This window comes from Anguilla anguilla, chromosome 5 (assembly GCF_013347855.1).
Source record: "Anguilla anguilla isolate fAngAng1 chromosome 5, fAngAng1.pri, whole genome shotgun sequence".
Lineage (NCBI taxonomy): Eukaryota > Metazoa > Chordata > Actinopteri > Anguilliformes > Anguillidae > Anguilla > Anguilla anguilla.
Window position 1 is genome coordinate 37,935,481 of NC_049205.1, and position 288,358 is coordinate 38,223,838.

The 288,358-nt window shown below is 45.4% G+C and overlaps 3 protein-coding genes across 14 annotated transcripts; all 3 read right to left on the reverse strand.

Annotated features, from left to right (window-relative positions):
- Window positions 1-10,687: 10,687 nt before the first annotated feature.
- LOC118227548 (CD276 antigen-like) lies at window positions 10,688-97,718 on the reverse strand. 5 transcript variants are annotated; one of them, XM_035418121.1, is made up of 8 exons: window positions 97,318-97,718; window positions 82,229-82,314; window positions 69,973-70,323; window positions 66,752-67,048; window positions 42,420-42,560; window positions 35,862-35,903; window positions 30,507-30,543; window positions 10,688-12,427 (listed from the first exon to the last, which is right to left on the reverse strand). In XM_035418121.1, exons 2-7 carry the CDS (start codon window positions 82,299-82,301, stop codon window positions 30,521-30,523), a joined length of 927 nt encoding a protein of 308 aa, XP_035274012.1. In that variant the 5' UTR covers window positions 82,302-82,314; window positions 97,318-97,718; the 3' UTR covers window positions 10,688-12,427; window positions 30,507-30,520. The 5 variants fall into 5 exon arrangements, with proteins under 5 accessions (XP_035274012.1, XP_035274009.1, XP_035274008.1 ...); XM_035418118.1 differs by lacking the exon at window positions 97,318-97,718 and adding an exon at window positions 89,593-89,858; XM_035418117.1 differs by lacking the exon at window positions 97,318-97,718 and adding an exon at window positions 89,589-89,858.
- Window positions 97,719-106,116: 8,398 nt separating this feature from the next.
- On the reverse strand, window positions 106,117-220,417 carry LOC118227547 (SH2 domain-containing adapter protein F-like). 5 transcript variants are annotated; one of them, XM_035418111.1, is made up of 7 exons: window positions 219,638-220,417; window positions 198,305-198,434; window positions 136,251-136,466; window positions 126,115-126,264; window positions 119,753-119,922; window positions 118,937-119,056; window positions 106,117-110,393 (listed from the first exon to the last, which is right to left on the reverse strand). In XM_035418111.1, exons 1-7 carry the CDS (start codon window positions 220,076-220,078, stop codon window positions 110,061-110,063), a joined length of 1,560 nt encoding a protein of 519 aa, XP_035274002.1. In that variant the 5' UTR covers window positions 220,079-220,417; the 3' UTR covers window positions 106,117-110,060. The 5 variants fall into 5 exon arrangements, with proteins under 5 accessions (XP_035274002.1, XP_035274003.1, XP_035274004.1 ...); XM_035418112.1 differs by having other exon boundaries at window positions 126,115-126,261; window positions 219,638-220,415; XM_035418113.1 differs by having other exon boundaries at window positions 110,064-110,393; window positions 119,753-119,927; window positions 219,638-220,414.
- A 39,852-nt stretch (window positions 220,418-260,269) lies between these two features.
- On the reverse strand, window positions 260,270-279,606 carry LOC118227742 (ubiquitin-conjugating enzyme E2 Q2-like). 4 transcript variants are annotated; one of them, XM_035418574.1, is made up of 13 exons: window positions 278,995-279,606; window positions 276,697-276,801; window positions 274,375-274,497; window positions 273,412-273,468; window positions 273,152-273,289; window positions 270,435-270,519; window positions 269,637-269,697; window positions 269,241-269,331; window positions 269,032-269,090; window positions 268,310-268,358; window positions 268,087-268,182; window positions 265,413-265,479; window positions 260,270-264,341 (listed from the first exon to the last, which is right to left on the reverse strand). In XM_035418574.1, the coding sequence occupies exons 1-13, from the start codon at window positions 279,151-279,153 to the stop codon at window positions 264,310-264,312; spliced, it is 1,122 nt and encodes a 373-aa protein (XP_035274465.1). In that variant the 5' UTR covers window positions 279,154-279,606; the 3' UTR covers window positions 260,270-264,309. The 4 variants fall into 4 exon arrangements, with proteins under 4 accessions (XP_035274465.1, XP_035274463.1, XP_035274464.1 ...); XM_035418572.1 differs by having other exon boundaries at window positions 273,137-273,289; XM_035418573.1 differs by having other exon boundaries at window positions 273,152-273,292.
- Window positions 279,607-288,358: the final 8,752 nt, after the last annotated feature.

Sequence of the window (288,358 nt, forward strand, 5' to 3'; positions counted from 1 at the left end):
GTTGATTAAGTCATTCTATCAATCATGCTCAGGGGATTCATGTTGCTATGTTTAGGCTATAATGTAGACAAAGAACTTAAAATGAGGAACCAATCCTTTATTAAATGATGAGCATATTAGCACTAGCTAGGTAGATATAACCCTACATAGAGAAACCAGAATAGAGACCCTAGTCGTTGGTTTGAGAAAGTATACCCTTGTTTCACCAATTTTCTTGTCTGCTACTATCCACTGCATTATTCCTGCCTTCAATGAGTTGTTGCGTATATGATATGATCAGATGAACAGTTTGGCTGTCTATCATTGTATTTTGAGCACCAGATTGAGATAGAAGATTACTCTTCTCAGTATCACACTTAAGATACAAATTTCATCTCACCTTCTGTCAGTTGCTTTCCTTCAGAATTTTCTTGTCTTGTAGGCGTATTCATTTTTAAGCCTCTTTTTAATTTTTTAAGATGAAATTTCAGACACGTGAAGAATATCCTCACGACAATAATAATTTTCTTCTTTCTTCCCTTTAAATATAGTGTACATGCCAGCAGTAATGCTTCAGAATTCACAGAGCATGTGTTGCTGGCATGGTGTAATGATGCTGCTGCACTGCTGTACCGACAGCACATTACAGTATTCCCAATTAAAAGTGCAAGTGTTCCCCCCAGTCCTGAGTTGCACAGAGAGTGAACAGCACTAACAGAAACCATATACTGTCAAAACAATATGGACCAAGTCACTGTGACATCACCCAATGACTCTCCATGGGCTGGGTATAAAGAGTTTTGAAGCCCAGGAAGTGCAGTTTGCGGGGCCTCTTATATGGGCATGAAGTCTAGTCATTCACTAAAGTGTGTGAGATACAGTGACACTTGGCAGTGACACAAACTGTTCCTAATTTGTCCACAACATATTACAATATTATCCAAATAATGCAGTAACTTAACAAAGCGGCACATGGGGAGACATTAGACAAATGACTTTGTATTTTCTCTGTATTGTTACCATTGACTTACATTGAAACAGATGGCTAAAACAACTATACTGGAGCCAACTGTACTGGCACTCTCAACAAGACCAGGAAGTGAGAGCTTCCCCATTTTGGCCACTTGGCAGAAACCTAGGATGAGCTACATTGCTACATTGACTGCACATATCTTAGGAATGGATGAGACAGCATGGAGCTCCACCAACAGCACCAATATTACCAGCAGGTCCATGGGCAGCTGCTTTTGACAGGGATGGAATGGTGTCACATTGTGGTCTTGGCTGAAAAGGACATGCTAGTCCAGCACATCTACAAAGACTTGGATGTCACTCACACCATCAGGGAGAAGACCATTTATTTTTTTAACATTTACCTGCAAAGGTGCCTGTGTCCTTAAGCAAAGGTGTTTGTGCGGTGCATTTACCCATAACTGATATCTGTGTTGTTCTTGTGAACTTGTTCTTTTGCACAATGAACTATTTTTGAAGTACTTATTTTATCTCAGTCTGTTTTAAGCCTCTTGAATGGGCAGGGCAAGGCCAGCCTGCCCTGTAATCTGCTGTGTACCCTCAGTGCAGGTCTTATCCTCATTATAACAGATGAAAGAAACTGGTCATTGATTACAAATCCCTGACCTTAACAGATTTATTCAAAATCTGTACAGGTGCAAGAAATGACACTATACTGTAAATTGACTGAATTATAATCATAAACATTTCATACAGAATATATACAAAATGATTTTACACAACACAGAATGTATGTTAAATGATTTTAGACAACATACACAATACAAATATAATGAATTTACATAACGTGAATAGTGCAATAACTGTGCTATTCAGGTATCAAACCTGCCCATGCTTTGACCAGTGGTCTATTCTGGTAGTTTACATGGTCGCAAGCCACAATGAATATCTGGTTGAGGCTCCCTGTGGTGGTGAGGGGGATAAGGCCGTCAAAGAGCTTATTCTCCTTGACCCGGAGTAAACAACGTCTCCACATGGATCCTCATGCCCGAGTCTCCAGGACGTCCTCCCTCAGACACCTGGGTTCTCATCGACCAAGCGGTGCACTTTTCTGGGCACAAGGTCATTGATCAAGAACGCTTTGTCCACCGTGGCCAAAACTGGGGTCATGAGGTTGGTGATGCCAGATCACCAGAAAATCTCCTTATCGCTCATGGAGCCTACACTGAGAGCTGACACAAAGGTAACTGCTCCCTGTGATTCCATTCCGATCATGGTCTTGAACGTAGGGTGGGATTTGTAGGATAAGTACACCTCACTCCTCAACAGTTCGGGATGCTCGGGTTTGAGAGTAGAGCTTGGCGCAATCGATCACTACTCGTCTGTGTAGCTTGGTGAACTGTGCCGGCAGGCAAGCTCTCGTTTCAGCTGGTGTCATCCACAGAGGCACTGCTCCCAGCACAGTGTAGAGGAAGTTTGCCCATGTTGCCATGATCCTGTTGACTGCTGCAGTGCATGTCATAACAGGAGGGCCAGTTTCCTGAGTGATAGCCTGGCATGAAGGTGATTGAGGACCAGAAAGAATTCATCAATAGGTGGACGTTTCTATGAAAGGGGGCACACATACAAAATGAAACCATATGATATACTTGTCTAATTTTAATACAACTTTCACTATAGACCTATGAAGATGCTAAGATACCACTGCACGACAAACAGGGTTTCTGGAAGATATCCGACCTGTTATATTTCAGTGAAATTTGGGGTGTGTCTGTCGTGAGTGGTAGTTCCTCCACGTCAACCGAATTGCATGAGACGTTCATAGACTGCAGACTTCAGACTGCAGACTGTGTGACCAATCAAACTATGTACATCAAATCACAATAATAGGAGAGAGAGAGAGAGAGAGAGAGAGAGAGAGAGAGAAAGAGAGAGAGAGAGAGAGAGAGAGAGAGAGAGAGAGAGAGAGAGAGAGAGAGAGAAAGAGAGAGAGAGAGAGAGAGAGAGAGAGAGGGGGGGCCTTAACAATGTACAGACTCAGTGATCATAACATAACAAAGAATAATCTGGAAATACAAAAAGGACGCCGCAAGAGTGTGGAAGCCCAGAGACGAGAGATTATGTAAACACTGTGGATCTGGAAAACTGAACTCTTCTCCTGCCGCACATGTATTACTTTCAGAGAGGCTTTCATAAGTAAAGTTAAAAACTGCATTGCATCACATCACAGTAATTTAGATGATAAACGATTAAGCATATGCTTGGGAGGAGTACCAGAATGTCTGGAGTCATCTGCAAAATATGTGACAGTCTGCCATAAGCTAAGAGAAAAATGGAAAAAAATAAACCATTTAACATACTCCCAATCTGATCAGTTCCAGAAACCTAATTGTATTTTTATTTTTGCAATTAAATTATTCACTCCAATTTTACTCATTTGTATAGTATGTGATTCAAGTAATAACTCTGTATCATCACTGAATATATCCTATTTGTTTCTTATTAATATTTATTGTATATTGCATTGCTTTGGCAACACGAGTTGATTTCCGTCCATGCCTATAAAGCCATTTGAAATTGAGATAGAGAGAGAGAGGGAGAGGGAAAGAGAGAGAGGTGAGAGAGAAAGACGGGATAGAGGTATGTGAGAGGGACAGAGAGACATTGAGAGAAAATATACTAACCTGGTGCAATAATGAATGACATCATTCAGAGGCACCGGAACTTTGAAGGCTGAAATTAGACTCGCCTCCAATTTTGCCCAGAGCTCTTCTATGGTCTCTTTCAAAGATTGGCTCTCGACGATGGCTTCCTCCAAGCAAAGGGAGGTGTTGGGAGTAATGCTGAACCTGTGCTCCATGCTCACATCTGTGAGATGATCCGTATCATCATCAGACTGCGTAGCCGGCGGCGGAGGCGATGGGACTGGAATGGCGGATCATCTCTCGCGGTGCTCTCCAACGCTCGGCCATTCCAAGCAAAAAGGGTGGAGGCAGCTCCTGGCTTTAACTTTTGTAGCCCACCAGCAGCCAGCACAGCAATATACCAACTACACATACCTTTGTGTTATTCCTGGGGATAAGGTATATGCAGTATATATATATATATATACTCACACACACACACACACACATGAAAACACACACACCGGCTGCGTATCTACCTATGGCCTCCAGTCACATACAATGCAGTCATACACAATACATTCTTTATTGCACCCTCTTTGATTCCTTAGGTCATCACTGCAAGTGCAAATTGAGCTCTCAGGTGACCTACATAAAAGGTGGGTTTCCAAAACACGCGCAAAGCAAAACAGGGCAATGGTGGATCCATTAAGATGATGGCTATGACTTTACAATGAACCCCGTGCCAGACAGCACCGTACTTGATACTGACCTTTCTGTGTTTCAAGCATGATACCCGCTGCAGTGGGTGACCTTTATGTGCCAATGATAAAATATGAGAGCAACATTAAAATATGTATGATTATAAAATTGTGCCCTAGGTTGAGGTTGTCATATAGCTACCAGCAGCGCTGAATAATTAATGTTAAAGTGCACTAAGCTCTCGTTTTATCAGCTGTTTGGAAATGCATAAGTTCACAATGCCACGTTCGGTAAGCCTATTAAAGAAATAAGAGGGTGCGCTGACTGAGTAGCTAAAATAAATTCAGGAGGCTTTTTAATAAAGAAAACATGCTGCGAGAGGGGAACTGCTGCTGTGCATTCTGGATGCATAATACTTGGTTTAAACCACATGGTGACATGTAGAACAATGAAACACTATTAAGGCAATGAACGGTGCGTGCTGAACAAGGAACATGCCTGACGTGAAATCCGTTCTCTCGAATACTCCGAGGAACGCTCCACAATGGAGTCGCATTAAAACAGGAAAGCAAACGCAAATGAATCACAAAGCCCACATTTACATGTATTATTAGAATCGCTGCCTTCCCTAACCGCTGCATTGTGGGTATAATTCCCGGGATGGATGACGGCACGGCTTCCATTGTTCATCAAGCAGGCCTCATCATTTTCTTCCACATTCGAGCCCGTGAGATGACTCTCATTGTTGTTACAAGTTTCACGTGTAAATCACAAGTGTTAAGGTGCGGCCTGTTCCGAGGAAATCTGTATTCACGATTCATGTTTTTAACAATATGTTTACAACACCAACGACTTCGTGCCTAATTTATTGGTTGAATTTTGATTGCTGCATTGTGCAAAATGACATTAACTACATTGAGGGCACACCCAGTAGCCAAATTCCTAGCTTTGGCCCAGCTACTATTCAATTTAAGGCTCATGCCTTACTGAACCAGCAACCTTTTGGTCTAGTTCCTACAACTACACCACACTGCTTCCCTACAGCTCTTCTAATTCTGATTGGCTGACTTTTGAACACAGGGTTATCTAAATCAGAGACAGCTTTAGCAGGGACTGGTCAGACATTAACATTAACAGTAACAATCATAGAAATCAATGGTAGCAACAATTAGCAAATTGCTACTAAGTTTTGCTCCAAAGGAGTGCTCAGCCTGTTTACCAGCCAAGAAACAATGAATGAAGTCAACTTTTTTTCACATGATGTTCCTCTTCTGTTGCTGAAACATTTTTACAACGGAACACAGCATCTCACTTTATCTGACTTAGGACTTGAGCCACAAACTGCAACAGATGTCATAAAATAGGCTAGCGCTACTGAATTCCGTTAACCCATCACCCATTACATCTGCTCCTTTTGACGTTTTTCTTCATTTTATTAAGGCGTCTTGGTCTAAAGCCATAGATGGTTCCTCCCTTCTCTATTAACCTGTGTCAAATAAGCGCATGTTTTAGGTAATAACGTTTCACTGAAAGACCTTTTTATTTAAGATTATGCTAATTTATCCAATTACTTTCGTTCCCCCTAAAATGGGGGAACTTTTATATGTATAAAAGGGCTGGAATTCCTACAAGGTTCATCCATTATGGATGTAAATACCCACAAATTTAAGCTGACAGTCTGCATTTTCAACTCATTTTCATTCATTTCAAATCCAATGCACTTGTTTACAGCGCCAGTACAGCAAAAATTGTATTACTGTCCGAATACCTATAGACTGCTAAACATGAAAATTAACATGCAGATATTAGCTGTGAGTCTATGCTTTTATAACTTACTTCATGGGAAGAAATTGGTTCAATAGCCTATTGTACATGATTTTTTACTTTTTATTCACATTGGCTTAAGGGCATAATTATTGAGTCATTCCTTTATAGCATTCCATTCATCTTAAAAATATTACAGATTAGCACACAATATTAAGAGTGAAGATTATACCAAACAGTATTGCATTTTTTTTTCTGATTCATGAGGGAATACTTTGAGTTAATAGCATAATAAGTTTTTATTTCTGCCTGTGGAAAAAAATAAAAATAAATCAAGTTTCCAATCTGCAATAACGAGACAGGTCAGTTTTAATTTAATTCCAGAGGCCCCCAAGCTGCGGTTGCTAAGAGACCCGTGTGATAGTGAGGAAATGGCTGGACACCAACCAGCTCTTCACAGTGCCTTCATTCCCACTGTAGCAAAGGAATGATAGGCAGCAGAAGGGTCACCTGGCAACGTCCAATCAGAGCCACGGATAAAGTATCTTCCTGAGTTTCACTAGGGGATACTCGAGCAAGCTGTTCACTATTCCCCATTACCTCATCAATTGGCTCATTTCTCATTCTGAGAGACCAGGTGTTAATTGCCACCATTTCAATGACCTTCATTTGTCTTTATACTTCGGCTCTCCTTTATACTTTGTGTTTCTTTTCTTCCCCAAAGATTTAGAGGGTAACTTCTTTCGCTATCAGTTTCAAATAAGCACCAGAATCAGTAATGGCACACCAAGCCCCTTCTGTTCTGTTGTCATCTGTGTGTGTGTGCACGTTTGTGCACGCGAATGCATGTGTGCATCCTAAATTGCCATGCTCTCACATTGATATCACTGAATCTAAACCACTCCTCAAGGAATGTTGGAAAATATTTTCTCTTTTTAAAACATCAACTATGAGAAGAACAGCCTCCGTATATCTGCAGTACACATTACAAAGTCATATAAAAATGTTCATTTTTGCCTGAAAGAATATGATTTTAATGACCAAATAAATCAGTCAAAATATCCCAAACAATGAAGCATTTAAAGTTGCTTTTCTTCTTTGAATGTTTTTTAGACCTCTTCCAATGTTTACATTTCATAAACTGCTGCGCTCACGAAATGAGACCAGAGTAATATAAAACACTGACGTTGCAGCCTGAAAGTCAGCATCTGGTAGCTTGTTTATTGCATCTCTGTGGGAGAACGAAATTCAAGTTACGCAGCGGCACAAAACCTGGGAAATGGTGAGGTAATGATGTTTAGGGTTTTGCCCTTTGGTCCCTTGTCCAGATAGTGTGCAGATGACCAGTGCAGCTCCTACCGTCTGCAGGAACACACGGGACATGGCTGAGCATCCACTGCAAAGCTCAGGCAATAGCCACTGGCCGCCGCTCACATGCTAGGATATAACCAGAACGGTAAACATGTCAATCGATAAAAATGAATAAATATTAAATAGGTAAATAAATAAATAAAATGTGAAAAATTCATTTTAAAAAATCCTTCTCTTTCTCTTTCAGACACAGCCTTGACTTCTCATTACCCTGTGGTTTTCATAGTTACCTCTGACAGCAGGGTAAACACCACGGCGATTCTACAGCCACAAGTTCATCAGATTTTATTGAGGATATCATTTTTTTTAAACAGCGTGGTAATTATTTTTAAACGCGTCCTCCCTCCTCGGGTTGTGAAGGTTTGTTTTATTGATTGCTTGCTGTCTCTACAAAATACCAATTTCAACCCCATGGGCAAAGAGGGAGCTGCAGAGAACAGGATTGCTGAATATTCCTCATATTTTACTTCAATATTACACGTCGAGCGTTGGCATTGAACACATACGAAATATTTTATTACAGCTCAAAATAAACAAGAAGTAATCAGCTGATAAAGTCAGAAATGTTCACAGCCAAAGCAAGCTGCAAGCCACTTTATCTCCTGCAAGGTGTTCTTACCCATCAATTTCATAAATATACACAGCCCCCCTCAACCCCCCCCCCCCCCCCCTCAAAAAAAGGCCTGTGTGATCACCTGATATGAAAAAATGTAAATACCCTCAAAATAAAGCAGACAGTCTGCACTTTAACCCTATGTGCACACGTACACACACGCATTTGTGCCTCTCATTGGAGGTATTTTTAGTTTAACTGTTTAACCACTGCATTATTATTATTTGTTTTTATGAATTTAAAAAATAACTGATTCCAAGAAAATAATAAACTGCATGACAAGTAGTGTAATAAATTAGCATTTGAAATTTATCAGTCAAAGAAATCAATTTGTTATAGAAAATAAAATAAAATCAGAAGGGAGCATAAAGTCTACGGTTTCAAATAACGTTACTTTGCTAAGCAACTCATATATGAACAATTCACTTGATTTAGTATGTGTTGCATCATGCTAACCAGATTGAGATCAAAATGAGTCAAACATAATGAAATAAGTAAAAAAAAATTTTAAAAAACAATTGGAAAACTAAGTCAGGGCACACAAGTGGTTCAGTCATGGTGATTCATTGGATCTCCATAAGATCACGCTGGATCCAAAGGTAGCAGGTTACAGGTTATATAAACCTAAAGTCCTCCAAGGGGAAATAACTGGGCTGATCCCACAGAGGTTAGGGTAAAGAGAGGAACTCTTCAGATTAGCGCTAAATGCATTCCTCCTGACCTACAGGCTACACTTCCTCATCGGAGGTATAGACCTCTTTTTCCAGCAGAAAAAGCAATCTCCTGTAATACCGCTTGGCCTCTAGGGTATCTGTACTCATGGGCTCACCGGTGAGTACTTTGGAGAAGGTTTTTTTTTTTTTTACACCTCCTTTCACCTGGTTATGGGGTATTGTATCACAGCTGTACGTGCACACAATTAGAAACAAACTTCATGAATTTTGAACTTTGTGACACATGCCTCAACCTCGGTTCAATGTGCTACTTCAATTCAACATATTGTACATTTCTTATTTAAACAATCTGGGTTTTGACAGTTTTATCATTGGTCAAAACTGAAAAATGTTGGGACTTTTTATGCTTACAATGATCTGGTAACTGTCAAAAAGTTATTTCAAAATCAATCCCAGGGTTTTCCCAATCCCATTTTTTTTAGTTGGTATGCACACAAGCAAGTAAGAACCCACTGATGAGTACTTATGAATACAATGAGAATAAAAAGCCTGTCCTGGCTTTAACATCGTAAAACCTCCGCCTATGCATTTTGAGGTCATACAACTACCGATTCCCAGTTCCGCAAATTGCAGCCTGCTCGTGCCGAAACCCATCAGCGCGATGCGCTGGCGCCGCTCGCGTAATTCCTGAGGTGCAAATTGACGGCTGATCTGTTGTAAGGTTAACAAGGTGTTCTGATTGCTGCAAATCACGGCACCTGCAGACCTGGAGGGAGGCGCGTCTGAAATGACGCCACTCCATCTGACAGCTTTCCCAATTAAAGGAGGTTTCGGCGTTTGATCGTCTCGTCTTGGTAGACCGATTTTTTTCCATTTTCGAGGTACCGTCTCGCGCGGGGAAGGAGGTGGGGGTGGTGGGGGTTGTGCCCGTAATGTCTCCATTTTGGCTCGCCGCGGCTCCTTTAAATTGATTGGAGGGAGAATCCTCTCAGACGATTTACTGTGCAGCCGAAGGCCGGCTGCCAAAGATGGACTTCTGCTTTTGTGCGTCCACGCCGCTCCTTCCTCGGTGTTTGCATGACGTGCGTCCTTGATTGACACAGGAGGAGCGTCCATTCAGAACTCAGGTACTCTTCAAAAGAACAGCAATGGCTAATTCTCCCACTGTGCCCCCATTCATAAATTTTATCCAAGCCACTTCAGTTAGGGAAATGGACAGAATAAATTCCGATTTCAAATAGGATTCTTTACTTTAATCACATGAAATGACAGCTTTTCTAAGATTAGGAAAGGATTGGAGGCATTTTGAAAACCAATTTAAGACCCCCATTCAACTGGTATATAGCACAGCATACACCCTATTTGTCTGGCACCCTTTTAACTTACCCCTCTCCAGTAACTACCCTGTCACCTATAAGGCTTCTGAGCCAGATGTATGAGGACAGCAGAAGATTCGATGTCAGTGGGGAAACGCACCCGTACCCCAATGCAGCCGAGGACACGAGCACGACTCCAACGGAGAAGGACCCCCCCCGAGCCGCACGCTTGGTGCAGGCTGCCTGAGCCGCTCGGCCAGCCAGCCATCGCACAGATTCTCCCCTCCAACAACAACACACAGTTAACCAGTCCCTGCGATTATTCATTATTCAAAGGACGTTGGAAGAGAATGCCCGAGCATAAATATTAAACGAATAAACAAACACAGCTGCTTAAATGCTTTACATATTCAGCAGATGTGAATGTATGGGGGGGGGGGGGCTTTATATATATTTTTGGATGGCTGTTATCATTAGTTATGGTTATCGCACATTGTAGCGTGTCCAGTATGCAGATAAAAAGCAAATGGAGGTGTCTGCATAAGAATTATGAATTTAAACATTGCTTACACTCTGGGTAAGGAAGCGAGAGATAAAACAATTCTGCTCACTTATGCATGGTCACAAAAGGAGAGCTCTGGGACTGAGAGGGATAATCAGAGGTAGCCGAAGGGTTTCCAAATTACTTTTAATGTAAATACGCAGCTGCTCTTTTTTTCACAGAGGATTTTTTGCCACTGACATTTTGGCACAAGGACGTTCCAGAACAGAACCTTACAAGCACGACTTGGCAGTGAACTAGACTTCTTCACCTCTATTTTTACAAAAAAAGAAAAGAAAAATATAGCTATAGTTTATATAACTATGCTATAACTATAGCATGTCATTAAGCACCTGTATTAAAAACACACAGAAAACTGTGGCTGAAAATACACCTCAACCTCGCTGTGAAAACTGTACTGCGGTTTGCCTTGCAGGCTGTAAGGACGTCGAAGCATCGAGAAGCCAAAAGATTATCTCATGCGCAATTTGAACTTTGTTAAAGCATAAATGACATTCAATTTCAAACTCCATCCCTCCCAATCACCGATCCCATCTAGTAGAATACAGCAGCGCAGACAAGAGGGTGGACAGGGTGCTTTTTCACGGACAGCTGTTCATTTCCTATGTAGACACTGATGGACAATCCTGCCAGGGTCCTTTGTTTCCCTACTCACTTTGTGTTTAGAATGTGTCCTTCACATACTTTCCAATACAAAGGCATGAATGCTGGGGCTGTAGAATGCTGGTGAAACCCTGCAATCTCCTGTAGGTTATAGTCTGGGAGGAGAGGAGAGCAGGGGATTGGGGGAATTGCAAATGTGTGGGTGGAGGTTGCTTCTTTGGTGTATTATGTTATCACCAGTGGCATAGCCAGTGTTGGGGAACGACACGGAAAGTGCAGTCATACAAACTACCAATTACTTCACACTGAAAGTAGTTCAGCTACCCTAAAGAGAAATGCAACTTGCGAAAAAAAATGTAGTTCAAACTACCTTGTAAAAAAAAAAAAAAAAATCATTATCATGTTCCCCAGACATGACACACGTATGAGCAATGTCACTATGAATGGCTGCAGACGGAAGCAACGCTAGCTCTGCTAAGCTAAGTGCTGGAAATACAAGCGTGAGTTGGGGGTTGCCAGGAATACGTGTCACTGACTGTAAACTTGTGCTCCCACTGCCATTCCCACTGCAGCCAATAGTGATGCAAACCTGGCAACCCCAGACTCACGATTCAAGCGGTGCTGCACAACTACTACTCATTGTGCCCAGTGGATGGATACATGGTTAATTGTCGATTACAGTTCTGAATTTAGCTGCCTCTGAAACAACTAAGAACTAACATATTTCAGTTTTTATTTTTACTTGTTATAAACACACAAAATGCAAGTGTAAATAATTCAGCTTTTGGAGATGGAAGAAAGCCTATGTCTGTCGCTAACAAACAAAGCGAATGTTGCTTCCCTCGGCAGCCTTTCATAGAGGTAGCACAGTTAGCACGCAGCCCTTAGCCTGCACTGTCTAATATTTTTGTACTGGGTGAACAGGGATGAAATTGGTTTCCATTTTATCATCTAACTGTGGGGAAAAATGTCAAATAATGACCAACACAAGAAGAGTCCAGCCTTTTCTTTAGCGTACAGTGGAAAGTACTATTTACACCGAAACGGGAAATCACAAACTTGAAAATCACAAACTCAGTCCAGTAAAGCCCTTTCGTCCAGGGCAGGGAGCGGGGAGGTCACAACGCGAAAAGTCTTCATTAGTCCCAGTTCAGCGCACCGTGACAGAAGGACAAGCCGAAAAGTCAAAGCCGGGCCGGGAGGCTCCTCGTCACTGTCGGCGGCGTTCACCACTTGTCCTTTCACACCTGGAACGGAAACAGACCAGAAATATGAGGGGTATGAAAAAAAAAAAAACAAGACAAGAGAATCTATTTTGAGCCAGGTAATCCTCCATTATGCTTGAACAACAGCTTGTCAACGATTTAATAATAGATCCGCATAATACTCAGTGCTATGCTCTTCACGGTGAAAATTCTGTTTCTCTGCCACAGACGCTTAGAACATCACAATTCGATGCATATTCTGAAACACCATAAAAGGGGCGTTACCGAATACAACAGTTGCAATTGATTGGAAGCACCCCTTTGGAACATCCTGTAGTTAAGAAAAATGGAACGAAGGAGCTGACCATCTGGTTGGTCTATCCTAAAAATGTGTTCGAATGGTGGTCTGCAAAGTAATTTCCTGATATTGTGGAGGTACGGTGGTGCAGTGGATGGCACTACACCTCACAGCAGGAAGGTATTAAGATTGAATTCTGACCGAGTGCCTTTCTGTGCGCAGCTTGCTTGTTCTCACTGTGTTTGCGTGGGTTCCTGCCGGATATTCTGGCTTCCTCTCACAGTCCGCAGACGTTCAGTAGGCTAATTAGAGACTCCAAAGTGCCCAGAGGTGTGAGTGTGTGAGTGAATGGTGTGTGGGCCTCGTACTGGATTGGCAATCTGTCCAGGGTTTATTTTTGCCCTCTCTCCTCCCTCCAACCATAACCAGGAATAAGCAGTTTAGATAATGGATAGATGGATTTCCCAACTTTCTCTGACTGACTCTGCTTATTTTTTTTATTAGCTTTTTTTTTTGCCACTCAGTTATTGTACAGTACAATTTAAATCAGGTCTCCATCCGTGCCCTCAGCGATGGCTCTGTCCTTGTAATTTCCCCCGTCGTCGCTGGTGCCACATCCCGGACCCTGCCAATCCTTCACGAGAGGCGAGAGGCCCGGGCACAGATGCCAACCGCCATCTCCCTCCGCTCCAGGTTACCCGGCACGCGCCCAGAACCGGGCCCCTTTCCGAAGCAGAGGAAGTCACTCCGCTGCTTTTTCCTTTTTCTCAAGGGCTGCTGTGCAATCCAAAGAGCACTTCAGTCCCTGGCAGTTTTAAAAATGCAGTCACGGACCACTGTTAAGAAACCATCAATTAAGCCTCTCGGTTCCAATTCCCTTCCATTTTGCTCACTCTATTACCACAGGTAACTTAATGCAGTTTATACACGAACTCGAGGTCCCCAGACTATTCCAAGCCCGCGCCAGTAGCATAAGAAACACTTTTAACTGCATCATTTAACTTGTTAGGGAACTTATTTCACAACAGTCAGAAAAGCCAGCTCTGCTAAAGAATGTGCAATAAATATGGCTGCGAATAGGATATCCAAGTGCATCTGAAATGTGCCACGACTGCTGATTAAACGAGTAAAAAATTGAATAAAACATTCCGTCTGCATTTCATATCGCAATTAGAAAAATATATGCATGCGTAGAAATGACTGCTTATCAAACTTCCCAGAGGAATTATCTTCACTGCATTATATTATTATCACTACATTATAACCCCCAAAGCAAATAAGGCTTATTTTGGTTTTGCTTAGATTACAATGGCTTCAGTCACAGAAATTGTGCAGATGTTTGTATTCCAGGCTTGAACTTTGTGTATGTTAATACAGTAACAATTTACTTGAACTATAAGCCATAAAGCCAACATTGCACTACCATAAGCATGGCATAAGCCATAACAGCTTATTACAGCTATCATGGAGTATGCAACGATCATTCTGTAATCTGTTTAGTACAATTTACTATATCCATTATGACCGTGATAGGGCACTTCTTATGAAATCTAATATGCTGTCATGGCTGTTTATGACAATGGTTATGTCACGCTTATGACAGCATTATATAGGATTTGTCATACACAGTTCAAGTAAAGTGCTACCATTAACACTGCATATTTACATTGTCTATTAATTCCATTGCTTTTGTTCTTATCTCCATCACCTTTCAGTCCATGGCCAGTGAGTGACCCCATGCAAACAAGCATAGGGACAGTAATCCCCCTTTATCTATGGATAGAAAAGTTTTAATAATTCCATAATTCCTTTTATACTTTAGCTCAAGGTCCATTAAGAAACTCCAGAGATCTAGTCACTCAAATTTCATTTCAAATTACAAGTATTAAAAGTAAGTCGTACTGGATTCTGATGGATTTGTTACCTTCAAAAGCTTTCTGCATAATCTTAATTCTGTTCAATGAATTTCTTAAATTTGATGTGATGGCACACGGTCCTGACAGAAAATAAATTTTAAAAAGAGCCGAATTGTTCATAGATTCACGAGCGACAAATTTTTTTTCAAAAGGAGAAAATAACTCAGTTCAAATGTAGGTCATGTGTCCGTCAGGATGACAGGGTCAAAACAGGGTCATGCTAACTGCTAAATCAGCTCTAGCTCTCAATCATTTCTCAGCCAGAGGAAAGCACGCACTGTGACTCCCAAAAAGCTGTGTGAATCAGCCAAGCCTTCTGTAAAAGTGAAAGAGCAGAACTCCATTTAGAGACCCACCCCGGCTCCTTGTCATTTCTCAGATTCCAGGGGACAGTGTTCAGTCATCCATCATACAAAGCAAAACAAGCAAACAGTTTCACGGTCGCGGTAGCCTGAAAGTTGTAAGTATGCTCCGGACATTTGTTCTGGACAATGCAGTGCAGTGTGAGTAACAAGATGCAGGGACCTGTCAGATGGGACTCAAGGCAATATTTAAGGCTTTTGCTCACCGACACACTATAATTTCAACCTGGAAATGTACACACGTTGTGATTTGAGGTCACGTTTGCATCGTATTTGATGATAATACTCACACCACGCTACCCGTCTCCATTCAAGCAATCCAGCAACATCACAGGTGACAACAGATTAGGTCCCACATTACCAGGAGAACATTAATATTGATGGGCAGCTTCGTTTATGCAGAATATGGGAGTTTAAACAGCACTCTTTTACATGGGATACAGGGTATTGTATACTTAAACAGAAACAGCAGCTGAGTTGGCTCAAAATAATGAGTAAATCCACATAGCACATTTCTTACTCCCTCATTTGCATTGAAATCGAAGTGCCATATTTCATTTGATAACCTTTCTTTATACTTCAAGTAGAATGTACAAAAAATGCCAATCAGCTCTTTTAACCACACTGGTATAAATACACTCACCGGCCACTTTATTAGGTTGTCCTGTTCAACTGCAAACTGCACCCGTTAACGCAAATATCTAATCAGCCAATCACGTGGCAGCAACTCATTTAGGCATGTAGACATGGTAAAGGCGATCTGCTGAAGTTCAAACCAAGCATCAGAATGGGGAAGAAAGGTGATTTAAGTGATTTTGAACGTGGCATGGTTGTTGGTGCCAGACGGGCTGGTTTGAGTATTTCAGAAACTGCTGATCTACTGGGATTTTCACGCACAACCATCTCTAGGGTTTACAGAGAATGGTCTGAAAAAGAGAAAATATCCAGTGAGCGGCAGTTCTCTGGGCGAAAATGCTTTGTTGATGGCAGAGGTCAGAGGAGAATGACCAGACTGGTTCGAGCTGATAGAAAGGCAACAGTAACTCAAATAACCACTCGTTACAACTGAGGTATGCAGGAGAGCATCTCTGAATGCACAACATGTCAAACCTTGAAGCAGATGGGCTACAGCAGCAGAAGACCACACCCGGTACTAGCAAGTCATTCACCAAATCTGAATCCAATTGAACGTGCGTTTCATATTCTCTACGAGAAAACTAGCCCCCAAAACAAGCAGGAGCTGAAGTTGGCTGCAGTACAGGCATGGCAGCGGATCACCATGGAAGATAATCAACACCTGGTGATTCCTATGGGTCACAGACTTCAAGCAGTCATTGCAAGCAAAGAGTATGTGACAAAGTAATTTCTAAAGTGTGGTAATTTCAACATGAGAAACCAAAGTGTAAAAAAAATATCCTTAAATAAAAACTGAGAATGTGCACTTTAACCGTATTGGAATTGTTTGATTGCTAAAATCGTGTGGACTACAGAGCACATACACACACCTACACACGCACACACAAACACACACACACACACACACACACACACTCTCTCTCTCTCTCTCTCTCTCTCTCAAATTCAAATGCTTTATTGGCATGGCATATTTAAAAATACATATTGCCAAAGTGTAGTGACAAAAAAAAAAATCAACCATAGTAATATATAAAAAACAAGCAATAACAATAACAGCATAAGTGACAGTAACATAACATTTATTAACAATTCAATTAACTACTAAATATTATTCCTCTACTGTAACATTACTGTATTATACAATGCTCTATTAATTTTGAAAAAATTATATTCTCAATAAAATTATTATAATTATTTTTGTTTGTTCGATGTTTACTCACTGTCCCTCAGGCTGTGACAGGCAAAAACAAATTTAGCTGCAAGTGAGGCTGTCGGTCCTTGTCCCAATAGGACTCACAGCTTTTGTTCATTTGTGAGGGAGGGAAATTTGTTTTGGAATTTTGAATCTTATTAATATGTGTTTTTCATATCTGTGAATATGTTTCACAATACAGCAAGATACTCTCTCCCTCTCTCTCTCTCTCTGGCCACTTTATAAGGTACACCTACCAGGTAGGACCCCATTTTAGTTCTAGAACAGGCTGAATTCTTTGGGACATGGATTCAACATGGTGCAGGAAGCATTCCTTTGAGATTTTGGTCCATGCTAAATCAATAGCACCATGCAGTGCTATTGGATGGATATTTGGGGGGCTTGCAGGGCATCGGACTAAAGTGAAGTCACTGTTATGTTCCCAGATGTGTTTTGTGACATGGCGTATTATCCAGCTGATAGTATCAATTTGACTAGTCATAAAGGGATGCACATGGTCAGCAACAATGCTTAGGTATGCTGTGGCATATGAATGATGCTCAATTGGTATTAAGGGGCCTAATGTGTGCCAAAAAACATCTCCCACATCATTTCAGCACCGCCACCAGCCTGCACTGTTCACACAAGGCAGGATAGATCTGTCGGTTCTACTGTTTAAGCCAAATTCGGACAAAATCCAGATTAGTCAGACCAGGCAACATTTTTTCAATCTTCAGTTGTCCAGTTTTGGTGATCAAATGCCCACTATAGCCTCGTCATCGAGTGGAAACCAATGTCTTCTTCAGCCGCTGTAGCCCATCCGCTTCAAGGTTAGACGCATTGTGCATTCGGAGCTGCCCTTCTGCACTGTAGCAAACAGCTGTTAGTTGAGCATTTGTGGCCTTTCTGTTAGCCTGAATGAGTCTTCCCATTCTCCTCTGACCTCTCTCACTAACAAGGTGCTTTCGCCCACAGAACCGCCACTGACTCAATGCTTTTATTCAATGCACCAGTCTCTCTATACACTAGAGACTGTGGGGCATGAAAATCCCAGGAGGGAAGCTGTTTCTGAGATGCTGGAGCCACCACATCTGGCACCAACAATCATACCAAAGTCAAAAAAATGACTAAACCTCCTCACCATGTATGCATGCTTTATGTAAAGAGTTGCAGTTACATGCTTCACTGTTTGGAGGAGCAGGCTATTACCGTTAACAAGCAGATGTACCTAATAAAATGGCCACTGAGTGTATGTACAGTGCAGTCTATACTGTAAATATTTGGACAGTGACATCATTTTTATTGTTTTAGCACTGCACACCAGCACATTCGATTTGAAATAAAACAATGAATGAGGACACAGTGAAGACTGTCAGCCCTAATTTGAGGGTCTTTACATCCATATTGGGTGATCCACGTAGGAATTACAGCCCTTTCATAGATAGTCCTACATACGTATAAACGTTGCGGTCTGCAGTGAACAAAAGACAAAAGTGCCACACGACGCAACCGCGCATTTCTCCACGACGAAACGAGAAACAGCAGGTTTGACGGACGAGACTTTCGAAGCAACTTAACCTAGCAGATAACGCAAAGCCGCCTCGACGCACCGCTTATCTGGTTACCTTATACTGTCGCCGGAACGATTTGTGCCGCACGCGCTGACAAGGCCCGCGCTGCTCATCTCTCTTTGCATAAACGCATTTCGCATCAAACGAAGACGTGCACTCTTTCTCGGCGCCGACGCGTTCGATGCCCGCGCGCAATGAAGCAGACGAACCATCGCCGTTCCCATAAAGGGCGATGTGTAAAAATAAATAAAAACCTGACACGACGCATGAAGAAAAGGCTTAAAACAGGACCCCCCATCTCCCAATTAACCGCGTGCGCCTTCAACGGCAAAACAAAAGCTGGGGCGCCTCGGGTGTCTGCTTGAACACTGTCGCGGTTTCCCGACCTGACCCAGGCGTGACGCGCGGAGAGAGGCCTCGTGGGTAATTCCCTTTCTTCGTTTCGCGCGGTTTCCGCCGCTTCCTCCGGCGGCCCCGCGGTGTTAATTGCGGCGGACGCTCCGCGGGCAGGACGGAGCGGGCGGGGAAAGAGCGTTCGTCTCCGTCCTCTGCAGGCAGGACGGAGCGGGCGGGGAAAGAGCGCTCGTCTCCACCCTCCGCAGGCAGGACGGAGCGGGCGGGGAAAGAGCGCTCGTCTCCACCCTCCGCACTCGCGCGAAAAAAGACACCGCGTCCGGGGAGAGGCTCCCCTAGTCGACCCCCGAAGGTGGAGGAGCGACTCGTTGGCGGTGGGGTGAAAGAGGCGCCGCGAATAAAACAGTAAAATACGAAAATAAAAAAAAGAGCGGTTCAGCGCGGGTCACGTTCCAGAGTGGCTGTTTTCATCCGAAATTGGCTCCCGGGATGGGGTCCGATTAGTTTCTTCCCCTCGACGGTGTTCGTTTTTCCGAACGCTGCGTGAAGGTGCACAGAAGTGGCAGCAGTTTCAAGTTTTCGTTGAGTGCATCCATTCCTTTAATCTTGTCGAGAAGTTAAAGGTGCGAGATGAGCACGGATACCCCAAGGCCCTTTTCTGGCAGGCAGATGACTTCACTAGTAATTTGCTGAACTAAGGATATCCCAAGGATTTCCATTGTTCTTATTCACTGAGCGATTGCTAAAGTTCTTACAGGCAAGTTTCCACTAGGCACAGAGGAAGGCATTTTTTGCTGCCTGGCACTCTTAAAATGAATTTGAGGCCAGAGTGCACGGTTCATTTCGATGGCATCCACACTCAAACAACTGAAAAGAAATCCAGCAGAGTTTGTGTGGAGGAGAAAAAAAAACATAAAAAAGCACAAAACAGAGAAGTCCTTGAATCATCAGTACAAAGTAAAAACAGACAGAGAAAGAGTTCATTGAAAACTGTTACTTTACACCTGTCCTGTTGGGGGGAGTCACAATGGTTTAAGAAACATTTTGAGATTGACAGCTCTTCTCACCTGTATGTAATTAATCACAGAAGAGCCCTATACTGACATTGACTGAAGTATGAAAGTCTGAAAGTCGTTTTTTTTGAAGCTGAAAATGACTGCACCATTGTAATCTGTACAGTGTGTGATATTTCGTTAAATTGTTTTAGCTGTTTAATTGGTAATGGTATTTAAGAGGTTATAACATAAATAGAAAATGGTTAAAATCAGTTCCTCAGTTTTCTCAGTACCTAGGCTAGATCACTAAAACTAAAACAGTACTCTGCATTGGATGTTCAACTGGAAAGGGAAAAACCCCAGCAAAACCACGAATCACATAATACTAAACAATGAACAGGTAAACAGCAAGCGAGAATTGAATGGATTTAACACAGAAAGAATGCCAAGCAAGACATTTCCAATTTTTTTTTCTATGTGAGCTGCTGCAAGCTAAAAAAAAAATGAGAAAAAAAAAGGTCTTCACAAGACCTTTGGCAGCCTATAAACCTGGAATGAATGGTGCACTGGAAGTCTCGGAATCCAATCGGCACACTGTGCACACTCGCACGTAAAAATTCATTGCTGCCCTCCCTCCCTCCCTCTCCCACTCACTACCCTCAAGCACACTCATTAACAGATGGATTGCCAATTCATTAAAATGGGTATGATCTGAAATCAATTGAAAAATGACTCAAAGCTTAGGCAATGTGAAAAACCACTTAAAATACTTAGCTACTACTATTACCACTACTAATGATAGTGCTATTATTCTTATCATTTCAAAAATAATAATACTGTATTCTGACCTTGGTATAGCACAAAATCGAGTTGAAGTTAGTGTTGCATTATGGGTACATTTTAATGAGCTCTCTAACTGGCCTATGGGGTGGAAATGCTTCTTTTCTCTAATGCTAAGAGTATTACAATGGAGGAAACTGCAAGCAATAACCTCAGTTGTTTTTTTTCTTTACAAAGCTCTGACAAGTTCTCTGATCCTTGTCCCATTTTATCAGTTATGGAATCTTGTTTTCTGCAATGTGCAGTTTATCTCTTGGCTCAGTTTGTCAAAGTACAAACATCCATCTCTGCTTCCTTTCATTTTGACAGTGTACTTTCTTACGAGGAACTACGGAAGAGGCAGGCACACTTCTAAACGGCACACATTAAAGAATCTTATAACGCGTCTTACTGGAATTTTGTACATATTCCCAGTTGGGAGCAGCCAAATCCACAGTGTTTACATAAACTCCTTGATGTTCAGTTCTTTGATTAATGCCCTAGGTGGAAAATACCTCGCAATGCGGAATGAATTAATGCTGCTTTAGATTTACAGTCGAAAAATTATGCAGCTTCTTATTTGCAGAGCGGGGTAAACACAGAAAGATACACCGTTTAAATCACGTTGTTTGTGCTTCAAATCCTGCATCTGCCATCACTTACAGCGTCGACTCCTGTCGGGAGATTCAGATATCAAGCGGAAGATAAGACAGTCGAGCGCGCATTCCACTCAGGATGGAAAGTAATTGGAAAGTAATCTGTGGGGAGATCGGGTCCCCGTCCATGTGATTGAGGGCATTCGGGACACAGGGGGCATTTGGGACGGGGGACACTCGTAGACCGGGACCCGAATACTAAGCGGTGTTCGCGGGGTCACGTTTCGCCGGAAGCTTCCGCCCGCGCTGGCTGTCGCGTGGACTGCGAGCTCATGTCAGAACTTGCGCTGCAGCAAACAGCCTTGGGTAAGTCACAGCCGAGCTGAGACGCAGCGAGCGCTGCGAGAGCCTGGGGGGAGGTGGAGCGCAGTGAACGCACTCATCTGCACTATGAGTAATCCAGCACAGGGTAATCGAGCCCAGGGGCAGTTGCTTCCTATGAAGCATACAAGACAAGAAAAGAAAAGTCAAGAACAGCACATGTGGGGTCCTCCATAGAAAAACACTTCCTGTTTCGGAAGGCCAATGGCACCAGGGCACTGCTGTGTTCCAGACCTGGGCCAGACACACGACAACTTCAAACACAGCTGAATTTACAGATGATTACTGACCATTGTAGTGGAAATGTCTCTTTTAACCAATAGTCAGATCAAAGTACCTCTTTCATGAAAGACTATTTGTTTATAAAAATGAGTAACAGAAAACAAAAAAGTTCTCAGTGATTTGCATGAGTGTTTCGTTCAAATTTTACTAAGCATTTAAGTGCTTCAAATTTGCATTCGATATCCGTGTCTACATGAAGGGTATCAGTTCCCAAAGAGCGAGGATGCAGAGCGTAGTCTGTACACCTGTGCCTCCAGTACATCTGGCTTCACTGCTGTTACATGTCAATCACTGCGTGGGTTAATAATAAGCACTGCATAGCACTATGCCACTTTAAGTTTAGTATTGTTTTCTATTGTAATTATCTACCACATGTATCTTCATCAGATAAACTGATGGTTCAACCTGGTGCTAAACAGAGCCTTGATTTAACCACCTACTATGGTTCCAACCACAGTCTGGTTATGTCATCTGCATGCACTTTATGTAAATCATCACGATCGATCAAAGTCAAATCCACTCTGTGAAATGAATACGAGCAGGGGGCTGATGTCCGCATGAAAATAAATAACAAATAAGCCAATCGGATACGAGAGATCCGGATGAGAGAGGAACGGAGAGAACCGAACTCCCGCAGGCAGTGGTGAGGGAGTTACCGTCCTGTCTGTCCACATAAACATCAGGCCGGTGAGACTGCTACCCCACGAGAGAGAGCCATTTCCTGGGTAGCCAGAAACCTCATCTCCTCTTGGAAAAGGTCAGAATAACAGAAAAGACAGGCGCTTCTGTCGCAGATTTCCCAAGCAAAAGGTTTTCATTTAAAATAACAAAGTGGTTTTGACAAGCTTCTCCCTCCCTGTCCCCTTTGCCCCCCCAACCCCACCCACTCCATTTCTCTTGCTTAGATTTCTGCTGGCCAACTGCCATTGTTCCTTTTGCAAACAAGCCAAAATAGGTGATTCACATTATCCGGGATGAGAAAGGGAGAACAATATTTTGAGTGCACAGAGTGAAAAGTTTTGCCATGAGCGGGAGGACCACGATTAAATAAATATTTGAGGGCTCTTTTCAAGAAGAGAACCATTATCTGCCACTAATTGTACCTAGAGGGTCTGTCAGCTGAGCATTATTAATATCTACTCTCTCCCAGTGGAAAATAAATGAACCTAGAAGCTAAATTTCAGATCCCCTCTACACAGACCACTGCTCCGATTGTAGTTAGCTATTGTTAAATATTTCCTTTATTCGTTTCTCCGGGTATTTTATTTGTTTACAGTTTTGATGAGACTTGTATGAGGTCAGGCTGGCGTAGAGCGACTTGAAAACAGCAAATGTTTTAGTTCCAGGCTATTCAATCAATAAGATGGGAAGAAACCGAAAGATGCAATTTGTTACGTATTCTTTATAATTAAACGAATTGGCGAATTTGATCGGTTACAGATACGGATGCAAAATTCGCATTCACATTCCTCATGAATTTCAGCACGATAAGCTCCCTATGATAGCTCTGAATCTGAGAAAACATACTCCAGAAACAAACAGAAGCCACAAAAAAAAAAAAAAAAAAAAAAAAAATCCAATTTTCTCCCTGTTCATGGAGTACTGCATCTTGTGTTTAAGCACCGTAACTTTGAGAAAGTGCCCAGCAGTAAGGGCGTGCTGGTTTCGGCTGTTGCTGATTTCATCAATTATTGCACTTGGTTACAGTTTCCCCACCTCGCCTGCTTTCTTGAGTCTGAACTGGTTGCTGATCTTAAAGAGCAAGTCCTCACTGATCTAGGAGATGAAAATTCCTAGAATTGTAATTATAACTGTAATTACATCTTTGTGGAACATTTCGTTTTTGTGACGTTGTCTTTACAGCTCTGTTCTTCGTGTTCTGACTAATCTCCTGGAAAGGGTCAAGAGCCACTGGGACACCAGACTTCTGGAAATTTCATCTCGGGCTTAATGGCATCTCATGGTTGAGATGCCGTGTGACCCCGATTTTCTTATCTCCGCCGTTCTGCCCCATGAGGTGCAGTGCATTCTGGGGCACACTTAAAAGCTGCAATGGTTATCAAAACGAGTATAAGGAGAAAAAAAAGCCCCCTACTGCACTGCACCAGTTGTCTTTTTCAATAAAGCTTGTCATCCATAAAGCATCACCTCAAAATGGTGATTCACGATTCATGATTCATGAATGATAGGTTGGATCACAGAACATTCACTGCCAGACCCCAGTATCATGAAAAGAAAGGAAACAAATGACCTTTTAAATAATCATTTGAACATTTATATGATTTTGAATTTACTTATGTTGAAATGAAATAATTTCTTTCTGTATAAAGGTCAGAGGTAGTTGAAAATTATAAAGAGCGCAAATATGGAAATGTGAAGCCTATATTAAACAGAGGCCGGTAAAAACAACTCACGGAGCCGCGGAACTGAAATATCGCTGCTATGAAATATAATGTACCTCACGCTGCATGCGGTCATTAATTGATACAAATATACAAAACACGGTTCCGCCATGATTCAGCAGAAGACTCAGAGACTCACAACGTTTGCAATCTAACTCAAGGTCAGGACATCAAAATGATGAACGGCCTTGTAGCCACATCTGTATACTCTAAGTATATAGCAGTACATCCATCTAAGTGCTTCTGCATTTTCGTCTCTCTTAATTTGAATACCGCCCCATGTTATCTTGAACGTATTCCTCACAGCACAGACATTAGTGATATCTGTACTCACGATTATGCGCCATAACACAATCCTGCAATGCATGTAGGCATTATGTTAGTAGGCCAGATGCCCGATTATTGATATCTGCAATATAAGCCTTCTGCCGTTTTGTCTGTGTCCTTTAAATGGACTGATGTATTCCCAGCTCGCTGAAACATAAGCTCTCTGACACTTCTGCACTTCACATTTCCCTCTGCCAGTCTCCACAGTCTGCCAGCTGAAATATTTGCCAAGATTAGTCTCTGGGACATCATAGACATGCAAATCTAAAGGTACTCAAGGATTCAAACAGTTTACTTTGCAGAGTTGTATTTCACCTCCAGCAATTTGAAAACTGCAAATTGAACAAACAACACTGCTGTATTACATTTATTAGGCTTTCAATCCAAAAAATGTTAGGTTCATACAGCGGGATAGCAAAGCGGCTATTTCTTTAGTCGTGTTTCCAGCTTTGTCTTTTAATATATTCCCCTTTCTTTCCATTTTTTATTGGTATTACAAACCGCTTGCCCATACTCAATGTGTGATGGAAATGAACTGAACAAGTAGAGTGGAAGCTCACAGATATGAATGCTTCGGCTATCAGGGTGCTTCAGAACTCTCAAATGCATATAACTTTGAAAGTGTATTCCAAATTCATGTTTTATTGAACCCAAGAATGCACCATTGTTCTATTATGTTATGTTTGTTTGTTATGTTTGCTATGTTAGTTGTTTTATTACATTTCCATTTAATTCATACTTTTTGCATCAGTGATAATGACAAAGAAAATCCATGCAATGCATAATGAGCAACTTGAAAAGGCAGAATTGACAACACTACTTCCAGGTACTCACACTACTCAGTTGATTGGTCAGTCCATACAGTAACTCTGAGGTTGTATCTCTGGCAAATACATGATATGACCAAAAGGTATCTGGACACCCATTGGTCTGGGGCTGTTTTTCATGGTTCAATACACTAGGCCTTTTAGTTCCACAGAAGACAAATCTTAATGCTATAGTATACAATGACAATTCTGTGCTCCCCAAACAGTTTGGGGGAGGCCAGTTCGTTTCAGCAAGACAATGCCCCCGGGCACACCGTGAAGTCCATATAGAAATAGTTTTGTCAAAAACGACGTGGAAGAACTTGAATGGCCCAGAGCACAGAGCCCTGACCTCAACTCCATCTAACACCTTTGGGATTAATTGGAAAGCCAACTGCGAGCCAGGCTTAATCGCCCAATCACTGCCCAACCTCGCTAATGCTCTTCTGGCTGAATGGAAGCAAATCCCAGCAGCAATGCTCCAAAATCTAGTATAAAGCCATCCCAGAAGAGTGGAGATTGTTATGGCAGAAAATGGTGAACTGACTCCATATTAATGCCCATAATTTAGGGTGAGATGATGGAAGTCAGGTGTCTACATGATTATGGCCATGCAGTGTATGTTAGACAAGGCCTGAGAATGTGTGCCGACAGGCTACAGCTCCCCGGTCGCACACCTAAAACAGTGTTTTCTCCAAATAACTGAATTTTCCATACGATATTCTTATTTCGCTGATCGGCACCAATCTTCTATTGCTGTCTGTACTCCAGACAAAAGCTCAGTCACCAGATGTTCAACTTGTAAAAATTGTAGTTCGATTTTTTAAAGACTCTTGATATATAAAACAATGTAAAACTATATAATATTACCCAGCGGAGAAAGAAAACAACAACCTTTTCTCCATGTGATGTTAATATGCTGATCTTTTACTGTAACCACTCTCCAGATGATAGTCCTTCCCCTTGCCTTGCGCCTCTGGCGAAGTCAATTAAAAGACGGCACAACCCGACAATGCAACAAAGCACAGGTTTATGACACACTGTCTGTACACTGCTTAAGGGGAAGGGAGACGGTCTAGGGGGATAGCTTCTAGATTTGTCAGTTGACACAAAAGCTTTCTTTGATCCCCTACAGTGACTGAGTGACAGAGCAAGACACTTCAAATATTCAAAGTTTCTCCTCAGGAAAAGTAAAGACGAGACAAGTCAGGGCTTTTCCAGGCAGTGAAATGTTATGCGTTCAGCCCCCTCCGATCCAATCAGGACAGGAAGAGAATGGACCAGAAGACAACCTCTGACCTCTGACCTCTAGCCCACTCCCTCACGCTTGACCCTGGAGGTTCTCTTTCTCCCAGTGAATGTTGAGTAGCATGCTGGTTGAGCGGCGGCTCTGAATCTTAAACTGAATGTTTACAATTAATGTTCAGGTTCACTGCTGCATTCTCACATTTGTGATGGCGCACACTTCCTTGGAAAACAGTACCTGATGTATGCCAACTTTATGCGGAAAGATATTGTGCAAAAAATAATACATTTACACAATTTCTGAAAATAAAGTAGCAGCAACACCTCTGTCATTTGGCCTTTCTCAGGCTTTATAAGATTAAGAGCAACACGCTCAATGTTTTGAAGAGTAGTCAGACTGGCAGACACTGCTGCAGTTCTTAATTGCCAATTAAGTTGTGAACACCTGAACAAATTCATGGATCATTGAGTAACATCGTTGAGTATTTTTAAACTTAAGTAGATAACAACTTGGATGTGCATGATTTCCATTGATGCATTTCTCTAGAAAGACATCATAAACAAATGTCAGCCCTTGTTTCAGAAAGAGCTCTGAGATTCAGGTTTTGATTGGTCTATTGGTTGCTCCAAAATAAATGAAGACACAGGAACACTTCATTAAATAGATAACAAAGTCAAGGAATTAAAGGTGACAAAATCCTTAACTTTGAAAATTTTACCTGGACATGGATGAGCAAAAGTTTCAGATTTAATCATGTTATTACAGTGTACAATTTTCCCACAAGTTCAATTGCCCCAATTACTCTTGTCAGTTAACTACAGTAAGTAGATTTTTCTTTCAACTTTAGAAAAAGAAAGTGTATCACCCAAATTTTTGTCTTTTATATGACATGAAGGGTTTATCTGTAAAAGTCTCAAAATCTTTCATTTTCATACAGAATATGCCAATGTCTCTTAATCACCTTGAAGATCTCTTTTTCTCTATAATTACATGTCATTTCACGTGCAATTTGTCGTTCTTTTATTTGTTTTTGAGGCTTTTTATACAACTCATTTCTGTCTGAAGCATTTTTCATTTGCTGAGATACACCTTGTTTAAAGTAACCTCTTGCACAAAAGCGATTCACTTTAATAGTCATTTGTTTTTCACAATCAGCAAGATCTATTCTCCTAATTCTTACAAAATGAGAGTAATGTCAGCTCAATTGAAGTGCAGGAGGGTGAAAGCTATCTGCCCTCTGAATGCTGTTCCTATCTGTCGGTTTGTGAAATAGATTTGTGGTTAATTGTCCCCGAGAAATTTTCACTTTAACATCCAAAAAATCTATCTCTTCACTACTTTTGTTTCCACTAAATTTAATGGTAGGATGTACAGAATTCTAATCATCAAGACATCCAAGTAGGTCAAACTCACTCCCTGTCAAAAATACAAAAATGTCATCAATGAATCTTACCCACATGAGCATAAATTGCTTGAACTTTGGGTTTCTGTGGATTGACATCTCTTCTAATCTACCCATGAATAAATTTGCATAAGAAGGGTCCATATTACCAACCATTGCTGTCCCTTGTTTTTGTATATAAAACAGAACAGAAATGAAAAGTAATTCCTGTATAGCACAAGCTCGCAAGTTCAATCAAGTAATCACTGGGTATTTCTCTTGTGCTCTGTGAAAGGTAGTATTATGTAGAATATTGGTATACAGATTAGACACACCAGTCTCACCATGAATGTCACCTTCATGTAAAACTGTTCACCTGATTAACATGATTCAAAAAGTCAGTGGTATCCTTTATGTATGAAGGCAAATGTTCTACCTGAGAACACATGTATAAATCTATAAATCTACTAAACAGCTCAGTTTCAAGAGTAAACTCACCAACATAATTTGATGGAACACGAGAGAGCCCCTTTTGCAATAAGGCAGCTTCAGACTCACTCAGTACCTTGAGGGAGAGGTTGATCACTATCCTGTTTTCTCCGTGTGTCCCTTCCAGAATATTCCAAAGCAGTTATCCTACATTTCTGAATGAACCTGATCAGGCAGTGAACAGAGCAACAGGTTGCCATCTGAGATCGAAACAAGATCACTGCATCTGTACGGTTGTGGAAGAGCCCTGGGCTTCTGAAAACTGGGAAACCAGGCTGAGAGGTCAGGAAGAGAGGCCAGGCAGATCATTGACATGTACCCCACACATGTTGCAGTAGGGACTGGAAAGCTCATACCTCAGGTGATCTCCAAAATTAGTTACCATGAAACACGCTTTCAGAAAGTTTCTTTTTAAAGTGCGATTTCGATTAAACCAAAGTTTTAAGCTACACTCTAAATTTTCAGAAATGTTGGTGCATTCTTTCAGGCCAGATCTAAAGGCTTTTGATGAACAGCAAGTCTATCTCCGCAGAGCTTCACAGCCAATGCCTTTTGTATTTTTTTCCTTCTCTTTATTCGTGTTTAAACTCAGATGTACCTTTCCAATACCTGGTCCTGCCAGTTCAAAATGATCAAAGTTATTTGGAGTGACCTGGTTGGGGTGGGCAGAGGTGGTTCAAAAGGATATTTCAAGACAGGCAGGAAAATTAATTTGTCATGGCAACGTACAACCCATGATTTTTAAAATTAAAATGTCAAGACTTCTAAAGCCCCTTGATTGTCCTAATGAAACTAATGCTCCCATGTCATTCTACAAGCTGCTGTTTGAGGCCAAAGGCAGGAGCCAGTGGATTTTACACAGTGCTTCCTGATTAAAAAGTGATGAAGCTGTCACACACAGCTTGTTGATTAAAAGGCGATGAATCCTTAAAAAATTGGTTGTTGAAGAAACCTCTATGAGGCCTTTACAGACTTCTCCCTGAATAAACCGCTAGGGTGCATTTATACACCACTTTCTGAAGAAACCGCTATGGTTCCTTTATACATCACTTCCTGAAGAAACCTCTATGGCGCCTTTACACATCACTTCCTGAAGAAACCTCTATGGCGCCTTTACACATCACTTCCTGAAGAAACCTCTATGGCGCCTTTACACATCACTTCCTGAAGAAATATTTATGGCACCTTTACACATCACTTCCTGAAGAAACCTCTATGGTGCATTTACACATCTCTTCCTGAAGAAACCTCCATGGCACCTTTGCATATCACTTCCTGAAAAGAAACCTCTATAGCGCCTTTACATATCTCTTCCTGAAGAAACCTCCATTGCACCTTTACATATCACTACCTGAAAAGAAAACTCTATGGTCCCTTTACACATCCATCTGTAAAGAAAGCTCCATGACGCCTTTTACACATCACTTTCAAAAGAAACCTCTATGGTCCCTTTACACATCTCTCCATAAAGAAACCTCTATGACGCCATTTATACATCACTTTCAGAAGAAATCACAATGGTGCATTTACACACCACTTACTGATGAAATCGCTATGGCAATTTTACACATCGCTTCCTGATTAAAAAGCAATGGTGCTTTTTACACCCTACTTCTGATGAAAACACAACGTCACTGTTACACCGCGCTTCTGTTGAAAACACTATGGCGCTTTATGCCTTGTTCCCATTGATATCTACGCCAATCAAATGAATCATTTGTGCTAATACAGCATACATGCCAAACACATTAAGGCGAGGCAATTTGTTACATTTAAATGTAGGAATTTCACACATTATCTGGAGTTACTTTAAAAAAAGTGCATTTGTACAAAAACGTAAAACACGACTCCCAATTTCCAAGACACTTTATGACCCACACATTTTTTAAACCCTAGAGAGTCATAGGCCATTCCCCTCTTGTGAAGCAACAAACTCAGAATCAGAATCAGAATCAGAATCAGAATCAAACAAATTCAGAATCTTCACTGTTTGAGGTGGTTACACAATGCTATGTATTTGTCAAGCATTGTCAAGCTCAGTTTGATATGCATCTGATCCCACCCTTACCTCGGGGTCTCCCCTCAGCTCTTCAGCGGCGTCATGGCTACAAAAAAGCAGAGAGAGAGCGTTAGCGCCATCACGTTCCAATTACAAAGAGAAGGAAAGAGAAGAAGGAGCGAGGGAGACTAGCAGTAGGAAACCCAGTGAGGAGCGCAGTGTCGCGCACCGCGATGACGCACGCGGCTCGCCGAGGTCTGTCCCTGTCCCTGGGGGGGGGGGGGGGGGGGGGGGGGGGGGGGGGGGGGGGGGGGGGGGGGACCCATGAAACGGCCCCGTGAAAATCCCCGCGGTAACGACTCCCTAAATTACAGCCCTCACCTTCTGAGAGGTGGCCAAGCGCGAAAGACCGGAGCGCCCGTGGTTCATTTATTTATCCGACTTAATGATCCTGCACCCTAATGAACGACTACATTTCAATTACAGCATCCTCCCGCGCCCACTCCCCCCCCCCCCCCCACTCCGATTTTCCCCGCTCTCCTTCGCTACACCTCCGCATGCCGTCGCTGCCGTAGCCAACAGGAAGCATAGGGCACGGGGGGGTAGGACGGTGGTTATTTCATTACCGCAAGCAGCCGAAAAGAATGCTGTTCCCCCTGGGGAGGGGGGTCGTTTCCCTGGGGTTTGTGATCTGCCCTGCAGGGCGAGCAGTTGACTACCGTTGACATTAACCGTGACACGACACGGCAGCAAGGCACAGCACATGCCCCTGCTTAAACCTTTCCGTTCCGATTTATTTCTCCTTTTTCTTTTTATGCGTTCGGCCAGCACACGGTGATTATCAAATCACAAGTACACGGAGCAGCGTTTCCCCTTGAATCCCAAAGCCTAGATATATAAATTTGGAACAGTTTCCTCGGCTCGGCGCTGTGCTTCAGCAATCTGATTATTTATTAACCAGGCAGATACGCTCATGCATATGTGCTTGTGCCTACAGTTTTAATGATTCTGAAAATTTCACCGGGCCTGGTCATTTCCTCACTCAGGGGTACAACAGACGTCGTGTCCCACATAACGAAACCCAAAAACGCTCAGAAACGGAGATTTCGGTTTAAACAGCTTTTACTGCTCAAACCAGTACACTACAGGCCTCAGGTTTGGTTAGTCTCTTAATGGGATTTCAAACCTCCTGTTCTCCGGTTCTTCAAAGAGCACGATGTCTCTGTAATAGACCAGAGAGCCCTTTTTTACCATTTTCACCTATGCTACCAGCTCTCATTATTCCCAAAGACGGAGAGTACAGCCCTCACTTTCTCCATGAACGGCTTTTTTTTTTTTGGCAGCAGTGCTCTCAAAGCTTTTTAACTCGGTTCTGTTCTCGCCTCTCTTAGCACGTTCTGATGGCCTTTTCGGAGGTGTCAGAAAGGCACAGGGTCCGCAGGCCCTTACAGAATGCTAGTAGGTCATGGCTCTGCGGTTCAGGGACGAGATGACGAGCCTGTAACCCTTTTTCTTATATACAGAACCTCCACCTCCAACTTTAGTACTGTTAGGAAGACCCTAAAAAAAAAAAAAGAAAACAAAATTGGCAAGATGTCCGGCTGTGTCACAGACACATCGGTCTCTGAACTGCTGAATCTAAAGTTCTAAGACTCCACTTCAGATTTAACAATTTCGTTTTAGCCAGAGGTTTTATTTTCTTGCAATTGTCCAATGGTCAAATGTATTCCCAGCCTTGAATAATGTTGAACTGCCCTCCATGAATACTAGAGAGCACAGAAAACACTAATCCTTCAGTTACACCACTAGGAACTAGCCACAGTAGAACTGCCATGTTCAGGATTCAATACCAGGCCCACTGTTGCCTGCTTCACTACAAAGAACAAAGTGCTTTACCAGGACACACTATAGCCCCAAGACACGTCATTTTTTCCCCCTTACTTCTTTGTAGAAGTCTGTGGAGTCTTATCATCTGTATTCGCTTTCTTCGGCTGTGAAAGCTGTAGAAACAGACGCGTGCCAAAGGGGAGCCCAAAAGTGCGGTCTCGCGCGCAGCGATTAGCTGGTTAACAAAGGTTGTTTTGAACCCCTCTGACCTAATTAACGAAGAACAAGCGCGGAGCGCCTCGTGACTGCGCAAGGATGGGGATTTGAGCTTCATTAACGCTTGCTAATACAAAGTCGTCTGGGGTTTCGTTTCCCCCCCCGCCTGTTTTACTTGGCGGACGGCGGGCCGCGGTCCGCTACGCGCCCGTTAATTTCCGCGGTTCGGCCGGTGAGGATAGCGCGCTGGCAGGAGGCCCCGTCTGAGCTTCAGCGAGCAGGGCGATTACAGATAAAAACAGAAGGGAGCTCTCAGGCTAAAGCGCCGGAGGCGGGGGAACCCGAGAGGGCCCCGAGTGAGCTGTGAGTGAGCTGGGCTCTGCACCGTTAACTCTGCTGTCCCTGCTGCTGCTCCTAAAGCTTCTCCCACTGCTGCTCCTAAAGCTTCTCCCACTGCTGCTCCTGTACTTATTCCCGCTGCTGCTCCTAAAGTTATTCCCACTGCTGCTCCTAAAGCTGCTCCCGCTGCTGCTCCTAAAGCTATTCCCGCTGCTGCTCCTAAAGCCATTCCCGCTTCTGCTCCTAAAGCTATTCCTGCTTCTGCTCTTAAAGCTATTCCTGCTGCTCCTAAGACTATTCCAGCTGCTGCTCCTAAAGCTGTTCCTGCTTCTGCTGCTGCTCCTAAAGCTATTCCTGCTGCTCCTAAGACTATTACAGCTGCTGCTCCTAAAGCTATTTCTGCTGCCCTGCTGCTGCTCATTAAGCTTTTTCTGCTGCTGTTCCTAAAGCTATTCCTGCACAGCTTTTGTAATTTATTCTGTTCATCCCCTCATGGAGATGCTTATTTCTCTTTGATTTAAATTTTTTGTGCAGTCCGATGGCACCAAATCACCAGTTTTACAAAACAAGTCTATTCCAAGACAGCAGCAAATTCAGCACGATAAATAATCACAAGACACAACAAAAAGTGCAAATTACAAGACAATATATCACAAACAATAAATCACAATTAATACCATGTGTAGAAATGCCACTGTGTACCCCTGTAAGAAATTGCCCCCTTCAGAATGAATACACTTGTATTGTATTATACTGTATTGCATTGCATTGCATTGTATTGAATTGTATTGTATTGTATTTTCTAGAGAGATGATCAAGTATTTCTCCAAGATATGCCATAAAGCATCATTAGATATAGCATCACAGTTTGAATGCTCAGGCTCTCTATCAGACATAACAGTACACTTTACAGACTATGTAACATAGTCTTGGTTGTTACCCCACTTGATAAAGTTGGAAAACTGAAGAAAGTAACATGCCATGAGTACAATAACACATATCACCGCAATAGCTTCACTTCAAACAGAATTAGGACATGGAATCATTTTTTTTTAATTGTCACATTTCCTCTCTAATTTTGGATGACACAGTCACAATTTACTGCAAGCTGCTAGCTAATTAACTACAGTTACTGCATTAGAGGACTGTGTGACTATGCAGATGATGTCACAGGCAGCTCACAAGCACCTTATCGAACAACACTCTCACTGCGGAGTTGGGTTACACTGCTGACTGGAGTGCTTCCTAATCATATGGCATCCAATGGGTCTCCTATTCACAGCCAGCACCGGCACAGTCCGGATTCGATCCGTACCGTATTACAACACACAAGGGCCTTTACCAACTTTAACCAAACGTTTAATCACAAGCACGGGCTGTGCAGCCCATTCAGTGTAATCTGCATCATTTTGCCATCTGCTAAGCTACTCTATGTACAGTATCACACACTCACACACACATGCACACACATACACATGCAAACACAGTCACTCACACACACACACCTGAAAGCAGCCTGCAGATGAGGAACAGATAAAGGGTTTATGCGCTCTTTCTTTGGCCAAAGCAGACATTTTTCATCCCTCTTCCTCAGTCGGTTTTTTTTTTCTCAGCGGTGAAAGAACTGGGTCGCGGTGTACGTTTCGAGGAGCGCGCGCGCGCGACTAGGACACGGATCCCTCCGAGATGGCCAGCGGGTCCTCGGGGCGCACGCTTCGCTCATTAAAGACCTCGCTTCAGACACGATCAGCGCCCCCGCCGTGAAATCCGGCCGGTTTTGGCAGGGTCGGGAACGAGCCACGAGGGGCCGGGGTGGGGAGGAGAAGGGCTCGGGGGGGGGGGGGGTATCAGAAAAGGAAGGGGGTGGGGGGGGGGGGGGTGGTTCTTCGGGGGCACTGTATGTTCTGTCACCTTCAATCAAACACCTGCTTCCAGGCGTCTCGTTAGCGGACCCCAGCCTTTTTAGTGCGGCCGGCTCCCTCGCGAACGGGCCGCCGAGGAAACAAACACAAAACGCACAAAAGAGCCGCGTCCCCGTCCAAAAAAATTCACCAGCCTCGGTCCCCGAGTAATCACGGCCCCATTGTTCCAATCGGTCCGCTTTTTCAACGGGGGCGGCCCCCCGCTACCCTGGCCAGCTCATTAAGATAACACAGAAATATGTCCCCCCCCCCCCCCCCCCCCCCCCATTCTCCTACATTTATTAAAGTGGGGTTCATTTTGGCTCCTTTGTTCGGCACTGGAGCCTCCTCTATTGTAAGTACAATTGGAGCCAGGTGGTGCAACAAAGAGGGTGTCTGGAGCGTTTAAAAGGCCAGCCCGTCGATGGCGGACGACGGCGCGGCTCCCCGCGCCGCTCGCCCCCGTGGGCGCCACGGCCACGGCCGCGAAAGCGCAAGCTGGCCTCCGGAAACGAGGATGGGGGTGGGGGGGTATCGGGGCGCGGTTCGGGTCCCGTTGCCCGGTGCGGTACGCTGGTCGTTCGCCTGCTCCGAAATGCCCGACCCTGCCCCCCTGCCCCCCGACCGCGGGAGGAGCCGCGCCGCGTTATTCACGGGGACGTGCGGAGGACGCGAGAAGCCGCCGTCTCTCACCTCGTTCACCTTTCAGCTTATTAAAATCACAGGGAATTAGCTCGCCCATCCGGGGAAGATGGTTAATAATTAAACTGGACTAAAGAAAGAAGTCAAATGAATAACTTTAATGGCATAAACAGTTTGGGGAGAGGGCTGTTTGGAATTCCACAGGTACTCCATTTGGCCGTGAACGGAGCCCGAGACTCGCTCAGCCTGCTAATCGCCAGAATTAATTCAGGCTTCAACCGCACACATTTAATGAATAATATTGCAAAGGTGCTGACAGAGAGAACTGTGACTGGAGTTCACAGTTGTGTGTACAGGGGGTGAGGCAAAGCTTACTTCAAGTAGTTAAAGCGCAATACTAGCAGTAAATGGTAGCAGTAGTATAAGTTCCAACAGCAGCAACAACAACAACATTACTGTAAGCCTGGAAAAGGTATTGCATGCATGTGTGCTTACTGACCTGTCTTGGATTCGTCCTCCTCAAGCTCCTTGCCTTCCTTCCCTATGAAAAACGGATATAAAATAAACGGTTAAACTGAGGCACAATGCACCATTCGGAATGAAGGAAAGGGGCCCTGTGATCAACAGGTGGTTCATTACAGGTTATTGTATCCGCCTCCCTCACGGTACAGTCTTAGGGGACCATGTGGGACCATGTGCGGCTTCCCCCACCTGGCTCAGTTACAAAAAAGAATCGCATGATGACATGGACCGAGTGATTGTCCAGAGCACCACCGTGGCACTGGCCTATTCCACACAAAGGTCACAAGACCATGATGAATAATTGATGAATAATTGGTTATGATGTAATCACAACAATACTGTCACGGCAGGGGTACACAACGCGAGCCGACCCATTTCAGGACTTGTGCCCTTAATTTTTCAATTAGCAGTAGCGTATCTTGAGCTCACATTTGTACAAGCACCAATGATAGCTGCAGAGTGCTAGTGCATCCTAAAGATTTGATTGTGGTTAAGTACACGAGTGAACAAGTGTAGTTTATAGAGCTGTCAGAAAACTAAAGCTAAGGCAACTGGATGGAACGAAAACCAGCACACCGACCGGCCCTCCAGGACCGCAGTTCTGCACCCCACTGCAATGCCATTGTAGCAACATGCTCAGTTCTTCATTACATTTCCATGAAAATGTAAGAACCCCTCCCGAACAGAGTTTAATTAGTTTGATGTAGGTGTTAAGTTCCCCACGACCGTTGGTCTGAAGTCAGCCATGCATTTGTCTTCCTAACGGTCGAGGTGAGGATTTCGGTAGAGCTAGCTAGCCCTTTGTCAGTGCTTGCGGGGTCATTTTTGCTCACTGTTAATCAAGGGTACATGGTATGATTGTATTTTGAAAATATGTTTTTTTCTAGCCTACTGTCCATGTAATTGGCAGGGATGCAAAGCCTCTACAAAATCAGTTCCTCATATATGTGCATGTTTGAAGGGCAGGCTTTCAAGTGTGTACGCACATAGGTCTACATTCATTCACATCTCCCACTCTTCAATTTCCAGCCTTCCTTCAATCTATTTTGCATTCACATTTCAGAAACGCATACTCGTATACTGTATGCCCACGGGTTATAATTTCTCCTTGTGTTCCATTCAAATCATGAGCTTTTCAAGTGGGCTATCCCCCCCCCCCACCCCCCACAATCTTTTCAAAGCACATCTTGCTGTTTATGTCTACCTCCACAAAATCATCATCTGGAAACGATTTTCCTCTGGAATTCGTTTGTAAAGGTCGCGGATTTAATCAGAGGCCTCTTCTGAAATCTGACGCCAGGGGGAAGTTTAGCTGAAAAACCAGGCCTGTTCTGTCACTTCCCTAATGAGGGCAGCTGTTGCTTGAGGGGGGGTGGTGGGGGTGGTGAGCAGGCAACAGGAAGTGAAGAAACCTGCTGGCAAGACGCGTCATCGTTTCGGAGCTCGTCACCTTTCCCTCTCACCTTCCCTGGTAATTCCCTAAATTAGGACAATTAAAAAACGAACACAGGATGTGGGTTAATCTCCCGAAAACACTCCGCTTCTAATCCACTGTTCAGCGCCGCGATAAAAGAGCACGTCGATACTCTTGCCCTGCGAAAGGCAGCCGCGCTCCAAGCCGTTACCTGGGAGACGGCGAAGTTAAGTAAAATCTCAAACCTCAAACCTTAACCTTACCTCTTTTTTTCCACCACAATCAGCACTGGGCCAATCAGAATGCTAGCATCCTTAAAAAAAATAAACAATTGGGCCATATGGAAGTAGACGGAAGTAGAAGTACGTGTCATAAATAGGCACACAAGTATTTGAATAGGACAGTGAGTTTAAATGACTCCAGGCAAGTCTGTACATTTCAGATGAATCGCTCCCAAAACAGCGGGCATCCACGGTGATGTGTCGTGTCAGAAAGACCTTGGAAAAGCTCAGAAGACCACAGTTGTGTTCCCCCCTGTTCGCAGAGCTCCACGTTGAGAAAGAACAGCCTCTGGCTCTGAAAGCAGGAGCCCCAGGCAAGAGCCACGAAGCAGCAAGAGCTGACAGAAGTTTTCTTTCTTTCGCTGAGGACATCAATGTCCCAATGTCAAAACTGGGGGCGTCTGTTAGATACAGTGCTGAAGACTGGATTGGGTCTCAGAGGAAAATATGACCCATCCTAAAATTACTGACGCGTTGGGTCAATTTGCAAAATTTGCCAAGGTAATTCCGTAGGTCCAAATTTTCAGTCGTCCTGCAAGAAAATTGTTATCGATAAAAAAAACTGTCTTCGTACACCATTTTGTACAACATTACTGGATGCCTAAAAAAAGTTCATTTACACTTAAAGTTCTCGACTTCCTCGAAAACCTTCAAAAATCTCTAAGGTGATCCTAATTAAAAACATGCCTCATTTAACTCTCAATTAAGATAGTACCTGTACAACCCTTCATTAGTTCATTAGTTGCATCCTGAAATTACCTCAAAGGTTTTCTGTAGAAAAAAGAGAAAAAAATTAAAGAAAAATGAACTCTAGGGAGGAGTTGCTGGTGGCTCATTCCACTTAGACACTCTCCGGTATCTGCGAGATTAACTGAATTAGGAATTGTTGAGGCAAATGGAATGAGAAAATGACGAAGCAGACGAGCTGAATAGCCTGCTTATTAACATTACGCACACAGCGCCAAACACATTCCCAGTAAATTATTTATTTTTGTGCTGGAAAAGCAGACGGTCTGTATTTGAGGAGAGCAGACAGTCCGCGTTTGTTCAGACAGGGAGAGCAGACAGACGAGAACATGTCACGGTGGGGATCAAACCTCACCTCCGTAAACACAACGGAACTCGTACACGTCCAGAGAGCGGGCCGCCCTATCGACCGCGCCGCACACCCCGCCAAATGGCGCCTGGCTTTTTAAAAATAAATCAACCTGCTTGAAGCATACGGCCATAGACAACTTCCACAACTGCAGCAAAGGGAGAGCTAGAATATGTCTTGTACAGTACTTCCAAATTCCCCCTAATAAACAGAAGTTGTTTATACTGGATGAACACAAGGGGTACCTGCTTTGTTGGGTCTCAGTGACATGAAATGATGAAGCTCGGGCAGCACTGTGCAAAGTCCCTTTATGTGATTCCTTTTTTAAAAATGCCACTGTGCAATCACTTAACCATTCTGACCAAGGTGCCCTTCCAATTAGCATGTGCCCTGCCTAAAGAGGGCCAGAGAGAGGCCGGGAATGAATGTGAGGAAGAAGATTTTTTTTTTTTTTTTGTCAACCACTTTCGAAATCAGTTGCCTGCTTGGAGCTGAGCCAACGGGCGCGCTGCTAGCAGACTCTCACGAGCTCTTTCAGCTCGAAGTGCAATCTCGCGCGCTGCTCCGTCCTGTTAAGATACACATCCACCGCGCCGCACCGATTATGACAGGGAGAAAATATGAGTTACTCCGCTTTATAGCGGCTCTGACCCCTATACCACCGCTATCCCGCGTCTGAGTCAACTTCAATTTGGCCGTGCCCATGAACGCCATTAAAAGATAAGGCGGCCTCAATTAGGCGCCACTTCTCAGCTTTGCAGAGTCCCCTCCATAGCGGATGCACTCAGCAATCCCATTTGCACTATCTGTATTTATATCAATCTGCGCGCGCGCGACTGGGTGTGCGCGCACGAGCGGGTGTGCGCGCACGAGCGGGTGTGCGCGCACGAGCGGGTGTGTGCGCACGAGCGGGTGTGTGCGTACGAGCGGGTGCGTGCGTACGAGCGGGTGCGTGCGTACGAGCGGGTGTGCGCGTATGAGCGGGTGTGCGCGTACGAGCGGGTGTGCGCGTACGAGCGGCTGTGCGCGCACGAGCGGGTGTGCGCGCACGAGCGGGTGTGTGCGTACCAGCGGGTGCGCGCACATGTGTTAGGCGCTCGCACGTGCGTGCGTGTGTTTAGGCGTGTGCGTCTAGTTTGCTCGAGCCTGTGCGTACACGCTCGTAAAAGAAAACTAAAGAGGACCGCGGAGGAATCGGTAATGCAGGCAACTTTCTGAGTAGAAGCAGTGATGGAGTCCCTGTCTGCCATTAATCAAGCAGTCGGTGACCTGTTAACTGAACCACATTTCACTCTGGACTGATGGGCTGACGTGGGAGGGAACGTAACTCACTGATGCCTTGTACTGAAAGGGGGCGGGGGGAGGGGCTGGAGCTCAAAAATCACACACTCAGGAGGTTGCAAACCTTTGCTAATTGGACATATGGATAGTTGACCAGTAGTGAATTATTTTATTTCATTTCATTATTTACATCATATACACATATCTGTTTACACTATACCGTGTATTTTCGCCGGATCCCGCATTTTTATTTTTAAACCCTGGGGGCCCGACGGCATCCAGCTTGTGACCTTTATTCAAATGTCTCTTCAACTCCGGGCAGATCTCATTACAGCTGAGCCAGTGACTACCCACAATCCATCTATTTTCAAAAAACTTTTTTCCTTTATTTCCCCCCCCCCCCACCTCCCACTTCCTCGGCGGTCCTCGTTTGGTACGGCTAATTGTTGAACCGCGCTTAATGACCTTCCAGCCGCGGGAACGGCCTCCGTCGCCTCGGCTTTCCGCTCTCCGGGTTTTCGCGTTCCGCCCGGACTCCGAACCCCCCCGCCGCCGCACATCCCGGTGAGATTATCTTCGCCTCGGCGATGTCACAGTTGCGAATTGCACCGCTGCCCTGCTCTGCCCGAGTTCAGGAGGTAGCGAGACCGCGCGGTCAAGCGAGCGAGAATTCGGTAGAAATGACAATTTCCAAATTCAGACCCTTTAACAGCTAACACCACTGTTAAGCCTTTAACAAAATGAAACCCAAGTGGCTGAAGCTCCTCTCTTATAAAACACAATATGCATTTTACTTGATAAAAGTTGTTAATCAAAGATACTAAACAACTGAATTTTCAAATTTGCAGAACAATATCGTGGACTAACCTTGGTCAAAATTTACAACTCACAAAATTAGTTAAAATTGAAAAAGGGTTTATTACAATTTGTCTTAAGACAAGATGGGCGCTATGCAGACGCCAAACATTGCTACCTCGATGTTTGGGACAGACATGATTGGATATTAATGAAATGTTAGTGGTGCCAGTATGTCGTAAGATTAGGTCAGACAATAAATGTACCATGTAACAGGGCCAGTAGTACCACCCTGGTAGTAGTACCACCACATCATTCTTGTACAGCATGACCAATAATTTTGAATATTGTGCCGGTGGACGAGTGAAACAATTATAATGTTGAGAAATTGCGGGTGTCAGAGTAAGGTCTTCTCAGAGAACTGTTGAAGCCACATCTGGACCCCTGGTGACACACACACACACCTTTAATTGGACACATTAATTGGGCCATAAAGAGTCACCCCTCCCCCCTCACGCCAGAGTTAATTCCACGGCCTCTTTCTCTTTGTGCTTATCTCCAGCCTGAACTGGGCTTGGAACCAAGTCTTATAGTACAGTGCCATTTCTGCAGTCATCATTTCTTCATTATCGGGCCGTGCTACAGCTCGCTATGGTGTGCAGAAAGTAAGGTTGGTGTGGGGGGGAGCGAGGGGGGGGGGGGGGTTTGGTTGGGGGAGAGTTAATGAGGCCTCCCTCCCTCATCTCTCACCTTCGGGAACAGGCTGTGACTCAGCGCTCTCGCTCGCCGCTGGAGACGCTCGCCGCTCACCCCCGTCGCAGAGGGAGTTTCACATAATTATCATGGAGGCTGCTCTAAAGATGAAACCTTCAAACCCTCACCCCCCGCCAGACCCCCCAACCCCCCCCCCCCTCCCCCCACATGGCAAGTACTTTAATGACATATCAGAAACAACGGAGCGCTTCATTTGACACTGCTGTAAAGACGATGTTCGCCGTCTTCGCCACGGGACACCGGGTCAGTCCTGGAAGGCTAATGTTGGCAAAACTGTCCAGGGCGCTGCTGACAGAGACGCTACCGTCATGACTGCCATTGAAATTACTGTACGTTAGCTCGATCTTACCAACCCAGAGCATTCTCTGCTTTTTTTAAGCCACACATACGCGAAACAACTGCTTTAAACACTTTATACAGCTACTGTATATGTACGTGCTCCTGGAATTATTACTCTGGAATCCGGAGAAGGCGAAAATCAACCATTCCAAAAGATTTGGTTTTCTACCATAGATAACTTCTTTGAACAAAAAAAGTTGGTTTCTCCCTCTCCAAGTCTGAGAGGGAGAAACCAAACTCATTCAAGCTGTAAAGAGTGGTCTTAAGATCTCACTTAGAGGACTGGTTTTGCCTTGTTGTGTTGTCAGTGATGACATCACTTTGTTCTGTTCAAAATTCTGCTGGAACGTTATTCTGCTCTAAATTATTACATCACCCTGATCTGTTCTAAACCATGACATCACATCTTTATGTTAGAAGAGGTGACATCATTTGTTGCATTGTAAATGAAGACGTCACCATTTCGTGTTCTGAGTTATGATTCACCTAGATCTGTTGTAAGTAATGACATCACTCAGTTCTGATATAAATGATGACATCACAAAAGGGCCTCACCTTTCTTTATCTCCTCGCAGATTTTCCTGCCACAGATGACCGCCAGGGCAATGAGCAGACCCAGGAGACAGATGGCCAGGCCCACGGTCACCCACAGCGCCACCGGCGGGAACGCCATATTCAGGCCCGTCACAGAGGGGGCTGAGGGGAGAGGCAGTCTGTTAGCCGGGGGGAGCTGGACCATGTGCCTCCTTTCGTCTTCATCAATATCATCGTCATGACCATCAATATCATCACCATCATCATCATCATTGTCATTGTCATCACCACCTTCATCATCATCATCATCAATATCATCATCCTCATCATTGTCAAGACTATCATAATCATCATCACCATCATCTTCTTCATCATCATTATCACCGTCATCATCATCATCAATATCATCATCCTCATCATTGTCAAGACTATCATAATCATCATCATCATCATTGTCAAGACTATCATAATCAGCATAATAATCCACATTGACAACACTATCATCATCATCATCCTTGTCAAGACTGTCACAATCATCATGATAATAACCCACACGGTCATCACTAGCACCATCATCATAATAATCATCACCGCGATCATCATCATTACCATACCATACTTCCACAATGCTACAGTTTGCCTCCATGTCTTTCTTCTCCATTCCACATTTACAATAGAGTAAGGCTCGCCAAGCTGTCAACGTAACACTGCCATAACTACGCAAAGCCCCACGCACTTAACCACTGCACACGCTCACGTCCTCATTCAGCCGTGCTTCTCTCTGCGGCTCCATTTCATTTAATTACGTTTGCCGCGCGAGCGGAAACAGCTGGGCTTCCGAGAGACCGGGGCGAGGATAGCGGCCCATCGTCCCGTTTCGCCGGAGAGACCTTCAACCCGCGAGGGAGACGGCGGCGCGGCGAAAATGAAAGCGCCAAAACAAACCGGTCATTGAGACATAGAAATATCGTCAGCTGCCCCCTCAGATTTCCCCCGGGCGCTTGGGGGAGAAACAAAGCCAAGGAGAGGAGACGGCGGAACCCGTGAAAACACCTGCGAGGCGGGAGGCGACGCAGACGTGCTTCCGCCGCACAGCCCCTTCTCAGAAAACAGCTCGAAGAAGAGAAAAGGCGATAAATGGACTAAGCAACAGCGAGAAAATGACAAGGCATCTATTACAACCTGACTCGGGCGATGAGGAAAATGGGACTGTGATTCTGGGCACAGATGAGGTCAATATCAAGCGCCACCTTTCTTTTGTGTCGTTTTTTCTTTGTGTGTGTGTGTGTGTGTGTGAGAGTATGAGTGTGTGTTTGGTGACCAGCAGCTCTAAAAAGAAAATTACCCATTTCTTTCCTCAAAAAAAAAGGAAAAGAAGGCACAGAAATATGGCTTGATAATTTGGGAATATTATACTCAGACAGCAGAAAACATGGAAATAATTAGACTTCAGTCTTGATGCAGGAGAGTGCTCAGTGGCCATCCTCCCTGAAACTAACAGAGAAAGAGAGAGAGAGGGAAAGAAAGAAAGAGGGAGAGAGAGGAGGCCTATTCAACCGTTAACACAAGTAACAAATTTCTCTCGGTACAGCTAAGGGGTGGGAGGACGCAGGTAATCTCTTCAACTCCTCAAAAATTAATCTGTCAGAGCAGGTTATCTCTGTTCTCACCAACTTCCACTAAATGCACCCACAAGAGAATTGCGGATGAACTACAGAATTCCTTTAAAAAAAGGATAAAATCAAACTGCAGACCAAAAAACAAAAAAAAAAAAAAACTCTTTAATTCAGAGGTGTTGCAATACAAAAGAAATATCTAAAAAAAAAAGTTTTTAACAAGTAATAATAACAAGGAGGAAGAACTAATAAATGTGTCAGGTACTATGGGAAAGGAGTAAAGATGGCGTTCTCTCTTTCCCTCCCTCTCTCTCTCTCTCTCTCTCTCTCTCTCATAGCTCCCTCAGGGCCGGCTGATAAAGACAAATGCCATCGCCAGCTCTCATTTCAGCACCTAGACCCCCGAGGGCTGAGCCACGCTATTTTTTCTTCCTCTGTTGTTTGATGATGTGATTTTGTTTTCTTCAGAAACAGATTTGTCTCTAATGGCTGTTTTCCAACCCTCTTCTTTTCTTTAACCCCCCCCAACCCCCTCTCCATCCCACCCCACCCAATTCGCCGCCTCTTTTCTTCCCATTCCTTCTCATCACTAGCTCCCTTCCTCTTTCCCTCAGCCTCCCTCACCTTTCTCTCTCCAACTCTCCCATTATCTCACGTCTATATTTTTCTCTTTCTTTGCCAGCTATCTCCTTTTTTCTCTCTCTGTCTTTCTCCAGCCTGCCTGCTTACTGCCTGCCTGCTCTCCCTTACTGTATCTCCTTCTCTCCACTCTGGCAGCCAAGACAGAGAGAGAGAGAGAAAGAGAAACAGAGAGAGAGAGAGAGAGAGAGAGAGAGAGAGAGAGAGAGAGAGAGAGAGAGAGAGAGAGAGACAGAGAGAGAGAGAGAGAGAGAGAGAGAGAGAGAGAGACAGCAGCCGTTTTAGCAGAGAGTTTCCTATACTGAGCCGTATGGGATAGCGCCAAAGCTTCCGGCGCTACATTAGAACAAAAAAAGCCAGCGAGAACACGCACCGCCCCTGTTCCCAGGCTTCCGTCTGCCAGAGAATTTCCACGCAAAGCAAAAAGGCTTTTGCGTTATCCTTCGTCTCCTTCATCCTGACGGAAGCAGTATAAATTAGGGATAAAGTGTCCTGAAAGGGTTCTTGAACTACCGCCTGAGCTACTGTCGGCGTGCACGGGTTCGAGGGGGCGGCCGGAAACCGAAGCTTCAGGATGACGTCCTCGGGGATTAATCTGGGAGAGCTGCGGTCCGCCGCGCGGCGACGGAGCCGCCCGGCTCCCACGCAGTTAAGGGGAGGGTCTGCGGGACGAGCCGAGAGCGAACGCAACGCACTCCCGTCCTGGTTTTATAACCTGGCTGCTAGGCAGAAAGGCAACAGGAAAGTTGCCTGGCAACAGTGTGGGCAAGGCCGGGGTAGCATAAGGGGTAAAGAGCTACCCCTACAGTATAACCTACGGTTCAAGTGTTTAGGGTTCGATACCCAGGTAGGACATTGTACCTTTGAGCAACCCAAATTTCTTCTGATACTATGTACATAATTCAAAAGTTGTGTAAGTTGCATTGGAAGAGTGTCTGCTAAATGGCAGTGATGTACTGCCCCCCCCCATTGAAATTTGTTTTTAAAGCCATTCCCATATGTAGATATTGAAGATAATAACAATGGCAGACTTGGATATAGAGTACACAAGCTTTTATAAACTGAAGAAAGATGCAATTATGTTCACTGGTTCCATCTTCAGCACCCACCCTTAGCACCCTACTGTGCTGTGTACATACACTGCCCGGCCAAAAAAAAAAGTTGCACTCTAATATTTAGTTCGACTGCCTTTAGCTTTGATTACGGAACGCATTCGTCGTAGCATGGTTTCGACAACCTTATGCAACGTCACATCATTTATTTCCGTCCAGAATAGCATTAATTTTTGGCCGAGATCTTGTATTGACGACTGGAGAGTCGAACCACTCCGTAAAGTCTTCTCCAGCACATCCCAAAGACTTTCAATGGGGTTAAGGTCAGGACTCTGGTGGCCAATTCATATGTGAAAATGATTCCTCATGCTCCCAGAACCACTCTTTCACAATTTGAGCCCGTGAATCTCGGCATTGTCGTCCTGGAATATGCCCGTGCCATCAGGGAAGAACTAGAAATACCGCCTCTCGGTTGTATGCCTACCAGCAGCCAGTTTGGATATAAAATGTCATCACTTCATCATTTTATTCTATTAGACATTTGAGTGAAACTTTGTCAAAATTAGTGTATGAATTCTTGAGTTATGGCCAAAAACATGTTTTGACCTTTGACAACTAAAATCTAATCAGTTCATCCTTAAGTCCAAGTGGACGTTTGTGCCAAATTTGAAGAAATTCCCTCAAGGCGTTGCTGAGATATCGCGTTCACAAGAATCGGGACGGACGGACGGACAGACAACCCGAAAACATAATGCCTCTGGCCACAGCTGTGCCATCGCGGAAGCATAAAAAATCCATTGATGGGATAACCTGGTAATTCAGGACATTCAGGTACTCAGCTGACCGCATAACGTTGCTGAGCCTAGACCTGACCAATTGAAGCAACCCCAGATCATAACACTGCCTCCAGAGGCTTGTATAGTGGTCACTGTCCAAAAAAATACAAACGGCAAATTTTTTTTTTTGGCCAGGCAGTGTACCTTTAGTATTCTCTTACAATGTGTCCAACAACACACTTAGTATTCACTCACAGCAACGTTTATTGTACATTCTTCTCATTTTCTTTGCATTCTCCTATAACATGCATGCCTACTCTTTGCATTCTCCTATAACATGCATGCAGTCTTAGCATTCTCCTATAACATGCATGCAGTCTTAGCATTCTCCTATAACATGCATGCAGTCTTAGCATTCTCCTATAACATGCATGCAGTCTTAGTATTCTCCTATAGCATGCATGCATACTCTTAGCATTCTCCTATAACATGCATGCAGTCTTAGCATTCTCCTATAACATGCATGCAGTCTTAGTATTCTCCTATAGCATGCATGCACACTCTTAGCATTCTCCTATAACATGCATGCAGTCTTAGCATTCTCCTATAGCATGCATGCATACTCTTAGCATTCTCCTGTAACATGCATGCAGTCTTAGCATTCTCCTATAGCATGCATGCATACTCTTAGCATTCTCCTATAACATGCATGCATACACTTAGCATTCTCCTATAACATGCATGCATACACTTAGCATTCTCCTGTGACATGCATGCATAATCTTAGCATTATCCTATGACATGCATGCATACACTTAGCATTCTTCCATGACATGCATGCATACACTTGGCATTCTCCTATGACATGCATGCATACTTTTAGCATTCTTCCATGACATGCATGCATGCTCTTAGCATTCTTTTATGACATGCATGTATACTCTTAGCATTCTGCTATGACATACATGCATACTCCTAGCATTCTCCTACGATGTGGGTGTGTGCAGTTATAGTCAGTAAAACAGCTTGTTAAGAATGAGCAGTGCAGGCTTCCTACTTCCTTCCCATCCCACTGCTGAATTTTGACATTTGCCAGATTATATAAACCTCATTATTTGTTTCCTCTGTATACCAGAGGGTAGATCTCAGAGGGAATTTAAATAGTAAGAATAATAATAGAAACTGCCGACAAGAAATGTCAGAGGACAGATTATCCGGACAGGGAAAAACACAAGATGGGATAAGCAATTATTTTTGTTTGGGGGGATTTGGATTGAGTAAATTACTTTGGATTTGTTTCAGGCTTAACCCCATTTTTCATCACAGTCGAAAAGGTGAATGAAAATGTGCGTTGAAGGCGTCATTCCCCCCACAGAACTACAGGACCCGCTGTCTACTCCCACCAGTCTCCTCCTGAGCATCACTAGCCCCAGAGCATGCTGGGAGATGAAACATTTTGGCAAACAGAGATGGATGGGCATGGCTTTTTGGCTTGTCAGCAATTTTGCTGCAGTTTTTTTTCTTCCTTTTTTGCTTTTCAATGAATTGCTCCTGAGCCAACTTCTTGAGAGAAGTCTTACTGGCACGCAGAAAAGAAAATCATCCTACTCTCTTGGATGCTTTCACGTACGTCTATTTATATCGTGTCTTAAAAAACGGAATTAACGTCTTCCTTTGATGGCTGTGGCTAACAGTATCAACAACACAACTCACAGGAACCCACCCACGTTCTCTCTCTCTCTCTCTATCTCTCTCTCTCTGTCTCTTGCTCTCTCTCTCTCTCACATGCACACATACACATACAGTGTGAATATGGACAAACATGTAAACATATGCATATGTGCCTAAAAACACACCAAAGGTAGTGAGTGTGTGGTTAACATAAAAAAACACTTTTCTTAGAGGAGGAAATAAAAGCTATTGGAAGGAGAGGATGAAACAAAAATATGGCACTGTGATCTATAAAGGTAAACCCAGACTGTCTGCTTGAACATAAACCCAGACTGTCTGCACATAAACCCAGACTGTCTGCCTGAACATAAACCCATACTTCCTGTTTGAACATAAACCCAGACTGTCTGCACTTAAACCCAGACTGCCTGCTTGTACATAAACCCAGAATTTCTGTTTGCACACTTCGTTCTAAGGTCTTCCCTCTCAGAGTTGGATCAGAGAGGCAACGTTAGTGAGTGGCAAGTCGTGGTTCTGCTTAACAGCCAGGGATGAACAGCACCATATTGCCGAGACCCCTCGCTCTCTCCTTCCCTCCCGCCCTCCCTCCCTCCCTCCCTCCCTCCGTCTCGTTTCGGGAAGCTGGGTCTATGAACTTGTCAGCGGATGCCGCCTCCAGCACTGCCCCTGGTGACCACTCTCCCTGCACATCTGCACGGACGGGGGGGGGGGGTAGAGAGGGGCACAAAATGCTGAAATAAGGGACTTCAAAGCAAGCACATCCACCACGGGACAACCCCCCCGGTTGCCATCCCCATGCAGGACACCTATTTTGCCGGGCTGGTCTAACTTGGCCTCACCGCCAATTTTAGACTAAAAACGAAGGCAACCCCTGCGCCCCCGCTGTCAAAACAATGTGCTGTCGCTCAGATAAACACCCACCGTGTATGAAGTGCCGTATGGTGCACTGCGACTGTAATTAAAGTCAGCAGAATCCCATTACGTAACACACGCTGAGCGCTCAGTGAATCTAAACAAAAACCCTAAAGAGCGACGGCAATAACACTGATGAAGGAACACGCCGCCTGAATTGAGCCTGCCAGCCGGAGCTCTTGAATTCGAATCGGAAATGCTATCCTATTATCGCGTGTCTTATGTAAAAGCAAAGGTCAAAGAGGGCTGCCTTATGTCGGTGGCAGTGAAGGAGGGGGGGGGGGGGGGGGGGGGGGGGTGCTGGCTCTCCATTCAATTTCAGGCTCTGTCATAACGTTCTGTGGCCATCTATTTTTCTTGCAGTGGGAATTTACTGAGTTCATTTTCTTTTCTTTTCCAGGGAAGCACAAAACGCTGCAGGATCTTACGCAATGCAAAAACGCTAGTCCACAGAAACACAACGAGGGCGTCCGTGTTAGCGAACGCACTGTTGCTGCACTGTTGTTCCATTCAGAGTTTGGAATTACGCGGCTCCACCTGAGATGTTTGCCAAAAATGACTAATTAGTTATTAACACAGAAACATTCTTTGCCTCTTTTCATTGTACTGTACAATAAACGCCTAATTTGATTGATATATTTTTAAAAAATCAATACAGACATTATATTGAACGGTGCTACATGAAGGAATTGGGAGTTCTCAAACGTGTCACCAAGTTATACTAATTACACACATAATCCTATGGAAGGAGTGCCGAGGTCTGAGAGATGTGAGAGCATGAACAGGAGGCCGGACCACGCCCCCCCAGCCCGGTCTCTTAAGGCAGCGGTCAGGTTTGGTCAGATCAGCCGTGGTCAGTCAGGCCAGCTCCACAGGAGATTCTATTAAAAGATCATCGGAAGCCCCCGGGCTGACAGAGACTCCATCACACAGCGCGCAGCACCAAGCCTCAGAGAGTCCGGCATTAAGACATCACCGGGCAGAGCGGGCTATTGATTTTTCCCTCTGTTCCCCGCTCTTTTTTAAAAATGTTATTTATTAATTTTTAATTGACCAAAAGTGGCAGTGACAGCTGAACTGAAGCAAAGTTTTTTGTCAAAGTAATCAGTTCAAAAAAATCCCGTGTCTAAATTTTTAATTGGCTTTTACCACAAGAGGGGGACGGGGGGGAGGCAGAGGGTGTGTTGGAGGCAATCGCAAGTGACATCTACCGGGGAGAGATGCTGACCGTGTTGCCAGGCTGATGGTGTCTAGTGTGGAGCTCATGGGGAGGGTGAGGGAGGGTGAGGGAGGAGGAGCCAGCAGCTCGAAGGCGGACCTTACATGTCCTCTCGGGAATGAATGACGCCACTGAAGCCCAATGCCAGCGAGGCACCACATTCTCCAATTATGCGTCCCAAAAAACTGGCCTCTCCCAATGGCTCCACAGTTTTCTGAACCCTCCCCCCCCAATGACCAATTTAGTAAATACTGTAAATGTATTTTTTCTGACCTACACCATATTAACATTTAGATTGGCATGGTAGAGAATGTAACACGCAAAACATGTAAACACTGCAAAAACCAAAATATAAGTAAATCTTAACAAGTCTTAAATTTAGACTTTAAATTTATTTCCATTTATTTTTTCTAAGAAAGTTTTGCTCATTTCAAGAGTTGCCAAAGGGGTAAAGAAATTTTACTTGTCAAGTAAAAACTAACTTAAAACAAGCTAATATTTTAGACTTTTTAGAGGAAAAAAAAAAGATTTTAAATCTCATTAAAAGAATATAAGTTTTGTTTGAATTGTTTTGTTTGCTGTGTGTACTCTAGAGTAAGCGCAGTACAGTTTAATTTTACTGGTGTCCTTGTCACTGGAAAATGTATTATATACAGAAGGATTTTTTTTTTAATGTGCCATCTCATGGCTCACATCAACCTCTCCCACACCCCACCAGCGGCTCCTGACCCACAGTGGACTGGCCACCCTTCATGATCTCACATGTAACAGGTCACGCCAAAGCCAAGGGGATGGATTTCAGCATTGTGAATGGGCCTCATTCAGTCCCACTGGACTGAGTCAGATGAAGTTACACGCATCACACTGGTTTCATGCAGGAAGAAATAAACATAACCAAAGCTGGAGGATAGCAGTGCCTCCTAAATATAAGAGCGTCCCAAAGTAGAGTATTTTATTAACCCTTTAACCCCATTCCCCTAAACCATTCTGTAAGTGACTCTCAATGTCAGGCCAGCAACACATCACAATCCTGGGGCAGCTGAGGACACGGGCCCAGGCATCGGCCTCCACAAGACTGATTTATACGGCCAAACTAAACCTTTCCCAGGGTTTTACTGCACTCATAGAAGCACAGTGGGGATGTGGTAAAGTGTCTCAACTGGATCCACCTTGGAGAAGATAAACAAAGTTATTTACCACACATGTCAAGTTGAACAAAACAGGAAGTGCCAACAGGCGGACGAGTGAGGAGAACTCAAATAAACAAAACGTGGCATTGTCACCGGCTGCAGGTTTGACGGCCTCTTTTCTCCATTGATTCTGAGACTTGTATTTCAACCATCATTAAATGGAAATAAAAAATACACACGTACACACACAAACATCCACGCAGATGCACTCAATGAAAGTTTCCAAAGTTTCAGTTAATGGCAAAGTTGTGCACTGAAATTGCCTTATGCATGATGCCATCTCCAGAAGATTACATAATGGTGGAATATCTTAAAATAAAAAACATCTCTGCCTAAGGCTCATATTATAAAAATAAATCTAATTTTCTTCTGTTGCAATCTTTTGTGGTTAGAATGATGGAAATTCTTGCAGCATAAGAGGGCCTCAGTCTGGTACAATATGAAGCCTCCTATTAACCGACCGGCTTTAAGGTTCGAGGATGATTCTGCAGGTTTTTCTGTCTTTCATAAAAAACCATTAAAGCGGAATTCAGAAAGCTGGAAGCAGTGCACCAGAGCAATGGCCCATTGCAGCATCACAGTAAAGTAAACATAAATTATGCAGTGTGACATCACAGAGATTTTTTAAATGACATTTTTGGCTGCTGCTTAAGAAACAACACTGTGGTGCACGGATGAGCCCCACGGTCTCAATGCTGAATCTGGACTGTGCCAGAGCCGACTGTGGCTGGTAGTTCCTTACGGTGACACGCAACTAGCAATCACATCGGCCAGGGTATGGGAGGGTTCAGAGGGTTAGGGGTCTGCGTTTCATCTCTATTTACGGACCCCCGCTGGCTGATCGGGCGCCCGTGGACCGCCCGCAAAAGTCACAATTCTTCCGACTCCGTTCTATGCGAGCTTAGCTACAGTTTTCAGTGTGAAAAGAAGCAGCTGGTGACACCACGTGTTGCATAGGAGAACTACAGATGTCTACACTCTCAAATTGGCATTGATATTTGCGTAGGAACGTGGCTGCGGTTCCAGATACACTAAATGACCAAATGTATGCGGACACCCCTTGGTCTGGGGCCGTTTTTCATGGTTTGGGCTAGGCTGCTTAGTACCAGTGAAGGTAAATCTTAATGCTTAATTCTAGACGATTGTGTGCTTCTAACATTGGGGCAACAGTTCTAGGAAGGCCCTTCCTTGTTTCAGCATAACAATGCCATAGGGCACACAGCGAGGTCCATATAGAAATGGTTTTGTTGAGACCAGTTTGGAAGAACTTAAATGGTAGTTGTAAACTCAATGTACGTAGGCCTCACCCTCCATCTTTGTTCTGAACACTTACCACTTTGCTTAGTCATTGTATTGATACATAATTGTGATCTGTTCCCTTCTGTACCTCAAGCTATAATTTTTTTACTGGGCAGGTTTAAATTAAGGCCTTCCAATCTCATGCTCTGCAACGTGTATATATACGACGCTTGTGTATATATAGATTTACATTACATCTTCTCGTCAACCTTCTACAACACAGCCATGCCCTCTTTGGCAAATAATACCAGGCTGCCTGAAACATGGTAATTTTCCTAGTGCCCAAAGTCCCGGGCACAAAGAGAACAGCAGTGGAAGCACTTTTAAAGAGTCTATTTTGAACTGGATTAGAAAAAAAACCGAAGTGTTGGACTGCTGTGTGGAGTTTTATGTTGAACCACAAATGTTGAATAGTGTTCAATTAGAGCTTGATTATAAACTGTAAACTGCAGTTCCTTTTTACTGCACGTACTTGCATGCCACCTGGGCCATAATCTGTCTTTTCAAATTAGGTGCTTGAAAGTATCTGGATGCGTACGAGCAGCTAGATTTAATCACATATAATAGTATACATGTACAAGGACTGTATGCCATGCTTGAGCTGCCATGCCCCATTATAACCAATGATTCTCCCCACTTCACGGCTTGTCAGGGTTGCCAGAACAGGATCTCATGTCTCTCAACTCATCAGTCTCTCACTGCTCTTGTCCCAGTCGCAGTTGGCAGCCCTATTCTCTCTCTCTCTCTCCCTCTCTATCTCTCTCTACTCTACCTCTCTCTCTACTGTGCTTTATTTGCATGACAAGTAAACAGTGTTGCAAAATCAGCGAGATACATAAATGACAAACATCAAACCCTCACAACCAGGAAAGAAGGAAAAAAAGAATAACAATCACTTGTAAACAAATGTAAACGCACACACACACACACACACACAAAGTGGGCCTTGGTCTCCACCTCTGCCAGATTGCAGTGGGCACACAGCCTGTTCTTTGACAGCCAGATATTTTTATGGCAACCAGTTTCAATGGTAAGGCTGTGGTCACAGAGTCCGTACATTGTTAATGTGTGTCTTTGTTTCGGGTTTTTAACTCTAGTGAAATATTCTGACAGTGAGTAATTGTCATTATTGTCAGAATTACATTCCCAGTTTATTGCTTAATTTAGTTTCTTCACGCCAATTGTCAATATAGACATTTTTGTTGTCAATGTAAACCGTTTTTTGATGGCTTAATTCATCCCAGCACATCTGGGACATGTAATACATCTTTGCAAAACGCAAGGTAAAATTCTTCAATTTGATTTTCATCCCATTGTTTGTTTCTGTTCTGAAACAGAGCCCCATATTTCACTCCAATAAAGGAAGATGAGTTGGATAATACAGTCAATATTTTTAGCCAAATGTTTATAGGGGAATTGAATTTAGAAATGTTTTTTTTTTTTAATGGAACAGTAGGCCTGGCCTGCTTTGTCCTTAAATGCTTTATTGCCATGCTGAAACTCCCTCTAGCACTAATCATGAGACCTAGGTAAGAGTAGCTGGTGGTGTGCTCCAGGGTGTTGGCTCCTAGGGTGAAGTGGTACCTGTTTCCCTGCAATACGGCTTTGTCCTGGAAGACCATTTTTCCGGATTTACTGTCAGTGCCCAGGTCTGACAGAATTGCTCTAGGTATGACAGGCTGTGCCATAACCCCTGTTCTGTGGGTGACGGGAGAACCAGGTCATCCGCATGGAATACAAATTTAATTTCTTTATCATGAAGAGTGAGTCCAAGAGCAACAGACTATTCCAACTCTAAAGCCAATTCATTGATATAAATTTTGAAGGGTGTCAGACTCAGACTGCAGCCCCGTCTCAATCCATGCCCCTTAGTGAATTCAGTTCTATTGTTTCCAATTCTAATACTACATGTATTTCCTGCCGAGATCAATAATATGATGCCACAGACTTTATCCCAACACCATTACGTAAGATTTAAAAAAAAATAGTCCATCATGCCAAATTGAATCAAATGCTTTTATGAAATCAACAAAACATACAAATATGTTTCCTTTGTTTCAATGTGCTCATTTCTCTCTCTCTCTCTCTCTCTCTCTCTCTCTCTCTCTTTCTCTCTCTCTCTCTCAATTGGTAGGTATGCCATCTTCCAAGTTGGCAGAGCATTACCCATACCAATATAGCACAAAAGGTTTGGCACTTTTCTTGCTTTCCCACATAAATCACAGTAATGGCCACAGTCCTTACTAAAATTAACTTCTGTGCCCTTTCACCTCGTATAAACACAAAGGATTCAGACAGCCTACAAATTCACACAGCCACACAATACAATAAAGCCGCAAGTGTTAGTGATTCTGTATTTCATCTTTATTTTATTCTTCCACTTCTCATATGTATTATGCTTCTCCTTTGCTATTTCAACTGCTGAATGCCCCAGACCACTGATTATTAATTCTCTCTATTGCTCTATATTTATTTCAATCAATAAAAAAAACATTAGATCTCATAAACAAATAACATCATTTGTTCAAAGTAATTAATTAGAGGACACACAGACAAAACTTTTTTATACATTTTGTTTGTTTTAGGAATTGTGTATGTACAGATGTAAGGGTATGTCAAATGTTCGTTATTTGTTTTGGTTTTGAATATGCCTGATAACACATTGAACCATGCTGAAAAAATAATCAGTTAAACTTTACTAAATCATTACAATAGCAGTTGCATAAATGCTGGATGAATTGCAGCAGTAATCACAGTCAGTAATCACACATAGTAAACATCCCTCTCCCTCTCCCCCCTCCCTCCCGAAAATGGAAAGTGTTATGTGCTTCCTTCCGGCTCTATTTAGACTTTCTGATTTATGCACCTATTTAAGTGCTTTTTGTGGCAAATCAAAGTTACACCTGTTCCTAAGTATTCAGACTCACACTGTGCATGTGTTTATCTCTGATATTGGGAGGTGCTTCCTTGCATGCACAGAAAAAATGTAAATTTGCTCAGTTTATGCACAGGCCCACAGGGCGTCAAATATACTGCAATTCCACTTTGTCTGCGTTTCTAGTACACTTCTGAATTTCAAATTGTTTTCAATATGCACATTTGAACATAGTCTATTAAGCCAAAAAGTGGCACCTCACTGTGTTACAAATACTCTGTTTATGTATTGATTTACAGAGCATATTTTGTTTCTATTTGACTCACGTGACCAGAGTGAAATTTTCGGTCTCTCAGTTTAAAAGGCCTGTGTGGAGAAACGAGGGGTAAAATTATCACACATATAATGAAGCGGAAGGCTGACTCAGAATGGGAATTTATCTGCCTACACCTTAACGTTTTGAATACACAAACGGGTGAACAACTTCTTGTCAGATAAGCTTTAATTATGATAAAAATTTAAAAAATCTGAATACTTATTATTATTCAACAGGTAATAATAATTGTCTAACAATTTGCCTTTACTTTAGTATCTGCACCAGCAGATGTAAGTTCAAAGGCACAATTGATGGAGATGGAGGCCAAAAAAGGAAGCCTAATTTTAATGCATTATATCTTGCTGTAATTCATTAATCACTGACTGAATGAGCACTTCTGCACTCCCTAGTTAAAGAGATATGAAGTGCAATTTCCAGAAGAACATTGTTATTATTGTTCAATTCAAAAATCATCAATCAGCTAACACAAATAATTTTGGAACTGAACAATGACGGTACAATGTGAATTTTAATTCACAACGAGAAATGGCACTCATTAACCATTCTACATGAAAAATGAACATTGCATTGAACCCCTTAGCTGGACAACATTTCCTGATATTAGGATACTGGATATTTTCAATTTTTTGTCAGCATGAAGCTGTCAAGTCAGCCCACAAATGCGCTTATCTCAGTCTTCAGCGAGATACACCATTCAACTCCGCCCCAAAAGCGTATCTAGCTTCCCTTCAGTTACCCACCCTTTAAACAACCAACTCTGAAGTAGCTTAAACTGCTGAGGTGCGCAGTTTTGGAAGTAAGTTGACTGTGCGTGCGTATCTAAAGTTTGAACAGGCCCCTTTGTGACAAATTCACTATCAACATATGATACCGCTTGATTTGATCGACTGGTAGACTGATTGGGGATTTCAAAATGCCATTTGGCTCATCAATCAATATGCATCATACTCTGGTTATATATGATCTTCCTTATCACTTCTGAGTTTCCAGCCCTCGGGCATGAAAATCCCTCAAAAAAGCACTTTGTAAGCGGTTCTGTGACTCACGTTTGGTCCCAAACTTTATTTAAAATGAATTTTTCAGAACCTTTTTATTTCACAGGAAGACAGGCTCGGTAGATCTGAGTAAGTTCTCAGCCATACTACAAATGACTTCGGCTTGAAGTTTAAACTGAAACACTTCTCCTTATGCTTAATAACCGTATACTTGTCTTTTCAAAAAGCCCAGTTTATTTTCATTTAGAATTTGAATCACTGACATCATGTTGTTCTCCGTTTAATTTGCTTAATGTGAGGCAGCGGCTTTCCCATGATTCATAATTTAAATGCACGACTCAATAAATAGTCTCAAGTGTCACTTTCTAAGTGTCTCCCTGTTCCTTTTTGCTGCTGAGAGTGAGGTAATTCGGCTGACCAATTCAAAGAGGTTTTCGTACATTAATTACCTTCTTCTGGTATTTACTATCAATATAAGCACTGATGCAATCCATGCATTTATGCTTCTACGTCTTTTTTTGTTTGTTGTTGCTATGATCCAGTAGTGTGTTCAGATGACCAAATCATTTCACAATAAGTCGGCAGTGATGTTCTAGACACTGATATGAAAACACAGCTTTTCACAAAAAGGGAGATATTAGCTCTGGGCTCATCTGTCATTTAAAAAAAAATTGAGAAAAACTGCTTTGCGTTTTAAAAGGTTAATATTCGCAAGCCAGTTCGTCATTAATGTTTGTTTAACGCACAATATTACAATTTTATATTACAGGTTCTCTTCTGTTGGGGTACTGACAGAATTTGGCCGTGTCATTACCATAATAATGGCTGAGAACAAAGAATCCATGAGGCAGAAAGTGTTCTAAGCATGAGTATCTGAATAGATCAATCTGACAGAGTGATTATTACGTAAAACGTGACTTTATGTGAGGGGAGTGCCACCTCTACAGCTACGCAGCTCAAGTGTTTCCTCGTGAATACATATTCAAGCTGTGGATCCTACCTCGCTTGCTCTAGCTGACTGGAACAGCTGACTAACCAAGGCGAGGTGGATCCTATTTGGCTGCTAGCTTGTAAGCTAAACTACAACCAGCACTAAAATATTGCTACTTATGAGTCAGGTAACTTGGCATCTAGCTAGCTTACCAACCTTCGCAATAATTCTAAATTATTATGATATGATATAACTAATAGTTATTCAAGAGTGAAAAATGAATTATGAAATTGCTCTGGTATTTCTCAGGCATCACAAATAGTTCAGTTCTGCGTTACGCTCACGCCGGTAGCTGGCTAACGAAAGGAGATCACTGTCATGTGACTGAAATAATGTTGTAATCATACCCATGATGCATTACTGTTGATCATAATAAACAATGAATTGTAATGTTTCTGCACATGTGGTCTCTGCATTGTTTGTCAGCACTGGCCATGATTTACATTGAGACATTACTTTTGTATGTACAGGATGCTATTAACTTGATAACTTGATATAATCCGTTTTGAATGAGTTTCAGTTTTTCACACCACCAACCTGTCCCACCTTTTTTCAGAAGGCCAGATTGTTTGAGTGCACACACAAAATAGACTTCGCCAACTGCAGGTGAAGCAAGGGGCGAATCTAATAGGCTGCTTCCCCTGCACGCCCCCATCAAAATATTTTGAGGTAGCATTGCTGCAGGGCAGCCAAGTCCCAAAATCCGAACGTGGATGAATTCTTAAAAAACCGTGAAACCGAAACCGTTTTGAAATTCACAAGTGTCCTCACGGGGCAGTGCCCACACAAGCACATTAACCGGCGACACAATAAATCCGAACACTTAATAAATTGGATTTTGGGATTTCGTGGACACCTTTGTCGCCAAATGCTGGCAGCGGAATACAAATACAACACCCCTTTCCAAAATAAAAGTCCCGGACCCGTGTTCCCTGTCTCTTCTGGGAGACGGCGAAACACTTGTCCACGCTTAACTTTCATTTCACACTGTGCAATCAATTACTAGTCTCCGAAGCAGCCCATCCCAAGCAAAGGGCACATCTCTGAGCGCCTTATAATTGGAAATACATTACATTAAGGGACAATGCTCCTTTATGTGTGGGAAGACATTGCTTTCAAACAGTTTTAGAGGCTAGAACAAAAGTGATTTACAGAGGTTGCAAACAACCTTTTGCGGGGAGATAATTTATGGTTTCGTCTTGAGCTCGTGAGTTTAAGGACAAAACAAATGAATACGTGCAATCAAATGAATAACCTTTGAAGGCATTCAATCAATACTTCCAATCTTCAGCCCAAGTGTTCCTCAAATGCTGAAACTAATATGATTTAATTTTTCAGAGGCACAGCAGACAGTGGGCCCCCTGACACCAATCTCTCTTAAGGGATTTACCAGTGACTCTCTCAAATTTACACTCCGAGCCTTCGTTCCCACGGAGGGAAAGCGAGAAGGACGACCAAAAAAATAAAAAATAAAAAAGAAAGACGAAAAAGATCAAACTGACCGCAGATGAGAGAGGGCCTGTTCCGTTTTACTGCCCTGAGTAAATACAACCTGTCCTAAAAAAATAGAGCCCGGATCTGGGAACATAAAAAGATTCAGTTCCCTGAAGCGGGGGGGAAAACAATCCGCAGTGCCTTTCGGCTGTTGGGGAGGGCGGCCTTCTCCGTCACCACCAGCCTTCAGGACGGACGTGCGGTGTGTGTGTGTGTGTGTGGGGGGGGGGGGGGGGGGGGAGCCGGTGTCCTGTCCTTTGCGCAAGCTGCATCAGACACCCATACAGGCTGGGTTTCCTTCCCCAGTGACTCATACTAGATACCGCAGAAAACCGTATGACTGGGGGGCCAGTCGAGGATGGTCGGCGGAGTGCTTCCTGTGGTTTCGATTCAAAGGGATCATTAATTGGGTCCCAGAGCAGCGGGTTTCGTCCGTTTAAGTACACTAATCACGGCATTCAGCCTCGTCTACTGTGGATCTCAGTGCGCATTTTCATCCTTCAGAAGAAGACTTAACAGTGCCCATTATATAGGTACTTTCATCTACTTTTGTAGCCAGTACTTAGTTTCGACAGTCCTGAGCTATGTTTCTTTACATAAGTATTACTTTGCTCCATGTACTGCGCCCTAAAAATGTATACACTCAGATGAACTTTTTTGTATTCATACTGAGCTCCTGAATATGGATTTATACAGTACAGTCCATAAGTATTTGGACTATGACACATTTTTTGTTGTTTAGACTGTGTACTCCAGCACACTAGATTTGAAATGAAACAATGAATGTGAGGATAAAGCGCACCGTCAGCTTTTATTTGAGGGCACAAATACATATATATATGCAAACCACTGGTAAGTCTCAAGATCAGAACTGCCAGGTAGGAGTTTGCTAAAAAAGAACATTTCAAAAACTGAAGAGCTCTGCAACAAAAGTCTTATGGACAGAACAAGTGTTAACCTGTACCAAAGAGATGGAAAGAGGAGCGTGTGGCGAAAGAGAGGAGACTGTTCATAATCCAAAGCATACCGCCTGATCTGTAAAACATGGTGGAGGAAGTGTTATGGCTTAGGCATGTATGGCTGCCATTGGAACTGGCTCACTTGTCTTTCTTGATGATGTGACAGCTGACAGCTGTGGTAGGATGAATTCTGAAGGTTATAGAAAGTTATAGATCTTATCTGCTCAGGTCCAACTGGAATGGCTCAAAATTCATTGGATGGAGCTTCAATTGCTAAAGCAACCAAGGAGTTTTTCAGGACCAAAAAGTGCAATGTTTTCTGCTGGTCAAGTCACCTGACCTGAATCCAAATGAACATACATTTCACTTGCTGAAGACTGAAGGCAAAAAGTACCAGAAGGAACTGCAAATGGATGCAGTTCAGGCCTGGCAGAGCATCACCAAGGAAGATACCCAGTGTCTGGTGATGGGTTGCAGACTTCAGACATTGAATGTAAAAGGTTTCCAACCAGATGCTAAATTTGACCACTTTATATAATATTATGTTAATCTGGCAAATTATGTGGGGGAGAACAGTATAAAAAGGGCTTCAATTCATACACAGATAACCCAATATAGATGTAAATACCCTCAAAATAAAGCTGACAGTTTATGCTTTAACTTCATTTTCACTGTTTAAAACCTAATGTGCTGGAGCACAGAGCCAAAACAACCAAAATTGCCCAAATACTTAGAGACTGCACTGCAATATATCAACAGACAACAAAAAAAAGGATTTACGACAGATCAAATGTGGAAATAATCAAGCTTGCGTCAGTCCCAGACGCTCACCGTAGCTTCGCTCGCACACTTCACGGGTTCATTCTGCTTCGTATGTGGCTTGCCGAACGGACACGTGCAGGTAATGCAGACTGATTGCTTTAGCCTCAGTCGCTAATTAACAATGTGCGTCATCAGGCGGAGCCAGCCAGCCAGTCACACCGCTGACAATATATTCACTTACGCTGGTTTCCTACTCCTCCGCAGGGCTCCTTAATTGCATTTTAATTGGGTGTGCAAAGGAGCTGTGTACAGGGCGTGGGGAAATAGAGCTTGACTTTCAGCCTTCTTGGCCCTCCCTTAACTTTCAGCTCAGTGCTAAATGTAAGGGAGCAGGTACTCATTCAGTCCATTACACACAACAAGAGGGAGCACTGATATGTACAGTGCCCTCCATAAGTATGGTAACAATAGAAATGTGTCATTTTTGCTAAATACACTATATTTCCAAAAGTATGTGTGCTTTTTCAGCCACACCCATAGCTGATAGGTGCATAAAATCAAGCACAACAGCCATACAATCTCGATTGAAAACCGCTGGAAGTAGAATGGGTCGTAGTGAAGACCTCAGTGACTTTCAACGTGGCACTGTCACAGGACGCCACCTTTCCAACAAGTCAGTTTGGCAAATTTCTGCCCTGCTAAACCTGCCCCAGTCAAATGTAAGAGCTGGTATTGTGAAGTGGAAATGTACGGGAGCAACAACAGCTCAGCCCTGGAGCGGTAGGCCACACAGGCTCACAGAACGGGACCGCCGAAGTGCTGAAGCATGTAGCATCTAAAAATCATCTGTCCTCGGTGGCAACACTCACTACAGAGTTCCAAACTACTTCTGAAAACAACATCAGCACAAGAACTGTTTTTCAAGAGCTTCATGAAATGTGTTTCTGTGGCCAAGCAGCCGTACACAAGCCTAAGATCACCATGCGCAACGCCAAGCGTCGGCTGGAGTAGTGTAAAGTACACCGCCAAGGGACACTGGAGCAGTGGAAACCCGTTCTCTGGAGTGATGAATCACGCTTCACTAAAGGGTAGACTGACAGATGAATCTATTTTGCGGAATGCATAGTGCCGACTGTACTGGCCCGAATAGTGCAAACTGAAAAGTTTCACGAGGAAGGCAAAGCTTTGCTTGTTTGTGTGATCCGGGGACTGAACTCAAATCGACTGCATTTCATGCAGTTGTCTTTAGCTGCATTTTCTTTCCCAGGAATGATGGGTGTGCGGGGTGATGCTGTGACCATAGCTGCTTTAGCGGCCGCAGGTTCTGCCTTCAACTTCATGTAATGTTCACGCAGCTTGCATGCCAGGTCCATGCTGAAGTCACTCATCAGTAATTACAGTGCTTCCTCTGGTCCCATTCGTCTGTGTGAGTTTGCACATCCTACAGTCAATACAGAGTTTACCCAAAGTCGCCGTTTCAGTGAAAAACTGAAAGTATGTCAGGGGAGTCATAAACCCACAATTACTACAATGCCCACAATTATTGATCCCCACGTGATTATATGTAAGAAATTACATGCCAGAGGAGAGAACAACCCATTCACACTTGGTTATCAGCAGTTGTTACCTATTATCAGGCAGGTGGGTTTTGTGAAGAAAATAGCACAAAATGCTTGCATTTCTTTAATGAGTCAACCTGTAAGAATTGTAACACAGTTATTTTAAGCCCAGCTATTTAGGAAAGCCATGGAAGGAGGAGGATATTGCACTTGTGGTATTGGACTAATTTTCATTTTGAAGTCCAAATGCTCGATGGCATCAGCTCTGGCCTTTCTAGTGTTGTACAATTTAGAACTTAAATAACATTTACTGATGCTATTTAATACTAATATACAGCAACATTAATAAATCAGCAATTTAAAATGAAAAAAAAAAACAAATCCTCCCTGAGTACAATCATTAAAAAGAACTGTGTTAAGTTGGCTGGTTCAGTTACTAACCACACATTTGTGCATACAAAATTAAGCTCTAAGTTCTTATTCAGAAAATGTCTACAATATCAGCTGAAAGCTTGTGGTGTAACAATGTCTCCAGCTGTTCACATTTTTTATATTTGCCACGTTAGAGAAATAAAGCTAATGTTCGCTCAGAGAAAGTTGCCACTGAGTTTTAGATTCCTTGCTAGACAATGTTTTTCATAATTTTCATATTTGAGGGTCATCGTGTAATTTTTTTTTATTCATTCATTGGTCATTATTTACCCATTGAGATGGAACCTGATTTAGACTAATATCCATTGGCAATGTACCTGTTGCGCTTTCTGCACTCCAAACCTGTGATTTAACACTGACATATCATTAATAATGAAGTGTAACGACAGATAATTTCTTTTTAAAGCTGTATTTTACGAACAAAGCAAACATACATGCTCTAAATGATGTAAATTTGTCGGGAGAACCTTCTATAAGTATCTTAACTGTATGCGTCAATCAAATACATACAGTAAAGTTGAATTATCAAAAAATCCATAAAATTATGTTTCCGTTTAAACTTCTTCTAGCATTGTTAGTGATTAAATGCATTTAATGTGCCGAGAAATGTTTCAATTTCAAATTTTGGTCAGACACGACATACAGTTATAGAGGAAGATGTGCATTTCCATGTTTCCATGTTTAATGCTCACTTTTTGAGTGATTCACAAGCCACTGCATATATACATATAATGACATATTACCCGCCCATTCAGCAAGCTCTGCCCGCCCCTGGCCCCGCCCCCATCACACAGGACCATAAAAGTTTTTTTTCAGTCACAGATCCCTGGCTCTGTAGCTACACTTGCAATGTGAAAACCCCGCAACGATAATACATAAACTCCACCACACCCCTAACTACGTGCCTGCCTATGAAACCCGATGGAGTTTTGGAAGCAGACGGCAATTTGGAGACGGTCCCCCTCCATTCAACCACACCCAAAGGATACAAACAGCCACACACAAGCGAACCGCAGATGAAAACCGCACCTCTCCCCGGTATGCCCGCGAGCGCCGAACCTTGTCAATCAGCTTTCCCCCGAGGTGAGTCGGGTTCCATTTCCACGGCAGTTTTTTTCAATTAAAAGAAATTGTGGTGGGGGGGGGGGGGGCGGGGGGAAATGTGACATTTCGCCACACTAGCTTCCTCTCCGTCCTGTTGGAAAAAGCCGCGTCCGGAATCTTAAGCAGATTCCGCACATTTCAATTACGGGACACGGCGCGGGTCACTCAGGGATGAGCAACACTTTAATTATAAAATATATTCCACCGCGTCGGCTCGGCACCGCGCGCGCGCTTAGCAATCCTGGTAAAAGTGTTCGCGGAGGTCACAATTAATTACCAAAGTTGTTAAGCAGGCAGCGGCCGCTGTAAACAAATGTGAATTTTTTATTTTTTATTTTTTTTCCGCGGAAAATAAGCCTCTCTTACCCCGCGGCGCGCCGCGATAAAAAGCCGGCGGCTAGTTCATTAACACGTCGTGCCGTCGCGCGCGGCGACCGTTCGGAGGCCGCGTTAATCTTACGCCGCCGCCGCCCTCGGGCGCCCGGATCAGGCCAGGGGTCTCCAGCCAATCGGCGGCTTTTTTCTGCTTCGTATCTCATTCAGATGCTTTGCGTTGTTTTTGTTTTTTTGGTTTTTTTGTTCGGCTGCTTCTTGAGGGCGACCTCAACGTCAAAGCGTCAAAGTCTTTATCGCCTTTCATTTGAAACCGGGGGCGTCGCCTAAAACGCCCCTCCGCAGAGCGCAGAGAGGAACTTTGCGCGCTCCCCGCGGCGTCTGAGAACTTTGCGGCAAATTAATTATCGCGGGGGGGTTACGAATATTATTATCCGGCCGAAACGATATCAGGCTCATCCCCCCCCCCCCCCCGACCGTCGAGTGAAACGTAGCTTTTTATACGCGGCCCGGTCGATTCGAGTCTCTCAACCCGTAGCGCTGTTAGCAGCTGCGCGCCTCGAGCACCGAAACAATATTTCTATGAGAACGCTCTCGCTGTGACGCTGCGACGGCTCCGGCCAGCAGGATATTACTGTTGCCGTGAGACCGCCGGTGTGATTGTTGACACAGACGGCGGGGGGGGGGGGGGGGGGTTGGGCGGGGCGGGGCGGGAGATGACTGGATAAACCGAGATGGAGATGGAGACGCGGCGGTGCCCGGGGGGGTCCTGTGGCCCCTGGCGTCACTGTCATTTCCTAGACCAGCGGAGCAGGGAGGAGGGGTAGATGGGGGGTTGGGGGGGGGGGGGGGTGGGTGGTCTGGCCCCTAGTGACCCCTGCACCCTCCCTCCCCCCCATCCCCAACCCCTTTGTGTTCTGCACCAACACAGTCAGCTGGTCCGGTCTCCCCTTTTTCTATATTTATTACCCCATTTCACAGAGTGCTGCATCCGTTAGAATCCGGGCCCTGCCCACGCCCGCTACCATTTCACTTTCCAATCAGAGGCACTGAGAAGGCCAGACCTAGCCGCTGGGGCTACGGCACAGCTGATGCCTAATGCTTAATGCCACACGCGGAAACACGGCCAATTTCCTCCAAAGCATACGGTAGCTGTCAGCATTACCACACACATTACAATAGGCTAACAAGCTAGTCAACTGCAGCATTCCATCCGACCTCCCTTTGTCTTAACCATAGGAAGCACTGGACAGGAAGAGAAGACTCTTCAGAAGATTCATCAAATTAAAATGTTTCCAAAAGGGGACAGTTGTTGAGACTACTGCAGTGCTGACATTCTAGACAGTCTATGATACGGTATCAGTGATTTTACCAACAGCATATGTAGAATGCAAAACATGAGGGAAATTTCTGTCTGTTGTTCTGTCTATCTTAAACACCACAGGTGAAAGACTCTGGCCTGCCTGAGGACAAGAGACCGGTCCAGCATTATAATTTCACAAGATTACTGCATGTGTATCCTGATTTAGTCTCGCTACTTTTATTTCCCCTATTAGTCAACTTTATCCCCCCTCAAAGATGGCAATTTATTGTACTGTACGCTGTGTGAAATATGACTTGAATGGCCAAAAAGAAGATTAGTGGGTTGTTGTTTATCTTTCACCATGAATTGTACAGAAAATATATACTGTTCTAATTTCATGTTGTAAATAATCCACACCGGGGAGAAAAATTTTGGTTATTCTCACTGCAATGGGCTAGTGCTTGGACCTGAAAACTGAATTGGAAGAGGAGAGAGAAATATGAACACCTAATACAGCATGTGTGGGACTTGTTAAGACTGCAGACAACTGATATAAATGATAGGCAGATATATGATGTACCTCAGATAAATGTTTGGATATGCTATGACATACAGATAACATATAACAAACGGTCGACAGATAAATGTATTTCCTGCTTTATGTGCACTCAAAGAGAAAATACTGGAAGTCTGCACACTGCTTAATCGTTAAACTGTAAAGACACCATAGGATCCTCTGTGTGGGGGGGTCCCATCTGAGCGGTGGGGGTGTGAGTGGCGGTGGGGGTGGGGGGGTGGGGGGGGGTTTACGTGCCTTCGATGCTGGCGGAGGCGTGTCCCTCGGCTCCTAGCAGCGGGTTGACGAGCGTGCAGTTGTAGGCGCTGTTGGGCTCGGCCATCACCGTCAGGACGCTGCGCACGCTGAAGAGGCCCTCCTCGTTGGCCACCTGCGACACGGTCACGTTGTCCGTCAGGTTGCGCCCCGCCCCGTCCTGCCACGTCACCCGCGCCTCCGGGTAGCCCCCGTGCGCCGCGCAGCTCAGGGACACCACGTCGCCCGGCCGCAGGTTCGAGTCCGCCTCCCACGTCACCTGGGGCTTGGAGTAAGGGGCTGGGAGGGGTGGGGAGGGGGAGGGGGAGGGGGAGGGGGAGGGAACGAAGAGGAGGGAGGAAGAAGAGGAGGGAGGACGGAAACTCAAACGGGAGAATTTCACCACAGACACAGTTCAGTTAAACACTGAGATACATGCACCGCCTCCATCGCAGCGCACATGCACACATTTTTAAAAAAACAAAAAAAAGCACCCGCCGGGCTACGTTATAATCAGCGGCGGGCCTCTGCGAACCTCTAAACACTTTTATTAATCGCGGGTTCGGAACCACTGGCCCGGAGGTACACCTCCCCCCCAATTCCCCAAGCTTGCAATGTCACTGTAAACGATGGACAGTGGAACTTCAATTCACTTCGCAGGGATTATGGAATTGAGGGGGGGGGGGGGGTAAATTGAAATCATTTGAGCCCCGTGGGCGATCGAGATGAGACGAGAAGGGCGATCGCTGCTCGGACTGGCGCGCCGTCGTGGGCTGGAGGGGGGAAGGAAGACCCCCGCGAAGGCAGGGGTCCCGATTCCTCCGTCCGCAGCGTGGAGGCGGCCCGTGACGCTAATTGCAAATGGCAGCGAAAATATGAGAAATATATAAATCTAATCAATCAGAATGGCCCTGCCGCATTTACCCACAACCCCCCACCCCCGCCCCACCCCCCACCCGCCCCACCCTACCCCGAGACATACGTTAGGAGCTTCGCGGCTTTTCCTCAGCCTCTTCCTGCCTTGTGTAAAGCAGCAATCTAAAGACACGCGTGGCACAGGGAGGGGTGAACAGGCCAGATCGATACTTTTTGAGCGGAAAATAAAACATAATTATCAATAAGAATCGGTCCGTAATGGGCAGCTGTTATGGGTGAAGTCCCATAAAGAAAACGCGCTCGGTTTTTTGATATGGTCAATCGGTCACATTAACAATGCTGCGCTGTGCAATACAGAGCAACGAAACGCAATACAGCACAACACAGCGCTGCTATTTAGAGTCCTCCGTACAAACATCTGCGGGCACTTTTTACGAGAAGAACGCGTTTGTTTTATTTTTAATTGGGCGCGCCGGTTCCGTCCTTAATTTTCGGAATATCCAATTAGGTATCTACAGCTGCGTTTCGCGCGGCGGTTCCCCGCGGCGAATTTTGGGAGAGCGCGGCGGCCGCGCGCGGCTCTCCTCCGAAACAGACGGGAGTCGCCAGCCTGCTTCTTTTCACGCCGCGGCGCGCGGGCCAATCTGGCGAAGGGCTGAGACGGAGGGGGGAGAGACTTCCTGCGCGACTCTGGCGGGCGGACCGCAGACGCCCGGTCGACCAGCAGGGGTCGCCGGCGAGCGGTGAAAACACGGACCCCGAACTGACCGAACCCTCCCAGCAAACGTGCCCTGCCCTCCACGCCGGGCTACATGACCACAGCTGGCGCTGGCACGGTCCGGATTCACTCCTGAAGCATACTCGTGACTGAAAAATTTGATTGAGTTGAAGAATCACCGTAAGTCCAAACTAGTCTAGTATAACGGGTAAGGAACTGGCCTTACATCCTTCGCTTCCCAGGTGAGACAAAGCTGCTGTATCTTTGAGCAAGGTACTTCACCTGCATTGCTTCGGTATATATCCAGCTGTATAAATGGATGCAATGTAAATGTTATGTAAAAAAAGTTGCGTAAGTCACTCTGGATGAGAGCGTCTGCTAAATGCCTGTAATGTAAGGTAACGTAACGTAACTAAGAGCAGGGACGTGAACAGGTGAGTCCGACATAGCCAGCCGCAGCTGTAGGCCTACCTCTGATTTCGCTTGGGACCGAATTTCAAACGCAAGCTGGAGAACGGAGAACAGCTCTTCCCCGAGCTGATTTTATACGTACGTGAGGGATCACCGATCGGTAATCACCCGAATACAGAGCGCGGTGGGGAACGTATGGCGGACGGGGCCGCGAAGCAGCTTAAAAGCGAGAAAGACCTCAGATTCAGCCCGGGATTTAACAGGGAGCCGACGCGACGACTTCCAGAATCGGAGCGATACACTCTGAGCGCCGTGCGTGAGAGGGGGAGCGCTCTGTGCTGCTGCACTCTGCACTAATGCGCAACTAACAACTAATAATCAAACCGGGAGGCTATTGATCACGACAGAGACCGCAATCAGGGCTTATTGAGCAAACACACATTACCGACCGCCCCTGATGGAGCTGAGCTCTCTGTTGTTTTAGGCATTGATCATGTGTAAAAGCCGCTCGATTGCTGATTGCCGGTTAAAAATGTGCTTGCGTGCACGTTTGCGTGTGTGCGTGCGTGTGAGAGAGAGAGAGAGTGTGTGTGTGTGTGTGTGAGAAAGAGAGAGAGTGTGTGTGTGTGCATGTGTGAGAGAGAGATAGTGTGTGTGCATGTGAGTGTGGGTGTGTGAGAGGCAGAGAGATAGAGAGAGAAAGAGGGACGGAGGGAAATAGAGAAATAGAGAGAGAGAGAGAGAGAATGTGTGTGTGTATGAGAGAGACAGAGTGTGTGTGTGTGTGAGTGTGGGTGTGTGAGGCAGAGAGATAGAGAGAGAAAGAGGGACATAGGGAAATAGAGAAATAGAGAGAGAGAGAGAGAGTGTGTGTGTGTGTGTGCATGTGTGAGAGAGAGAGAGATAGTGTGTGCGCATGTGAGTGTGGGTGTGAGAGAGGCAGAGAGATAGAGAGAGAAAGAGGGACAGAGGGAAATAGAGAAATAGAGAGAGAGAGACAGAGAGAGAGAGAGAGAAGGGGGTGGGCAGGGAGTCCCTGTGTATCCTGAGAATTCTAGCAGGAAGTAGGGGAAAGGGGATTCATACAAGCAGCTAATTCTCCCTGATCTCACAAGGTGCGCTTGCTAAAGGGGACTGAAAAACAAGTTCACTGAACAGTAGAGAAGGAGAAGGACACGGTTCACACTCCTCCCCAGCCAAACCCCCCCCCCCGGCTTACCGGCGACCTGCACCAGCAGGGCAGCGCTGCCGTACTCCCGAACCCTCACGAAGCAGGTGAAGCTGCCGTCGTCGGCGACCCGAACGCCCCGCAGGAGGAGCGAGGCGTTCCCCGAGCCCAGCTCGGCGCGGAAGAGCCCGGTGCGGTTGGCGAAGGCCTCCACCTGGTCGGCCAGCTGGTCGCGGTCGTCCCAGTAGCCGTGCACGGTCCTCTTGCTGTCGGTCAGCTGCCAGAAGATGCTGAGGTCGGAGAGGTTGAACGGGCCGGGCGGGGCGAAGGAGCAGTTGAGCACGGCGTCCTGCCCGTACAGCGCCACCACTGGCATTTCCGGGACCTGCACCTCGAGGACAGCTGAGGAGGGGCAGGAAGGAGAGAGCAGGGCCGTCACCTCAAATGATGAATACGATGCCATCACGACTTCATTGATTGGTTGACCACTTTCATGCACTCAAATGCGAGAGTTAAAGTGTGGACCTAACACCACTCCCATTTTCCATTTCAATCCATTTCAATCCATTTACCCACTATACATAGGCTACTTCCTCTCTTTATGATGCTTGTAGTTTATCAACTGATGAGAAGGTGTGTGAAAAAAGAATTAAGCAGAAAGAACTGCTATCAGGAGTGTCTAATACAATCGTCCAAGTGTAGCAAAGAAACGATCTGAAAGGGTTTTTTTTTTTTTTTTTTTTTTTTTTTCAAAATCATCCGTTTTTTCAAAAATCACGCGTCTTTGCGGAAGAGACGGTCCCAAAACGCGACGCGAACGCGGGGACATATGGCGCCGCTAACGAATGTTGCGACACAGACCGGGAGGAGAGAAGGAAGGCAACAAACTGAGACAAAAAAAAAAAAAAAAAAAAAAGAAGAAGAAGAAGGTTTTATCAGCTTCCAAACAGACAGCGTGTGCTGCTGAGCGTAGCCCCGCGCACGACTACCGCCGGGCCCGCGTTTCGCACGTCACTCCGCCACTCCGCCGCTCCGCGAAAGCTGTGAAGCCCCGACGGCTCGCAGCCCCCCCGTCGAGCGCACGTCTCTTCACGCCCCCCCCCCCCCCCCCCCCCCCCCCCGCCAAACAACCCGTCAACCCCCAAAATCCTGCGAGGACCTGCCCTGATTGACAGACACCCCCTCCCCCCCCCCCCCCCCCAAAAAAAAAGAGAGGGGCCCCGTGTGTTCTGGCCAAGAGCGCAGGGAGGACGTGCGCTGAAGCGCAGATTCGATAGGTCCGCCGGGCGTTCCCCGTCCGCATTCTTAATGTCGAAAGTTCCGTCTCCGCCCGCTGGCCGAAACATTCCGATTGCCTTCTTGGGAATAACTGCGCAGGTACACGATGTCCAAAAAACAATAGCGTGCCGGTGGAGGCACTGTATTTAGCACTACAATTTCCTCTTACGTTCGCTTGGTGCTGCTAGGCCTCAGGCAGCATTAATATGCTGAGAGTCGAGTGGCTCAGCTGGACAAGTTAGAGTGGAGCCTCGTGTCTGAACGTAAAATAAGTGAGAATCGTTAACTGTCACAGTGTCTCAGCCACGCAGCCGAGTAGAGAGAAAGCCATTCCTATGACAGCATTAAAGCGCCGTGAGGGAGAGCGTAGCATTAACCTTCCGCTGCTCGCCAGGCAGGAAGTCTTCCGTGCTTTTCGCCCGTCGTTAATACTGGCCGAAACATTCCGATTGCCTTCTTGGGAATAACTGCGCAGGTACACGATGTCCAAAAAACAATAGCGTGCCGGTGGAGGCACTGTATTTAGCACTACAATTTCCTCTTACAAACCAGAACCTGCTGTTGCAAAGGAAAAGAGGAGACAGAAGAAACGCAGGCGATGACAATCTGGTTAGTCTATAGAATCTGCGCTTGGACCCCAGGGGGCAGGTTAGCAGCGTCGAAATGTGACCTCTTGTGCAAGGAGGCGATCGCGAGTAGACTATCGATCCTGACAGGAGAGGACCTGCCGGGGGGGGGGGGGGGGGGGGGGAGAACGTTACGCACGCGGCCCCGTCTCCGCTTCACAGCCTGCGGTTCGTTAAGCAAAGATGGCGGAGGAAGCCGAGCGTGCCAGAGAGAGATCCGAACGCCAACGGAATCGCGGCCTCAAGCGAACGTTTCTTAAGCGACATTGTTTTTGACGTGTTTAGATTCCGCGTTCCTCTACGGGGCACGACTGTATTAACAAGGCGGACCGCAGGGGCTCCCGAAATCCTCCACGCTCGCACGGACTCGTAGCCCCCCCCCCCCCCCCCCCCCCCCCCAACCAATTCCCCCGCCCCCTCCGCCCAACGCACGCCAATCCGCGCCGAGGTTTCATTTCCGTCTCCCACTCAGCTGCCGGGGTCCCCACGAGGCCTCCTCCAATCATGCCTCAGATAATGTGTCAGTTCTCTTCGTTTGACCCCACTTTCCAAATAAGGCCTGTCCCACCGCGCACAGCCAAGGGAGAGAGGGGACCCGGTGTTTCATTAAAAAGCCAATTCAGACACGGCCGCATTTATTCACAGACGCCTACACACACCACCAACAACTGCAACACTCAGTCTGAATGCGTTTTTTTTTTTTTTTCTTTTCATTTTTCTCCTAAACATAATTTCCCACAGTCCACCTTAAACAATATTTCCCACGATCTAGGTAAAAAATTGACTCTTGAACGAGCATAACATACTGTTGCATGACACGTATATAATGAAGGTTGCACAGCATTACACAGACACAACCATGCCTAACATCGCCAGGGACTGTGTGATCATCTCTCTGCGCTACCTTCAGTTCAGTGTGGTTCAGCTGCAGACACACTGCCCCCTACCGGTCAGAGAGAAAACTGCAGAGCAAGAGTAAAATAAGAAAATCTGCTACAATGTCAGTAAAAAAAGCAGTATTTATACTAAGTACTGAGGCTCACACATTAACATAGAGTCCTGTTTCTTAAGAGCTTAAAGACTTGCAGTATTCCCTCTTTAAATGGTCTTTGTGTAAAAATCCACAAGGAAACCCACTTTGACTGCTCTCTATACAGGGGATTCAATTCTCGAAACCTGCCCATCACAACCCCCGCGTTCTCATCAAAGAAGCAACCTGTCACAAGCTGATTTCATAAAAAGCTTGCCAATAACCTGAGATGAATGGAACAACTGTCCTTTCATCACAGCCCATTCTCCTCCCTTATTTCAAATGCTACATTTGTGATTGTAGGCCTTTCGCATTAATGCATTATTCTCCATGTATCTGGAAGCGCACGCTCTAGCACCCTCGCCCTCTGAACTGCATGCAGGCCACCTGTCGCTTTTTAATAATCTATCAGTTGAGCCTTGCAGTTACAATGTTGGACAGTCTGCGCAGATGACACCGTCTGCACAGGCCCTCCGCGAACACCCCGCCTGCCAGAGTTAGCCGGAGTCGCTATCGAGCGCTGAGGCGGTGGATATCCTTCCCACCGAAACCCTCCCTCCCTGGGTGCTGCTAGGCCAGGCGAGCCCAGGTCTGCGAGCTCAGCGTTCGACCTGGACCGCAGGCAGCGTTAATATGCTGAGAGTCAAGTGGCTCAGCTGGACAAGTTAGAGTGGAGCCTCGTGTGAACGTAAAATAAGTGAGAATCGTTACCCGTCACAGTGTCTCAGCCACGCAGCCGAGTAGAGAGAAAGCCATTCCTATGACAGCATTAAAGCGCCGTGAGGGAGAGCGTAGCATTAACCTTCCGCTGCTCGCCAGGCAGGAAGTCTTCCGTGCCTTTCGCCTGTCGTTAATACTTTTAACTTCCCGGCCTCTGAGCGCTTCGAATCTGGCTCGAGGCTAAGGCTCACGCCGCGACACTCGTAAAAAACGGCGGCGGGAGGCGGTCAGGCCGTGGGGGCTGAGGGGGCCGCGGTGGCGGGCTCCCGCGAACAAGGCCAGACGAAGGGGAGGGGCTCGGAGGCGAGGGGCGTGCTCCCAGCACGCTTCAGAGATAATACCAGTGGGACGATGGCGCATAGCACTCCGCCGGTTACTTCCCCACGGGGCAGAGGTCGCCGGGTAGAGGAACTGAGAAAGAGCTCTCTCTGGATTATTCAGGATGTGGCCGAGCCCAGCCGCGCAAAATAGTACAGATGCAGTCGGCTCCTGACGGAGTCCTGCACGCAGACGACCGGCGAACTGCTTCAGTGGAAATATCCAGCAGTGGGAATGAATAGTATGTAAAAAATTTAAGCTGGGTAAATTGTTGTGGATAAGTAGGCATGCCAGTGCATCAGCTAAAAGGTCCATCTGCTGCCTGCCACGTCCTACACTGAAACTTGTGACTTCAGGTGGAGCAGCCTGTAGCTGTCTGTCAACCTGAGCTGCAGGTTAAGTGCTCACAGTAACTAACATATCAGGAATTGTAAAAGCACAGAGAAAACAAAGAACATTTACAGAGACTCAAAAGAGAATTTGTTCTATTTAATCTTCATACTTAGCCAGCCATGTATGTGCACAGTTAGAATGTAGAAGTTAAATTGCCATAGTGGAAAAGCAGCGCCTTTTGCTTCTCAGTGACGTCATCAGTGTTGACGAACAGGAAATTGGACCTATACCATGATAGAAAGTGACATCACAGTGGGGCAGGGCCAGCAATGCACCCGTGAGGTTGTGATAAGGCCATACTGTGACATTCTGTAAATGGCCAGACCACATTTAACATTTAACTGTGTTCTCATAAATTCAGAAATATAAGATTTGATTTGACACATGGATTGGTAAGCATTTATAAATAAATTCAGCTTTGAGACTCACCAGGAAGCAGTACATTTTCACCAAACACTCTAGTTCTACTTTGTCGTGAAGGCTTCGTATTTGGCCATTATATCTGGCTACAAAAGTAAAATATTTCCAGGGATACAAGCACAGATTTCATTTCATGCATGGATCAGTCCATATTCCCCAAGGGATTGCATAATAAACACATATATGTGGCATGCAGCCACTTTCTAATTTTAACTGTTCGAATATTGGTTTCAAGAAAAAAGATTCACACTTAATGCAAACTGTATTCATTTCTTAATTAAATCCTCTGCCCTGAAAAGTCAACAGCTCTATAATACGTCTGTGTTCTGAAGAGCCATGGTTTTCTCATAGTATAATGGGCACACAAATATATTCGCAACATATCTGTGGTGTAAAATTCTAGTGCTGCGGTAGGTCTGGGAGTTCAGCGGCTTTCGTTGGTCTGGCAGAAGACAGACAGGTCAGGGTACAGCCTGTGGGGACAGAGAGGACCGCAGGTGAGGCTTCATGAATTTTCACCTCACGCTCTGCGTTCGCCAGCCCCGGCCCCGTTTGAGAGACGACCGCTCTCGCGCTCGGCTCGGCGCGGAGCGAAGCCTTCAGGACCGGCGAAACGGCGGTCCTCCGGGCTTCAGAGACCCGGCTCGCACTGATGTGGCACAACGGAGCAGAAGGCATCGGTAGGATGGCCTATCAAAGAGCCGATAATCTATCAAGCATTACCAAAGGGCAAAAGCAACAACAAACAACCCCCCAGATGCATGAGTGCAACTGGCTAGCTAAATTTTGCTAAATCAAGAAGATTGAAGCCCACATACATGACTGTTGATCATCACAGTTGCACAGACTTTGTACTGACCATTGATTGAGCCCAATACTCACTGACTATAAGAGACAAACCCACACAGCGACAGCCAGACTTCCGCAGGCGAAGTCTCCAAAGCCCCGCGATTCTGGCATAGCACAAGAATAAATAATTCTGAACCTGATGCCGGCCTTGTGTTTTACATGCTTCCTCCCGCCTCGCTTCCTGGACCATTTCCACCGCAGCACGGGCCCGGTTCTCAGAACGCTCCCGACACGTCAGACACACCTGCTCCCCCTCCCGCGCCTCCCTCCCTCCCTCCCTCCCTCCGAAACGGATTCCTGGCTAAGCCTGCCGGTTGCCCCGGTAATAAAACTCCACCGGCGGCCGCCCGGAACATCTGGCCGTGAGACCCGACGAGGGGCGGGGCCCAGACGGGTGCGACCGCGGGTCTCGCTCGGCGCGGTTCCGGCTCCTGCAGGGTCCGCGGTTCTACCGTGTCTGAGGAGACGTTGCCACGCCCGTGACCCGTGACCTCACCCAGCGCCTTGTAGTACACAGCACAGATTCACATCCTCCTGAGACCCGGCAGAAAAAAAAGTTTATTTACATTTTTTGACGTTACACAAGTGTCTCGGTGTGGCCTGCGATAGATTGTCGGCCCCCTAATGTACGCTGGGATAGGCTCCAGCATGCGCCCCCCCAACACTGCCCAGCCTAGGTGGGTATAGATAACGAATGGTTGGATGGACAAGTGTCTCGGATGACAAAAACATGTTGCAGTGAAAATATTTTCAAACATGCAATCAATTTTATTTTTATTGAATGCCCCTTGTAGTGTAGGTTTCTGCCAAGCTGCCAAAAATGGGCTTCATTTTGGAAGCTCACTTCCTGGTCTTGTTGAGAGACATTGCTCACTAGCAGCAGTGTGTTTTACTCCAGTATAAGTCTTTTAGTCACCCATTTAAATGCAAGTCAATGGTATCAATATGATCAAAAAGTCATTATTTTCTCCCACAAGAACATTTTGTTGCAATAGGTGTTTTCTTCTTTGTTTACTGTCTCCCCATGTGCTGATTTGTTAATTTATTGTGTGATTTAGAAAATGTGGTAATGTTTCCTTGACGAATCAGGGACGGTTTGCCTCACTGCCAAGTCACTGCGCATCACCGTATCTCACGCACTTAGTGGACAACACAGACCAGGCCTGGATTCATGACCATATAAAGGTCCCCCCTTTTCCCTACTGCACAGTCTCTGGCTCCAAAACGGTTTCAAAACACTTTTCACAGGCACAGGGAAAGTCAATAGGTGAAGTCACAGTCACTTTGTCCATGTTTTTTTCGAGTCAACGGTTTCAGCATAGGATAATATGTTGGTCTTGAGATGAAGACCAGAGACTCACGTCTCCTGCAGGGGACAGAAGTGAATTTGTCAGGTCTCAGGGGAATGCCCCTCAGTAGCTCATGCAAGGCATAGGTCACGCAACCGTGCGCATTGACACAGACTGGTTTACTCCACTGTGCTCAATCAAACACGAGCGAACGATTCTACTAGGCGCTGTTACGCTTGTGCCGCCACAGAGTGAGACTGGCGCACGTGTACGCGGTCGCACCGGTACATGTGTGCACACACGCGTGTGCACACCGCCAGCTTGCTCGGCGAAATGGCAAGCCCGGCTGGATCACGAGCGCACGCGTAAGCACACACATCCAGACGCGCTCAAACGCAAAGACGCTAGCAGGCAAATTTCTGGGCGGCGGTGTTGACTTAACAAAACAAACAGTCACAGAACGCAGAGGCGGGTCCGCGCTCCGTACGACGCGGCCGCGTGTGCATCGATGCGGCGGCACTGCCCTCTTCTGGCTCGGACGCATCATTGCAGCAGGTACAAGGAGAACATGAATACCGTTTCTACAGAGCATTAAAACACTAACAAAGCAAAACACAAAGCCCTATTAAGGGTGTGATTCATGAATGGGCCATATGACAAAAGAGACAGAAGTATCTAATAGAGGTGACAGTATCTTAGAGGTTGTTTATGGTTCAGCATTGTGGTATTAGACATCAAGGTGCTGCAACCTTCCCCATCCCTTCCCCCTCTCTCTCTCCTGGATATCAGGGTAATCAGTCTCATATCCTGTCAATAACTTGTTAATGGACTCCAGCATCCTGATAAGGAGGAGAGCTGAAGGACTAACCGATAAGACGAGAGCAACTCCAGGACGAGGAACAGTGCAGGATCAGGAAAAAGGAAGACAGAGAGGCAGTGCGGTGAGAGTAAAGAATGTTCAAAATTTAGATTTTTAAAACTATTAACAGCACAGAGCCTCATATTTGCATTGCACTACAATCACCTGGCAGATAATTTTATCCAGAGTGACCAGATTATAGCGGAGAACATCAGTGTTACTCTCAGGAATACAAGAGTGCGGTATCACCAAGAAGGCAGAGGCCCATTAATAATCACAAAGAGAAATATTAACCTAATAAACAACAATGTGTATTGCATCAAGGAGGTATGATTACATATATAACCTTAATTCACACAGGTATACCCATAACATTATCCAAAAGGAAATCCAAGAAAAGATAAAATGAAAGGACATCTAAAGGGGTCAGAGTAGCCATGGTGCAATCTGAAGTGAATCTTCAGTGTGCGTGAGATGACGGACACGGTGTCTGCAGTTCTGACTACAGCAGGCAGTTCATTCCACCACCGGGGGGCCAGAACAAAGAGGAGACGTGACCTGGAAGTGCAGGTAGGCAGTAGGGGGGGAGTGGCAGCTGTGTAGGGTCTTATGATCTTTTAAAGATACAATGGAACAGTCCCTTTAGCTGCCCAACAGGCAGGCACCATGGTTTTGAATGTGATGCGAGCCTATATGGGCAGCCATAGCCTTCTCCAACCCTGCCTCACCCGCTCACATCCCAAACCCGTTACTCAGAGAGCCAGGTTACCCGACAGGGGGAGCGCTCCTTCAAAAGTGCACCTTTCCAAGAACAGACTGGGAACCGCTCTTCCCATTAGTCCCAGACCACTAACCATGGAGTAAACGTGTGCACAGCTCTGAGAGAGAGAGAGAGACAGAGAGAGAGCGAGAGCAAGAGAGACAGAGAGACAGAGAGACAGAGAGAGAGAGAGAGAGAGAGACAGAGAGAGAGAGAGAGAGAAAGAGAGAGAGAGAGAGAGAGAGAGAGAGAGAGCGCTGACATCCCATACATTACATTTAGCACCGTTGGTCTGTGCCATCTGTGGGACGGCTTTGTGGGATGCGCTACCATAATTGCTCGGTAATTATAAGTGCTCGATTAGCAACGCTGTCTCTCGATGGGGACGGCGTGTTCCAGCTCGCCGAGCTGCAGACAGTGGCAGTTGGGCCCTTACCCACGCCACACTGCAAAGGAAGTCTCTCTGCGACCCGTCCTTTGAGGAAGATACTTCAGTGGCCTCAGTCAAATTAGGCAGAACATCACTGATACAGAGTAATGATCCTAAAAGCCAAGGCTATGTTGAAACTTGCTGCTCTTTCCTCGTTTCGAAATCTGTGATCAACTGATGTCCGGACGCTGGCCTGATTCGATGATTCAAACGAACGCACGTGCAACGTGATCCTGGGGTATTCACTTCCGTCCACAGCTGCCCTTCGCTGATAATGTCATCATCATCATCATCATCATCATCATCATCATCATCAGCATCATCATCAGACAAAACAACTGAAAGTTGAGCTATCTTTGTCACTGAGGATTTTGAAAATTACTGGCCCCAATATTGTAACCACTCGGTTAAGACACATCAGCGTATTTTGAAAGCCATGTAAACACGCGGATAGCAAAGAAGCCTGAATAACAGTACTGAAATCAGTATTTTCACAGGGGAGTATGTTAAAGCAAACTGAGTTCTAATACACAAGAAATCTTTTAAAATCTGCACCAAGATAAATTTGGCTGACTGCTGTTTGTCTACGCCAAGGAAACACAGATTGCCAAGTGCGTTACTATCTTAAACATTTTTAAGCTGAAGTTATTGACATTATGTCTAAAACTCTGAAAAGCATGCATTTAGTTATGCACCACATAGGCTAATCTAGGAAGTCTGTTACTCAGACTGTCCCTCACCTGATGTATCCTAACCTACTACAACTGAATAATGGTAAATTATAACCCATAAAACTCCACGCAGATTACATTGCCCGCAAACTGAATTTAAACATTCCCGTTTCACACCCTCGTTACATTTATTGATGACAATTAAGCAAGATTATACTAAAACAGGTGCACGGCGCCTTCAGTTAGATGTGTGGAAGCAGTATTTTTCGAGGCAAACTGCACTCAAGAGTGAATTTCTTCATGCACTATTCGTTGTGGGAAGATTGTGGAATCATTTACTTGGTTTTTTTCTCCATTTTGGAATCTATTGAAAAAGACAGACTGAAACAAACCGTCACGGAGAAAAGATCGTTTTACTAGCCCAAAGGTGTTGGAAGTCAATGACAGGCCAGCAGGCCAGACGGAAAGCCAAGCCCTGCGACAACAAGGATAAAGGAGAAATAATTATTGCGCATCATCAGCCCCGCTAGAGCGATTCCATTGAGCAATTTATCACCTGACCTTTTCGGTGAATTGCAGTCATAATCATAGTTATAAATATCATAATCCCAACAATAATAAAAGCTTGTCATTTTTAACTAATTGCCTAATAACAAAGAGAAAATAACTCCCCAGGCACACTTTGTTTTAAAACACTTGTTATGTTAAAGGCATACTATACAGAATTATTTAGCCTTGCTGTGTTCCTGCGTTTAGGATCGAAGTAGCCTCCTCCACTGTCTTCAGCCCCACCCACTCACACCGAATACCCAACGATCAGTCATCTAGTTACTTAATAAAGCTAGCTAGGATAGTTAGAGGTAACGTTATTTACAGGTCCAACAGAAAATAAGCCACCTCTGCATCGCTTTTTATCCCCTTGGCAAACATCGGCTGGCGCCAGTGAGGAAAGCAATCCCAAGGTTAACTCTAGTTCTTGAATGAGCTCTGTCGGCTTGCCTTTTTGCTTCACCTCCGCCATTGTGGCAGCTAGCTAGCTGGCTAGCAACAAACACTCTGCTGAAATCTGATACCAAACAACCGGCCCTGTAGCCACACCCACCCCTCCCCACACAGAAAAGAGCGCCACACCCAGAAACGCCCCAAACACATTTTACGATAAAAAGCACAGGTAAAGCTACACAAATTCGGTGAAAGTGCATAAAGACAGAGATTGCCAGGGCATCATCACACCATAGCATGATTATTTTATACTATTTTCACGGTAGAAATCCTGCATAGTATGCCTTTAGCAGCGATTAAAAAGCATGCCCACTAAGTCAAAAACATTGATCTAGCAGTAGTAACATGCACACCATTAAAAAACTCCCCCTGCGTTAAAAACGTCACAAAATAAAAAAACACCCACATGCACCATACTGAATAAGACACAGCAAGACAGACACGACAGACACAAGGTTAAAAACATTACTGCAGAATGGGCGACACACCCTCAACTCCGAATGAGACCGAGGAACCCGGCAGATGACGTCATGCAAATAATTTCCCTCGTCCTCCCCTTTCCCTGGGTAATGTTATTCAAGGAGGGGGGGGGAAATGTTCTGCAAGAAAAAAGTTTAGAATTCCACCAGCAGATACAGCAATTAATCACGTAGCGGAGGTGTGACACTATCAGGAGCCAGAGGGATTAGGGCCTGTAATCCTCGTCAGGGCCAAAACGACACAGACCCAAGGTCACTCAGTCTGCAGTGGTGTAAAGAGCCACAGCATTCAAAGAGCTCTCGCACACACCCAAGCACCAACGTCTCCTTTCCGCCTCATGCAAGGGACACACAGGAGACCGCAGTCTCGCCATGACAAAGGTATGCCTTCCCCGCATGCAGCTGTTCACTTGCTAATGTGCTAAGTGCTTCAATGCACCATGTAATAGATCCGCAAGCATCCATGAAAGCTAGCGGTACACACACAGGAATACAGATGTAATTAAGCTTCATTTGTGTAAACATATTTGGAGCAGGCTGTAAAAAAAAAGCTACGTTTGAGCAGTGAATCCTGCCAGTGAAAACTCACAGCAAATTTAGAATACTTCTAAAGCACTCGTCCAACCGCTGCCTCACTCAATGAGAAACAGAGGTAGCAGTCGTAGAGGCGGTAAAGAACAGTACGATTTGCACGTTGAGCCTAAAACAGCCTCGGGCTAAAGTTGACCGCTTGCGTCTGAGCAGAAGAAAAAATGCGAATTGGGGCCCAGCGGATTGGCTGCGATGGAAAGCTATTTTGCCCCGCCCTCTCATCCAAGGCACGTTTGACCACGCTCCCTGACTCAGAGGAAAAATGAGCACCCCTCTAAATTAAAAACAGCCGGAGCTGGTGGAAAGGAGGACCTTGCCTTTACCCAGACCTTAATAAGCAGCGGACAGCTGAAAGGAAGGGGCCTTCCATCTGGTGAGACTTGGATGTCTGGCGGGGTTATCTAAGGGAATGTCTCAAAACAACCGTGCCGTTCCACTGTTCTGACCCAGGGTGGTCAGGTACATTGCCTTTTTCCCTTCTGATCTGTGGACATTGACTGGACCCCAGGAGAGTATGGAGAAACAGAGAGAGAGAGAGAGAGAGAGAGAGAGAAATAAAAAAGATAAATATATAAAAGAAGAAAGCCCTTACCATAGGCACTGAGTGCCAGTAGGGTGGGCATCAGTAGTGCCAGCATGCAGACTCTGTGGCAGGGGAGATCCATGCCCAACGTCACTCTGTAGAGCCAAAGAGACACAAAATCAGCCTTTTCATTAATGCTACAAACAGGGGTTATACTGTATGCTGATCATACAGGGCTCAAACAGCATATACACACATAAAGAGAAGCAGATGTACAGCTAATCAAAGTGGTGAGTTAATACATTCCTTTGGTGAAGGACATAATGGGTGCGAGAGACATACTGTGGCTAGTCCACTGGAAGACCCAGAATAGAAGACACACAGTCTGTCACTCACAGCTGTCTGAGAAACACCATGGGGTGAAAACGTGTTGCAGCGCAGAGTAAATTCAGGTGAAAGTCATAAACGTCTGTACATTACAGCACCGTTCTCTCGCATTGTCTATTAGGCCCCGAAATAACCGACCAACGAGTCCATTTGCTACTTTGCTTGTAAAAGCAGCTGCTTCTAATTCAGGCCACGCATGTAACTTTCCAAAATTTCTCAGAACAGCCAAAAGGATATGATGTGGAAAGAGAGTGGATGCAAGACAAAAGTAAAAACAGACATTTCAAAACTGACCCAGGGTTCATTAAGGTTTTTATTCACAGTTGTCGAGTCAGGCAAGCTGGTAAAGATCCACACGCCCAAATGAAAGTTATACTTGTCTGGTCATGGTAAGGTTTACCTATGACATGACAGAGATAAAGCATCAGATTTTGGAAATTGAATCTACTTTTTAAAAAAAACTTTTTTTAAACCTAAATAGAAGTGACATACCGCTAGTCATGAATGTGTCTACGTCTTTGTGATCGCTTTAGAACCACAAATGTCAACATGACTAATTGCTTTGCTACAAACACCAACCAGTTACGTGGTTACAACTCACCATAGTGAGTGGGAGTTGTATTTTATTTTGTGTTCAGTAACTTTATTTATGCAATTGATTTAACAGGGACAGTGCATATTAAAGTTATTAATCTGTAGTCCCTGGGCAGCTTAAAACAAAAACTACTCGCTAATGTTATGATATACCAACTAGCTAGGTAGCCAGCTAAAATAACCATGTTATTATTTAGCTAAGTATCTGACTAATAGTACTTGGCAACTGCTACTAACATTAACTCTGCTAAAAGAATGAGTCAAATAGACAGTGAAATATGTTAATTAACTTCCACAGAATAGTTACCTGTGCTAGCATAGCAGCGCCAAACAAAGAACAAACTGTACTGTAAATGAGTGCTGGATAGTCTGTTGCTCAATAAGGCAAGTGGACGAGCAATGAAGCAGCCTACACTGACCTCTTGATATAATTTTAATTTTATTCATAGCTCTTTATTCTTATTTTACTCATTATTCTACCACTATTGAGAAGATGATGATTGATGCCATACAGGTGCAGACTGGGACAGTCGCAATTTTTGATTCATCACAATAACACTTCTTCTCAGTGACCAAAGGCCCAGTATCGTGTTCATCTGCAAAAGTGGAAACCAAGTGCGAGAATAAAGTGAAATCATTCATTGATACGGGTGCTCATTAGCATCTTAGAAACCCTGGGGAAAGCAGAGAGGAAGAAACCATTAAGCTGGCACCTGTGTTATTCCAGTTAGGAAGGACCACTACAAAATGATCACGATAAACAATGACAATTGTTAGCAGATGGGACTCACAGCTCCTGAATAAAATGGGGAATATATGCTTTCTAATTTGAACACACGGTTGACGTGGAGCTGCCAGGTAGCTTGTCTCCAATGGATTTCAGGGTTACGACACACCCTATGGCATGATACTGAATCCTGACCATGCAAATACAGGCCATGCCCCACACGGCAGTCCAAAACCGGCCATAGCATCTCCTGGGAAAGGAGAGTATCAGTGGGCTGTATCGTGAACTCATGCAGGTTGACCTGCAGTTTGCATGAGTAAACTGAGCAGAGAGTGCACAAAAAATACAATGACTGCACTGGGACCACAGGTGGACAGGGACCTGCAAATGATGGACATTACCAAAGGAAGCAACAAGGGTTTCACTCTTACTCTTTCACCTTACTTCACTCTAGTGTTTCTTTTGCGCCTCTACATCATGAAACCTATGCACTTGTTGTACGTCGCTCTGGATGAGAGCGTCTGCTAAATGCCTATAATGTAATGTAAAGGGTGGCAAACTTGAATTTAGCTAGAATTAAGGTCTGTCGTTAAAACTGTCTGACTAGTATAGTAGACCATCTGGAACATCTAAACCAACAATGTGGTCACATGTATTTAATCCCACAGCTTTTATGGGATAATAAACAAATACCATAATCTGAATTGATTTTTAATGAACTGGTCCCATTATTGCATATGAGAATCCACTAGCAAGTAAGAGAGCAACGCTTGTAAATCCAAATTGTCTAGTTTTCTGGCTACCTGTCTATGAAAATACAGTATGTTGTGCTTTTCTGAAGAATATTCATAACACAACGTAAAGGTCTCACAAAACATTACAAGGCTCGTGCGGATGGGTAGCTGGAACATCTCAACAGCACAAGTGTGTGAGTCTTAAAGAAGGCATCGTAAGTTCAAAGCTACAGCTTACGCAATAAGATCAGCAAGTTCATGGCATGTCTCCGTGTACTGGTGGGCCTGCAGGAAGACCTTCAAAATCAACACCAGATGCATCTCTTTGATACAAAGGGAAAGGCTCGACAAATGAGCTCCTTCAAGTAGCTTCAGTAATAAATCTTAATTATCAGCAACAACAAAAAAAATAATTATAGAGGAAAGCGAGGCGTGAAAAGGCATTTTTGTCTCTTAGAAATCCAATCAAATGCTTGTCCCTCACTTCTGTAATTTATTTATTTCCTTCAATGAAGCAGGCTTATTTTCAAACACAACTTTGAAGAAATCACTTACGCTGACTACAGCTGATTAACTGCAGAACTGTGCAACTCTCTCCGACCAACGCGAATACCCAAGCAGCCTGAAAAGGTCTCGGAGTATCTGCTGATCCTTCAGAATTCCTGTTTTTTAATGTGAAAAGTCAGGGCTGGAGGGAAGCCAGCAAGCTCAGCTAACAGGGAGCGTCGGCCCGTCTGCAGCTGTGTAAGACAGCGGGGGCAGAATCGGGGGGTCCTTGCCACGTGGCCCACGAGGTCACAGCAGATGTGAAATCTGCGCCAAAGCGAAATCCAACTCCGGCAGCCTCTCCCTGGCCCCGCGTCGGTGGTCAGAAGGCCCACGCGCTTTCTGACGGCGGTGCGATCACAGACGTGTACAGGAAGCGCCGCACGACCGCGCCCTAGCTGGAAGGGAGCGGGCTTGTTTTTCAAGCGGAATCAGGCCCTCGCCGGACTCCCTCCTCAGCTCCAGCTGACTTCACGCAAGATCCCCGCAAGTTCCGGGATGAAATGCAGTGACAGCGACACGCGAACTGTGTCCACCAGTGAGTCTCAGAGGAAACCCTTCATTACGCACGGCTGAATAAACATTCCTGGACCAAAAATGCTGTTGTACAGTAAATACCAAACTAAAGTATAAACCAATGTACAAGATAGCTTTTATGTGTAAATACATGCTTCACATTTAACAGTAAAACATCCTGAAATAAGTAGATTTATGAAATATTACACCAGTTTTGTCTGTCTCTTTTTTTGTCATTCAGAGAGATGGGCACAAAATGTTATTTGGGCATAAAAAAAGTGTCCAATCTTCCACCCTTTTGAAGGAACAGATTCCTACTTCTTTCCACCTTATCTCTCTTCTCTCACTTCTCAACTCTTCCTTCTATTCCCCCATTTTCCCTAATCACATATGGTACTACGGCCAGACGGGCGTGGTCACAAGGGATTCCCCACAGGAAACAGCCCGAGTTCCCCAGAGGCACGCGGCGTGCCTACAAAAAAAAAAAAACACACACGAACCGAGTAAGTGCGAGGGGCTTGGATTCCCCCCAAATTACACACCGCTTGAAAAAGCTGGCTTCTCTAGCACCTGAGCGTCTTTAGGAAAACAAAGACAATTTTCTTGGAATGAACAAGCGCGGAGAAAATACTGCCGTGATCCTAGCGCTCTCCAATAAACATGCGCTGCCTTCCTGAGCTTATGAGTCCTGAAGCAAAGGGTAGCAGCAAATTAAACGGTAGCGGTTTCAAGCAATTGGGCCGACCGTACTGCTGAATTAAACATTCCGACATTACCATAGAGTTGCGTTAGGGGGATACATCAGCATAATGCCTCGGCTTTTATGAGACCATTTCCTGGAGTCTGAAGCCTGCATATGAATTTGGCGGCAAAGGATGTGGTCTGAATGTCAACCTCGCCGCAGCCTTCCTGAAAATAGGCCTGTAGAGAATCGCTTTGCCTTTTTTTTTTTTTTTCCTGCAGACTGTTAAGAGAGCACTGATGAACAAAGCAGAATTTAGTTCAGCCTTCTATTTCCCGAAAGGTCAAACTCATATCCGCGGAAATTCCAAACAAGCAAATCTTCTGCTTTAAGAATACATTTATCTGTGGATTTAATTAACTGAACAGTCCTTTCACAAGCAAACTTTTCCCCCCACTACTATTGAGTGTACAGGCCCTGGACATGACTCCATATTTATTACGCACTGCACTATATACATCAGAGCTGCCCAACCCTGTTCCTACAGATCTGTCATTTTGTAGGTTTTCATTTATATCCAGTTTTGGCATACCTTATTCAACTAAAAAAAGCAGCTCAATGAGATATCTGGATACCGAATGAGGTGTGCTTTGTCAGGGTTGGAGTGAAAGCTGGTAGATCTCCAAGAGCAGTTTGGCAGCCCTGATATATATGCAGTGAGCTCCATAATGTTTGGGATAGATATATTTGTTCTTGATTTGGTTCTGTAGTCCACAATTTTAGATTTGTAATAAAACAATTCACAGGTTATAGTGCAGATTCTCTGTTTTTATTAAAGGGTACTTTTATATTTTGGTTTCACCATGTAGAAATTACAGCACTTTTTATACATAGTCCACCCATTTCAGGGTGCTATAAGGTTTGGTAAATATTAATGTTATGTAAATTAGTCATGTTTAGTACTTTATCGCATATCCTTTGCATGTAATGCTGCTTGAAGTCTGTCACCCATAGACATCACCAGATGAAGAGTCTCTTGGTGGTGGTGCTCTGCTGGGCCTGTATTGCAGCCATCTTCCGCTCCTGCTAGTGTTCGGGGACTAGCCATAAATTTTCTCTTCAGAATGAGGAATGCATATTCAGTTGGATTCATTTCCAGTGAATGGCTTGGCCAGTCAAGAATTTTCAAATTTTTGGGTTTGAAAAACTCCTTTGTGGCTTGGGATCATTGTCTTGCTGTAGGGTGAAACACCATCCAATGTGTTTGGAAGCATTTTCACTTGAGCAGATAAGATGCATCTGTATACTTCAGAATTCATTCTGCTGCTGCTATCAGCAGTTACATCATTAATGAAGATAAGTGAGCCACTACCTGTGGCAGCCATACATGTTCAAACCATAACACCCCCACCACGTTTCACAAATGAGAGGGGGGGGGTACTTGGATCTTGGGCAGTATCTTTTGGCCTCCACACTTTGCTCTTGTCATCACTCTAATACAAGTGAATCTTGGACAATGTAGGAATGTGGAAAACCAATATGTATAAAAATACCCTTAAATAAAAGCTGAGAATCTGCACTTTAACCACATGTAAATTGTTTTATTACAAATCTAAAATTGTGGAGTATGGCACAAAATCAAGAAAAATAAGAAAGTTGTGTCTAAGACTATTTTTAAGTAAAAGTCATGTTTTTGCATTATGGTAGGTAGAAACTGAAAAAAACAGGTCTTTTTGTATCATTATGTGAACATGACCAAGACCAACAGCTGGGATAAATGCTGCAGTAGTCAAAGAGGGAGTTAATGGAACTTGTGCTGCCCACACTGACAGCAGGCCTGTGACAGAGAACCCCAGCCCTATTAAACAGTCACCACAGCACACAGCAATTATTCGTCCACAACAACTGCTGTAGGACAATGCATCCCCACACTGTTTCCAATTACAGCCACAAGCGAAACTTTCTCCACAGCTAAAACCCGCATAGCATCTGAAGAGTTGGGTAAATGCCACCCAAATTAGTGAACCGATACACAACTGTGAAAAGTATAGCAAAGCAAAGTACTACATATATGGCCGAGTAATATTGTGAATGCTTTGGCCCAGGGTATAATTGTACCGGCATACAAATTGCACGTTGCTACATTTTTATGTACTCTCCTGCAAGATGTTATTAACAACGCAGAGGCAATGCATGATGCTCTGACTCACAGTCATCTGAAATCTAAAGCAGCTGTGTTGTTTGCTAGACAGGACCTCCTGGAAGGGCACCATAGACTATGATGCAAATCTGTGTTTTAGCTATGGCTGTAGGAAACTGACAATCAAAAAAAGAAAAAGAAAACAAATAAAACCTCTAAGAACATTTGAGTGCCAGTAGTATCTGTATAGTGTCGTATAATGTAGTATCTCACACTGGCAAGAAGTTAAAGAACTAAACATGGGCCTGTAATTAAAACCTTACCTAAACACATGGTACCGTTTACCAGGCAGCATTTAATTAGGTATATAACACACCAACACCCTATCCCCTGTTGTACTATGCACCAGATGAAAGGGGAAGTAAAATTTAAGTGGGTGAAGAAAAAATCTACTAAATGTAAGGCTGTATTATTATTATTATTATTATTATTATTATTATTATACCCTTTTACATAGTTAATTTTAGAGTGCCACTGGTATTCACAATGTGTAAATAAACTGGTCTCAGTTTGTAGTCTCAGCTGAAACAACTAAGGTAGCGCCCTCTCTGTGTGTATGTTGGGTTAAATAGCGAAGATACTAACCTACTTTTTTGTGAACAAATGTTGGCTCATATCCTCTTCGTAGACCAACTTAACCCGCAAAACTTAAAACGATAGATAATTGCACTATTGTTTTGCAGACTGCTACCTTACTTGACCAGGAACGACCCCCGTATGTAGCCACAGATTAAAAGTGTAGACGCGTAATAACGAATTTTATCTGCATAAAGCATTTACCACACTGACACACCTTGGTTAACAACGTAACTTATGCTACATATTAACTGTAAAATACGCTTCAAATCCTTAAATATTCTATTCTTTTTCAGTCGTGATGGTTTGAAATTCCAGCTGTTGCCTGCATGTGCCTTAAACGCTTCACAAGTACCCCAAAGTAGCCAACACTTAAGTCTAAAGTATAAAAATAAATAAATAAAAACTACCGCTCCTTTTCGTAAAATATCTGTGCCATGTCAATTTACTTAATGTATAAAACTTACCAACCCAGTGAAAGGTTATTTAGACTGTCGGCAAACCACCCAGCAGAACTGATTCGTAGAGAGGAAAACAATCTAACAAAGAATCTCTTCACGTTACCATACGCATTCCCCTTTTGGTCGCCCCGGGTACGCAACAAGTAAAGAATATCCTCTTATTTTAGGTGCATTAATAGTTAATATTTTGCAAGCATTACTGTTATTCGCGTTAGAGATCATACGCTCTGGACTGCAGTAGAACGAAACCCGCCTTCCTTCAGCATCGGCGCTGTGTCAGGCATGATGTCACAGACTGGGAAAGATTTCCCCACCCGGTTCACCGATGAAATTAACTATTTACTGTAGGCGATGCTCGCCTCAACCGCAACAAGTAACTACGATTAACTTACGACGATTTCACTTCAGCAAGCTGACCAGGCATGTCAAATGCTAAAACTGTGTGTTAATGGTAGAAACATAATAAAGATTCGAAATTAATTGTGTCCCGATTTTTTTAAATTACGCAAACGTTGACCAAACGCAGACGTAGGCCTACTGTAAGACAGACCTGGGTCAATATGCAGACCCTAATCAAATAATTTGATTTAAAAAGAAAAAGAAAATAAACATATATACAGTTTAAAGTGAGTTACATAAACACCATAATGTTTGGGGCAAACATAACTTTCAACTTGATTTAGAAACACCTGTGACGCCATTTGTCCCAAACATTATGGGGGGCTATGTATCAAAAGTGCAGTAATTCCTACATGGTGAAATAAAACTGTTTAAAACTACCGTTAATAAAAGCTGAGAATGTGCACTTTAACCACATTCTCAATTGGTTGATTTAAAAAAATCTGAAATTGTGGATTGCTATATATATATATATATATATATATATATATATACAGTCCCCTTCTAAAGTATTGGAACAGCAAGGTCAATTCCTTTGTTTTTGCTATACACTGAAGACAATTGAGTTTGAGGTCAAAAGATGTACATGAGATGACAGATCCAAATTTCAGCTTTTATTTCCTGGTATTTTTATCTAGATTTGTTAAACAACTTAGAACATATCACTTTTTGTATCAGACAACCCATTTTTTAGGTGAGCAAAAGTATTGGAACATGTGAGTGACAGGTGTTTCTTGTTGCCCAGATGTGTCCTGTTAGATTGATTGGTTAAACAATAAATAGTTCTGAATGTCTACTCTTGGTTTTAGCCTTGGGTTTTGCCTGTGAAAACTGCATTTGTGTTATAAAAGATAAACTAACACGAAGACCAGAGAGCTGTCTTTGGGAGAAAAGCAAGCTTAGAAAAGAGAGGAAATCGATCAGAGCCATTTCACAAGCATTGGGGATAGCTTGTACGACAACTTGGAATGTCCTGAAAAAGAAAGAAACCGCTGGCGTACTAGCAACAGATATCGAACAGGTCGACCAAGGAAAACAACAGCAGTTGATGACAGAAACATTGTGAAAGCTGTGAAGAAAAACCTGAAAACATCAGTCAGTGACATCACAAACAATCTCCACAGGACAGGGGTGAAGGTATCTCAATCAACTGTTTGAAGAAGACTTAGCAGCAATATAGAGGCTATACCACAAGATGCAAACCACTCATCAGTAGTAAGAATCGGAAGACGAGATTACAATTTGCAAAGAAGTACAGAGATGAGCCACAAAAGTTCTGGAACAAAGTTTTATGGACTGATGAGACCAAGATTAACCTCTACCAAAGTGATGGAAAGGCCAAAGTGTGGAGAAAGAAGGGATCTTCTCATGATCCAAAACATATAAGCTCATCTGTGAAGCACGGTGGAGGAAGTGTCATGGCTGGGGCTTGCATGGCTGCTTCTGGAGTGGACCCACTAATCTTTATTGATGATGTAACTCATGATGGTAGCAGCCGGATGAATTCATAAGTCTACAAAAACATTCTGTCTGCCAACTTACGGAGAAATGCGTCCAAACTAATTGGGAGGAACTTCATCATGCAGCAAGACAATGACCCAAAACACACTGCCGACACAACAAAGGATTTCATTAGGGAGAAAAAGTGGAAGGTTTTAGACTGGCCAAGTCAATCACCAGACCTTAACCCAATTGAGCATGCATTTCACCTCCTGAAGAGGAGATTGAAGGGAAAAACCCCCCGAAACAAAGAAGAACTGAAAGAGGCTGCAGTAAAAGCCTGGAAAAGCATCACAAAAGAAGAATGCAACAGTTTGGTGACGTCAATAGGTTGCAGGCTTGATGCAGTTATTACAAGCAAGAGATATGCTACCAAATATTAAGTGTTATTTGCTTTCATTTACTTAAATACTCTCTGTTCCAATACTTTTGCTCACCTAAAAATTGGGTGGTCTGATACCAAAGGTGCTATGTTCTAAGTAGTTTAACACATCTAGGTGTAAATACCAGGAAATAAAAGCTGAAATTCTGAACTCTTATCTCATGTTCATCTTTTTATCTCAACCCCAGATGTATTCAGTGTATTGCAAAAACAAAGGAATTGGCCTTGCTGTTCCAATACTTTTGGAGGGGACTGTATATACACACACACACACAGACAAACACAAACACAAGAAGCAGTGATGTAAAGTTACTGTATGTCAACCATTAAGGGGGAAAAATTGTCCCGAGGATTTGTATCTTAAAAGCATGTCACAGTTGTATTTTGGCCCCAAACCATTCAGTGCTTATAAAAGAGTAAAAGTATTTTTAAATCAGTGCTGTAACACACAGGAAGCCAGTCGACATATTCAAAACCTGGTGTAATGTGCTCAGCTTTCTTAGTCTTTGTTCGGACTCAAGAAGCAGCGTTCTGAAGGAGCTGAAGCTGTCTGATTTTTTGGAAAGACCTTTACAGTTCTCAAGACTGCTAGAAATAAAGGCATGGATGAGTTTTTCTGAATCTTGTTGGGATATTAATCCTCTTATTCTTGCTATATTTTAAAGATGATAGTAGGCTGATTTTGTCTTTGCATTGATGTGATAATTATAATTTAGGTCTGAATCTACACCATGATTTATGATGTTGTCTTCAGTCATCAGAAAGATAGAGTCAAGATTAGCTCTGACTATTTTTACCTTTTTACCTATTTTTACCCAAAACAATTATTTCATTTTTATCTTTATTTAACTAGAGAAAATTTGGCATATCTCATCATTAATTTGTTCAAAGCACTTGTTTAGCAAACCTACGGGACCATAGTGATTTGCTGATACAGCTATGTATGAGTTTTGTCTCCATAATTATGGTAAGAATTGTTGGTTTGCATAATCTGAGAAAATGGGAATGTGTAGAGGTTGAAAATAAGAGATTCAAGAACGGACCCCTGGGGAACTCCACACATCATTTTTGTTCATATGGATACATGGGTTACCAGTAGACACAAAGTAGCCCCTATCTTCCAAATAAGATTTGAATCAATTCAGGACTGTGTCAGAGAGTCAAACCCACAAAACACCCATCTGGAAATATAGCATGATTGACAGCGTCAAATGTAGCACTAATATCCAATAACATTAGAATTGAAATTTTCCCAGAATCTGTATTTTGACAAATGTCATTTTAAACCTTGATAAGGACAGTTGCAGTGCTGTGGTGTCTCCAAAATCTTGACTGGAAAATAAAAAAGTAATTATTTGAGGCTAAGATACTGGAGTATCTAGATTACTCTTCTCAGTTTCCTCAAGAGTTTTGCAGTCAATAGAATTAAAGTGTGTCATGTTATCCAGATTAGTTTTATATGACTGCAAGGGTGACACTGGCTTTTTATTTGATATAGAGGTACTTATGGCTTGTCTAACCTTCAGAATTGTGTTGGTAAATAGGAAGCAGTCATTAGTGGAAATTAGTAACATGGGCTATTGGCACTCAAGGGGTTGTTAACCTATGAACAGTAGCAAATAAGGTATATGCATTATTATTGCTTATAATTATACGTTCAGCATTCCGACATTCTTTTTTCTGGGTATTAAACAAAATGGCATTTCTCAGTTGTGCTTCCTGCTTACGAGAAACTGTTATAACCTTAGCAGGTGCAATAGCATCAATAACATTTGTAATTTTAGAATTAATTTATTTTTACAAGTTCATTGACAGATGTTGAAGTGAAGGTATGTGTCATAGAGAAGGCCTCAATGGATAATGCACAACTTTTCTCATTGATATGCCATTCTGTGATTACATTAGAGTAGGAGGGGTGAGCTGGTAGGCCAGGTAGTGGAGAGGGTGTGGACCGAGGGCTGGCCAGGAAGGAATAGGAAAGAGTCTGGGGGGGGGGGGGGGGGGGGGGGGGGGGGGGGGGGGGTGGAGAGTCTGACGCCAGTGTTAACCAGTTCTTCAATCTTATCAGTGAATTACCAAGGTAAAGTAAGCAACTTAAGTCAAAGTGTTCCAGCCATCAAGTGCATGAGGTGGGCAATTGCGATTCTGGAGGGCCAATGTGTATGCAGGTTTTTGTTTGTCCTGGCAAAATGCGCTAACTGGCTGCATACACCAACACTGATTCACTTGTTGATTAGATCACAGTAAAATTTCATATTGGGTTTCATAAGAAGAGTCTGTCATCCATGTGCTTATCAAGAAATGAAGCTGAAATGCTAGATAAATGTAAGGGCTAATGAAATAATTAAGATCAGAAGTTGGCATGAAATCGAGAAATGGTTATGTTTTTTTTTTTTTTTTGCCCACCTCTGGCTGGGGTCAGCAGCCCTACGGGACAGTGTATAATTGGCCATAGCGTCATCCAGGATGGGGGGAATTTCAGCTGGCAGGACATTTCTCATTGGACATCAGTAAACCTCTCTGACCAATCAGATGGCCACAGTCTAGCAGAACAAGCTAGATGCCCTCCTCTATTGCCTGCGAAAGCCAGTGGACTTCAGAATGAAGAGAAACAGGTGCCAGACATTACATGTTTTGCAGGAGTGTAGGACGGAGTGTAGCACAGTGGGTAAGGAACTGGGCTTGTAACCGAAAGGTCGCAGGTTCGATTCCCGGGTAGGGCACTGCCGTTGTACCCTTGAGCAAGGTACTTAACCGAAATTGCTTCAGTATATATCCAGCTGTATAAATGGATACAATGTAAAAATGCTATGTAAAAAGTTGTGTAAGTCGCTCTGGATAAGAGCGTCTGCTAAATGCCTGTAATGTAATGTAATGTAATGCAGGAGAGTGCATGCTCGCCAGCACTGTACTGAATTGATGGGAGAAGGTTGGGGTTCAGAGCGAAAACACACCTAATTTGATCATTCCAAATTGGGAAGAAGATGGATGTAAGATTAAGAACACTTGTTTCAAAAACAGAGAAGGAATATAATATATCCTGAAGAATATAATTTTTACGGTATATCAGCTTTCTTTGAAAATGTGGTATCATAAATAGATTCAGTAGATGTTTTTCCAGAATAATGTAGTTTATTCTATATCTACATGCATAAGTATACCACAGAAAATGATAAACTAGAGTTCTGACGAGTACATAAACTACAGGCTTCACCTCAACTGTGTTTTCTCAAATCTGATTAATGTAGTATAACAAGTTGTTTCAATTCATTTTAATTGTATTCAGTAAGTACTGTGACACAGATAATAATTTAATCAATCAAGGATTAGAAATGTATGAATGAAGAAATGAAAGGCTTATAGTGCCAAATATAATTTAAATTACCATTCCTTGACTGCATGATTTAAAAAAAATAAATAAAATAAACTCATTGAGATTAAAATCCCTTTCAAAGAGAACTATTCACAAGAAATCTCTGTTTAATCTTTTCTACACCTGTCAGAAAGGACCATAGATATTTTCATGCCCTGGAATTTCCACAGGTTTTTATTACTCAGAACTGAACTGATCAATTAAAATAGTTAACACTATAAAATAAATCCAATTCAGACAAACAGCTATGTGTATGCTGGAGAAAGACAATTGCATAATAACAATGACAGTAATTAATGAATAAATTCAGACAGAAAAAAAGGTTTTTTTAAGGGAGACAACTAAACTTTCAAATGCAATTTTTGTATTTTCTAATTTTGGCATAAAGTTTTTACCATTGAAATCAAAAGGATTTTCGATATTTTTTGTGAGCTCTGTCAATTGGCAATACAGGGACCTGCATTGTTGCTGAAGCAGTCATCAACAGCAGGTCATTCAAAAGTACATCTAAGATTTATTCTATTCTATTCCATATAATGTTTTAGAGAGATACTGTTACAAAGAGGCTTTGCAGAAAAACATAAAATAGAAAAATCTAGGCAAGCCTGAGCCTGAACCATCAAAAAAACCAGCAAGTGAGGTAAAATAAAACTCCTCAGTGGGAAGGAAAAGCACTCAGACAATGCTGAGGCAAAACTCTCTGGGTGGGAAGAAACCCAGATATAGAGGGGAAGCTCATCCTCTGCTGGCTGACCCAGTGTCTATGGTTAAACATAGGATGATGGTGGTGGACATCATGGCATCATGGCATGGGCCTAAGCCAGGACAGGGTCAGGGCTGAATCAGTTTATGAACTGAGTGGAGGAAGGGGGTGGATGCTCCAGGGAAGATGACAGCAATGCAAATGGTACAGGAATTACATACCGGGCCCTCCTAAAGACAACACAGTTCCTGTAAAATGTTTTTTTTTTTTTTTTTTTTTTTTTAAACTGGGCAAATACTATGAAATATAAGCTGTGTGCACCTTTGTCTCATATTCATCTTTGATCTCAAATCCAAATGCCTTAAGTATATAGAAAAAATAAAAAAATTTCACTCTACTGTTTCCATGCTTTTGGAGGGTGTTGTAATGACAATTTTCAGTATTGTACATGATTATTGACCCTCAAATCCATCATGCCTCATTTAAGTGATGTCCAGTATGTTCATTTTACATGAATGGAAACAGAACTCTGTCACCCCTGCTGCAATATTACGCATGTCTACTCTTTTAATCTTTCTGTCAAACTGTAAATTACTCCAAACCCAGTACAAATGCTACTGTACCTCCTGTCCACCCAAACCTGAGCAGGAATGTATTTCTGTAGCACAATTCCAATAATTAATGTGAAACTTGCTGTCGCCCACTAGATGGCAATGTATACCACAGAATGTTGGCTGAATACTGCCTCTAAACATTTCAAGAAATATAGAGATTTCATCCGAAGGTTATTACAGCTTCAGAATTAGTTTAACAAATTCATTCTGACATTCATCAGAAATACCATGCAGTTTTGATCCTTAATTCGATAATAAACAGATTAACTAAAATTAATTAAATTCTATCAAACGTATTTTGATCTTGTTCGGACAAATTATTTTGATATGCATCCTATTAAACTAATTGAGTATGTGACTGACAATATAAACCAAATTTGACACAATCCCTCGAATTAATAATGGTACGACAGGCAGTGGATGTTGCTTCCTCCTCGAAGGGGTGTTTGACACGAGCAGCTTCACTAGAGGCACTGCTGCATGATAGACAGTTCTGCCTAACATTCACAGCCTATTCAGCATCAAGCCATTATCTCTGATTAGCACATTTGCAGTGAACAAATACACAATGTCACCCAGGTCATGACACAGAAGATCCAGACACGCCTTCAACCTTTCTAAAGCTGCATGGTGTAAGACACATCCCAAGCGCAGTACTTCTTTGAAAAAAAAAAAAACAGTAAAAGGGTTTTTACTTTGCGCCAAATGCAGTCGAGGTGCACAAAGACGTGTACTTTGTACGGTTTCGTCTCCCCATAGCTCACCGAGGCGCTTGCAGACAAGAGGAACGGCCCCTTTTCCCCCGCCGCACTTCAATCAATTACCGGACTTTGTTTTCTGACGGCCGCCGTACAGAAGCTGCGTGCTCAATCAGCGGACTGCGTTTTCAGACAACAGAACACCAAAATACAGCTGCCGCCGTCTAAGGAGCGTCTGGCTGTCTCCGCTTTACATGCGCTTGCACCTGCACGCAATTTCTGGCTCTCTTCAGCGCTCTCACTTAGGACCATTTATCTGCCCTAAGTGTTGCTCCTCTCATTCTCAAAGCGTGTCCTCCAGTCTCCCGCAGTGAGTCGGCAAAGTCCTTTCAGCACTTATTTCCGCACCGACTTATAGGTCTTCCATTAATGGTCCCTATAAGGATGAATGGAAAATGGCCGCCCCCTCCTGAGAAATGTGAAATTAATGATACAGCCTCCATCTCGAACGCCGTCCAAAATAAGATAATGGGTATTTGATGTTTGAAAAGCAGACGCATAATAATTTATCGTTATTTTTTTATCCTTTAACGTTTGTCCCCCCCCCCCCACCCCCCCCCCTACAATTACTATACAGATGGCAGTTTGAAAATGCACCAGACCTTACTCAGTTACACTGTAAAGTATGTAGCAACGGCTAGTTTAAGACAGTTTTACTGTATGTTTTATCGCAATGATATTTGTTTTTCCTCAAAAAGGCATTTTGTGCTTGTTACAGTTTCATCAGCCTCTAAGTACAACTCGAAATCTCCAATAGGGAATTGTACAGGACGTGGGGGCTAAAACGTCCACTATATTACTTAAATTACTTTTTAAAAAATAATTAAAAATGAGCCACCTGCAAAGGGCTAAAACAAGAGTGCAATCAATTTATATTTAAAAAGTGTACCTTCTTGGAACCGTTTCCCAGAATCAAGTGCTTCTTGATAGCTCAACTGAAAATAGAGGCTCTGGTTAATAGTTTCTCTCTAATTAGCTTGTACACCTGGTAATGGTGCACAGTTGGCTATTAAAGACTGTCTTCCATCAGCATATAATGACACATTTCTCCTACAAAGGCAGTATGCCAAAACATTTAAATCGTTTCGCCTCATCTTAACTGAAAAAGAATGCTGAGTGAGGATCTTTTACAATAGTAGTTTTAAAAAATCTGGTCCCCTAGTGTTCTGGTTCAGCAGGACATAACTTGTATAGGTGATACTATATTCAAAAAAAGGTGCTATGGAGACAATGTTTCCATCACTTTGTAACCAAGGAGACAAAAGAAAGAACTACAAGACAAGTAAGAAACAGTACATTGGTAGTGCACATTGCTCTATACCACGTCAGCCTTTATTGCTGGTATTACAGAGGAAACAGACTACTGGTACAAGCAAATTATACAAATCCAGATGCAATTTCCAAAGAATTTACTCTCTACTAACTCCTGAACTCAGATAAGACTTTCATGCATATTTAGCAAAGTGTGACATCTGTAGCACAAAGCTATAGTCATGGACCAAAGGTTATCACAAAAATTGTGCCAATGCCATGATCATATTTACAGGCATCTTTGTAGGAAATGTGGATCTTTACCTCATTTGGATGCCTCGTCCTATTCACAATGCACAGCATATCTGCCGATCCACAAGAGAAAATGCTAATTGAATCTCTTCACAATTTCTGCGCACGAAACCCGTTTTGCCTGATAAGTATTCCACGCGCAAGATGAAAAACTGAACACATGCTGTCAGAAGTGAAACGCTCTGCACAAAAAACCACATTTTGGCCTCCGTACTGGGCATAGCTTTTGACATACCCGGAGGATAGGAAAAATGCTGTTAAGATCCCTTTCTTTTGTATTTCATCCTAAACCAAAATGAGATCGCCATCAGATTGAGTGGAGGCATGCAAAAGTGTTTCATGTTTCTTAGTTCCCTCTCCTTACAAATATAATTTAAATCACAATTTAGGCTCAGCGTGAGTTCCTGTGGTGTCTATCAAACAGCTCACTTTTATGCAAAATCTCTGGCTTTTCTCAAGGTCTCAAATAATAATAAGGTACTTCACAAAAAGGTGTTAATCTCCTAGGACCTCTCTTTGTTTCTCAGTTGTTTGCTTGTATTTTTGCTCCAGTGTGGATTTTTGGAGAATCAGCCCAGACACAGAAGGTCCTCACATGATCCATTAATGAAACACCACATTTTTTCTCACAAGAAAGAAAAAATCCCAAGATTTAATGCTGAAGAACATGCTTCCTTTGGGATAGGTAAAAATCCACACTGTGATGAATGTTTTAGATGTGGGGGCGAACCTACAGTAGCAGCATCATTTGGAAGCATTAAAACGGAATGAGAAAGGAGAGCAGAGAGTGAATGCCTAATGTTGGTTGCCTAGCTTCTATATTGCAGCACTTAAGAAAGGGACAACATTTTTTTATATCAAGTTATTTGTTCATGGTCAATACACTATTCTAATAATACATACAAAGTGGCCTGTTCTACTTTGGCCAATCACCAGCTCATGCCTTTTTCCCTCTCTATCCTCCAAAAACATCAAATGGAACTTTTTGGGCAATTAGAAAGCAAGTGGTGCCCTTGTGTACAAACAATTCAAGGCTGTTTTTGTGTCTAACATTGTTTAAAGGCTTTATTACTTCTCAGAAGAACACTAGAGCACGAAAGTATAGATCGTGAGGGGTGAGTGCTGCAACAGCACAACACAAGGGGGGCATTGCTCTTTTGGAGTTCTGTAAAGTGCGAATGTCCTGAGCTCATAAAAATGAAAAGAGCAATCTGGGATTTTCAGTTTTGAAAAAAATCAGTTTAACATCTTAACTCCTAAGTAAGTAAAGGTTCTCGAGGATTCCCAGTGTGAAATTGACATTTATAAGGCCACCTTGGAGGTCTGTGTGCTGTGATTGGTACGTATCACGTTATCACATGATATTTGTCACCAGAAAATGATGATTTGACAACTTTTTTGACAAGCGTCACCTCTGTTGTTGAATGTAGGAGTTCATGTCTTATTTAAAAAGAATTCAACAGCCAGACTAATCACCTACAAACATATTTGTGTTTGGTCTCATTTAAAACAAGCTTAAACAACAAACATTTTGAAACTTTTTTCATACTGCTCAACTCTGCATTTGAAAATCTAATTTATTTATTTATAGACAAGTACTTTAGACAAGTCAGCATATTCAGTCTCGGCGGGGTGAAGTTTGGTATTTCTTCTGGCAAGGTTGAGTTTACTCATTTCTCTCTGGAATCAATTAGCTTTCTGGTAATTTTCTATTTACTATCTTGATCAGTTAAGATGTTAAATTAAATATAACTAGTGAACCTGTATTGGACAGTATATGAAGTATTTCCCTTTTTGAATCTAATCTACCGAACCCTTTATTTGGCAGTGTAACCAAGTGGTTAAATAATTTATTGCACAGAAATCTTTAAAACTCACTTCCAGCTAAAGCACAGATTCAAACAGTATTCAGCAATCATTTTGGAATTGTATGCCATCACTGGAATTCTGTTTTAAAAATGCAATTTGGTGTTGCAGCTTGGTAGAGCTGAAAATTAAACAGTTAATAAACCTATTCTTAAATGAGATTGGTGTTGAGTTTCAGTTTGATTACATCTGTTTACTGTTTATTATCCTATGAATACATTTGTACATTTAAAATAGAATTATTATCTGTGATAGCAATGGATATGTATTTTCAGATTTTATATTGATATTTTTAAATATGCACGCCACCCTAACAGAGCCTCCAGAGTTCTGGAAAAAGGTCTTGTAGATTCACTCGTATCAGAATGATGGCAAGAACAAAATGTGGAGGCCACAAGGAACTGCCCAAGATCCAAAGCCTGCCCCCCTCATTTGTGAAATTAGTGGTAGGGGTGTCGCGGTTTGGGTATGTATGGCTGCCACAGATACTGGCTCGCTTGTCAACAGTGATGATGTAACTGCTGATAGCAGCAGGAGGAGGAATTCTGAAGTATACAGAAGCATCTTATTCTGCTCAAGTTACTGTAAAGCAAATGCATCTGACCTCATTAGATGCTTCATTCTACAACAAGACAATGATCCCAAACATACTGCTAAAGTAACAAAGGAGTTTTTAAGCCAACCTGGAAAATTCTTGACTGGCCAAGTCAGTCATCCTATATGAATCCAATTGAACATGCGTTTCATATGCTGAAGAGGAAACTTAAGGCAACTATCCCCCAAAACAAGCAGGAGCTGAAGATGGCTGAAGTACTAGCCTGGCAGAGCATCTCCAGAGGAGATACTGTGCACCTAGTGATGTCTGTGGGTCACATACTTTAAGCAGTCTGTTTGCAAAAGATATGCGACAAAGTACTAAACATGACTACTTACTATACATGCACTACAACTATTATAATAGCAAAACCATTCCAACTGTTCAGCTGAGATATCCTGGGTTACATCTGATGCCTTCTTCATCTGCAACGCAGTTGTATCGTATAGAATTGGAAGCAATTATGCATTATCTGCATGTGTGACTAGGGGAAGACTGAGGAGATGTTTTTGTCGGTTCTTGTTTTCTTCCTGTTCTCGCAGCAATCGTCATCATTGTCCTCTGTTCGCATTGTATGAGAACAAATTTGAGAATCTTCCTGAGGTCCTTGAAGAGCAGGCAAGAATTATCCCTGAATAGACTGCTTATTCATAGCCTGAATAAAGCATCATTCTTGCAAGCAGCACACAGAACCGAACTGGCCCTGTCGCACTTTAAATGCTGTCCTATTTTCTCCACTATGTTTGTGTTTATTGAGCAGTCCCCTTTTGTGCATCCTGTCATTTTCCAAGAGTTCAGTCCGACCACCTTTAACGGGCCAGAGAACATTCTTATTCCCTCTGGAAAACATCAATCGCTTTTCACAACCTGTCTGGTAGTATACAAAAACAAAGACTGACCGATTGACTGAATCTGAAATAGAGCTATCTCTCCCAAATGTACTGTATCGCACTAATGGCTCAGTTCATCAGATTCAGCCCCAACCCCTCCTCAGCAAAAGAACTGAGATTAGAGTGATAAGCAGAATTAGTCACAGACAAGACTGTAAAACCCTCTATTACTTACCTGGTCAGTGTAAGACCGGACCTAATGGGCCTTTTAAAAGCTAAGAGCTAATCGAGCTGCCATTGATGCTTAGGACAGTAATAACAGGTCTATCTGCATACACCCCCTTTCCCCACTCCAACCCCACCCCTCCCTCATTATCCTAAGAAAAGAAATGTGACAGTGGCTTTTTTGTCTTAGATTTCTTCCTTGTCTAGCCTTTTACAATGCAGTTCATGGGCCATTAGCACGGAGTCTGTTACCTGAAATTGCTTTCAGCTGGACGTGACTGAGTAGAATATGAAATCAGTTTGTGATTGACGGGGGCCATTTTGCGGAGCCGCCAGGCACATTTTGTTGCTTTCAAGTGTTTATTCATCTTTTTTTTCTGACCGTCTTTTGTCCACAAAGGATGCTTTCATCCATTTCACAGGGTGCAGGTTAACCCTTTGGGAAAAATCCTCTTTGATATGATGAATCCCCGAGGTGATTGCAGGCAGGAGCTGGGGATGAGTTTGAAAGCCACTATCTCCCCAGAGCAGATCCGACACGTAACACCGAGGGAATGAATCGAGCCTCTCCTTAAAGGACAACACCAAGGCAGGCCATTGTTTGAGAATATTCCCAATTTAAAGTGTCGGCAACAGCCTTTTACCTGCCCTCCTACCCTGATCTACTACTCACCCACAGGGAACTTCAGACCGATGAGGTACAATTTTTCAATTATGTGTTAATAAGGGTAATTATGTCTGTATATCTTCATTTTTAACTGTCACACTTATTTTTTTACCTGTGAGCAGGATGCTACCTGCGTGTTTCAATTAATTATTCTGGCCTGATTCGCTTTGGACCAAGTAGGAGTTGGAGAGTATGACCGGGAAATATGAGAGAGGAACAGCCAATTAGTACCCAACACGACTGACTCCTTTCACCACTCTGTGTCCTTGCTACTACAGATGCAGAGTGGTATCTTTCCTGAAGGTGCCTCCATACCAACTACACTGGCCTTGTCACTATGGGTGGGAAATACCGCAACAGCATGGACTTGTGGAAAAGGTTTGAAGCTCTCCCTCACTTGCCATGCCCAACTTGGCTGCATCCCCCTTAGATTCGCAAAGATGTCACACTAACAAAGCAAAGGATGAGAGTTCAAATTTCCTTCTATACAGATTGTTTAACTGACAATATGCAATGTACCAATGAGGTTCTCATTCCCAGAACCACCTATTCCCCCAAAATGCACATATCAAATTCCACTTACAGAATAACTGGACTGTAAAGTCAGCTTTCACACAAAACCATAAATTCTGAAGCTTAATGGTCAGCCGTACTATCAACCTGGTCTCATTCCCATAGTGATAGCAGACTGATGTTTCGGCCACAGGGATGCAAAGTTATGAGTCCAGGTTGGGACACTATAAACGTTGAGGTCCTGATCCAAATTGTTCTGGCTGAGCTGGAACTTTCTCTCTCTCTACCTTCTCCTTGGGTAACAAGCAGATATCTACAGAGCTCTATGCAGAGTATGCTGGGAATGGATGGTCCTTGTTAGACAGTGTTTCCCCGATCAATATCTCTATCGAGATATACTCTGTACAAAAGCACCAGGCCGTCAGAGCCATGTCACATTCGCAGTCCAGACTGCCCACCTGCTTTGTTAGCGCCAAACTGTTTCACGGGTTGCAGTTCATTGGGGATCTTAACATCATCAAAGCACAGGGACTGTTGCTCACTGTTCTCTGCCCCTCTTTCTTCCTCCGCTCAAATTGCTTAAGCGAGCTCTTTAGAGTCAAACCGCTGGGGACGCAGCCGGAGGTTGACCTCGTCACAGTAATGAACAAGTTTCATTGGAACTAATTAAAACTTTAGGTTACCACTCAGATCGGGTCACTGGGGAACTAAGAGGCGACTGCTTCCTCAGATCAGGTCGGTGACTGTGAAATTATATCTTGGGAGACAGACAGAAGTAAACATGGTCATTACTGCTGAGGCTGGCAGTGAATGTGCGGTCAATTGTGCTTCCAACGTTTCAGAGCAGGACAACAAATGAGATTGGTACAATCCTATATAATTAGCAGGCCATGATACGGAAGCCTATTTATGAATAAATAATGCCAAGAATGTATTTTATTATTAAATAAATAAAAAAATCAGCAAACAGAAATGAATAATAGATATCCCAGTGAGGGACCTTCATTAAGACATGTTCTCCTGACAGGATCTGAAGATCTACTACACATCAATTATTAAAATTAAGGCCTCTTTGTGAAACGAATGGGACTCGGGTGACACAGCCACACCTACATCAGCCTTAACAGATATCACAGCAGTCACAAAATATTATTTCTTTTGACTTTTGGCATCAACCATCTTAACTGACTCACTTCCCGCCATTTTGCAACAGCCCTGCCAACTTCTAGTCTTCTTATACACGATGGCTGAAGATAAATGGTACTAGGCTTGATCAGTACTTGGCAAGGCTGATGACCTCACTGGAAAACCAGCCTGCTGCTGGAAGATGCATCGGTTGGCCATTAGGGGGCTTATTTTTCATCAGAAGAAGCAGAAAGAAAATAAATGCTCTGGTATAGTGATTCTACATTGGGCTTTTCACAAAAAATTATTCTTACTTTTCTTAAAAATGTTCCTACAAAAAAATATGAGATTCATGACACACGTGCAGACCTTGTGCAGATGTGTTGTATCTCAGGTGTACGAGATGATGAATGCTGGCTGCTTTTAAATTTTATGCGCAATGCTGTTCATGTGATTTGCTAAAGGAAGCAGCCATGAACAAATACAGATAAGAAAAAAAGATAAATGCCGAAATGTTCCTGGAAACATTCAAACACGTTGTTTACGATCAAATGTGATGTACATGTTTTATGAATGAGGCCCATTGTTGTAATTTAGTGTGGACATAAAAGATCCCATGGCACAAGCCAAGGATTCCTGGTGTCCTTGGAAAATTCCCAATCTGGCCATCAAATCAACTCCAGTTTAAAACACTAAATAAACTCCCTCCCTCTGGTGAAATGTGGCGAGTATTAAGGTGTAAGAGCAAATAAAATTTCTAATAACAACACTGCCAAGGGGCTCTTGAAGCAGGTTTGGCTGTGGTTCTCCCCCCTGAGAGACGCTGGAGCAGGGAGGGCGAGAGAGCCGTGCTACTCAGCCCGACTTTCTATCGCACTGAGCGAGTCTCCTCATTCCTTTATTCTTCTCCTCTCCACCCATAAAGCATCCTGCGCTTGTTCCGCCCTTGACTCCAGGAACATCCTGTAGTCTCCGTGCACCACTTACCTTCGACTAATGGCTCACCATGGCAACAGATATTCCAAACACCGCCAGCTGTAAGCGGCTGGGGCTTCAACCGCCGCGTTTTCCAGCGACGCTTTGGTGGATCACTGTGATTACCATCATGAATCCTCATTATCTCCTCAGAAAGAAAAAAAAAATCCACATCCCCCTCAGCGGTGCTAAGATAAAAATAAATAACCGAGCCTGACAGCATGGCTTTCGAAAAAACATTTTAACAACATTTAAGGGAACGCAAGCCCCCTCCGTGATATATTAACAACCACAAAATATTTCAGCATCTGTCTGCATGTATGCAGTTCTGTGCAGGTGAGATCCGATGGTTATCGTTACTTCCGATGCCCTTCTTACAGACGGAGAGAGAGCCCGATACAAACGTTGCTAAGCGGGATCGAACGGAATGAACTCTGGAGCGCGAGACTCATAAACTTCACTTTATTTCCATATTCGTTGCATCCCCGACGCCTACACGTCCCCACACAATACATTCAGTATATACATTTGGCGAAGAGGGACCGTACGTGTTAAGATTAGTGCATACACTAGAGGAGGAGAATGTAACACAAGCGCTCACGCACGCACCATTCACTCACAGTATGTAACCCTTCAAGGCTAAAGACAAGAGCAAGCGTAGATACAGCGACTCTGCTCCCCGGGGCAGCTGGGCCTTTTCAGGATCCCTCAGAGCCCATCCCTCCCCCCTCCCCCCTCCCCCCGATCACCCATGCATAGTGTTGAGGGGCACGTCCACGGGCATAGGCAAAATTTTGGGTTCTGAATTTTTCCTCCAGGCAGTCGGTAGAGTGAGGGGGGGGGGGGGGGAATTAAACTTCTGTTCAAACGACTACCTGTGTGACAGTTTGTACAAAAAGCCTCAAAAAGCCTTTTGAAGAAGAAAAAAAGGAAAGACAAAAAAGATAGCCCCCCCCCCCCCTTCAATGGAATCAGACATTCAGCTAACTTTGCTACATGCGTGTTTTGCATTAATCTGTTACACGGGTGCAGTCATGCATTTCATTTGCTGTGTTTTTTTGTGTACACTCAAACTACTTTTTTCTCTGTCCAGTGGCCTCTGGGAGCGCCCTGCTCTCTTAAAGGCTAGGGGTCGGCCATCGCCTCAAACCTACGCTCTCTTCAACCTGCTCTCAAATAATGACAATTCCAAGACCGCCTGGCTTTTTTTTTGTTGTTTTTTTTACCTCTCTCTGTCCACTAGAGAGACGGTCTCCAGCCAGGGAGGCATGGTCGTCTGTTTTTCTGTTTCAACAGGGCCTGGGGATGAGTCGCAATTTGAGAATCAAGATTTCTACAGCTACAGTTTGAACCGGAGCAGCTTCTGTGAACAATCACCGCCAGCAGAAGGGGTGAGGGTGCTTTCTGCTCTCCGACTCCCGCCCACAAACCCACCCCTGCTCCCCTCAAAGCGCAAATGAGCACTGCTGGTCCGCACGGGCATGCCGTCACAGTCCACCGATTCTGGTCTTCGGTGGCCTGAAAGACACATTAGAAAGACCTACGGTACACCTCCATAAGCTTGAAGCCTGTGTTGGAGCAGGGGAGCATGCAAAAAAAAAAAAACAGGTGGGAGGAAAAAATTATTGTCCTAGAGAAGTTAATCGATAGACAAAGCGGCACTGAAGAAATGCAAGTCCAGGTGGCGCTGTTGCGGGAGGTCGGTGTGATCCACTGATGCAGTCCTTTCCGAGGGAGCGGGCCTTGCTCTTTCCGGTCCGTAGGTTTTTTTACACAGTTAAGCCACCGTTCCTGTCCACTGTCGCTCTCGGCAACAGGCCAGGGAGGCCGAGATGTGAAGCAGAAATCTAAACACAACCGCGAAGTACTACAGTAGATGTAGCTAGAGGGGTTTTTCAAGCTCTGCCCAAACACGATCACACTGGCACAAATATAGCGAGGAGCACTGAGGTGTCTCCCTTAAATCCGGAAGAAACGCGTCAGCGATAACCCCCCCCCATAATAAATTACAACTACAGAACAATCTTTTGAAAGCAGAACTCTGGAAATCAGCCGACATCGTTTGCTGATTTTACCCATGCAATATAAGGCATTAGCCAAACATCTGTTACTGGCATCACACAATATTACAGACTAACGTACACTTACCAATGATGGAACACAAGACTGCTTTTTAAAAAACTTTGACCCTCATTTGATTAACGTCAACTCAGTGTAAAAAATATATATATATTTCAAAACAAATGATGCAATTTTATGAATACTGGAAATGAAGCAGTAGTGTGGTGGGCGGGGGGGGGGGGAGAGTCAATATTTGTAATCCCATAGTACCTATCGATCTGAAGATGGGTAAATTAAATTGATTTACTGAGGTAGACAATGCAGGTATATTTTGTTCCTCTGTTCAAAGGTTTTTGTTTGGGGGGGGGGGGGTGGTCATCAATTGGCATTTAAAGATGGCCCATTGCTCATCTGGGACTTGCAGAGGGAGTAAAACAGTGGACCATTTAATCGGCCTCAGCCTGCTGATTCACCCAGTGTGGGCTGGGTGCTGAATCCGCACATACGACATGGCGTATGGTCCTCAACACAAGCAGGAAACCAGGGACTGGGATTCATACAAACTCCAATCCACAACTGACTTCTGACCTTTTTTTTTGTCAGAATACTATGCTAGTGCGCTTAGTACTCTTTCTAAGAATACTACACCAGAATACTATGTGAGCCTGCTATGGACTGCCGGCACAGCTATAAATACATTGACCGCTAGGTAAAAGTCTGACCCAAATAAAATCGTTCCATGAAAACAGGAAGATATTTTGGCTAATTTCTGGTGGATTCTGGGTACAGGGGTGGGAACATTCTCCTTAATTTCAGGGAGAGTCTGAGTCCGTGGATATTTCGAATTAGCGCTTACAGGAGTGAGCTGCTATGTCTGCTTGCTGAGCTATTTTAACAAGTTCACCTGGTGGGCCATAAATAGGCTACTAAAAACTGGAAGTCGAAAGCAGGCGGCACGGCGATGGCTTGTAAAATCGCCAGGATATGGTGCAAAGGGACTATTGCTCATACTATACGTCCCAGGTTAGCAGCTAATGCACTGGGATTGAGAGGTCTCCTGTTCTTGAGGAAAACAAAGTGGCCATTATGCCCATCCAATGGGAGCAGCCCGATTTTACACAACCGAGCCGAGATACCGATAAGCTCGTTAGCGAGTGCCGACATTTTGGCCGAAAGCTTGTATTCAAGCAGCGCCTTGACTAGTGTTTTTTAACTAACGTCTCCATAAATAGCCTCGACGCGCAGTACCAATGGCTCCCGTCATAGACACTTTCCTCCTGACTCAAACCTTTGGCCCCGAATTGAAGAATTAAAAATTTATTGCAGTGCCTGATTTCCTGGTCGATTTCTCCCCGCATTTTAAAAAAAGTCTTTATTTTGTTACATTTAACAAGGTAAATGTGCTCGGGCAGCCAAATCCATCCGAGGAACTGTTAGGCTGACGAAGCAACGATGGCGATAGCGACAAGGATGTTGTGACAGACGAGTAACGGACTAGAAGCAGGAGAAAATTAAAACAGATCGGCTGATTTTTTTTTTTTTTTCCACTCGCTTGAGAGTCAATCGTCCGTTCCGTGAAGCCACTTGTCAGAACCGACTCGTGCCGTCAGCTCGAACGGCAGAAGAGGCAAAACATCTTCTGAAGACGAGCGAGCACCTGATTTGATTGTGTGGGCCACACAACGGCGAACATCTAAATTAACTTATACATTCTCACACAATCAATGCAGCCGCTGCATTCTCTGCCACGTGGCCTTCCGTTGCTTTAGGGGAAGAAGAACGCAGAAAGAGAAGGTCTTTCCGTACGATACTGGGCTGCAGAAGGCCAGACTGAACTTCCGCTTAAATGAGAGACACAACAGAGATGACCTGTTGGGGTGAGTGTTGTGGACGGAAAGGTGACAGGTCAGAGTAGCACTTGGTCACCTGTGTGACTGAGTGATGTGAGAAAGGGGTGGGTTGGCATGTCTGAGATCAGTGAGGTGACCTAGGTGAGTGACTGGTGTAAGAGAGGGGGGTGAAGGATGACAGGTCTGAGATCAGTGAGGTGACCTAGGTGAGTGACTGGTGTAAGAGAGGGGGGTGAAGGATGACAGGTCTGAGATCAGTGAGGTGACCTAGGTGAGTGACTGATGTAAGAGAGGGGGTGGAGGGTGACAGGTCTGAGATCAGTGACAGGACCTGTGTTAACAAGCGACATGCTGACAGATTGAGGAGGCACGGCGACAGGGTCCGAGAGCGAAGGGGGAAGGGGGACGGCCATCTTTGATTGACGCATGGGTTTGATCTTCTCCGACCCCCTCGCTACCCCCGCCCCGCTCCGCTCCGCTCACTCCTCGCTACTCGACCTCTGACCCCTCGCCTCCTCGGACCCAGGTGAGGGAGAGGGAGTGGGCATGGGACCAGACCCTGGGCTGAGGAGGTGGACCCCCGCCCCGCCCGGCCTCTGAGGCCTCCGCGGCTCGGGGTGGGTCGCTACAGCGTCCTGATGGCCACGGGGTACAGCAGGGACATGTGCTCGGCCCCCTTGATTGGCAGCTTGCGGCTGGAGTAGAAGTGGATGATCTCGGGCACGCTGTCGAACGGGCAGCTGTTCTGGCCCAGGATGTACTTGCTGTCTTTGGTCCGGGTCAGTTTCATGTGCATGAAGCCCTGGCTGCTCCTGGTAAGAGGGAGAGGGAGAGAGAGAGAGAGAGAAAGGGAGGGGGAGAGAGAGGGAGGAACAAAAAGAAATATGGGGATAAGAGAATGTTTATTATATTTACTTTTTTGCCTGTAATGGGCTTGGAGATTGTGAAACCTGCAATATAAACGTAATACATTATCATAACCGTCATCATTGTTTTATATGCATACTTGTTTTTCTGCACTACCAATAATATGTAACGCTTACGCATATTAAATATTTACATGATGTCACTAAGGCATGCCAGTAAAGAATGGCGATTTGGGAGGGGGGCACATGGCAAAAAAAAGAGTGCAGAAAAGAAATAAAATAAAAGTGGAATGAAAGAGGAAGACAAACGGGCTTATTAAAAATGCATTTTTTCAGCGCTGTTCCTTGGCGACGCGCCCGATGCTGGTATACGAAGCGCGTTCGGAAGCGAAGCGCGTTCGGAGCGGCTCTCCACGCAGACGACAGGCCATCGGTCAAACGAGAGCGCTGACGCTAACGGCTAATAGCCGCGCCGCAAATTAAAAGCTCTTCCGGCAGCCCGGACGTTTCCATGGCGAGACGGCCCAGAGGGCGCGTCGCGCAGGCCCCGCCTCCGGCGCTCCTGAACGCGCTTCCGCTCCGGGGGCTCGTCCACAAGGAAGGACCCCGCTCTGTCAAACCGGATTTGCAGAAACGAAGCGAAAGTACCAGCGTGCGGAGGGAGCGACGCTGTCTTTAAATAGCACAGACGACAACGAGTGGATGAGAGTCTCGTACCGCCTGGAAAAAGTGGGAAACCGTGAATCAAAGCTCTGCTTCCCAGGCTTGCGGTCGGTCGAAACCGGAATTGGGCCCTGCAGCGTTCCGCAGGACGGCACCGACCGCGGGGCCGGGCAAGCGTTCTCCTTCCCTTTCTTTCCTTCCATAGGCTGCGAGCCCCAGGGCTCCGCTAAATCACATCAGCGCTGTGACTTATACAGTCGGGCCCGGAGTGTAAGTGACATTTCCGCCGCGCGCATTTAATGTTTCCTGTCAACAGACGCGCTGTATGGGAACACACGGCGCTGACAGGGGGCCAGGCCCGACTTGTCGGAGGGAAAAGCATTACGGCGGATTTAAAACGCGGATTTTTTGAAGGAATCGCTAGGACTGGCGGGGTACGCGCGTGTGTGTGCACGTTCCAGTGTGTGAGCACATCCGCTCACGTGCATGTATTTGTGTCTACACACGTCTGCGAGTACTGTATGTATGTATGTATGCATTTTTTTTAAAAACCTTTTAGCCTGTGTGTGTGTTCGTGCCCATCCCTGTGCATGTGTCCATTTATGCATGTAGACGTGTGTGTGTGTGTGTGTGTGTGTGTGCGTCTGTTTGTGTGTATGTGTGTGTGTGTGTACTATCGGCTCCAAACAGCAATAAGAGCCGCGCGAGGGAAGTCCACCCTTTGCTTATCTCCTAATTGCACCGCCTACAGTCACACCGGCTGATGCGGAAAGGAGCGAAAACAAAGAGAGATAATGGCGCGCGCGGGCGGGGAAGAACACAATTACAGATTCCGATGAATTTCCACTGAACCGAAGAGCCCAGATCTCCACTCCGGCGGCGGCGGCGGCGCAATTAGCTCGGACGCGAACGCGGCGGCGCGCGGACGCTGAAACCGGTCTCGTCCTTTACGTTAACCGCGCCTCGTCGCGTGCGGGCGGAATCCTCTTCCCCCCGAAGACGCCCCTTCTTCCCCTCGGGAAACGAGCGAAAGCCCCCTCTAGCCGCATAGGTGCAACACTGCCGTTGTACACTTGGGCAAGGTACTTAACCTGCATTGCTTCAGTATATATCCAGCTGTATAAATGGATGCAATGTAAATGCTGTGTCTGGATAAGAGCATCTGCTAAATGCCTGTAATATATGTAATGTAATGTGGGAGCCTGATCTGGGAACACGCTGTCTTCACGGTGTCCCCCGGGTTGCGAGACTGGAAGGCCACGCAAAACTGATCTGAGAACAGAGGAACTGGTGACCATACAGTAGTCCTGACAAGGAGGACCAGATCTGGCACATGGTGGTGCATTCATCACCGACAGTATGACAGTGCATTGACGGACACTTCCTATAACCTGAGTTAGCCAGACTAAACTTGGTGGAGGGACAACCATGGAGGAAGGAGGAGATGGAGTGAGAGGAGCTAGGACAAAAAAAGAAAAGAAAGAAAGAAAGAGGGAGAGATTACTCAGACAGAGAAGGGAAGATATGTAGGAGATCCAGATAGGGAGGGAAGAGAAAGAGGAAGCCCCAAGAAGGAATTAGTGGAAGAGAGGGATAAGAGAGAGGAGAGGCATAACGGATGGAGGGAGAGAAGAAGAGGAGAGGGCCCTAGTTGCAACAGAAACACTGCCGCAAATATCCAGCCATTGTGTCCCAAAATACTCCAAAATCCTCACTCATATTAAATAAATAGCTAATAAACCGCAAAGTGCCATTACTACCACCAGTTATAAAAATGCCCTGTTAAACAACTATTCTTTATTAACAGGGTGTACTTATTATCTTTAAACTGTAATGCAATAACAGAATCACGTCAGCAGGAGCTCTCAAAAACGGCGAATAACTTTCAAAGTTATTTTCCAAAGACGGCCACTGACAAGGACAGCATTGTCTATGAGCGTTTTTAAATCCTGGCTGATTTTTTTGTCAGCTATGTTCTACTTGTCACTGTGTAACACATTGAGAAAACAACAGTAAATTAGGCCAAGAACAGCTGGTTAGGAAACCCTGTGCATACTATGAATACGAGAGAACGTCAAATTTCATTTGCAAGCTCTCAAAAAGGTAGATGAACAAGTTTTTAGTGTTGTGTTTGTTTTATTCGAGTACATTTCACACAGTTAGGCTGGAAACATACCCTACGTAAGTACGCGAAAGCAGATTCTTCGAGCTAAGCAAAGTCCATTTCATGCATTGTTGAATTCTAAGACGTGTCACCTGAAATTCTGAACGCAACACTAGCGCGAGCTGCAGTGTCAAGCGTCGCAGCGAGGAGCGCCACAGAAAGCAAAAAAGAGGATGAAGCCGTCTTCAAATTGCGCTTTCTTTTGCTCGGTCTTTACACAACTGTCCTGGATCGCCCCCTTGAGGACTCGGGTGTATTACCTCCACAGGGACGTAAGAACGCACGTTGAGCGAGCGCAGCCTGGCCGCGCGTTCGCAGCGCGTCGGCCTGGCGTCGTCGTTTGCGTTCGCGTACTCACACGGGGCGTGATTCGGGCCTAAGGCTGGTTCCCGTCTGAGTCCGTGACTTTGATTTGAACCCCGTAATCCGCACAGAGGGACTGACAGAGAAGCCTGCTTATCATCAACCGTAAAAAGATTATTAGATTGTGCCGCAATTAATGATTTCCATAAGAGCAACAAATTGAATAAATTACAAAAAAAAACCATGTGAACGCGAACCAAACACAACAAAGGAACCCGACGCTAATTAACTTATCGAACTCGCTTTGATGCCAGGGCCTTTGACTGGAAATTTCCAGAATAGCTGTTGCCGTAGAAATGTGGGCGGCGGTAGCCTGCATACGACGATTCTTTAATTAGCTTAGTAAACAATGTAAACACATCTGGCGTGGTGTTGCTATATGTTCAGGGACGTTGCTATAATCTAATAACTGCTGCGGTAATGCAGCTAATGATGAATAAGAGGAAAAGAAACATCAGTATCAGCAGGGTTCTTGCAATTGAATTAAAAACTAATAATGGGCCCCCTCATCTTCATTTGCGCACGATGGCTTATATTTTAGCATTTATCTAAACATCCAGCAACGGATATTTCACTAAACAACCTGAAGTATTTCTGTGCCCAGCAGCGCGTGGCATTGCTTTCAGCAAACACACACACGGACACAGTCGGACATGCATGCGCGCACACGCAGGCCTGTCACACATTAATCTCACAAGTAGTACAGTGCATGTTTAATTACGGTCAGTTGACATTGGATGCTCGAATCCCATACTGCGTTTCGTAATGACAAGCAACAGCAGTAATTGGACTGGAGGATATTGCTGCTCCTACGATTCAGCGGAGTCGTCTGTACACGGGTGTAAATGTGTGTGAATGCGTGTGACTTTCTACATCCTGGGCCCTTAACTACACGCAAAATAAACAAGAGGGGATGATAGAATGTATGTTTTCAGCAGATAAGACAAGTGCATTTTGATACAAACTCATAAAACGAAACTAATCAACCTTCTCACTGTATTTCTCTGTCTTTTCTCAGGTTCCCTGTGCAGACGTCAGAACACCTAAAGTGCATTTGTTCAGAAGTCCCACGTTGGCTTGCACAAGACCTGACTCCAGATTACAATTGTCAGAGACACGCTACCCACACACATCTTATAGGAGAGGAAACTGCTCTTCACACCTCCGCTTGCAAGCCGGTTCAACCGACCAATCTTTAAAAAGGCACCAAGCGCTGCTTTTTCCAATCGCCCCCACAATCCCCCCCCCCCCCCTTCCCCTTGCGGTTTTTTTTCCCAGGTTTCTTGTTTATCGGCGACTTTACTTTTATTCCTCAACCCCGCGACACAAACCCAATGTAAAATCCCAAGCCGCGCAAGTAACAAAAGAAAAAAAAAAAAAAGGCAATCACATTAAAGGCCCCCGAGAGTCCTTTTTACACAACTAAAGAGGGCATTAGCTTAGGCTGGGGGGAAAAAAAGAGGGATGAGCCCTCCGCCGAAGGTCAGACCTGAACTAAAAGCTTGCGGCTGGCCGGCCCTCATCAGCGATGCAAAGCGCAATCGCCCACTTCGGCGACGGCCATGAATTTTTCAGCAGCCGCGAGAGGGACGAAGCGTCCGCGCGCGGAGCCTCCCGCGTGAGCGGTTTCGAGGGGGCGGGAAAAGAGCGTGTAGAACATCGGCACGCTGAACCTTCGGCGCCATGGCGGTCGGCCGTACGGCGCCCCCCCCCCCCAAACCCCCCCACCCCCCCCACTGGCTCGCTCGGGAGTCTAACTCGTACTTCCGACCTTCTGTCTTTGCTAAGCAACAAAGCGGCGCCGTCACCCTGTCCTCCCCGCACGTCGAACGCGGGTCGCCTGTCGCCGGGGCGCGCGTGAAAGGTTGTACCCCAATTTCAGCGAATCTGTTTGTCTCGTTGTTTTTATCTAAATCTTTGCACTTTGCTCGGTTGTTGTAAAGTGGTCTGAGTCGCAAAAAATACAATGCAAATAAAATGCAAATGCAACCTGATATTTATACAGCTGCCTGTGAGGGCAAGCATAAAATTATCACGGGTCGTTCACACAGAAAGGACCGAAGCGCCACACCGTTTTCAGTGGAAAGGATGGCATAGACGAGCATAAGCTAGGCCGGTATCATGTAGCATGCTATGAAATAAAATTATTTGAACTTTCATTATTTGCGCCTGGTGATTTTGGCATGGCCAACCAATCGCTGTCAAATTGAGAAGCATGAAATATCTTGATGGTGGGCAGTCGATTGGTTTAAAATAGTAAGAAATTTTACCCACTGATTCTCAAGTGTCTTTGGCTTTCATCCATTATACGTACCTGCCGAACACATGCGCTAATATTGTACATCATTGTTTCAGCGGTCACAAGGCCACACACGGAGCTCTTACCTAGAACTTTAAATCTGCCAGAGGAAAAAAGAAAAAATCTCTCTAAACATCTATCTATCTGTCTGAAAAAGTAATTCATAGGTTCTAATTATTGAGAAAATATATTAGAAAATGCAATTTAATTCTGAGCTTTCACAGAATGAGGCATCTGATAGAGATTTTACACCATCAAAAAAATTAATGAATTAACTAATTAATTTTAAAAAGTAGAACTGGGAGAATACTAACCCCAGAGCTCCCAATGATCCATTCTGGTTCATTCCAATTTCTAATTTAAGCACTTAATTATGAGAACAACCCAATGATTCAGTTGAATTTACATTTTAAGAAATTAACAACAGACTCCTAAGTGTATAACGGAACCAACACTGGTGAATACAGCTCTTTAAAAAATGAACCAGTATAATTTATTGGAACAAAAATGAACACAAACCCCTGGCACTCCAGGACAGGAAACTGTGCACCCTGATTGGTCGGGGTATTGAAACAATTTAGGATATCTCAAAATATCACTTTCGGACATCTTGGGATATCTGGTCATGACTATTTTTCATATTCAAATACAACCCTAATAACTAAAAATGGCTGCTACAAGCACACTGAATGATATTCAAAGATTCCTCAGGCAGATGTTGTTCTGGGTTCACCAGGGACTCAAAGGGATCTTACTTCTAATCTTACTAAATAACAGAGAATTGACCTTTGACTTTGATTAGCCAGCTGAGACACACACTCATAAGCTGTTAGAATTGCATTCTGACAAGAACTTTTCTGGCATACACTTCCTGTAATCTGATTGGTGGAAACCGATTGCTTAAAATAGATTTGGTTGGCTAGGGTGATTTTTCCATTACATGCACCCACCCATAAGACCTCCTCCTTCCATCTCTGCATCTCCTGCACGTCTCTCCTCCAGTTTCTGCGTCCACCCATCTCCCTGAAGCCTACTCCCATATTGATCTACCCCCACTTGGTACAGCTTGCGTAAAGGGCTGAAAGCAGCCTTGCAATTCACCAGCATGGAGACGTTTTCAAGGTGACTCTTGTAAAAATCCGAAATATTCGCTGAATTGAGGTGTTCGAAGGGAATGGGTTTTTCGGCAACATATGCCAGACAAATTGCTGACCTAGATTAAAATGTTACTAATGGAAAGTTTCGCATTCTCTTTGGATCACGGGAGATGTTTGTGCTAAATGGAAAACGGATAAGAGCGCTACAACACACTGGTGGAGAGGTTAGTCGGGCTATATTCCGTACAACAGCAAATTCCACCCACTGTCTGCCAAGTGACAGTGTTTTCCAAACATGTCCTTCAGTGGTACTATAAAACCAATCAGAAGCATGCAGCCCAGAAGCACTGCCCCCCAAATCAATCAAGCTGGTGGAAAAGCACTGTGTTTCACTCCGTCAACTGCAAAGCGAATGAGTTTCGATAGACAGCAATGACAGAACCAGAGCTCCTACCCTTGCCTCGGAAGGTAATCCCAAAAAGATTCAGACGCACGAGCACGTGTCATCGGGACATTTCGAGAGCACGATCAGAACTGATAGAGAAGCAAAGCAATTGAGTTTTTGAGTATCTAGCTGTAGGTTTGATGAAACAAACCCTTGTGTGAAACTAGAGGGGGGAAAAGACCGCTGCTTTGGACAGATGGTGTTGATTGGTGAGACGTGTCAGCGTCACCTCCGCAGTGCAGCAGCTGTACGGCGCAGGAGGGTTTTAATAATAAGGAGGGAACGTTCCCCCTCGTAGCCACGACACGTTCTTCCCGGTCGGTTCGGCAGACCCTAGGGGTTTACGCGGGAAAATGAAGAGAGAGAAAAAAAGTGGACGTACGAGAGCCGTCGCAAAAAGACGCAAAAACGCAGCCGGCGACGAGCTCCCACTGCGACTGTCACCGGCCGACAGGTTGCCCCTCACAAACCCACCGGTGGTCCCCCCCCCACCCGCTGAGGTCTGCCTCCCAAATTAAGACTCAGACTGAGCGGAGGCCCGAAAGAAATTAATTCAGCTGGCCGCTCGTAGGCCGGTCCAAATGGCTCGGGCTAACGGGCTCTCTCCCGCCAACAGACACCATGCTAAATTAGGGGTGGCGAGGACTGACGCGTTGTCAACCAGCGCTTGCTTTTCAGATGCGAGCTCGTCTGCTATGATGACAGTTCAGCATCTGTCAAATGACAGTCGTCACATTGTAGAAGAAAAAACTTGCCTAAAAAATTTTAATCTGAATATAAAAGGGACAGTTACGAGTTTATCAAAACCTCACACGATAATACTAATGCCACGGAAGTGTAATAGAATAAAATTAATCCAACTATACTGATAAAATGGACCAAATTAAGCTCTGGTTTTTATAGTTTTAAAAATGAAAAGAATTAGTAATCCATGAATTGTCTGCAAGGGAGAGACCTCAAGATGCTTTTAAACTTCATGCCTTGACACTACAGAAAACGGTGGCAAGCTAGCACAAAAGGTAATTGTAACTTTTACACAATTGCACAAAGACGATTTGATTTGGGTTAATAATATTTTTAAAAAAATTTTGCAATCTTCTTTCCTTGTACAAACCAGAGGTGGAAAGTCCCAGAGAAACAATTAAAAGTCCTGCCATTTTCTTTCACCCACAAACTCAGCTGTTTTCATGAATTCGGCCTACCTCATGGCTGAATTGATTGGGGTTGATAATGTTTTAACAATATTTCCACTACAATATTCTTTTCTTTTTTACCACCCAGAAACCCTAACTTTCCAGGTACCTTGTAAATAGGTCTTGATTACAGGAATAATACAGGTTCAGCAGGAAAACAATGCACAATTATTCACAATAATAATAATAATAATAAAATAATAATTATATAAAAATGTTATTGCTGAATGTTATTAAATGGCTATCTGGGCATGTGCAGCCTTACTTGAGGGAGAGGGAGAAGTCGTTCTTGCTGGTCTCGCTGTTCCTCACCAGGTAGCTGGCCTCCTTGCACAGCCTCAAGAGGGACTCCGCATCTATCCGACTGATTGCTCCATGGTACCAGCTAGGACAAGATTTGGGGGTGGGGGGGGGGGGGGGGGAGGGGGGGTTCAAGGAAGAGAGCAACCAAATTACATCATGACAAGTAGAAAGCTAAGCGAAGTGCTACCAGGACAGAGCAGTATGCTGTACCTGGCTCTCTCTCTGAAGGGAGACACGTAAAACGGATAAATATTTTGACAGCGTATCAGCTCAGCGAACACGGACCGACACCAGAGACTGGCCAACACAGGCGGGCCTGCCTGCCAGAAATCCCAGCATCACGGTTATGTCACAGCCCATAATAGAAAGATAAAGAGCTGCGATATGTGAACAGTACAAGGAAGCCCCGTAAAGAGAGAGAATACATGTTTACCCACAATTCCCTGTTCTGTAGGGAATACTGTTGATAAATTACTCGTGCTCCTCAGAGAGGAACATGGTTTCGCAGTGCTGCTCCCAGCCTGAGAGACAACAGTTGACACAAAATGATCTCACATTCCCCTGCTAACATCTCAGTCTTATGACGCATGTTGAGATGCAATATACAGTTATATTGCTATATTGCTATTTCTATGCAACAGCAGGGGGGTCTTCAACTCTGGTGATGGAGGGCCACTGGATTTTTTTGCTTTCGCATTAAAAGACCCAAGAAAGCAGGGCGAGGCGAGTTAGCCGCTAAATAATTCATGAGCGGGCGGGCGGGCGGAGCGTCACTCACAACTGGCTCTCGAGCGGCACGGAGGGGTCGATGCGCTCTCCCAGCGCGGGGCCGCTGTGGTCCTGGGAGCCCAGCTTGGTGTTCACCAGGCAGCCGCTGGAGTGGCGCTGGACCGGGCGCGCCTTGCCCTCCTTGGTGGGCGACACTCTGGACTTCTCCGCCCCGTCGAACTGCACTGTGAGGGAGGGACGGAGGCACAGGCGGGGAGGGGTGGGGAGTCACTACAGGGGTCACCCCAGGTTGTCCTCTCCTCCCAACTCGCCCTTGATAATAATTATGCGAAGAGGCAGTTGTGAAAGTGAACCGATACAATGGTAAAATCACCACAAGCCCGGGGGCAAAGAAAAGCGTTTCCTTAACGCAATACAAATATATCACCCATAGAACAATTCTCTGTTTGAAATTTGCATTTGAAATACTAATAAAGATACGGAGAGTTTTTAAAGTGGCTTTCTCTTCCACCAGCCCACAGGTCGATAGTAGTCCTTTTGGATTATCTGTTTTTTTTTTATATGGAAACCGTTGAGAAATACCGCTCATTTTTCCTTGAAAAGCAGAGCTGTTCTCTGCCATTTCCTCCAAAATTCTGCACGTTTTTGTCTAGCTGCGATTCTGACATCTTAATGGAACGTGCTCCGTTTCTCGATATCTCCCCCTGTCTCTGGGGAAGGCCCTGTAAGCTCTGAGGTGTGCAAATGGCTGTAGACACGGCTGTTCCTGAAAACGGGAATTCCTTCTCAGAGCGGCAGGTCGGGAAGAAGGGGGAGCAGAAATCAACCTGGCCTCACGATCCAAGAAGAAGAATGAATCCAAGAAGAAGAATGAATCCAAGAAGAAGAATGAATCCAAGAAGAAGAATGAGAAAAATGCAAACGAGTACGGGTTCAGCCTCGAGAGCGATAATGGCCCCTCGATCAATAAGTCCTCCGGCAGTCTGCACTAGACCAGCAGCTCGCTGTAAGAAACATATGCGCGAGTGTTGTCAAAAAAGCCCTTTTCCACACACCCCTTTTCCGTCTTAAAAACTGAAAGATTCAAAATGAAGGAAGAAATAGGAGGAGAAGGACGGGTTTCGAATGGCTCCCAGAATACTTTTAATCGAAGCCTATTCAGTCGCGCAAGGAGCAAGGCTTAGGTTCAGTCACAGTGGGTTCACCCAGAGGTGAACGGGGGCCCTGTCTTTCACACCGTACGCATTGCCTGTTTCAGTTCTGCTTTACAGTGTAATTTCATCATATCAAAGCGTGGCACTCGATGGAAAGGCGGTGTTTAAAACAGCCATTTCTATTTTATTTTTATTCTGCCGTTTTTTTTTTATTCTTGTTTTTATTCCGCCGTCTTTCCCATTTCCCACCGCAATTTAACGGGTCGTCTTGTTGGAAGGGTTTAATTACACTGACTCGACAGAGCTACCGCAGACGGCGAGGCAATCAAATGGCGAAATATTGATCTGGACGGAAATTCTGCTGGCTAGAGCCGATCAGGACTCAGGAATATAGCTTTCCTGATAACTGGAGGCCGTCAAAATGGCAAATATGCTTATATGACTCACAGGGGATTTTGCTTTATTTAAAATTTTTTGGTTACTGAAAAAAATATAATATATAATATGCACAAACCTTAATAGTATCTATAAAAATCTATACATTTCTATGTATTTAAATGGCGCGTGGACTACCTAAACAGAGGGGAACAATGAGTGAACAGCTTTACAACAAAACGCGGCTACAAGAAATCTGCTATTTCTACACTGACCACCAGGGGCTCCCCTGTACCTCCTCAGAATCAGTTGAATTTCGGTGTTAATTTTCAACTACTATGAAATGCATTAGAGCTCAGTTGAGCGTAATGGTCACAATAAGATTTAAAAATTATTCCTTTTCCCCCCAGGTTTCATTAAAAAAAAGATATAAAAATCTTTTCAAATATGTTATAATCTTATCTTAATGAATCTTATAATACTGACTAATGTTCTGCGTATTTACCCAATTAAGGTGAGCGCACACACTCCAAAATGTCTGGTTGAAAGGAAATATGTGTATTGTATTTGTGCGTCATGTGTATATTTGTACATAATTGAAGCGGTCAGTTTCTATGGCAACATCTCAGGCAAGGGGAGGCGCATTCGCATGGGGGGGGGGGGCTGAGACAGATCACAACGTAAAACAAGCTGTCAGCGCTCAAACTCGGCGGTAACCTTCGCTCCCGCTGCAAGCGCGTCGCCCGCACGCACGCAGAGCCTGTCGCACGCAAGGGAAGGGTCAGGAGAGCTCCGAACGGTCGCCGGCTCCACCGCGTTTACAAGCTCGGGGCCCTCTTCTGTGTCCACGCCGCTTTCGGCAGGAACGCAGGTGATAGCCTTTTCGATTCCTCTCGACTGCGTTAGATTCTTTTTCTTTTTTTTTTTTTTTTAGGAGACAGGCAGGCGGTACGGCAAATCCTCGCGATTTCCTCTAGGTTAGCCGGCGAAAATTGAAGGTTATCCGACAAACTAATTGCATCCCCCCCCTCCCCCCCCCCTCGTTCCCGCTCTCGTTTTCTTTGAAATATGGAAATTCCAGGGCTTTGCTTTGAAACAACAAGGTAATTAAACTCTCCTTGACACCTAACAAAATTTCAACATGGAGGCCCAGCCCTTCTCTGAACGTGATTAAATATTTGCTCTCTCCCACTCTCCCTTTGAACCCCCTCCTCTCTATCTCTCTACATCTCCCTCAGCCTTTCACTCTCTCTCGCTCCCTCCCTTCGTATTTCTTTCCGTCTCTCTCTCTCTCTCTCTCTCTCTCTCTCTCTCGCACGCTCCCTCTCCCACCTACGCAGGGCAGATGGTTATCCTGGGCAGGTTCAGCCGTTCAACCTTTCCTGTCAGAACGTAGCCTTTCTGAGTGTGTGTGTGTGTGCGTGAGCGCGCGCTGCATGTGTGTGAGGCTGCGTCTGAGCACGTGTGACTTTGTTTGCGTGGTGGGTGAGAGCTTGTGCTCTGTGTGTGCCTAACAAAGCATTTGCGTTTATATAGTGAGGTTGTGTGTGTGTGTGTGTGAATGTAATTGTATCAACGAGTATAATCCTGTATGTGTATGAGTGTTTGTGTACTGTGTGCATGCACGTGTGTGTGCATCCATGCAAACAGGTGTGTGTGTGTGTGTGTATGTGCATGTGAATGAGTGTTTGTCTTTTACCTAGCTCCTCTCCCCAGTTTTAATAGGAAAGATCTCCAGACACAGCAAAACTTTGACTTTGGCCGTTCCAAAAGAAGGCTTCAGAAGCCCAAAGCATCAAAAGCCAATGTGCTCACGTTCCAAAATCACAAAGAAAAACGCAGCACAAATTCAGAGCAGTTTTAATAATGAATCCATCTAATTACTTCTCATTTGCAAATGACCTCTCAATCATACCAGCTCACTTCTCAATTGGGAAACCTCGTTGTTGATTGCTGTGCCGTCAAATGTGAATTCATGTTTCCAGTCTGACATTGTGACAGTTAACACAAAAGCTCTCGGAAAAAAGCCTACCAGTTTTGCGAAAATTGACTCTTTCATTTTCTAGACTAGCAGTTAACGCCATGGCGATGTATGGGGTTGTTCTACTAAAGAGCCTTATTTTCCTTAACCCTGTGAAAAAGCGACCCCTTCTTTGATTCTACGGATTAAATATACCCTTGACGCCTTGACTGACGTAGCGGGTGAGAATCTGCAATCATTAAGACATTTTCCCTGCAGCGGTGTCGGACTGATTATTGAAGAGAAAGGGAGTGAGCCACCAAATGGGGGGGGGGGGGGCGCAAAAACTTCCCCCAATGCGTGCTGCCAGATCAGATCAGGGCTTTTTTAATTACAGTGTTTCTGCATCCGCGGAATGGGAAAAAAAAGACAAGGAGAAAGAAAAAAGAAAAAAGAAAAAAAAAAACGCCTGGAAATGGACAATTAGCTCATGTCAGAAAATAAAAAGGCGTGAGCTCTTCATCACACCCAAACAAAGGACCTCCAATTTATATGCAGATGTGATTTCTCTTCTGATGAGAGATACTCAGATATGCTGATGATGTCAGGCTGGAAAGGCACCACGCTGGTGCGGTGGGTAGCACGAATCCCGGCCTGGGCCTTTCTGTGTGGAGTCTGCATGTTCTCCCTGTGTCTCTGTGGATTTCCTCCCACAGTCCAAAGACATGCAAGGTAGGCCGATTGGAGACTCTAAGTTGCCCACAGGCATGAGCGTGTGAGTGAATGGTGAGCGAATGGTGCGTGTGATAGACGGGCGACCTGTCCAGGGTGTATTACTGCCTCTCACCCAATGCACGCTGGGAAAGGCTCCAGCACCCCCCGCGACCCTGACCAGGAATAAGTGGGTACAGATAACGGATGGATGGATGGACGTCGGGTTGGAGAGAGACGATCTCTCCCTGGAATAAAGTGGTGGCTCACGGGTAAAAAAGCAGGTCGTGAGCAACGCGCCGCTTTTAAATGGAGCCTCTGCTGCTCTGATGCTGACGGAGTGTAGCACAGCGGGTAAGGAACTGGGCTTGTAACCGAAAGGTCGCAGGTTCGATTCCCGGGTAAGGACACTGCCGTTGTACCCTTGAGCAAGGTACTTTACCTGCATTGCTTCAGTATATATCCAGCTGTATAAATGGATACAATGTAAAAAGCTGTGTAAGTCGCTCTGGATAAGAGCATCTGCTAAATGCCTGTAATGTAATGTAATGTAATGGTGGGTCTTACGGCAGCCGCACTAAAGCTTGGGCGAAACCCTGAACCGCTCAGGAGCTCTCACGAGCCAGCCGAAATCGAGGTGAGCTCTGACACTTCCACCGGGGGCGTCAACAGGATCTACGCTCGGCTGGGCGGGACGACTCAGCTAGAAACTGACCGCGCAAACTTCTGCGGTCAGAAAAACCGCTTTTGACCTGGTAAACCGCCTTCGACCGGGCGCGGCGAGTGTTTGCGCGTGAGTTTGTGTGCAAGTGTGTGCGTTGTGTGTATATGTGCGTGCATACGCACAGGCGTGTGTGTGTATATGCGTGGGTACAGTACAAGCGCGCGTGTGTGTTGCTTTATAACTCCGTATAAAGGAATTTCATAAACCGATGTTTCATGGAGAGGTAATCTTCATTATTTTCATAATCATGGTGTCATTCATAAATACAGCAGCAGGATATTGAATGATACAGTTGAGGATTTTGCAACTGAACCAAAAACAAGATGATGAGTGGGAGTAGGGATACATGCTGTGATGAAAACAGTCAGTGAGACTCTGAATTTCTCTAATGAAACTTACCTCTGCCTGGGGCTGCACTGTCTCCAGCAGAACAGCCTTCTATGCAGCACACACACACACACACAGCATGTTCAGTTTTAAGAATAGTTTCCATGTACCTACCGCTTATATTCAAACCAATACCCTTCAACTGAAACCGTAACTGTGCATGTACTCCTCTGAGTGTAGTGTGTGTATGTGTGTGTGTGTGTGTGTGTGCGTGTGCGTGTGCGTCTTTCTCTCTTAGCCTCCACAAACTGGACTGCAGATAAATTCACATAAGCACGTAGGGTAGTTCCATGAAAATGGGTTATACAGTCTTTCGGTCAAACACAAAAACAACAAAACCTGTACACAAACCCACAACTAAACAGGGCGCCTTGAGTAGAAGGTGTAGACCTTCCGACTGCACGTGCTGCGTATATGGGCTGTGCCCGCGAAGGTTTGGTAACTTTTACGAGCGTGTGCGGGGTATGAGAAAGTGGGCGGCTTCCAGTAGAAAGCAGCAACGCGGAGAAACGCTCAGCTGAATTAGCGCTAAGCCGACCTTGTTGCGCAGGCCTAAACCGGCGTGACTAATGTCCCACCTCGGGCAAAACCAGATGGAGAACTGCTCCAATCTTGGCCAGAAACGCCACCTCCTCCACGTACGGAGGACACAGGAGCGCTAACGTGCGCCATTTATATTCACCCCCAAAAAAAAAAGCTTCTTCGGTTAATGGAGGGAACATGGCCGCCGGATCCAGAGTCGGCTATAATAATAGAGCAGCGCAGGACTGATCTCACATTTGGTTACATTTCTCAAGTGAGAAAGTCATACAACGTGTCATTTCTTTGACCCAGTTCTTTTCTCGCAGACACGGGGAAGTGACAATGAATAATATCCTAATTACGGAACAAAAGGGTGCGGAAGGAGAAGGACGGGACGGAAGAATTGAGCGAGGAGATAGGAGTGAAATGAGGACGTGGGGAGACGCGTGCAGTCATGTGATGGGACGGGGGGGAGGGGGGAGGAGCTAAGTGCTAATGAGAGACAGGGGAGGGTCGGAGCGAATGGTCGTCGTGATGGAAATCTGGTATCCCGGGGGGGGGTTCTGGGACACACCCACCGTGATGGTGCTGGTCGCAGGCGGGCTGTCCGGGCGAGGGCTGGGCCGGCTGGGTGGGAACCTCCACGCCCTCGGCCAGCAGGGAGGTGCTGCTCAGCTGCCCCACCGGCGGGGGCCAGGGCAGGTCCTTGATGACCTTAATCTCTACTGCTAGCGGCACAGGGTCGGCAGGTCCCAAAGCACGGGGGGGGGGGGGACACAGAGAGAGGGAGAAAGAGAGAGAAAGAGAGAGAGAGAGGGAGAGGGAGGGGGAAGAAAGGAGAGTGAGAAAAACAGAAAGGCAAGGACCAACCCAGAAAGGCAGAACTTCAGCGTCGCCTGAGGAACAACAAAGGTCTCAGAACCAGACAGAAGAAGGAAAAGAAAAAGCTTTGCACTCATTTCTATTGTTTTCCATTGTATCTCTTCCTCTTACACAGCCCCTTTTACAAGGTGTCATGCTAAGTGATTAACTATTACCTCGCGCAGATTTTCAATGACTTCCAAAGGAAGTGCTTCTAATTAATCATGAAAGAGCCTCGGCCAATTAGCCGCGAGCGTTCGGAGAGGGGCCGAGAGGTGACGCCGCCGATCGTTTCCCCGGAAACACGAGCGCCGTCACCCCGAGACGTGACGCCGCGACGCTCGGCGGCGGCGGGTTTTCACGGAGAGCAGGGCCCTCCGCTGCGAGGAGGGGCCGCGCAATCAATCCTGACGCGGCGCGCCTGTCAAATCCTTCCCCCCGCGCCTCGGCCCGGCGCTCCCGCCTCAGAGCTCCGCCCGGCGTCCGCGTCGGCGCGGGTTTCGGCCCGGGGACTTGATTTACACCGCGCGTCTTTTATTGGAAGTCGCACTCCGGCTAAACGGAGGAGGAAGCGGCCGTAAATAAAGACGGAGATAGAGGAAGGCTCCTCTTCGTTCGCCGGCCCGGGAAGCGTTCGCCGCGGCGGCGGCTAATAAAGAGGCAGCGGGAGTCGAGGCTTTGAGCGCGCAGAGAGACCTGCGGAGGGAACAGGATACCCAGTCAAGCTATCGAGTCAAACAAGAGTCCAGAAATCAACTCCACTTATAATTCACTCACTCTTTAACTCAGCCAAACAAAGAATGTTCTACATTACATTACAGGCATTTAGCAGATGCTCTTATCCAGAGCGACTTACACAACTTTTTACATAGCATTTTACATTGTATCCATTTATACAGCTGGATATATACTGAAGCAATTCCAGTTAAGTACCTTGCTCAAGAGTACAACGGCAGTGTCCTTACCCGGGAATCGAACCTACAACCTTTCGGTTACAAGCCCAGTTCCTTACCCACTGTGTCACACTCCGTCCAAGAACAAGGGGAAATAAACGGTAACACCACAAAGCTGGCTGACCCAAACTTAAACCAGCCTCGCTTCAGTGACAGCCAGACAGACAACGTATCCGCCGTACGCCACCGGAATTAAACCGAAGGGTAAAAAAAACCTCCCCAAAAAAACTGCACGTTTTGAAATCAGCGCCGCCACTCATTTCGAGTCGAGCGCTACGCCAGACTCGCCACGGGGCTCAGACGAGAGCAGCCCGCCGCCGCTGGCTCAGAACTGACAGGCGCGGAGTCGGGCGCGAACGGGGCGTCCACGGCGTGCCCGGGAGACGGCCGCGGCGTGCTAAAATTCGCCCTAGTTTTTTTGTTTTTTTTGTTTTTTTGGTCCCGGGAAGGAATTTGCGGGAGTCTCGGCGGAACACGATAACGAAGGAAGACGCCGGCTCGCGAGACGGAGCGAAGGGGGGGGGGGGGGGAGGGGGGAAGGAGAGATTACGCGACGGCGAGCGGATAAGGAGAAAGCGGGGTGCCTCGGGCGCCGAGGCCGCGGTCGGCTCGGGGCTCCTCTCGGTGACAGCGAGACCGCGGCGCGGAGTCGCGGCGAGGTCAGGCTGCCAAGAACACTCGAGCGCTCTGACAGCTAAACTAATAACTCCGGCTTCTGGAGGAGTGGGGGTGTGGGGTGGGGTGGGGTGCGGTGGGGTGGGGTGGGGTGGGGGGGAGGATGTATAGCCGGGAGCTTTTTTTTTGCCGCCACGATCACTGCCCTCGTTCACATTCCCCTCAGCAGATTAGCGCGTAGCTGTTTCGGGAGATGGGAAGCCGCTCGCGGGCTCTCTCTCTCTCGCAGAGGAGCCGGTTCGCGCAGGGGGGGGCCCGCGGCGAAGCCTCGAACGGAGCTCGCCCATTTCCCCCCCCCCCTCCCCTCCCCCCGGCTCCCTTTGAGCCATTAAGCCAGCACGTTGCTCTTTTTCACCCAAATATTGTCAGCGAACGGGCGCTTTAGCAAGCGCGATAGCGGCTCGGCTTTAGCCGTCTGTTAAAGCTCGGAAGAGCGTCCCTTAATTCGGGAGCGCCGAGGCAGAATTGCGCAGTGAAAGGCAGACGCGCCTAAGCTCCAGGTAATATCTTCCTCTCAACTCCGGGCAGAAGTGGAAATAATTGAGGCACGCAGGGGAAATCTCTCGGAAGACATAACATGACCCCCCCTCACCCCACCACCCCCCCACCCCCGTCTCTCAAGGCCCTCCGGAGGACTTTGATGTGATACACTAATAAAGTCGCAGAAATACCCCGCCTGACACCGGCCTTCGCTGGATCGGCCAATGAGCGACGCTGCCCAGTCGGTGAACCCTGAGCGACCCGCGCGCTTCGTCAAAGAACGACCAACCCCCCCCCCCCCCCCCCCCCCCCCCCCCCCCCCGCGTAACCATTATCTGCTATTAGCTAGCGTGCCATCCTCCGCTGGTTCATGGTCGACCCGGGACCGTGACCCCCCCCCCCCCCCCGTCGCGACGGCGAGGTTTCCCGTGTCGCCCCGGGCCGCTCGACCGCCCCCCTCCCGGGCCGCTCCTTCCCGCGCGGAGCCGGTTGGGGGGGGGGGGGGGCGGACCTCCGATTGGGCAGGTCTGACATTACACTGTTATTTCCCCCGAGTGGACAGAGCCGTAAAAACAGCGCGCGGAGCGATGTGACACAACGAACGGACTTGGGCGAATTGCACACATTTTTTACCGGCCTTCGCGGCTCCTGTCTTGCAGGGCACCGTCGGCCGTTAAGAAAGCGGGAGCGGACGCACTCGAGGTCTCTGAATATGAGACGGCTTTATTACGGCAGAGGTGAAGGCGGGGACCACGGGCGTATTAAAGCACGTCTGGTCAACGCGCCGCCTGTTACTGCATTCAGCTTTAACGTTTTAATACCTCCTCGCGCAAACCAACAGACCGTGGAGGTTTTAAGAATAAGATGACCCCAACACTTTTCAAATGGGGCGGGGGGGGGGGAGGGGGTGACCGGTTGAGGAGTTGAGTGGTTTTCATTACACTAGCCTCCCAACATCTCGCCCCAGTAGACTTTCATGGTTTCCCGGCTGCAATATTCAGGGACTTCTGTGAAAAATGAGACAGTGTCGTTTTTTTTTTTTGGGGGGGGGGGGGGCACATGGACGCAGCGGTTCCCCGTGACGGTCGGCGTTACGGCGATATCCAGGCCCCCGTCGGTGGGCGGGCATTTAACGGGCGGCCGCGCGCGAGCCTGCGGCTAATTGCCGGCCTCATCCGCCGCCTGTCGACGGGCTGACGTTCCCGCCGGCGAACGCAAAGACACCTCCGAAAACCGAGCGGGGAGTTTGTTTCTCCTCTCCCTTTGTTTTTTCGCTTCGGAGACGATCGTCCGTTTCAATTTTTAATTAGTCAGTAATAAATAATTACTGGTAATAATGTCGTCAAATAAATCACACGCGCACGCTTGTTTGCACTGACTGGCATTTAATTTTTGTTCTGCTTAATTCAGCTCGGCTAATTGCATGCATATGCAAAATAAGTTGCCGGATGGCGACATATATATGCAGAGTTTCGCAAGAAACAGAATAGCTTTGAATAATAAAACAGCTGCTCCGACAACTTCTGCTTCCTCCGACTTGGATTAGGACGCCACAATAACCAGAACACAATTAGACAAGAGGCAAATGCCGGTTTCAGCAGAATCTCCGTCGCACCGCAGACTTCCCCCAATACGATGTCGGTCCTTTAGACGAAGTACAAAAAAAAACTGGTTCTGCATAAACAAATAAAAACGTGTAATGGTAAATGGTAAATGGTTTATCCAAAGCGCTTTACAATTGATGCCTCGCATTCACCAGAGCAATTAGGGGTTAGGTGTCTTGCTCAGGGACACTTCGACATGCCCAGAGCGGGGATTGAACCAGCAACCCTCCGACTGCCAGACAACCGCTCTTACCTCCTGAGCTATGTCGCCTCGCCCCGTGTCAGACGTGCCCGGTCCGTGAGGGGTCGTGACATCATTTTCTGCGAGCTCTCCAGGAAGGAGCAGTTGACCGGTGGAAGACCAGCAGGGAGGAGGAGGGGAGCGGTGGTCAGTCCATCTCCGGGGGGGGGGGGGGGGGGGGGGGGGGGGGGTGAGGGGGGGTGGGGGGTGGAGGGGGGCGTTGGGGAGACTGACCGAGACTGCAGGGGAGGGACTGCGGGTCTCGGGTTCAGCCAATGTGTCCGAGGGAAGATAAGCGGGAGGAAAAAAAAGGCAGGGCTTTAAAAAAAGGCGGAGGATTGTTTACGGCCCCGTGAAAGAGGCCTGTCAGGGAGGTTATCAACTCCGAGACGACAGGGGAAATTAAAAACAGGTTCCAAGTGACAGCGCGGTGACGGCTCCGGGTTCTGAAGGGGGCGGGGGGGGGGGGGGGGGGGGCGAGGGGGGCGAGGGGGGCTGGCGGTGGGTACGTGGGCAGTCAGTCTTCCTCTCTCAGAAATCACTTCGGCGCACAGCGATCTGACTCAGTGATTCGGCTTCAAGGCAGCGGCGCGACCTTGGGAGAATTTGGGCCCGGTTGAGTCGTTCGCTCAAACGAGGCGCGCTCCAGCTCCTGGGACTTCAAGCGCTTGAAGTGTAATTTAAAAAAAAACCTTGAGCCGTGTTGCGCTCCAGGACCGGGGACCGAGGAGCGTGTACTACATACCTGGCCCTTATATGGCCCCAGGCTAAGAGCGTGGACCTCGCTGGCCTGGGTCCAAGTTAATGGATCAGACAGCCAGAGGCCAGGGCAGATTAAGCACCGCCGTTTCTCAGCCACAATGTCCTCCCTGGCCTGCCTGTCTGTGCTACACATGATGGACACAATCACAGCAGTACACACACACACACAGATACACACACTGACACTAAGACAGACAGACAGACACATACACATAGCAATACACACGCACACAGATATACACACTGACACTAAGACAGACAGACACACAAACACACATACACACAGCAATACACACGCACACAGATATACACACTGACACTAAGACAGACAGACACATACACATACACACAGCAATACACACGCACACAGATATACACACTGACACCAAGACAGACAGACACACAAACACACAGCAGTACACACACACACAGATATACACACTGACACTAAGACAGACAGACAGACACATACACATACACACAGCAATACACACGCACACAGATATACACACTGACACTAAGACAGACAGACACAAACACACATACACACAGCAGTACACATGCACACAGATATACACACTGACACTAAGACAGACAGACAGACACATACACATACACACAGCAGTACACATGCACACAGATATACACACTGACACTAAGACAGACAGACAGACACATACACATACACACAGCAATACACACGCACACAGATATACACACTGACACTAAGACAGACAGACAGACACATACACATACACACAGCAATACACACGCACACAGATATACACACTGACACTAAGACAGACAGACAGACAGACAGACAGACACATACACATACACACAGCTATACACACGCACACAGATAAACATGCACAGACACACAAACAGTCACACAGCAATACACATGCACACAGATATACACACAAAAACTAAAACAGACACACGCAGCAAAAACATGCACACAGATATGCACACAGACACAGAGACAGACACACGCACACAGCAATACACACGCACACAGATATACATTCACAGAAACAGACACACAGACTGACATGCACACACGCAGACACGCACAGAAACACACACACCACACCCCCCCCCCATCCCCTTCCCTGCAGAGAGGCCCTTGTTCACCGTGTCACATTCTAATGCATCTTTGTCTCCCCTCTTCTCTCTCCCATCCATCTATGCATTTGGGGTGGAGGGGGAGTGGGGGGGGGGGGGGGGTGGTCTTAGGGGAGGGGTGCGCGATGGTAGGGGGTCAAACGGGCAGATGAGTGATTAAAGTAACCGCGTGTAAACAACCCCGGCAAGCCGCAACGGGAGCGGGGATTTGCATTATATTGCATAGCTGTCAGGAGATAAGCCCGAAGTGATTCATAACATCGCAACAGCGAAGCTCTTCCGCGGCTGGACGAGGGCTGGCTCTTCAGCGACGTCCTCGCACGGCGCAGACAGAGCGGCTGGCGACGATACCGGACTGGAAGATGAGGACGCGACACCGCAGGCACACGCGCGTAGACGACGTGCTCAGGTGACACACCCATACAAGTTGAGAACGCAGCCGGTACAACCAAAGGTACGGGAGGTGTTGTTCATGGCCGCAGGGGGTACACGCTTAGGGATACCGGCCATCTTGTGCAGGTGGACGCCGCACAAATGGTGACAGCCAAGGCAGGTTTCCCTGTATTCGCGTACCACTAAACACCCATTTCCTGGGCAATGTTCCAAAGGCTTTTGTAACAGGGTTACGAGCTGCCATTTTACCGGTCGCCCGGAGCCAAAGACTATGCGGATCTGGGATAACACTCATGCTTCTTATTTATAGAGCAAAAACCGTTATCAGGCCAGAATACAAGCTTAACAAACAGGGGGGAATGACCAAAGGCATCCTCCGTCCATGCAATCCTATCAATACATGAAAAGCAAAAAGGGATAGTTATGACACTACAGAACATTGACAAATACGGCGGCACACAAAACATTAGCCAACCAGCGGCTAGCTAACTATTATACTAGCTGGTGCTACAACACCAATCTTTTTTTTTTTTTTTAAAGTGCTGACCACTCAAGAATAAAAAACTATAAACAAAACAAACCGATTAAGGTGTTTCCCAGAAACAACAAAGGGCTTAAGGTGCTTAAGTCATAAGTTGAGATTTGTGAAATTCTGCTTTGACTAGTGGCCGTCACTGCATCAATAAAGCAGCATCATGGCTGCCGGCCGCATGGTGCAGATCACTATGATGCAGAGGTAATACAGAGAAGTGTGAAAAGGAGTACCACAACATTCACCTTGAGCTGCTTCAATGGGCTTTAACTGAAAAGGCAAAAGGGCAGATGCAACACTGATGACAACATTTTACTCACAGACCAGACAACAGACTGGCTTTGGACACTGAGTATCAGACCCTAACGCTTTTGTGTATTTTTTGTAAAAAAAATTTTAAAAATACAAATAAAAAATACACATTTGATTAGAAAAGCAACGACAGAGCCGGAGCCAATGTGAATGCAGTTCTCTGAGAAATAATTATACATGTCAGAAACAAAGAAGAGCTCAGTGGTTTTTTTGGACAGATGTCAAAGACGTCTGGAAGAATGCTGAATATTTTGTTTTGCAACAAAAAAACCAAATCAATATCCCAGCCCTTCTCGAATAAGCAATGTGATCAAGAAGACAGTCCAATTTGACACTGAAAGCAGAGCACGAGAAGCCTGAGGTAAACCAAAGCACACAAATAAGACTCCAACTTCAAGAACAACCTGCCTTCATTACCTCTGTAATGTGCTGAAATCATTTTTGCATAACATCAAATTAGTTGTCATCAAGGCACATCACTAGCAAAAATCTTTCATGAATACAAAACAAACTACACATTCACTGGAGAATTAGTCAAAAGGAAACTCTGCAAAACAAAAATTCATTTCAAAGAAAGTCTTAGTCAAGCCATTAATATACAATCAAACGCCACTGCAAAGCTAATAAATAAATTAGGATGAAATTACAGAAGAAATTTTTTATCACAAAGTAAGAGCAAAAAAACGAACTAAATGCATTTATCTTTTAACACATGCAAATGCGTGTATGCACATACGGACAAGCACAGGAACAGAATCACACACACACACACACACGCATGCGCATGAACGCACAAGCACAAGCACACACACACAAGCACACACATCCATAGTGGTCTAAAGTAGTACACACAGATGCACCAGCAGACATGCAAACACACAGATGGGTGACCACACCATACCATCCTGCCCTCCCTCACCTCTGTCCCAAGGAACCTTTTTGAGACAGAAGCTATTTCCTTTTCTTTTTTTTTTTTACAGAGAGAAGTAAGTGACCTTGCAGTCAGATCAATACATAAAAAAGCAGAGCCGCTCGCGGAAAAAAAAAACAAGGCAAAAAAAAAAAGAAGGAAAAACAAAAAAACAAAAAAAAACGGAAACGATTCACGCGTTTAAAAAACGCTTATAAAAATCGATGAAAGGCGGGCTTTGTTCGGCGTCAGTTTTCTTCCTGGAGCACACAAAGCCCGTCTCTCTCCACAAACAACCCGGCGCGTTCGGCGCTGGCTCCGTAAGCAAGGTCGCCGCTGCCGCCGCCGCCGCCACGCATTCTGCGTTTTATGCGCCGGTGACACACTGACATCCACACAAAGGCGCGGGCCTGTTTAGGAAAACGGTCACGCCAGAGATGCACAAAACAGAAGGAGTCTAAAATGTAATTCACAAATGCTAAATTTGTATGGTTTTTTTAAGAGCGGGGGTGGGGGTGGGGGGGGGGGGTTGTGGTGGGTAGAATATAAATAATTCAAAATACAAGCCAGATCACTCGACTGTAATGTAATGGGAACCGGGGGCCGAGGTCAAGTCCGTTTAATTCTGTCAATTAGGGAAATGAATTGAAATTGCGACTCATTTTATCTCATTGAGAAATCTTCATCTGACATTGAGATTGATTCATGAATTCAATTCATTAAATGTAATTAAATGGAAATGACCCAGACCTTACGGGAACAAAAAAATTCCAGAATAATTGGTAAACACACGCACGCGCACACACACACACACACGCATGCATGCACGGGCATGCAACACAGAATAAAAAAATTCTGTAATATATGTAGCCTAGTACTTAGGACAGAACTTAGTTTGTACTCTTTTGTAGGCCATGGGTTAAGTCTGTGGTCGTATTTGTGAAGGTACTGCTTTAAGCATCTCTGAGCTCTTACCTGTGAAGGTACTGCTTTAAGCATCTCTGAGCTCTTACCTGTGAAGGTACTGCTTTAAGCATCTCTGAGCTCTTACCTGTGAAGGTACTGCACTAAGCATCTCTGAGCTCTTACCTGTGAAGGTACTGCTTTAAGCATCTCTGAGCTCTTACCTGTGAAGGTACTGCTTTAAGCATCTCTGAGCTCTTACCTGTGAAGGTACTGCTTTAAGCATCTCTGAGCTCTTACCTGTGAAGGTACTGCACTAAGAATCTCTGAGCTCTTACCTGTGAAGGTACTGCACTAAGAATCTCTGAGCTCTTACCTGTGAAGGTACTGCTTTAAGCATCTCTGAGCTCTTACCTGTGAAGGTACTGCACTAAGAATCTCTGAGCTCTTACCTGTGAAGGTACTGCACTAAGAATCTCTGAGCTCTTACCTGTGAAGGTACTGCTTTAAGCATCTCTGAGCTCTTACCTGTGAAGGTACTGCACTAAGAATCTCTGAGCTCTCACCTGTGAAGGTACTGCACTAAGAATCTCTGAGCTCTTACCTGTGAAGGTACTGCTTTAAGCATCTCTGAGCTCTTACCTGTGAAGGTACTGCTTTAAGCATCTCTGAGCTCTAACCTGTGAAGGTACTGCTTTAAGCATCTCTGAGCTCTAACCTGTGAAGGTACTGCTTTAAGCATCTCTGAGCTGTGAAGACCATCCCTTAAGTGCCCTGCCTTTGTGCTTGTTTGTCTCTGTGCTTGTAACCGCACAGGCTTCTGCTCTCGTAATTGCACAGGCATCCCTGAGCTCGTAACTGCGCGGGTGTCTCAGCTACCGTACCTGCGCTTGCACCCGCGCAGTCGTTCTGCACCCGTGACTGCGCAGGTGTCCCCGCGCTCACGATCTGCTCTTGTACCTGCGAAGGCCTTGGAGATCCGGTCCTTCTTCCACTCCCAGGGCTGGTCGTACTCCTCGGGGGGCCTCTCGTCGTCCTGGGGCAGCCGGCTCTCCCGGGGGCAGGGGGGCCGCTCGGGGTCCGAGTCCCCCCCGTTCTCCTCCGGCTCGTAGGGCGTGTCGTACAGGGGCAGCTGCCGCACCGGCCCGTCCTTCGGGGCCCGCCCGCCGCGGATCTCTGCGGGGGGGAAAGAGGAGAGGAGGGGTCGGCGTCAGGGTCGCTCGGGGTTACGGACGCAACGCGGCGACGTCCGCGCGCCGGCGACGGCCCAGAACTCCGCCGCGCCACCTCATCACAAACAGACGGTTCACTTTCAGTTTGGCAGCGACGCACGCGTGCGTCAACCTGGTTTAGCCACCCTGACGCACGCGACACCGCGACGGCCAGCGACGGCCTGTGGAAAACGCTAACGCGATTCATATTTTATGCGCTTCCAGTTTTCGCGGGTCTCTCTGGATGACAGCACCTGCTGAATGAATGCTAATGTTTCTGGACGGAAGCTACGCTCCCGGTGCGCAGCCGAAGACGGAAGAGATGCCTTCACTGCGACCGCAGAAACAGGTCCGATGCGTCTAGTCTACGCACCGCACCGGGGGGGGCAACAGCTGCCGTTTCCAGATGCGCCTCGCCGACCGATCCAAGCTGGCACCCCGGACCGGCTTATTAGCGGCCTAAGCAGATTTTTTATGGCGGTTTTTTTTTTCGCGGTATCCGCGTTACCTTTCGGACTCTGTCACCCGCCTAATTGCCCCTGCCCCGCGCCGGAACGGCCTTACTCGAGAAGGGGCTTTAATCTCGACGCGACTCCTGTGTAAAATAAAAGGCTCGCGACGATTAGCGCTCTGCGGTTTGTGATGAATCTCTATACTGCGGCAATCAGCGGAAAACTACCTGCGCGGCGCGACTCTTTAAACGGCAACAGCTGCTGTGACGTGGGAAAACGGGTTTATGAACAAGAATCCGCAGAGCAGAGGAGTCGAGACATCGATTTTTTTAATTTGGCGTCTTTTTCCTAATGCGCAGATCCCACCGCCTAGTCGAGTGAAATGTCTCCCGCGCGTTAATCGCTGCCGCTCTACGCCGCTCAACCCCCCCCCCCCCCCCCCCCGCGGCTCTTTTGGGAAACGTCCCGACTTCCGTCCCCGCCCCTCCGGAGCTTGCTGGGACCCCGTGAGGGAAGGAGGCCGCTCCTGCGGATCGTCCCGGTCTGCGAGTGTCAGAGAGGAGGGCGGAGAGGGGCAGAGTCCGCGGAGGTGACCACCGATGACCACCTGCGACCGCAACTGGAGCGTCTGCGAGACCCGGTTCAATTTCAACAACCTGGCGACAGGTAGAATTTCTGGCAGACATTGCCAAACAGCTGCAGATGTACAGTATATGCGTATACTGTATAAGTACTGTTTGTGTGTGTGTGTGTGTGTGTGTGTGTGTGCGCGCGCGTGTGTGTATAGGTGTGAGTGTGTGCGTCTGTGTGTGTGTGCGTGTGGGAGCGAGACAGAATATATTCGATTATCTCCCTATACATCTCCACCGCCTCTCTATCTCTCGAACCCAGACGAGACACTCAGACAGAGACGCATACAAATACCCACAGTTTGCAATATTTGGGCTGGAAAAGGGAGAGAGAAATCCATACTCTGCTGGCAGCAACCTCCAACCACCCACCCCCCTCCCCCAACCCCCACCCCCCCTACCCCCACCCCCACCACCACCACCCCCACCCCCCCCCCCCCCCCACCCAACCCCCACCCACCCCCACCGCCACCACCACCACCACCACCCCCCCCCTCCCCCTCCACCCTCCCGGCGCACTCCGCCCTGCCTGCTCCGCCTGCCGGTATGAAGCCGTTAGCAGGCAGCGCCGCCGCGCAGCATCGCGATGCGAGCGGAATGAAATATTACGCCACGCCGCTGCATAATTGCTTCTTAGCTCAGGGGAGCTCTTGCAGAAAAATGAGAAAAGTGTCGGGCCTAATGGACCCTCGCTGTGGGGGGGGGGGGGGGGGGGCTGGGGGCGGAGGTGGGGATGGGGGGGGGGGAGCCTTTAAGTAATCCAGCAGAAGGGGCGACGCTCGGCCCTTTGATCTCTCCTCCGGGAGCGCCTCTCTTGTCGCGGGCCCCCGCCACCACCGGCCCCCGCGAGCAAACGGGCACGTAAAGGGGGGGGGGGGAAGGGGGGGCGCGCGAAAAAAAACGGGGGGAGGGAGTGGGGAAAAAAGTCAGCGGCAGGAGGAAGGAAGAAGAGGTAGAAGAGGAGTGCGGAAGGTTCAGGAAGCGAAGGAAGTGTACGCGGCTTTGTGGGGGGGGGGGGGGCTCTAATTGAGAGCGTGATTTCTAACACAGCCCGCTGCGGTGGATTAAGAGGCCCGGCAGGTCGTCCCCGAGCGATGCGCTCTTTTTTTCGCGAGGAATTAAGAGGTGCGCGGCGGGGCGACGTCCTCTGGCTGCGGCGGGTTCGTCCGCCGGGGCGGCGCCTCCCTACCTGTTGCCGAGTCACGGTTCCCGCTCGTTTTGGACACAAAATGTTACAAAATGAGTATTGCACCGTAACTACCTGTGTTTTTGTAGTTGTTCCAGTGACCTTATTTGTACGAACTTATTGTATGTCCATTTGGATAAAAGCGTCTGCCAAATAAATGTAATTTAATGTAATAAATTGCATTCTAGGAAAGAAATAATATTACATATTGATCTACTGATTGATTATTTCATGTCCTTGGCCCTCAGTGCCCTGTTGGTCCATTGCTGAACCCAACAGGTTCAGAGTTTTGGGGGGTCTGGGGGGGGGGGGGGGGGGGGGTTGGGGGGAGAGAGAGAGCGATTAATGAGCCTAAATGTGCCAGGCAGCAGCTACGCCCCTCTCTCCCTGCCACCCACACTCCCTCACCAGATGTCTTAATCATCTTCTAAAGGGTCGGGGGGAAACTGTACAGTTTTTTACACAATGGCTCAAATGCTATTTTTAATTCTTTAATTATTTGGTTGTTGTTCAGAGGAGATCAAAATTTACACTTGTCACAGGGTGGCATCCTGTTTATAAATGTGTGTGCATCTGTTAGTGTTGTTGCTGACTTCTACTCGCAGCGTTCAGATAAGCGTATAATTTTCTTAATTTTGTTTTTGCCGTTTGTTTTTGTGTTTGTTAATTAGAGAACTTAGTTGTGTGTAGTCACTCAGTAACTGATTTAAGTTGCAGCATATTGTTTTGCTAATTTCGAGTAGTGTCACCTGTAGGTATTCAGCCCTAATGAGCTCATTGCAATTAGGTAATCAGCACCCAGTGTTTATAACTTCAGATGAGGTTTCTTCATCAGTTTGCAACAATCCTCCTTGTTGCTAATCAAATAGGTACCTGGCATGTGTTTGCTGCTGCCCGACTTGTCTTCAACCTTCCCAAGTTCTCTCACGTCACTCCTCTGCTGAGGTCACTCCACTGGCTACCGGTCGCTGCCAGGATCAGGTTCAAAGTCCTGACCCTCGCCTACACTTCAGCCAACAGGATAGCCCCCGCCTACCTACAGGACATGATTCAATCCTACATGCCAGCTTGAGCACTCCACTGTGCTGCAGCAGGGCGACTTGCACCCCCAGCCACCCGGGTGGATGGTTCTCGGTCATCCCTACCATGGAGCTTCTCCACCCTAGCTCCTCATTGGTGTAACAAACTCCCTGTTTGCAGCACACTCAGTCATTGCCCATCTTCCGCCGTGGTCTGAAGACACATCTCTTCAGACTATACCGGGACTAACTATCATCATTCTGCAGAGCACCCCTAATCCAGGATCCCTCTTATCACTTACATCCTTCCCATTTGTTCCTGTAGCACTTCCATGTTACACATGTACCTCCTGTACCACTTTCATATTACATGTACCTCCATCCAGCACATATATTGCACTTGTTTTGTTATCTTAGTGTTGAAGCCTGTTGTCATACCTCCTAGTTTGACTGAACATTACTCTCTGACCTAGCCCATGCTTACTGTGTGAACTGGACTGAATGTGTTCATGGCTGTGAATAACTGCTACATAACGAGTATTGTACCTTATCGGACCTGGGTTTTGAAGTTGTTCCAATGATCTTTCGTATGCACTTATTGGATGTCGCTTTGGATAAAACCGTCTGCCAAATAAATGTAATGTAATAAATTTCACTCTAGGAAATAAATAATTACATATCGATCTACCGATTGATTATTTTATGTCCTTGGCCCTCAGTGCCTTGTTTGTCCATTGCGGACCTCAACAGGTTCAGAGTAGCCACACCTACAAGCCCCATACATATTTCAATATGTCACAGAAGGGCTTTTCTACGCTACAGCATAGCAACATGGCGTTCAACAGCTTGTATCCGATTGGCTGTGCAAGCCATCACCAAGAGACCCTTGATGACTCCCAGAAGACTCCCTATCGTGGCGTTACTACACAGCAGCCGGCAGCTGAAGCGGCTCCCCAACCTCCGATGAAGACTCGGGGCTGGAGACTGACGCTGAAAGCGAGCGCCGGTCTATTTTCTGAAGAGCTCCGCGCGGTTTAGCTCCCTCTGAGCGCTTCGCCGTCGCGGCTGCAGCTCAATCCCGCGCGGGCTGATCCCGCGGGACGGGAGAAGAGAGAAAGCGCTCGTGGCGAAACTAAAGAGGAGATCCTGTCCCATTTAGGTACCACCCCCCCCCCCCCCCCCCCCCCCCCTCTGGGTATACCAGCAGCGGCGCGTTTAGGGAATACGGGTGCTCGGTATTGAATCGAATTTGGCGGCGGGGAGCTCGGCGCCCCATCGTCGGTCGCCCGCGCGTACCGCTAGCTCCGCCATGCCGTCCCACGATACGCAATACATCTGAGAAGTGACGCTTCCGACGCCAGACAGAAATGACACACACACGCACGTTACAATACGTATCAGGTGGTTTAGGGCAGCCCGCATAGTTCACATTTTTAACGTGTGCCGTATTTACGTTCTTCCATTTAGCAATTCAGGTTATGTACTGCGCTTGAGGGTACAACCGCTTCTCCTGAATTCGAACCTGCATCCTTTCAGTCACAACTACCGCCACGTTAGCCTTATCTGACGTATCTATCAGGAGAGCGACGCCTATGGTATACCGTACCTTGTGCTGTGTGGAAATGGAGAATATGCAGTGTTGACACCTCTGAGAACTACCTCAGGATTGTGTTGAAATGTTTGAGGTGTTAACAGCTGTCAGGGATGAACCTTCAACAACTGCTCAAACAGACCCTGCTGATGTTCTAACCCACCTAGTAGATGAGTCTTAATTCCATTCCAGATTTACTTTATCATCCAAAACTGCATTGTAACCTAACTTGGTTATGGAAGAAAAGTCTTTTACATAACACACACACTGTTTACGTGCCATTTTTTCTGACGCACACAGGGAGAAAATGTATTTTTAAACTTGCCAGCGGCTCCAGATTGTGTATGTTTAAAGTAGGTCAGAGGACTAAAAAGAGGAATTTATTGACAGGAACTATTCTGCAGTCGTTGCAGGTCTTCTCAAATGGATTTCAATGCAGAGAGACCCTGGAGCTCAAGCAAGCAAGGCTGTTAACACACTCCATTGTAAATCACTCCTGCCCTGGAGGAAGTCTGTGAGGTCAGAGGTCAGGGGTCAGGGGTCAGGCCTCCGCATTGATCCGATGAACGTTCCATTGTAACGCTTCGGTTTTTACTAACAGCCAACAAACCCTGTCAATACGATTCCGGACTGTCCTCCTGAATGGACAAGCAAAAAAGCGACTACAGAACGCCTCACCCTCACAGGCTCCAAACGAGGAAAAAAGAGAGCATATGAATGAATGAATGAATGAATGAATGACCGCATTTATATAGCACTTTTCAGAACGCTCTGTGAAGCGCTGTGCAGTGTTGAGTGGGAACTCAACGCCATACGGGAGCAGGTCTGGGGCCGATTAGCAGGGGGGCTTTGGTGCCAAGCTGTCTCTCTCCCCGGCTGGCGGATTTTCTGTTCCGCTTCGAGGGGCGGCTCCGTATCGCTCCAGCCACACACACGCGCGCGCGAGAGAGAGAGAGGCTCTCGCTATCGGACCCGCCGCACCTCGGGCTCGGAGGCGTCCCCGTCCCGTCCCGTCCCGGGGCGTTGGAGCGGACGATCGGAGCCGGCCCCCGTGACCCCCAGTGCCTACGCGCCGGGGCGACGGGGCTCAGCGCGCCGTTCAGACGGAGCGCCTCTCAGACCAAGCGCCGCCGCCGTCTCTTTTTGTTCCCGATAGACCCTCCGGGGAAACAAGGATGGAGGAAGTCCATCAGAGAGAGAGGGCATTAATATTAATGCAACCTGCAGGCGGCGCGATACCGGGGGGGGGGGGGGGGGAGCGCCGATGCGGACGGGGGCGGGGTCACGGCCGCCGTTAATACAGGTGGGGTTTCGCTGAGTGACCCGCTCGACTGTCAGACCTTTCTGAAAAATGGCTCAATTCACAATTCACGCCGCTCGGCATTCATAGACCGCTGCGTTCTCTCTAATTGGATTCCCTTCGCAGGACTGGACGAACGGGGACATCGCAAGAAAAACACAGCGGAGGTTCAAACAGCTTATGGCCACAACATCGGCTCTCTCTCGAGCGGCACCGACCGTCAGACTCACTGTTCCAGACACATACACAAGTAGCTGCGTGATCCTTCCTTCTATGTGTTGCCCCTCGTCAGTGTCCCAATTCGTATAAAGTTATGCAAAAGTATTTTTTTTTTTTGCAAAAACAAGCATGAATGCACAGGTTTGTGGAGACTGTGAATGACATCATCGCGGGTGCGGGGCGGGCGCGTGCGGCAGCCGGGACAGCGGCGCAGGTTTCAGGATGTGCCGTCTCCTCTTCCTCGTCTCCCTCTCCGCTTTCTCTTCCGTGCCCGACCTCGCCCGACCTCCCTCGTTCCACCCCGTCGCAGATCGATTTCGGCCCCGTCTTCCTTCGCTCCGCTGATCCGGAGCTCTGAGGCGGAGCGGCGGAGCGCAGGGGGCTCATGGGAGCAGACGCCGGGGAGCGGGCGGGAGGCGAGGAACAGAAACGTGGAAAAAAAAAAGGGGGAGCGGTGACGCGGCACCGCCGTCTGCACTTCCCCCCCCCCGACGGCTTCGTTCGACGTCCCCCCGCGCCGGGCGTCCATGTTGACCCATGTCGCCGTGGCTACCTCGTCGCCAAAACCGCCGTGGACGGGAGGGCGGCTCGGGCGGCAACCCGCCGCTTCCCCGCCACCCGTGCCATCTGTCCTCCGACGGCGTTGGCCGGTCCCGATCCGGCTTCCTCCTCCTCCGAAGAAACGCAAAATGGCCGCTTTCCAAAGCCTCCCCAGGCCCACGTCGTGCCAAACCGCAGATGGTATTGAGCGCGCCTCACTCGCTGCGACAGAAATATGGATCTGCAAGGCGGGGCGTCTCAAACCCCGCTCGCTCGCGGCCGAGAGCAGAGCACGTCGTAATTTGGGCCTTGCGGGACGTGTTTCCCGGTGAAGTCTGTTAGTTCGCGGGTAAATCGGAAAGCGTGCCAGTTGTCGGGCGCGAGATGAGACGCCCCGGAGGCCTTCGCCGCCAACCTCACGGAACGCGCTGCGCGGAGAGACGACGGGAAAAAAACGTGCGCGTTAAATCCCTGCCCGTCCTAATTCGGTTTAGGTGGAGTTAGCACAGCGTGTGCTAAAAAACTCAAGAGCTTGCTGTGCTTTCCGTTTACCCACAGGAAATAAACTTTAACGCACGCTCGACTTAACCTTGGGGCTTGCGCGCGTGCCCGTCCGCGTGTGTGCGCTCCGAAGTTAATGGCGTGTGGGAGGGTAAAACAAATCACTCTCGTTACGTGGGTGTGCGGCGCTATCGCTACTGAGAGGTGAGGTTAAGTGCTCTCGGTCAGCGACGCGGCGGTGGCAATATCAGTCCTCTTTGTCCCCCGGAGCCGCCGGGGACGGCTCCATGACAACGCTTCTTCTTCCTGACAGCACTTACATACAGTATATATGGGCTCCCTCTCTCTCTCTCTCTCTCTCTCTCTCTCTCACAGGGCTATTGGCAGGAGCAGGAGAGCAAACCCGGAGACACATCGAGGCGAGAGAGAGAGATCGAGGGGAGAAGAACACGGTGTTCTAGCGGCACTTAAATATCTGCTACGGGCTCTAATGAAAAGTGCGGAGTGCGATGTCGTGACGTGCCCTCTTCGCTCGTACGGCAACCCGCCTCACCTGAAGCGAGGGAAAAGACAACAAGCTTCCTTCAGGAAATCATGTTGTGTGTCATACACACCGGATACGAAAAGCAATATTTTACCCGTCAAAAACTTCAACAGAAAAGTGCACGTTTTTCTCTCTATTATTGCCACGAACGCTATAGCCAAGCCAGCGTACATCCTCGCACTGAATCGCTCTCAATTGAAAATTCACCTAAATTAATTTTGCTGCTACAACAGAGAACTAATGTGAACAAGAAATTAAACCTGTATAAATATCCAGGCTGAACTCAGCAAGTTAATTGGGCAAATATCAAGTTGGTACATACAGAAACGGGAGATTTACTGCAATCTCTGAGTAGCAGGAGTCAGGCTATTAAATCATATGAATATTAAAAATTAAATGACACTGCTGGTAAAAACAAATTGCACAGCATGTCTGCATATTCTCACTTTATTTTTTGGGGGAAAATATACAAATTTAAGCTTATCAAAAAAAAAAAAAAAAAAAAAAAAAAAAACATGAAAACTAATTGTCAGGAATTCTATTGATCCTGGGGGGTCTTTAAAGTCTGACTGCAACCTCCTTCTTAACCAAAATGCACGTTCACCCCACTGACCGCCACACGGGCGGAGGGATTGATCCCAGGGCGAGCTGCAGCGGCCATTACGGCTCATTAAGGCTCCGGCGAAGGCTCGTTAACGGAAGACGAATGGGATCTCTGGCCTGAGACGTGCTGTCGCTACCCATTCCGGTCCCAAAGACGGCAAAACCGCATGGACGCGCAGGCACAAAAAAACACGACAGGCAGACAGAGAAGGCCATGAAGACTAGCTGATGGGGGCAACTAAGACGCAGACGCAGGCCTGATTACAGAAATAAATCGGAGATTATATCCAGTGCCCTCCATTGGAGCGAAGACATAGTTTCTTGATTTGGCTCTGTACTCCACAACTTTAAATTTGTAATCAAACAATCCATTGGTTAAAGATAAGATGCACAGCTTTTAATTAGGGGTATATTAAATGCATTTTGGTTTTACCATGTAGAAATTACAGCAGTTTTCATACATATCAATTGTATGTAAATGAAAGCAGTCATGTTTAGTACTTGGTCACATATCCTTTTCATGCAATGACTGATGGAAGTCTGTGACACATAGACATCACCAGGTGTTGATTAACTTCTTCTGGTGATGCTCTGCCAGGCCTGTACTGCAGCCATGTTCAACTCCTGCTTGTTAAGACGGCTAGTTACAAAAAAAAAAAATTCTGGTTTTTGTATTTGAAAAATTCCTTTGTTGCTTTGGCAGTACGTTTGGGATTATTGTCTTGCTGTAGGATGAAGTGATGTCTGATGAGTTTGAAGGCATTCACTTGAACTTCAGCAGATAAGATGTTTCTGTGCAATTCATTCTGTGGCTCCTATCAGCAGTGAAGACAACAGAGTCAGCCATACAAGCCAAAACCATAACACCCATAACAGCAGTTCCTTTTGGTCTCCACATTTTGCTCTTGCCATCACTCTGATACAAGTGAACCTTGGTCTTATCTGTCCATACAACATTTTTTTCAGACTTTGTGGGTACTTTTAGGTAGTTCTTACCAAACTGTAACCTGGCCATCCTGTTTTTTTGGCTAACTAGTGGTGTAGCCTCTGTAGTTCAGTTCATGAAGTGCTGTTATGCGGACAGTAGTCACTCACACATTCAAGGGTTTGGGGGTTTTTCTTCATAATGGTGAGAATTCTTTGGTCATCAACTATACAGTCTCATCACTTACACCACTGACATTACCAGTTACTTGATGAAGAGTCGCTCTTCTGTTTTTCCTTACATATCGTGCTAATGCACGATAATCACAGTCATCAAATGTGCACTTGTGACCAAAATTTCCAACCCTATTCTTTCCCATAGATCTAAATGCACCTGTCACTTTAGTCACTGTTCCTATTGAAACACTTGCTAGTTGAGCTACCTTTGTGACTGAAGCTCCTGCCATCCGTGCCCCAATAATGAACCATTGGGTATATATATATATATATATATATATATATATATATATATATATATATATATATATATACTGTATATGCAGAAGTATTGGGATAGTGACACTAATGCTTTGGTTCTCTACAGCACACTGGATTTGAAATAACACAACGGATCTGAACACAGGCTAGTCTGTCAGCTTTAATTTGAGATTATTTACATCCGTATCAGGCGTCCTGTGTAGGAATTACAGCCCTTTTATACTTAGTCTCCCCGTTTTATATACGAGCTGCAGGACATACAGATGTGTGTTTATGTGCATGTCTCTTTATGTGCTATTTGATTTGATTAATCTCGCTGCCTAGTACCAAGTCAGAGAACTGTTTTGATTCTGCAGCGTAAAATTCTTTCTGACAGCGCGGAGCGCAGTTTCTGCGAGCGGAATGTTCTAGCAAGCGGCACTACTTGTGAGAGGCAGACCTCCTAGACTGGTGAGAAAACCCTGGTGTGGCTTCGCGCTAGCAAAGCTACTTTTTTGAAAAAATGCAGTTTTTTCTGACAGCCTTTCATTCAATTTCTCCTTGGGCTTGAGATAAAACTGGCTGGGATTAAAGGAGGGTGCATCCAGAGTTCACGCTTGCCCCCGAACGAGCGGGCGGGACAAGAGGGGGGAGGCCGATTCTGCGCGGTTCCTTTCAGGCAGAGCCGATTGGGCGCTGGCGGCTAATTCCGTCCAACCCGCGGGCCCGACGGCGGTCGGCAGACGACGCTCTGACAGTGGCAGTGATGAATGGCCACCTGACCCGCGTCCCCGCTGAGGGTCAACAGCCCATTAGGGGATCTCTCCCGGGCGACGGGCGCCCGGCGACATCTCTGGAGGGAGAGACGCGGGAGAGCCTTGATTGCGGGGTGACAGCACGACATCAGAACTCAATTTGTAAAAAAACCTCAGGTAGCCGGCGAAAACAGAAATAACAAAAAAAAAAAAAGCGAGAGACAGAGGCTGCAATGCCCCTTGTATCTGGCTCCATCTGTAATGGCTTCCTCTAATGGTCACACGCGCGACGTTCCCGGCTAAATTAACCCCAAACTGCCACGGTAGAGCAAACATTAAGGCTTTCGCTCCGGCTGGGAAATGGCTCGTCTTAAGTGAAAGAGCAGCGGCAGCAAGCCCCTCTCCTTATTGTGCGATAATCCGATAAGCCCTCCCTCCCTCCCGCGCAGCATTTAGATGGTGGTGGCGGCGGCGGGAAGGGAAATCTGCGGAAAATTAAACTCCTACGCCGTACGGCCAAAGAAACTCGGGCACCAAATCCCCCCGTGTCCTTTGGCTGCCACCGTCAGGGAAAAGTTGTAGCCGTAGCGCAGTCGCGGCACTTACGCCGCGGCCTCCGTCCGTAGGCCCGGTTCCACATAACCGCGAGCCTCCTTTTTCGATTAGCCTCCGCGCCGCGGTCGTCGCCTTGACCTCCGCGGTCCTTCGTTAACGGGAGGAAGCCGCGCTGTGGCGGCTCCCTCTCTGCTCCTCCTCCCCGATGGAGCTGATCACGCCAGCCTCCGGGTTTTTAACACGTCGCGAGCTTAGCTCCGACCATAAAACACGTGCCATAAAATTTAAGATAACTGCGCACTTCCAGCGGCGCAGAAATAAATCCTTTATGACATAAATACCCACATAAATATATAAAAAGAAAAGAGCGCTGCTGCAGCTGTTCGACCGGAAGAGGAGAACGTGAAATGAAGAAAGGGTGCCGGGAATGAGAAACGACGCTCGAGCGGAGCTGTGAAATAAAGGTGCGTAATATAGCGGGGGGCCGCCATTATTAATAATTATTACCGTAATTACCTTGCGGACATTCTTATTCTGGGAGACTTATAGCATAATTCCAGCGAGCGCAATTATGAAGAATGAAGGGTAAAATTACAAACGTGATCGTTAACCCCGGAAAAACCGGATCGGACGACGTAAACAACGCGCAGGCTAACGTAAATCACCCGAAACCTTCACGCGCGACTGCCCGTAAAAAAAAACGTAGCAAACGCCGAAACGTCCGCATCAATCGAGGTCGGCGACGTAGAGCAGACGCGAGCAGTGTTTACGCTAAACAAACGAGGGGAATCTTCCAGGACGGGCCGGCCTCGTCCCAGCTGCCTCGTCGACAGAAACAGTCGCCGTCTCGCAGTGACAGTCCAATGAGCAAAGGACGTAAAATCAATGTCAGGGGAGGGGCTGGCGGAACGTTTGGCCGCCGCCGCCGCGCGCAGGCAGCGTGCAGTCGCCGCTCCGGTGACAAAGACAAACGACAAGCAGCGGATCCAGGAGGGCCTTTTGGGTCCAAACGGGAAGAGGCAGACTAATTCGATCATTTTTGTCAGATGCATTTCAGAGGCGGAGTCGGGCTGCAGACGAGGAAATGATAATTCGGTACGCTCGAAACGTTTCGGCGAACGAACTTCCCCCTCCCTCCCTTCCGGAAGCCGACAGGGAACCCGTTCTCTGTCGCATCTCGTATCAAAAAAAATAAAAGAAGGAATAAAAAAAGAAAACAACTACAAAATGCCAGAGGCCGAGCCTGTGCCGTGGTGAAATGAGTCATTTGATAGCAAGCGAAGTTCAACTCGGTTTGAATAAATCAGCCCGAGCAAGAGCTAATGCGGTTACGCGGAAATAACGGCGGCGCTCCGATTTGCCGGCGTGTCGGCGCGGTGACTTCCTTTCACGTACCTCGCGAGGTAATTTCGGCTTTAATATTCCACTGAATCGACTGACACGGCGAGAAAGCGTCCTCGTCTTAGTGCACAACAGCATCTGTATTATAACCGAAAAAAAGTGACATTTTTTCTGAGGTAGTTAAGCTTGCCTCCAGTGTACCACGGTTATGCTGTCGTGGATGCGTTGGGAACGGCAACAGCATTTCGGTTCAGCCTTGATCCTTTTCGTTTCTCTCAGCTCAAAGCTCTTACACTCCACAAACTCAAAATGCACATGCCATACTATATTCCACTGCGCACATTTAACTATGATCATTTATGAACTACGAAGTACTTATTCGTGCACAAGAATCCTTGACATGTCAACGGACGTCTAAAACAGAGGGCGAAATCGGTATGAAACGTGACTCGTCTGGACACAGGAAAGTTCTGCAACAGAAGCACCTGTAGCCTTCTGATCCCATTAGCTCAACGGCAGGAGCATCACATCTGTTGCGGGCGGCCGGAGGCACCTTGACCGGTGGGCGAGCGCACGCTGGCTCGTCGCCAAATCCGACAAGACGGAGGATACAAATTGAGATCGACAGGCAAAAACTGTGGTCTTGAAAAAAAGTCGAACCAGCTCCCCTGAGCCTGACCGGACCATAGGCAGCCACATAAAACAGGCCCTGATGTGGAGAGTTATTATTATTATTATTATTATTATTATTATTAAAGCCCAAAAAGAAAAGGACATGCATCTACATGTGTGAAATGCATGTCTATACAGTGCTACAAATTCTTGTCAAGAGAAACACAGCAAACGGGCCGTAGGTCAATGAACAGAGAACAGGTTTTGTTTTGAGGAAATGGGATTTTATTCAAGGCTTCCGACAGTTAATCCTAAACCAGAAAAGATAAACAGTCGGTTATTACTGTATGAAATTTCTCCCTTGTGAGGGGCTGCAGAGTACTGGTTTTCTGCCCAAACCACTTTGAGAATGTAAAAACGCCAGCTCGGATAATTACAACTCCGGCGAGAACAGTTGCAACAAATACACACTAACGGGCGCACAAACAATAGGAGTCATGGAGGACGCGTGCTTACGATGATCGCCGAAAGTACGCGGCCGTACATCATGGTTTACACATCTGTCAGCGTCGCCGAAGAATAAAATTATATTTCCTCTTAAAAACGTCGCCTATCCATCTAATGCATTTATTATTTCCGCACGAAATTTACATTCGTTTTCCAAAAATAAATTAAAAAAAGCTTATACTGCTTGACAAGTTTAAGACGGAAGAGAATACACAACAAAGAAAAATTGGTCTCCGGGGTGTTTCTATGTTTTTTTTCTTTCTCTTCTCCAAAACAATCAGGGTCTCTCAGAAGAGTTAAAGTCAGAAGCAAAAGTTTTCACACAACTAGTTCTTGCTACATTGCTATGTTATACGACCACATGAAAAGCAGCTACCGACTGCATTAGCCTACCTATTGCAGTGGATTATTTATTCCGGTCCGGCTGCTGAATTCTTACCATGCAACAGCACTGAGGCAGTACTGGCCGTTACTCGTTTTATTTTTCATTTCAGCTTTACTTAAACAGGTATCCGAACCAAGAGCTCAGCTGGAGATAACACTTAGAGCGTTGTAGCTGGGCAGGGATGAAAGGGAGCACGCAGGCAAACGCATGCAGGGCAGATGACAAGGTGACTAGGTGACTTTGGTGGCATTTTGAGCAGCACGCTGGGCTTAACAACTCTACTCTTTCACCGTGTGAGCCACGGTCACGACCTGAAGGACAGCGCTGTATACCCAGCGCTGAGCTGGGCCGCTGGAGTTCATTTGGTCCTAAAGGGAAAAGGGAGAAAGCCCCCTACTGGTACTCCAACGCCACTGTCAGTAGAAACTCAGTCTTCCCAGAAGGTCTTCCATCCAAGCACTGAAGAAGCCCACCCCTGCTTAGCTGCAGCTGCAGCTGTTTGACGAGGGAAGGCTGCAGGGTGGTATGGCTGACGGAGTTTTTATTTAGAAGTCAATTGGTACGACTGGGACAGCCCACACCAGCTGCCGGCCTGTTGCACTAGCACTGCTGAGCTCAGAGAGCACGCCATATGGCAAAATGACAAGCCATGCCACGTATTTCATAGCACTGAGGATGTGTCTGTACACATATAACACTGCCACAGTGTGGCTATGTTAATTGCGATTAAGAATAAATAGTGATTTTCAATATATTCCGACTGGTTTTCTATGGTTACCATCTAAAAAGGGTTTGAGCGTTTTTCTTCCCATCTTCCTATCTACCTTGCTTGCTTTTTGGGGGTTCAAGTCTGGTTTTTGTTCGATTTTCCTTTTGTTACTCTCTGAAGCATCTTTGTGACAGTTCTCTGTAAGAAGCGCAATACAAATAAAATTGATTTGATTAGATTTGACTTGCAGTTTTGTGGAATTATGTGGACTGTTTGTTCTAGAGATGGTTTCAGACAAACTAAAAAAAACTGCAGCAAGGACTTTTCTATACTTTCTGTACAACTGCAATGAAATTGCACTTGTTATTGTACACAAACAGAGAAAGATCCAATTATATTATTGCATTTTTCAAACAATTCAATTCTGAACAGAATGCTGAATAAGGACGCAGTTTTACTGTTGCTACAACACAGGCCTCAGTATCCAAAGCCCTAAGTCTATTTTATCATGCCGCTATATCTATAGTGTAAATAAAGTCTATTTGGCTTTCTTAGCAGTGCGATGTTAGATTCAGCATGATTAAAAGCGCTCCTTCCATGAGTCAATGAAGGAGTTGAAAGAGTTGTAACAGGAACTTCCTGTTTGATTCCCTAGTTCCCTTTTTTTATTGAGCATTTGCTTGAAAAATTTCACATGGCATTGAAACATTTTAGGTTTGAAAAGCCGGATTACCAGCACTGGCGCATTTACACAAACGCTGAGGTATATAATAATGAGATTAATTATTGGCTCAACCACTTGTACTTGCTGCAGTACTTGTGGTAAATTACTGATGTATAAATATTTTGGGAATTTGCTGTTTATAAATTACCTAACAATGGCTTGGCATATTGATATATGCATATTTGTTTTACCAAGCTTGAGTCAAAAAAAAAAAAAAAAGCTTATGAATGCCATCATGCAGTGAAAATCGAAACCGGGTGGAATTCAGCAGTGCAGCAAGGCGGAAGTATTGGATTTACACAGCACTAGATACTTGAGAAAATAAAACCTGAGAAAATAAAAACAAAGTTCTGAGAATGTTTACATGACCATTAATCCTAATATATTCCATATCATCTCTCTCTCCCTCCCTCCCTCCCTCCCTCCCTCCCTTCCTCCCTCCCTTCCTCCCTCTCCCTCTCTCTCTCTCTCTCTCTCTCTCTCTGTCCAGTGGCAGCCAGTTCCAAGCTTCATTTCCTCGGTCTGTAGGGATTGCTGGCTGGGCTGTGCTTGCTCTGATACTCTGTCGCTGGTGTCTCCGCAAATTATTCCACAGCATTCAAGGGGCAAGACAAAGCGAGCCAGCCTGGGCAATCTTTAAAGCAACCTTGCGGTTTTAAAGAAGATGGCACCAGCACGAGGGCGAGGTTCTGAAGGTTTCATTTTGTCTGTGGGCTCTCCACATTTGAAAACTCTTTCAAGCAGGTGGCACACGTCATTAAAAATAACAATTTGTCTCTGCCTCTGTTAAACACTGATTCGTTGACAATAAGGCGAGGGGGCAAATTTTGATGAAGTGCGTCACTTCCTTGGCCGTGCTGACCGCCATGGTGCAACCACCGGATTGGGAAAACCTGGCTGAAAGAGTGTCTAATATTGTTGATGATTATATTTCCAAAATGTGTGTATCAGTGTTAGCTTGATTGATAGCTGTTGCAGTTATTTTTTTTATGTGATGCTATGACAACAAACAACTGAAGGTGGCAGTGACGTGGTTATACAGTGTTGAGTAACTACTTCACAACACCACATTGAAAATGTCCTGTTAATTTCCTGTTACTTGGCCATGTCCATTTGAGTCATCACTGACCACAGTTGTACTTTTTAAAATTCTGTTCTGCAAAGCCATTATTTTATCACAAATGCTTTTTTCTTTTTTACATGAAGCTATTTTTTTAAGGTTTACTTAAGCTTTTGCAGCTTCTTGGCTTTTCACAATGAAGGAGAAGTGTGAGGTTGGCCTTCCTTTTCTGCTGTGAAGGATCGCACTTCACTTAGCGCAGAGCAGCCATTCTTTTTAAACATTTAACATTCCTCTGACACTCACACCGGCTTTCTTCTCTCCCAGATAAAAATACTCCCTATAAATAACCGGTATCGTAAGCGAAACACATCACCTGCTGAGACGCCGCTGATTACACAAGCCTGTTTGAAAAGTTGCTCAAACCTTCCATTGCCTTCTATACTCGGCTATTCCCAGGGAGATGGGTGAATAACGATTGCGCAGAGGTGGCTATGCACACAATCCTTACAGAAGATGTACTGGCTTTTTCACTGCGGTATCATTCAGTGGGATGGTAGACCGCATCGGGGTGAAATGGAGGCCATCGAAAACCACTGTCCGCATATGCATTGAATCTCTGCTGGCACACCTGACCCGGGATCCTTTTCAGCCACATTGTTGGTCAGCTGACCGTAACTGTGTTCGCCCTCGACCATTCCTGTACAGTAACGCACACGCCACCAGGACGGCCGCTTGGACGGGCAGCTCCGCCCAGCCGCATGCGAAGCGACCGCAAAGCTGCGTAGCGCGATGGAGGCGGCGCTGCTCGTCCTCGCGCCGTCAGGGGAAAAGCACGTCAAATTCATTTTCCCTCCATTTTGGGCCAATTTTCTCGAGCGTAATGCGATAAAGCGAAAGCGCGGCTGCACCCAGGCCAGCGTAAACGGCCCCTGTTACTCGCCGTAGATTCGCCGCGGTTTCCATTCCGCGGGAGCGAAGCGAACGCGCCGAGCGGAAGCGCGGAACTGCCCCCGAGGCCGCTTTCGGACGAAGCCCTTTAGCGAATCGCTACGTCGGTGGCTGCGGCGCCTCACCGCGATGGCTCGGCATCAGAACTGTGAGGACGGCGGCCATATTGAAGAGCCAGAGCTCAGAGGCGTTGGCCCAAAATCAGCCAGAAGCCCTTTTTACGTTTATTACAAAAACAAATAAAAAATAAAATAAATAAACCGGTGAAACTCAGAGCACAAGGCAGGAAGGTGTCGGCGTTTTCCGGAAGGAACTGCCACGTCATCCCCCAGCCTCTTCCTGTCGCTTGCTCAGTCAGGCAGCGGCTGAATCACGCTTCGGTTTTCGTGTCTCGGCCGCTTAGAGCCAGCGCACCGCACGGTCTGGTAAACACGTCCGTAAATAACGCGGCCCGAACGGAAAGCCCCCGCCTCGCGCGGCCGTTTACTCAAGAGACGCCGACGCCGCCATCGCGGCAGAAAACGCGGTGACCGGGTCGATAGCGCTCCTCCTAGAAAGAGCAGGCGAGCGAGTCTGCGCACTGTGGACTGAGACGTTTACCGCGTGAAAATAACTGAACGGTGCTAAGAATGACAGAGTTTATAACTAAAAAAAAAATTACTGGACTCCTTCCCTAACTACAGCAGGCAATGCATTTAGACTGATCTGGCCTCCTTCAACGGGCAGCAGTGAGGTACATAAAGCACCGCGCTGTCATAATGTCATTACGAACAGAACAAAGAAGCGAAACGCATACAGGTCTGACTCAGCCGTCTCCCTCTGGAACCATATAAACATTAGTCTTTTTGATCTAGCTGGATTTGGCAGGCCCTGTCGTAAAGACATTGTCCAGAGCGGGTCCGCCTGTCTGGCCAAGAATAAGCCTGAGCTTGGACGAGCTTCACACCTGGATATTGTGCAGACCTGCTCCTGTTCACAATATCCAACTGGCAGTCACCCTCAAATGAATCCCCCCCCCCCCCCACCGCCACCCCCCCCCCACCCCCCCACCCCCTAAGCAACAACACCTTAACTCAGCAGGCATCAAGATATCAGAGAGGATCTTGACACGGTAAATTAAAAATGTGAATGACTGGCGCATTTCGGTTTAACCCTTTAGTAAGAAACGTATCGATTTTTTTTTTCGCAGACCCGCCAGAGAAACGGCAGTCTAGAGTTTATCCGTGACTGAAAACGTGGCCGAGTGCGAAAAAGCAGGACCGACCGCTGATCCACGACTCGGGTTTTAAGATCGCGTGCTTTCTAAGAGTACCGAGCTCGCGGGAAGGGACGAGCCGCGGCGGGAAGGGAGACGCTCGGACGGGAACAATGCGAGGTCGACCTCCGAAAAACGTTCCAGCGTGATTCTCCGAGTCCCCCCCCCCCTCCCTCGACAGTCTGGCACACGCCTCGACTTAAGCAGGAAATCGAACCAGACACACTTTTCCGGTAGAACGTCAGAAAGGCTAAAATTGTACTACCGGAGGATTACAGCGGTGGCTTGATTTTTTGATGTAGATTTATCATCACCGTAAATGATATGCAGAAAGGACACATGCACACACCCACACACGCGCCCACACACATACCCAATTAAAACGCGGCTGATGACTCATAATTACAGCTGAATGGGACGTAATACATAATACAGCGTGACCTCAGGCGAATTCGTAACCCGGCCTCAAATAGCATTGTGTGAATGAGAGGAACGGCAGACAGAGGAGTGAGTTTTGGATTGATATGCGGCAGGTCTCTGGGCCTTCGCTCCCAGCTGGCTCAGATACCGCAGCTAACCCCCGCCCCCACCTCTCCACCCCACACTACCACACCCCCGCCCTCTGCCTTCCCCTCCAGCCTGCGGAGGAGCGTGCGTCAGGAAGGGTCGGTGCCAGAGCTGGGGGCCTGACAGAAACCCGCCCGCTACGAGCTGCTACAAAATCTCTCCACCTGTTGCCTCTCCCGACTACCCTACGAACCCCACCCCAACCGCCCCCTCACACCGCTTTAGCACGATACAACTCCAGCCATTTCCATTTGCAGTGTTCACATTCACAACAGATCTACAGATCTTTAGTATAGATGAGGCTACAGATTCAAGTGTTTATACAAACTGCCCTCACCAGTGATTTGGTTGTATGCTAAGGGAATAGATTCCAATAACTGTTAAAGATCAATGCAGTCATACAAGATCGTTATAGAAAATCTTCCCATTAGAATTTAAGTCAGTGTCCTTCAATAAACAGCATATACAGAACAAACCAACATAAAAACAAACAAAATAAAACATTTAAAGTACAAACCCAATTATTATTCAATTGTTTATTTTTTTTTTTGTTTGTTTTTTTCTGGATATATTCACACTTAACCGCAAATGAGAAATTTAACAGCAGAGCTATTTTCTTAGAGACACTACGATTATGCCATTTTGGATATACGTTTGCCCTGGTGTTAACAATTTCACGATAACGTCTTAATTGTTTTTAAGGCATACCCGGATGCGGCTACCGCGGTTCCCGCTAAAAGACGCGTTTTCCTTACGCTCATCTCACGCCGAGGTAAAAACAGGTCGAGCTGAGCTCAGCGAGGAATGGCTCACAGCCGTCGCAGGCAGACGAGAGGGAACGACGCGTAAGACGCACAGGCCGGGGTCCGGACGCATGTGCGTGTGCACGAGAGGCGCTTGCACAATAATGTCGTGTGCATGTGGGCGGACTTACTGGTGTGTGACCGAGTTGCCGCGAGGAAGAGGGCGTGGCAGTATCCGCGGCACCGTGAGGAGAGATGAAAGCTCTCGTCTGACTGCTCGCGCCCCCCCCCCCCCCCCCCCCTCCCCGAGACACAGGAAGTTACAGGATTCCTGTCAGGAAGGGGAGGAGCCACGCTGTCAGGAATCCTAACGACTTCCCCATTTTTTGGCAAGTAAACTGGCTGCATCCACTGAAGTGGACCAGCGGCTTCTAATGGAAATCCTATGAGGACCAATGAGGACCAAGATGTCATCTGAGAATATTCACCGGTACACTAAATGTTTACTTAAACATGTAACTACACTTAATTCATTGAGGGGTTGGACATACAGCAGCCATTGCTGCCCACCTGAGCCAACTATAATTTCACAAAGTGAAAACTTTCTAACTCGCTGCGCTGGGATAATTGGAAATACATAACGGTATGGAATAATAAACTGCCGCATGGATCTGGGCATACAAGCGCAGTGCAATTTGCTGCAATCATCTGATGCGTCTTCACGCAATATCTAATTTGATCTACCCGAATGTATTACTGTGAACTGTGAAGCCTGTGTTATGGTCCTCGACACAGCCTGACACATAAGGCTGTTCCATCAGAAAATCATCCGTGCACAGATGAGTCATTACTCAGTTTCCCCGCTATTCAAGGACTCGCTTGTCAGGACGAGCTGGAAGCAATGTGTTCATTTGTCCGTTGTGTTCATGTGCTCAGAGGCAGTCCTTTCAGTAATTGTCAAGCTCTGTAAAACTTGATTGATTGACTGACTGACAGACTGACAGGTGGAAGGTGGCGCACCAAGTGCCTGGCAGTAAAAAAAAAAAAACAAGAAGTTTGAAAAAAGGCACGCTTGTCATCAAATCCACATTTTCTTTTTTTTTTTCTGAAATTGATTTTGTGACAAAAGAAACAATGGAAGCACTTACACACGCTTCAGCTTATTTTAATTTTGGGAGAATTAGCACGCGGGCTAGCATGCCGACGGCTTTTTCTCGACAGAGATACCGATCTGGACGGTCTCAAAAAGGATAAGCGACGCTTATTGTCCGACAGCCTTCTTTTATTTCTCGGTGGTCTGGATTCCGCTCGGTGGTCTGAATTCCGCTCGGTGCGAAAAAAAAGCGCGGAACCGTCAGACAGTAGCCTTGTTGTCGGGAAGACTGCTGACCTTTTACAAAGCGGCGCTGCTTAATGCGGCACGAGGTTTTTCGAAAAGATCAAAGGGCCGGAGCGGAGCGATAAATAATGCCGAAAATATCAACGATGATTAGAGCCCGGGCCTCGCGCGTCACGGTGTGAATCGCGGCGTCCGCGGTCAAGACGCGGTCCTTCCCCCTCGCGCGGCCTCTCCGGGAACAGACGGACCTTTAATTGCTGTTTGCTGTCTACAGGGGCTCAGACTCCTCGTTAATAACCTTCATTAGGCATTCAAAGCCCCATTTGAAGTGAAGAGTGAATGAAAGCACTGCCAAATCCTTCTGGGGTGAACTGCAGCGCTGACGATATCCTTACACGGCCCAGGTAACACAAACACGGAGATTCAATTAAGCGAAAACGTTTGATGGCTGCGATAGTGCAGGCCCCACGCAGCAGACCGATCTATCACAATCAAGGCCCGCGCACTGACAATGGAGCCATTTCTGTTTGGATGAAGGAAGCAGTCTGTGGATTCTCCCATGATTCAAGCCTAGGACACTGCAGAGCAAGCTAAGGGTCCCTCTCTGCTCACATCCCCATCCATTACATTGCAGGCATTTAGCAGATCTTATCCAGTGAGACTTATACAACATTTTTTTTTTTTTTTACATTGATACAGCTGTAGATATACTGAAGCGATGAAGGTTGGGTACAAGGGCAGTGTCCTAGCTGGGAATCGAACCTGTGACCTTTAGGTTACAAGACCAGCTCCTTACCCATTACACTACACTGCATCCCCCAGAGCACGTGCACAACGGCTTTGCCCTTCACACTTTCGCCCCCCTTCCCCACCCCTTCCCCACCCACCCCCTAACAACCGTGCGGTGGAAAGAGATGGGGAAGCCAGGGGAGGGACTGTGACATGGCTCCACTTCGTTCCAAACCACGGGACCTCTGTTGGCTTTCATTCCAAGCCACACAGTCTCCGCCGCTCTCAACAGCGCTCAGACGCAGTGGGGAATCATGGGTAACGTGCTGGCTTGATTGGCTTGATCCACCATCTGCTGCACTACACTGGGGCCATGTCTGTGGACTCGGGGCTGGGAAACAAAAATAAAACAATGAAGAAAGGACATATGACAACCGAACGAATAAATAAACTTAGAGATGAATGAAATGAGTGAGCATTATAGCAGGAAGTATGAGGACTAGGAGCCAAAAATGTATCAAAATTTAAAACCCCACCCACTGAGCCTATGTCAGCTGACCTTCTTCCTCTAATAGAAATTTTAAAAGGACCTGTTTTGTATTCCTGTGCAGCAGTTCCTCAACTCCAAAGCACTTTTTATCTCTCAGCTATGAGAGTAAATGTCGACGTGATTAAATGCTACTCTCCTTAATGTCAGTGCTTATGGGAGGAAAGAATATTTAGCTGTCTTTTTTTTTTTTTTTTTACCAACACCATATCCTTTAAAAAAAAAAAAAAAAGAAGAAGAAGATTATTTATGCACACAACGCATCTTAATCAGGGGGCAAATCTGTTACAGTCCCGACCAGACAGACTTCGGCTAATTTCACACCCCGCTAAAGCACCAATTCATTTCGCATGGGCGCTAAATTTAGAAGGTGCTCGAGAGCCGTTCCCCTCGTTCCGATAAAAAAACGTCGAAATAGCGCTCGCCGGTTTCCTGTGACAGGAAGACAACGCGGCTCCCTGCCAGGAATTGCAAACGATACCGTCGGATCGCTAGCTCACCTCCATCGCCTCTCATCCCTGCCGATCCCGACGAACGTTTTCCCCCTCCATTTCACCTCGGCCTATAAAGTCGCTCGTGACGAGCGGGAGCCTCGTGGCGGGGGAGTCTGGGTAAACGGCGGTAGGATTCCGAGGAAGTTAATACAGCCGGACGCGCGTTAAAGGGGGGGAGGCCCGCGACCGTCCATGCAGGACAGGCCGCCTCGGCTGAAGATGCCCGTATATTAAAAAAAAAAAAGCAGCATGAACTGCGTCCCTTCCAGGGACGCCTCCGGGCAATTTTTTAAAAGAGAGCTACAGCGCTTTTTATGGGCTAGCCCACCCGCGTGGCACGGAAGCCAGTAAAAACCCATCTCGCCATCCAATCTCCGTTTGGTAAGAAAAAAAAAAAAAAATCACAGTAAAAATTTCACTCTGCGCTGATTAAATTGGCCTGTTAGCAAAACTGCCTCTGTAAGTGTGATTAAAAACATAAAAATCATTTGCAGGGGTATGTAGCGGAGTGCCGTAAGTACACTCCAGGCTCTTTTCAGGAGACGCGGAGTAAAAATGATGTGGTTACAGTTTAGCAAACGCCCGTGCGCCTTCGCCTGTGGTTTGTTTTGTTTTTTTTCCGTTCGCTTTCCGTTATGGTCGTCCTGAGAACGCGTCAAGCCGGTCCATAATTTTTATAATAATTAAAAAATGATTGCAAGAAGAAGGAAAGCTATCGTGCGCTATTGCACAGGGGAGCTCGATAAGCCTCCGTGTTTGTAGGCTTTTTAAACTACGAGGCTCAACGAGAACGTTATTGCGCGCCGAGCTTGAATAGCATGTCTCTCTCCACGCCGGAAGCTTCCTCAGCCGTGAGGGTCACGTCTTCGCGCGCGCGCGCCAAATTAGCGCGATGCATCGCGCGGCGCGGGACCTCATCGTCTCGTCGCCGCCGGAGCCGTTACTCTTCCCCCCGGCCCTCGCGAAACGGCCGCAGCGACAGCGAAACGACCGGATGCGAGCGCCCGTTAAAAAGGTCACGGGAGGAGACGTTCATATTTAGAGCCCATTTCGTTACGCTTTGCCGGTTGCGCGGCGTAGCTTTCATTTCGACGCGTCCGTCGCCAGCGAGCCGCGCGTTTCCCAGCCCGACGGAGGAATGCGAGGAATGGAAAGAGGAGGATGCGAGCGACAGGACGCCCCGAAGCCCCGCGGCGGGCCGGGACTTTAATCTCCCGCTCGTCATAGGGGGGGGGGGGGGGGGGGGGGGGCGGGCGGGGGCGTGACCCTGGGCGCGCGCGGACGGCAGGGGAGCCGGGCATAGACGCGCAGCCCGTCGGTCGACACCGGCTCGCGAGGCAGCGGGGTGGCGCGGCCCAATCTTAGCGAGCGCGCGATAGCGGCTAGCCAGCGTACCGTGCAGAATGTCCCCCAGCCGGAATTACAGGAAGCGGTCCACAACCGAACCGCCTCCCCCACTCCTCCCCCCCCTCCTCCAGTAACTCAGAGGTCGAGGTTGAGGGCAGCTGGTGGGCGGCTGGGATGTGGGAGGCAGAGATGAACACGGATGAATTAGCCGGCCTGTTTTCATCTCCTGCAGTCAGGAGGCCCGGACACTTTTTAACTGATAGGGAAATGAATGAAACAATAATACAACAGAGCTCTGACTGGAAATAACAAATCTCAAACTGGGAACAGGGCCCATAAAGGTTTTTTGAGGGGGCTGAGGTGTGAGATTGAGACTTTTTTCTTTGAGGTGAAAGTCAGAGAGCAGGCCTGGACGCGCACGGCGAGCATTCCCCGGTGGAACGGGACACCGGCGGGTAACCGGAGAAACGAAACGACACCCGGAGCGCACGCAGACACCTGGGAGAGCGCTCCGGCGAAGATTACGACGCAGATACAGCTGCTGCTCCAGACCCAAACAAGCGTTTCTGCTCGAACGCGGTTCCCCTGATGTTAACTCTGTTTGATGTTCATACGAGGGTGCGTGTGTGTGTGTGCGTGTGTACACGTGTACGTACGAGTATGCATGTGTATGTGTGTGTGCGTGTGTACACGTGTACGTACGAGTATGCATGTGTATGTGTGTGTGCGTGTGTACACGTGTACGTACGAGTATGCATGTGTATGTGTGTGTGCATGTGTACATGTGTACGTACGAGTATGCATGTGTGTGTGTGTGTGTACACATGTGCATTCATATATACATCCATCCATTATCTATACCTGCTTATCCTGAGCAGGGTCGTGGGGGGTGCTGGAGCCTATCTCAGTGTGCATATGAGTATGTGTGTGTGTACTTGTGTGTCTGTGTGGGAGTGTGTGCGCGTGGGTGTATGCATGTGTGTGATGTGCTTGTGTGTACGTGCTCCTAGGTTATTATGATACAGAAATCGCCCTAAATTGCCAGGGTGCTCACACAGACACAAATTGATGCAGGCGGCCGCTAATTTGTTCGCTTGTTTGCTGCACCGATACGCTTGAGATTTTTCTCCATTCCAATTGAGAAGATGACTTTCCGACCTTTGCTATTTCCCGGCACGCCATTACGGGGGAGTTTTGGGCGATGAGAACAGCTTCTGGGCAATTTCTGTCATCGGATATGGAGACATTTTCTGCAAGAAAGTCGCAAATCAGCACATTAAATCAGACTCCGCTTCACCACAATGAGACACTCTGCTGTTCGGCATGATTCTGACCATAATACTCGGTTTTAGAGCTTACAGAAGCGCTGCCTAGTCCTGTTTCCACCGCAAATGTGACCTAAGCCTTGACCAACTTTGCTTTAGAACTAAATAATTTTAACACTATTGGGCTTCTAAACACTGAACATAACACCGCCTACTTTCATTACTTTTTCAAGCCTTACTTCTGAACTGAGCTGGGCAAATTCAACCCAGCTATTACACCTACAAAAAGGACTCTGTAGGGTTGAATACATTGAGTGATTTAAAATAGTCTTCCTTCTGGGAGACAATGGATCAAGACTGTTTACTTTCAACAGCGTTAATTCAGCTCATCTCAAGCTGATAGAAAGAACTGATGAGAACATCTGTTCATTACAGCTGTGGAAATCATATTAAAGCATGAAAAACTATTTTTTCTAATGCGCTAAAAATAGTACCAAGCCAGTTAGATCAAGGCCTGCAAGAGAGAACATTCTCTCGGACGAATCTGCACCATTTATGATACACTACATTTCCAAAAGTATGTGGACACCTGAACATCACATCCATACTGTATGTAGGCCTACTTGCTGAACATCTCATTCCAAAACCATGGGCATTAATATGGAGTTGGACCCCCCTTCACTGCTGTAACAGCCTCCATTCTTCTGGGAAGGGTTTCCAGTAGATTTTGGAACATGGCTGCTGGGATTCGCTTCCAGTCAGCCATTAGCGAGGTTGGGCACTGATGTTGGATGTAAGGCCTGGCTTGCAGTCGGCATACCAATTCATCCCAAAGGTGTTTGATGCTGTAGAGGTCAGAGCTCTGTGCAGGCCAGTCAAGTTCTTCCCCACAAAACCGTTCCTATATGGACCTTGCTTCGTGCATGGGGGCATTGTCATGCTGAATCAGGAAAGGGCCTTCCCCAAACTGTTGACACAAAGTTGGAAGTGGACAATTCTATTGTATGTCATTGTATGCTGTAGCATTAAGACTTCCCTTTGCTGGGGCTAGCCCAAACCACAAAAAACAGCCCCAGACCATTATTCCTCCTTCACCAAACTTTACAGTTGGTACTATTCGGGTCAGTACAGTTGGCAGTTCTGCCAAAACCTGATTCATCCGTCAGACTGCCAGTTATTCACAATAACTGCACTTACAGTAACTGACTGGGGCAGCTCTAGCAGGGCAAAAAATTTGATTAACTGGAAAGGTGGCACCCTATGACAGTGCTATGTTGAAAGTTATTGAACTTGTCAGTATGACCAATTCTAGTGCCGTTTGTCAGTGGAGATTGCATGGTTGTATGCTTGATTTTATGCACCTGTTAGCAATGGGTGTGGTTATAATAACTGAAACTAATAATTAGAAGGGGTGTCCACATATTTTTGGAAATATAGGGTACTCTGGTACATATCTGATACAGACTTTGCCTGGGTAGGAAAGTTGTATGAACATAAGATATAGCCTAACAACCCCAAAAGATAGACCCTGGATGCTGATGTTTGTGCAGAAGGACAAAGCACAGTGCATTCAGCCATGAGTCAAAGTTATGGACTTATGGCCATATATCAAGAAAAGACCCTGAAGGTTGGTGACACCACAGGTAAGGTAAATCCACAGCACTGGAAATCAAGGCCACGCCGTAAGGTTGTTTTTGCTCCGTTGCGCTACTTAAGACGATGAGCAAACGGGGGAAAACGCCAAAGCGCCAAACTTGTGAGAGCAGTCGTTAAAGGGATTACACCTATCAGGCTGCCGCGCTGTCTCTGCGGGATCGCTCGGGAGGGTAGCCAGGCAGCTCGCCGATTTCCCGTCTCCCCTCAGCGAGAAAGCCCGTCCCAGCTCGAGCCGAGAACGCGTCTGAGGCGCGGCGATACGAATTCCAGGGCGCCGCAGAGGGACGCGTTCGCGTTTACCGAGCGTTTCGATTTCAGAAGCGAGCAGAAATCGTTAAGGGCAGTTGCAGAGTCAAGCAGGGGGTAAAAAAAAAAAAATTTTAAACCGCCAGCCCTGGAAGCCTCCTTTCTTTAGCGCCGTCGACGACAAATAATTTTTCCAGACGTTCTCGAAGAGTTACGGTCCAGCGAGTGACACTGGGAAAATTTGCAGCCAATTTCGCTTTCTGACAGGGACACAATTCATGTTGTCAGCTTAAAGGAGACGGATGCATGGTGTGCGCCTCTCTTTCCACAAAGAAAAACAAGATGCTGTAAAACAACCTAAGGGGGAGAACGGAGGAGTGAGACCATTATGAATAATATACTATTTATAACAGACGCTGACATGCGAGTTTGCCCCGCACTGAAACAACAGCAATAATATCGGAGTGATTTGCTGCCCTGTTTCTTTTTTTTTAAATCATCATTACACCTGCATTCATATAACTAGCTCTTTCATCAATGCTTGGGTAGTAGAATTGTCTTGACTGAAAACCTTTAAATAAGATTTCACTTAATTACTCGAGTAAATTACTTAATTACCTCAATTAGTTAGAAAGCATTGATATGTTATTACATTTCCATTATGTTTAACTGGCCATACTGAAAAGACAAGGTGGCACTGCTATTGAAACAATGCAGATGGTCAATTGTGCTTGTGTGTGTCTGTGCCCGTGTGCGTGCAGATTTTATGTGGGTGCGTGCGAGTGTATATGCATGCGTTTGCTGTGCCGTTTATACTTATCAGTTTGGGAAGCCAGCTTTTTAGATAATGCTCCAATCAAGGCAAAAAAACACACCGATGTACCCCCACCCTCACTCCGCTCCTCCCCCTCCACACACACACACACACACACACAAACAAACACACACAAACATAAACAAGCACGCACAGACACACACATAAACAAGTACACACACACAGACACAAACACACACACACACACACCTCCACATACAAACACACACACACACACACAAACATAAACAAGCACACACAGACACACACATAAACAAGTACACACAGACACAGACACAAACACACACACACGCACATACACACACACACACCTCCACATACAAACACACACACACACACACACACACAAACACACACACACACACACATACACACACACCTCCACATACAAACACACACACACACACACATATACACAAACACACACAAGGCCGTGGTCAATCACAATAGGCTGCTGTGTGCAGTCATAATCCCTGCTCACAGAATACCTCCATTGTGCTCTAACTGTGTCAGAGGATGGAGTCTACTTTGTCACCAACAATAGCTATTAAAGAGATTCATTTCAGCATTTCCGATTCAGACAGTGTGCCCACTGTAACCCTCCACAAATTCAACTACAGCGGCTGCTTTGTGTGAGAGGCTGGAAGATAACTCTGTGAATAATTAATTCGGCATGAAAGACCATTTACCTTGAACAAGGAGTCGGGGATGATATCGAAATACGCTTCTTTAGGTGAAAAGTTCAGCTATTTAGGTTTGCGTGCGTTCCGGGACAAAGCTCTGCTAAGCTGATAGCCAAGGCAGCCAATCCCCCAATCCCCAACCCCCCCACCCTCCCACCCACCCATCACACACACAGTTTTAAGACCAAATGACAAGTCTTTTTGTTTGAAACAAAAAGAAAAAAAGGGGGGGATTGGGGGGGGGGGGGAGGGAGGGATAACAATCCAAGAGACAGACATATACTATTTACTGTTTCCAGCAGCCGTACCACTGTGTACCCTTACCATGTCAAACAGAAGAAGCTAAACAGTGTTGGGATTGGTATGTGTTTGGATGGGAAACCTCGGGAGAAATCTAAGTTGCCACTGGAGGAGGTTTTGGTCGGCTCGTACGGAGCACTTGTCCCCTCTGAACCAGAAGAGGTCTTGACAAACGGCGGTCATTAAAGAACCCATGGTGCTTTTTTGAAGGGTGTTACCCCTGATACATCGGTCAAATTCCTCTACAAACCCGTTTTCTGCATTCGGCCACCTAATCATCACCATCTTACACCTGCCTGATTATGCAATCCCTTTCATTCTCTGCTGCAGATGAGCATCGAGTCCTCGGTTGACCTACATTGGTTTCATAACATTAAGAAAACTAAAAAAAGTAATTCACTGTACTAACCTTTAACCATAGACTGCGTTGTTGCCGTTCTCGTTGTTAGTGTTAATCAGTTTAACCTTCAGGGTCCAAGTTGAACTATGCTGTTGTTCCCTGCACTTGGACCGGTACTACTCTCTAGGGGTTTCGTCATACTTGTTCCTGGTTATGGTTATAACTTTGTTGTACGTCGCTCTGGATAAGAGCGTCTGCCAAATGCCTGTAATGTAATGTAATGTAACCAGCAGAGAGGTCCAAAGAGGACACCCATTTCCAAGATACAGAAATACATCTAGGAAATATGTCCTGTTCTATGTGCTATGGCTTTAAAGAAAGAAAACAGTATCACAGAAAGAAAAAATATCTTTTTCCAGGAAACTGTGGCTAATTTCTTTTTTTTTTTTTTTTTTTAATTTTTAACATTCAGTTTTTTCCTCTTTTGGTACCAAATAAAGAACCAGATTTGAGAGCTTCTGTACTTCCTGTGGCGGCCCGCTGATGCGTGTCTGTTCCCGAGGGCCTGTGTGGCGCGCGCGCGAGAGAGAAAGCAGAAGGCGCGGCCGCCCTCCTCTGCGCTGGCGCCGACGCCCACGGGGACTGTTCCTGGAAGGTTAAGTGCCCGTCTGTTCCGAGCGCGCCCGTTGCTCAGGACCCATAAATCATTGCGCCGCGGATGAGGTCTGGGCGCAGGCCGCTCTCCTCGGAAGGACGCTGGCCGCCCCCCCCCTTCCCCCCCGCCGTCCTCGCTCGGACCTCGGCCTAGCGACGGTAATGGCGGGGTCCGCGCGTTCCTTCGACGCCTGCTTTTACGCGCACGCAACTGGTACGGCCGGAGCAGAGGAGGAAAATCCGGGTTCAGAAAGTCCTCCCCAGCATTTTGTTCCGATCACCTGGATTTGCTAATTGGCACAGTTCTTCGGCCAGAAGGGTAGAGCTAATTAGCGAAATCAGCTGACTCAGTTCACGGGTGGAAGAAACGTGTGGTGGGACATTTCCTTTCTGAGTCCTGGAACTTCCACCTCTAGCCCTGATATCAACAACCCCTATAGTCCTCATCACCCTCATTATACTGTTACTGCCATAGGGGTGCATCAAGATTCAAGACTGCATGTAACACCCATTACTGCGTTTGTGGTTTGGGTTTAGGAATGTGTTCAAATGTTTTTCTGAAAAACACACTATGGCATCGAGTTGTCACCTGACGGCAAAAAATGTAAGCATCTAATAACTTTCTGGTCTTTGGTCTGGATTCAGTGAACATTTGTTCTTAACTTCTACCTGTTACAACCAGTAAATTAATTTGTCAAAACAAACAAACAGTGACTTCACAAGAATCACCAAAATTAACTCACCAAACTGTTTCGGAACAAAAAAAGTAGTACATTGTTTTATGTGAAAGTCAAAGTTAAGGACATACGGCATTTGAGTTCAGAACTTCACGTGAACAAAACAACATTTTCAGAGCGAACACTGAAGCACCCAGGTCAAGTCAGTGACCATTTGTAGGTGAACCATCAAGCCAGTTATTCTATCCACATTAGCCAGTGCTCATGCCAAGTGCATGGCAGATTTTTGCATAGCCACATGTGACTCAGTTATTAAGGGGACACATAAAAGATGCTTTTTGTCTGGCGTGGTCAACCTCCTACCCTTCCTGACTTCACACTCCCGGGAAGGACAAAAATGAAACCCATTTTCCACACACTCATTTTGCGCTGCTATTTGTTTCTGAATTGAGCGCACCTGACTAGCATAATGCATTAAATACAGCATTAAAATGGCTTCCCACAGCAATAAGGCGTTTTATATTTTAATTAAATGTCACTTTGCCAGATCGTAGTGGGCAAACTGGAAATTTAAGTAGCTGCAGTTCCATTCATGTTCTTGAATTTCTTCTTTTCAGTTCAGGTTATTGCACTTTTAATTGACCGCAGGACGACGTTGGGAAATGGGGGGGGGGGGGGGGGGGGGGGGGGTTCGGTAATGATGGCACGTCAGAAAAAGACCTGCTGCAATCTTACACATCACGTTAATTGTACCTGAGGGAAATGACCCATGGCGTATTCAAATTGCGAGGGAATGCCAGAGCCTAATTGGATCTCATTCAACTTTTTACTGCGATATACAAAATGTCATCTGCATTAGCAGTGCCTGTGAGCATTTCAGATGTCTCATTTTCCAATGCTACATCCTGTTTTCATTGCAAATGAAGATAATCCCTGGAAAATCTTTAGTCAAATAGCAAGGCTAATTCCACAAGTTTCTTGTTTTAATAGTCAGTCATACTGCTTAATGAAACAAGAAAAGGCAATCTGTTGTGCTCCTCGAACACACCGAAACTCTATTCAGGTGTACACAGCCATGCGCGTTATTATTTTGTTTAAGCCCTTGTTCTTGCTTGGCACTGAAAATTGTATTAAGTTTCACTAAAGTGACTTTCACACCTAGCTAAATCATGGGGAATGCATTATATATTCATTTTCATTTTGAGAACTGGATTTCAACCAAATTTGAAGCTGTGCTTCTGGCACGCATGCCAAATAACCAGACTACAGTGTGTTCGCACAAGACGGTTACGGAGCTGCAAACGCAGAGCAAGGTGTTCCGTTAACCGCCTGCTAACATGAAAGCTACAGTCCTCAAATTTGAACTTCGTGTTTAAAAATAAATAAATAAAAAAATCCTACAAAGCGATATTTCGCAGGCGTCTCGTTCGACGTTGTTTATCTCCTATTTGAGAGCGCGAATTCGACGTCGCAGACAGCCTGCTATTTACTGCCTGAGATGGAATCCCTCCCCCTCAGTTCTGCAACATAAAAGGCCCAGAACTGCAGAAAGGTTCATCGGTTTTTTTTAAAAGGGAGAGAGATGAGAGATGAAGTACTTCACTCGGGAAAAACTTGCCTCAAAAACAGAATCTAGGAGCCAAATTAGGCCCGCGCACAGCTCCGATCAGAAAGAACGCAGGAGTCCCTGCGTGTCTCAGTGGGTAAAGAAGCTCATCCTGAGCGTCGCTTTTAAGGACCTGGGCTTGAAACTGAAAGGGTGGGGGGGGGGGGATTGATTTCCAGCAGTGGTACTACAGTCGCACCCCTAAGCAGGGTACTTAACCCGAATTGCTTCAGTAAACATACAGTACCTGTAAGTGAAAATGCTCCGGATAGCAGCGTCTGCTAAACGGCAGAATACTGCACTGTAATGTCTACAGCAGCAGACCGTGACCGGCCTCGTCCAGCCAGGGGTAGGGCGGGCCCGAGCGGGCCAGGTTTCCGTGGGCTGCCGGGGGGCAGGAGCTCCCCCCGGTGAAGCGCCAGGTGTCTGCAGGCCACGCGGCCCGTCGGCCGAAAAATTCACCCATTCGTGGGCGCGTAAGAGGGCGTGGCCTTCATCTGCAGTGCGCTAGACCGAGCGGCCCGTCAGAGTAAAAGCGCTTCTCACAAATTCAAGCACGTAGCCAGATTCACAGATCCTTTCTTTTAAAGATTTGTAGGTAACTGGGACATTTCTCGGAAAGCAGTAGAGAACCACATAAATAAGGCTGTCTCCAAATCGGAATGCTTCTTTTTACTGGGACCTTCAAAGTTAAGGCACTTATCTCTCACACCTAGACACACACGCGCACACAGACACACACACCCACATCCACACATGCGCGTGCACACACACACACACACGTGCGCACACACACACAGACAAGCCACCAGGAGCTACTGAAGAATAAGGGTTCTGGAAACGTGGGGAAAAGACAGGCCAGCTTCGCGCAGCCCGAGACTCTACCTGCAATAAAGCCAAAACGGAACGGGACCCGGCGTCGAGCGGCTGCAGCCCGCCCTTTAGCCTCCCTTTAGATCCCAGCATAAACGCCAGCTCTGGGCCGAAACACCCACATCGATATTTGAACAGCTTCCAGCTGACGGCCGTCCAAGTCCCATCAAACCGCATTTCGGGACAGGGCTGAAATGTAGGCTAAGGAGAGATAAAGTGTTGTGTAAACTGCTGTAGAGGAGTGAAAAATGAGAAGAAGACTCTTCCCCTTTTTTTTCGCTTTTGGGCCGAATATGAAACCGCTCGCGTGCGCCGCGCGATATTATTCCGGGAGGCTGTGATGTATTTCTCAGCCGCGCTTGATCACTATTGGCTGCTCGCAATTAATGCGCTTATATTGAGGACGGGGCCTGATAATGCAACACGAAGGAGAATCATTACGTTCCCCTCCCATGGGCCAGTTCCACAGGAATTTAGTCTCGGTGCATGTTAATAACAATTTATAATGAGTTTCTTTTATTGGAATGCTTCAGCTAAGCCCACTTCAAAACAAAAACAGATTAAACGTGCTGAATTCCCCGCAGCCCTACGCTGCTTTAGGCAACCAATCATAAAAGGCCTGTTAATGATGTAGGAGGAAAAGGGGGGGGGACATAAATATGTATACCCTGGCGAGGTGAGCGCGACACGTGCGCCCGCAGACTCAGATGAGCGAACGGCGAGGCCGAGACCCGGAGGCTAATGCAGCCATTGATCACGGTAGCCCGTCTCTGTCCGTCCCCCTGTCCGCCCTCCCCCCACGCCCCCCCCACATCCCCAGTACCCCCCCGCTCCCCTCAGCACACACCAAGGACAGACGGGAGCCCAGGGTTCCCTCCCACACGCAGATACCTCTGCGCTTGCTAAACCTGACCCCCTGCTATACAGAGCGTGCTCGAGCGGTCGAGAGAAGCGGACCGAGGAAGGGCTGGTGGCATGGTCGCTCCTCCTCGAACTTCCTGCGCACGTTTCACCGATGGCCTCTGAATAACACCGCTAATAATGCTAATAATGATGCCAATGATGCTGATGCTAATAACGCAATGCAATCATATCGTCAGGGATATGATATGAAGATTAATAAGGAAGGTGTTAGAAGGACGGGGAGGAAGAAGATCAGCAGACTCAGCAGGGGTAACTAGCAATGCGTATAACAACTATGTCTAAATAATAGACACAGTGGGGGAAAATACTGTTTAATAATATATATTTGTTATAGGCACATTTTCATTGCAAAAATAAAGATGCCCTATGGCAGGCATCTTTAAAATCATAAGCATTAAAGCAAATGGCCCTGTGGTCCCACAGAACAGGGCCTTAGAGTTGCACACTCATTAGGCATTCCTAACGACCAGCCTTTTTTTTTTTCCGGGATACTTGTTGCATATTGACATAGTGACTTAGCCTGTTCTGCTTCCCTTATGGTCAGAGAGACAAAGGGAAGGAAGGGTCCTCGGTTTGAATGGAGCGGATATTGCTTTCAGACGCCGCAGACGAGCCGCGCAGAAGGGCTTCCATCTGGCCGATTGCCCCCCGTTTCCCATTCGGCCTCCTCGCCGTCCCTCCTCCCCCTTCCTATCGTCAGACCGACACGAGCTCAGCCAAAGTCGCTCGTTTGTCGTCCCCCCAGAGGAGTCCTCTCTATGCAGTATTAGCGCAGCATTAGCTCTAGATCAAAAGGTACACAAATGAAAGTAGTGGACCTCAGGTTCGTAGAAGCCGCTAACTGTTTTGAGTTCTCTGCGCGGTGCCTGAGATGGAGTCGCGTAGTGTAGCAGAGCGATTCCCAAACTGGGTCGGGACAAAATGGTGTAAGAGGGCTTGAGGTGGATTGCAAGACACACATGCCAAAAATGACTAACAGAAGGTATATAATGCCCTTCCCTTTGACATTTAGATCAGGTAAATTAACTCTGAATCCGTTACCTGCACTGCCTTAGTTATTTATTTTTTATTTAACCTTTATTTAAGCAGGGTGGCCTACTGAGACTATGGCTCTCTTGCAGAGGAGCCCTGCAAACCAGCCTTTTAGGACTGCAACATATATCCCCACGGTCAAGAGCTGGTGAGATTGTAGCTTGCACAATCTTTTGGCGGTTTTCAGTTGTGAGGCAAGACTTCTTTCCGAGTAGAATTCAATTTTGGCTTTGAGTTTTTTTTGTAAATTTGAAACATACACTTTAAAAGAGAACATTTCATCAATCCAAATACCTAAGTATTTATAGCGCTATACTTGCTCAATTTTATCACAGTTTAAAGTGGATGAATGTGTCCCTGCTGTTTCTGAATTCATTGCCTCAGAGAAAAGTATGTATTTGTTTTTCCCAACATTTAAATCTAGTTCAAGGTTTGCCAGTGCATTCTGTATGGCATTGAATGCAGCCTGTATGTAGGACATAGACAGAAGGGGCAGAGGTATAAAGGACTGTGTCATCAGCATAGAAATGTACATTGCAATGACTCATTTTGCTAGCAATTTCATTTATATAAATTGTAAATAGCAAAGGTTCAAGTATGGAGCCCTGTGGTACGCCTTTGTCGATTTCCAAAAAGTCTGACTGTGTTCCATCTGTCACCATGGCTAGCATTCTGCCTGATAAGTAATTGTGGAATTACGTACATTGGTGTCAAAACCAATGGTGTCCAATCGATTTAATAAGATTTGAAGTCTACTGGGTCAAACGCTTTAGAAAAGAAAATAAACAAGGCCATGTAGTACAGTTTCCTGTTGAGTGTGCTCACTATGTCATTGATTACAAGTCATGCAACAGAGATGGTGCTCTGCACAGGACTAAAACCAGATTGATATGGATTCAGTATATTATCTGCAATTAAAAAAGCACTTACTTGGAAAAGCACATACTTGATTATCCAGAATCTTTGCCAAGGAGGACAATTTAGAAATCGTACAGTAATTGTTCACTTCGCTAGTATCACCCTCTTTAAATAATGGTAAAATATGGGCTGCTTTCCATATGCTCGGGATACATCCAGCATCAAGTGTACAATTTAAAATGTTAAGCAAAGGTCTGGTAATTAGTGGTGCCACAAGCCATAAAAGGCCAGGATCTAGCTTATCCTCACCAGTGGTTAAAATTTTTTTTTGCATCAACAGACACTGGTGCATATGGTACCTTCTTCTCTGTGAATTTCCTAAAAGAGAATTGTGCCCTGGTATCTTTAGTCACACTAAAAGAATGATCAGGCTGTGCAGTTAGTATGACGGCTCACCCATTTCGCTCAAACACATTGCTTCCTGAAATAAAATGATGATCAAAAACATTGCAATTTTGTGTTTATCATCAACAGGACCCGAGTTAGACTGAATAAACAGAGGCAGTGAGGGTGATGCTGAGGTTTAATGATTTAACAGTTCTACGAAATTTAGATGGATCACCTTTACTGTTGGATAAAGAAGCCATGCGATAATTTGATTTGTCCTTTCTAATCGAGGTAATACATTTATTTCTGAGTCGCCTGAAAGCAAGCGAATCCTGCGGTGAGTCAGAGATTCTCTGGCTTGCGACCATGGCTTATCTCTTTGGTGAAATCTCTCAGTGAGGTCCATTGAAAGCTATGGATTTGATCTATTTTTTACCCTCTGGGTTTGAATGGAGCACTTGGCCACTTTTCTACAGTTTTTAACGCTATCACAGATAGGCACACCCACCTGTTGCTTAAATGGGGTGTGCTTATCTTCTATAGTGTTGAAAACTGTAGAAACGTGGCTAAGTGCAAGTTTTGGGTCTGTAATGGAAGTCACACAGCCAAAGTAACTCAAAAATAAATCATGAGTGAATGCTTGTTCTGAGAAATGTTTATAATTCCTTTTGCAGATAACACCTGAGTCAGGGTGTACACGCATTTGTCTTGACACAATTCCATATTTGAACATAATATCAGGCTACACGTCAAAACGTAGTGAGTCACAGAAAATGTATTCACCCATTAACTGGTTTGCTAAGAAAGTTTTGTAACCACTGACATACACTATATGACCAAAAGTGTCTGGACACCCCTTGGACTGGAGATTTATTTCATGGGTTTGGGCAAGGCTCCTTGTTCCAGTGAAGACAAATCTTAATGCAACAGCATATAATCACATTCCAGATGATTCTGTGCTTCCCCACCAGTTTGGGGAATGCCCTTTTCTGTTTATTTATTTATTTATTTATTTGAAAAGGGACAACGTACATGAATCAACATTTAAACAAATGTAAATGCACCCAAGTTAGCCTAAAGGCTAGTTTTCATCGGCAGTCGGGCACACAGCAAGGTCCATAAAGAAATGTGTGGAAGAACTTGCCTGGTCTGCACAAAGCCCTGACCTCAACCACTTCCGACACCTTGGGATCAACTGAAAAGCCAACTGTGAGCCAGGCCTAATCACCCAATCAGTGCCTGACCTCACTAATGCTCATCTGGCTGAATGGAAGCAACTGCAGTATTGCTCCAACATTTAGTATACATTTACAACACTACAACATTACACATACAACATTTAGCCTTCCCAGAAAAGTGGAGCTTGTTAAAGCAGCCAAGGGTGAACCAACTCCATATGTATGCCCATCATTTTTGATGAGATGTTGGATGTCAGGTGTCCACATACTTTTGGCTATGTAGTGTAGCAGACTCCACTGTGGCCTACGGTGCACAGCCGTGATTGGCTAGATCTCAAGCCAATAATCAAGCTGCCTCGAGATTGTTCCACCCACAGGATGAGATCCTTGGGCTGGCTGTGCATGGCTGAGTGTCCCAGACGCCATGATAGATATCGCTTGACATGTTAAACAGCACCCTGGCACTTCTGCCGGCTTCCTGCAAAGGCTATCTGTCAGAGGCCCTGAGTGGGCAAGGAAATTAAACTCAGATGAGGCGCACTACACAGTCAATTGCGCCGACTCAACATGCGGGCAGACTGTAATTTGGTCTAGCTGGAAAAGAATTGCACGGTATAAAATCAATGAATGAGGAAAAAGCACCGTGGTGCGATATCAACCAGGTATGTTTCCTGCATTTAATGCGCTAGCAATACAGTAGCTTTTCACTGGCACTGCGCTACCTCGGCGCGCATGCAAATCCTTCTCTTTGGCTTTTTGAGATCGATAAATCACCCTGAGACCAATGCCACACCGCAGCCCTGTTTCATTGTCCCACATAATCTTATCTAGCATTGTCTGTCAAAGACACTTCTAAGCCTGTTACGCTCGATAATTGCAATGACCTGTTTTATTCAGATCTTCAGCATATCTACTAACCTTGCATAAGCCTTTTCATTGTTTGGCTTTCTTTCTCCTTCAGTCTCTCTCTTGCTGTCATGTACACAACCACAAGCGCACACACACACACTTACACACACGCCCACGCAAAAAACACGCACACACACACACACACACACACAGTTGTACTTTGCTCTACTCAAACAAACTCACCCCTGCAGTTTCTGGCAGCATGACTCCCATCCATCCATCCATTACCTATACCCGCTTATACAATGTCAGGGTCACAGGGGGCTGGACCCTACCCAAGCATGCATTGGGCGACAGGCAGGAATACGCCCTGGGACAGGTCGCCAATCCATCGCAGGGCACACACACCATTCACTCACACACTCATATCTATGGGCAATTTAGAGTCTCCAATTAGTCTAACCTGCATGTCTTTCTGCTGCGGGAAGAAACCGGAGTACCCCCTAGGACAAAACCACACGGACATGGGGAGAACATCACTTCTGCAGTAGAAACAAAAGTACAATTTCAGCGTATGCATTTCAATAGACTCAAGTCACTTTGTCTCAGAGCAGCTCTATTTTAATAATCTGAGGGCGTCCGCGTCGACCCAAAAACTTCAGAGACGGGCCGTGCACCCTACCAACACCCTCCGTGCTGTTTAATCAGACCTTTTAGGATTTTCATTTCACTTTCTTCTCCTCCGCAGTATTTTTCCATTCCCGTCCAGGGGGAGACAGACCTGCATACAAAAATGGCTTTCCGTCCCCTGTTCTACTTTTCAATTATGCTGTGGTACACCAGAGGAGAAGGGCCGAGATTTCTATAATCAGGATTCTGTTGTAGGTAACAGACACAGGGCAAATAAGAAGGGGGGGGGGGGGGGGGGGGTTGGGTTTCAAAATGATTGTTTTGTCATTCAAAATGATTGTTCGGAAAAAATGTCGAAACAAGAAGAGATAAAATAAAAGCTGCAGCATAGCAGCCCTTCGAATCTGACTGAAATAAAGGGCTCCTCGAACATCAGTCACCTAGAGAGAAGACACGGAGGCCCTTAACGTTCCACTTGCCGAAAGCTTTTAAAACACAATTAAAGTGCGCGGCGCTAACGATTCCCAGGCCCTCCCGCCGATTCCTGTTTGCCCGCACATTTATGCGTTTTCATAAACCCGGTGAATAAACAGACAACTCCCAACACGGCCGTGAGGCATCAGAGAGGGGAAGCAAATGAGCTGAAGAGCTGACGCTGGGGAAAGGTAAAAGCCCGTAAATATTCAGCCAGCGCTCTTCACCCCCCCCCCCCCCCCCACCTCCCCCCGCACACGAACGAGGACGCGGCCTCGTTCAGAATGCGTGAAGAACCGCCGCCGGTTTTATGTAGTTGCAACAACTCCGGGGGTTAAAGGACCGAGGCCTTGGCCAATTTAAGCTCGATACGGGCTGCTAAAAAGGCTAATGCCTGTGGACCCAGGTGTCCCGCAGCTAGCGCCTGCTAACTTATGCGCGACTGCAGCCCCTTAACCGCAGCCGCGGCGGGCCTCGCGTTTACGACCCCGGTCTACTCTTCCGGAACAATCCGTCACTCAATACCCATCCGTCGGCCCTGCTTTAAAACACACAAACAGAGCCCTCCCCCGTCCTTAACAGTAATTACCGCGCGACCTTGGCTGCGGCAGATGGCCGCTAACAACGCTGCGTCCGCGTTCCCCCCCCCACCCCCCGCGCGCGCGCCGCGCGGAGCTAGCCTCCGTCAGATAGGAAATCTCTCAGCGCGCCGATTCACCAAAGCGCCGCCGCTCCCCTCCCCCCCCGCGGCGCCCGCGCCGCCCGCTTTAGGGCCGCTCTGTTGCCGCGGCGCTCCGCCGTGTCTCCGGGCGGCAGCGCCGGCGGGCACCGAGGCCTTATTGTTATTCTAACGACGCTTCGGAGCACGTTCGGCAAACGCCGGGAAATGGCCCATCAGGGGCAATTCAAAGCTGATTGCCTGTTGCTCGAGTATTTGGAGACGGGAGCGGGCGGCCCTCTCGAAGAAATAAAGTGGACGCCGTGAGAGCGCTCGCCGCCACTTCTGCCGATGCTCCGGGGAGGGGGGGGGGGGGGGAATCGATCGCGTCCGCGCTCCAAAATGGAGGCTCGAAATCATTTCTGGCGAAAAATTGCGATCGAGCGGGAGGGCGCTCGAAACGAAACGCTTGCTGACGCGGCGTTGCAGAGACGGCAGTCGGAGGTCAATACGTTTCAATTTCTGATACAGCGCCGGTCCTGCATCTCAATAGTTCGGGAAAATTCCCCAAAACCGAAGCGAGTGGCTCGCTCTTCCACCTCATCTCGTTGGACAGCTGCCGGACTGCCGCTCGTAAAAAGCGTTGGGCGGTCTGTCCTAGGCCGTACGGTGTAATCACATTACGACCCGCTTCCCTACATACATTCAGAAACGGCTTTTGTAACCAGCAGGTCAAAGAAAAGCAGAAGAAAGCCTTGCATCTGTGAGACTGCATTCTTGGCATCTCTGGTTGCCTAGTTTATGTACTCCTTTCTCCCTTTGTTAACTAATTACCCAGCAACAAACACACGCACCCACATACGCACACAAACACACACACTACCACTTAACCTGCTTAAATTGAACTTCGCTTGAACTTGAACTAAAACTGCTAGCCATTTTTATGTGCCATTTTTCCATCTTGTGAGGACTTGGCCATCTCTCTCTCCTTCTCTCCCACGAACAGGGCAGCGGCCAGGAAAGGAGCAGGCACGGGGTAGGCAGCCCTCAGCCAAGCCCCGCCCCCTGGCCCCCGCCCGTTCCCTTCTGCGTGTGTGCGCGCGCGGGGGCGGCTGACGCTCGTCCGAAACGGAGTTTCGCGTTCCGCAGCAATCCGTTCAGTACTGGCCGGCCGCCGTCCCCCTCCCCCAGAGCCACGGGGGTCCGGCGGCCTTCCGAAAACGACCGCCCCGTTTCCACATCGACAGAGGTGAGCCGGTCCGCCCGCCGGCGCGCTCGCCAGCGGAAACAACGGCCCCCGGTTCGGCGCTCGCTTCACGGCTAATTGAATCGAGAGAAACGCAGCCTCTCTCCGGCCATATGCTCTGACCGAGACAGAGCCCAGACGCCCGCGGCGCAACCGGGCGCCACGGAGACACCACGGAGACGCCGCGAAGAGCCTGCGGTGCCCTCACCGCCCGAGCCCCCCCCCCCCTTCCCCCAACGACAACATTTTCCCGCTAAAACGATAGCCGGTCGGCGGCCGGACACACCCGGGAGGTGTTGATGGAGTTTTCTCTGCAGCCCGGCGGACACGGGCTGCCGCGGAGACCGCCAGCGTCTGATTGGGCACGGCCCGCCGCCAGACATCTGCGCCCCTCGCCCGCGCCCTCCAGGGTGATGGATGCCTCCGCTCCGATAAAAGGGCTGTGGGCGCAGGTGTCTGTTCCGCCCGCCGAGCGGGGGACCCCCAGAATTTAGGAGTCGACAAAACTCAGGGTGACCTCTGGGGGGATTTTCTGGCTGTGAGGAAAAACTTCTCACCACACACAGGCCTACTTATTCTGGCCTTTTTTTTTTTTTTTTTTAAACAAACATTTTATATCTTCTTTCATTTTGTAGCTATAATTCTTAGTTTAAGTTAACAACCAATAATGAAACAAGTTGTAAACAGAATATTGTTGGACTGTTTTTTTATTCTTCGATGGATTTCTAAACAATAGGCTACAGTACAACCCCTTTTCAGTACATTTCTTAGCCTTCTTTTGCAAACAGTTTGATTTTGTTCTGGCCTTCTACAACAAACACTGGTAAAGTGAGATCATTTTTGGGGTTTTTTAATATTATTTCATATTTAGTAGCTGTTTTTGAATGGCCTATACTGTTCAAAAGTTCAAAAAACAACATTTCTGATGCTCACAGCAGTTTCTAACAACCAGCAAGGTATACCGTGGCAGCTATGGGGACATTTAGGCAACGCAGTTTAAAGCAAGAAACTCCATTTCAAGTAACTCCAGAGAGCAGCTTGAGCAGCAAATTTATCTTTCCAGAGGTAGGTACATATGTACAGATTAATTTCACAGCATTTATTCACAATTCTAAGAATAAATAAATATCAAGTTTGTACATCGTGGTACTTTCTCTGTGTGTTCCTTCTCAGTTCTCGGTACAAGTGCTTAATTTCCCAAAGACCTTCGTAGTAATGTTGATAAAGGAAGCCATGTCACAATTTTCCCAGAGTGCAGTGTTTTTTTTCTCAGGTTGCACGTACTATATGAAATAGTTCCGAGCGAAAGTAAGATTAAACATAATCTTGGAAGAGCAATAGGGTGATATACACACGTACATGCTCTGAAGGCCTGTACCAGCTGCTGTGGAGTTACTGCATCAGCGAGAAAACTTTGAAAAAGGGAGCAACAGTCTCCAAGTCTCCAGGTGGCTTCTGACTACCCAGCTGTACTTGAATTGTTTGTAGCACTCAAGAATAAATGTACCTGTCAAAGTGTCAAACAATGCATTAAAACATGTTTTATTGTAGAGTAGATGCAGTTTTTTTGTTTTATTATGTGCCTTCGGATACTTGGGCTCCTAGAAAATTTGCGAATGCGCAGATTTTTAGATGGACCCATATATACAGCTATAGCCGGGAGGAATATGTTCATAAATTATTGATGGTGTGGCCCTTTTCAATTGCATTGCTTGCCCTTTCCTGTCACAAACAATTGATAATAAAAAAACCTTGAAAAGGCGTGAGTGCATGTGCTGCTTCGACTTCATACCCTGTTCAGTTGACCGGGTCAGTCTGTAACACTGAGGTTTCCGTTGTATACATAATACCCTCACATCTGAAAATCCATTCACTGGAATTCAGAAGGAACATTTTTATTCTGTTTAAATGACAAACCAGCTGACTTCCTGTTATGCCCTATACCCACCGCCCCTCTGCTTACACAGCTGAGACGGACGTTCACCCGGAGTGCCTGCCTGAGGACACACGGCAGGCCGGCAGGCCAAATGTTCTCCGTCTGGACGGGTGTGTCACAGGGGTCACCTGCCATCGCGATCCGCACGCGATAACCCCACGCTTCCACAAAGGGCCTGGCTCCTCCGCGCGGCCCGTTCGGCTCGCTAGCGAAGAGCGGCGGGCGCGGCGCGCGATCGGAGCCGCCGCCAAACCGGTCGCCGGGGACGGAGGCCGGCGTCTCCGCGGCCGGCTCGTCGTTCTTCTGGCCCTTTCTTTTTTTTACGTCCAGTCGCGAAAACCGGGGGCTTTTGTGCGCGAAGGAAACTGTAAATAGGATCGTAATTGACCCTTGTTATCGCCCGCGCCACAAAACCGAAATGTCATCGCGTTAACCCCCTCCCCCCCACCCCCGTGATATTTAAAGTCCGGGCTCTCGCTCCGCCTCTCGGGAGATGCCTGTGTTTGCCTGGATGGCCACCGTCCGCGTGTCGCGGAGAGCCAGCGCAATGCGGGCCAGCGCTGCTTATCGCAAACACACACACACACACACACACACACACACACACACACACGCGCTCACGTGTCTTTTCCCATCAAGTACAAGACATATATTATTCGCTGCTACTCTCCAGTGCGCCATTCTGTGTAATAACAGCGGTCAGCACAGCTGGCTAATTCTAGGTGCCGTGTCACTCTCTTCCCGACTTCGATAGCAATGAACACTTCCTACATATGACCTGGGCTGAGCTGTGTGTGAGTGTGTATCTCCGTAGATGAGAGTTAAGTGTGAGGTGTGTGTGTGCACATGTATTTGTGTGCATGTGGATGCATGTTAAATGTCAGGTGTGTGTGTGTGGACATGTGTATTTGTGTGTATGTGGATGTATGTTAAATGTGAGGTTATGTGTGCACGTGTATTTGTGTGCATGTGGATGCATGTTAAATGTCAGGTGTATGTGTGCAGACATGTGTATTTGTGTGCATGTGGATGTATGTTAAATGTGAGGTGTATGTGTGTGTACATGTGTATTTGTGTGCATGTGGATGCATGTTAAATGTCAGGTGTACATGTGTGGACATGTGTATTTGTGTGAATGTGGATGCATGTTAAATGTCAGGTGTATGTGTGTGCACACGTGTATTTGTGTGCATGTGGATGCATGTTAAATATGAGGTGTGTGTATGCGCACATGTGTATTTGTGTGCATGTGGATGTATGTTAAAAGTGACATTTATGTGTGCACACGTGTATTTGTGTGCATCTGTGTCGTTTTGTGTCTCTCTTCCCTCCCTCATCAAAATCGATTCTATTTTTAGAAGTCTTGTCATGAGGCATTAAATGCTGCATCTGTTATACAGCAGCTGAGCTGGTTTAGACTTTCAGGCTGGAACAACAGTTCAAGGGTTGTCCTGCAAGGAGAAAACTGCAAGGGGGGGGGGGGGGGGGGGCAGAGGAGGGCAGGTTAGTGGGGGCAGTCAGAGACACAGAGCCTGCCAGTCACCGCAACTGCTGCTTTTACGTGATATTTAGACGAGGCAAATCCAGGTTCAGTAAGTCCGCCCCAGTATTTTGCTCCAATCACCTGGATTTGCTAATTAGCATAATTCCTCAACCAGGAGGTAGAACTAATTAGTCAAATCAGCCGGCTGAGTTCACGGGTGGAAGAAACACTTGGCGTGACTTTTACTTTCTGACCCCTGGACTTTCAACCCCCTGTTAATAGCCTACTAGTCTTTTTCTACCTAGCTCTTCAAAAAAATAACCTTTAATTGACAATGCACCCTCTTGAACAATAAACTTTTTAAAGGACAATAGGATTCACAGCACCACGCCATCGAAGCCGCTCGCGGTACCTGCCCATTCGCCACACGGGCATAAGAGGCGTGCCACTGTAGAGACGGGCCGGGGTGCGTGGCTCCAAACGAAGCGAAGCCGGAGAACAGGAGACCGACCGACCAACCAACCCTTCCGGCCCCGCCTCCGAGCTGCAGCCCCGCGCGCCGCGGCGATCGGCAGTTATTAGTCGGAATCGAGCTCCCGTTCGCTCGGTGCCGTCCGCGCCTCGTCTCCGGGACGGCGAGCGCGCCGGGGTCCTTACGTTCCAACGGAGGCGTACGCGGCTGACCTGCCCGTCAACCCGCTCTGCTGTGAAAAAGATATCTATGGAAAAACATCTAAATATCTATAAATGGGAAGCGGGGGGGGGGGGGGGGCTCCTGGGTGGCGTATCCGGGCAAGGACCCTTAGCGCAGCGATGCACTCCGCGGCCCGGCTCACTGGGGCCAATCGCGGCTGGGAGTTTTACTAAGTGACGTGTGATTGGCCATAAGGTCTCCCGGGGAACCTCTAAGCAGGATGTATCCCGCACTGTTAGACAATAATTAGTCTTCTTGTTAATCCCTCACCTGTGACCCACTCTGGTACAGTGACTGATCAGCTAAGCTAGTGGATCACATAGGGGGGAAGAAGCAAATGGTGTACAAGAGTGAAATCGACATAGGATCTTTCAGCAATGAAACAAGACTATAACTGCAAGAGTCCATTAATATTGCAGGACCAAGAATAATAAGTAATAAAAAGTTTACATTAAAAATGTATAATTGACCCTGCCCATAAACAACTTATATCTCTGCATTTTACGACATCCACAGAGAGCGATCATTGTACTTCCATGTGGGAGTTTCTCCTCTCCTTCCCTCTCTGACAGTACAAGGACCCTTTATTTCTTCTCCCTTCTTCTCTCATCCTCTCCTTGCACCTCCTCCTCCCTCTCTCCCTCTCAGCAGGAAGAGCACCTTGCCCTCCACCCCTTGTCCCTAATAACCCCCCTCGGTCAGATACTACATTAAATTAACGGTCAGCAGAAAGCAATTACAGCTGCTGCCCACTGGCCAGGCTGAGGATGAGGCTCAAACTGGCTGCCCCCGGTCCGCCGCTATTGATTAATGCGCTGCATTCGGCAAATCCCGCAGAAAGGGGGATGTAGTGGGAGGAAGAGAGAGAGAGAGAGCAAGAGACAGATAGTGAGTGAGAGAGAGATGGAGAGAGAGAGCAAGAGAGAGATAGTGAGTGAGAGAGAGATGGAGAGAGAGAGCAAGAGAGAGATAGTGAGTGAGAGAGTGAGAGTGAGAGAGAGAGAGAGAGATTTTGAGATTTAAAAAACCCTTTTATTGGGACATTGTTTAACCACAGAAATTACTGTACTTCAAATCAAAAATAATATACAAGCAACATAAAGAGAAAACCAAATAACAAACTAACCACAGGCAGAAAAGAGAGAAATAGCTAGAGAAAAGAGGGATAGAGCGAGAGAGAGACAAAGAGAGAGAGAGAAGAGAAACATATACACTTCCATTTTCTTATATAAAAAAACATCCAAACCCCATCAGCAAAAAAAATTAAAAGAAAATAATAAAAATTCAAAGGATCAAAAACCAAGATTAAGCCCCCCTTCCTCATCCACATGACATAGCACCCTATTTACTCCCCACAAGTGCTCAAAAAGCTGTTTGTTTCCCACAAGTGTATAGTAGGAGAACTCTACGCGAAGCCTTGCTGCTATCAGTCCACACATGATTTTCGCTGCGTCTATAGATCCTTCCCCAATTCTTTTGTTTTTCCTACTCATCCAAGAAAAGAGAGAGAGAGAGAGAGAGAGAGAGAGAGAGAGCAAGAGAGCGCTTAGCCACGGATAGATACAGCGGAACAACCATAGAGTGATAGGAGAAGCCACTGCAATTAGCGATTACCCTGTGGTGTATTCAGCCCTTCACCATGCTGTTTGGTCTGGCTAGTGGTCCTATCCCAGTGTTCAGCCGGATAAACGATTCTGTTGCGCTTTCATTTACCCTTAATGCAATGCAAATGCCATAAAAGCTCAACATTCCTACATCATAATTTAAAGCATTGCATTAATTAGGCTAACTAATACATTGGCTGACAAAGCCAATTCCTCATGCTAATAACATTATCTTAAGCACACGCCTGTTAATTTTGTCGAAAATTCCGAGTTACTGAATTATTTTACAATAACACCTAGCCCACCACTGTGTAATTACTACTGAACAGCAGCATGAAAATAAAATAAATCAGCAATCAGTGATTCTGATTAGGACCCGGAAAAATGAGGCAGTTGAACTAGTGGACTTATACCTCAGAATCCCAAAAGACCACGCCTTCCTAACGATCACGCAACCAAGGTCCTTAAACGATTCCAGTATTGACATTCACATGCAAAAACCACGCTCATTCTCCATTCATCCCCAGATGTTCCAGCCGCTACGCTGCACAATAGAACCACAGCCACGCTACGATGTCATGGGTCTGCTTCACGTCAACGCTAGCCGTCACCAACAAAAGCAAAATCGCTACAAACCGCCACGCGCTGCCCGCAAGATACTAGGTTCTTTGGGCATACTCATGACAAACGTCGCTGATCCCGGCGAACAAGCCGTCACACGCAAAGCGTCCGCCGTAGCCTCAGAACCGCCAAACCGCCGCTTCCAGAGACTGGCCTCAGGCCGCAGGCCTCCGTGCCCGCACTGCAAAAAAGGCACAATTCAGCAGGAACTCTTTCCCCACAAACGATAATCACCTGAACATTTGTATACTGAGCCTGACTTTGTCCACTGCTCAGTTTGTCTGTAACAATGGAATGATAACATAACTGTAAATATGTCCGGGTAACATTTTGTTTGCCAGGTGCTTAAAATCTATATATTATGTCATAATTTGCAGGTTGCTTAAAATGCGCAAGCCCGAGAAAAAGACTTTCCGCTGAGAAAGATAAACAAACTCCGCGCTGATACGGAAAGGGAACGATGGAGCGCGGAGTCGTTCCTCTTCGCTCATAAACGCGCCGCTCGCGAGGGCATCATTAGTCGGGCTGGCCCGCCGGCTCAAAGCGGCGAAGCCACGACCCGGCGGACGAACCTTCGTCGGGGGCCCTTTGTTCCCGGTCCCTTCCTCTTCCTCGCGCTTCGTTAGCGGTCCACCTGCGGTGACACTTCTGCCTTTGAAGCGCCCGCAATTGTCACCTCCCACCCTCTACCCCCCCCCCCCCCCCCCCCACTCACTGGCGGGTCTTTGACAGAGTCATCTCATTAAGTGCCAAATAAGTCATCCGCGGCCTGTCATTGGCCGCCGGCGCGCGCCGTTAATGGACCCAATTCTGGCTGAGTGTGCGTGCGTGCGTGCGTGCGTGTCCGCGCACGGGTGGGAGCGCCGCGTGGACGCCGTTCGCCGAGAGGAGGGGCCCGCATACGGAGCAGCCTATGTAGGATTTTTAAGCGGGTCAATATTGTCTGTACGAGCACGTCGGCACGACGGTATCCTTTTACTCGGTCCCCTGAACCGAGCGATTTTTCCAGATTCGCTTTACAGTGACAGGCGAGCGGAGAATCCCAGAGGGTCGCCGCTGTGTAAATGTCAGATATAAATTAGCTCAAAATGGAAAGGCAGATAAAGAATGGGGCCCTTCAGCTCACGCACAAAAGACAACAGGCCTGTTACAGGGGGAGGCCTGGGATCATTAGACGTGTCCAAATATCCCTCGTAGCCCCAGTCCGCTGAAATAACAAGGGGCAGGGCAGCGTGGGGCGTCACCGTACTGTGTGAGTGCCAGAGGCCCTTTACGTCGGACCCTTTTTTCCTGATTCATGATTCACTATTTCCTACTTTCCCTCCCAGTGACTGAATCACGCACCAGGAAAAACCACATTTTTCTCAATCCTGGACGTCCGTCTCACACGCACGCACAGCGCCGTCTGTAACGGTCTTTTGAAATGTAATGGTTCCGAAACTGGCCCTAGAGGCACATCACATCTGCTGGTTTTCCTTCCAGCCATTTGTGAGCTTGACTGAAATGCTAACTGAACAATAATGTTTATTTGACACCTACCGAATCTTTCGCTGCTGAAGAATTGTTTGCAGTTATATGTAGTTGCTCATTCCACTTTACTAAAATCTGTCCCTTGAATAAACTTGAATACTTCCAATTAGTAGTGCAGTTAACTGCTCTAGGCCCCACTTATGACCCTTAAAACTATAAAACTGAATACACAATATTTTATCTGACTTCATTCATGAGTTCAGATTAATATCAATAACATCGAGACACGTTGATTTGTGTTGAAAGAATGGAACGCAAACAACTCACATCGGTGATAAGAACCAACAGTGTTGCGTGTTAAGCGGTACCAAACCCAATGAGCACCGAACAGCTCAATCATACCTAATTAACTAAGATCCCTGCTGGAACAAGAGAAAGCTTTATGCATTCCGCCCTCAGGATCGAGATTGGGAAATGGTGCATCACTGGATGTGGTTATGACTCACAAATAAGGAGACCGGCAATTACTTAGAATGAACTGCAATGAACTTAACTATGATGTGATGAATCTTTCGCTGGTAAGACTGATCTAATGTTTAGCTTCCTCTGAATGAACACCACAGACACCTTGGCTCTGCAAATTAGTTATAATTCCGAAAATGTAAAATCGGACTGCCATTGCACCCAACATTACCATACACGGTCCTATGCTTCTATACCACAAACACGATTGCAGCAGCTTTAGGTCACGCTAATGCGTTTAGACGTCGCAGAACACGCCGTCAACCCTTGTTCTGTATGCAAGTGGCAAAATTAGAGGACTTGACTGGAGAGGAAAATATGGATCTTTCAGAGCAGCCAATTTAAAATAATCCATTAGCATTAAAAATCTCCCTTCCTATTACATTTACGGAGTCCGGCCCGAAACAGAGCAGAAATGGTTTAGTATCGATCACCAGCGCATAAAACAATTTTACTATTTAAATTCTGGCAGAGATTAGTATGTCAACCGTTTGAGATGAACATACATTTGTTTGTTTTTTGTTCTGAATGTAATCCGTTTGACCAATGAGGTGAGCTGAAGGGGAGATTCAGATTCTGCAGGGTGGCGCGTCGCAGTTAGATGCGACTGGGAGAAAAATCGAGCCATTAATCTTTAACGAGAATGAAGGGCTTTAATGACCCCCCCCCCCCCCCGCGGCGGAGATCCGCTCCCCTTTCGCTTTCGGTCGCGCTGCCCCCGCGCGCCGGCTACATGATGGATGGGCGGTGGCCGGTCCCGCGGACGTCCGCAGCCAGTCGCCCTGCTTGCTGTGCCCCGCCCGCAATTCTGCTGCACTTGCTATTTGCTGCCCCGGCGGGTTCCGTCGGGGGTGGCAAAAACTACCGAGGTCACGTGCCGCGAACCTTGATGGACGCCGCCACCATCGCCATGGTAAAACTGGAGCGGCTCGGGGCTCGAGGACTGGATGGAGGGGGGGGGGGGGGGGTGCGTAAACACGGGAGGCCGTTCGGGTTGGGCCGATGACAGGAAGCGCTGGTTGGCTTGGCAGGGAGGTGCGGCGTGCCGCTTGCAGCGGGTTGGACAGATGGTGTATAAACGAGCCCCGCCTTTTCCGCGCGCGGGCGGGAGAAGCGGCGCGCGGCGCGGTTCGACGGACCCTCCCCCGGCGGCCCGGAGCCCGCCCGTTAAGAGGAGCGGCGCAGCGACAAGCGTTCCGAGCTACAAGGTCACACGCCGCACGCGTAAAAAAAAATAAAAACGTTATTTCAAATGCTCCCGGCCTTGAACGCGCTACGGCTGTCAGACAGAGAGAGCTTCTGGAAAAAAAACAAAACGCAGGCAGAATTTAGAGTATAGGAACTTGATTCCCTTAATTCCAAAAAGGCCACTGAATAAAAGAACGCGGGGCAATTCCATTATTTATTCAAACCGTACACACTTCCTGGCCAAGGTGATTCCAGTTGCTTACATTTTTAATACTATCCGTTCAGCGCAGACGGGTGTTTTGTTCAGGAGACGCACTCACCGAGCGGCATTCTCCATAAACTAAATACTAAAAAATGTGGCACTGGATTCAAACGTGCGCTCTGGAAAGGTTGTCGCACAACGCTCGCCCTTGGTTCGCTTAAAGCACTTATTTCCTTTTCACATCGATTTCCAAGCTCCAATTAGATACACTCTCTAAACAATAACCGGAGAGTAAACTGCTGGCATGTTTTCAGGAAACAGCTTTAAAGGGCAGCGCTTTTAGGTGTCTTCGGTCACCAAGGCAACCCGGTTACGCATGAATATCTGTTGAGCGGTGCGGAGAAATAAAAAGCCATTTTACCATAATGCTAGTCATAGGCGGGGGGGGACACACAGTTTCGGTGTAAGAGAAAAGCAAAAATAATATGATTTTTTACGGGTTGATTCGAAGGCTGGAGATTTTGACGTTTCTCCGAAGCGGTCCGTCGGTAATTGAGCGGGCCGAGGCGAGCCGCCTCTCGCCAGCGCGAGCTCTCCCTTTTTCTCGTCCAATCGGCGAGTCGTCACACCGCCAAACCCCGGGCCCTTCACGGCCCTTCGGCTCCCTCGATTCGGCGATTTCGCCGAATTTGTGCGGCGCGCGAGGAGCGGACGGCGAAGAAAAAAAAAAACGGGATAAATCCCTCGGCCCCGTGTTGCATGCTAACGAAAGGTCGGCGTTCCGTGAAAGGGGGTGAGAGAGCTTCGAGCTTTAGCGCCGACGGCTACGCGAAAGGGCGGAGGGCCGGAATAAACGGGGGACTCAGAACGGCGTAACCGCACTCCGAACCCCAGAATGCATCACGGCTCGGGGAGGACGGATTCAGCGAATGCCCATCCGTTTACTTTCAATTCAAGGAAGACGTCTTGCGTAAGCACAATGCTGAATGCAACTCTGGACAGGTTGCGTGCGTCTTCGAATCTTCCCCAGCCCGAGGTACTGAAATGGACGCCTGCTAGGGGAGTCTCTATTAGTTCAGGTACAACTCTCTCCATTCATAGAAAAAAATATGACAACTATTGATGTCCGTATGGCATTTTCTGTTTGTTCATCGTTTATTGTGAAGTGAAGCACTACAGTGTGAGTTGTCGGGGGGTGAGGGGGGTGGGGGGTTGGGGGGGGGGGGGGTGGGCAATCTGTCTGCACCTGCAACACACAGCCTGCAGTCTGCAGCTTCACAAATGAAAAAGCATAGAAGCCACTTTGCATAATTTGCTTCCTCGAGGCCCTCAGTAAGTGCCCTAATAAATAAAAGCACCAGCGAAAAACTATGCAACAAATGAAATTTAAGCAGGAACCCCAATCTAACTAATGCACACGCCAGCTCTAAGCCGCGCTATAAACCCACGAGCTCGTATTTTTCCTACAACGAGTCTGAAGTGCCACACCACCTCCAGTAAATTACATTGATAAACACATGGCAAAAAGGAAGCTTGCAACACAGCAGAGACTAGCAATGAGGAAACCTTTCCCAGCACTTCAAAACATTTTACGGTTACTGCACTATGGAAACGTGGTTCTAAAGTGAGTCACAGGAAACAGAAACCGATACCAACAGCCCTCATTCAGGAAAACCATCTTTTTATGACAAAATAAAGTGGGAATGACTGGCCGGCAACAGGAAGCAGAGGTTGTGACCAATTGCGAAACGGCGGCTTCATCTCCAAAGCATGTTGACTCATAGTCTCTTAAAATCAATTAAAGCAGTGTCATATCCTAAAATTGAAAGGCTGACACACAGAAATAATTTCACAGCCAAGCTAAGCAGCACATAAGTTCCTTTCTTTGGTTTCCCCCCCCCCCCCCCGGCCCTGATGTGATGTTTTTTTTAAGTTTCAGGAAAAGGGTGGAACTGAACACGTGAAGGTTCTCCTGCTGACTATTCACCGGGCAGCCATGTTTGTTTACATGGGCTCCGTCATGCTTAAAGGTCGGCCAACCGGCATCCTTCGCATCGTGGGAAAAGTCTCACGTCTGCCTGCAGGGGGAGGACCTGCCTGTGCCCATCCGTGTTGCCAGGACATGCGCACGGGGAGCGAACCTGGACAGAACTGGCCTTAAGCACTACCCCATCTCGCCTCGCCTGTTTCTGACAAGTCTGAACACCTAAGGCGTGCGACAGAGAGAGAAAGAAAGAGAGAGGGGGAAGGACGGAGGAGGGAGAGAAAGAGAGAGAGAGGGGGAAGGACGGAGGAGGGAGAGAAAGAGAGGCGCCTTCGGCGGCGGCAAAGACGCCCCGTCGCCACTGGCGACCGCACTGGCGACCGCGCCCGTGGTGACCGTGGCTGGACGTTCCTGGAATGGTCAGAAAATGGCGGGTTGAAAAAAAGGTGACAGATGTAGGGGACGGCGGTGCGGTTTGCTGCGGGGCAGGATCTCTGACACGAGCGCAACCGAGAGTAACCAGCCAGGCAGAACAGCGGCAGACAGGGGGAGAGAAACACGGCATTCTGGCCCATGTCTCTCTCACACACGCACACACACACACACACACACACACACACACACACACATACCACACACCCACACACACACACACACACACACACACACACACACGCACGCACACACCACACACACATACCACACACACAACACACACACACATGCACACACACACACCACACACACACACCCACACACATGCACACACACACACACAAAATCCAGGGAAAAGGAACACCTGGGTTGTTGTGCAATAAAAACCGGAGGAGCTTCTGAGCGCGCTCAGAGTCACAGCGGGTCCCGATGTCCCCCGGCCCCGGGGGGGGGGGGGTGCCGGCCGCCTCCCTGGGGGGGGGCGCAGAGATTATCGGCCGGCCTTGGCGGGTTAGCGAGTCGCGGCATCCATCTCCAGAAGGTTAATAAATCACCTGCCCTGGCCCTCCGCTCGCTGACTGCGGGCAAAGGAGCTGGATTACTGAGAGCCCTCTCAGTCTCACCCCTGCAAACACCTGCCCGCTGAGCGCCTCCCGGGGGACTCAGAACTCTGTCACTCCGGTGATTACATCCTCACGTCCGCACTCCCATTTTATGTGAATGGACAGTTTAAAGTTTATTTGCATCTTTTAACACATACTTTAAAAAAAAATACTACGTGCCGCAGTTTTAGTTTGAGTTTCCCTTTAAATAGGGAAACTGGACCATTGGCTCAAAATGTGCAGGAAGGCAAAAAAAGTGCTTTTCATAATGCGGAGCTGGTCACGGTGCCTTTGAGGAGCTGCAAAGCATGCTGGGAGCCCGACGGAACACCTCTGAAGAAAAACTCTATTAGCGCACCGGGAGAAGGAGAGATCCATCACGCGCTTGGCTCGCGACCAAGCGGGCCATACATCACCGAGGCGAAATGTGATTGGGTGAGGTTCGGGGGCCCCCTGCAACGAATCCGCTCGCCCTTTCGGCCCCCTAGCGGCAGGAGGTACTCCTGCGGGGGGCCGCCGCGTTGGACCGATCGTTCAGTCAAAGTGCAAGGGACTGGGAGACAGAGACGGATGCCACTGTTCCTTGGGCTGCTTCCTGCTGTTGCAGACTAAGAGGCGATTCCTCTAAATTCTGCATGGCAATTACTATTGCTGGTTCTTAATATTAAAATTATTAGGAATGAATTGGCTTTTCGATTTAGCATAAAACGCTTCATTTTTGTCTCTGCAGATGTTGCAGATGGTGCAATAGAAAAGCTTCTCCATGACATGGGAGAATATGGTAAAACCCTTGTTAAAAGTGAAAATTTAACATTTATAAACAAACAAACATAAATAATAAATAAAGTAAATAGATAAAAAACTGGATTTTTACCAAAAACAGGAGTTAAAAGGTGACCACAGGGTCCACACACATTACAGCCTAATCTAGTAATCTAAAGAGTTGTAATTTATTTTTATTTATTATTGTTACCCAAACTTACAAGCAAAACTATACAGAGACTCAGTAGCTCTGTAGACTCATGCTCTCTGCCTAAAAACTGCAAAGATTTGTTTTTACACAGATTACATTATTTACATTTTTCCACCGGTGCTCATCTATTTGAATGTGGAAATGTGGTCGCAGTTTGCATTTTCCTATAATGGAATACAGGGAGGTATGAGCACTGGCCTATATGGCCAGTAAAATACTGGTTATTGAAATTAATTTCCACATTGTACACCCCTATATTAATGTTATCCTAACTGAGGTGAAATGGTAGTTATTTTCATTGCTTGGGAGGAAATGTACATCATTGTTCCACAATGTAGCAAGTGCACGCTGCATGTGACCTCATAACAACGTGTCCGCCCTTCAGAAATCTGCCACCTTGTTGTTTCTGATAGCTTTCTCTGCGTGACCAGGGCTCACGTTAGCTTCCGTTCGCTGTCCCCATGGTCTCTGCTGTTTGCTTTCTCTCTCTGTGTGACTTCACTTTCTGCCCTGGTTTTCACCTGAATCCGTGTTCCCTTGTTTTTGATAGAAATTGTGGCATTCATACTCCGTCTCTCCATAACTCAGCAGCATACAATGCATCAGAACCACCCGCGATTCCGGTCAATAATTTATTAGACAATTTAAGAATTACCATATGCCCATCTATGAGATAAATTATTAAAGAACCGCTGTTTAAATTGATTACACAGAGTGGACGGTGATCTTGATAGATGGCTTCAGCATTTATCCGCTTAACAAATAACAGTCTGTCAATTAAAATGAATATTTTCCCCCATGGTTCATTTCCTTGTCACTATGACCCTGTCCCTATCTTATACATCTCATCTCTAACCCCAGTCCTGGAGGACCATGTGACCTGCAGGTTTTTGATGGTTTCCTTTCAGCAGATAATTTAGGCCTTGAAAACAAGGTGCCTGGACACTTCAGCCCACCAATAACCTTTGAACTTAAGTGCTGACACACACCAAAAACTGCTTTTTTCACACTGGTGCATTCTGCAGGTGGTTGAGCTCCAAGCGTAATATTTCCTCATTGGTGTTTTCCAATGGCATTTCCTCAAAATATGGCTTGACACCGCCCCTTCAGCCACATGCTGCTCTGTTCAAGACGTGCTATGCTCAGACTTAAGAGGATTTTAGTGCAATGATTCATGGTGACGCTGAGATTTTCACATCACGTCTACATTTTTATTCAAGAACAGACGTAGATTTGATGAATGGATAAGCAAAGCTATAGTTCACGAAGACACGAAGCTACAAAACCTACAAAAATTACTCAGTATGCTGAATTAAAGCACAAAATCTACTCAAACTTGTTTTATATTAGACTACAGGCTACTAGCTTCAAGGTTTGGGAACTGATACTATACTATACCATACTATACTATACTATATTATGCTATGCTATGCTATGCTATACTATGCTATAGCTAAATTTGTAATTCACCAAAGTAAAATCTTGAAAAAAGCTTTAAATCCACAAGAGGGCCAAACAGTGTTGCAAAGCACAACAGCGCTTAACAGCACTGGTTCTGTCTTCTGACCATGGTCTCAAATCAGTGAGGACTGACGCACACCCAGCGGGCACGCATGCCCCGTGTGCAGAAAACCGATCTGAGATCAGTGCAGCACCAAGGGAGTGGCTGAACGAGAGCAGTTTGGGACACGGTCACTTAGCATTGTACTTTTCTTCCCTCCCCCACCCCTGCCCACCAACCAACCACTCCCAACCACACAGCCTCCGCAAGGTTGAAAAAACTAACTGCAAAACATGCGTCGGACGTGCCAAGGCTGGCAGAGAAATAGAAACGTTGACATCCATATGTCCGGGTGACCTCTCGTCTCAGTAAGCAGTTTAAAAATCGCAAGGAAGGTGACAGCAACAGAAAAAACAGCTTTTGAGACGTGCGGGGGGGGGGGGGGGGTGGCGTATGACAAACTATGAGCTATCGCCAGGAAATCTCACCCTTCAGTGATCATTCATTGTGAACGAGAAGGCATTATGACAGAGGGTAATACACCATTACTAATAGATATAAAATGCCACCTTGATTCATTATCAGTCCTGAAACAATTAATTGGCTCCATTTTTTTCCCCAGAACGAGCCGTGAAATCACCACCCTCATATTTTCACAAACAAGTCATTTTCCCACGGAAATGTTAACGGTTTATTTTGGCGTTAAGAAGAAATAAAATCCATCAATGTTGTTCCGTTTGATTGAACTGACAAGCCACAAGAAAGGTAAGTACTCATTAACAAACACCTACACAGTGGTCCGGATCTAATCAACATTTTCCCTTCATTTTAATGTAAATATACAGGTGTGTTAAATTTGGCCTGTTCACAGTCCGGCAAGTTCAGCCAACTCGACTTGCAAAAGCCTGCAAAAAATAAGTCAAAGGACTTCCTGCCCCTCTTCCGGACTCAGTATGGGGTTCGGAACCATGACGAAGTTATTTTCCCGCTATTGGCGGTGAAGGGAATTGTCTATAATCAGAGTTGAATGAGATTTCCCAGTAGTGGCCATTGCCAATTGCCCCACGTTTCTCTCCCATTCAGCCTCACTGCCATCTGAAGACGTGGCTGGGCAAGACAAACGCTGTCAGCGGCATCGCAGCACAGACACAGTCAGTAATGAGAAATGCTTTTATTGCAGCTAGACTAGCGGACCAAATAATATGGCTGTGGGCAACAGCAACATTTTACAACTCTCCTTCTGATTTTTTGTGTGTTTGTGTGTGTGTGTGTGCGTGTGTGCGTGCGCACGTGTGTGTGAGAGATGGCTGTGTAGTGTGTACATGTTTGCACGGGGGTCTTGCTCCAGTTTGGCACTAGCTTGACAGAACAAATAAAGCCAACAAAATGTACCTTTGCTCTCCCGCTAGCTTCTGTACCACTGATAATCATGAGAAAATGGGCATGGAGACAGCTAAGCAAATCTGCATTTGAGTGACAACAAAATTTTCAATCATTAAGTGACTGCACAGCCTTCACCACACTAACAATAGCTACACTGAGTATCCACTATTGCATATGTGTGTGTGTGTGTGCGCGCGCACGTGTGTGTGAGAGACGGCTGTGTAGTGTGTTCATGTTTGCACGGGGGTCTTGCTCCAGTTTGGCACTAGCTTGACAGAACAAATAAAGCCAACAAAATGTACCTTTGCTCTCCCGCTAGCTTCTGTACCACCGATAATCATGAGAAAATGGGCATGGAGACAGCAAATCTGCATTTGAGTGACAACAAAATTTAAATCATTAAGTGACTGCACAGCCTTCACCACACTAACAATAGCTACACTGAGTATCCACTATTGCATATGTGTGTGTGTGTGTGTGTGTGTGCGCGCACGTGTGTGTGAGAGACGGCTGTGTAGTGTGTACATGTTTGCACGGGGGTCTTGCTCCAGTTTGGCACTAGCTTGACAGAACAAATAAAGCCAACAAAATGTACCTTTGCTCTCCCGCTAGCTTCTGTACCACCGATAATCATGAGAAAATGGGCATGGAGACAGCAAATCTGCATTTGAGTGACAACAAAATTTAAATCATTAAGTGACTGCACAGCCTTCACCACACTAACAATAGCTACACTGAGTATCCACTATTGCATATGTGTGTGTGTGTGTGTGTGTGTGTGTGCGTGTGTGTCTGTATGTGTGTGTGTGTGTGTGTATGCATGTTACGAGGGACAAAGGCTTTGTGTACTTTAAACATTTCTGCCAATCACATGATTGACAGATAATGAAGCGGGCCAGTCGAGTTGGTTTAAAGAAAATCCCTCATTATTTCGCTGGTCCTTTTGCATATTTCAAAAATCAGGCTCGCGTTTCAGTCGATTGTCTCTCTCGCATTCAAGCACCCTTCGGAGCGGGGCGTCATTAAAGGGGGGGGGGGAGAAACAATGTGTTTGTTTAGCGGGTGTCTGGGCTCTTCCGCGAGCGGCTGAGACAGCGCGTCTCGCTTGAAGCGCGCGTACCAGGGAAGGCGTGGCACTTCAAAACAAACGCAGTCTGGGATGCGTCCAATTAAGCCTTAGTATCGAGCGGCCGAAAACCGACAGGCGGCATCGGAGGGGAGCGTCTGGAAGGGGCCGGAGGTCAAACCCGATTAAACGGACCGGAGCGGGGAGGGCTGACGCGAAGCCCGCTAACGCTCTCCTGGCTAGCGGGAGGCTCTCTAAGATGGCCGTGCCTGCGGACTGGAGAATTAGCGGTGGGGGCGGTGGGTGGGGGTGGGGGAGTAGCGGCCGATGCGATTGCAGACACGACAGGAGTCCCTGAGAGCCCGCCGGTGCGCCGCACGGCCTTGAGAGCTCCGGCGGTCGCTAAACCATAGACGCATAAACCATAGATGCATAAATCATAGACGCATAAACCATAGACGCAAATCGCTCTGCCTTTGAGTTGGCCAGCGTAGGCCCTGGGAATATAATGCAGTTAATCTTGAATGAACAGATGGAGGCTGTGTTAAAAAAAAAAATAAAAAAAAAAAACTAGGTTCTCATTAAGAAAGACGGAAGCACAACCGCATCTATTTTTCGACAGTGATTATCTCGCAGCGAGACGTTCCTCTACTCGTCTCCGCAAACGCCTCGGATTGTCTCTCTCTCTCGCACACACAAGCGCGCTCCTCCGAGAAGGTCGTGACCCTCGTCAGAAGAGCCGCGGCAAAACAAACCGACGATCTATTTCTGCGAAAGGCGAAACTCAAAAACCCAGTCGGAGCAGAAAAAACCCGAAGCGTCTGCAGCTATGCAGAGGAGACGTATCGCTTTTCCTCTCTAAACAACAAAGGTGAAGACGAGTACGAGCACTCCAGATGAATATCACTGACAATCAGGGCGCTCTTTCAAATATCAAGTTTGCTTTTCCTTGATGTAAAACATCTTCTTTGCCAGACACAAAAATACTTTTTTTTCTCTCTGTGAACTTCTGGAAACTGTAACTGTAACAACTTGTTCGCAGTTATGATAGAAGTTCGAGAGGTCAGCTGAGCTGTGCTTTTGGTAAAGTCTGCCAGAGCCGTGGTCTCTCCAGAACAAAGCCCGCCTCTGTCACATGGGCCACGGCTGCAGATGAAAACATAATAGCCTGGCTGTCCCAACGCCAGCGCTGTATAAACTCATAAACGTGCCGGTGTGTAAATTACCTTCCGAACATACCGTGCGTGCGACCTTGTGGCCTTCCTAAGGTATTCCCACCTATAAATAGTGCCCCAGACTATCAACACAGCGACCATAAATGTCTGAATTACAGGGACTTTACTATTTAGAAAGGGAGCTTAATGGTAAATAAAACCTATACAGAAGGGCCGACTCACTCATACAGTGGCTCTGGACTGATTCACTCATACAGCAGCTCTGAACTGATTCACTCACACAGCATCTCTGGACTGATTCACTCATACAGCATCTCTGGACTGATTCACTCATACAGCATCTCTGGACTGATTCACTCATACAGCAGCTCTGAACTGATTCACTCATACAGCAGCTCTGAACTGATTCACTCATACAGCAGCTCTGAACTGATTCACTCATACAGCAGCTCTGAACTGATTCACTCATACAGCATTTCTGGACTGATTCACTCATACAGCAGCTCTGGACTGATTCACTCATACAGCAGCTCTGAACTGATTCATACAGCATCTCTGGACTGATTCACTCAAACAGCATCTCTGAACTGATTCACTCACACAGCAGCTCTGAACTGATTCACTCATACAGCATTTTGAGATCACTCAACAGGGACACGGGTATACATTAATTTGAAGTGCTCAGGATCCTCGCTGCTCGATTTGGAGCCCGCACGTCCGCCTGCTAAACTACACACACGTCACTTCACGCGCGGCTCACGCCTGTCGACTCGCAAAACTTCGCAAACCGCGACGGGCTAAGAAGCCGCGCTCGACGTGGAGCGCTTCGAAGGAGAGCGCCACGCTAGTCTGCGCTCACCCAGCTGACGGCAGAGGTCGCAGAGACGAGCACTGATATACAGCACAGACACACGCGCGCAGGCGTAAGACAGTGTTCAGCAGGGAGGGGGATGGGGGGGGTGGGAATTCACCGAGGCGTGCGGCCTACCTGCCATCATCTTCTGCGCCTCGTAGGGCTCCATGTAACCGTCGTTCTCCGTGGCCTTCTCTGCGGAACCCTGGGTCCCGCCAGCCTGCTCGGCGTCAAAGGGGTCTGCATAGTCCTCAAGGATGACAAGCTGGGCGTGTGAGAGAGAGAGGAAGACAGGGAGAGAGAGAGAGAGAAATAAGTAAGACTACTGTAATTATAACACATAAGCAATGACACAATCCCCTTTTTTTCTTTTTAAAATTCATTTTTGTATACTTTTTAAAATGATTGTTAAATTATATAGTCGCTGTTTCAACTAATTTTCACTAGAAATCACACCGACTAACATACAGAAATACCACGCACAAACACAAAGTTCTATTTTGTTCATATGTTTATTGTTTGTTGTACCTACGTTTTGGCAATTATATATACATATATATATATATATATATGTCATGGCAATAAAGCTTATTTGAATTTGAGAGAGGAGAGAGAGAGACAAAAAGAGAGAGAGGGAAGAGAGCAGAGAGTGACAGAGAGAGAAAACAGAGAGTGAAGAGATAGAGGAGAGAGAGGAGAGAGAGAAAGAGAGATCAACTTAGTCTGAACCACTGAGGAACAGGACTCGGCTGGGCAGGGGACTGGATGACTGGGTGACCCACTTCAGAGCTGATGCAAACACAAAACCCAGGAAAGGCAGGGTGGAGGACTGAAAGAAGACAACAGGAGGAGGGGCCGAGAAGCAGAGGGGCAGAAGGGAAGAGTGGAGGGGAGAAGGAGGGTAGGAGACCAGCAGAGCTGAGAGTGCTGGAGAAAAGCAGAATGTGGAGAAGACAAGATAAAGGAAGGAAGAGAGGAGGAAAGCTCACCAAGCCCTCCTCTTACATCATGGCCACTTAGCTTCTCCACACACTTCAAAAAGCCATCGCGTCTGTACTCTTCTATCAATATTGCCTAAGCTGATGATGCCCTTTGCAATTACATACTTGCAGACTGTGTCTGGCTCCCAGATAAAATCCAGAAAGAGAACAGCGCCAAGCAGAAAAAAAAAAGAGTTGTCGATATAAACAGCATTACAGAAATATATAGTAGGCAAAAAGACAAAAACTAAATGCTGGCATTCAGTTTCATTCAGTCATCCCATTCTGAGAATGTGCAAATCATTTTTTTTTTTTAAATGTAATGTTCTAGTACCCAGATTCGTTCAGAATTGCAACCGTCGTGTATCTACTGGTCATTCAGAACATTGCACAGCAAATGAAAACCTTGAGAATACCAGGACAAGCAACTAATACAGTAACAGATGGTATTTCTGTGCAAAACTACCTCTGTCTGTAATATAAGATACACAGGCAATTTTCTAATTTCCCTCCAAGCAGGCATGGATGAATGCAAAACATTTGTACTTTTTTATTGACACACACACACACCAAATGCAAAAATCAATACAGTTTGGAATATGATGACAGATGACCGATTAATAAGTCATAAAGACGTACATTTTAAAAACAATAAAACGAAACGTTCAGTGACTCGGCGAACGTTCTTCAGTCGATCTGGGAGGCGGAGCTGGAAGGGTTACAAACAAGCTGCGAACGCGTTCGGGTCTACCGCAGCTTCGCGGAGATTACCATATGGCCCATTTGGACCTCTGTTCGGAACGACCGGGCGAGGCAGAAAACCAATGAGGCGGTGCCAGTCGATCTGCAGCACGACCGCGGGGACCGGCGATTTGGAGGACCGCGGCTACGGAGGACGCTATCTCTCTCTCTCTATCTCTCTCTCTCTCTCTCTCTCTCTCTCTCTCACGGGTATTTTTAAAAGGCTGCCATCTCGACGAAGCGGATCGAGGACCAGCTGGAGACCGCGCAAATGTTTTTTTCCGGGGACTTGTGTCGCGCGAGCCCCGTGGAGGCTAAAGAACGCGGAAAATCTCGAAAAACTTTTGGCAGAAAAACGCCGCCGGATTCCTCTAAAAAAGAAACCTCTAATTAAGAGGGAGAGAAGACAGGAGGGAAAGAAAGACAGAGTGGAAGGAAAAGAAAGAAAAACCAATGTTTTGAGAGCGAAGGGACAAAAAAAGGTGGGCGTTACTCTCGTTGTGAGTCATATCTAAGGAGAGAAGGGTTTATTTCCTCTACTTTTCACAAAGAGCTCATCGCTCCTCCGCGGGAAAACAAAATGGCTGGCACGGGAGTGTCGAGGTCGAGCTCCTACCTGCCCCCGCCCAGGCCATTAACCCTTCTCTCCCCCAAATACACCTCTCTGACCACCCAACACCCCTTCCCCCCAAAGGATGTCCCTCACAAATTTGAAATTCAAAAACTGGCAATGAGGGAGACACCAGCCTGCCAAGGGGAGGGGCCTAATAAACTGCCAATGAGGAGCCTTTAACCAACTGCCAAGGGGCAGGACCCAATAAACTAGCACTGGGCCAGACCTTTAAATCTGCTAATGACCTGCATTTCACATGCCAATGAACCCAACTGGTCAACCCAAACTGTCAACAGCCCACCAGTAACAACTCACCGATTTCTTAGCAAAAAAGTAGGCAGCAGAATTCCATGCCCACGCACCCCCAACCTCCAACCCATGCAAATTTAATGATGTGGGCTGCATACCTGGGTTTCACTTTCTTCTTGAAAAGCTCTAGCTCTCCTGTTCTGCTAATAATTGGACAGTGAGCGAACCAAACAAATGTGAAATAGCCAAAGGATTCAATTCAATTCAATCAGCACATTTGTTTCAAAAATAAAACCCTCTCCGTTCATTACAAAGCAGCTCAGTGGGAAAGACGAGGTCACAGCCTCAAATGGCGAACCAAACTAAAATACCTTCCACAAAACCACATAATACTCAATAGGCCTAATAGACAAATTCGACAGGCTTAGAAGAGCCATTTAAAATGAGCAAGTTAAATGCAAAAAGTTTGTACAGGCTTTTCTACCCAATTACTATGACCATTTTAGCACAGTATAATTGCAGTGTTTTGCCTTTTTACTTAAAAGGGAATAGATCCAATGGTTTTTCGTACCACAAATGTGAGTACCTCACACACAGCTTTAATTAACTAAAGCCACTCAAATTTTAAGTGTTTTAGTGCCAGACCCCAACTTTGCGCACAGTTTAAAAATGAAACATTTTCAAAAACCACAACAATACCTTTCTAGCCCACACTGCATGGGATTTATAATTCATTACCCTGGCTTTGTGTAGTTTACAGCTTGTTCAGGATAACACTTCAACAGCTAAAGGTAATGCTTTAATTGCATTAAGGGTAATGTTTAACAAAGGACGTGAGCCAGCAAAGAGGAGAGGAACTGAACAAACATTAGCCACAGAGTCGGACTGGCGACATTCCACACGACGGGAAACACACACGTGCGTCTGACTGCATGAAATATGTATGCGCAGGGCACCATGTGTTGACAGCCATCTGTTTGCGTAACGAGCACACGCTGTAAAAGAAAAACAGTAGTTTTGTCAAATAAAAATGAGGAAGAGGAAAGCTAACAGGGACTGGTAAAACTCGAGCCCCCTGGTCGACCAGCTACAGCATTCTCACTTCTGCCGTAGACACTACGTGAGGTTCTCTACAGCTCGATAAACTCAAGTAAAGGTGGAATGGTTTGTATAATAGGGCCTGTTTCTTGAATCAAATCAAATGCATACTTAGCTTCTGACCTGGCTTCTCTAGGACATTTCTGACAACTACATGTGCGAGTGTTCAGTAACCCGGTGGGTGTTAAGGTTTTACGGAGGCGCCCTCCAGGACCTGAACGTCAAAGAGCATCGGCCGCACAGCGCTCGTGAATTCAGTAGCGCTCGCGCCTGAAGTCTAAAGGCACCTTTCTATTAATGCTGGAACAGTTACCACTGCTGTCCAGTGAATGGATCCAATGTCATAACAATGGGGATTTTTTTTTACCACAGCTACATTCATGTTCTTTTTTTTGCCCATGTAAAAGGGTGTCTAGAGAATCCTAGAGCACAGCTGCATGGACACCGTCGGTGGGGTTCAGTACGTTTCAATGTTATCATCGTCGCCATCGTCATCGTCATCTCCACCATCATCATCACCTGCTTCATCGCTGTCCCCATTGCCTTTTTCACCGCCGTCGCCAAAGCGCTTCACGCTGCTCTGATCTGCTTTTCACGCCGCGCGTCTGTGCTTGAGCAGAGGGAGGGAGGCGAGCCGGGACTTCATTAGCAGAGATTCTGCTCGCTGGAGGAGGAGGAGGAGGAGGAGGAGGAGGAGGTGAAAGAGGGGAGCGATTTGCACGAGGCGACGGCGGCGAGGCAGCGGGGGACCGAAGGCCCCTCTCCTAGGTGCGGCGCGGTCTGGCTGGGGCCCGCCTCTCTTACCGGAGCCGCCGCCTTCCGTCCGCCGCAGATTCCGCCGCGGCTACCTCGGTATATGCGATTCGGCAGACGAGCAGACAGCAGACAGCGTGCGGCATCCGCACCGTGCCTCAAAAGCGTAAGCGAATCACCGGAGATAAAGAATCCTGCGATGGCGGCCTGTGGGTCCACGAGGCTTTCTGCCCGACGCTTTCTGCCTGCCCTCTCCACACAGAGCCGGGAAAAGAACATTCTCAATTACTCCATTCTGGTCCCTCGGAGTCCGAGCCTCACCGTGTCTTACACCTGCCAGCCCGCAGATAACCTGCGATCGCTTTGGAAAGACATCGGGGCTGTTTAATATGCATTACGCTTCTCAGGGAGCGAAGTCGATTTCAAAATGGGGTCCCAGGTAACCGGGTGCATTAGGAAAGGGGGGAAGGGGGAGGGGGGAATATAACAGGCACCTGCCATTCCAGCTCAGCGTTCTGCTCTGTTAGCAAAGCCTCGATGATTAAAATTCGATTGTCTGCCAGACGTCCATTAAGGCAGTGTGAATCTACCGCACACACACACACACACACACAATCACAGGGGAATGAATCTAGCAGGCAATTAACATTTAAAGCAGCAGGCTTAGTAAAAAATGCAAATCCTTATCTCAATTTTATGTAATAAAGTTGCCAGTTAGTCACTGGCACCAGTTTGATTCCGGAGCCCATCGCTTTCAACATTCCATCCGTTCCACGCTTCCGCATTCCGTCCTTCATCTTAACCCTTGGGAAGAGCAGGCTTTCTGGAAAGTTTTTTTTTTTCCCCCTAAATTCCAAGTCAGCGTTCTAGAATTCCATTGCTTTCAATTACCAGTAGTGCTCAGCATTAGAATGTTGAGTTGAGAACATTCTAATCACGTTTGTCTGACCTGCATCATTCCATAGAGATAACTACTGCTTCAATCATTAACACAGTGGAGATGCATTGCTGGAAGAAATCCACAAAAAGCTGGCTTCTCTGAGTGAAGTACATTCTGCCTCCTTCCCCTTAATCAGTTCACAGGCTCCAAACCAACCTAGGAGACGAGGGGCAGGCGAAAAACTCGTGTCCGCACCGTACCCTCAAAAACCCGAGAGGCGGCCAGATAACAATGAGGGCTAAGAAAGAAGAGGGGAGGAGGAGGAGGAGGAGGGGGAAAGGAAGAAAAAAAAAACCTGACATTTGTGATTTATGTTTCATGCCACTGGGGGATTTCGGTCCAGGATAACCTAATACGGCTGCAGGCTTAGCAGCTCTATTGCATTACGGAGTTTCAAAGGGCTTTTTTTTGTGTGGCCGTTGCTCTTGTTCTTTAATAAAAAAGCCCGCTATCGGAACGAATGAAAGCCGTCTCGGAGCCGGGCGTAAACAGCTGCAGCAGGTGCCAAACCGAAAATGAAAACAGGGGCTCCCCCCCCCCGGCTCTCCAGAGCTGTGTCCACGGAGACGGAGCTCATCTGAGCGCTTTTTACCGAAAATGGTTGATAAGCAAAACATAAAGGAAACAGGTGCCAGGGCCTTTCTAGCTGCACTAAGCCTTTGAAAGTGCATCCAGGCCTGTACTGAGGGGGGGAAAAAAACACTTCAGTAGTTATTATTATTTAATTATGTTGCATATTATATTATTATATCATTATACAAAAGGCAGGTTTCACCACCCCCCCAGAGCCCTTGCAAGAGGGAAAAGTTCTTATGAAAAATCTTAGAGACGCATCTTCCCAAATAAGTGCCTGGTTGCGCGTTGCACAGCTTGAAGCCTCTGCCAAGCAGTTCATCAGTGGTGAACTCATTTCCGGTGCACCTACAGTGTGGTTGTGTCTTGAGTACAAGGACAACACTGGCGAAGGAGGGTTTATATTAGGGTAACCTCTCGGGGAAACGGCAGGTTCGTGCTCAGGCTGGTGGGAGACCGGCCCCCGTGGTTCAAAATATTACTCCCTGAAATAAACTGGGTCTCAACCAAGATTTATAAGCACTCGATGCCTACACAAAAGGCACATAAGTCACACAGCTAATGTAATGATTCTGCCGTGGGTTAAATTAGTCATGGGTCTCCAGCAAAAATAAATAAATAAATAAACAAACAAACAATCTAGAGTGCACATCTCCAAAGAAAAGAAAAGCATATTTGTCTTCGGGTGAATTCATCAGTTAGCTTTGCTTTTAGCCTTATTAAAGGCTGTCTAATTCAATATTCTAGGTTATGGCTCGCCAATAATGTTGCAGAGAAAGCCATGGATGAAAAACAATTGGTAGTATGGAGCACTGGGAACAGCAATTTAGGCGTAAAAGCACATTTAGTTTCAAGGCTCTGCTATCTTGTTCGGTTAGATACTCGGGCAATTAATTTAAACCACACAAGAATGTCACACTGGCCAGATTTAACACACTCCATTTATCTGTTGCCGCCGTACACTCACGCGTACTGCTTTCCATTGTTTTATGAGAAGAGCATCATCATTCAGACACGGAAGGTCTGTATATCCTTTCATCATTAGTGACGGTAGCTTGCATTATTTTGTAACAAAAATGTAAAAGCAAAGCATAAGATATTTGTCAAGTAGTAAAAAAAAAAAAGTAACATACGATTGTGTTTCATTGAGACCTGGTTTTTTTTGAGGGTGGAACATTTCCCAGGCTCCACGTGGGGTTGAGTTCCCTGGGCAGTCAGGAAAAGATTACTCCGGAATGAACAGCAGGCATTAGCGGTCAGTCATTGATCGTAATTTGCAATGCAAACTCGGAAAATCGTTTAAAACTGGCCGGTAGTAAAGCCTCAATGCTTAAGAGTTACACGACCATAACCTGTGTGTCAGTGTGGCACGCAGTATATACACTGGGGTAAGATAATGAAACAACTAAAGATAAAGGGAATTATAGGGAAAAGGGCAGGTCTGAAAGCCAGCTGGTATGTGTGGTGAGAATTTGAGATGCTTTTTTTGTAGCCACAGCCCCAGATATCTCTACATTGTTGCAAAGATCTGCTGTTGGAACTGATGAGGATAGCTGCAGGAGGGCATGGTTAGGAGGTAGTATCACTGTTAAAAATACCTTAAATCCAACAGAAGTCCAGCCAAGGTCATCAGCAAAGGTCACCAGATCACACCATAGCTGGTGTCTTAACTGTAATTGGTAGCTATATGTCTGCATTCCATGAAAAATAAGACGTCTGCACGCTTTATTGTCCATGACAAAACATATAATCATGAAACAAAGTCAATGTTTTAATCCAAATGGGACTCCATGAGGTCCACTCAAGCTACACTTGTAAGGGTCCTAACATGGTACTACAAGCCTGACCAGATTGACACTCTGATTCAAGATGAGCCAACACAACCTCTGATGTCTTTGCTACTACAAGCCAGTGGTCAGTTAATTCTTAACATGAAGCCATAACCTACTGTGCAGCTCCTACTGGAGGTGGTGATTCAAACCAAAAAAACAATGACATAACATGCTACTACCTAAAACTTTCCTGTAGTTTTTCCTTTTTTCTCTAAAAATGTGAAATTGGCTGTTGAAGCTATTGAGTAGCCACTGTGCCAGTCGCTTACACCAGCAGCACTGTAGATGAAACATCTAAAAGCCAGTGACTATTTTACACATATCAGAACAGGTGTCATAAATCTGGTGCCGGTCAGGGAGAAGGTGCATTTCAGAATGAAGACAGCAAGAAGCTTGTAAGCCCCTGGTCTGCCACTGGGAATGAACTGGCAACCCAAGTTAACCCCAGATAACATCACACCCCCCGGCCAATCCACCCCATCCCTGGTAGAGGCCAGTTGTGTACTGCAGCTGAAAATTTCCCATTTATTATGAATTTGTCCTCCTTTTCTCACGGCTGTCACTGTCACCAACATTGCCACTGAGATCAGGTAGCACAAATCGTTCATATCTTTTCCCTAAGAACCAACCACGCGTCCGGAAAGAGACCTGAGACTGAAGCATTTCCTCACCCGATCAACGTCTTCTTAATACACTGTAGGTTAAGCGCACTAGGATACGTCCGACCAAATGCAATTTCCTTTTCTGATCTTGGTCTCGCTGAGATATGAGCTTTTGAAGTTGAGAGTTTTATGAAAGAAAAATTTATGAAGTGAGCCTCAGTACCAGTTGAACAGGCCTACTCCTACATACACAACTAGGTCTGTCAGTCGCCCCTAAAATGTTTTTTGAATATTCTTTACTTGAAAATGTTACGCTGTCAACCAGTATGCACACGTTTATCAGGTTTGTTTTGCACAATGTTTTCTGGGTGTTCAGCAGGCACTGCATGTATGGATGAGGGAGAGAAAAAAACGCAGTCATGCCTGGCTGTTTAGAAGCAGGTGCCTCTGACTTTGTTATTTCTCCAAACTCAAGTGAGCCCTAAGCTTGCTAGCGATCAAGCACTATCAAATTTCCATTTTTCAAATTCTAAAACAACTGTGTCTTTCTGTTCAATCTTCCCATTAGCTGCACAGAATCTGGATACTTTCCAAAGATTATTTCTTAGATTTTAATAGATATGTAATATTATCACGGACCCGGTTTGTTCAACTTTTCGATCCATTATGCTGCAGCTAGTGCTGGCTGGCGCACTTGTAAACAAACAGCGACTCCCGAGGAAGACATTATCAGAGCACTGAGATTACACAAGCGGCGGGTTCAGCCGGGGAAGACATTTGAAAGCACACAAATTCAAATATGTATCTGTTCTTTGCACAGTAAACTTCAGTAAACTTTTTTTGACCTTTGAATTTTGTTTGAACAGCAGTAATACAGACAGACACGACGTCACTTATGTGGACACACACACACACACACTTCTGCATGAGCCTTGACATCTTATTCTTGACTTCAAAGACTCAAATCTGAAAGGAAGCTGAAAAGGAAATTGAACGCTGTCAGACGTATCCTTGATTGCTAAGGCATAAGCGTTATGAAAAGCACAGTTGGTTCGACTTAAAAAAAAAAAAACACAAACAAACCAAAAATAGACTTTGGATTTCAGAGAGAAGGCTGGATTATACATCGCTAAAAAGGCAGAAAACCACAGAGCATTGTCTTGTAGTGGGGATGAGCGAGGGAGCCGAGAGGAAAACAACGAGAGGGACGGGCGATGGGCCAGTGAAAGGACAGGAGAAGAGGAGAAAACGGTTTAATCTGGGCCACTCAGACGCGCCGTCTCCTCAGATAGCCTCTGTGTGGGGAGAGCACTACCAACCCTGGACTCTTGGCCACCCTGATTACAGAGAGAGGTGGGGTCCAGTATCATGCAGGTTTTCCACATGACCGAGGTGGGGGAGGGAGGGTGGGGGGGTCACTTCTGTCTAGCCGCCAAGTGTCCAGTGAGAGCCTAATTCCTCTGTAAAATATTTTTCAGACTACTAGGCGTGAAAAAGAAAAAAAAAATTCTAATTTTCAAAAATTCAGTCACCAGAGTCACAAAAAAATAAAAGAGAAAGCAAACCAAGGCTCCCAGATTTTCAAGTGGCGAGTACAGACTTGCCCGGCGAAAAGGGAATGTCGCCAAGTTGTAAACACTTCCTGTCAGGAAGGGAGCACTTCCTTAATCCTGAAACAGCCCTCTCGGCCTTTATGTTTGGCATAATGAAAGCAGTTGCTGCCTGCCTCTCCACCTCAGGCCTGATCCCCTGACAGACAGAGGCCTGTTCTTTGAAATTACGTGGAGCACCCTACCCGTGGCCCAGCAGGTGATAGCACCTGGAGCTTATGCTAATAGTTACCTTTAGACACGTTTGCAGCTAATAAGCCTTTCTCTGTGGCTACTTAAACTTCCTGTCCTTATCTGCACATAATACAGATGGAATTTGGCTGTCATATCAAAGCCCACAATGATATTTTCCCTTAACTTCTGCTTTGTATACAATTAATAAATTGTGTGAACTTGGTCTGCATATGGCATAAACATAGCCAGGATAATATAGGATTTCATTGTATAATAAACTATTCCCACATGTTTTAAACAGATTAAATCCACCCTTCCCCCCCTTCCCAGGCAGGCTGAAAATAAGCAGTGTTTTGCAGCAGAGAGGGAAGTAGAGAGGGATCACAACTATAACACTACAGTTGAGTTGTAGCTTTCATAGCTAGTTTTAACATTTGGTTACACCATGCACTGTGTGTAAAACACATGGTTAAATTTTGAAGGTTTAAAGAATGCACGCATTCATAAAACTCATTCAGGAAGAGCACCACTTTGACTCTGAATGACCCAAGCCTCAGATGAGTGGCAGTTAAGAATAAAAAGCTCCCGATGCCTCCTCCGACACCAGACGCCCTTCCCCCGGACGGGGAGAGTGTCCGCAGTGGAATGTCAAGCCGAACCAGCGCTTCACCCCGCTGAAGGACCATAGCTGTTTAAAGAGCCTTTTAAAGGGTAGGCATGCTCAGCATGGGGCTAATGGAAACATCAGCTATCCAGCAGCTAAAATGGATAACGAGGTAGTGAAAAACATTCCATGGACCCAGCAGACGCTCGGTCTCGTGTGCTTAAGCCTGCGAGTTCCGCCTCCCGTCGGAGCAGAAGCATTTCGACCTGGGAATACGAGTTCGTTAAGGGGCGGGACCGAGGACGATACTGTAGCGGCACATGCTCCGTGCTGTCAAACGGCACCAGAAACTCATGTTACAAATCAGGACATCCTGTTAGGGAGGAGAGGGGGGGGGGAAGGAACACAGGAGTTGACAGTCTGGTTAGTCAAATCTGTGGTAGCACCAGCGGTAGGGTCACAGACCACAGGGCTCGGACCCGTCCTCGTGGATACGTGGGAGAAAGCATGGATTCTACTGCTCTGTGTCCGCAACCACGAAAGGTCATTCCTGCATTTTAAACACTAGAGGGAAGAATAAAAAAAAAAACCTAAAACAGTATTTGAGAATCCAGGGTTAGTCTTGGGAAAGGAAGACTGTCAATTATGGGTGAAAACTTGCGTTTTGTGTACTCGGAGCAAAGAGTGTTCCAACTTTTTTACCATGGAAGCAGTTAAAAATACCCAGGCTTTTTTTTTTTTTTTTTACGGCCTACGCATACTTACCCAGGGTGGCACGAAACCTCAGGGCTCAATTTGTTTCCTTTTAATCAGCCTGTGATGCCCTAGTTTCCCAGCAGTCCTGCTTTTTGGGCGGCATTTCACTCGGCCATTAAAATAAACTGTGTCATGTGTCCACGGCTTCCCCGAACGCAGTTACCGACATTGCCATTTGTACCGCAAAACACTTACTAAGTTTAGAGTGACGGCACACGGCTCGGTGACTCAAAAGAACAACCCAGGGTTACATACCGCGAAGAAAAATCTTTGTTTTTTTTGTTTTTTTTCTTTTTTATTCAAAATGAACCACGGGAGAAAAGACAGAAATTACACAGGCGCACTGCCATTTCTTTCACGGAATTACAAAGATAAATCCACCTTTACAGTCACCGCCTTGGAACGTGACGCCCACAGTATCGGCGCGCAAAATTTCCCTTTTCCTACCGTGCGTGCGTGTGCTACACTTCCCGGCAAAATTCCTCTCCCGCGTCCGACGGCCGTCCCTTCTGGATTACGTCACCCAGATCCCGAGGCTGGCTGTAAACAACGTGGCCAGATTTGGCGCAGACTGAGCAAACGCCCGAATTCCTTCCTCCTGCGAGGATGTCCTGAGTTTCTGGACTTAAAACCTGATTTAGACGCGCGCTAACAAGCTGAACTAAAAAGCAGCAGGGAGGGGATCCTCCACGATCTCAAAGCAATGTTTCACTCAAAACTTCCATTATAATCTGAGACATGAACACCATTTTAGGGCTTTCAGTACTTTCTGGCACCCTCTCTAATTCAAATTATATATATATATATATATATATATATATATATATACAGAAAGTTTGTTATTGACAGGACTAAGCATCCTCAAATCAAATCAGTTTTACTCAGGACGTTTATCTGCTTAGTGGAGTAGGCCCAAATTTCTTCAGAGCAGACATTCGGTGGCTTGAATATCTTGCACGTAATGCATTGGGAACCGAAAACACAAGACAACACTTCACAGAAAAAGGCTACAAAGCCAGGATATTTCAAACACTCTAAAATTCTACATTGACTGTCCTGCCTTGTAGAACATATTTGGGATACCTAAAATACCTTGAAAGATGTATGGCCTGAATGCTAGAGAAAATACTCTGATAGCTTCTTATACACAAAGTACCTGAAGAGTGACGTCAAGCATTGCAGCTGCGTGCCTAAGCCACTGACAAAGATATTTTTATGACCATCAGCACACCAATAACAACAGGTCAGGGCTATAATGAAGAGCATTCCATACAGTCCATGTCGTAGGTGTGCACAACATTTTAAGATTAGACACAAGAGTTGTTCACATGGGGTTTGCTAAAGAGAGAAGATTCAGATACAACATGTAGGCTATGAGATGATATCTGGTGGGCATGTCAGTCTGGCTGACGTGCATAGATTTCATGTTATCCACTGTTACACATTTATCCATCGCACATCCACTGAAGTCATGAAAGTGGTTGAACAGCAAAGGTGCCCCAACCTAGGAACTGAACGTATAGCTTTCAGATGATGTAGCCAGTTCCCTACGCACTGTACCGCTTAAATAATAAATGCTTTCTTCTGGAAAATTCCGACAAAGGATCCAGGTGCAAGATTCTGGTGTATTTTCAAATGCTTGCAAGTTGCCGGAGCAGGCTTTGGGCTTTGGGGCAAACATTCTGAAGAGTCCCGTGTTCCAGTGCGGTCAGAGTGTGTCAGAGTGCACGCCTCGCTGCCCGTCTAACCAATCTTTTTCCCGCCCCGGCACAGAACCCCAAACCGTACTCGGTAAATTGCAGAGCGCAGGCCCAATTTTGGGAAGGAAATAAAACTCGGTGAACCACACAAACCCTCCCTCGTTTTCTCTGCGTTTTTTTTTTTTGCTCTGCCACTACAGAAGCACTGGGAACAAAGGCCAGTTCACCGCTTTAGCCTGCTTACGTAAACCTGCTCTCCAGAAGCACGGGACTGACTGTTTGCATATATTGTGTAACCTGGCTTCGACAGGTCACGGGGAAGTGGAGAGCCAAGGCCGGTCCTAGCTTTGCTTCAAACTCAACAAAACCGCTTATTAATTCTGACACGACAGTTACAGAGGGGTCTAACAGTACTAAAATAGACTTGCTGTATGTTGCATGTAAAACAGTGCATTATCTATAAGTACAAATTCATGTTTATTTTAGGAATTAAGCTAATATAAGTCACTTATTCACATATTCACAGTGATGAACGGGGGCATTACAAAATCAATGTACCAAAGACATTCACTCTGAATGATGATTGAAAGATTCTCCATTTTAAACACACAGAAGGCGCAATTCAAGATCGCAGAGGACATCAACTACAAAGGGCAAAGCTCATTTCAAAACATATATTCTCACCTTTGAATTTACGAAAGAAGTTTCGTATATACATTGGCAGGAATATAACTATAACTCACTTGATAACCAGACAATTAATAAGGCTAACATAATTACAATGGTAGAAAAGGAAAAGCAAAATTAAATAAGGTATTTGATTAAATAGGATTATAACAACAGACAATGGAAACCATTGTGAGTGCCACAATGTCAATTCCTTTGGAAACAAACGAGATCAAACCCAGACGTGATATTAAACTGCTCTGGTAAGCAAATTACACGCGAGAGGCTGCAAGGAAAGGACTGCGGCAGACGAAATCCGATTGGGCGCGTCCGTCCCCTTTCATTCTATTATCTGGGATGCAATCCCGACAGTGAAGGTGTAGCAGCTGTTGCTTGCTCCTTGCATACATTTTGAGAAGATATGAAAAGGACAAAACAGTCTCACATGAATATATAATCTAATGCCCCATGCTTTGGCAAGCCAAAACATTGCAAAAGAAATTGAATTTTGAAAAGAACAAACAGTAAAAAAAATAAAATAAATAAAATAAAATTGAAATAGTTCTCTGCCGGATAACAGGTAGACAGAATGTTTTTTTTTTCTTATTTTTCAAAGAAATGAAATGGCCTTTTGGGGTTGGCACTTTTCCCCTCAGTGAGGCACATTGCTGAATGAGTTTCGGGGGAAATAAGTGCTTTTGGATTCCATCGGATTCAATAATTCAAAACGGGGTTTGCATTTAGGGTGGGAATTGTTCCCCCAACAACCAACAGTAAAGGTGATTAACCACAACTGCATACCAAGGAGTGAAGCATCTTGGCCAGGAACAATTAAAAAGGATACAGGAGAAAGATATAAGGAAACACTCAAAATCCCAGTGAGGCAAATCTGTCAAACAAGCATGCCTTGCTTGGCCACAGACTAACAGTGCAAGAGAAGACATTACATTACTTTCCAATCAGTAGGCCGATGCTCTTATCCAGAATGACAGAGAGTAGTGCAGAATATCAGTGTTCCTCTCAGGGATGCAAACAGACTGACGAGCCGTGTCTTTCAACCAACTGGGTACTTAACTAAGATGTTTCATTTAATAGCGTAGTTCAATAAAGAAGCATCTCAATGTCAGGTTGGATCTGCTATTCAGAGATAGGGAGAAGGAAACCAGATGAAACATAAGCGAAGGTAATGCCGCAGTTCATCAACAAAGAGACATGCAGCAGCACTTTTTTATTAATCACCATCGCCAAAATACAGACGGCTGGCGTTTGTGTCGGTGATATACCGCAAGCGCCGCTGCGAAATACAAGAGCAAGCGCGGCAAGTTCAGAGAACACGGCTGCTCTCCCATGACACCCACCACATCCTCTCAGTCCTCCCACTGGTTCACCTAACCTCTGATAGTCTACACCGCAAAAAATATAAATTCACCTGATTCTGACTCATATAAAGGCTTTGGTGTGCGTAGGCACATTTATAGGGATGCAAATCTGCATAACTGTATGCAATGTAAATGCTATGTAAAAGGTTGTGTAAGACACTCTGGATAAAAGCATCTGCTAAATGCCTGTAATGTAATGTAATGTCATGTAATGCAAAGGAAATCCTGTGAAGAGTAGCTTTTTTTCCCACATGTCCTCAGTCATGGCACTTCTGCAGCTCTTTTTTTTTTAGATTTTATCAAGAGTTCTCCCTCTACTCATCACTTTCAAAAGTCTTTCAGAACTTTGCTCTGGGGGGAGCAAGTGCCAGGAGAGGGAGGATTTAATTAGCTGTACGGCGGGAAAATAATTGATCATTTCCTCCATTCGCTGTACCATGAAGGGCTTGTCATTATAAACAAAATACAAATGAGAAGGAACAACAATAACAATCAAAGCCAATAAAGTCGTTTTTTCCCTCCCGCTGCACGCTTGTTATTTTACAGCTTCCATCGTTCAAAATGTTAAATACTGCAGCCTCCGGGTGGAGCCTTTTTTTTTAAAAATCGGGCTAGCCATATCGTGCTACGCATGAAATCAATGACTCATTCGTAAAGACAGCCACAGGACTAATTCTCCGCAGCAGCTGTTCTAACAGCCAAGGACTCGCAACAATAAATAATGGGCTTCTGAAGCTAACCATCCGACAAAACACTGGACGAACTTATTGGCAGTGCAGGCATTAGGTAAGCGCTTATACAATTAGCATCCGCTGCTGAAGTAATTAAAACATCAGCCTGGCTCAGGGCCTAATAGATGACTGCTAGCTTCTCTTGTTCTCTGCACCATTCTAAACAGAGTTGGCTTCTTCACGACTGACCAGCCAGTTAGGTATTCCTTAAACAAAACGCCTGCACGTCACTTCTAACCATGTGCGGCTTCCGTTACACAATCAGAGCTGAACACAGCCATACATGTATTTCATAAATGCTATTTTAACCGTGAAACTGTTGTCTTTCCTAGTGTGTAGACGGCAGCAGGGCCTCTGTGAGGAAAAAATGCATGAAACACATTGGACATTGGACATATGGAAACACAGTACAGGACAAAAGTATTAGGTCACCTGGAGTTTAAAAAAAGAAACTTTAGGTGGAGAAGAATTCAGTTAATATAGACACATTCATTGAATAACAGACCAAAGCACAAACTTTTTTCAATTTCTACCTACAATAACACAACAAGATCAATTTTACTTAAAAATAATCTTCGATACGGCTTTCTTCGAAATAGCCTCCTTTGGCTTTCATTATGATTAAATTAATTTTTGGAAGTCTATCCAATCATTTGGAAAGTGGGAGGTGGTGGGGTAATTAAATTGAGTGAAATCTTATCTACCTTAAGTTTTTTTTTTTTTTTTAACCACAGGTGGCCTAATACATTTAGCCTGTAGTACAAGTAAAATAGGCAATAAAGTTGCAAGAAATATGGCAAAGTATGGCCAAGTAAACATTGCGGAAAGAAGGTTAATCCCAGTGAGTGGGATTAAATGTCACCGAAAGATATTGGTCTACTGCCTCTTGATCTTCCTGGTAATCTCCTGTTAACATCACTGCCCATCAGGTGGACCCTTCTGAGTGTGTACTGAAAACTGCACCTGGAAATCTTAAGCTTCTTTGCAATTTCTCACAGGGAATAACCTTGCCACATTATGTTTAGTTGCAGCTTTAGTGTTTTTATTTACACTACAGATCGATGGTATTAGGCTACTTGTGTTTTTTTATTTTTTTTAACTTAATGTAGATAAGATTTTGGTCAATTTAACAACCCTCCACCTCTCTGTTTATAATGTTTATACATGGGATTGTTATTCAATAAATGCACATATATTAACTGAATTCTTCTCTACCTAAGGTTTTTTTTTTCCTTAAAAAACCACAGGTGGCCTAAAACTTTTGGCCTGTACTGTATAAATAAAATATATGAATATTGTAATAAATTTACATTCCATCACAAACATGATTTACTCTATGCTGTATTCCCAGGTGCATTCGCATATATTTTTCATATATATATATATATATATATATATATATTCAAATACCTGAATATTTTTCAAACACTGAAAACACATTCTAGGACACCAATTTTCAATGTGTGATGAGGGAAGATGCTGACAGGAATGGTTCAAACATCTTAACCAAATTGAAACACCACTGTGCGTTTTAAAATATGCTCCGGTGGTGGTTTGAGATGCTCGGCTTACGCAGTGGAATTGACACCCTTTAAAAATAAATATCACAGTGTAGGCGCAAGGCATATGCGCCTGCACTGTGATCACAATGGCTGACGCCTGTCACGATGGCGGGTGGCTGCTTGAAATTCCACCCCCTGATTGCAATCAGAGGTCTGAATCACGGAGAGCCAGGTACCACACTCAGGTCCAAAATAATAGCCTCGCTTCCTCTCTCTCTCTCAATTGTCCCCACGACCATATCTCTGTGCGAGCCAAACAAACGTTAAAGGAAAACAACTGACTCAGTTTGGGTCCGTCCGCATTTGAGAACTGACAGGGTAAAAAAGAAGGTTTCAGGAATCAATTTTTGTCCTGCTGTCACATATGATGGACCCCCTCTGGTACAGTTGTTTGTCATGGCAACCCCCCGGGCATGAGACAGACTCTCAATCTCTTTTGTCAAACTCACCATGAATCATATAATTGGCGGTTATGCTCAAATTTTTTTGAAATTGAGTTCCATGCATTTTTAAAATTCGAGCTCTGCCTGTTAATACAGAACTCGTCCTCTTTGGTCCGTAAGAACTGAACATCCATTTAAGGCCTCTAGTGTGCCCGTTCGTATTTATTATTATTATTATTACATTTCATACCACAACATCTACTTAAATTCAGCTGGCTACAGTTTCTGTGACCAGCCTTGACCTCCGAAGTGAGGGGTCAAAACTCTTTGCATGCCCTGCTGTACACAGGTGTTTTAGGGATGTAACTCTGCAGTGTCTGGTGTTGGCGTGTAGCCAGATAAAAGCAGGCATCTCTGGTCCATTGAAAATGAAACTCAAGCAAGCTGAATATTTTTCCTGAAGAATTTAATATGTTCGTAAGTGGGAAATAAAGCAGGCAATATGATATTGAAAGAAGTAATCTTGTGTTGATACAATAAAGGCACAGACACTGGCTGGATTATAGTGTGATCTTGTTAATGGGGGTTTGTTTCAGTTTGTGCGCTTTCATTTGCTTTTTTCTCCTCAAACAAACTTTTCAACATTTAAAAAATTAGGTTTGCCTTTCTTGCTAAAAATGCTTTCATTTAGGCCTATTTGTTGCATCCATTCAAATCTTACAGCAGAGTCCGCAAGCAGTCCTATGTTGAATGTGGAAAAAGAAGAGGAGGAGGCGTAGAATACGCCATGCCTAATTGACTTTCGAGACTGAAATAATCCCCAATTAACTAGAGGAAGCAGTAATCCTTTTAATTAAACGAGTAGCTGGTTCAGTCGCTCTGGAAAAACAGTTCAGCGTTGAGTTTCCCATTGTCTTTATCTGATGGACTGTTTCAGAACCTTTTTATTACGCAAATGCAAATGCTGCTCAGTCATCAGAATCAACAAGGGGACATAAACAGAACACAACAGCTGCTGCTCACTCAGAGAATGTAACAACACCATGCAGCAATAGTCCTGTCCTTCTGTTGGCTTTATAAGAAGAAAAAAGGCCTTGCAGTAACATGGAATGACCCTGTAATTGTAAGAAACCGCAAACACTGAAATACTTCCAAAAATACTTTCTACAAAATTGTCCTGCATTTACAAAACAAGCCTGCTCCAAGAAAGCAAAACCTGATTTTATTTTTTTTACCTCAAACAGCACTTCTTAGCCTTAACCATTGAACACACCTTCAGCTCCCTGCTAACCCTGCCCCTGTAGCAGCAGAAGCAGCAGGGGAGGGATGTAAAGCACCAAGGAATCACTTCATTGGTAGAGGTGATGAAATGTACTGCAAACAGCCAATCAAGCTAAACATGACCAGCAGCGCTCAGACAACATTCCACACTCAGGTTCCTCCTCCTTTCAAACTGCTCCGGTCAACTCTGACACACGGAGTCAAGCAAACGAACACCGGTGAAGCAACTCCTGTCTGTTGATTAGCAACTATGTGGGGAGTTATACAGATAGGGTGTTGCCTGTATTGGGCAATACCTCAGCACTCCCTATTGTATGTGTGTAGCACCTGTGTCCTCTTTTTCCTCACTTTCCAAATGAACATATTGGAAAGAGTGCATTACGCTGTGTGCTATATACATATAACTGTATCAACAGAACCTCCAGAAAGCATACAGATATCAGAGATGCCACAGGGCTATGCTCACATGCAAATATACACGTGAAAGAAATCCAAACAAACATAAGATAGTGAGCAGAACACTCAGTTACGTTTTTAAAACATTTCAACACCAATCTGCAACATCTTGTTTTTGTAGATGTTTGGTCAAGACAGTTTAAGCATAGCTCAAATTCTTTTGAAAAGAAAAGGAAAACATGTACTATGAGGGAAACATGAACACCATATGCAATGCGTAAAAAGAAAGCCACATTATTGTCCAGCACTGGCACCACTTAACCCGCGTGGGGTGAGAGGTAAAAGACACCAGCAGGTCTGAAGCCACGACACCAATGAACACTGACCTTAAATTAGATTAACGTATACTGCCGAATAAATATAGTTATTTTGCATGCAAGACTGAAAGGCCACAAATTCAACACGCATCTAAGACTGCAGAGAATACAATATCAAATTTGGCATATCACAAGTGACATGCCAGTCCCTTCAGATTTTGGCAGTTTCAAATTGAGTAGAACAATACACCTCATAATCATCTTGGTAACTATCTATCCATTCCCACATTTGAAGTTGATTCTTTATTTTGTGAGCTCTGGCGCTATGTATTATAGTTTTGGTATGTTTCTTATCAATGTCATCTTTTTTTTGTCAAGAATTATCATGAATTTCTATTATTTTAACAACACAAAATTGGTTGCAAAAAAAAAAAAAAACTGGCATGTCAAATGACATAAATGTTATTCTTAATTTCAAAGTTTGTATTGTTATCACAGAACACCAAATCTAAGAAAATTATTTTAAAGGCCACAGAGAAAATGTCCTTGAAGGAGGCCTACGAAATACGAAGGTAAAATGTACAAGCTGTGTAAACTACCATTCGGATCAATGTCATACACACAATTAATGACTGAAGTAAGGCTTGGCATGTATAGACTACTGTCAACATTTAATCTAGAAAGCCATTTAATAATCATACTGGAGGGGGCAGTGACAGACATATGAGCATGGACCACATTTTAAGAGAAGCTTACCTCATGATATAGGCTACCTGTACATGCCTCTCTGTAACATTAAGTTGACCTACAGCTCTTCTATCATATTCAGTGCAGGAATTATAAAAATGGTGTCTGAAGCTTAACGTGCTTTGAATATCACGTTTGAACTTTCATTATTATTATTGTTGTTGTTGTTATCAGTTAAAGCTGTACTGAATAATGTTATCTTGTTGGACTGAATGAAAAGTTGCTTCACAGAGAATCTATTAAGAGCGCAGGGACATGAGTCATGACACAGGCCCAAAAGGTGTTTAATCTCTCCTATCCCTCCATTATTATTTGTTTCTAAACGTGTTTATTTATTCAGATCAAGGGCGAACGTCGGAAAAAGATGTGACCGCATTTCAGCGCGCGGTGTCAATCGTGTCCTAAACATTTGCCTCGTGTCAAAGCGGAATGTCAGTCACTACCGGGTAAAAGTGTGCGCTGTCTAGCCCGGATTTGTGTCTGCTGTTAAGGGCGCAATTAAATAACTTGTTCTGCCGGTTCTTACGTTATGAGGTTGGCAAACGAATATGTGCAGCGTGGATACAAACTAGCTTTTGTTTTAGTACAGTAAGTTCGAATTCGTCTACGCTTTATCAACTATTTCAGTTTTTTAAGTTAATTTAGGCTACAGTAGACATGAAGTTCAAAAAATCTGAAAAGTTAGGCTACTTTTGACCGTTTTGTAAACTGGTTTCCTATATTCATGGTCTAATTCGTATATTGTCTACTAGGAAGTTGTCTCTCAGAAAGGGCCATTTACCTTCTCTTGCTTGTTGTCCTGTTCCACGGGAGGCGAAGTTGGAGATTTGACGTTCCCAGCAGAAACAGCAGGCGCTGATATAATGTTCGTGCCAGTTGCAGGGTTGCCTTTCTCGATCGTGTCCACCTTAATAAGCCGGTGCTTCGGGGATACGTATTTTATGTCCGGCGACCCCACAGAACTCATGCCTGTTGAGAATGAAATGTTTCCGCCTCCCGTGTAAGGGTCCTCGAAGTCCAATTCCTTCTGTAGTTTGTAGGCAGCTAGAATGTCCGGTTGAGCTGGGCTTGGGTAGTGTGAAGTAGCCCCAGAGCTTTGCTGATGGTACCCAGGCGTTCCGGGCACAGCGGGGTGACAGTGTCTGTAGTCGGGTTTTGGGGGAGCCGGAGGTGGCGCCTTGGTGGTTTTGAATCCCAGGTGTTCCTTGAACCATTTGGCCATGCTGCCAGTGCATTGCTCACAAGTCAGTTTTAATATTTCGTTCCACTTTTCCTGCCGAGGTCCTCTTTCTGCGCGGTTGTGAGTCCTCGGCTCTCCCCGACTTGCTGCCGCCTGTTTCTCCAGCTCAAATTCCGTTCGTGTACTCCGCGCTGACGGAGAGCGCAGAGCCCGAGCCCCTCAATGCTGTTCTACCTCTGCCCCTATCGCACTGACAGGGAGACCGCTCTGCGCTCAAACTCCACTCAGCAATACGGGAAAGCAGGCATCTGGCTGTGGGATACTACAGGTTTCAATGACAAGCTGCATGAGCACATTCACTGCCACCTACCGGACAGATTCGAGTTGCAGCCTACAAGATCAGCTGCTACTACTACTGTGTATAGTAGGCTACAGCAAACGTCCAGGAGCTTGGCTGCCGTGGACAACGATGACATTGGCATCAATAATAATGACAATATTGGCCAGCTGCGTATTATAGGTTGGATCATTTCCATGCATTCATTTTGACGATATAAGGACAATGAGTATGCGCGCTCACGTTTCATAAAAGCCTTATGTCGTGACTGAAGCAGCTCTGGCAAGGCACTTGATTCACCGATAATTCCATAAATACATCTCGGATGCCAACGGACGATGTAACCACATTAAGAGCAATTTTGTACGTACCGGCAGTAGCCAAAAAGGTGGAATCACTTGGATAAATGGGGGACACAATGTAGGCTATATTGAAATCAGGTGCTTTTCCACAGGTGTGGTCCCCAAGTTAATTAAGCCACTATCTGTCTGTATGTATGTACAGCGCTTTAAGAAGAACCTATACAATAATAATAATAATAATAATTCAGGAATATTCACTATGGATAAGAATATACATTTAAAAAATAATGTGTGTGAAAAGCATAACTTACTTAAAATAACTAAAATGCTTGATGTTCGTATTTGCGTTCATATTTACCCTGTATATGAGTTACGATGCTGAATTAGTGAACGTGTTTCCTGCATTAGCTGAGAGTCGCCGTACATGTAACCATTTTTGGATTTTGTTCATTTACTCAGAAAATGTTTAGCCTAGCACTATGAAATTTCTCCAAGCAGCTTTGACAAGTCAGTAACGTTTCAATTACATTCAGAACTTGCATATTATATAGGGAAGAAAGGCCTAGTACCGTGTGCTTCAAGTGCATCGGTGCCATCAATGTATATCTCAGAAATAGTTGGCCTCACCATGGAACTTACATTTTCTTATACTTTATACGGAGACGATAATAATTCCTTCAGTTACATGAAAATGAGAATCCAGGGCTGTTGCAAGCTAGCTTTTATGAATCAATATTTCTTTTTAATAGCCGCACGCTTAGGCTACAGCTAAAGAAAAATAATGAAGCTAGGCGATAAACTGACAATTTGCTGACTCATAGAATTGCATAGTGAAGAACAAACATACACATTCCAGAACAGGATTTGGATTTTATGATGAATAATATAATATTTTATAGCACAGAACATATAAACACATAGCATATATTTTGCACATATAAACATGGAAAAAAACATGAACAGACACACGTGATGGACATCATCTTGTACCTTTGCACAGGACTGCTGTTGTACCCCTCAAAGTTACTTAACCCACACAGCTTTAATGATATATCCAGCTGTACAAATGGAACATGTAAGTATGTAAGCTATGTAAATCATCCAGTATAAGGTCAACTGCTAAGTAAATAATGTACTATTTGCTTAGAGCATGTTCAGAGTAGGATTATGTGTCTTGTAGCAAAGCCTTGTCCAGGGTAGCTTTAGTATCTACGGGGTTGTGACCCACAGACACTAGCACCTGACAGAATTAATCATTTCCTCGGCTGAACTGCTTTTTCCATTCGTTCCTATTCTGCATGCATTTGTAGGTTTAAACAGTGGCAAACTCCCTGCTGTATCCTTTCAACTCCCAGGGAAAGGATCACATAACTCTGGTTTCGGTGCAATAGCACATAATCAGTTGCACAGCACCGAATACATGCTATGTGCTTTCAACAGTAAACTGTGAATGCACTGTGTGCATGTGTACGTGTGTGTGCATGTGTGTACATTCACAGGTCTACACACTTGGCTGTGTTTAGTCATTTTAGTCATCAGAGTGCTACAAGACACGTTGGTATCCTCCGCAGCAGTAGTCGTAACCGGCTAGCTTAGGATGGTTACCCGCTTTTTCTCAGAAAGAGGAGCCGTACTGAGATTAATGAGTCCGTTCCAGACGAGGGTGCCAAGGCTGAACATCATCAATCACAGGTTCGCCACCAGGTGAAGGCTTTATAGACTTGGGTCATGGCAGATTTGCATTGCAGATGGTGAGCAATTTCAGACAGCTTTGGCAGCATTGAAGACTACCCGGCCTAGAGATTGAAGTACATTAGCTCAGTACATTTGCTTGGGAAAACAGGAATGACAACGTGTTGTTTTTTGTATTGACAAAATAGTTAAATGTGCACAATACCCATCGCTTGTGCACACCCAAGGCCCACTCCTCTGCCTTAAACATTTTGTAGAGGACATCAAAGGGAAGATGAACACGAAGGAAAGGGTGAAGCCTATTGGACTATGAAGTGCTTCGTTAAAAGTCTCGTGTCTCAGGTCAGTCTAAGTTTAATTAGAGCTCTGGCATTCCACTGCATGCCAACATGTGTTCGATATTACGGCCTCACTGTGGAGTACATAAAGAGCTGCTATAATTCACTCTCCCGAGCATTTTTTGCGATGTGAGAGCTCTCCGTGTAACATTTGCAATGCTGTAGGGCGGAGCCTACCGTGGAGCTCACAGCGGTCGCTGTCTGTTTGATTGATGGATAAAAGTGCCAACAGGTGATGTGCGCCTCCATTTCCCTACAGTCATGGCTGAAGCGAATTGATGGTCCTGATCCTAGTGGCTTACTGTCACTGTACTTCATTGCACAAGCAATACCGTCAGTATCAAAAACCACTAAATATGACACTGGGAAATAAACAATATAGACAGAGAGCTACGGCTATTAAATTTCCCAGCCTCCGCAATGATGTCCATTAAAGGGAAAAGGTACGAGTGGAGAGGGACTATGGGTGCTGTACCACATCACGGTGGTTTGTGGTAAGCCCCTTCAGGTTTTAGGCAGGTGAATGGCCTTTTGCTTCATCTTGTGAAAGAAAGTGCTTATAACAGACAAATGGGGGCTCACTCTGTAAATAAAGCAGAATTCGGGGCATTGGTTTGGGAACGTATGTACTTGTTAAATGCAAATGCAACAGCTTGATTCTGGGGGTATGGAGGAGACAAACAGGCTTGTCCTTGAAATTTCAGCACAGAATTCTCGAAATGACCATCCCCATGTTACAAATCCTAGGAATGATTATACATTCAGATGGTGTGTTTTTACAGAAATGCATTTGTGCATTTGTTTAGTTGTCATATTATTATATGTAGTTTGTGTGGTGTAGGAGAAAACAGTCAGGTTAAGTTAAGGGTTTGTTCACATCACCTTGGCAAATGGTGACAGAATGGAATGTGATGGATGCGTCATCCTTTGGTCTAATAGGATCATCATGCTTTTTCATGCTTTCACAGATCAATAGAGAGTATAAAGTCGAGATAAGCACAGGCATGTCACAAAGCAATAATTTCATCTGATTGCTTCATTCATTGACTGGTTCGTGCCAATCAGCAGTCTTTGCCTACCACAGCAGAGTGCTTTGATTGGTTGCAATTGATCAGTTCCCGGATTCTCTAATGAGGCTTTATAAATGGTAATCCCCAAGTGTTTAGAATCTGACGAAAGTGTTTCCAAAAAATGGAGGCTCGTAATAAATGGTCAGCCCACACAGCAGTCACTCGGAAGCGTTTGCCAGATCAAAGCTCGATTTGACCTTGCTGATGCCTGAAGGAGAAAACGGGATAAATCAGAAGAATCTTATCCAATAGTCGATCGGCTTTCATGCCCCCCTTTTATCTCCTTTAAGCAGTGGGTGTGTTTGTGTGTGTGTGTGAGAGAGAGAGAGAGAGAGAGAGGGAGAGAGAGAGCGAGAGAGAGGGAGAGTGTGCATTTTGTTCTTTTATCTTTTAACACCATTGTTCTGTGTTAGATGGTCCTGTGAAAACAATACTGACCGGAGGCTCAAAGATGTGCTCTCTGACTTTGTTTCATGTCCAGCCTGAAGTCTCACACAATGTTGATTATTACTGGCTTGGAAGACGCTGAATCAAGACAAGGAATTGTGCCAGGAATGGTTATCACTCTGTGACCCCAGGGGCCACTTTTGCACTTGTTTTTAATGCTGTTAATTCAGATTGATATCGTGCTTGAAAACAATCCATTTTAGATAAAATTTAGAGTGAGTCTGTCTGGCTGACTGGCTTTTGTCTGATATTTATGCCATGTATTGCAAATGTCATCGATTCATCCCCGCCTTGGGGCAAGGGGCATACACTGCATTGACTTTATGTGCACACCATTGACATTTACAGTTCCGTATCTCTGTACTGTATCCACAGTTTAAATCCAAAGAATGCCCATCCCCCCTGTTATTGTACGGAGTGGGATCAGTTGAGTCCACATTACTGTAAGTTGATTATCCATATAATTTGTGAACTAACATTAAGATCATGCCCATTTCATATTTATATTTTAAATCAGTGAAATGCTGAGCATCCTTGTCATTCTGAGGCGGTCATTTGGCTGGTTCCTATCTGATGTCGATTATTGATGTTGACAATCTACTGTATATGTGGCAAAAATATGGTCTTTGTGTGGCACTATTATAATTGAATAATGTTTTGAGAAAATCCTCAGAGGAATAAGGAATCTGTTTTTCGGTAAGATGTGGTGTATTGGGGGACTACCATTTTAAGACACTTTGGTATGTCTTTCAAAGCAAGGCCAGCTAGCATCTTCAACTGTTGGATGAGGGTCTGGTATTACGCTTCAAAATCCATAGCTATGCGTGTAAGTACTTGCCATTCCTTATATTTTCAAAGACAGGGGGAGTATGTATAAAAGGGCTGTGATTCCTACGTGGTTTCAAAACAACAAAAATTGTCTTTGTCCAAATACTCATGGACTCCGTAGAGAAAAAAGTTTGGTTTGGTTGAACGCTGATCTTACGGGGCCTTTATAAAAGCAGTCAAGTAAGAGTAAAACTTGCATTAGCTGTTACTCAAAAAAAAAAGTAACAGCGAATACAGATGTCCAAAAAAAACGGTGATACATTTTGCACATGTTATGTTCCGGTAATGTAATATGTGAGGGGCTGCGGAAAGCAGATATTCTATAAATGTGCTGAAAAGCCCCCTCAGCAGCTGTGCCCCCAGACGCTCGGTCGGGCGTCGACATCACCCCGCTCACCCCGCACATCAGTCACCGAGCCCGGGCCTGCATCCAAAAGCTCGGACCCCGTCTGAAACATATACCCCCCCTATACGGGGCCCGGGCTCCGAAACGCCAACCCATCTATCAAGCCGCGGTAGCGGCCGCGGTCGCCGAAAAAGCACCGCCGCGCTTTCGGGCTGGAGAGGGTGCGAAATGCGGAGGATGCATAGCAAATCACCGGGATTGGACTGTCCGTCCCCCTTCCCCTCCCGCGTCCCCCCCGGCGATACGTCAACGGTACGGCGAGATTCGGGGTCAATTTCCGACCTTTTATTTCAGCCCGGGAAGACAATCCTTTTTCGCATTCCCTGCCGTTTGATTGTGCGGTTCTGTTAGCTTCTCTTTCCCATCAATCAAGCGTGGGGGGGCGGGGTGGGGGGTAAAGGGGGGGGGGGGGCGCACATCTTGTCAGTTAAGGGCAGGTGACTTTTGCAGTTCATGCAATTCCATCATCCTGGGCACCTGCAGTCTTTCATTAAAGTCTTCCCAGAGATTAAGTGAAATGCAACATTACAGTTTTGCCAACCTGAGGGGAGAGACGTGGGATGGATCGCTATTCCGATTCAGATCCAGGCTCCTCCGCCTCGCTCTGGGTGTATTCCCACAAATCCCATTCCCTATTTTTCATGCATGGAGCCATCTCAACTGTGAGGCACATATAAATAACCAGGCCCCTGTAGGTTTAGTCATAACCTTCCAGCAAGAAATGCGCAAATATACTGACATGCAACCGTGAGTGCACACACAGGTGCAAGCACGTACGAATGCACGTGAGGTTTAGCCCTAGAAGCTCTGGATCTACACTGTGTGTGGCTCTGCAATGTCCATTCAAGAATTTGAGGACCAGAGTCATAAATGGGGAATTATAAATCCAATGTGCAATATGTTTCACGTCAAAGACCACAGTACTGAATTAAATTCAGATATGGTCAGTGCGTTTCTTAATTGTTCTGGACCCACAGCCACCGTAAAATTAACTATCTTCAAAGTCAGTCTCCATGCAATCATCAATCAACCATGTGCCATTGGTCAGATGACCACAAAGCCACCAGGGAATTGCAGTGGCTATTTTTAAATACCCCTCTTATTCCTCTGTTTTCTGAATTCAAATGAATTGTCGTCTTACATCAGCGCCTGCCACCTTAGCCTGTACATGGGGGACTGATGCTGAGGATTTGCATCGCACTCACCCACAAAGCCAGGCTACTTTACACACCACAGTCCACACAGTGCACTACAGGAGAGCTAGCGCCGATCTGGAGAGGACACGTGATCCACCTTCCTTTGGACATGAACAATTTTTTTCCACCAGTATGGGCTTCCATTTATAGTAGGTTAATAAAATACAATATAATATAATATAATACTATAAAAATGTATCCATAGAAAGCAATTGCAGTTGGGCCAATATGTGCAAACTGAAGACACACAATGACAGGCAGTCAATGAACAAATGTACTTGTTGACTGACTGTCCATTGCGGGAGGGCTGTACTTTATATGTGAGCGACAGCATCTAAGTGAAGGAACTGACACTGCCACTGCAGCAGAAGCTCTTATCTGAACTAGATCACTTTCTTTTAGTCACTCTTTGTCTATGTCATTTCTCCGAGATACTGTATATTGCTTTTCTGGTGTCCTACTCAAACCAAAAAATATGCACATATTTCATGTTTGAAATGGAAATATTTTCCACCACTTTCATATTCAACATCATATACAAAACCAACGAAAACAAAACATTTTTATTATGATTTAATATATTGTAAGGAATACATGATAGTTGATCTCTGTATGTGCCATATCAAATTGTGCATGAAACAAATTTTAAAAATTTTTAAAGTCTATATGAGACTTATAAGATAATTTAAAGGCTTTAAAGGTTTATTAAAAAGCATATATTGATGCATGGAGAACAAGTACAAGAACAAGTCAAGTATTCTTATATTTTTCTTAGTGGTACATTTACAAAAAATTACATTAACTGAATATTTTCTCATTTTCATTGAGAAAAAAATACATTTTCTGCAGATGATACAACCATTAATAACATTTGTTCACATATAGATTTCATAAGTCTAATGGGTTATTGCATACATAATACATTTAGCACATTTGCCTCAAGGGTGTATAATGTGCAGATAGATTTTCCATCATTTTGAATTTTCATTTAAAAAATCTCTGAGATGTGAAGTTTTAAAATGGGGAACTTTTTTAAGGTCTACATAATAAACGGAATACATCAAATTAATCTCTAGGGTAGTGGGACCTTGTTTGTTTTAGTATTGTAGTTCAGGTTACAAACTAAACTCCCCTCTGGGCTCATGGTACAAATTACATTTTTACGACCAGCTTTCATCCCTATAGTTTCTCTCCTTCTATTTCTTCTTCTCACATCTTGACTGCATATCAAAGTTATGCTAGGCATCAAATCAATTATTCATGAGATGCATTTCTTATCTCTCCAAAACAATTTCTTGCTGACCTTATTTTCGTATTTTCCCACTGGTACAGGTGTTCCAGGGTTTTTTTATGCTGCAGCAACTGCATTTGCACAGAATCTGATATGCAACTTATCGACCCCCTGGAAGTATGTCAGCCAGTTTTAAGAAACGCATAAGTCTTAGTCTACTTCTGTCAACTTGAATACTAATCTGGATAAATGACAGTTTATGTTGCCGTTCTGAGATGTAGTCGATATGTATGGTCTGAAAACTGCAAAGATGTGACTTCATTTGAAGTCTTGTGTCAAAACTCTTGAAAATTAATGGTTGGATAAGTATACAGTTCCTACTCTGACATATAAGTAAAAAACAAAAAGTGATTGACCGGTGAAGTCAGTGAACCTTGCCACAATCTTTCTTAAGGATGCTGGGCAAGCCAGCCAGGGAACACCAGGTCACTAGTTCCAAAAACCAGCTTTGAGATACCAGCAAAGGACTGTTGCTAATTTAAGTGAGAGAATCAAATCCTGAACAGAGAATGTTTATTAGCCTTTATGACTCCTGTGTTGTGTGAGTCAGCTCGGCATGTTTAAAGCAACAAGAGTTCACATCCATCAGGCACTTTGTTTAAGCAGATTAATCTACAACAGGCCACTTTGTATGTGTGCTTCATGGTTTTTTATGATGCGCTGATGAAAAGCAGCAATGTCGACGATGAGATCACAATGAGATCAGTCGCACCGTTTTCCACCTCACTCAATTCTCAACTCTCCCTTCCCTCTTCTCCACATCCCTCTGCACTTAATGTAGGTTTACTTTGTGGATCACTTCAACAGGAAGATTGCAGACATCTACAACTCCTTCCAGATGTCACAAGCCCCATCCCCCCAGGTTACTGTCTCATTCCACACAACCCATTCACCTACCTTCTCTTTCAAAGTTCTCTCACCTTAGAGATGTCCACAATTCTCTATTGATAACATTGTTCAATCACCCTTGCCCTGAATCGCATTCCCTCCCCATTTTTGCAGAAGTGGCAAGTCTAACCAAGCATATTCCTATTCATGTACCCCATGACTGACACATATCTTCCCACTGATTGCGTGCTGACAGCTTTCAAGGAGACCCAAGGCACACCCCTGTTGACAAAACAGACTCTGGACCCATCTGCAGTCCAGAATTATTTACCAGCCTCTCTAATCCTCTTCCTCTCCAAAACCCTGGAACACGTAGCCTCCAACCAACTCCCTGATCTCCTCTCATTCAATAACCTTCTCAACCCCTTCCAGTCTGGCTTCAGGGCTGTTCACTACACTGTTCAAGACTGCCCTTCTCTATATCACTGAAGCACTTCATTCAGCTTAGAATCTTCCTTCTTTCTTTTCCTAATCCTAATGGAGTTTACTATAACATGTGACATAGTGGACCACCAGCTCTTGTTCTACTGTGACTTCATTCAGGATCTTATATCTGCACTCAGTATGCACCCCAGCTTGCTTGAATGATATCGCATGCTTGGCAGTAGACTGTTGCCTACAGCTCAACCTGGCTAAAAGTGAAATGCCTAACATTCCCTACAGGTCTCATCACTGTACGTCCTCTCCCTCAGCCTTGGTGCTATGAGGTCACTCCGAGTACTTCTACTGTAAGAAGACCAGGGGTAACGTCAGATAATTGGTCTCCTTCTCCTTCCAAACAGTGGACTTGTGATGGATGTGCAGATTCTTTCTCTCCAACAAACAAAGAATCCGCCCCTTCCTTATCACCTATTTCACACAGCTCTTAGTCCAGGCCCTGATGCTTTCACACCTGGACTATTGCAATTCCCTTCTTGCTAGTCTTTCTGTCCATCCCACTAAACCCATGTAGGTCTGCATGCAGGTAATACAAATTGCAGAAAAAAATCACTGCATTGGCTGCTCGCTTGCATCAAGTTTAAAGCTTTTGTATTAGTCTGCAGGGCAAGGAATAGGACAGTTCTACTATACCTTCAATCTTCAAACCGTACAACCCACTATGCATTCTCCACACTTATATTGTTCTATATTATAAGTCAAACTGGATTAGAGTGTCTGTTAAATGAATGTAACGTAAAACAGTTGTGAATCAGCCACGGCCTCGAGGTCTTTTTGGAAATGTTTTTCCCCGCAGTGAAAAGGTATCGCGGCGTTTGGACCTTCTCCTCGCTCCCCGCCCCCTCACTGTAACTCACGCTCCCCCTTTGACTGTGATGGATGACATCGGCATTGACCATGGCCTTGCCCCTCCGCTCAGCCTGACTCATTCAATAGCAGCTGACAAATGGAAGTTTGCAGCCAACTTTCATTCCGCTTGGTTCCCTCTGCCAGCTGTTTAACAAACCCCCACTGTGTATTCCAACCTTAATGCCTGTTGTGGAACAAAAAAGCAGGAGGCCAGGGTAATTTTCACACATATTCCATGTAAATTTTTCTCCATAATTATAATTAAACAAGGCCCATTACGCTGGTAGTGCCCGTCTAATGATTTGATTATTCTTATGCACAAGTAGCTTCTGAAAGGAAGCATTGCCATTGGTTACATTCATGATTGTCATAGTGCAACAATCACATGCTGTTCTGGGGGTGAATGCTCTTGCCCTCCACTGAACTGTATGTGTTATGATGGGCTATTACTGACGTGCTTAGTTCCTACACTGTGTAGGTAAACCACAGTGTAAATGTAATATAAAATCTAATTCATTAAGTGCTTTATATTTTTCAGGATGGGTCAGATGTATACTGAAATACATTTATATTAATATTTTAAAATGTTGCCGCCTCTTTGAAAAGCGTTTATATCAAAGTGGGAAATCATATTCGTTGGAAGAATGTTAAACATGGGTTTTATTTAAGAAAAGCTAAGCTAAGGTCCATGGAAGACTCTTCTCAAAGGTTTATTTATTTATTTTAAATTATTTTTTCAGATTTTTTTTTTTTTTTGGGGGGGGGGGAGGTGAAATTCAAGAGAAGCATTTTTTGTGAACCTACAGTTACTCTCAGTGTCATCCAAATGATTGAACTGCCATTGCATGATCATTTCTTATGGTCGGTGATAAGTGGCCAAAGGGAGTCAAAAAGTATGCTGTCATTACATTGCCTTTTACTGAGATGGTGTTTCTATTTATACAAACATGAATTCCAATTGTCTCCATTGTGTTCTGCAGAGGCAGGATGCACAGTTATGCACTTATCTGTGAGAGCGGAGTGGTGTTGATTGCACAGCCCATTGCCTCACCGTGCTAACCAAGCGCTATGAAGTGACAGGATAGCAACTGAGGTAGATGTGAATGAGAGCCACAGACCCGACAGCTAAGCTGGTGAGGCCGGTGGGGCGGGTGTCAAATGAGCAGCAGCATTTGGGATGAACTCCTTTAGAGGAGGGCTGTCAAACCGCGCGCACTACCGTTACCCGTCACCTTAGCTTCTAAAATACGACGCCACGCCATACGGCCTGCTGTTTGCGTGCCTGAACGCGCGTGTACACGAGGATTCGTTGAACCCAGCAGGGCAGGTGGAAGACACAGAGATATTATACTGTTCCCGGGGCTTATTCATTATTTTTCCAATTTCTTGCTTGGATTTTTTTCCCGCTCTGGATGGCTGAATAACAGGCCTCCTGTTTATATATCAATAACTTGTTTGTCTCGTAATTATTTATTGATTTCACGCATTTATTTGGGGCCGCGTCACTTTTTTTTTTCTGTGTAGCACGACCGCAGAGTGCTTTAAGGATTTACGGCCACAGTGCAGTGCAGTCTTCATTTCTCCTGGCGTATAACTGGAAAATTGCATGTATCGTTGCTACTATTCCAGGAGGGCAGGTCTCCCGTTGGCTGGTCTTGGTAATCTAAAAAGCTTATGAGCTTCTGTCAAACTTAGTGAAGACTAAGCGTCAGTTAGAGCTGTTCTCCCTTTACAGTCTTGGTAGAGAAAAATGAAAATTAAACCGAAATAATATGATAAAACAATATAAAAAATAAAAAATGACATTCCTAAACTATGGATGAACATATTCCACATTTTCTGCAGTGCAGTTAGACTGATATTTTAGTTGAATGGACAATGGTAAACAAACTGAACCAGTGTGATAGGTGATGCAAAAGGCTAAATCATGTCTACGGATATTCACTTTCTGCCTTTTTTCAAATTTCACTAAGCCTATGTCTGCACGTTCCCAATGCTGCAATATTTTCCCCTGCCACTTAATACTAAAATGCAGCATTCTTGAGTACCTCTTAAACACCCTTCAAGACAAATTAGACAATGGCAGGATTTAATGGACCAGACCCTCGGAGAGTTATTTTAGTGAAGAGAAAAGGCCCAGGGGCGAACAGAGACAGTTTGGATATTCCTTTTACGGCGACTGTGAAGGACCTGTGAGCGCGTGCTTCGGTCAGCAGGCCGTGAATGATAAATTGATCGTGTCCCGGAGAGATTTCCAGGACAGGGGGAGCACAGCTCCATGACTCAATAGGCGCTCCCTGTCGAGGTGGGGGGGGGGAGCGGGCAAAGGCGAAGATGACGGATGGCTCTGGCGGAAGGTTCCGGAGCCTACGCGGGAGTCGCTCAGCAAAAAGCCGCCGCCGTTGGTCACGGGACAGGCTCGTTGCACACCGCGTGGGGTAAACTGCGTTCGTCTCGGCACGTGTGGCAGTGACATCTTCACCGCTCAGTTTAACAGTGACACCGACTCTGAACGCTGAATTATTCAGGATGCAGGACGTCAAAACCAAAGGAATCACTTCAGGTTCAGTGAAAGCATGATTTAGAGAGAAACCCAGTGCTATGGCTGTATGGCTCTGATGGACAGAGCCCACAATTTAAAAAATAGGTTTTTGAAAAGTGAGGACTACCACACACTCACGCAAACTCAGAAAACATGGAAAACGAGTCGAAACAGCAGGTTCAAAAAGAGGGACAACTTCTGCATATTTTCTCCATTGCAAATTTCATGTTTATTGAAAGACTTCTGTTAGAAAATAGAAATACTCAGTGTGCAAAATATATACAGTGACCTCCATGATGTTCGGGACAAAGACTTTTTTTCTTAATTTGGCTCTGTACTCCACAATTTTAGATCTGCTATCAAACAATTCACATGCGGTCACATTGGTAGCTTTTATCATTCACTTTGATTTAACCATATATACATTTTAGTGCTTTTTAAAAATATGTCTTTGTCCCAATCATTATGGAGCTCGCTGTAGAGTCTGTACTGTCTGTATAAGGGGAGGGTCACTGATTAGTGATACTGCCTGTAGTAATCAGCTTCATATTAAGTCTACTTTCAATTTTTTTCCTCATTTAATTTCATAGTGGTTCTTGAAAATGTGAAGTAGACCTTGGCCCTGGATGCCTTGTATGCATCCAATCCTGGAATTACAAAATAAATCGTGCCACTACAGACTCCCATTGATAATTGTCTAATGACGCTGCCCAACCTTCAATCTGGGCAAACGCCTTTATTGACCAGATCTCTCTGCTGTCCCAGCCCATTTCATTTTTCAGACCTGAGAAAATACATTACATCCTCTGCGGCGTCCCAAGAGTCCACGTCTTAATTAATGCCCGCTCACAGCAGACCTGACTCTAGGTGCGTGCGCACATTTATTTCCGCAATAGATTACTTCAGACAAGGCCAGCATTGGAAAAGGGCTACCGCTACAATGACACCAGAGTGATTCATTGTTTATCCATGACTGAAAACACAACGGTTGTTCGTCAGCGGCAATGATGTCAGCTTTGATAACCGTTTTTACAGTAGCAGAGGGAGCCTCTTTCACTAATGGCGCGATTGGTCTCGTGTCACCGCTATAGCTCCTGACTCCTTTAACCGATTGCAATACGACATGTACAAAAAGAGGAAATTCTATACCCAACAGCTGCCATGCACTCCTTTCAAATGGCCAGCGTAGTGTGGCATATCTGTCTACGGTTGCAATGGGGAAGTGTAATGCATTGAAAAATCAATGGCCGTAAACATCATTTTAGTTGTTTTTTCATCCAGTTTAGCCATATGACCTCTGCACCATTTTTCTGCTCAAATGCTGTCCCGCAGACTAAAGTTGGATATATGCAAAACCCAGATGAAAATATCACCCCATTCCTGCACTGGCGCATCCTTCCTGGAAAGGTGGAACAAAAAAAAAAGAAGAGTATGCTTTTCCAGTTAAGTGAAATTTATCATTTCTGGCAGATTCAGAGATGAAGTTCGCCCCCGCGTTGGATTACTGCTATTGCGAAGCCGGCGGTTAAACTCTTGACCAGGTAATTACAGCTGCTATTTCCTCAGCTAGAAGAGAAAAACAGAACTGTTGCTTCGTGCCACAAGCTCAGGTGGAAGCCAAAACCGTCTGGAGGCCTCTGAAACGGTTTCGCGTTCGAAACCGATAAACCGTGAAAGTTGACACCGGACAGCAGTACGTGCATCACGGGCAGAAGTGTAGTATAATGGGAAAGGAACCGGTCTTGCCACCTAAAGGTCACAGGTTCGATTCCCAGGACGGACACTGCTGTTGTATTCTTGAGCAAGGTACTTAACCTGTATTGCTTCAGTATGTATCCAGCTGTATAAATGGATACAATGTAAAATGCTATGTAAAAGTTGTGTAAGTCGCTCTGGATAAGGGCGTCTGCTAAACGCCTGTAATGTGATGTAATGACACACCGAACACAAGCCGTAACTCCGAGGGCCGGCGGCGAGGTGGTTTATCGCGCGGATTTCTGTGGGGGCGGGGCTGAAAGCTGAGCCACCGAATGGCGTTTGTCAGAGTTGTCATTGAGAAGCAGGGAAGGCCCTACCAGGAAGGAGGCTCGTCGTTTGTTTCCTTCAGGCCGGAATCAGTTTTTATCCGATGAGAACCATGGCGTTTAATGAGCTCCCGGAGAACTACTCCGACGCATCGAGAGGCTAAACTTGAGTGAACAGCTGACAGCGGCCTTGCAAAAGCCATCCGTGATAGATGGGCCTCATAAAAGTAATAAAAGATCTGCAGTGTTCATCAAGAGCCATTTTGTCTTTTTCTCAACATAAAATGGAGATCATTCTTTTGCCCCTCCAGCAAATGTTAAAGGATTTATAAGCGTAAGGAACTGGCTGCTTAGTAACAATAATATATATTTTTTATTATTGTCATACTCTTTGTTTAATGAACAATGAACTTACTTATAAATGCAACGAGACAGGAATCATTGCCAAACTCATTAAAATGTGCTTCTGAAGCTTTGTTTTATTTTTTTCTTGAACTGAACAATGTCTGAATTTCTCAGGTTTAGCCTCACCGTTTCAATGTATGATTAAACACAAACACAGATGCACATGTGCACACACACAGACACACACACACACACACACACACACTCACTTATGCACGCATGCACTTACACACACACACACACGCAAGCGCACACAAAATCAAAGCGACTTCTTCTCCGTCTAAGAACCTGGTTTACTCCGAGAGACAGAACCCTGTGACACAGATTAACAGGGCAGAGAGAAGACTTGTCCTTCGACGGAACAGTGCTCTGGTATCCCATAATTCACTGCCAGGCGTGCGTTGCAGTCGCTCCTCGCAGAGATGACAATCTGTGCTGAACCAGGAAGCGCAGGAGGAGACACTGACAAACAGGTTCCCCACGCGGCCGCGGACGGCTAATGAATCACCTGCGCACGCTCATACGCTGCGACAAGGCGTGGCGGACACCTCCGCGCAGTACCGCAGATGGATTGATTGATTAGGACGATGTACACACGGCTTCCTGTCTTTGGCTGTCAGCTCGCATGGAGTCTGCGGCAGAACTTATTGAAATTAATGAGCTGGGGAACGTGGAGTGGTGTGGAGACAGCCCGGAGAGATGGGGTTTCTCAGCGTTCGTCTCCGCCCGCTCAGCAATCTGCACAGGGTTTCAATTAACTCCACATCTCCCCGTTCTCACAAAGTCACATTCAGAGCGCGATATTACAACAGATTGGACCCTGTATTTTCAGTACTTATATTTTTTTACGCTTTCATCAGAACATGAATAGTAACTGAAATAGCTTATTCAATTTTTCACTGTGAATAAGGAGTGCCTGATAAAAAATTCAGCAGATACTCGTATTGAGACCAGCTCATAAAAGCGCCTGTACAGCTCCCTTACAAAATATTTAAACATAAGCACTGGCAAGTTATGATGTTGAATCAAGGCGCTTCTATGCAAATGCACTCTCTAAATCATGCACATATGGGTACACAAACTTACTTTTTTCAGGTTTTTTAGGTGTTTTATTTCAGACCAGGAATGTTTAATTGAGCCTGAATACATTTGAAAACAAATTCCAGCTTAGTCCACTAGCTGTAACATAATGGAGGTGTATTAGTTTCACACTGAAAGTTTTCCATGACATTCCATTTATCATAATATTAAGTAATATAATATCTCTTCTCACACAGCCTCCCTTCAGTGTAAACCGCTCAGAAGGACCATTTTAAGAGATCTCGCTGCACTTTATTAAGCAGATCTGAGCTTACATTACACCCCTGCTTCTCTGACAGTTCCTATCTGCATCCTTATGGTATTGAGCATTGCCTCAGTTCCAAATTCTCTTCTATTCAGTAGGTAGAAAAGCAGCTGTGGTCCAAGGGGAGCAGCAATATGCTAATAGTTTCTAAATGCTACGACTGCCAAGGTGAAAGCTTTTCCTAGGAGAGTGAGATACTCATTGAGAAAATACTCCTTGTGTGTCAGATTTGCTTCCTCACCAGTTCCTTAGAATGGTGCGTCACACAGGAGGGAGAAATGAATGACAAGGTGTCTGGGATTCTGCTGGAAATGAACCCGCCGAAGATCTATTTAAATTGACGTTAATGATGTGAGAACCATGTTAAATTGCTGACTGGAAATTATAGCTTTCAAGTCCAGGATTATACATCAAAAAGATATTTAGACAAAGACAGCTCCTAATTAAATGGAAGACTGCCCCGTGGGTGAGAGCTTGCTGCTTCACCTCCGGTGGTAGGGTGTTCATTGGGCTGAAATGGCTAGGATTAATGCAGTACTGTAGTAAAATACATGACTGTGATACTAACCCATCTTCATTTCTGTTCTCTTCTACTGTTCTGCCTCCTTACCCCACTCACATACCACTCCAGCCCGGTCTCTCTCCTGGTTCAAACCCATGCCAAGATGCAACCTAGAGGCCTAGCCTTGCTCTGCTGAACTGCATATTATGTATGGTTCAGATAGGTAATTACCTCAGGCTGTAATCTGTCCAACCACTAAGATTATTTGGCCAGATAGATTCCCCATTACCTCCCTATTACCATTCAGCCTTCTGTAGGAGCTTGGGCCTCAGTCTCATAGAGATGTGTGTGAGCCCACAAACAAGGCTCATTATTTTTTTTTAAATTCAGAAACTGGTTGACTAGAGACAGACAGACTGATAAGTAGATGAAGATATACTGATAGGCGTATGCATAATGCCTCTCTTTCCCCCCTCCCACCAAACAGGAGCATGTGTGTATGTGTGTGTGTGTGTGTGTGTGTATGTGTTTATGTGCATCTATATTCGTGTGTGATGGGTGTGCCCCAGGAGTTCTGAAGTCACACAGAGACAGAGAAGACAGAGATTAATCTTACGGTTCTGTGAAACGCATGCTCTCCCAGTACCACATTTCCACACCCCACGTATTCAACATTAGGCAGCAAATGAAGCTCTGAGGCACCTGTTCAAAATGTAACAACATGGATTGGGGGGAGAAAAGTATTTTAAAGTCTTCCCCACTCACTAGCCACTCACAATTAGAGCCGTGAGAGAGAAGGCCCAGGGGACCAATGCCCTCACAATATATTTAATTGAACTGAAAGATCAGGAAAGATAAATCGAGCGTAATCACTGTGGCGCTGACAGGGAAAATAAATTACTGGCAGAGATAATAAACAGGCCATATTTCGCATTTTCAAGTTCATCAGATAAAAAAAAAAAACAGTTCTGTGCATTGACTGCAGAATGCGCAATTACGGTCACACAGACCCACGTATTAATGCATCTCGTGTCCCCACGTTGACAGACTCACCTCTGCGCCGAGGTCCCCGCTATGACAGTGCGTGAGTGAGGTTGCGACCCTTCGAGACGGAGCGCCAACAGGTTGCTCCCGCGTTCGGATGAGTTCGCCCGCCGCGGCCTGTCACAGACTGGGGGTCAGCTGAGGACTTCTCCTGAACTGCCCCGTGTCCTTCGCTGACCTGCCAAACGCACACGCACACACACACACAGGCACGCACACACACACACACACAATCCCAAACATACACACATGCGCACACACCCAGGCTCGAATGTACACAGAGACACACAAAAACACATACACGTAGGTGCGTGCGCACACACACACACACAAACACACACATCGTGACTACTAGCCTTTCACCCAGAAGGCGCGAAAGGTGAGGAGAATTTTGCGGTGAAGTGCTGACCCAATCACAACTCCCAGCTGGCCAACCGACTCCCTCAGCTTTCAACTAACCTTCGTCCACCTCAGCTGTCAAAGCCTCACCTGGGAACTGCAGTAGCCCTCTCCTTTACAACCTATGCCGCCACAAGGCTAAACATTAGCCGTCCTGGACCTCCGGTTCAGCCTTTTGCAGGGCTGCATTGACATTCTTGATGTGTGCCAGTCCTAGCTCTGGCCCACGGCGGTAGAGCCGAGCATTGATAGCGTAAGCGATTAGATAATAATGCAATATAAGTGACAGATGGCTGCTTCCATGCCACTTAAAGCTCATTTGCTGTGCTCTTCCGTGATCAATATCCTTTCCATGAGAATGTTTACATGTCATCAGCATCTAACAGTAGCTCTTCATTAGTAACTGAGATCAGTCTTACGTACATGGGTTTCATTTGGAGGACTAATTATCTCAGGCTCCAGACTGATTTGATTGTGAATACTGTGTGTGTGTGTGTGTGTGTGCCCATACAGGCGAGACTTTGAAAGTCTTTTATTTTTTGTTTTTAATCTCAAGAGATTAATTATCTGCATTATGTATCCACATGTTATGTGACTGTGAAGGTTCATTCTTGCACAATTTGATCATGAACTGACATGTACATTTCTGCTAACAAGGCCCTTTTGATCCTGCTGTAAAATGAAGACATTTAAATATGAGCTCTCCTTGTGTTCATGCAGTTGTAATCACACACCAACAAGTTAGATGTTTCTCTCCATAATGCACTTGACACCATTGAACAGACCGAGAGAGAGAATGAGAGAGAGAGAGAGAGAGAGAGAGAGAGAGAGAGATTTGGGCACCCTTTTTTAGCATTTCTGTGACTCTCATCCCCCCCATTCTCTTCTCTGTCACAGACAAGAGAGGAATATAAATGCCTGTCCCTGAAACAAAAAAAAGAACCTCTCTCCCACCGCCACCCCCACCCTCCCTAACTGCTCTCTTCCAAGGGCAGGCAAAGACATCCCCTTCGGTGAGAGAAAGGGGGGGAGGTAGTGGGAGGTAAAGACCAACCTCACTCAATACCAGGATGACCTAGCACAGATCAGCGGAGGGGTGGGGCCACATTTGTTTGAAATATAAACGTATGAATGTTTCAACAGCCATCACGCCTAACAAAATACACATAACAAAGAAATACATCTATACTTTAAAATTGGGGACAGCCAGTTTTGCAAATCCATGCAGCAGCATTCAACAAAAGCCACATGCTACGAGCTCAAGGCTTTTCCACATCAAGCCCAAAGTCTCCTTGGACAGGTTAGGCACTGCAGCATGTTTGTTTGTGTGAGTTTGCGCTTATGATATTTAAGACAGTACAGGTGTGTTATGACCATAGTGTCCCCATATCTCTTAGTTTATTCCACTGAACAAGGTGTTTAAGAAACAGAATGGAATGCCGAACCTAATGGAAACAGAGCGAGCGATTTCTTTCCTGGAACACGAATAATGGGGAGGGAATGAGAAAACGGAGCAGGAGATGGGGGTGGGGGCAGGTTTTGGGGGGGCGGGGATCGGGGGGGAGGATTTAAGGGGCTTGAGTAAGATTGGCATTGACTTTATTTTCTCCAGTTTGCACTGTAATCACTGCGGCTGAGAAGGCACTCTGGTAAATGAACCTGACAGGTCCTCTGATTCAGCCACCCTAACTGCAGAAATTTCTCCTTGAACCAGGAGTCAGTGGATCTCTTTCAACGTACAAGACGTCTCGTAGAGGGATGAGCCCTGCACCACGGTTGTGTATTCTTTGTATTAGAAAAGCATCCTGATAGAAAATATAAAAACACAATCTGTAACTGTAAAATGATTTACAAGTTGAAAATCTGCAGACATCCAAACATGAGAGAGATTAGGGACTATCACAAAAGCACACATCTACTGCGCATTAATTTGTTTAAACAAAAAAGCACAGGTGATGATTGATGGTGGGTTTTTCCCCCAGTTTAGTAAGAAGTTTTGACTTGTTTTTGGTCCCTTAAAAGACCTATTTTTGATATTTTGCCCTCTTGCCCTGATACTGCTTTTGTACCCACCTGAAAAACACAGTGAGGCAGCCCAAGACACAGCCCCAGGATGACTTCAGCTCACCGGTCCCTCACAGCAAATCCCCAAGCATTCTCCTTCAACAGAACTGCATTTAGGTCATTTTATTGCGCCCGGTTGTGTTTTATTGTAAATTACTTACAGTATATTGGTCTCCCTTCCCTAGGAAATTTGTCATCTCGACTTGGACTTCCCGGTAAAATAAAGGCTAAAAAAATAATAAAGGAGTTCTCACTGTACACAGGGACTCAGCCAGGAGAGGAGACCTGCCTTCAAAGGGATGCTGGGTAGGTGGGACTGAGCATGCTGGGAAGATAAAAACGACATTGGCATTAGCCTAATATGAAAATTCACATGAACTAACGGGGCCCTTCTCCGTTCCTGGCAAACAGATGAGGTTTCACAGCAAGACACGCACTCTTGACGTGCAGCGGACTCTGCTCCATTTGGACTAGTCCCCACACGGAGGACGCGATACCGACTCACCCTGGGGGAGGGGTGGGGGGGGGGCAGAGAAACGAGGGCGTCCCAATGCCCCGCGAAACGTGCTCGCCGCACCGTTCAGCGCGTCCTGGCCCCCGATCGCACGCAGACGCCCGTCGCCAGCTGTCCGTCTCCCCCCGGGATGGGGGGGGGGGGCGGGTAACAGAGGGTGACCGTGAGAGGGAAACACGCTGAGGTAATTATGCCCGTTTGGGAAGGAGGCGTGCGAATCCACAAGCTGCTCTCGGCATGAGAGAGTTGGCTCTCGGACGCGAGGGCGAGGTAGGGAATCGCGAGGAGTTAGTCTGTCCGTCTTTTTTGTATTCTGGCAGAAGCAAACTTCAGTGGCTGCTGTGCGACACGGTCCGACGTATTTACCGCAGCTGGTCTACGGGGTGTTTTATCGACGAAAAGCAAAGCCCTTGCCTTAGAGCCAGTCCTTGAACAATGGGTTTGGAAGGAAGTGCTTGTTTGGTTAAGGATAGATCACACCTGCATGTAGAGGCAGGTGTGCAAAACACTCACTGTATAATCAAATTAAAGGGGAAACCACCACCCTTCTCCCTCACAATGCATCTGCAATATCAGGCGCGAGCATGTCTGACACCCAATTACTTTAATTAGGCTATTTTAGCTTCGGGACAATGCTGTTTTTGCCATTTGATTCCCCCACAATTCAAAAGCTTTCCTGCAAGGATAGCATCTGGGGTCTGAAAAGCGCTCCTGTGGGGATTTGCAGGAAGTCAGGAATGGAGAATACATTAAAAAAAAAAAAAAAACATTGAAGAGAATCATTTGGATGAGACAGAACATACACGCAACTGATCGTTATGTAAGCTTGCCGTAACAGACTCTAGAGGGAAGACAGTCGGGGAGAGAAGTCTATGACTCATCAATATCTGTCAGTCAAAAGGCACAGTATGGGAGCCATGTTGTGAAGAGATTCACTTTCATGAGATAATGATGAAATAATAAAGTTAACATTAAAACGTGTTGTAAGTTAGTACAGCTTATGTCAACCTGGAGAGCAAAGAGCTGGAATCCAGATGTATAGAGAAGTAGAAATCTCGGCTGAAAGATGTTTTTACATAAACAGACTCGGTTAACCCCAATATAGCTCTGGTTTTAACCAGATATAGCGTGGCAATGTCCTATTCAACTAGAAAACTTTCACTTATCAACCAAACATAGCTGGGTTTTCATTTGAATGCCTAGACAGCGTTTGGTTTCACCAAATTTTCACCAGATTTTCGCCACAAAAATGTTCGCCAATAAGCTACAGTTAGGCTGCCTCAGAAGCCAGGAAGACATGTTTGTTTGCAGTAAACAATGACCGTTGTAATAGTCCTTCTCAGTACAATAAGATGTAACAGTCTACAAAAAGCCTTCATATCCTTAGAAGTCACCTTGGAGTTATACTGCAGGCAAACTGTTCAGTCTAAACAAACTTTATCAGAGTGAGACCAGCCAGGAAATCGACTCCAACTAAATTAAGAGCCCACACCACTGCAACGCCAGACATGCTTTTGAAAAAGTACCTGTGCTGAGCCCAGCAGTAAAAGCCAGGGCAGTGTGAAAAGCCTTTCAGTGTAATGTCTGGCTGTGCCTGGATTCTCAACTTCGCAGCTTTCTCACCCGTGGGTTGTTTGTGATTACTTGTTGTTTGTGAGTGTGTGTGTGTGTGTGTGTGTGTGTGTATACGTACATGAGAGTGTATGTGTATGTGTATGTGTACTGTGTGTGTATGTGTACTCTGTGTGTCCATACATGTGAGTGTTTGTGTGTGTGTACTGTATGTGTGCATGTGTACTCTGTGTGTCCACACATGTGAGTGTTTGTGTGTGTGTACTGTGTGTGTATGTGTACTCTGTGTGTTTGTGCTCTGAAGTGCCCCTCTATGTCCTTCTGGGCTCATCTTTATGATGCTTATTCCCAGCAGCCTCTTGACACAGCCGTCCTATCTGTTAATGCCCAGGCCAGATTCGTCCCAGCACCTCTCTCAGTGCCGACCTCATCGCACCACTGATTCTGCCTCCTGCTCTCCTACCCTATCCTTCTGCACTGTTGAAATTGTGGGCTAAGCATCAGCTGCACAGTTCTGAAAAATGCAGCTGCGTGTGTCTCTCCCCTCAGTGAGGGAACAAAAGATATAGCTGTTGACTTCAGCTACTAAAACCAACAATAACGGTTTTACAAGCGGGTGCAGACGGCATCGTGGGTGAAGGACAAAGCTTTAATACGCCATTTTAAACGAATCTCATTTCATGCAGCCTGTCGCGAGAGAAAGAATTTTCTGGTGAATAAATCAAGCCAAAGTGCAACCTCCCCACCTTACTTGTTAATTGAGAGCAAGGGACAACTGCCAGAATCCAGGGGGAGAAACTTCTGGAAAAAACGTAACAAGATGAAATGGGCAATTTGGCCGTGAATATCAGTAATGACTGATTAATCATATCCATCTCTGTTCGGTTTAATATTTTCCCTTCTTTAATTGCGGCTACGAAAGACGACCTTGAAAGTATCAGCCGACAGGAAAAAAGCAAGGACACCAGAATTTTAATCTAGCCTAAAAGTCAATTTAGAACATATAAATCAGATCACATGATGTCATGGGCAACTGCGGAGGGCAGTGTATCCCCTTTCCCATAAGTGCTGTGTAATTACCTCACTCTTTCATTCCCGTAGATAAATAAATCTGTCACTCACAGTAAATCAATACCCCACCACTTCATACAAATGGTATATCGGCTATGGACAGTTCTCATCTACAAGGGCCAATTCCTGCAAGCCTTTACTGTTGATGCTTAGTTAGCAACTGGGTTATACCTAATGGATGTCGTGGATTCACTTCCAATACAAACAGTAGCTTCAGTTAAACAAGAAGGATGTGAGGTAAAAAAAAAAACAAGAAGCCATCAGGCCCCATAGCTGCTCAGGGTATTGTTCATCCCTGCTGTATATGCTATGTAGAAACTTCCAGAAACCTGCAGCATAGATCTGCTCCTGGCTTTTTTTTATTTTCTCATCCCAAAACATCCTTTAGTGCTTTTTAAAAAAAGATTCCAAATCATGACAGCCGCACAAATCTACACCTTTGTTGTCTTCTCGTCCCCAAACGTGTTTGGAGTTAACCTTAAAAAAACATACCATGCTAACCCATGTTGGGTCATTAGCATCCGGCCCAAGCTGACATCCCTGGAAGGTTTGCCTCCCACTGTGCACGTCACGTTTCTCCTGGAGAACAGTATCAGTGCCATTATTTCTCGTCTCCCTCTCTCTAATTCTCGGCCCCCCTCTGCTCTCTCTAATCCCCCCCCCACCCCACCCCACCCCCACGCACCCACACACAGCTCTGCTCCAGGCTAAAGTAGAATGACACATGAAACGCACTTAATTGAAATGCTGGAAGCTAAATAACATAAGAACGCAGCTCCTCACAACCTCAGTCAATTTGCTGTACCAGATTCTAAAATAAACAACTGTCCTTCAACCGAGCCTCAAAGGAACCTGACAGGTATGCATACCAAGAACTCTCAATGGCCTGGCTCAGTTATCAGTTATTGCAAATGAAGAATGGCTTCGTAGCTGGAATCACTTGCCGCTGTAAGACGTCTCCCTTTCCCAAAGTTATGGGGCATCACGTCCTTTACTTGCACTGGAGTGAATGAGACCAGAGAATGAAGTATTCTCCAAGGGCTACCCTGGAACCACTTTCACAAATTCAATTTGGACAGACAGCCATTTGCAGCAGCATAAGCCTTTCTGTCTCCGATTCATCTCCTCTCGAGCACATCATGACATCTGGGGCCTAGCGGAAAAAGTCGTGGCTTCCGAAACCCAATTGCAACGGTGGCACCATCCTGGCCCCGCCCCTCGCCCCTCCTCCTTTGATTGCCAACCCCACCCCGCTACCGCCCCCCCCCCCTCCCCAACCCTTCTCCCCTGAGTGGTAATCAAATACACTTAATGGGGAAAGAGGACATTATGGAAGGCCTCGAAATCAGAGCGGCGTAAGTGTGTCGTTCAGGGAAGAAAGGCTGTTAATAACTTAGCAAAATATATAAATAAAAGAGACAGAGGCACGGAAATGTTTCTCTCTAATTACGCGCCTCGTGCGCTCGGAGAGAAGGGCCAGAGTCAGGTTGCCAGTGATAGGTACGAGCGGGGAAGGTTCCGGACTAATTAATCAAATCCGTCTCCGAAATGGGCACCGACACCATCCCCGTTTCACAGTCCCGGTGTATCTAATTCCGCCCCCGTAAGAGGTTTTGCCATCCCGCCTGACCATAATGGGAATGGCGGTTTTCTGAAAATGGACACTGAGAGCGTGAGTGTGGTCTCCTGGATGAATGTGATGGAGCAGGGAGACGGAGACAGACTCGCGCCACAGCACGGGTCTCATTACAGGGGCAAAGGGTGAGCTTCAAGGTGAGAGTTGAAAAAACCTGAAATTGAACAGTGCATGCAATGAAGTGAGGGCAACATTTGAACCATGCAACATTCCCCTTACAATAATTACATATATTATCAGGTTGATGGGTTTCATGTAGGGTTAAGTCACGGAAGGAAAAAAATTCATACATGTACTGTACAAGGAAGACTACCCTCCCTACAGTGCGTCTTTGCAGTATATATCGCCTTCTGTCACTTTTCTATGGCTAGGCCCAGAGCCAGACCTCTCTGACTGGGAAAGTAAATAACAGCTTGATATACAGTGAGCTCCATAATGTTTGGGACAAAGCCAAATTTTTCTTGATTTGGCTCTGTACTCCACAATGTTATATTTATAATCAAACAATTCATATGTGGTAAATGTGCAGATTCTACTATTTTATTAAAGGATATTTTAAAACATTTTGGCTTCACCATGTAGAAATAACAGCACTTTTTATTCATAGCCCCACTATCTGGGGGAACCATAATGTTTTGGACAAATGGCTTCACAGGTGTTTCTGATTAGTCAGGTGTGTTCAATGTGTTCTTTACTGCAAGAGTAAGAGAGCTTTCAGTAATTAATCTTGGTTCTAGGCTTTTTGGTTTCCTTGGGAGTCTGCTATTGGCATTTGTCGACATAAGAAACAGAGTTGTGCCAATGAAAGTCAAGGAAGCCATTATGAAATATGAAAGAAAACAGTCAGAGACATAGACCAAACATTAGGCTTACCAAAATAAATTGTTTGGAACATCATCAACAAGAAATTGTACATGGTTAAACCAAATAGTATTAAAATACCCCTTAATAAAAACTAAGAATCTACGAGGAGAGAGCCAAATCAAGAAAATATATGCCATTGTTCCAAACATTATGGAGCTCATTGTATTTTTTGGGAAAACTGGCAGTTGAAAGTGCAAAACACAACATACCAAAAAATGACTTAATCCACTCCAGACAAACCATATCACGGATAATATATTGGTCAGCTGGCAAATAATTAACATATAAGTAACGTATAGCACTCATGCAGCTCTGGGACCTAGAAAAGTGGAACTGCACAGCACAGTGAATTGAGTTTGGCCTATGATGCCACTTGTGAGTTAATTAAATAGGTACACGTTTACAAGTCCTTTGCTAGTTAAGGAACCCTGTAAATTAGAAAGCCAACTCGCTCAGTAATGGCAGCCTTACCTTCTCCATAAGAACTATTGACCATGCATTTTTCCTCAGTTACACTCTTGCTTAGATACTGTATGTACGTACAATCTTACGTACATACAGTACGTTCTCAATCTTTTTCAGACCAAAGCCTGCTTATCTCTAATATTCAATTCCCATGCCCCCGCCCCCAAACAAAAATCCCAAAAATGATCAGCCCTCAATGTACGCTACTATTTGTTGATGTTATTGCTATCCTGAGGTTATTATTTATTTATTTATTTAATTATTGTATTATTAATAATCATCATCATCGTACCTACGTATGTTGGTTATTTAATTTTCAGCCCTGAACTGAATATTAGCTCTATGTTCTATACTATTTGTAGCATGGAGTGAACAACATCAACCTAGCTAGCTTGAATTTGGCAACGTCCATAACTCTCAAAACAGATATGTTAAAAAAAACATATAATGTGTCATTTTTTAATACGCCTCACCTCTATGTCTAGCTAAGGACAACACATTTTGTGTCAGGGTACTTTCAACAGTCTTTGTTAAAAAGTCTCCATTTGCAACACATACATTGTATACTTGTAACAGAGCCATGTAGTAACTTTGACACAAAATGTGCTGAAAGTACACAAAAGTAGTAACACAAAAAGTATGTTTGATATTAACACATTAACACATTCTTCTTGAGAGTGTATGCTACACAGAAGAGATTTTTTTCTTGATGTATTATGCTTCTTAATGTTTAATTTGAGCTTGAGCGGTCAAGCCTGTGTAGCTGGGGATGTCCAACTGCCCAGCTGCTGCTGCCGAACATACAGACATGTATGATGTCCAGCAGCGCTACATAGCACCAGCAGCAGCAATGGAATCCTTCCACAAGGGGGTAAACCGGCAAGAAGACAGACTTCTGAAAAGGCCGATGAGCATGGACAGTTTCCCTGACTGTTGTTGCATGGGGATTGGACCATATCTCATACTGAGGTCTTATTAGTGAGTGCACAGACATTCCACTTTATCGCTTGCTCTCTCGAGTGGCCATGTGGGGGTGTAACAAGTGTTATATGAGTCACTTTCATTCCCCCCGCTTACTCCTCACCAGAGCCTGTGCCTATAACTGTTTGGGTTGTACAGTCATAGCGGTAGCCCATCTTTTGCCATTGTCACACATTAATACATTAACAATAAATAATGAAAAGAATCCATAAAAACATACTTTGCATATAAATAGCCTATTTAAGAGGGTAAATTCTCATTAGTATAACCCACAGGGACAAGGGAGTAATTACAATGACCCTCATCCATTCCCTTTCCCTCCATACAGAATAGTGCAGCTTCAAGGGGGCTTGGCCTTATAGCCGGTCCCTAGCCTGAGTTGGTCTCTGAGCTCACTAAAACCCAGCAAAGGTCATCCAGAATCTCTTTCCCTGATTAAAAACCAATTAATAGGGATTAGAGATAGATAGAAACAATTATTGTGCTCAGAACACAAGAGGAAGCCAAGGAACTAAACAGAAGCATTGTTAAAGTTTAAGCATGGCGATTACTGAGGATATTCAACCTGTTTATCTTCCTCCTGGTCATGATCAAACCAATGGACATGAGCCTCAGCACCAAAAGCATAATGGACAGCAATGTGCTTGTTTGTCTTTGAAAATGTCTGGTTTTTAAGCCAACTTTCAGAACATCTGTACCCAGAAATATCAGCCCTGACAGGTTGCTGATCCTGGAGATTTAGCAGACGCAGAATTACTGAGCACATGGCTCATCGCAGGACTGGCTCTGAGCAGGTCATTAAATACCAAATAAATGAACATCACAATCATTTATAGTGTAAATGAGGAGGAAATATGGCCGACGAGTACGACACAGGGTGGCTGAGGGAAAAGGATCCAGTGAATGTTTGGATTTGCCATGTCCTCTTAAGTCCTCCACTGAGAATAGCTATTGACAGTTTGAGTGGGGAGATAATACAACATTTTTAAATGTGCCGAGAAAATAATAAACATGAATTTTCAAAAACCTACTGGAAATGTGTGTTGTAGTTTTTTTTTTTGTTTTTGTTTTTTTGATCATACTCCACTCAATCACTTGAGTGGAGCGCTTGTTCCTGAAGCCTCCAGCTGTTGAGCATTTCCCTTTCACAACAGGCATGTTGTCTTGGAAACAGGATCTAGCCTATCTTGGTCGCTTTGTCAGTTGAAAGGAATGCGGCTGTCTGAATGTCCAAATGAAACAACAAAAACAACTTTGGGTTCCACGCTCCACGGTACCTCCGAGTGGGGTAAGATGTCAAGATGAGGCCGACCGGTACGACAGCCGCTTCTTCGTGTTTCAAGGCCTACTGCTCCCAGACTTCACAGCTTGAGCGTGTCTGTGCACGTGCAAGCGTACACCCGCTTATTCGGTGAAAGTAATCACTTTTTGGGTGCTAATAACAAACATCTAATTCTACCCCGGTTTTGTGAGGAGTCAACAGTAAATTGGCACACTTGAAAGGCTTCCTTACAATCAATCCTGCAGTCCTCTACAGTCTAAGTGGAATGGCTCCTCAGCACGACCAGGGGAAAGCAGTTTCACAAACGGGCGTCCTGTGAACAATTGTACGCCACAGCGGGGGCATTGTAAAAGATGGAAAGAGGAAAGCGAAGGAGAATAGCTTATGTGGAAAAGGCGAGCGTAGCTTTATTTATTGTGCTCTTCTATCTTTCTTTTACATGTTAGCCTACGCTAGCGCACCGGGGCAGCTCGGCTGTTGAATCCCATTGTGAGAGCCAGCGGTGAAGAATGTGTTAATGAATCTTGGAGATATTGACAGCTTTCAGGGAGAGAAGACGGCCCCCTTTTGTGAACAGAACGAAACCGCTGATTGATGACTACCCTCATCCGTGATATCGCCGCGGCCTCTCCTTCCAAGCGGAGGGCTTCAAAGCAGTTTCATTCGGGTGCATAATTCATACGCGTATGAAATGAAGTGCAACCGCGACGGATGGTGAAAAAACCTATATAACCTGTAGGCCTACATATTTCAAGCCAAAGTCAAACAGCCCGGAGACTTTCAATCTAATTGGGTGGAGAAAAAAAAATAAATAAATAACGGATGCCTTTTTTTGCTGGAGCATACATTTTACATCGCCGCGTGCTCGCGGCGCAATGTTTACGAATACAGGGGCGAGGGAGGGGAAAAATCTGATTTGACAAATGACCGCGGCGAGCGAATTTTGGAAAAACAGGCTTACCGTTAATGCCTCCGATGTGGAAAAATGTTCGAGTGAAAAATGAAATGCGGGGAAGAGCACCGTCCGGCGCGTTTTCTGCCCGCGCCCTGGAAGAAATGCAATCAGGATTTATCTGCGGGTAGCCGAAGTTGCCAGACAGTGCATTACAACAGGTGAGCTCTGAAAGTGCAGGCTCGGGCTGATAAGATGCTTATCCCGGGCGAAGGCTCAGCGCTTTATCTCTCCGGCGTGCCGTGCCCCCCCTGGCCTCTCGCTGCTAGACAGATCCTTTAAATACAGTAAAAAAAACTTGCACTGCGGCGAGGCTTTGTTTTTTTTTGTTTTTTTTTACCTCAGCGCTGATGGTCAGAGGCTTTTTTTTTATCCTCCTGATCAATTCGTACAATCTATGACAGTCTGGTTTCACGGAGGGCGGGGCCTCTGATTGACGCAGAATGCGGGGAAAGGCAAGGCATGGACTGGGGTCCGTTTCCCCTTAGTGCTGTCTGCACTTATCCGCGGAAATACCACGCCGGCTGATGTTCGTGTGATGTTTGTTGTTGTGCTTGTGCCAGGTCTCGTATCGGACGTGTTCATATTGGTGTATTACAAGGCTGTTTATGTCAACACTCGGGAGCTGTGAATTCAGTTTGTCATTCAGAGGGAGAGTCATCTTCCAGGCCTGTGTCCTCTGTGTAAACAGACCACCTTCCTGTCCAATACAGTTACAGAGCCATGCTTTTTCTCTAGTCTCTGTCTCTGTTTCTATCTCTGTCTGTCAGTCTGTTTGTCTGTGTCTCTGTCAGTCTGTCTGTCTCTCTCTGTCCTTCTTTGTCTCTGTCTGTCTGCCTGTCTCTCTCTCTCTCTCTCTCTCTCTCTCTATCCCTCCCTCCCTCTTTCTTTCTTTCTCTTTCTCTGAGGTGTTGCTGGCCCATTTATCCAGACTCCCCATTCATCAGCCATTGAAACGCGGCTCACCTCTGGCAATCTGTCATCAGCCCGGTACGTTGTTCCTGCAGCTCCACTGAACAGGAGAACAGACACAGGAAGGAGAGAGTGGCAGGCAGGGTTGGGGTGGGGGTGGGGGGGTGGGGTGCTGAGGAGGATGTTGTAAATAGCCCGACCGGCCTGCGGGAGCCTCCCCATCACTAATGAAGCCGTCACTAAGCCCCGTGGCAGATGCCTCACATCATTAATAAAGTGGTAGGTGGTCAGAAGCGGTCGGCTCGACTCACAGGAAGGAGGCCCGGACCCGGTGTGTGACAGGGAGCTAAACACCATGGTCAGCATCGGCGCTGAAGAATGCCCTGCGGTTTTTTTTTGTAAGAGAACGGTTCCTCTTCCTGCGTGCCAGCCTTTGAGGGCGGCCGAGGAGACAGCTGAAAGGATGACACGCGTTGTGAAGCGCAGAGGTGGAAAAAACCGCTCCCTTTCATTTTCAGCAAATAGAAATATTTCGCGTCTCTCAGCAATTCGAAATAAACCGTTTTTTCTTCCTGCAAGTGAATATGAATAAATAGCCTGGCGGAATTAGATGAAGGGGACAGCAGTAAATTAAAAATGTAAAAGTTAATTCCATTTTAAGCTGCTCCAGTTGAGCAAGCCTTGTGACTGGCCTTGGAGGTAAGACGGATGGTACATCAGTAAGCACATTGTTTCCCTCATTGATTCAGCCTGTGCTGTTTTGCCCTCAGTCCAAGGTAGGTAACGATGGTAAATAACCTTCATTCACCGGCCCTCACAGAATCCTTCGAACAAACAAAAAGAGCAGCGAACAAAGAAACCAGCACAATGTTAGAGGCTACCAACATGCCGCCTGCCCATCGAGGTGTGACTCCATCCTGCAGCATTTACAAGGAGAGCCAAGCATGAACGATGATCTCACGGACAAGATTCAAAAAGATCTATCTGGGGATGGGTTGATATTATCACTGCAGCGTATTTTTCAGATTATGTTCATTGATCGGCAGTTCATTCTGTTACAATTAGAGCTGATTTCTTAATTAACAGTACATGAAAAAAGATCATTTGAGAAAGTGTTATCATGATACAGTGAATGATTTAAAGTAGCTTTCTGGAAATGTCTCTTAGAGCAATTGTTCACAATGCATGCGCCACAAATCTAGTGCTTATAGACAAAATAAAACAACATTGTAAGTATGCTACATTAAGTATAAAATGATAAAAACAATGTAGTAACACAATACTACATCTATCTCAGGGCATATCCTCCAGTGAATTTCTAACCAAATTAATTTTCTTCAGCTTTTGGATGTTCATTTCCACACATTTAGTGTGGATGAAAAGCAACTTACAGAAAGCAACCGTCACACCAATTGTTATTCTGAAGTAGCGAGCAAAAGCCATTTTACTTTCACAAAAAGAGATGGCATTGTCAAAATAACCATGGGATGAAAAATCATTCTTCAGGAATACAATCCCTGAAATCATTATGCATACAGAAATACATAAAAGCAGATGGAAGCGCTGTTAATATTTGCGCTGCTATTATTTGGGGGGGAAATTGAATTGCAAGTTTGGCCTTTTAACGTAATGTATGCGTGCCACCTCCTGATTGCAAGCGCTGAGCCACTCTGAAAGGCACACCATGAATACATTTGAAGTAAATTTATGAAAAGCGACATGAACCTGCTTGTGAAGGTCGTTTTCGGGAATGCGCTCGCAGCAATTACATGGCCCCGTAATGCTGATTTGGATATTTGTAATGGAATAAAACGGGCTTGCTTCTGCACTGCGGAAACATTCAATATGAATGTAAATCTTACGCGCACTTTGCCCTGCCCGCACACTGCTAAAAAAATGTTCGACGTTGTCTCTCTCTCAGTCTGTTAATAAAAACTACCATCATAGACAATATATACAAAATTTTATGTATGTAAGCAAAGTCCAAAGGAGTCCCTCCGGGAATATATTGTTTATGCGTGTAAATACAGTAGCATTTTCCGACATATTTTGTGATTCATATCAGATATCCAGCCGGTGTTTTGAGCAGAGCAAAAGGTCATTTTTTATGTTTTCCCCTTTACGGCAAAGTTTGGAATGCCCAGTCACGCTCCCAACGCAACGTTATCGCAGCCTCCGTTGTCTGTGCGGAGGAACGCGGACGAGGGTGTGCTTTTTCTCTGAAGCACGCGCCGCTAATGTCGGCTGTCACTTCTTATTGCGCCACGCGCGGTTCGCTAGCCAGGCTCGAGCAGATACGAGTCACGGCGGAGGTGGCCGGAGCGCGGCGTGACGCTGTCACCTCCAGTCGACTGAAACCCTCCCGTGCTTGAGTGACGCTGCGGATGATCGCACGCCGCGCTATAGCACATCCAGCCCACTGCCAGCTGAGGCCAAAGGCTTGTGTGGACTTTGCATTGTAAAAAACGATCGCATAGTTTATCCCTGCCCGGGACCTGGGGTCCCCTGCATGTCCTGTTTTTATTTTATTTTATTTTATTTTATTTTATTTGTTCAGCCAGTAGTGTCAGTGTCAGGTATTCTGGAGAATTTTGGTGAAAGATTTGTTCAGAATATGAAGACTAGGCTTCACAGTTTTAGCAACTAGTGTCATTTTGTTAATAAAATCTGTTATCAAAGTGTCTGCTCTAACCCCTTTCCAGAACCAAAATGCAATTGGCATAACTACAAAATTTTACTAATAAAATAGTATAGTCTCATTAACAGACTACAGTTCAATTAACATCTCATTAGATGCTGAAAACATTTGTTTCAGCTAGAAAAACAAAAACATTTTGGGAAGCCATGGCCTACAATAATAATAATAATGTGAAAAAATAATGTGAAAGCACTGTACAGTGAAGGGGGAAACTCACTCACTTCAATCAAAACCAATGCACTGCACCCATCTGGGTGTTGCACAGCAGCAATATTGCTCCAGAACACTCACCACACATTAGCTTAAGTTGAGAGGAAGGAAATTACTGAGCCAATTAAATCGGGGGATGATTGCATGGGCCGGTTGAGGAAGGCAATTTGGGAATTTTGCCAGGGTAAGTTCCATGGGATCTTTAATGATCACAGAGAGCCAGCACCTCGGTGTAACATCCCCTCTGCAGGACGGCATCCCCTACAGCACTGTGCCCACTCCCCCGGAAAAGAGCACTGGGGTTAGTTTGGTTCAGAGGGAAGATCGCCCCCTACTGGCCAGCCGATATCACTTTTGGCAGTACCTTCAGACATTCAGCAGGCACAGTGTATATGGTGGTATGGCTCCTGACAAATACATATAGGCACAATATAAGCTATAAGTACAGAGAGGGGAAGGAGGTAGATTATGACTAGTGTTGTAAGCAACGCTGATGGCCAACATCCGCTCTCTTTTGCACAAACCTGCACAGAATCTCCAATAGAAGTGTTATGTGTATATGGTATCATGTCAGGGCTGGTCATTGGTCATGATACATACAATCCAGCCTTGGCAACCCCTCTTGACACAAACAGAAATGGGCATTGAGTTTCCACCTGTACAGTAGATACCTGCTGTGTCACAAATGTAAGAGATGAACATAATGTTTGGGTTTTGGGGATATACTTCTGCTTCCAAAATCTCAGCATTTTGGGAGCACTCTAGAGACCTTTGCATCACTGAGTCTGACCTCTGACCTAGGACTTGGGGAAAACAGTGCATAAAATAGGAGCATGGTGAATAACAGACTCTTTTCTCTGTTGCTGGTCTCCTGGCCTGTCTGGCTGCTGTAGGTTTCTTCTATAAAAAAATCTGCAGCAAAAATTATGTATTCAGCTGTCTGTATTAACCAGAATCCATTACAAAAAATAATTTGAATAATGGCCAATTACTCTTGCGGGAAGTATATTTCCCATCCTCTCTCGCGCTCTCTCCTTCCTTGTCGAGGTACAGCGCGTCTGCCCTGAATGTGCAATTGTACGATCGCAGAACGCAATTAATAACAATCAATGTTTCACAAAGCAAAATGCAGTTTTGCTGTCTTCGGCTAGCCGTTCGCACGCTTAGGCGCCCAGGCTACGGTCACAATCAAGCAGCACTTTTGTTCAACAGTCCATGCCGTGTACAACAGTCGACTTTAAAAGCCTTTCTCCCTCAAAAAATGAATCATAGATTCACTGGATCTGAGAGCTTTTCTGTGCAAAGCAGAGACAAATTGAATAATGCATGCTGATGTAAGGGATGTGCTGGAAAGAAGAAGCAGTATTTTTATTTTTTTCTTCTAGTTTAGATCTAATGAATGGCATACTCAGGAATATTTGACTCTCTATAACCCTCATATGAATACTCAATCAGGGAAGACTTATTTTACTTTCTATACACCTTTTAAATTGACTCAGCTACAGGTTACCCCTTAAATTGAAAAGACTGATTAGCATTGAGGATTTCATCTTTCTTTTAAATAACGTTTTTCAGGAAACATGCACTTGCTTTTCATCATGCATTTGCTTTTTTATCTGTACATTCTCATCTTGCCCCCCCCCCCCCCCCCCATTAGCAGGCCAAAAGCCTGCCTGCACCGCCCGATTCGATAACATTGATTAGGCATGATGAGCTAAACAAAGTTTAATACAGATCAAATGGGCTTTATACACACTGATGTGGTCTTCAGCTAGCTTGTTAAAAATTAATCTGGGAAAAAAAGATATATTGTAGACCATAGAAACAGATGGTAGATTCATCACCTACAAGCACGTTGCATGCCACAGATGTTTAACATTCTTATGTAGGTTATGCACTTCCAAAGAAGGAATTTGTCAATTGAGAAAAAAATGGCATATTTATTTATTTGACCAAGCAGAAAAACAAGGGTCCAGACTGGTCCATACTTCAAGAACCTGCCTTATTAGAAATAACTTGTAATAAGATTGACAGTCAACTAAGGATACATAAATGATAAACTAGGAAGAGATGGGAAAAGGTGTTGATGGTGTAGTATTGGGGGAAAACAATTCATAAATTGTGCCATAACATTCAAAACTAATCCAAACTTTGAGAAATTCCTTAAAGGGTTGTTTCGCAAGTGGTAACTCACAGATATATCACCGGATATACATATTTGTAGGTGTCAGGATCTAAGTGATGCTGTCCATGGAATGTACATTAATTTCCTTTCCTTCACACAAACAATTAATTGGATCCTAGGTGTATAGGTGATATGATTTTCATTCACATAAGTGTAATGTGGACTATGATAAATGACTGGTGGCTGGCGGTTCCCAGCATAAAGATTCATCAAACCATCCAGGCCTGGAGTACCCAAGTCTGCTCAAATGTTTCGTGTGCACATTCACAATCAAACACAAATAAATAAAAATTATGAGCTTTAAAAAAACAGATTAATGTTAAAGGACTACATTCTGCACTACACCCAGAACAGACTTGAGGAGTCTGGTGACAGGTTGATATGCATAACAACTTAAGGCAGAGAAAAGGCTTTAATGATAGCTTAATATTCTGCCTTATAACCTGTTCATTCCTTAACAGCCAGTGGAGACATTTGAGAGCATCAGTTATACATGTTGAGCCTTAAAAAAAAAAAATCTACATAATGAAGAGTAAAGAGTGCTGTCACCCTCTAGTGGCAAACCACTAGAAACCTGGAACTGCTTTTGATTTGCTAGCAATAACATGCCCGTTCTGTGAATTAGGTTCAGCACTAAAAAGTGAAACCTATGGAAAAAAGGGTTATTCAGATGTTTGCTGTCCTTATTTACACATTTTTTAGGTTTCCAGTTCAAAAAGATGAACTGAGCTACAAGCACAGAACAACATGACTTAGCCAGAGCTGTATTCTTCAAGCCCAGAACAGGATAGGCTACCAATGGGGGATGGGAAAGTGGAGTAAAACTCGCAGCCTACCTTGGGGGGGCAATCAGTCTCCTTGAATGTCACTGCCACTGCACAACTAAATCTACATTTTCAAAAAAAAGCTTGAGCCTAAACTCTTGCTTGACTTTATAATTGGGGCATCTATCAAACTCTTAGAATTGAGACCAACATACACTATAAAGCCTTCCCAGAAGAGTGGAGGTTGTTATAGCAGTAAAGGGTAGACAAACACCATAATAATGCCCATAATTTTGGATATGTTGGATGTCAGTTGTCCATATACTTTTGGCCATGTAGTGTATATGTATGCAAGGTGCTTGCAATTCGATAGAAACCTGGCACTGCTTTTGATTTGTGACTATTCACTGGTTGTTTTCATATTGGCTATCCCCAAGTTTCACAAGCTTATTAGTTGGTCCATCCCACCTTTTAGATCACAGTTGATGAAATACAAGGTAAACTGAGAAAGTGATGCACTCTGTGATCGGAGTGATTTTCCTCTTGAATTTTATGAAACAGAAAAAAAAAAAAAAAAATGAAAGTGGACTGACTGGTCAACCAAACCAAAATGGTATGAACCTGGACGTAGCATAAGCACTTATTAGTCACAGTAGGCCTAAGTAGACGTTCTTTGTTGTTATTACCAGTGCAAAAATGAAAATACAGGAATAATTTGGAAATTCATCCCTCCCACTCGAACTGCGTTGATCCCATCGAAAATGAGCTTGTTCGGAAGGAGTAGCATAATAAAAATGAGTTATTCCTCATACGCAGTGAAACACATTTGGATGCATTTTTCAACACATTGATTTATGCACTTAACAGTGTCGCAATCATTTTAAGCTGAGCTTGGCTGTAAGGGGCAGATCCCAAGCCTTTTACGGCACCACAAGAACCAGCTGACCCTGTATTTTGTCCCAGCACTTTTTTATGATTTATAGCGTTTAGATTTGTCAACACCCATACGTCAGCTACCTTCTTTGTGACATTAACTTAGTCTGCAGTTCGTAATGCTGTCGTTTTTGAGAATGCAAGAAGGGCAGTGTTGTTTGCAGGCAGTTGTCAGCAGGACAGGCCATTATGCTTTATGTCCTGCATCTTTCAAAAAGCAGATGCAGAAGAAAATGCTTACTGCCTGTTTGATGATTAGTTATGAAAATTTCTGTAGTTCTGAACAACCCCCAATCCCAAAGCCTATATCTTGCAGCTCGAGTGCATGATCTGTTCCTAACACTTTGTCGCCACCTGCTGGGCGAATTAAAACATGCATCTCAAGTGAAGGTAAGCACATCCCAGTTTTTCCTTAACTCCCTGGCACAAATTTGGGATGAGTGCTTACGCCTCGTTAGATGCCAGAACACGTTTGGAGGGTGCCACGTTTCAGACGGAGTCCGTCTTAATTCTGTGAATTTATGGAATGTGATCATGTATTTACATGGCTCAAATTAATTTCTGTAATCCTGACAGGCAGGGAGAGGACTTAAAGTTTTGGCATGCACCAACATGCGATGTGTTGAACGGGAAGGCTGTCCCTCATTCTCTGTTCAGGCGGCAGAGCAGGGGAACGGTGCCACAGCATAGTCTGATCTTATTTTTAGCATTAATAGATAATTAATCAAATGAACTGATCACTAAAGCAGCTGATCACAGTTCCCTCACCTCACGTGGTTGGTTTCCAGGAGACTGATTGTACATCAGCACAGGTAGGGATTCAATCAGCTGTTGCCCCTAACTTTAACAAACAAGTAAAAGCAAGAAATATCTTTCTTCATAAAAGATTTGGCAACCACTAAAACTTACTCACCAGACCGAGTTCGTGAAAGAAAAAGTTTTAACACTTTTGTTTACGTGGAAGTCAAATGAACGGTTAACTGGTTGAATTTGAGTCTCAGCCTCCATGGCTCTCCAGGGCTAGGGTTTGCAGTTCCCCATGGCAGATGTGGATGACGGCGTATTGCAGGGCCATGCTGCTTGTGGAGGTGGCCATATCACACAGCCATCTGGTCTTCCTCAAAACACTCGCTTTAAAAAAAAAAAACTTCTCCTCGCTTTCCTTTTGGTTTACAGGCACTGTGCTCCAGGTTGTCTACAAGCTTCACCAGAAAGTCGAGGATGTCAAGTCTTTCATCTAAGCAGACCAGACGGCAAAGGGAATAACAAGAGCTACTTTCCTCGTGTCGTTATGCGGTAATTAGCCCATCTGTCAGTATGCCAACATAATTCTGCTATAAAACATTTAACTGAGTGAAAATATATAGTCTGGCTTGATATCAAACCAAACGCATATACAGAACCAATTTAACACTTGTGCAGCGATGATGGAATAAAATTAACGATACCCTGTGCAAGGCCTTCCACATGCTCCTTTTTCATAATTCCATCAATGAGCTGTACAGATCTTTTAAATTATTGAAAAGCAGGTCCTCCGCAAAGGGCCATCAGCTTGTATATGCTTGTTTTTCTCACATGTACTCCAGTCCTCTTCAGTGGTACTCCAAGGGCTGAGTCTTTTTCTCAAACCACATGTCAAGCAAAGCCAAATGCACCAGCTCAAACATCCACGTTAATTATAAAGCACAGATGATAACTGACGCCGACAGCAATTAACTCGTCAAATTCAGCCAGACTGCTTATGAATGCACGATACGCATGTGGCAGATTTTGAAATGAACAGGGGATTTTTTTGTTTTGAAACTGAATTATAGGTGGAAATATGTATATAACTAAAATATAACAATTAACTTAAAATAAATGCTTAAATTTAAAAATGATTTAAAGTAAAATTTAAAGATGAGATTATTTAAAACAATATATTTTTTAAAGTGTGTTGAATGTTATACACAATTCAAACAAAAAATTCAAGGTTTTAAACTGGAATGTATACTTGATTGTGGTCATGGCCAAGTGTCTTCAAGTCATGCTTAGAGAAAACATCCATTTGAAGGGATGAATTTTTCTGAACTGACAGCTGATTACAACGGACAAATATAACTACGTCTTTTGAGTAAGATAAGGAAACATTTCTCCTGCGGTATCCCAAAAATCACCCGATGACACTGCAGTGTCATTCTGTTGTGCAAATAATTTGCTTGTACACACAGGAGTCTCATAAAAGTATCGTCACCATCGGGGCTGCGGACTTGCGATAACAATTCTGGACAGATTTAATAAATTCATGAGCCGGGTGACAGAACCGTGGCTTGTATTTGAGTTGATCAGGGGCAGTGATCCGTTTCTCATTTCCACTTTGATGTCTACTGGGGACCCTGGAGGATCAACCCAACTGAAACGCAGGTTTACGTCACTGCAGATCACGTGACGGGAGACAAACTGGTGACCCTAATGAATCACAGCGGAGCAGGTCTTCGCTATGAAAAACTGACTCACCTTAACCAATGTAAGCTCTCTCGCACTGCAGTAAAAACACTGATATTCAAAAGTCAACAAGTCAGTCAACCGGACTGCACTCATAATCCACCATGGGTAATTACATCAAGCATGAATCACACATTCAGCCACATTGGAATCATTCACCAAACGAGCAGTTTAACTCCAGGCAGTCAATTTTCTGAAATTTAAAACTCAAATGATAATCATTTATTAGTTCAGCAATGTGACACTGAAATTCAACACTTGACCCCCCCAGATCATCGTATCAAGAACATACTCCAAAAGGTATTATTTCTTAAAATTCTTTATTCATAAACTTGATGCAAGTTTACAAATTACTGTACATGTTCAAAATTACTCTTTCAATGGAGGAGAAAAAAAAATAAACCAAAAAAACAAAAACAAAAAAAAAAAAGCATGCCAACAGTGCATAACCTGCCCACCACTAGATGGAGCCATAAAAGGAATCCACAATTAGAATTGCAAACCAGTTTTTTTTTTCTCTTCTTAACGCTGCCCAGCAAAGAGACCGCTGGACAGTGACTGAATGAGTGAAGCTTTAAGTCATAGCGTGTCTGACACCAGCACACTAAATAAACAGACCCTTGTGCTGTGAAAACCCTATCATCTAAAGAACTCTGAAAGTGAACTAGAGTCAGGACGACCCGTGCCGAACCGAAGGGGGTTTTAAGCTCAGACACAAAGGTCTTTCATTTCCCGCTTGTTATACGATTTGACGAACTGGGGTGGATGCGTTCGGGAGGGAGTCCAGCCGGTCACAAAGACGAGACCGCTCTGGTCGTTTAAACCAACGCGGGGCTGACCGTGCGGAGTCTTCCTGGGCGATACGAAACGGAGGAAAGTGCACCGGGAAATTAAGCGGAAGAGGTGCTCGTGCTTCGAGATGGGTTGCATTTACACGGCGTGCCGAATCTGATCTTAAAACTGAAATGTTGCGCTCTTGCGCGACCACGGATGTAAGCATCTTTGCTCTGGACGTCACCGAGTGGACGTCTGGACCGGGACGTTTTTCAGGGCTGAATACACAAGAGCACATTTTTTCGCATGCAAACGCAACGGTCGCCGAGGCAGGGCGGTTTAGAACCCAATAGGACCACGGAGGCAGCTTTTCACAGGAACAAGGTTGCGGTCGCCCAAAGTTTACAACTCGTCGATAGGGCAGCATGGGAATCTTTCCCAATTCTCTGTTTAAGAGCTTTCCAACAAACTGCTCTCAGATGTTCTTGCTACCGTAGTTACGTCCTGGGGGGTATCAAGCGGCTCTAACGTAGAAAAAATATTTATGACATCAAATAGTGATCAACACTGCATGAGAACCACCAACTTTCACCACTGCATTCAATGGAATGAAAGCCACGTTTTTTTTTTTGTTGTTTTTTTTTTTTTTTGTTTTTTTTTAACTTCTGGGCAAAGCCAAGTGTAAACAATGGGAAACATTGCATTGTGTAACGTCTGAAGTAATTATGTGTACAAATTAAATCTACAGTTTGTATTCCTGAGTTCATTTGTTTTTGTTTTGTCCCCATAATTCTCTACGGAACGCTGAGAGCTGTTGAGTGTAGACCGAATCCTCGGGGTAGAGGAAGCCTTCGAAGCCAGGACGCAAATCTCACTAGCGGTGGATATCACGCTAAACTAGCGGGGACTCGCAGGCCTTAGACTTGCACCCGAACGGCAAAGTCACGCTCACACTTCCAGAGGTCGTCCATTTCTCATCTCTTCAAATTAAGGTGGAATTAGGGGTCACTTTTTCCATCATAAATGAGTTAACTTTTATAAACCACTGTCCTTGTTGTGATTTTGAATGCAAATTACTGTATTGTGGATCAGGTTATCAGTGAACTGACTAGGCTATTAGGCAAGTATGCAAGGAAGATGTAACTTAACATTAGGAAATACGCCTCCTGCTAGATTTTACAATAATCCTGTTTCTCTAGTGCTGTAGAGAGTTAGTATTCGGGTCAATCTATAGCATGAAGCACAAATGTTTGACACTTCAAAGAGGAAGGTCCGTATTATGCTGGTTTTTAAGTATATAGTTTTTCAAAAGAAAGATCAATACATTTCAATCTAGAAAACCACAAGAGGCAATATATTGCATTAGTATTCGGCGTAACATTTGCAGTGCTTCTCAGTGTATTCAGCAAACCCCCGATAATTCAGTGTCAAAATGAAAGACAAAACTTGTTTCCTGACTCAACCAAAGAGAACATAGTATCTGGAGTGTGGACTGGTATTTAAAAAAAAAAAAAAACAAGAAAAAAAATAGATAATGGGGGAGAAAAATCTGTTACTTTTATACTTTAGAAAGGGGCAAGTTTGGAGGGGGCTTTATCCTTTTTAAGGCTTTAACAGATACCTTGCAGTCTCTGTCGGAGACAAGGCCCTGAACAGTTCTATGTAGTGTATGTCACACACACACACACACACCTCTGCCTCCGCAGTACTGTGGCCTTCTGCTCAGCCCAGTGGGCGACGAGATGGGGGGGGGGGGGGGGGCAGCCAGTGCTGCAGAACATCAACTGATGGGCAGACACCACTGAGTCTCACGCTAGGCAGTTAAAAACTAAAAACCAGGTATCGGCTAGAAAGCAAGCGTGGCTCCACCCGCTTCAATTCACCTGCACTCGCTCATCTTCATGCTGTTAACGGAGTAGACCTTCATCTGCATATCTACGCTAATGGTAAACCACTCCCGGAGTAAGTACACGTTTGAGACCAGAACATAACTGGGTTCTTTTCAGCAGACGATACAGGAAGGTCGTTCAGACTGCCACGCCAAAAAGAGATAGCTTCATTCCCGCTACCAGGAAAACATTTGTCGTCATGCTGCTTACATAAAACATGGTTTCGGCATCCATTTTACGATCTTAATAGTTAAACTATTAATTATCCTAATTTTTAACATTTGTGAAATACGCATCATCGTATGCCAGGATATCCCCGTTAGTCAGAGGTGCGTGACTAGACTGTGCCCCAGAACCCCCACACAAAGTTACATGAAAATACAAGCAAATCCATTCTCAGTGATACATCTTTACACTTTTACATGGGGTTAAATTCGACTACAAGTACAATGGTTAAATCCAGCTTGCTTGGTTTAGCCTAGCTTGAGGAGGTTTGGGGGTGGGTTTCATTTTGATTGGCTTCCAGGAGCAAAAACCGTGACAAAACTGCATGATTGAGTCTCCCTCTCGGTCATTTCCGAAGGAGATTCTTCACTTCCACACACACCCCCCACCCCCTGCTCTCCCCTCTCCATTTAAAAATCTGCCCATTACACGAGCAGGACAGGAAACTGCTGGAGCATGTTAGTCCTTTCAGAACCTTTGCGAAACGTTACGCAGAACGAACGAAAACGAAAGGGACAAAAAAACAAAACAAAAAAAAAAGCAAAACAGTCCGTAAAGAATGAGGCAGCAGCACGTCACACCGTTACGTTTTTTTTTTTTTTAACGTTAAAAACACCGAGCCGTAGCGAGAGGAGAGCTTGGGCCTCGCCTTTTTTCCGAAAGCGGGAAAGCATGTCCCGGCCGGCCTTTCCCGTCGCGGCACCGGGGCCGGGGCTTCGCCTCGAACCGAGCGCCGGCGGGTAGTGGAGTCCGCCGTCTCGCCGCGGAACGCTCGGCCTCTCGTTCGAAGCGCCGGGCCGCTGTAAAGATTTTTTTTTTTTTTACGAGGTAAGACCCCCCGGCTCTCTCAGTCCCCCGCTTAGCGCCTTCGCCGCTCTGCCAAGCCGTGGACACGGAGCGCTAACCCTAGCAAGCCCTTCTGTCTTTATCAGATAAACAGGTTCACCCTTCAGATACCCCCCCCCCAAACCCGACTTCTGAAGCGTCCTGGCGAGTGAACAGAAGAGTGGACAGTTTGACCCGGGGTGGGGGGTGAGGCGGTTTGTTTAACCCAGGAATGACCGTGGGAGGGAACACGGGGAGGGGGGGGGGCGGTCGGCACGAGCAGAGGCCGGGGGCTCGGCCCCGCCCGACTGTTTCTGCTCAAAAGTTCTCCTGAAGGCTCAAGAGGGGGAGAGGAGAGAAGGGAAGGAGGAGGAGCAAAGAAGGGGGGAGGGGGGGGTCTAGATTTGGGGGGGGGGCAAGAAAAGGTCTGCCCGTTGAGCCGAGGGAGAAGTTGGAGCGGGGATTTTACCCGCTGGTTGTTGGGGGTTTCCGAATGGGTCAAACCCAGCCTGGGGGTCACTCTCCCAGTAAAGAACTTCAGAGTCAGAAAAAAAATACATGTATAAAAATTAAAAGGAAAAAAAAGGCGTCAACCCCAAGACATGTGGTCCCAGCGTGCACGCTGAGGCCTTAGCCATCCTCTTTAGGGGGCGTGTACCAACCTGTGGAATGCAGGACACAGTCAGTGGATGGACCAATGAACAACAAGCACAGAGCTACTGCAGCCTGGACCAACCAATCAGTCTATTACAAACATCAGTTACAAGATTACAGCCCAGTCATATGGAGGATTATGAAATTATGGAAAATGAACGATTTTATATTTCAATTTAAAATTTGGGCTAAATAATCCTCCATTTTCATTTCTCATTTTTCTATTTCTATTCTCATAATCCATTTTCCTTTTTTTCCCCAATTTTAATTTTGTGCTAAATAACACTCCATAACATCACACCATCGAGAGGCCACTACCCCTCAGCACACCCAAGTGTACTCTTATGCAAGTGACCACATGACCGACCACATCTAGTGGCTCATTTCAGAACAGCCACAAAGGGGTACAAGCAATAGCCACTGAAAGCCTAATGATGTCAATTTACTGAGGACAAAATAGTCAAGGATAAAGAGATTCAAGATTCTCCTGCTCCTGAACGTTCCAGTCACAGTTTAGGGAGCAATCTTTGGAGAGAGGGTCAACTTTTCCCTTCTACTGAAGAAATTCTTAATCTGACACACCTGAGTAAGTCTTATGTGTGGGGACTAGGGCTGGGCAATATATTGATATTATATCGATATCGCGATATGAGACTACATGTCGTCTGGGATTTTGTATATTGTAATATCGTGACATGGCATAAGTGTTTTCTTTTTCTGGTTTTAAAGGCAGCATTACAGTAAAGTGATGTAATTTTCTGAACTTAACTGACTGTCTTAGCTGTTCTACTATTTGCCTTTACCCACTTAGTTATTTCATAGGCATTACTGATGATTATTTATCAAAAATCTCATTGTGTAATTTTGTGAAAGTACGAATAGTCAACCCCACAATATAATCACAACATCGATATTGAGGTATTTGGTCAAAAATATTGTGATATTTGATTTTGTCCATATCGCCCACCCCTAGTGGGGGCTAACTTAAAAGCTTTTTAATGACTTCTCCAAGTAAAGTATACGGATGTGTGCGTATACACGTCGTCTGTAGGATGGGAGTTGAGAATAGCGCCACCTACCATTCTTTTCATGAATCTGCACCAGGGATTTGTAGGACTGCTGTGCTCTGGCAAGATTGTACTGGTTCTGCAAGAAACACAAAACTGAAAATTTATACACGGAACACACCACAAAAACAGATACTAAATTCTCTAAATTCACTCATTTCAAAAACACATGTTCAAAACCATTAACCAAGGCATGCTGCTCTGATATAAGGTTCAAGGTCCAACTTCATTTGTCCCAATGGCCAATCTGTATTACAGCACTATACCAATGACAAGATGACTAATGCAATATACAATAACTAGAGAATGCTATAATGCTGAACTACTAAAAACTAAACAATGCTGAACTACTAAAACTACTGATACACAAAACAAAAATATAGGAATAAGGACTAAAAATAAAAAAAATAAAAAAATAAAAACTGATGTTTCTAGGCAAACTAGTGATTTTCAGAGCACTGGAACTGAAATGGTGCAATCAGTAGATTTAGCCTTCAGCCAACACTTTTGGGGAGGGGGAGGGGAATCATAAAAGTCTACTATTTTAGGAGATATATGATGCTATAATCCAGTGCAAACAATCCACAGCAGGTAATTTGTTGGGTCATGCAAGACGAACATGTTCAGTGGAAATAAAACTGAGTAAAGATTCCCTGCCGACTCATGTAGACACAGCCATACATACTCGCCTCTGACTCTTTGCACCAACATGTTGCATTGTTTGTTCTGAACTCTAACTAGAATACAAAATTGGTCTGTGAGTATGGCTTCGCCTTTTTTCCAGTTGAGTTCTGTTTTGTGAAACGGATCAGCCGGAAGCCTCAACAGCAGAAGCCCAGCGTCTTTGATAATCGACGGACACCAAGTGACGACATCTCGTAAACCCACCTTAGACCCCTCCGATGTAACGAATTATCGACCCGTATCGCTTCTACCCTTTCTGTCCAAAACCCTTGAACGAGCAGTTCTTAAACAATTAACCTCTCTTCTCCATCAGAACAACCTGCTAGACCCTCACCAGTCTGGCTTCCGATCCGGGCACTCAACAGAGACTGCACTCCTAGCTGTGACGGAGGCTCTTGCAGTACGGAGGCACTTGCCACTGCAAGAGCCTCACGCCTCTCCTCTGTCCTGATCCTTCTTGACCTGTCTGCAGCTTTTGACACGGTCAACCATAAAATACTCCTCTCCACCTTGGCTGGGATGGGAATTGCCGGGACTGCCCTGTCTTGGTTCGCTTCCTATCTTGCAGATAGGACCTACCAGGTCACCTGGAAGGGGTCTGCCTCTGCTTCTCATCCACTTGTTACGGGAGTGCCGCAGGGATCTGTACTGGGTCCTCCGCTGTTCTCCTTATACACCAAATCTCTTGGTTCAGTCATTAATTCACATGGCTTTTCCTATCATTGTTATGCAGATGACACACAACTCTTCTTTTCTTTCCCCCCCTCGGCCACACAGGTCAATGATAAGATCTCTTCCTGCCTGGCTGACATCTCCACCTGGATGGCCAGCCACCATCTGAAGCTCAACCTCAACAAAACTGAGCTGCTCTTCTTCCCGTGCAAAACCTCCTTGCTTCGTGAACTCTCAATCACGGTTGATGGCACCACAGTGACTGCCTCTCACTCTGCCAAGAGCTTGGGGGTGGTCCTGGATGACCAACTGGACCTCAAGGAGCACATCAAGGCAACATCACGGTCCTGCAGATTCCTCCTGTACAACATCAGGAGGATTCGACCATACCTGACGACGCACTCCACCCAGCTGCTCGTCCAGGCTACGGTGACCTCTCGCCTTGATTACTGCAACTCTCTCCTTGCAAGCCTGCCAGCTTGTGCCATACAGCCACTACAGATGATTCAGGATGCCGCTGCCCGACTCATCTACAACCTCCCCAAATTCTCCCACGTCACTCCTCTGCTGCGATCACTTCACTGGCTACCGGTCGCTGCCAGGATCCGGTTCAAAGCCCTGACCCTTGCCTACACTGCCGCCAACAGGACAGACCCCATCTACTTGCAGGACATGACTCAACTCTATGTGCCTGCTCGACCACTCCGCTCTGCGGCAGCAGGGCGCCTTGTAACCCCTCCCACCCGCCCAAAGGGATCACAGAGCTTCTCCACCCTAGCTCCCCAGTGGTGGAACGAACTCCCCGTCCCTCTCCGAACCTCCCCCTCACTATCCATCTTCCGCCGCGGCCTGAAGACTCATCTCTTCAGACTATACCTAGACTAACCACCACCACGCTGTATTAAAAAAAAAAAAACCCTTTTTTCCTGTCACTTGTTACATGTTGCCCCATCCCTGCACTTCTTGGTAATTTGTCCTAATACTGTAGCTTATTCTTCTGCCTAGTTGGCTTTGCAGATGTTAGACTAGGATAGTGTTCATTGTTTTTGGCTAGAAATAGCTGTACAAAATAAGTAATTGTACCATACTGAACCCGTGTTCAGCAGTTGTCTACGATCATGAAAATGCACTTTTGTACGTTGCTTTGGATAAAAGCGTCTGCCAAATGAATGTAATGTAATGAAGTGCTCAGAGTTCAATGGGCCGGTTGGACCTCTAGACCTCGCACCACCACTCTTCAATTACATTCCCACTGTCTGCACCAGGAATTAAACCAACGCAAGGTATTTCATGCTTTAATACCCTCTCAAGAGAGTTTCTGGGGGCTTACCTTATTGGCTCCAAACTGCACTCTGGCTTTTCCTTTGACTAAAGTGGCGTTTATCTGCATGATGACAGACTCTATGGAATAGGCACTGCTCCATCCCTAGGGAAAAACAAAAGACAAAAAAAATTTCAGCTCAAGCGGTTTGGCTGTAATGACTGCAGTGGCATGTGGAGCAGTGTGTGTGCGTGTGTGTCCATCATGTTAAAGAAAAAAAAGCACAGCTCACCTGCTTGGTGAGAAGCTCCATACACAGGGCACCCCCGCCAAGAACATAGCTGAAAAACAAACACAAAACTGAGCAAGATGTAGAGGGACTTTTATACGTTTTAATTACCACAGAAAATGCAGCTCTATTCAAAAGTCGTGCCTTAATTCTAGAGAACCTAAATGTTACTTTGAATAAAATTCATAAAAAACGGAATTAAATCACATAGCCATACCCAAAAAAATAAAAGGCCTCTAGTCAAAAAGACACCAATTAAGAAGATTTACATTACAGGCACTTAGCAGACGCTCTTATCCAGAGCGACTTACACAACTTTCACGTAGCATTTACATTGCACCCATTTATACAGCTGGACATATAAACTGAAGCAATGCAGGTTAAGTACCTTGCTCAAGGGTACAACGGCAGTGTCCTACCCAGGAATTAAACCTGTGAGCTTTAGTTTCGAGACCAGTTCCTTAACCACTAATACACTGCCACCCCATTGGCAGTGTAGTATTAGTGGGTAAGGAACTGGAAACAGTGTAGTATTAGTGGTTAAGGAGCTGGAAACAAAGGCTCTTCATCAGAAATGCTATTTTAGGAAGTCAAATTTGTCTGGAATAGCAGTTTTCACATTGCGTTTCCACAAAATGAGTCTGGACCAGAAGAGTCCACTGTCAATGGCCATGTGAAAAACGAACGACCAACACCAAACTCTGGACACGTTCTGAAGCACTTACCCCCCGGACAGCACAGGTGACACCACCCGTACGAAAGGTGGATCGAACGGAAAATTATCCTGCGGGTAATAGACAAGGAAGATTCAGAGACTGTTGCGCACCCAAACTATAGACTGAAGACGCCGTGCGTGCATTAAAACAAGCTAATGATTTAAACATTACACTGATTTAAACGAGGCTCTGGAAACTGCAATGAAGGGGTTACTCACTTTATATGAGAAGTTGAGCAGGATGTAGTCGACGCCCTCCTTTTCCTTCAGAACTTGCAGGTCGCTATGCAACGGGCTATCAGGGTCTACCCTAATGAGCAGAGGGGAAAGGCTGAAGGCTCGTGTCCAAATAGCATCAATACAAGAAGTATAAAGAAAACACATTTTAAGATCTTGCACTCATGCTGATAAACAGCTATGTAGCATTGAAAAGCGTATTGTAAATTCACAATGCAGTGAACCCCCCGCTCGCCCCCCTCCCCCACCCACCCACTCACTTCTACATGACAGAAAAAAGCTCAAATGAGCCTTTTAATTGTAAAGCACTGAACAGATGTCCAGCGGTCTGACAGCCCCGTCCAAACGCTCCACCCGAGGCAGCCGCCCGGTACTTACGTGCGCAGCTTGACGTGCCACTCGTAAAGGCTGTCGTTGACGAGCTCCACCGAATAGATGCCTGTCAAGAGGTTCGGAACGACACGCTTTTAGACTTGCGCCACCTGTGCAGATTTCTACATTTTTTTAGCCAATTAACGACACACTTTTAAACGCTATACCTGTTGAAAGCGCGACAGCCCCTTCCTACGCGAAAGAGAGTATTTGTGCTATCGACGGAGACTTGGCAAAATGGAAATTTGAATTCTCTACAGGACATGAAGTTCAGGCGAAATCTGATGCGAGTCTAGGAAACGCAGGAATTGGGAAACCGCAGAATGCAGTACACGTCTTCCATCACGTGGAAGGAAGGCTCGCTTCGTCTAAAAAGCTCGTCCTCCACTGCGGCGTGCCTGTGTCACGAACTGGCTAAATTCTGGCTGAGGCAGACATGCCGAGTGTAGAAGCATCAACCAATTTTATCATTTGCTCTGCTGGACCCCTCGCTGCATCTCTGTTAGCGTTCGTGCTATCCTGACCATTACACCAGGCCGGCCAGCGGTAGACCGGCACCCCCTCGATAGCCAGATTTCTCCCGAGAATTATTCCCAACGGGGAGTATTTTCTCACCACCGTTTTTCTTCCCACTGGGGAGTTTTTTTTTTTTTTTTCTCCCCTCAATTCCTTGCTTTTTGGGGATTCGAGCCAGGTTTATTGCCCAGTTTTCTTCAGTATCCCCACAGTACAGTTTCAGCATCTCTAAAAATTGCTATACGAATGGAACTGAACTGTATTGGTTTACTGTAGCATTGTCCTCACCCGTCTTGTAGCTCTGTGACCTGTAGATCTCCCTGAGCTCCTTCATCAGCCGGTCCGAGGCTTGCACCGACCCAGAGACCGCGCCCTGAAACGAAACGGGCGGGGCCCAACGTCAGACAAACGCCAGATACTCACCCCAACATCACGCAACATGCAGAAATTACCTGAACCCCATTCAACCTGGCATCGACAAAGCAGTGAAGGACCGTGGAATTCGAACAAAGACACTACAAAACTGATAGTGGGCACCAACAAATACATATAAAAAGTGCCATTATCACACCACAATGCATATTCCTTAATGAAAAGCAGTCAGATTTAGACAGGACTTAGAAGCCTGCTGTGTCAGAAGCAATGCACTACTGACTAGAGTACAAATGACTGCTGTACACAAATGGCTAATAGGGCAATGCAGTTTTTGAGTGATCGCATTTTAACAGTGAATCAGCGTCCGTGCTCCGAACTAGACAATGACATTACACTGTATAGCACAGATGAACACAACCTTACGGACTCATTTTGTTATCGACCGCCATTCCCCAGGAGGCCGAAGCCTCCTTTTCCTTCGAGGCCTGTAATTTCAACTGTAACTGTCACGGGTTCAGGATCGTCGCTCCAATTCTCCGTTCCCCCCCCCCCCCCCGCGACGGAGAAAATTTCATTTGCAAAAGATATGCAACTGAGCTTCGGTGCACCGAGTCGACCGCTCCCTCCGCACCGCACGTAACCCGCGCGGTTTGGCGCGGGCGTTAGCATCCCGTTAAAAAGCCCTTTCAAAGCACTGGCAGAACGTGTCACTGAACGAGGCGGCAGCGTAGTATAATGGGTAAGGGGCTGGTCTGGTAACCCAAAGGTAGCAGGTTCAATTCCCAGGTAGGACACTGCGGGTTGTACCCTTGAGCAAAGTACTTAACCGGAATTGCTTCAGTATGTATCCAGCTATATAAATGGATGCAAAGTAAATGCTATGTAAAAGTTGCGTAAGTCGCTCTGGATAAGAGCGTCTGCTACATGCCTGTAGTGTAATGTGATGGGATGGGCGACACAGTCTGCACACATGGCCATACACAGCAAACTCCCTCACAGACTACCTCAGCAGGACCGGAGGGGAGGCGGCGGGCATGAAAAGCTCTGATAAACTGGTAAGAATTTAAATAGGCTCGGCGGCTGGGGCCATTTCAAAATGTGAATACGCAAATTTGGGTTCGCTCGGCGAGCCGTTTTGTTCCCATCGGTTTCTTGTTTTGACGGCGCAGCAAGGATAGACGATCAATGATCACATGTGACAAGGTGGGGGGGGGGGGGGGTGGGGGGGCGAAGGGGGGTTCAATAATACTAGCCTGCACAAGTACGGACACGCAGCTAATGTACTGCGCTCGCGTACAAGCTGGCGCTTCGCCAGGCTGTCAGTCTCGATTGGAAATTAGCATATTGATGAGTCGTTTGATAATCTGGTAGTTCGGCTATGCGGGGCCAGCTCAGCGGGAGTTTACCGTTCTCTGAACACCACACCTGCTAAAATTGGTTGGCCGACGAAATATTATCAAAACAAACATTACGATCCGCTCGTTTCGCTAAAAACGATCACTACGCCAAAACAATGCAATTATGTTTCCTGCATCCGTTCATACAAATGGGCCCCGTTTCTCTCCGTGTCAAGAACGTGACCATTAAAGCAGAGTGCGATCAATGTGCAGATCTGTGGCTTGTGTGAGGAACAACATGCGCGATTAATTCTGCTAGAGTGCTCGTGGCATGGTTTTAAAAGGCTTGCCATTAACCTCAACTCTTTCAGTGAATCTTTACAAAGATTAGATAGAGAACGCGGTTATTTCAGCAGCTCCAGTGTCAATCTCAGCGCTGTATAGGTAAGCGGCGCGTCATGCCAATCTGGAAACCCGGCAGATGGCGTGCCTGCCGTTCCAATAACAATCAAATACCTCGGGAGAACTTTTCCCCGCTACATCGCCATCCCGCTATCAAACGGCAAACCAGCGACGCCGCCAGTTCTCCTCTGCTCCGTTTTTCCAATATTTCTACCGCTAGCTGCAAGAGGGTTTAATGGCGCGCGCGAGGTACTAAACAAGGCCAATGACGGGGAGACGCCGCGTCAGCCAGAGCGCTACCGCGTCAAAGCGGCTTCCCAACGACGTGCTGTTCGGTGTGCATTACCAAGGGCCGCACGACCTCCCCCCAGAGGAAACGAGCCGCTCAGAGAAGTTCAAGAAAACATACAAACGTGAACTCCAGTTAGGCAGCTAAAATTTGAGGAGGGGAAAAACTGTTCATGCGACACACAGTTGTATATTTTTGATTTGTTTATTCAAAAAGCGTTTTTGCGCAATGCTGTGCAACTGTAGCTACGGTGACCGCTAGAGAGCGGTGCAACCAGGATCGACGCAGACGGCCAGCGCCCTGCTGTGTAGAAACGAACGCCGCGACAGCGTTCGTGACAAGGGCAGGGCAGAGCCGGCGCGTTCCCACGTCTAAATTTTGCACTTTTATTACCTGAAGCTTTGCCCAACGGAAATTTGACTATCCAAATAAGAAATGACGAGCGGTCGCATGACACGGTTTGCAATTCGATGCGGGTAACATATCCTGGGGTTAACAGTGACATACACACACATAATCCCCCCCCTGCCCCCCACCCCCCCACCCCCCGCCACCCCCTCACCCAAACGAATGAAAGGTCACCTTACCGAATGGGCACTTACGTTCAAGTGGTCCTGCCTCTGGTTCTTGCGGATCTTCTCCAGGATGGCCAGGTTCTCCTTCTCGATGCCGTCGTCCTCGGACTTCTTCCCCTCGGCCGGCTCCTCTTTCATGTCGTAGTGGTCCAGGTCCTCGATGTCCTGCTGCCGCGGGGCCAATAAAACACATAAGTAACGGGGGGGAGGGGGGTGGGGGGGGGGGGGGGAATGCTACCGCCATTTACGCCACAAAAGGAGAAAAAAAAAAAAAAATCAAAGATCACCTCTCCCATCTCTTCCTCCTCCTCTTCCTCGGACGTCACCTCGTCCGTCGTTCCGTGCTGGAAAAGCGGGAGATGACGACGGTGAGTACGCAAAAAAGGCCGCGCGTAAATCCCGCCCCCGCGTTCATCTGCATGCGGAGCGCTGCTTTCCAGCGCATCAGAACAGGTCAGAAAAGCCCACTCCACTTTTCATTTCGCTTTGAAGTGGCACAACGCGAGCTGAAGGCTTAATTGCCTATAATAAGGGATTAGGCTTACAGAACATCTCTTGCCCAAGTAGTTCAATTTTCCTCGTTCGCGAAACCGACTTCCTGCTCTTGAACTCGAGCTCCTACAGGCCTGGGGTCAGTACTGCCCCTCAGCCTAGTATTCCGGAAGCTTCTACAGACTGAACCCCTGCTAAGTGCTGGGTTACTCATTTCAATCTTAAAAGGTTGAAATGCATGTGAAAGATATGTCTGTTGGAAGAAGGTTTCTGAATTAAGTATAGCCGACTGCTACTGATCCCAGACTAGAGATCACAGCCACCAAGATATACAACTCATAATCTCCATGGCAGGGAGGCCAGTGATGGTCCTAAACAGCCACAGGGGCTTACTAGTTATCGTCTTCACCTTAAAATCAGCAGTCAATTTAGAGCCAAACTATTTTAAGTGAGTTTGGTGTAATCGACTTCCATATTTAATAAATTATCAATTCAATTCAAGTACCCACAAAGGCCAGCAGGCAGCTCCTCAGGACCATGGCAAAGGACTTCTGTTCTATGGCAACCGCTTAATGACATCATACATGCTACGCATTGCGACGCTAGTCCTTGAAGTTGGCACCTGCATGACAAATGCTACCACACAATTAAGCAAAAATACCAATGGAGGAAATGGCAATGCAGCTTGATTAAGGGAGCTGAACTTTTAAACGCCTTTAGCAGAGAGCGCTATTAAAGAACATGGTGGAGGGCCTTGCCTTTCGCTCTGGGCCCACGGGCCCCGCTGGGAGGGGCTGGTCCAGCATCTCCACGTCGGGGTGCTGGGGCAGGTTGTACAGCCGGCACAGGTCGCAGATCAGCCTCTTCAGCTGCTGGAGGAGCTGGGGGGAGGAGACAAGAAAAACAGGGGCGTGGCCTCGGCGTGAGTGACGGCAAGCCCGGGCGGGTCCGGTGGGGCTTTTCTCCGCGGAGACAGACTCGACGCAGCAGGCGGGGAAGCGAACCGGCCCCACCAACGCCTGCCCCCGCAGCCCAGAAATGCCTCTTGGCCAACGTGCCAAACGGTACAGGCAGGAAAAGCAAACCACCCCTTGGGCTATGAAGTCTCATCGGAAATCAAATGTCTGCGTTAGTCCGCTACCACAGTTCTCATATTTCCCCGAACCCGCAGAAAACGCCAATTGAAGATCGCTCGATAAGAGCGCGAAGTACGCAAACGGTTAACGCTGCATACTTTCAAACGAGATTAAACCCTGAGCTGAGCTACTGTAATGGTTGTTTTTTTTTTCTCCCTCACCGTACAGCAGGTTCTGACAAGGACAGCAAATTCCTGCGGTGAACTCAAGACGCTCGATGGGTTTTCTGCGTATTAAAAGACGCCGGGCCCCGCGCAGCGGACGAACGCAGACCGCACGTCACATTTACATTCATACAAAAAGTTCAAAGCGCAAGGAAAACATTCTCATAAAATACACCGGTCTATCCAAAAAAAAAAAAAAAAAACTATTATTCAAACAAGGCGACAGGCTAAGTGACAGGAAGCAAGCGAAGAAAGCCCCGAGGCCGCCTACGTTCTAGAATAAAAGCGCGGCCGTACGAGTCGACGGCGATTCGGCGTTTTCGGCACGCCGCAGCGCCGGCTCAAAAGGTTCCGCGTGATCGTGTGACAGGCCCCGCTAGCCTCGTCCCTTTGTGAGGTGCAGCCATTGTTAAGCGAGCGGGCGGAATTCCCGCTAATCGGCACGTGCGTAGCGCCGGTGCGGAGCCTCTAAGCGGTGACAACGCACCGGCCGCGAGGCAGAACCCGAAGTCTGAAACAGCGATCAAAAGACGCAAAAAAAAAAAAAAAGCTACTGGAAACCTTATCGTTAATTATGCATATAGCCTCGGGGAAGAAACCCGGCTAGCTTGAAAACGAGCCAGGCGGCATCTGTCTGCTACAGTGGGGTTCGTCTTCTGCAGACAGTTCCCCCCCCCTGACCCTTTTTCCACACCGGTATAAAACTGGCCCCACTGTTCCGATTCAATTCGCTTTGCTGGTATGGCAAGCAAGCATCTGCATCGCCTGAAACTGTAGCCTACATGACAAAATGGTACTGCTAAAAAATTTTAGCCAACCTCCAAACGACGCCAATTTCGTTCTCGGCGACGTGCGAATCGCCAGCCGCCGTTCTGAAATAAGAGAACTGTGTGCGCCATTCGGCTGCAAACACACAGACCCCGTAACCTTTGTTTCTGAAAGACCGAACTGTCGCATTTCTGCAAGCTTGCACTCGGTCGTACGTCACAGACGTGCTTGTTCGGGGTGCACCGTCTCAGGTTTTGGGGAAAAGAAAAAAAAAGGCCTGTTTTCAAGGAGTAGCACAATTCCATTGCCAAAATCAGATTTACCACCTCAGGTTTTCCTTTTTATCTTTGAACAGCGGGCCATAATGGAATGGGAAACGGCACAAACTATGCCTGTCGAGTAAAAATTTTCTTTAAACACATTTTCTGTTCGACTAAACTGGTTCCCATGCGGAGTTTTGGAACTTAAAACCACCACCCCAGAAAACAGATGCGGCAGAATGACATTTTGTCAAAAATGTCTTCATCCAACATGTCTGCTCCAAAAATTCACACAAAGACAGGAAAAAAAAAAAACTCTAATCATGCTTAAAAAAAAAAAAAAATCAACTCAAGATCAAAAATCAAATGAACCCATTCAAGCACAAAAACACTGAAAGTCTAAAACGTCAAGCCCGATATACAAAACATACAACCCCTCCCCCCCAGCCTCCTTAAGACAGTCAACCCCTGGTCCGCTAACTAACCAGAAACGGTAAACTGACTCACTATCCACACAGAAACCAAACACATGATTCTCACCATTTCTCAACATTTTCCAAACTTCTGAAAAGCCATGTTCTTGTGAAGCCGGGTCTCGCAACTTGAGGTTGTGATTCAACCAATGACATAACACTGGCTAAAACTTCACAGGTCCAATCAGACTGCAGGAAAGCAATCTCCAGCAGGAAGCTTCGTGCCCAGATTCTCTAGTGGCAGAGTCAGTAATCGGCCTTTGGGGTCGGCGCTCTTACCAGTGTGCTGCCCTTTCTCACATCGTCCAGGCGTTCCAGTACTTGTGTGAGGCTGGGGTCGTCGGAGTCAACGAACCATATTGGGGACGTGGAGGGGTAGGACTCCTGGAAAAGAGAGGAAACGAAGCAAACGACACAGTGAAACACGACTCTGACACTTTTGTGGTTACAGCATCGTCAGTCTCAAAAACAGATTACATTACATTACAGGCTCTGATCCAGAGCAACTTACACAATATTTTACAGATCAGTCATTAATGATGCAGCAATAAAGATACATTCTAGAGGAAGGGGGTAAGCATGGGGAAAGCCCAGTTAAAATGTTCACAGACCTTTCGCTGGCAAGCTAAACGACAATGCACGATAACAAACTGTGGCCCACATTATTCACAAGGAATATTCCCACCCCACCCCATTTACTTTTTTAAAGTTTTGAAATAGGAGGGGGGGAGTAGACGCTGACAGAGCAAAACAAAAGTACAGACACAAAATCTGTGGAAGTCTGCACTGTGGAGTGAAGAATGCAAATGAAATCCTGCACCCACTTTTCTCAAGTTACGAGTTCTTTCTCTGTTGAATAAAGTTGATAGTTCAATTTGCACTGCTGTCTCCAAAAATGTGGGCCTGGACAAATTGGAATGACTACAGCACTTTCACAAAAAAAACGTTTTTTTCCCCTTATGAATCAGAAGCACTGCCAGTCTCCAAAAAATTAAGAAAAACAGGGGAAAAAAATAAAAACAAAGAAACCAAAAAAGAAAAGAAAAAAAAACCTCTAAGACCTGATTTTGGCCCCCATCCAATTTGTAAAAAAAAAAAAAAAAAAAAACAAGTTATCTTGAATTTCTAGGGAGATGTATTTACCCTTCTAAGTATATAAGCCCCAATCATTCATGAAAGTGCAATGTGGTGTTACTTTATGAAAAAACACAGTCTTTCATTAGTCCAACTTTATCATATACTGAGAATGACAATCATGAAATGCTGGCACATAGCTGTGAGAAAAGTTGACACCAGGCACTCCACAATCGCATCCCCCTTACCCCTCTGACCAGCCCAGAATCAAACATGCAAAATAATTGAAATTACCTTTACCCTTACATAACCTAGTCGAGCTAGACACCCCGGCCACAAAAGTACTTGGTAGCCCCTAGGCAAAGTTCAATACCATTTTTTAAACTTACTGGAGTATTAACGTTCTATGTTGTCGCAAGGGTCTGAAATAGTATTGCTGTGGCGTGAGCATTTGACCTACAAATGCACTCCACGCCACGAGAAAATTTACGGCTAAGTATTTTATGATTGTTATTACACGTCATGCTATCGATACATGGCTATCACATTACAGACACAAATCCAGCCACAAATGGTGACACAAGGCACTAAACCCTCATGACGTATTAAGCTATACGCTACTTGCTTTTCCGGTTTTCATTGCCAACTTAAGGTATCGGTCTACCAAGTTCCACAGCAGGCTGCTTCATGCGTATGTGTGTAGTCAGTGGCATATAGCTATGTACACTGCCCCACCGATTACAATTCAACGAAAGAAACAGACCACTGACATATTTTTTAATGCTAGCTATTATACCCGTTAACAACTGTTACCTATATTTCACTAACGAAGCAGTTATTTTTCAGTTTAAGTTAACCGTTGGAAGTTATGATGGCTAGCTACCGAGCAGGCTGGGTTTCATCAATATATGCAGCCAATGCAGGCTAGGTAGCTACTGAGTATAACAAAAATAGAATGTGGGGTTGACTAACCGAGTTAGCCAGTCAAAATGATGTTTTCAAAGCACCGTGCTAATACTGAATCAGGAATGCCTCGTTAGTGACGTATTAGTCAACATATCCTAGCTAGATACATGCTAACCAACGTTGGCCATCTCGTTAGCTAAATATTAAGAACAGTCAACGCTAGCTGGTGGCTAGCAACGTAGCAAGACTAGTATATAATTTAACTAACGTTAGTCTGCTTAAGTAGTATAACAGGCTAAGTTAGCTCGCTACGTTAGTGAACAGTTAGACTAATAAAATAAACTAAGCATTTTGCAAGTTGAATATTCAGTACTTTCCTGAACTGAAGCCGGATTGTCAATCCAAGATAGTGAAAATATAGCGTCAATAACATTAGCATTATCGCTCACTTGCCAACTAGCTAACCAACTAGACGGAAAAATGCGTTTATTCCCACACTAGTCTAGCGACTCGGACGTTAATGTTAGTTGGAAATTCCCCGGCCCCATTTAGCTGCTAACGAATGCCAGCTAGCTCCTTGCAGTTTTACAATCATACCGTGATGTTGCAGTGGATAATCAGAAGCTTTTCACCAGTAACGTTGAACTGACAACTGAGCTCGTCGGGCTTCCAGTCAATGATTCGGAAGCGTTCGTGGTTTGGATCGAAAATGGACTCCAAAAACTTCAATTCGGCCTTCAGCCCCGAAACCGACATCTTCCGCTCATCTCCAGCCGGGCCGCGGGGGAAGGGGAGAAGTGAGGACGTATTGCAGCCACGCAGTTGACTCTGAATCACGTACAGCTCGCAAAAACGAAGCAGGGCAAATACGCCTTTTAAAAACCTTTTTATAATCTAAGTGCAGCGGCTACCTAACTAGTCTAGTTAGTCCAGCTAGTCTAACAACGCCTTGTTTGCTCGTCCCTTGTTTTTCCGCCTTTTGTTGTTGATGTTTTCTGTTGTCAAGTGTTTTTTTTTCTGTGACCATTCGATATGCCTTGTTTTATTTTAAACTACGCTAACTACCTCCTTATTTGTTTTAATTCGCCAGTTTACAGGCGGAAGAGCCAGCAGAAATAAAACGGTACACGGGTACAGTGAATCGTTGATCACGGTGCTAAACGGCGGCTGATTCTGGGGTTTAAAGATGGCGTTATTGCTCGAGCCCGCAGAGTCCCAGAATACCTTGCGCGTTCTACGAGAGAGGGGCGGAGCCAACAGGTACAAAACAAGTATTGAAACTAACAAGGACTGCAGATTGTGTATGAAAGGAAATTTATGATGGATTGCATTGCCTGTTTCCTAGGAAAATCCCAACACTGACCACGTAATCTAAGATTGGGATGGTAGGTATGCCATCCCGCCAAATGACGCCTTGGCGGGGTGGCATGCCCCATATCTATACAGCACCGAGAGTTTTGCAGTTCACGGTCCCCTACAGAAATAACCACAGACTCTCAGCCCTTTAAAAACGTTCATTTCTGGACCTTCTGACCCCATTTCAACAGACAGAATTCACAAACAACTTCACATGTCCACACAATAAACCTCCAAATTTAGGAGATTTTGCATTTTCTCCTTATTTTTCCTGCCTGGTTGCATCATCAATGCTTCAAGCCCACAAATAATATGTCTCCCCATTGGACATTTAATGTGCATCACCCAATAAAAACATTGGATGCACATGCATATATAGATATATAGACATAGGGCCAAATTACTTGAAAGAACTGAGCAAACATTGGGTAACATTGCTGTGGAATACAGCTTGTTTAATTTGTGTGAGCCAATTTTGTTTCATTTAACTTGGCACAATACTTTTAATGGCTGGCCTAGATCTGAAGTAATGACTTATAGACAGTGCTTTGTATGTGTGCGTAACTTGGCATTTTTGTACATTGAAAACGTGTTGTTCATGAGATGTATAATTATCTATTACCAGATCTGATAATGAGGCACATTTATAAAACAAAGCACTAACATAATAACCAAAAACAGTAATTAATGCTGACAAAGTTAGGTGAAAGGGGGTTAATTTCACAGAAAATGAAGGGACACCCTGCAATTTAACTGTACTGAGAATAGGCCGTCTTGATTTTTTCCACATTTTACATTTTTTTTTAAATATTGAGTTCATCTTTTCATACACTGACGTCAGTGACAACTCAGGAGACAGGACACGTTGCTATATATAAGAACAGCAATGCACATTTTCATAAGGCATTGGCTTTGCTTTACACACATGTACTGCACAATACATTATTGTACAATATGACTGTGGAATAATACAGTATAATACGAAATTCATGCCAAATTGCCTATTGCATCAGTTACTGCACAGCTATAGTGTGCAATTATAGTGTGCTTTATTTACTATTCTGGTGAAGGTGAATACTTTTTTGTAGCGTAGTTTCAGTCAACAGGTAAGACGGATCATTGAAAAAATTGGAAAGCATCACAGGGAGATAATATGTGTTGGACACAATATGAACATTATGTCTTTCATATGTACATTTTATGATGCATTTTTATTTATCTATGTAGAATGGCATGCATTATCTTTGATTTTTAACAGGAAATAAATCATTCCCAAATCCCCGAAGCATTCCACTCGATCAGTCATTCAACCAGTGTTTACAAATAGGCCATAGGTCTTTATTTATGCACTATAAAATTTACATTGTACTCCAAGGTCCAAATTGGCCACTGATTGAAAGTAAACAACAAAAACCTGTATATAGAAATCAGACAAGGTGGCCCTCTGAGGACAGTTTGAGACCCCTGCCTTAGGGCATAGGGTTAAATAATAATAAATGCTATTATTATAAACAATACTCATAATTGTTTCTTTAAGCAATTCTGTAAGAAGTAGAAATTGTTAAAAAGAAAATGGAGCTAGCAATTAAAGATGATCTGAATTTGTATTTCGTTTATTGCAGCAATGTTTGAGTGTGTCTTTGAGTGAAAAAGGAGAATAATGTAACAATCATTTGGATGCATTCTTTGACTGTGTTGCATGCCTGTTATATGCAATGCCTTGTTGTTGCACAACTCCAAGTCAAAGTATTAGTTTGTGGACTACCTAACAGACAATGTGACACTGGGTTTTGATTGAACTTTAATGATCCTCTTGAATCTCATTAGCATGCAAATGTGCATTTTACGCAATCACATGGTATGTTCCAAGTAATTTCCTTCTCATTGATGTAGATCTATACCACTTAAATTCCCTAAACAATATACTGCTGCTGGATCCACACGAAGGCCCTTAAATGAGTAATGGAAACAAGAAGGAGCTCATCTTAGAAAATGGATGGAACAGGAGTGGTCCAAATGTGCATGTCAGTGACTGAGCAGTCCATTAAATGTGGTCATCAAGAACTCAGCAATTAATTTTATCGTTCGTCGAACTCTCAAAGAATGTTCTCCAAGAAGTTTCAATGATGTCGCTTTACCAGCAGATGGCAACCTACCCCTTTGAGTGTACAGCTTTTCTCCCATGAGTATAGAACGGATAGTTCACTTTCTGGAGTTATTTTATGTTATTTCCTTTTTTGTGTATGTTTTAGATTTGCCCAGACTATTTTTGTGTGTAATGTAAAATATTTTAGATATTTACAGAAGTTTCTGATGACCTGCCAGCTTTACAGTGCTGGTAAATGTTCATGTGAAGTTTGTGTTCTAAAGCAAGAAAATCAGCTTGAACAATTACATTATTCCTCAAGTGGTTGTATATTTGTATATGACCTCATTATTCTTTAAAATATTATGTTTAATCTTGTTTTCAGTTGGAGTTATTTGCAACCTGAGACCACTTAACTCAAGGAAAGAAGTACAACTATAATAAAGCAACAATATTTATGTTCAAATGTTAAAAAATGCTATAAAATTAGCCTTGAATATGTACACACTCTGGAAATGCAATGTGACTGTATATGTTTATTTGTGTCTTGGGGGTTTTGTGTTGGCTACACATTCCCACTAAATTGATGTCTGTGGCCAATATTGTAGATTAAGCTTTCAACAATTACAAATATATATATATATATATATATATATATATATATATATGTATATATATATAATTTAGGGGCGAAAATGGACTGATTTGTCCTTGGCAGACTTACTTGGCAGACATGATGCGTCGCTGCACCACAAGGCAAGTTGGAGAATGAAACTCAAAGAAGTCTGAAAGTGATGAAGATGCAAACGCCTACAAATTAGACCTGACAACCAGGAAGGGCCCATCTGAGAATATCGCAATTCAAAAGTAAACAGCGCAATCCATCAAGCCTGTAAGCTTGTTAGCAGAAGTGATCGTACAGTTGACTTGAGCTGGGATAATGCACTCCTGTCACCACATCACCTGGGGCCTGACCAGCACCTTAATACAGCCTGACCCTTCAATTCCAGTTCCTTCAACTAAATCAAATAACCATAGGGCTGAACTGAGAGTCATCAAAGATATCGGTGCACAGCACATTATTGATTGTACAGGGAAGCAGCAGCAGCTGTTATTTCTTTAATTTAGTTATACCCGTCAGTTTGACTGGGAGAAAGATTCTATTACTCCTCCCCATTTGTTGCCTCTGGGAAAGTGTTTGTAGAAAATGGATCATTACAACCTTCGCTGTTCTTCCCACAGGGAGTTGCACTTGTTCTGTGTCTGATAACAACATCTATTTACGCGCAAGGCCTTAATACCTGACTGACTTTAGAGTGCTACGTCAGCAGGCTCATTTTGCCAGTGACAAATGCAAAGATTTTGCCACCAGATGGTACTAGATTCAAATACTTTCGTTCCTTGTGTTCCTTTTTATTTGTTTTATACTCAGGGAGAGATACCTGAAAATACAAGGTGGATTTTTCTTTTGTTATTCTTCTGTGCATCTAAGTCAAAGGTCTCCACACAATATTACTTATTGTATAAATATTTAATATGTTAATTAACATTGCCCTTGATTTAATGTTGATTTTTGAAACTGGAAGTCACTGGCTGGGTGATATTTGTTGTTTTTAAAATAAAAATGTCTTGATTAAAAAAATGAGAACCTAATGCATAGTAGATTAAAAATGGTAAGTCATAAACTATATTTAATATATGCTTCCTGCCTCTAAGCCTTGTTTGGGATTCCAGAACTGATAAGATGAACCTGCAGGTCTTTCTACCTTATGGTTCTACCATAAGTAGAACCATTTGTCCTATGGAGAAAGAGAAAGGCATGTGGTAATTATTTACCATTGTGACCTGATTGTCTGAAGATCCACTTTTGTGTACTGACCTGATGTGCTTGAGGAACTGAGTTGGGCTTGTGAACTTGGATTATGGACTTCGACAATGATAAAGGATAGTGGATTTGGCTTGCTTGTTGATTGCCATGCTGTTTGAATCCCCCAAATAAATCCCTTTTATTTCTCATTTGACTTTGTGTTTGTGTTTTGCTATTGATTTGAGCAAAACTCAACACCCTAGGTGAGGGAGAATGCGGGCAGTGTGCGCACCAATTCAGTAATTAAACAAGCACAGAGCAAAATGGAAGGTGCACCAACAGCTTGTTGAAGCACTAGCATCGAGAGCTACTCAAAGAAGAACAGTCAGATGTGTTATGGGGAACCATTATCAATGATCCTGAGCATATCTCAAAGGCAACTAAAAATGCCTCCCTGACCGCAAAAGATTGTTTTTCCACTGGCCATTTCATTCTCTGGACTTGAATTAGTTCAACATTTGTGGTTTCGGTTGAACAAGGCTGTCTGCACATTAAAGTATCTGAAGGATCTTGAAAGATTCTTCATGAATAAATGGTCAAACATCCCTGCAATATATTCTCCTGAAGAACACATTTGTAATTCCAGAAGAGACAGTGATATGTGACTGTGGACCGGGATGCTGTGTCAAATCATCTCCTGTCTGGTAGCAAAAGCTGTAAGTAGGGCTGGGCTCTGCTAGTATTCCATGGCGAGTCAGCTGGAAAGAAATTAGCTGCTGCTGGAACATTTTCTGGTGGGCCAGTGAGTGGCAGCCTTCTCTCTACAATGTATGCATTACACTCCAAGAGCTCAATGCACTCAAGAGCTCGTATTAATTAATGTAAAGAGTTGAGGGGTTCCTTGTTCTGGGTAAGGTCCTGGTGATCTAGAAACAAATCCTTCCCTCTGCGTTTCTGATTTGTGGAGCACTTTGGCTCAGGGTAGCTGGCAAAGTCTGTGCAGACCCATGAAAGGTGCTGTATAAACGCAATTCATCATCTGGAACAGAACAGTCTACACAGCCGGTCTATTTCAGAGCATTCAATGAGAACAGACAGCGCTGGAAAGAAGGCAATGGTCTGTACAACATTCGTCATGACCTGCACTGACTGTGAGAGCTTGGACAAGTGCAAAAATGTATTTTTGAAAGGCCAACAAGCACTGTAAAAATCAGAGAAGGAAGTGATAGAATCTGGTCTGGAGTGGACCGGTGGGATGAACTGGATCAATGTCAACAGCATTTGCTAGGAGTTGTAATTGTAATGATTATTTAACGTTTTAAATTAACCCTGTAGGGGAGTAGTGCATTTTTTGACCTTGTTTTATCAGTGTTTTCTGTCAGTGAATAGTTACACAGTTATTCAAAATGAATGAAGGCCAGGGTTTGTTGTGCATTGAGGCTGACCCCTGCTGAGCAGCAAATTGCATTATCCATTAGTGTGTTGTAAACTGAGCTTCCTTTGCCAACTAACAGGAATTGGTTCTTAAATCTCAGTGTGAAAGCATGCTCCATGACAGTCGATCTCCAGCAAGAGATGCAGATGAAAATTTAGGAAGATTGCATTATTTTGAAAAACGCAGTAACCCACTGTCACTGGTGACGAATGGGCGTGTGAATGGGATTTCGGTAGCAGGTTCATTCATAGAAATAGCCTTTGAACACCGGTAAAGCCTATTGAAACATCTGTCACTGCACCATCTCCCAGTGTACAGATGCTGGATCACTCAGAAAAAACTGTCATTGTGAATTATTTGCTGTATGGTGTGTGTATTTTTGTGTGAATTTATTATTGGTCCAAGCAAGGTTTATTATGTCCATTTATGAGGAACCGCTTCCAGAATGTGCTGGTATATTGCTAAGTTTCTTTCAGTGTCTTCTGAAATATTAGCCTGGGAACTACAGCAGGGTGGCAGTAAATATCTAGCTATTCAGGAATTCTGCAGGTGTACCTCTTTGAGGGTCAATATAAGGTGAGAAGAGAACACGGTTCAGGTTTTGACATGCCACGTTATCAGTATCTATCAACCCGCTGCTTTCAGACTCTGGTTATTTGAAAGCAGTGGAAAAACCCTGAGCTGTCTGGCATTTCTGAAAAACCTTCCGCAAGTTCAGTAAGAGTGCTGAATATGCTGTAGTTCTGGAGTCAAGTTTTGTGTGAGTGAAGAAATTTATCCTCTGGGACACAGGGCATGTGAGGGTACCTAGTTCAGAATTCAGCTCAGATTATCAAAAACGAAGCTCTTTTTCTGAGATGGTTCCTAAGAGCAGGGATAAAAACAGTAAGTATACACAGCAAGTATACTTAGTAAGTAGGACTTCTCCAATCATAGATACTGGATAAAGTAAATCTTTTTTAAGATTGCGGTTTTGATTGGTTTCAGTGGCCGGATAAACTAATCTTAGATGTGTGTTTTTATGGGAGGAATCACTTAGGTAGTGCTCAGCATGGCATCGCAGTGTAATCACAGTTGATGGATTCATAGCCCATATATCATTGTTCTCTTCATCTGGACTGTACATTTGCAATACATTGCCTCCTCACCATGAATATTTGACAGCTTTCTTTTTCTCTAAATCACCTAAATTAAATTGGTTTTGATTCTTTTGGAGGGGGGACAGAGGGAAAGGCCCGAGAGTGGAGGCGAACTGGGAATAATCCGCATAATGCGGATCCGCACGGCGCTGCTCCATTTCATTACCGCCGACCCCCCCCATCCGTCCCCCCCGGGTGCCGTTTGGCTGATTGAAAGTGTTATTTCCAAACTGATCGGCACACTTCTGCGAATATTACACGCGGCGGTTCGCCCGTTCGGCCGGCCGCTCCAGACGCCCAGGGCGTTGGGTGGCTAATTAGCGCCGCGTGGGATCGCGTCGCTGGTTTTCCCCCGCGGAGCTGGCACAGCGGTCTGCGCTGACGCTCCTCCAGGCACGCCCCGGCTGTTCTCGTTTGACTCGAGGCCGAGCCGAAGTGAAGAGGGGGGGGGGGGGCGGAAATCCAGAACTCTTTGCCGCAGATGAGGAAGCCCTCACGCCCCCAACCCCCCAGTCACATGTCTGAGGCGGCCGAGGCTCAGTCCGCTTCTTTAAAGGCCAGGTTTACAGTCCACTGCTCGGGCGTAATTAGATTTTTTTTTTGTGATTTGGGATAGGGGAGGTTGGGGTTTTTCAGACATTTATTATATTAGCAGAGAAGAGAGAATGGGGGTTGGGTGTGGGATGTTGGCCCCTACAGCAACCCTCCCTGCAGCTCCCTAGCCTGGTGGCAGGAACCCCATGTAACTGTTTGATTAATAGGCCAAAGAGGTCAGGTCAGAGCTGTATTAATTCTTTTTGACCTGACCTGTGATATATGGTATTTTAAAAAAATTACAGGTCAGATTGGGTTAGAACCCATTTTTCCCTTTTTAATTTTCTCTGCAAAATGGATTGAACTGGAATTTTTTTTCCATGGAACAAGGTACATGTTCTGAAGCTTATTCACATTAAGCATCCATGAAGGTCAACCATGAACACGTTTCTCTTTCTCAGTGACAGCCACAGGACACAAGAAGGGCCTAGAATGTGAGGAAGTCTGCAGACAATCCGCATACAATGAAATGCAGAGGATGGCTGGATGGCAAGTTTAGGAATATGGCCAGAACAATAAGTCTGAATACCCAAACTGGTTAGAAGTTCTCCATGCAGACTTTGCTGACCACATTTAAACCAACTAATGATCTCTTGCAGAGAATTTTGAAAATACCTTAAAACAAACGCAGTAATGACTCACAAAGTCATGGGATATTTAGGGAATGACTTTAGGAGAGGATAATTAATTTAAAAAAAATACTATTTCAGGGCAGGGATTTGGTACACAACAGCCTATATTTCTAAATTGTGCTTTTAGAGACCTTTTTTATTAAGTAGTTTCTTCCCCTGCCTTTGGCTGGGCACTGGACCTCTTCAGATTAACTAGCATTACTTATTCTGGGTGAAAGTGAACCTCACAGTAAGACCTATACGCAGCCAATGATCGTGCACTGTTTATAGAGAGGACAGCACTGGACTCATATAGCCTTATTGCATATCAAGACAGAAAGGGATGGAGGCTTGTTTGGGTAGAAATGGGGGTGTGGGTTGGGTTTATATGGCGGTTGTAATGCAGCTGGGTGTTCAGGGGTTTGGGGAAGGAGGGGGAGCTCGGTGTGGATGGGGGGTGGCTGTTGATTTGTTAAACGGTGGAAAGTAAATGAAAAGAAGTTCACAAAGAGAGAAAGGGAAGCAAAGTGGGGTATCCAAGGATGAACAGAGAGAATTATGATGGTGGTTTTCATTTGAAAATGTTTCTTAAAAAGTCTGGTTTATTCTCTGAAAAATTTTCATGTATGTGTTCAGTACCCTTAATAGGCTTTGGCTGTTGTAAAATATGCAATTTGATGAAAGTTTAATATGAAGAAACATCCGTTTTGGAAGATATATAGCAGATCAAATACTATCATGCTCCTAGCTAGCTGCTCCTACTCAACTTTCTGTGTTCTCTGAGAGGGATAGCAGCCTACTTGCTGTTAGCGGGGTGACTTTTCAAGGTGGCATGAAATCAATAGCTTCCCCTCATTGTTACCATGTAATTACTCCTAATTGAAGTCAGGGAGAAATGCAAATTGCAGGATGTCATGCTTGCGGCAACTTTAA

Excerpts from the sequence above, each read along its gene's own strand:
- LOC118227548 (XM_035418121.1), bottom strand. The coding sequence starts at position 82,301 with ATGGATCTCCCCTGCCACAGAGTCTGCATGCTGGCACTACTGATGCCC. Across the intron at positions 70,324-82,228 it reads ACTGGCACTCAGTGCCTATG|CTGTCCTCGAGGTGCAGGTC; the intron begins GTAAGGGCTTTC and ends GCCCCTCCTCAG. Across the intron at positions 30,544-35,861 it reads GGAGGACGAATCCAAGACAG|CCATGACGCCGCTGAAGAGC; the intron begins GTCAGTAAGCAC and ends GCTTTTTTGTAG.
- LOC118227742 (XM_035418571.1), bottom strand. The coding sequence starts at position 279,153 with ATGTCGGTTTCGGGGCTGAAGGCCGAATTGAAGTTTTTGGAGTCCATT. Across the intron at positions 270,520-273,136 it reads TGAACGTAAGTGCCCATTCG|GGCGCGGTCTCTGGGTCGGT; the intron begins GTAAGGTGACCT and ends GTTTCGTTTCAG. Across the intron at positions 268,183-268,309 it reads TGGAGCTTCTCACCAAGCAG|GGATGGAGCAGTGCCTATTC; the intron begins GTGAGCTGTGCT and ends GTTTTTCCCTAG.
- LOC118227547 (XM_035418111.1), bottom strand. The coding sequence starts at position 220,078 with ATGGCCAAATGGTTCAAGGAACACCTGGGATTCAAAACCACCAAGGCG. Across the intron at positions 126,265-136,250 it reads GATCTCCAAGGCCTTCGCAG|CAGTAGAGATTAAGGTCATC; the intron begins GTACAAGAGCAG and ends CTGTGCCGCTAG. Across the intron at positions 119,057-119,752 it reads GTGCCGCTCGAGAGCCAGTT|CTGGTACCATGGAGCAATCA; the intron begins GTGAGTGACGCT and ends ATCTTGTCCTAG.